This window comes from Chanodichthys erythropterus, chromosome 21 (assembly GCF_024489055.1).
Source record: "Chanodichthys erythropterus isolate Z2021 chromosome 21, ASM2448905v1, whole genome shotgun sequence".
NCBI classification, from domain to species: domain Eukaryota; kingdom Metazoa; phylum Chordata; class Actinopteri; order Cypriniformes; family Xenocyprididae; genus Chanodichthys; species Chanodichthys erythropterus.
Window position 1 is genome coordinate 4023765 of NC_090241.1, and position 288358 is coordinate 4312122.

Genomic DNA, 288358 nt, shown 5'->3' on the forward strand with positions numbered 1-288358 from the left:
AAATCTGCTACAACATTTCTGGTTGTTCTTCCAGCACTATTCAAACTGCATGTAAACTATAAGCAAGCAAAACTGTGATCTAAAACCTCAATTTCCTCAGTAAATCAAATCACTTACATTTACACTACAGGTCAAAAGTTCGGAATAATTACGATTTTTGACATGTTTTTAAAAGAAGTCGCTTATGCTCACCAAAGTTGCATTTGTTTGAATAAAAAAACATCAACAGTAAAAACAGTAATATTGTGAAATATTAACAGCTTTCTATTTTATTATAGCATATTTTATAATGTAATTTATTTCTGTGATCAAAGCTGAATTTTCAGCATCATTACTCCAGTCTTCAGTGTCACATGATCCTTCAGAACTCATTCTAATATGCTGATTTGCTGCTCAGTTATTAATAAGGTTTCTTATTGTTATCAGTGCTTAACAGTTAACAGTTATTTTTGTGGAAATCATGATACATTTTTTTTCAGGATCCTTTTATGAATAGAAAATTCAAAAGAACAGCATTTATTTGAAATATAAATCTTTTGCAACATTATAAATGTCATTACTGTAACTTTTGATCAATTTAATGTGACTTCCTTCTTTTTTTAAACTTACTTAACCCAAACTTTTGAATGGTAGTGTATTACCATTTCCACCAAAATATTAAGCAGAACTTTTTTCAACATTGTTAGTAATAATAAATGTTTCTTGAGCAGCAAACCAGCCTATTAGAATGATTTCTGAAGGATCATGTGACACTGAAGACTGGAATAACGATGCTGAAAATTCAGCTTTGACAACACAGGAATAAATTACATTTTAAAATATATTCAAAAAGAAAATAGTTATTTTAAATCGTAATAATATTTCTGTTTTTACTGTATTTTTAATCAAATAAATGCAGCATAAGAGACATTTGAAAAACATTCAAAATTATTCCAGACTCTTGTGTAGGTTAAAGGATGCAGCTATACATAAGAAAATTCAAAGGCTTCATGGTAAAATGCAATAAATCGTTGAGAAAGTAAAAAGAAGTGCAATACTAAAAATGCCTCATCTATATACATACGCCATATTGAAAACCTTCTTTCGATCCTCCATTCTACAAATAATACCATTACCCTTAAATAACAAAAAGAAAAAAGACTGATATCTCTCGAAGTTGTTCAGAACATGTTCTTAATTAAAATCTTAACAAAGCTCTGACTCTATCAGACAATACAGGAGTGTGGGAAAATGGCATCTGCTGAGGTTCCTTTGTTCCGTTTTAACCTTCTGGCTCCTCAAGGTGTCGTGGGAGACATGGTGACTGACGTCCACGGGACAGGACGGGACCCACGGAGGGGGACAGGCTCCTAACCCCGACCCCACTCAGTGGCACCAAGGAGGGGGAGATACTGCGGTATCCCACCCCGCTACGGAAGTTCAGCTCCTGGGTGGGCAGCAGAGGCTTCAAGATGCTCACCAGGCAGAAAGCAGATCCGCTTTTGGGAATGAAGTTCACCTTGTTTCTGTCTGGGCAGAGATATGGAGGAATTTCTTGGAGAGGCCTTGGCCTGGAACAGAAGAAGCAAAGCTAAGTCAGGACTTTCACACTGCTAAGAAGTTAAACCCATCAAAATGCTTTTATAGTATGGAAACTTTACTACAAAACAACCTTATTTCCATGAATGGAATACAAATCGGTGTACCGTTACTTTTTTAAAGTCAGTAGCCTGGAACTTCTTGATTTTATCCAACAATTAAAGGTGCAGTAAGCGATTTCTGAGAAAGTTGTTCAGACTGAGCACCACAACACACTTGTAGCCAATCAGCAGTAGGGGGCGTGTCCACTCATAATGGAGGAAGAGAGAGAGTGAGCAAGAAGGGGATTTGAGGAAAGACTTTAGAAAGAGAGATGGCTGAGAGACATTACAAAAGAGAAAAAGTCAGAGGAATATGACTGGGGAAAAGAAGGGTTATGATCAGGGAAGAGCTTTAGGACCAACGTTAATATAAGAAAAGCTTTTCAGGGCTGGAGACACAAAAGCTGGAAGGCCTGCTTAGTTTCTGCTTTATACGTGAGTAACACTGGTTGCGCTAGGGCCCTATGATTTTCACGATGCAGAAAACACAGACGAAATCTAGACATAAAAATGGAATTTACCGTATAACAGTTTAGAGCAGTGGTCAGCAATAGGTGGCCCGCCAGCAAAAATATCTGGCCCGCACCCGCAGCCAGATTATTTTGATAGTGGCCGGTTCTGAAATAGATCTTCGTCTCGTGGTGCCTAATATTATCTAATATTATCGTGGTATCTAATATTATCAACATGTCCACACCAGATGCGCTGCGCCGCAACAGCTAAAAGCTGTCTACACTTGGACTACATCAGAAATACAGTTGTGGCCAGAATTATTAGACCCCTTCATAAATATGATCAAAGATGACTCTAAAAATAAATCTGCATTGTTTATCCTTTTGATCTTTAATTTAAAATCAGCAAAAATCTAACCTTTCATTGAAGGAAAAGAATTGAAAGTGGGGGGGAAATAACATTATGAAATAAATGTTTTTCTCCAAAACACGTTGCCCACAATTATTAGCACCTTTTTATTCAATACTTTTTGCAACCTCCTTTTGCCAAGAAAACAGCTCTGAGTCTTCTTCTGTAACGCCTGATGAGTTTGGAGAACACCTGAGAAGAGATCAGAGATCATTCCTTCATACAGAATCTCTCCAGATCCTTCAGATTCCAGCTCCATGTTGGTGCTTCTTCTCTTCAGTTCACTTCACTCATTTTCTTTAGGGTTCAGGTCAGGGGACTGGGATGGTCATGGCAGAAGCTTCATTTTGTGCTCAGTGACCCATTTTTGTGCTGGTTTTGATGTTTGTTTTGGATCATTGTCCTGACGGATGATCCAACCACAGCCCAATATACGATTTCTAGCAGAAGTGTCAGGTTTTGATTTTTTATCTGTTGGTATTTGCTAGAATCCATGATACCATGAATCTGAACATGTCCAGGACCTCCAGCAGAAAAATAGGCCCACAACATTAAAGATCCAGCAGTATATTTAACCGTGGGCATGGGGTACTTTTTATCCATGTGTGCACCAAACCCATCTGGTGGGTTTGCTGCCAAAAAGCTCTTGTTTTAGTTTCATCTGACCACAGAAGCCGGTCCCGTTTGAAGTTCCAGTCTTGACTGACAACTGAATATGCTGGAGATTGTTTCTGGATGAGAGCAGAGGATTTTTCTTAAAACCCTCCCGAACATCTTGCAGGGATGTAGGTGCTGTTTGATAATTTTTTTTAGGCTTTCTGAGATTCAAGACTCAACTAATCTCTGCAATTCTCCAGCTGTGATCCTTAGAGAGTCTTTGTCCACTCAAACTTTCCTCCTCACCGCGCATTAGGAAGATTTAGACACACGTCCTCTTCCAGGCAGATTTGTAATATGTTTAGTTGATTGGAACTTCTTAATTATTGCCCTGATAGTGGAAATGGGGATTTTCAATGTTTTAGGTATTTTCTTACAGCCACTTTCTATTTTGTGAAGCTCAACAGTCTTTTTCTGCACATCAGAACTATATTCTTTGTTTTTTCTCATTGTGATGAATGATTAAGGGAATTTGGCCTTTGTGTTTCCTCATGTTTATACTCCTGTGTAACAGGAAGTCCTGGCTGGACAATTTCATGTTCAGGATCACTCCGGTGAGCTAAAAAAAATGTAAATATGAATGCGAATATACTTCAGAGATATTTGCTCATAAAAAATTCTAGGGGTGTTAATAATTGTAGGCAACGTGTTTTGGAGAAAAACATTTATTTCTTAATGTTATTTCCCCCCCACTTTCAATTCTTTTCCTTCAATGAAAGGTTAGATTTTTGCTAATTTTATGAATTAAAGATCAAAAGGATAAACAATGCAGATTTATTTTTAGAGTCATCTTTGATCATATTTATGAAGGGGTCTAATAATTCTGGCCACAACTGTATAACGGGGAATCCATATTAATCATTTTGGAGGCTTTGTAGTATAATATATAGAACTACTTTCATTAGGTCCGTTTTACACAAATCATAATTATGACAAAGTCTTAATTATACCATAAATCATGAAATAAAGAGTCATACCTATGAGATAAAAAGCATGTCATAATACTTTTTTGTCAATTTTGACTTTTTGTCATACCTATGATAACTTTTAATTTATGAATTAAATTTTGACTTATTTTTATGTCACAGTTATGATTTTATCTCATGATTATGACTTTTTTGTCTCATTTTTATGACAGCATCTCGAGCATCTTAAGGAACATGATTAAACATATAATTGTCTTTATGGGAAATTTTATCAATGACTGCAAACATCTGATTACAAAATAGCTAGTCTCCATTACCTAATTTTTTTTTATACCTAATTTTTGAAAAAATATATTTTATTTCTAATTGCTATTTATTTTAATTTTATTATTTTTTAATTATTATTTATTAAATTGCACCGATTTTTAAACTACTCTGACAAATTTTGGTAAGAGGGTAACATTTTATTTTAACAAACATAACAAACATTTATTGTAAAATCATTTAAATAAAGCACCACCTTCAACTGATCTAACACCAACAGACATGTCTACAGAGCAGTTACTCACTGGTTTTCTTCAAAAGCTTTAACTTTCTCGCAGCCCTCCGGAGGCTCACGTTTGAACATGTAGCTGTTGTTGGGCTTTGGAGATGAAGCATATTTGGGCAGAGGGGACCAAGGTCCCAGGTCTAAGACAGGAAAAAGGAATGTTTAGGAATCAAATAGTTTGATTTAAGGTTATTGTGTGATGATTGATGCATGTGCTTCTCACCTCTTTCTTTGCTCTCGTTGAGCGTGTCATCGAGTGGGCTGTTTCCGACCGTGTCGTTGAGGATGCTGAGGTACGAGGGGGAGACAGAGTCAGCTCGGCTGCTGCTGTTGCTACGGTTACTGCCAAGCCCGCCGTTCGAGGGTGTCTGTGTGTCAATGCTGCGTGTGCTGCTGCTGCGCTGGGGGAGGGGAGGGGGCGCGCGGTGCCCATCAGGAACATCCTGTGGCTAGGATGTGTAGGACAAAAGCAATTTCTACTAATTGGATTCCACCAAACATTACATTAGTATTGATTGTGCACTGATAAGCTTTGTTACTGCCCCTATACCACAAAATAGGGCTGAATGATATTGAGAAAAAAATTACATTGCAATATTATTTTTTTTTTCCTGCTATGCATTGCGATATATATAAAATATATATATAAAAAAAAACAGGAATCTTCAACAGATTACTTAAATAGCTACTTTATATTCCAGAAAATATTTTTTTCTTTGAATTTAATATATATATATATATATATATATATATATATATATATATATATATATATATAATAATTTTACTATTTCGTTCCCTCGGTTTATTACAGAAGAGGATTAGGGCCAAGCAATAATAAAAAATAAAACCATCTAGAGACTAAAGTTGTTAAATTTTGAGAAAAAAGTCGAAATAAAATGTTGAGAATAAACTCATTAAATTATGAGAAAAAAGTCATTAAATTCGTAATTTAACAAATTTAACGAATTTGTTCTCATAATTTAACGACTTTTTTCTCGAAATGTAATGACATTTTTCTCATAATTTAACGAATTTGTTCTCGTAATTTAACGACTTTTTTCTCGCAATTTAACAAGTTAATTCTCAACATTTTATCTCGACTTTTTTCTTGAAATTTAACGAGTTTTTTCTCGTAATTTAACGAGCTTATTCTCAACATTTTATCTCGACATTTATCTTAAACAACTTTAATCTCGAGATGTTTTTATTTTTTTATTATTGCTTGGCCCTAATCCTCTTCTGTAGTTTATAAATCACACACATGATTTATAAATCGATTGAATGAAATAATGACTCGTGTGCATGTTTTTGTAAATAGAGGGAACAAATTAATAAATCGTGCGCACAATTTAATTTTTTTTCTTGCATGTCATGTGCAGGGCTCCTTACAATAGCACTGGAATGAATGATAGTGTGATTACATAATATTACTAGGGCTGTCACTAACGATTATTTTGGTAAACGTGTAATTGGTCAATTGTTTTGATGATTAATTGAGTAATTGGATATTTTTTGTGGTAAAAAAACAATATACCTAAGCGTGTAAAATGACTTAAAATACATATATAATAACAACGAGGCAATGATAATTGGTTCAAATAATGTATCCAAAGCATGTAATCATATGGTTTTTATATAACAACACTGTTAAAATGCGTGATGTACATAAACAATCATCTTATTTATATTGTATTATAACAAATGCCTGCAGAGGGCGCCAATGGCCTAGTGATTGTTGTTGTTACACTCACAGCAGATCAAATCTTTGTTTAATATTGACCAAACGAGATTTAATTCATATGTTTACCTAATCTTTATTATTTGGCCACTTTTTTATGATAGAAATGCTATAGCCACTGTAATTTCTTGAACAAGAATATGTGGACATCAAACTCTATGGAGTCAATATAATGCTGCGTATTATAATAATGCCGCATATAATATGCAAAAAAATAAAGTTTTGCAAACGAAAATTAAAGTATTGAGGAAAATAAATGTGTTTTTTGCAAACAAAAATAAAGAATTGCAAAACAAACGAAACAGCGTGAAAAGCAATGATTTTGCAATACATATTTTCCATGGTCATATCTATCAATTTATTTGCAGCACTGGTTTTCATTTTGCGTGTCAGTCTAGTTTGAGCTTGCGATGCCGTTTTCCCTTTGTGCTTCATTTTTCTGCGCATCTTTTGACGTGCAAAATCATTGCTTTTCACGCTGTTTCATTTATATTTTGCAATTCTTTATTTTTGTTTGCAAAAAGTGCATTTATTTTCCTCAATACTTTAATTTTCATTTGCAAAACTTTATTTTCTTTTGCAAAACTGTATTTTTTTGCGTATTATATTGACTCCATAAAACTCCGTTTAGACTTTTATTTTGAAATTGCGATGAACAGTTCGCATATTTAGAAACATTGATGTATGTTGGCCTAGGTTTATAAATGATTTACCTTACAAACCTGGCAAAATCTCACGGATTGTCATCCGTGGAATGCGCCACTTCCGGTATTTTGCCGGTTACTCGACACATGTAAATTGCAGTCGAGGATTTTTTAAAATCACATACTCTAATTTAATCCAGGAATCATGACAGCCCTAAATATAATGCTAGCTAAAGGATGACAGAAACAAACGTATGCTGCGTTAATTACGTTAGATATTTTAAACGCGTTAAACTGAAAAAAAAACAAAACGCATGCATTAACGCATTGATTTTGACAGCACTCATTTTAATTTGACTTATCATGCAGACCAACCACAAAAGACACATCCAAACCACTCTTGCACAACAGTTCCTGGCAGTATTACTGAGACACACTCACTATTATGATCTCATCTCGTTCCACAGTGTCCCGTATGATGATGCGTTCAATCTCCTGGTTGAGCCCCTCTATGCTGTTCCGAAATCTTGGAGGAGTGGACTTAGAGATGGGGATGGGAATCAGGATGGTTTTAGGCATCTGAGACTGAGAGTGAAAAAGAGGAGAAGGTACAACACTTCTTTAGAAATGCGTGTATGGGTCTATGTCTCAAGCACACAAACATTCCCCCGTAGGGGAAACCAGCCTTCTGTGTAATCCTGTTAGAAAGACTCCCACATGCAGTGAGCCCACACATACACAATCTCTACAGTCTCTTCACTGCCAAAAATCAAACATTCTGCCAGACTAAGCTCCATCATTATACACAAACCACTGACTACAGAGAACATTGCCATTGAGAGCCCATTACTGCTGAGCTTGAGGGGACTTATTTTGAGTATGGTGTGATGTAAGCGCTCTTTCCCCATCTTTTCTTCATGCTCTCATGATCTTCTCTATTTATGGTTTTGGATAGCCAAACTTTTGCCTACTTTTCCTTTCCTTCACTTTTCTCAGAAACAAGTATGAGGTTTTTGAGATGTATTGATACAATCTCTCCTGTCCTCAAAACACTAAAGATGTTGAGAGGAATATTCCAGGTTCAGTACAAGTTCAATCAATGGAATTTGTAGCACAATGTTGATTACTACAAAAAAATTAATTTCCACTTCTTCCTTTTCTTTCTTTAAAAAAAGCCAAAATCTACAATGGAACTGAAGGGAAGAAAACTTTAATCGTTAAAATACTTGCTGTTTCAATAGTTTAGCCACAAGACATAAACAATATTCATGCTTAAAGGGTTAGTTCACCCAAAAATGAAAAATTACTCCTAATTAACCTTCGTTCATCTTCAGAACACAAATTAATATATTTTTGATGAAATCTGATGGCTCAGTGAGGCCTTTATTGACAGCAAGTTAATAAAAGACATATTTAAAACAGTTCATGTGATTACAGCGGTTCAACCTTAATGTTATGAAGTGATTAGAATACTTTTTATGCTGCAAAAAAACAAAATAACGACTTTATTCAACAATATCTAGTTATGTGCGATTTCAAAACACTGCTTCATGAAGCTTTACAAATCTTTTGTTTCGAATCAGTAGTTCAGAGCGTGTATCAAACTGCCAAAGTCACGTGAACCATTGAAATTTCAAAATGTTTCGAAACACTTATTACATAACAAAGCCTCGTTTACTGAAATCACATGACTAAGGCAGTTTGATACACGCTCTGAGCCACTGTTTCGAAACAAAAGATTTGTAAAGCTTCGAAGCTTCATGAAGCAGTGTTTTGAAATTGCCCATCACTAGATATTGTTGAATAAAGTTGTTATTTTGTGGAACACAAAAAGTATACTCGTCGCTTCATAACATTAAGTTTGAACCACTGTAGTCACATGAACTGTTTTAAATATGTCTTTAGTAGCTTTCTGGGCATTGAAAGTGTTAATTATCTTGCTGTCAATGGAGACCTCACTGAGCCATCGGATTTTATCAAAAATATCTTAATTTGTGTTCTGAAGATGAATGAAGGTCTTACAGGTGTGGAACGACACAAGGGTGAGAAATTAAAGACAGAATTTTCATTTTTGGGTGAACTAACCCTATAACCTGATTTTAGTGCTCTCTAACCTTTGTTATATTTGTTTTTCAACCTCATTTTCATGACAACATAACACCTGAAAACTTCCAACCCCAAAATGACAAAATCTAACAGAAGATTTAATGCAAGGTCACAGCAAAATTTCACAGGCACTGTCCACTGTCAATAGTGTAGGGTTAAAAGCCACTTTCAAACCAAGCAGCGTTCTGTTGGTCAATGCGGCAAATTTGCATAACTTCAACCTGATGCGAAATCTGCGTGGGGGAATGTTTCTCGATTGTCCAGATCCCTATTAAAAGAATAGTTCATGGTTTTTAACTCCAACCGTTTTGCGGTCTGTCAGTCGTATAATGCATGTCAATGGGAACTCCATCTACAAGAGTAAAAAAAACACGCACAGACAAATCCAAATTAAACCCTGCAGCTCGTGACGACACATTGATGTCCTAAGACACAAAACGATCATTTTGTGCGAGAAACCGAACAGTATTTATATAATTTTTTACCTCTAATACACCACTATGTCCAACTGCCTTGAGCATCCGGTGTGTGAGGTCTGAAAACACGCTCTGGTGATAAAAGCGATGTCTCGCACGTATACGTCAATTATTGCGAGAGATCATTTCCGGCATCAGAGCGCGATCAGACCTCACACACTGGATGCTCAAGGCAGTTGGACACAGTGGTGTATTAGAGGTAAAAAATTATATAAATACTGTTCGTCACGAACCGCATGGTTTAATTTGGATTTGTCTGTGCATGTTTTTTTTACTCTAATGGTGCGTTCACACCGGACGCGAATGAAGCGGTAAGCGCGAGTGATTTACATGTTAAGTCAATGCAAAGACGCGAATTGACATCCTGCGACGCGATTCGCGCGGATGAAGCGGCGCGGATGAAGCGGCGCGAATGACGCGATTCGCACGAATCGCGCAAGTTGAAAAATCTGAACTTTGGCGAATTTCCGCGCCGCGTTAACCAATCAGGAGCTTGCTCTATCAGTGACGTGACGTAGCGAGCTGAGGCAGAAATTCGAAACAACAATGGAGGACAAAATCATCGTCGCTGTACATCTTCATACATTTATAGAAACAGAAATAAAAAGGATCGTGTTTGAAAGAAAGTGAGTGAGGAGGTCGGACAATCTAATAAGTTGTAAAAAACGGTCTTTACTCAATTTGAACTATATATACATACATATATATATATATATATATATATATATATATATATATATATACATATTAAGACTACAAGCCAACTAAAGACGACCAAGTTGTGTTTATTCAGAGGAAGTGTGCAGAAAGCAGTGGGAGAGTCTGGGACACATAAAGGAGCGGGAGAGCCCCTCTCATGACGCGAATTCGCGTCTGTTGTGAAGGGATTTTAACGCGCGAATGAAGCGAGTAAACTCAAAATGTTCAAGCGTCCAACTACGCGCGAATAGCGCGATTTATTCGCGCAAGTCGCGTCTGGTGTGAACACAGCATTATAGATGGAGTTCCCATTGACATGCATCATACGACTGACAGACGCAACGGTTGGAGTTAAAAATCATCATTTGTGTTGTACTGAAGAAACAAAGTCACCTACATCTTGGAATCCCTGAGGGTAAGCAGATAAACATCAAATTTTCATTTTTGGGTGAACTAACCTTTTAAAATAACTGGATTTCACCCACAAAATTTGTCCAAGCAATGGTTAATTTGACCGCACCTTTAATGTACGTGCTTTTATAAAGTCATATTTCGGCTTTTAAATCCTCCAAAACTTGCCAACATTCAGTTACATTGTAAGTGCCTCATCATAACCATAAGAAGTTTATATTTGTTTTAGCCACAAATGCTGTTGACTGAGCTTACCTTGTACTAAACCTGGAATATTCCTTCAAGTGAACAAATAAACCCAATGCCCTCCACTAAGGGGGCTCATTTGCATGCTAGGTTGATGTATTCTGCTGAGGTGTCATGTATAATTAATTACACAACTGTTATAAAAATTTGCACACACATAGAAACTCAATGTGTCAACTTATCGGTCCAAAGGCTGTCCTAATGACGGCAGGCTGTGAGAGAAGACTTTGTAATCTACTCTAAAACAGCCACTGTCTTTTGGGAAAATGATGTCCCCCAGTCTCCAAGGGGCCAGAAAGCCTCAAAATTGGGACGGATATGCAGGAAAGTGGGGCGCGCTTATATTCTCCAGATGTTTGGCCTACTTCAATTCTGCGTGTACTAGTCCAGGTTACTGTCGTCCAAGAGCAACCCGTTATTCGCACACAAGCACAAATGGTGGCTGCTGGGATGCGACGGTGCCCACCTGTGACTGGATGATAGCATGGTTGCCATTAAAGGGTGACTTGCGGTCTTTGTCCCGGCGATGGCGGCTGCTGCGTTTGCTACGTTGGAGCTGTTGTCGCAATTTTGCGATCTAAAAGAAGTCCAAATGGGGATGATGAAAAGCATAGTACAGGAAAAACACAAATAAAAGAGGACGAAAAGGAACACACTGTCAGCATATGTTATAATGGCTCTAGATGTCTCACCTCTTTCAGCTGGTCAGTGCTGCCGCAAGAAGCCGATCGCTTATGAGAGCCTCTCCTCCGCTCATCAACCCAGGCCCTAGGGGTCTGACGAGGAAAACCGAGAGAGAGAATGAGTGAAGAACAGAGACTGGACTGAACAATTCAAGAATGGACTGATTCATTCATGAAATGGTTTACTGGAGGGAAAGATTATTCAGTCACAGAAAGCTATTGTATGACTTCAAGAACATTTGATTCATGGGCTTCCTTTTTTGTCATTTTTGGAGCTTTCTAGGTGAACTAACTCTTTAATGTATGAATACTAAGAAAAATTGTAGAGCAAGCTACGTGGGTCCTTTTTCACCCTATAACACATGAATCTATAGTACTATGCAGGGCTTGACAATAACTTTTGTCCTCATAAGCCACTGTGGCTAGTGGTTTTCCAAAGTTACTAGCCTCTTAGCATTTTCATTGGCCACAAATTTGATATCGATACCATGGGGAAAAACCACCCTATAGATATTTTTAATATTATCTCATAATTTGGCAGCAGGAATATTAGGCTGCTGTCACTTTAAGACCTGATGCACGGATCCATTACACTGTTACACATGCGTTTTCTTTCTCAACTGTTAACGTTCACTTAAAACATAACCGACTGTGTTTACGTGAATACTTGCTGGCATTTTGACATTATTTTGACTCAGTTTAGTACGGAGAGGCGGCTTTATGTGCGTACACTTTGAGTGTGAGGATAAAATGTGCGGGAATGAGTAAAATTATGTGCAATACGCACAATCCCCCGCCAAAATTCAAGCCCTGTAACACAAATAATATGTTTATCCGCAACAAATAAAACGAGTGAGTGAGGGAAGGTGGGTTTGTATGTCAACTCACTGTCGGAGAGATGAGAGAGAGAGAAAGAGCAGCTGGTATTGTGTATCTATTCTGCAGAAAATGAGTATTGGAAACATATCAGATATTTCAGTATTGATACGTATCGAAAAATATTTTTGACAACACTTGCACTCAGTTGATTATTTTAAGATGCCTTTTTAAAAGACTACAATTGAAAAATGTATACATTTCATAATAAATTCAACCCCAAAGTGGCTAGTAGGAGTGAATGCATTACATTTGGCGGGTGTTAATGGCAAGCCCTGCCAATATGTAGCCTAAGTAAATGTATATAAATAATATTATATTTAAATATTATTCCTTAACTGGTAAAAACATTTTTTCTAAATTATATTAATCTATATTATGATATTAATCTACACAATTCTATTTCTATATAATATGATTTAATTTATACTATATATAAATTATTTATTTTAATTGTTGAATTGTTGTAAATTGGTTGTCCAGATAACTTTAAAACTGGACATTTGTGTTTATTTATCAGCCTTGATACAAACAAATCATCCTCATTTTTATCACATATGTGATAAAAATGGACCAACAATACACTGTATGGGTAAAAATGATCAATTTTCCTTTTATGCCAAAAATCATTAAGATATTAATTAAAGATCATGTTCCATGAAGATATTTTGTATATTTCCTACTGTAAATATAGAAAAAATTTATTTTTGTGAGTGGATATGCATTGCTAAGGACTTAATTTGAACAACATTAAAGGCGATTTTCTCAATAAATTTATTTTTTTGCACCCTCAGATTCCAGATTTTCAAATAGTTGTATCTCGACCAAATATTGTCCTATCCTAACAAACCATACACCAATGGAAAGCTTATTCATCTACCCTTATGACTGGTTTTGTGGTCCAGGGTCACATATATTTTATATGCGAGTGTTTTTTATGTATTAAGTTATATTATATTGTGTGTACGTGTTATGTAAGGATAGCATATGAACAGCATAAACATCTCACCTGAGTGGCCTTGTCCCTCATTTCGAGGGTGTGGTGGGCGGAGCTCCCGTGCCGCTGCCAGTTCCTTGATAGGCCAGAACTTACAGGTGAGTTCAAGGGAAAAGAATCCCTCAGTTTCAGCTCGAGGATGGGCTTTCGGAATGATGAGTGACTAATGTAAAAAGAGAGGAAAAGTAAGATATTTTATATATAGACCATAGTATATTGTATTATTTTAATCTTCAACCAGCAAAACCCAGCATGTTCCCTCCTCTCTTGCTGTAAAATAATCATTATCTCTTTTGGCCTCTATCCATATAATCTCTTAATCCATGTGTGGCCTCTGTTTTGTTTAAGCCTCTGTCCCCCATTTATTTTTTACATTCTCCCCACTCTCTTTATTCTTTACTACACCATCTTCTTTCTATGTCTGTTCAGAAACAGAAACACAAGATCACTGAGGTCACTTTGTGAAATTCAATCCATCATACCCTGGTTTGCTATTCTGCACATGAAGATGGATCTAGTGTTGTTTACCCACACAGTGCCCCCCTAAAGGCTGTTTTCAGCCATGGTGTTTGCCATGGAAACTAATCTAGATAAGGTGTGATGTTAATGCACGCTGCCAGATTAAATGCAGGCTATTGATAAAATAAAATCATCAGAGAAATGATGATAAGAAGTCAAAACGTTATTCATATTAACGTAAAATCTTCCGAATGAATGAAACAGATCATTTTGTGCAGGGAGGTCAAATTCTAAATATGCATTTTATAATTGCATTTGCCCATGGCTGGAATGATTGCAACAGAAATCTGCAGCACCGCACCCCGCGCTCGGGAAGAACGAAAACAAGACGACGGAGCGCATGCATATCTCTGTCTGTGACAATGCTGTATAGATTACACTGGACACATTATTCATAATCTACACCCGTTGCAGGCATTCACTCAATCGGCATGCAAAAATGCATCCACAATAGAACAATAACATGCAATGCATTGATAAATGAGCGCGCGGTGTTTCACACGGGTACGCACCTTTGACTGAAGAAAGAATGAATGCACACAGCGCGTTCATGGTCCTTTGCGATAAAAAGGAAGCACAACGGTTTGATATGGATTCAGCGTTAGGAAAACAGGTTGGTTGTTGGTGGAAGGCGGCCGGTGTTGCTGGGTCAGAGAAACAGAAGGAGGATGCGCAGAGGAGGCGTTGCTATGGGCGTTGCTGTGCTGCTGGTGGTCGATGGGCTCACGCGGTGTAAAGGTGATGCTGGAGCTGTGAAGTGAGTGAATGTATCTGTAGGTTCTCAACTGCTGAAAAACAAAAGATTCAAAATTCGGTGTTTTTTGACATGTCTTTTGGGGAGGGGCGGCAAGGGTCCCCCTCAGAGGACAGCTGGCGTTGAGGTGCGCGCTCCCTCAGTCTCTCAGTGGTTCCGTGCCCGTGCCCGCGCACACCAGACGACGTTACTGTTGCTGAGGCGCGTGGGGCTGTTTTTCCTCCATGCTGCTGATGTGCTGGTCCACGACCAGAGATGGGCGCTGTAACGCTATAAAATATCATAAGTCACAGGTACAATACACCATGTATGTATACATGCATTTATTATTATTTATAATTAAATTTGTTTTTAATTGATACCCATCAGTGTTACACATCTACACCTTTGCTCACACGTTAGGTCAGGAAATGAGAGCCTAGGCTACAATCAATTGTCAAAATGTAAAATAATGCACAGATGAACAAAATACATATGTGAATATCTATGTATATAAATATGTAAATATTTATAAAAAAAATCTATACAATATATTGAGAACAGTAAAGATAATATATGTATGTATGTATAATTAATATATAAATAAATAATAAAAATGTAAATAATTGCCTTTAATATAGTAGATATGTATGTTACTAAATTATAAATATATCTATGTATTTAAATATGTAAATATTTATGAATAATTATATAGATTGAGAACAGTAAAGATAATATATGTATGTATGTATAATTTCTATATAAATAAATAATAAAAATATAAATAATTGCCTGTAATATAGTAGATATGTATGTTACTAAATTATAAATATATAAATATATCTATGTAAATGTGTAAATATTTTTAAAATAATTCTATACAATAGATTGAGAACAGTAAATATAATGTATGTATGTATAATTAATATATAAATAAATAATCAATATATAAAATAATTGCCTGTAATGTAGTAGATATGTATGTTACTAAATTTGAAATATATCTATGTATTTAAATATGTAAATATTTATAAATAATTATATAGATTGAGAACAGTAAAGATAATATATGTATGTATGTATGTATAATTAATATATAAATAAATAATAAAAATATAAATAATTGCCTGTAATATAGTAAATATGTATGTTACTAAATTATAAATATATCTATGTATATAAACATTTAAAAATTATAAATAATTCTATACAATAGATTGAGAACAGTAAAGATAATATATGTATATGTACAATTAATATATTAATAAATAAACATAAAATAGTTGTCTATAATATAGTAGATATGTATGTTAAAAAGTTATAAATATAAATATATCTCTATATATTAATATGTAAATATCTATGAATAATTCTACACAATAGATTGAGAACAGTAAAGATAATATATGTATGTATGTATGTATGTATAAATAATATATAAATAAATATATAAAATAATTGTCTATAATGTAGTAGATATATATGTTACTAAATTATAAATATATCTATATATATATGTAAATATTTATAAATAATTCTATACAATAGATTGAGAACAGTAAAGATAATATATGTATGTATGTATGTATGTATAAATAATATATAAATAAATATATAAAATAATTGTCTATAATGTAGTAGATATATATGTTACTAAATAGATTGAGAACAGTAAAGATAATATATGTATGTATGCATACCCTCACACACACACCCTCACACACACACCCTCACACACACACACACACACACACACACACACACACACACATATATATATATATATATATATATATATATATATATATATATATATATATATATATATATATATATATATATATATAATAAATATATAAAATAATTGCCTATAATATAGAAGATATTTTGCTAAATTATATTAAAATTATAGCCTAATTTATACGAAATATAAATTATATATTTTTATTGTTGATTGTAGATCGGTTGGCCAGGTAATTTTAAAGCTGGGATTTTTTAAATAACTTAAATTAGTAAAATTAAAGGTCTGCTATAATGGCAGTGTGTATTTATTATTATAATCAGCCTTGATATTTGTCATCAGTGTGTGTCATTCTATCAGTCTGCCGCATGAGGGCACTTCACCTCTATTCTCTTATAAATCGGCCCCACATCGAACAATCGGATCCCGGAGACAATCTGAAGACGAGGCGTTTCCAGTCGCTGTCTGGTCTGCTCTGCCTTTCGTGGCCGTCTTCTGTTGCCGTTCCCCTTGTTTGGAATAAGGACGAAAACGCTAAACGGATAGTTTCCCAGCTCAATATATCATGGAAACAGAGGAAAAATCCTGAAACGAAGATCAAAAGATAACGAACGCGAAGGATATAACGACGAATGGACATTTTAATAGTCGGGAATCACGAAACGGATGTTTCCCTGTCCAGAAACTGTGCGTTACCATCTAGGAGACTCGCGGTCCCGGGATGTCCCATATAACTGCGCTAAACTCCGATTAGGCAAATGTATGCGGCGCGTGCTTTGGAACAAAGGGAAAACAAAGTTTGATGCGATCTGTTAATTTGGTTTGTTACAACAGACACAGACTCTCAGTAGTCAGATTTCACAGTCATCAGCCGGTTACATTTGTTGCTTCTTGCTGAAGGGGAAAAACAGTCAAGACCTTTCAGTTTTATACTATTTTATGCCATTCTAAAATGATGCTTTTAATGCTGTATTGAAAAAAAAATGTGTGATGCTGGACTCTCCAAAGCACAAATATCATTGCCTGACTGCAGCCTGAAGCCTAGCTCTACAAGTAACAGAGAATAAATCCGAATATATTGTCTTTGAAGAGGAGGAGAAAAGAAAAACATGGCAGTTGAAGGCCGAATAACAATTCTTGACGTTGGACTGATTGCAATGGTGGTTCTTCTGGGTCCTGTGGCTGGTAAGTAATAGTTAACACATAGTAGCAATAGAAAATATCATAGAATTACAGTAAAATTGCAGTTCCACACCCTAGTTTCCCAAATCCCTCCATATCCTCTCAAAGTGAAGGCGTAATTAATTGTATACTGTGTGTGTGTGTGTGTGTGTGTGTGTGTGTGTCCTGCCACTTCTGTGGTGAATTCACTGCCACCCACATCCATCAGGAACTCTTCATTTCCTGAGTGTGTGTGTGTGTGTGTGTTTGTGGATAAGTAACTATGCGAGTAGGTGTTTATGAGTCAGTAGAGCCACACTTTTTGTGCCATCATGTGTATAGATGTGAAAATATAAATGTGTGTTTGTGTAGGTGTATGTTTGTGTCCATTTAAATATTATTTCTCTCTTTATGCATGTGTGTGTGTGTGTGTGTGTGTGTGTGTGTGTGTGTGCGCTCTCTGGCACCAGCCCCTGAGCTGCAGTGGAGCTACTGAGCATCACACAGATAAGATAAGATAAGATAAGAGCTGACCCTGCTCATGGTTCATGAGGGGAGGGTAATGCTAAACACTGATTAGCTATTAAGGCAAGCATGAAACTTAATTTCTCATCTTGTGGTTTGATGGTTAAAAGGAAACATTATGGCTTGCCGATTGGCCTTTTCCACAGCAAACCCTGCAGCCTGACCATCGAGGATGGAGCCAAATACTGTATGCTCGGACAGATATATGAGTACAGAACGCTAAAAGCTCGCTTATGTCCAGTTTAGATCAGAGCCAACCTCAGATTTGTTGCTACTATGGTGCTATAAAGGTGTTTAAAGGGATAGTTCATCCAAAAATGGAAATTCTGTCATCATTTACTCACCCTCATGTTGATTCGCCTTAGAAAGCGATTGTGTCTCTTAAACTGTTTGATTCACATGGATTAGTTTTACGATCTCTTTATGAACTTTTTGAAGCATTAAAGTGGTAGTTGCGTTGCTGTCAATGCAGGGACAGAAAGCTCTCAGATTTCATTAAGGATTAGTTCATTTTCAAATAAAATTGTCCTGATAATTTACTCACCCCCATGTCATCCAAGATGTCTTTCTTTCTTCAGTCGAAAAGATATGAAGGTTTTTGATGAAAACATTCCAGGATTATTCTCTTTATAGTGGACTTCAATGGACTCCAAACGGTTGAAGGTCAAAATTACAGTTTCAGTGCAGCTTCAAAGAGCTTTAAACGATACCAGACGAGGAATAAGAGTCTTATCTAGCGAAACGATCGGTCATTTTCTAAAAAAATACAACTGTATATGCTTTATAAACACAAATTATCGTCTTGCACGTGTTTCCACTTTCCGTATTCTTCAAAAAGCTTACGCTGTGGGTCCTACGCCTTCCCTATTCTACTTACGGAATGAACGCGGCGGCAGTTCCGTTTTTTTCCGTAAGTAGAATAGGCGTAAGAAATACAGCGTAAGCTTTTTGAAGAATACGGAAAGTGGAAGCATTTGTTTATAAAGCATATACATTTAAATTTTTTCTGAAAATGACCGTTTCGCTAGATAAGACCCTTATTCCTCGTCTGGTATCGTTTAAAGCTCTTTGAAGCTGCACTGAAACTGTAATTTTGACCTTCAACTGTTTGGAGTCCATTGAAGTCCACTATAAGGAGAATAATCCTGGAATGTTTTCATCAAAAACCTTCATTTCTTTTCAACTGAAGAAAGAAGGACATGAACATCTTGGATGACATGGGGGTGAGTAAATTATCAGGAAAATTTTATTTGAAAGCAGACTAATCCTTTAATTTGTGTTCCAGGGCTGAAACCATAATAGACCCATTAAGTCCCCCCCAATAATTCAAAATGGTAAAATTTCCCCCACAATATTTGATATTATTGATACTTAAAAGTAAAATTTTTAGGCTGGTCTGCTTCAGCGGTCTAACAGCGCTCATCACTGTCAGAAAGAGTGAGCTGGCCAATCAAATCGAATTAGGCGGGGCTTACAGTTCACAGAAGGCGAGTGCGAATTCCAATGCGACGCTTTTCGTTTTAGCAGTGAAAGAGTATGAGTAGCTCAACATTTAATATTTGATGACTGGTTTATGATTGAGATATGCAGCGTCTGACAATAACATACAGTGATGCAAACTACTCAACATTTTTATTAAATTTCACCGCTTTGAATTGAAAACATGCTATTATTTGATTAATATGACACAATTAATGTAATTCATAACTGAATGTGACGAGACAAGAAACGTTTTGCGTTTTTGACATATCATTTTTCCTTAAATCCCTTTTAATCTTTTAATTATTTAATTCCTTTTGATAAAATAAAAAAAAATACACATTAACTCCTTAACCTCTTTAAGTCCTTTTAAGTTGGAACATTTTTTTTTTTTTTACAACCAATATGTGACCCTAGACCCTTGTAGCAATAGCCAACAATACATTGTATGGGTCAAAATTATCGATTTTTTTTATTTTTTATGCCAAAAATCATTCGAATATTAAGTAAAGATCATGTTCCATGAAGATATTTTGTAAATTTCCAATAGTAAATATATCAAAAATTTATTTTTGTGAGTGGATATGCATTGCTAAGGACTTTATTTGGACAACTTTAAAGGCGATTTTGTCAATATTTTGTTTTTTTTGCACCCTCAGATTCCAGATTTTCAAATAGTTGTATCTTTGTCAAATATCATTCTAACAAACCATATACATCAATGTAAAGCTAATTTATTCAGCTTTATTCATCATGATGTATAAATTTCAATTTAAAAAAGATTTACCCTTATGCAGACAATTTTTACCTTTTTATTTTTGCCACGATGATAACTAAATGATTATTATTAGACCAAAATAAAACCATAAGCATTATTAAATTAGGTTTGTTATCAGAAACTAAATCTATTTATCTATCTATATCCATCCATTCATTCTCCAAACAGTACATTTCGGGGCTATTAACATTAGATGAAAAACATAAACTTAAATGTCTTGGCCACTAGCTAAAAAACAAGATGAATTTGCATTGCTGAGATTACTAAAACTAAAAAAATAAATGAAATCAAAGTAGAAATATAAATAAAAATAATAAAAATGTCAAAAGCCACATCTGGCTGCATCTATAATTCAGATTTGTAATTCCTGTATCCGCGTACATATATTTATATATAATCTATTTTTAATCTCAATAATAAAAATGTATAATTCAGATTTTGATCTCCATATCCATTTACATATATTATATATATCTTCCAAGGGGTTTTTTCCCTCCTAGGACTTTTTTCCCAGTGCTAGCAAGGAATGTGTTGAAAACTGAACATATAATAAATTCTATAATAGTATACATAATACTGAAATAATAATAATAATTTAGCTTTTAATTTTGTGTGAGTAGTTGAATAAATTCCGCAAACACATATTACAATATTAAATTTATTTTGGTCAATCACTAGGGTGTTTTCACAGCTAGTTTGTACTTCAGGCGGTCTTGAGCTTGTGTATAATGTGAATCCCGCAAATGACCTGCGGTCCTGTCCACACGAACACGGGTATTTTCAAAACCGCAGCTGTTTCTATGCGGTTTGGTCGTTCGTCCACATGCAAAGGCAGTATCCTGTCACTGAAACCGAACATTCCTACCAGGGTGAAGATTTTTGGAAACTACAGTGTTGTCGTGTAGACAGTGAAACCGGAGATTTTGGCTTGTGACGTGGGAACCTGTAATAACCTTTTTTCCAGGCTTCTGATTGGCCAACATGGCTTTACGGTTAGGGTTATATTTGCCTCCTGTTGGTTTGTCATGCTCTTGACAGCGCTTCATAGTGTGTTTTTGCGTTTTCATGTGGACGTGATATTTTTTTAAAGATTAAAGGAGGAAAAACTCAGTTTATAACTGTACGTGTGGACTAGGCCTGAGACTCATCTTTACGGTTTCCGGGGGCCTCAGCAAACAGCAAACTTTTAAGGGGGCCTGAAGTAAAATGATTTAAAATAAGACAAAACAAGCATTAAAGCCAAATATAATAATAATAATAAAAAATCAAGATATTATTTTTTTTACTTTATTTCTTATAACAAATATAGAAAATCCACTATGCAAAAAAAAGAAAAAGAAGGAATATTCTGATATTTCTTATTTTATGATCAGAACCTCAACAACTGTTATTTTTCTTTGAAGAATCCGGATTCCCATTGACTTGATACACATGGATATATAAGGAAGACTAATTTTAAAAGTGTGGTTTCTAAACCTGGAAAAATGTAATGTAATTTAATAAAATATTATGTCCATCTATATTTTTATAATGAATATACATTTTTACAGCTTTGCCAAGCTCTAAAATTGTGAGTTTAAAAAAGTAACGTAGCCTTTGAATATTGTTGTGGACCCCAAGAAACAAAGTTGGTGTGAAAACACCCTCTGATTTTTCACTTTGCATCAATGCATTCAAGTTTCCTTTTGACCTGCAACATTTTTCCACCAAATCTATGTGTGTGTCTGTCCGTGTGTGCAGTTTCCTCCCCTATAATTCTTCTTCTGCTTGTGACAGTAATTTTGTGTGCTTCCTGAAATAGTCATTTCTTTCCATAGTGTGGGGTTTCTTGGGTTTTTGTGTAGTACTGTGAGTGTTTGTGTATTTATACACCACACATTAGAACTCGTATAACCCCAGCAGGACAATAAATGTCATGTTGCAATAGAGGAGGTTGTGCATTTGATCCTGTGAGTTGTGAAGCACTGAGGCAGTGTCCTTTCAGTTGTGTTGTTCTGATTCGTTCTGTACTCTCTGTAGTATGTTGATAAGGGTGGCTTATCTCTGAAACTGCTTTGTTTACATACCAAAAGAATATTTCACTCCAAAATGAACAATTTTTCATCATTTACTCATCCCCATCTCATTCCAGTTTTATATTATTCTCTTTTTAAGATTGTTTGGCAGTTTGGCTGTTTGTTAAGTTGACATAAAAGTGAACCTAGTAGAAAAAGAACCCAGTTTTCATTCTATTCCTGGTCTTGAAAGTGGACTCAGATCTCAAAATAAATTGATGAATTTGGAGCGCCTAGCTTTTTGAATATAAACAGGCAAAAAGGGGTTCAGTTTGCTTTAAAGTTCCTTTGGAGCATTCACGTTTTCAAAATTCATGCAATTTTCACAAAACAGAAGGTTTTGCAAAAGGAAGTATATGATCAATCAAACACATTATCGGCTTGTCTGTATGGTAATCAACCCAAAAGTTAACCTAGTGGAAAAAGAAACCAGTTCCTTTTTACATTCATTCTGTTCCTTTAAAGGTGCCCTAGAATCAAAAATTGAATTTATCTTGGCATAGTTGAATAACAAGAGTTCAGTACATGGAAATGACATACAGTGAGTCTCAAACTCCATTGTTTCCTCCTCCTTATATAAATCTCATTTGTTTAAAAGACCTCTGAAGAACAGGCGAATCTCAACATAACACCGACTGTTACGCAACAATATGTATGACTCCAATATTTGCATATGCCAGCCCATGTTAAAGGCATTACACAAGAGCAGCCAGTATTAACGTCTACATCTGTGCACAGCTGAATCATCAGACTAGGTAAGCAAGCAAGAACAATAGTGAAAAATGGCAGATGGAGCAATAATAACTGACATGATCCATGATATCATGATATTTTTAGTGATATTTGTAAATTGTCTTTCTAAATGTTTCGTTAGCATGTTGCTAATGTACTGTTAAATGTGGTTAAAGTTACCATTGTTTCTTACTGTATTCACGGAGACAAGAGCAGTCGCTATTTTCATAATTAAACACTTGCAGTCTGTATAATTCATAAACACAACTTCATTCTTTATAAATCTCTCCAACAGTGTGTAATGTTAGCTTTAGCCACGAAGAACTATCAGACTCGTTCAGAATCAAATGTAAACATCCAAATAAATACTATACTCACATGATCCGAAGCATGAATGACGAACATCTTGTAAAGATCCATTTGAGGGTTATATTAGCTGTGTGAACTTTGTAAATGCACTGTATTATAGTCGAGAGCTCGGGGGGGCAGGGAGCGCATGATTTAAAGGGGCTGCAGCCTGAATCGGTGCATAGTTAATGATGCCCCAAAATAGGCAGTTAAAAAAATTAATTAAAAAAATTTATGGGGTATTTTGAGCTGAAACTTCACAGACACATTCAGGGGACACCTTAGAGTTATATTACATCTTGTAAAAACTGGTTCTAGGGCACCTTTAAAGTGGACTCAGATCTCAAAGTAAAGTTATCATAAATCATTCCATTAAATGTAGTCCATATGACTTGTGCACAATATTCCAAGATTTCTGAAGCCATACTTATGTTATGGCTGATAATCAATACATGGCAGATATTAAATTCTATACTATTTTGTCTAAATAAATGAAAAAATGAAAAACTAAAATCAACTGTTTCAAAATTTAAATGTTTTCTACATTTTTGCAAAACTACTAAAACGTAACTATACAAACAATTTACTTTAGTTTTCAGCTGAAATAAAACATAGAGGCAGTAAACAACAACTTTATTCCTTTTTCACACAAATGATTATTACAGCCACAGATTATTGATTAATAAAGACTTATTTTTGCACAGTTCTGTGTGAAGTTGACAATATTATGTCATAACCTCAGAACACTTTTACCATAGTGCATGATTTGTAAACTAACATTTTTTGATGCCTGCATTGCATAAATAACCAGCTCCATTTTTTTAAAATCAAGTAGCCTAAATAAACTTGCTCAGTAGCTCACCTGGTATAGCATTGCACTTGTGATACACAATTGCTGTAAAACATGAGTCACGATAAAAGAGCCAAAAGACTTGTAGAAGCAAGCTAAAATGGCATGATTGCTGCAGCAAATACATTTTTATCTCATATTTGATTTTGTTAACATGATCAGTCAGGTTCAGAGTTATGTACTATGTGGTACAGTTCAAGTCATGTTGAAAAAGTGATATTTACGAGCTGAACGCACTTGAACGCCACCACAAAGTCATAAATACGAGTGGGAAGCTCAGGATTTCCTGAGCCCCGATCTTTATGAGTTTCTCAGTGAGAAACATGGTGAAATACCACAATATTTATAGGTATTTAGCAGTGACATTTTCAGGCTTTTTATATTTACAACATAATAAGCTAATTCCCTGCACAAAATATAATAGCATTGTAATATAACAATATAAAATTTTATGATAAAGTTTACAGTGGAAATTAATTAAAAACATTAAAAAGCAAATCACACCTGATTATTTGTTCTTCATTTTCTAGAAGTACAGTTTAAAACCTTGCTGTATGTTAATTAAGAGAAGGTACACCGCCATCTTGTGCCGATAAGAAGTGACTTGAATGCACCTGATGCTGTAAACATGACTTCCAACTCAAAACTTCCTAGGAGGATTTGAATGTACCATTATTTTCAAACATGATAGAGCATTAACCTTTTAGCACCAATCACCAGACATTTCATTTCTGCTGTGATACATACAACAACAACCAATGTAAATGTTTACATTACTGTTTGACATAAAACGTAACATGCTTTTAGTGCCACTCACAGGACAAATTGAAAGTGCTGCGAATTGTGCAAGAAGTGAAGTAGTGTCATTTTACAGAAATGCCGTCACAGACATGTTTTCACAACAAGCTTAAATAGGGGAAATAAGTATGAACAGTTTAATAATACTGACATATATTGTGCATTTTTTTTCGGTTACACTTTATTTTAAGGTGTTCTTGTGTAATGACAGTAATACTTGGTGGGGTTAGGGTTTGGTTTAAGATTAGTTGCATTGTAATTTATGCATAATTTATTATTTACTATAGTACATACATGTAACTTGTAACAAGGACTTTGTAAAATAAAGCATCACCCTTTTGGAATTTAGCACAGGATTTGTAAGGACTTCTTTTATGGTGCCTTTTTTCATTTTTGGGTGAGTAACTGATGACAACATTTTAATTTTACGGTAAACTATTGCTTTAAATGCAAAACATTTGCTCAATTCCTGTTGCAAGAATTGTGGGATGATGGTAAATGACTCTTTTTTTAGTTATTATAGTTTTTATTATGGTAACTGACTCTTATTCACCTCTGACTCACTCTCTCTCTCTCTCTCTCACGCAAATATTTCTAATTTTGTGAATATTTATGTACTTAAATGGTAAAGTAGAGCAGCTGGGTGAAAGTATGGCTGGATGGACAGATTGGAGGAAAGGCAAGGGAGGGTTTTTTGGCTGGAAGCGTTAGATGTGAATCAGTATGTAGGTCGTGAGCACATTGCTGTGCTTTGTAGTGTTGTTTAGAAGTGGAGAGTCATGAATTATCCACTTCACTGAGTTGGATTTTGTTTGCTGTTGAAGTGCTTCATAAACTGGATTGCAGTGGTATCAGGTTGCCCAAGTTATAATTTAATATTATTTTGCAGCTTTTTGATGAGGAGGCAATAAAATGCTGGAATGGAGCTAGACTATGGGACAGCAGTGGCTCTCATATTCAGTTGATGCGACAATGTACTATTTTAAGGTGTAATATATTTATTTTTCTCTCTTTCCATCTCTTACTTTTTTCTTAATGCTGAAGCAAATCAGTGTTTCTCTACTCACCCTGTCAGAAACAGTCATCTTGGATACACACACACACACACATTGGTTTTCATGTGGACTTTCCATAGACATGATGATTTTTATACTGTACAAACTGTATATTTTACTTCCTCCCCAATGTGCTTGTCACTTGAATACAGAGAGGGATGAATAAACCACATGATTATCCCGATATGTCAGCCTGTGTCAGAGTCTCTCATTGGCTGCTTCTGTGCAGGGAATTGAATTTAGCGTTCAGCTTCATAGAGTAATGTCACTGTGGCTGAATGGCTATATACGATTATAGTATTTTCGACTTTTTTCTATTTAGATGAAAAAGGTTTTTGTTTCTGTTTTATATATATATATATATATATATATATATATATATATATATATGTGTGTGTGTGTGTGTGTGTGTATATGTGTATATATAGTATAGTGAATGTAACCATTTAGGCTATGCTATATATTATGTGCAAACAAGGTGTTACAATCACATTACATTCTAACATTGCAACAACACTACAACCTAAAAACAAAAATAATGCTTTTTAAAGCAGAAGTTAAAATCACTAAATTAAAAATTAAATCAAATCAAAAGCACAGACTAAATGTTTACTGGTATGAGCAACACCCATTCTCTCATCTGAGCTTATATTAGCTTACATTTTAATTACCCCATTAATAGTCGATTTACAGTTACTGCTATCATAAAAACACACTTGCTTGAAGGTTTAAAATTCTATATATGGCACATTTAATGTCCAACAACAAATATTTTAGCAAAATGTATATTTTAGAAGGAATTATTGTGTTCCTATTCTATTGCACTGTGCCTGTTTGGCGTTCGTTCGTCTGTAAAGTTAAGTGGAGACTCGTCCATGTTTGACAGCAAAATGGAAATATTTGCATGAATAGATTTTAAAATGTAATTTATTCCTGTGATCAAAGCTGAATTTTCAGCATCATTACTCCAGTCTTCACATGACCCTTCAGAAATCATTCTGATATGCTGATTTGCTGCTCAAGAAATATTTATTAATATTATTATTATTATTATCAATGTTTGGAAACAGTTATGCTGCTTAATATTTTTGTGGAAACCATTTGGGGTAAGACTTAAAAAAAAGTAAATAAATACTTTTATTCAGCAAGGACACATTAAATTGATTAAACATGACAGTAAAGACATTTAACCTATAAGATTTCTATCTCAAATAAATGCTTTTTCTTTTCATTATTCTAAGAATCCTGAAAAAATGTGTCTTAGACTGATCTGCCCTGTGATGGACAGGTTTTGCTCAACGGTGCTCAGATTCAAATGAAACAGAATGTAAAAATTTATATCAAATCAATCAAAGTTCAGTCAAAAAGATATTTTCCAACATTGTTGTATTCTATGTATTACCATTGATTTAGAGATCTCAATTACATAATGCAAATATATTTAAATGGTATTTTTGTCCACATGATTTTGATATGTATTTCACAGTTAATTATTTCAATGCAGTAATATTAAAAATTAAAATTAATTAAAAAACTTACATTTTATGGATAAAATGTGGCCTTTGTTTTTTTCAAAATGGTAAAATTACATATTATGTCAACTCATTATGTCAACTGCATTTACTTGTGTGTGTGTGTGTGTGTGTAGTGGACATATATTAATATGTGAAAAATATATCTTTGTACAGTATATGCCTGAGTTAGAGCTGCACGATTCTGGATAAATTGAGAATCAGGATTTTTTGTTTTAATTTCAAATATAGATCATGATTCTCCCACTATTCTGAACAGACAACTAAACAAAATAACATTTAATTCATTAGAGATTCTGACAAAATGTTAATTGCTGCAGTCTATTTGAAATGTTTAATTAATCTAAATGAATTATTTAAAAAAAAAAAAAAAAGTCAGTTTGAATGAATGATTCAGTCACTCATGCATAAATACTTCACTTGTTTCATTACAGGATAAATCAGTGTTTCTGAAATGCAGATCTCAATGTTCTGGTGTGATTTTGTCAAAAGTTTAATAGACACAGGAATCATCATTTAGGAATGAGGTTGCATGGGTGTTTGAATTCGAGATTGTGATCTTTTAACAATTAATCATGCAGCTTTAGCCTGCGTGTATGCACATACATGCATCTGTCGGCATAATGCAGATGACGTGTTTGTGTGTGTCTTTGCATGCACTCTCAGGGTTAGCGTGTGTGTTTGATAGAATGGAGCCCCCTGGGTAACTGCTCAGTTGTGTTGCTATCAGAGAACGTTCACATCCTCCTCCACAAGCAGACCACGAGCAGAAGAGAGAGTGGGAGAGACATGCCTCTGTGGACATCATAGCTAAGAATGACCTTGGACACAATCTCCTAAAGTTGAGCTCCTTTCCGAGATGAGCGTTATCTGCATTCCTCACTGATAGCTTCTTCAATCTGCAACCCTTAAGAAAAAACAGTTATTATGCATTCTGAAAAACATCACCTGCACAACCTAGTGTCTGTAAGACGCTTTGGGAAGTTTCGTTCTCACAAAGCATGTCTGGCTGAGATATTGCATTCTCAAAACAACTGATGGTTGACATAGAAGCCACATCCCTACTCTGTTTCTTCTTCTCTGCTATTGGCTAGATAGTACACAACACTTGTACAGAACACACTCATAAACTGTATGTAGAAATGGTAATGCCAAATAAAAGTAAAAATACATAATGGAAGCAGACAGGAAGCGTATTGGTTTTTAGAAGTCTTTTATATGAGCCTACTGCAGTTTGTATCATGGGTGGCACTTCAAAAAGATTGAAGAGTCATTTCAAATTATAAGATTGCCCTACAAATAAAACTTATCTGTCAATTTTCCTTCATGTTTAATTTTCAGACATCATGAGAATAACGTATCACTTGGTATTTTAATGTGACGTGTACAGGTAAATACAGTTTATTATCTGTCACAATGATGGAAATCACTTTGAAGTAGTATCATGCAATGCTGAAGTTAATGAACATTTTTGATTAAGGCAACGTATGTTACATAATACAGATATATATAACTACAGAGATATTTAATCCATCTGTTATTGCTGTGGAAAGTATCACACTTTTGGGGTTATTCATGGTCTGCTGAAAGTTCCTTGTTGATGCTTTTACACTTTTAAATGTCCTTTAAATGTTCAATGAGTGTTAAGGGTGAGTAGAATAATGTCATCTCATTGTAAACAGTTTTTAAAAAAACATATTTCGTTCATAGATCGCTGATTGTTTATAGCTTAATGGACGTTACACCCATAATATTGCTGTTTTATACAGATATTTTTACATCAAATATTCAATATTCAGAACCAGATTTTTGTTATTGTTTTATTTATGCACAATAATAACAAAATTATCATTATCCAGTAATAAAAACATAATATGTATCGTGTTTTTTATTATATATTATTATTATTATTATTAATATATTGTGCCATTTATCAGTAGAATATTAAAAACCAGATAACAGACAACAAAATATCTGTTAATATCTCTGCTTTATTATTTAATAAATTCTTCATAAGAGATAGGCCGATAGCCAATACTTTAAAAACAGCCGATAGTCAGGGCCGATATATCCTGTCAATCAAAAGATGGCAGAAAAATGCACTGAATTTGGGCTTTGTGTAAAGAAAATGCTAAGAAACCAGTTTTATGTTCAATATTAATAGTAATTATATGAATTAATAACATTCAGAAAGTTAAGAAATATTCATTTTCAATTTTCAGAATGCAGTTAATGTGTGTTATTATTAATTTGAGTAATGTGTTTATTTATAACTGATACCAGTTACTCTGAAACAAGATGATGAAATGGAGAGAATAAAGTTTTTATTTGCATTTCTTTCAAAATATAATTATTAATAATATAATGATTAATTATAATGAAATTATCATTAATTTAAAAGAAGGTATAAAAGGCAGAACCCCCAAACTATCGGTATTGGCAGATATCACTCTGAATCGGTATCGGTATATGTATATATAACACACACACACACACACACACACACACACACACACACACACACACACACACACACACACACACACACACACACACACACACACACACACACACACACACACATTCAAAATTATATATATATAATATATATATATATATAATTTGGTTATTATTTGAATATATTAACATTGAATTATATTATAATGCTCTCTCTGTCTTTGTGTTGTTCTTTCTCATTTTATCTGTCTTTTTAGCTGCACAGAGCGAGCAGAGGGAGTGTGCGTATGCAGAACATCTGCAGTCTCTGGACAAGCTGATTGGTGGACATGTTGAGGGGCGTGTCTTTCATGAGAACTCCACCATTCGCTGTAGTCACGGAAGTCACTGCTTTGGATTCTGGGTGAAAAAAAAAAATGAAATCCAACTAGTGATGCAAGGTATATAAATACATTACACACACACACACACACACACACACACACACACACAAAGAACTTTACAGTCAGTCTCACCTTTATTTCCTTTATTTACTACAGGTTGCTGGACAAATGTTGGTGACCATCAGGAGTGCTATGACCGCTGTGTGGTGACCAACCCACCGTCAGTGGCCCTGAATGGAACTTCTCGATTCTGCTGCTGCGACAAAGACATGTGCAACCTAAACTTCACAGAGGACTTCCCACCTCCTTCCCCGACCACCACACAGCCTCTCCGTGAGTGTATGTTGTTCAAAGACATATAGATAGTGTTCAGGAAATAGAAACAAATGAGAACAATTGAGAGATGTGTTTGTACTAAAACAGTAGATACAAATGAAAGACACAGGCTAAATTGGGCCGGAACATTTGATTAATTAAAAAAGTATTGCCATTTTGTTCACTTTCTGTCCATTAATGAACATTTTCTCTTTGAATCCTTCAAGATTCACGCCCACTGCACAGAGATGAAGCCATCATTTTCGCTTTAACAACTGTGTTCATGGTTGCCGTCCTCGTCATTCTGATTTTTTTTGCCTACCGCATGCTAAGAGGTGTGTTAACGTAGAGATGTTATGATGCTTTAAATGTATGACTCAATCCTGACGGTGAAATTATCTATGTGCATGTGGATTTATGTGCCTGTGTGTATTCCAGGACGTGGTAAACACTCTTTGCATACCTTGGATATTCTGGAGACATCGCTTTCCCCTCCTTCTCTGGATTTGGACAACCTCACACTACTGGAGGTAGAAGACACCATTCACAGCTTGATTCTTTTTGCTGTTTAAGCAAATAAAATGGAGTATAAACCTCTAGGGAAAATGTGATTTTTTTTTTTTTTTTTTTTAAATAAAAAATATTTATTTTTATTGAAAATTAATGAAGCAACAAAAATAAATGGTAAAATTAATTTGAGTAGAAATCATGTAATAAGTTTACCCAGGAGACCACAGTCCTGTTGTATTTTACAAATTAATAGTAACAGTAAATAACAATCTAAGTACGAACTTTGGACAAAACTATATATTGATCAAAAGTGACTGTAAAGACATTTATTTCACAAAAGATTTCGGTCCCACTTTATATTAAGTGGCTTTAACTACTATGTACTTACATCAAAAAATAAGTACAATGTACTTATTGGGTTCATATTGAATTGCAACACACTTGTGCTGCTATTGAGGTGGGATATGGGTAAGGTTAGGGGAAACTTTGGTGGTATGGGTAGGTTTAAGGGAAGGGTAAGGGTTAAAGGAGTGTAATTATCAACAGTGTAATTATAAATGTAATAACAGAAATTAATTACAGATGTAATTACATGCAGGTGTTTTTAAAATATAAGTACAATGTAAAAACATGTATGTACACAATAAGTGCTTTGTATCAAATCATTAATTTAAATGCAAGTACGTAGTAGTTAAGGCCATTTAATATAAAGTGGGGCCAAGATTTCTATTTCAAATAAATGCTGTTCTTTTCAACTTTGAACTGAAGAATCCTGAAAAATTATGTATTAGCTTTATGTATCATTTATCTATCAAATTATGTATCAGCTTCAATGCAAAATAACAAAAGCAGTCAAATGTCAATCTTTCTTTTAAAGGGTTAGTTCACCAAAAAATGAAAATTCAGTCATTAATTGCTCACCCTCATGTCTTGCACACCCGTAAGACCTTCGTTCATCTTTAGAGCACAAATTAAGATATTTTTGATAAAATCCGATGGCTCAGTGAGGCCTCCACTGCCAGCAAGATCATATCCTTTTTCAGTGCCCAGAAAGCTACTAAAGACATATTTAAAACAGTTCATGTGACTACAGTGGTTCAACCTTAATATTACAAAGTGACGAGAATACTTTTTGTGCACCAAAAAAAAATAAAAAAATGCAACTTTATTCAACAATATCTAGTGATGGGTGATTTCAAAACACTGTTTCATGAAGCTTTGAAGCTTTACAAATCATTTGTTTCGAATCAGTGGCTCGGATCGTGTATCAAACTGCCAAAGTCATGTGAACTATTGAAATTTTGAAACACTTATGACGTAACAAAGCCTCGTTTACTGAAATCATGTGATTTTGCCGCTCTGAACCACTGATTCGAAACAAAAGATTCATAAAGCTTCATGAAGCAGTGTTTTGAAATCGCTCATCACTAGATATTGTTGAATAAAGTCGTTAATTTATTTAATTTTTTTGGTGCACAAAAAGTATTCTCGTCTCTTTATAACATTAAGGTTGAACCACTGTAGTCACATGACCTGAAGTCTTTAGTACCTTTCTGGACATCGAAAAAAAGAAATTATCTTGCTGTCAATGGAGGCCGCACTGAGCCATCAGATTTTATCAAAAATATCTTAATTTGTGTTCTGAAGATTAACGAAGGTCTTACGGGTGTGGAACGACATGAGGCTGAGTAATTAATTAAATTTTTGGGTGAACTAACCCTTTAAAAAGTTAGTTACTTAACTCAAAATGCATCATTTAACTTACAATCTGCCAAGGAGTGGAAAATACTCACAAACAAATAGTCTTTTTTCACAAAATCTTTCTTTCTGTCTGTCTTTCTCAATTTTCTGTCGCTGTTTGTATGTAGTAAAACACACAAGGATGTAGCAGAAAGCATCTGGGTCACGTTTGCATTTCATCTGTTACTGGCCTTAATTATAATCTTGAAATCAGAATTAGGCATAAATATTTAAAATTAAAGTCTTCTGAGAATAATTCTAACCTGGCTCAGAAGAAGAGAGGAATATATATATATATATATATATATATATATATATATATATAATGGCACTCATACTTTTCCCAATTATTTTTTTTATCTCTTTCTGTTCTTTACAGCTGATTGGCCGGGGCCGGTACGGAACAGTGTATCGCGGTTCGCTGGAGGACCGATCTGTGGCTGTGAAAGTATTCATTTCCGCTAACCGTCAGCAGTTTACTAATGAGCGTATGATTTATCGACTCCTCCTGGATCACGAGAACGTAGCACGCTTCTTAGAGAGCGAGGAACGTGTCGGCACAGAAGGCCGGACGGAGTTTCTTCTCTTGCTGGAGTTTTACCCTCATGTGAGTATCACAACAACTCTGAGAAACCCAAACCAGCTGCCCAGAAAGCACCAGAAGCAAAACCTCCAGTCTAATTCCACATTTCTTTTTCTTCTCCTGTCAGCCATTTAGTCTGTTTTTATTTTTTCTCTCACATTCCTTCTTCTGTACATCACAGCTCCAAAAGTGCAAGCGCACGCATTTATTTAGTGGTTATATTTAGAGACCTGAGGGATCTGATGTCATGTTTGATCTTGTGGTAACAGCAGCTCGCAAGTGTGATACGATATCACTAAACCTCTCTCACTCTCTTCCTCATGTTCTCCTCTGCATCCTTTTTCCCTCTCTCTCTCTCTTTTTTTTTTTTTTTTTTGCAATTGCAGAACAAAAAAAGCTTACAATTCAGCAGAATATCCTCATTTTACCTTTTTCGTCACATACTCACACCCACAAACACTTTCTATCGATATTATGGAGGAAGATCGAGATTATTGACTGAGCTGAGAAGTTTTAAATTATTCATAACCGTGGGCTTTCAGCCTGTACTTCCTGTGGGCTAACCTCAAGCCAGGTTGCCATAGCGACAGGAGGCATCCCTAAGGTAGTCCTGAGGTACAGTGTCATGAGAAATCGGGCCTCTTTTAGGATCCAGGCGGTAATGCCTGATCAAAAGTTATCGTGACTAATTATAACCTTTTTAACTATTGTATGATGTTTATTACACAAACAACATGCTTGAAATATAAAATGAATGCCTATGTATTGCATAATAAAACAAACTGGAAACCCAACCATGCTTTAAAATATTTTAAAGCATTTATTTTATTGTTGAAATATACTGTGTTCTGTAAAAGTAATTAAATATTAATTTTACACAATAATAACAATGTGGTATAGTATAATAATACTATAATACATTTGCAATTAATTAATTGTCATGCTAAGTACACACAAACATCATTAATTTGAAACATCTAATTTGGAACTATACTGGAAACAAAAAACATACCTAATATAATATAAGCTAAGCTAGCAGGCTAACTGGGTAGATGTATGCTATGCTAGTACATAAGCTAACTAAAAAACAGTAAGAACGAGAAATGCTTGATTTCACAAACTAGAGCTTCAGTTATATACTAGTATATGAACCATGTAATTTAAAAACATTGATGGTTATTATAACGCATTTTAAATGATATAAATCATAACAGGATTTTGCAGAAATTGTAATCAGGCGCTAAACATACTACCCATTAAATGTTTGTTGAACCAATTGGATCACTCAAGGTCCTAAAGCAGACCCGATTCCTGGGGGACTTGATTTCTCACCACAACGGCAGGAGTGCATTAATTCACCCTTTGCCTGGAGATTGATTGACAGGTGATCTGACCAATCATAACGCCTAATCCGCCATTTTGTCGGACAAACAAACCAGACAGGAGAGATAGTAGATTAAAGGATTAGTTCACTTTCAAATGAAAATTACCCCAAGCTTTACTCACCCTCAAGCCATCCTAGGTGTATATGACTTTCTTCTTTCTGATGAACACAATCTGAGATATATAAATAAATATCCTGACGCATCCGAGCTTTATTATGGCAGTGAGCAGGGGTCACTGCAGAGTATGAGCTGAAGAAAGTGCTTCTATCCACATCCATCCATCCATCCATCATAAATGTACTCCACACGGCTCTGGGGGGTTAATAAAATTAAAGGTGCCCTAGAATGTTTTTTCACAAGATGTAATATAAGTCTAAGGTGTACCCTGAATGTGTCTGTGAAGTTTCAGCTCAAAATACCCCATTGATTTTTTTTTATAAATTTTTTTAACTGCCTATTTTGGGGCATCATTAAATATGCGCCGATTCAGGCTGCGGCCCCTTTAAATCACGCGCTCCCCCTAAAACAGTGCATAAACAAAGTTCACACAGCTAATATAACCCTCAAATGGATCTTTACAAAGTGTTCGTCATGCATACTGCATGCATGCGTCGGATCATGTGAGTATAGTATTTATTTGGATTCATTTGATTCTGAACGAGTCTGATAGTGCTCCGTGGCTAAAGCTAACATTACACACTGTTGGAGCGATTTATAAAGAATGAAGTTGTGTTTATGAATTATACAGACTGCAAGTGTTTAAAAAATTAAAATAACGCCAGTCTTGTCTCCGTGAATACAGTGAGAAACGATGGTAACTTTAACCACATTTAACAGTACATTAGCAACATGCTAACGAAACATTTAGAAAGACAATTTACAAATATCACTAAAAATATCATGATATCATGGATCATGTCAGTTATTATCGCTCCATCTGCCATTTTTCACTATTGTTCTTGCTTGCTTACCTAGTCTGATGATTCAGCTGTGCACAGATCCAGACGTTAATACTGCCTGCTCTTGTTTAATGCCTTGAACATGAGCTGGCATATGCAAATATTGGGGGCGTACATATTAATGATCCCGACTGTTACGTAACAGTCAGTGTTATGTTGAGATTCGCCTGTTCTTCGGAGGTCTTTTAAACAAATTAGATTTATATAAGAAGGAGGAAGCAATGGAGTTTGAGACTCACTGTATGTCATTTCCATGTACTGAACTCTTGTTATTCAACTATGCCAAGATAAATTCAATTTTTGATTTTAGGGCACCTTTAAATATTCGTTTTTTAATAAAAGCAAAGCAACGTGTTTGAGTAAAACAAAATCCATATTTAACAAATTATGAAATAAAATATCTAGCTCATACTTGCTGGTCCTGTTAACTGCCATTATAAAGCTTGCATGCATCAGGATTTTATTAATATATCTCTGATAGTGTTTATCAGAAAGAAGAAAGTCAAATACACCTAGGATGGCTTGAGAGTGAGTAAAGCTTGGGGTCATTTTCATAACTAATCCTGTAACGTCGGTGGACTTGAACTTGACAAATGGTATATTGACATCTTTCCATGGTTGAAACAACATACCTACTGATTCTGATGTTCATTCATGTTTATTTTGTGCAATAAATAGGAAGAGATGATCGGTTTATGTGTTGAATTGAGGCGCTACAGCGATCTGTCATGACACATTAAAGAGCCACAATGGTATTTATTGTTTAAATGACAAAATTTGAGAGCTAAAGCTTTGTTCCATACAAATGTCTTGTCTGTCGGCGTGTTGTCATTGTCCTCTGTATTTTTCACTGCTTGAGAACATCTTGTCGGACGTAGCGACCGTAACTAAGGGGGATGGGTCATTTGTGCTCCTCCTGTAACTTTGAGATACACTGGCTCTGTTCATCCTTGCTCTGCTCTTTAATCTCGTCCTCCCTCGCTTCTCCCTCCTCTTCCCCACCCACTCGTGTTTTTCCTGTGTGTTCCTCCCTGTACTTTGCAGATGATTTCCTCTGAATAGAGTACTCCCTTCTGTCTTTCCCAGGGCTCTCTGTGCACGTATCTGAGCGGGCGGACTGTGGACTGGCTGAGCTGCTGTCGTTTGGCTCTGTCTGTCACCAGAGGGTTGGCGTACCTGCACACAGAGATACAGAGAGGGGGTGAGACACAGAATAACAAATGAAATCAAGAAAATATGAACATTTTGTCATCATTCAGGTCGTTTTTTCAACACATATGATTTTCTTTCCTCTGTGGAACACAAAAACAGAATGCTGGTGTATGTAATGGCCACTCTTTTCCATGTCTTCATAAAATTATGATATATACAAGCATTAACATTTTTTGTTTTAAAATAAAAAAAAAAAAATACTTTACCAAAGGCACATTAAATTGATCAAACTTGACAGTAAAGACATTTATAATGTTACAAAAGATTTCTATTTCAAATAAATGCTGTGCTTTTGAACTTTCTAATTATAAAAAAATCCTGAAAATTCATCATGGTTTCCACAAAAATAGTAAGTGGCTTTTTTCAACATTGATAATAATAGGAAATGTTTCTTGAGCACCAAATCAGCATGATTTCTAATGGGGGAATAAGACACCAAAGACTGGTGTATCATATCAAAGGAATAAAATACATTTTAAAATATATTAAAATGAAAAAACAGTTATTTTAAATTGTAATGATATTTCACAATATATTCACATTTTTACTTTATTCTTGATTAAATAAATGCAGCCTTGGTGAGCATAAGAGACCTCTTTCAATAACATAAAACAAATCATATAGTTTTGAACAGTATTGTCTGTGAAGAGGGACTCGGGCTGTCAAAATGGCAAAAATGTATCAGCTACTTAAAATACACTTTAGGTTTTAATTTTGAGTGTTAAGTGGTCCCCAGAGTCACAGTACGGATGTGATAGTGGGTGTGTGCACTTTATTTATAGGCTGAGTCTAAGAAAGCAGGAAGGCAGGGATGGGGCGTAATTCTCAAAGCTTTTTTTAGTTTTCTTTGTCTTTGTTTCAGTGTGAAAGGCTCTAAAAGTAATCAGATTTTATTTAGAGTCAGAAAAAGGCATGTAAATGAAAGGCAGAACTAGAGATTAAAGAAAGAGAGAAAGTGATGCTATGTCTTCATCCCAGTCATCCTAATATATGCTGACACATCCATTTCAACTCACAAAAACTGGCCACACTTCCTCATACAAATGCAAACTCATTTGTCCTTTCATATACAGCATATATAACAGAGTGGCTCGGCTCTAAAATATGTTTAGATGGGTCACGGGCAAACCAATAAGTGTGCAGACCAATATTAATTTCACACAATAGTGTGACCAGTACCAATGACAGTGTAAAGGTTAATGAGCTATATGACTTGGCTGACTAATTGATTATGGTTATTATTTTGATCAATAAAGGTAATTATTTACTGATATAAAAAAAATAAAAAAAAACATTTAAAAATAGAATGATGAAATAAAAATGTCACTATTTCTTTAACTATTTATTTCAGTGTCTTCTTTCATATTGCTTTTATAAAAGAGAGGAAACAACACATTACATGAAGGTGTTTTTTAAGCACTAACTAGACAACTTACAGTAGTCAGTTACATACCGTTATTTTTGGAGACAAAAGTGGGTTCTAGTGCGCTCTAGTGGCAATTCTGATATTGTGATTCACTCTCATGCAATTTTCTCTCCTCTCTCATCCCACTCCATCACTCTCTCCCCTCCCTCTCTTCTTCCCATTGTTAGACTTGTATAAACCGGCCGTGTCCCACCGAGATCTGAACAGTAGGAATGTACTGGTGAAGATAGATGGCTCATGTGTGATCAGTGATTTTGGACTTTCCATGGTTCTGACTGGAAAGAGACCGCCTGGGCACGGAGAAGAGGATAACAGTGCCATCAGTGAGGTCAGCAAACAGCAATTCATAGTCTGGACCAGTGATTTGGACAATAACACCTCAGACTAATCATATGTTATACCTCTTTCTCACTGAATAGGTGGGTACAGTGCGATACATGGCCCCAGAAGTGCTAGAAGGGGCAGTGAATCTGAGAGATTGTGAGTCGGCACTGAAACAAGTGGATGTTTATGCGCTGGGTCTGCTTTACTGGGAGACCTTTATGCGTTGTGCTGACCTCTTCCCAGGTACCACACACACATGTACACGTGTGCAGATCTCTCCATATCACAGCTGATGTTTGTTCTCAATTAAACTCTTCTCTCCCACCAGGTGAGACAGTGCCAGCGTTTCAGATGGCTTTTCAGGCAGAGTTGGGCAATCACCCTACCATAGAGGACATGCAGGTACTTGTGTCGAGAGAAAAAGAAAGACCCAAATTCCCAGAGGCCTGGAAAGAGAATAGCCTGGTGAGAAATTAGGATGTTAACACACACACGCAGCTTATCAAAACTCAGCGGACTAAAATAGATTTGTTGATGCTGATGGATGTGTGTGTGTTTATGTACAGAAGGTGCACTCTCTGAAAGAAACAATGGAAGACTGCTGGGATCAGGATGCCGAAGCTCGACTGACAGCTCAGTGTGCAGAGGAGAGACTCACTGAACTTCTCCTCATCTGGGATCGAGAAAAATCAGTCAGTCCTGCTCTCAACCCCAGCACTGCACTGTATAACCACAGGTAATCAATAACCAATAATTACTGTAAAACCACAGGTAATGAGTAACCTATAATCAGTGTACAACCTCAGGTAATCAAAAAACAGTAATCACTGACCATTCATGGTACAACCACAGTTAATCAATAACCAACTTACATTGTACAACCACAAGTAATCAATAACCAATAATCACTGACCACATACTGTATAGCCTCAGGTAATCAATAACCAATAATCACTAATGATATACTGTATAGTCTCAGGTAATCAACAATCACTGACCACTTACTGTATAGCCTCAGGTAATCAATAACTAATAATCACTAAAATCTCACTGTATAGCCTCAGGTAATCAATAACCAATAATCACTGACCACACACTGTATAGCCTCAGGTAATCAATAACCAATAATCACTAATGATATACTGTATGGCCTCAGGTAATCAATAATCACTGACCACACACTGTATAGCCTCAGGTAATCAATAACCAATAATCACTGACCACACACTGTATAGCCTCAGGTAATCAATAACCAATAATCACTAATGATATACTGTATGGCCTCAGGTGATCAATAATCACTGAACACTCACTGTATAGCCTCAGGTAATCAATAACCAATAATCACTAATGATATACTGTATGGCCTCAGGTAATCAATAATCACTGAACACTCACTGTATAGCCTCAGGTAATCAATAACCAATAATCACTAATGACTCACTGTACAACCACGGGTAATCAATAATCAGTAATAAATAATCCAGTTATGTCTAACACTGCACAACAGCTGTTAATCAAATCTGTAGAACTCCAAATAATTAATAATCAATTAACACAAACTGTCACAAATCATAGTTATTTGTTTTCCGTTGTAATAAAGTCTATGTAAGTCTTTATCTCATGTGAATCAACCAACACAACTTACATTTTATAGGAATATCTCTACTGGAAGGCAGACACCTAAGGTGGGTTCTTTCCTTGAACACTCTTCCACAAACACTGAAAACCATGAGGGTGTTGATAAACCCCTCTACAATGACACCTCGGTGGACCCACCCTCAGTGGGAGGGTCTAACCCTGCAGAGAAGAACAGGAACTGCATCAACTACGAGTGGCAGCAGGCCCAATCACGGCAGTCTGGCACAGAAAGCTCCTCCCCCACTCCTGTCTCAGAGTCCTGCAATAACACTCAGCCTCCACCAGGAGGCAACAGTAGCCCCTTCTGTGCTCAGCTGACTCGGGAAGACCTGGAGACACTAAAACTGGACCCAAATGAAGTCCAAAGGAACTTGCGAGAGAGCTCAGATGAGAGCCTAATGGAATATTCACAGAAACAGTTCTGCTCTCCGGAAACAACAACCTCGTTCTACACCCTCACGAAGAAGGCGTCTGAGGTTTCGGGGTCACAGGGTTCCAGTCGGGCTGCTGACACCCCTGTAACCATCTTACCAAAGCAGCAGAATGTCCCTAAGAGGCCGAGTAGCCTAAATTTCCATGCCAAGCCTTCTGGAAAAACACCCACCTCATCATCTTCATCACTACGGATGAAGTTTGGAAAACTCGGAAAGTCAAATCTGAAAAAAGTTGAGACGGGAGTGGCTAAAGCCAGTGTGGTGAGCACAGCACATGAAGCCAGGCCAGTTACAGTTGCCAACAACGATGCTGTGGCAGTTGTGAATAAATATGCGACTGGAGCAGCACCTGAGCCAGCAGCAAGCCCAGCCAACGCCGCCGATGTTCGTTGGAAAGGCGTCGTGAGTTCAGAGGACTTGACCTTCAGCCTCTTGAACACTAGCCCTGATGAGCAGGAGCCTCTTCTGAGAAGAGAGGCGCATCCTGACAATGCAAACAACAATAACAGCAATAACAACAATGGCGAAGGAGAGGGCGATGGAGACACTGAGGGTGGAGGAGAAGGAGGAGAGAACAGCGAGAGTGTTGGTCCAACAGGGGATGCTCCATTGTCTTCTACAGTGGAGCCTGTTGCACTGCCTGACCCTTGTCCTGCCCCAACCGTGGTTCCTCCGCAGGCCCAAACCCAAGCTCAGACACAAGGAGAGGCCCTGCTCCGACAGAACCGCGTGCGCAGACCCGAGAGACCCAACTCACTGGATCTGTCCATCACCACACTGCCATTACTAGGTGAGTATTAGTGCTGCAAACTCGTCTTTTAGTGAATTTTGCCCTTTTAAGTGTTTTTTGCTGCACCAATGAGTGTTTTCAAGGGGTACAGGGAGTTTAAAATTTGAAAAATATTCATTTAGACTTGATGTTGATGGTTTAAATGGGTGAAGCTCGATATTCAGCTACCCCTCTCTGGATGTAATGGGTCGAGCTTGAAGGTCCAGCCACACCCTAACCTGATCCCTATACCTAAATTAGGTGAAGCTATACACTCTTAAAGGGATAGTTCACCCGAAAATGAAAATTCCGTCATCATTTACTCATCCTCAAGTTGTTATAAACCTGTATGAATTTCTTTGCTCTGCTGAACACAAAAGAAGATATTTGGAAGAATGTTTGTAAACCAGCAGATCCCGCCCCCCATTGATTACCATAGTAGGAAAAAAATACTATGGTAGTCAAAGGGGGGTGAGATCTGCTTGTTTACAAACATTCTTCCAAATATCTACCTATTTGGTCCACAGACGTGGAGCTGGACTAGGTCAAGTTCCACCCATTACGTCCAGAGGGGGAGCTGGACTTCATTTGGCTCTGCATTGAGCACCACTTGGAATCCATGGGGTTGTGGAATAGCGGCAGGTTTTAAAGGGAAAGTGCAGTTTGATTGGTGTGATGTGTATCTTTACATATATTTTTCGTGTTACAAATGTGCATATGTTTAGTTCATTAGCCAAAGTTAATGAATTGCTGTTTCTATTTAAAATGACACTTTATCATGCTCATCTACACCCCTGAACAATGTTGCAATTTCTTGGTTCGCCCACAGGAGGCAAGTCTGCCGGCGACGTGACAGAGGGATCAGGAGATAAAATCAAGAAGCGCGTGAAGACGCCTTACGCTCTGAAGAAGTGGCGTCCTGCCAGCTGGGTTATCACCACGGATACACTGGATGCTGAAGTCAACAACAACAAACATCATGGAGGGAACCAGAATCAGGCTGGTACCAGCAGACCTAAATCAGCCTCGGCCGTGTATTTGGGTAGTCGAGGAGGATCTCGCTTCTCAGATCCTAATGACTGTGACTTTTGAACCTCACTTTGATCTTTGAAAAACAGGCTAAAAATATATAAACATTCAACTCTACAGCTCTAAATGTTTGAAGGCTGTGGAGACTGATGTGAACTGTGGACTGGACCATATACATGTCTTAAATTTAACCCCAATTGTAAGCACAGTAAGAGTCTTTACATTGAAAAGAGCTATGCAGCCATCTTTTAATTTAATGTTTGTATGTTTTTGTGTTAATTAAGTCACTTTTTTTTGCTAGAAGCTATAAATCATAATTATTTTGACCATTCAAAATGGTCCCTAATATTAAACCAGTGTACAACTTCATCATCACACTCCCAAGGTCATGGAAATTTTAAAATTCTGATTACTAGACCTGGAAAAAAAAGGAAACAAAATCTTAAAGTAGTAGACATTTCTAAAGTCAATGTTAAAGCGTTAGTTCACCCAAAAATGAAATTTCTGTCATTAAGTACTGGCCGATACTGAGCCCGCATTCAGACATTACCACAGAAGCTCTGCAATGAAAATAGTGTAGCAGAGGACAGACGAATTTGTTGAAGTCATTATTTTTGTTTTGTTTTTGCGCACAAAAAGTATTCTCGTCGCTTCATAAAATTAAGGTTGAACCACTGCAGTCACGTCGAAGGTTTTAATTTAGTACCTTTCTGGACCTCAAAATGTACAATGACGTTGATGCCCATGTGTGCTTCAGAAACCCTCGGATTTCATCGAAAATATCTTAATTTGTGTTACAAAGACAAATGAAGGTCTTAAGGGTTTGGGGAGACATGAGGGTGAGTAATTAATGACAGAAATTTCATTTTTGAGTGAACTAACCCTCTCTCTCTTTGTGAGTGAAACCTCTATAAAACTATTGAAAATATAAAAAGAGTAACGAACCTTAACACTACCATTCATTTTGCATGAAAGGTGATAAAGCTTTCATTTTTACCCATGCAGACCTGAAAAATATGTTTACATCCTCTAATAGTTTCCCATGCACAGATTTATGAGACAATATTACTGAAGTTCCCGCATGACTGTGGTCATGGCATCTGACACTTGTAAGCGCTGTTGTTTGTGCAAAACCTGTTCCATGAATGACAGCAGGCTTCCCCTTCTGAGGTCAACACACTATAAAAAGCAATTCAACACATTTCACTGTGGTGGCACCATCTATCTCTCAGCATCAGACACTCAAGTCCGCAACAAGACAGTGTTTAGAAATACAGAGACCATGGCAACATCTGATATGATCACACATCTCACTTTCTGGACAAGCTTTACTCAGAGACAAAGACAAAGCTGCACTGGGTCTGGTCAACTGACTCTTCTGGATCCTGTTAAAATGTTTAACGATGCTTTGGACCTACTTATTTACTTATTTTTCTATGTGTGAGTGAGTGTGCATGAGCGCACAAGATCAGTTTGTTCCTGTGTCTTTGTGTCCTCGTCTCTAATCGTGTGAAAGGTTCTTGTGTTGCATGTTTGTATCTATTCTTGTGGGGATGTGCATCTTCGTACGCACTTACGTTTGATGAACTAGGAGACAACAAAGGGCAAAAGTCGAATAAGTTACGTAAACATAGTCTTTTTTCAAAGCACAGCACACAAGAGCAGCATTTTACGCTATGCACAAAGACATGAAGCAAGCAGCTCTGGTCTGAAATCAAACCTTCTTGTGTTCCCAAAATGCTCTGGCATGTCAGTGATAATTGATTGGACACTGTCATTATAATCATATAATCAGAGTCCCATATTATCCTCACCTTAACTGACTGTTGCATGTCTTAAATGCATCTTAAAGAGCACAAGATACTTTCAGCTGCGACCCTGGTGTGTTTATGCACAAGTGCATGTATGTATGCGTGGATGAGTGTTTGTATGATGTTATTCTCTTGTTAACACAATCGTTGTAATCGTAGTGTCGTGATCAATCATTTTATTACCCCTTGCTGAAACATTTTGAAAATTGTGATTTGTATAAGAAGGTGCAGACTGTAAAAGTGTATTGTTATCTGCAGATTTAAATTAAATTATGCTTTGCATTTGCATAGTCTCAGTTTATTTACAGTGTCATGAACATGCATGATGTAACTGTCATTTATGGCAAGCTGTTTTGACTTTTATTCATTCTCAGCATTTGAATTCTTGATATCAACAATTTAAATTTTGATATCAGGAATTACAATGTTAATTCTTGAAATCAACAATTAAATTTTCACTAGTTAAAATGCTAATTTTTGATATCAAGAATTACATTTCCACTAGTAAAACTATAATTCTTGATATCTGTAATTGTATTTTCACTAGTGAAAAGTTACCATAGGCTGCCATTCATATTCAATTGCTGATATCAACAATTGATTTCTTAGTTGAAATTCTAATTTCGCATATCAGAAATACAATTCTTACTAGTAAAAATAATAATTTCTTAGATCAATAATTACATTGTTACTAATAAAAATGTGAATTTTTGATATCAAAAATTCAATTGTCATTAGTTGCAATGTCAGTTATTCATATCAACAATTGAATTGCTACTAGTAAAAATGTTCATTTTTTTATATCTGAAAATGTTTTGCTGATATCAATATAATTTCAGATATCTAAAATGGCTTTCTTACTAGTAACAATCACATTCATGATATCAGAAGCTGAAATTGTCACTAGTGACAATCAAATTATTGATATCAAAAATTAACATTTGACTTGAGCAATTAAATTGTTGATATCAGATATTTGCACTAGTAACAAAGTAATTAATGATATCAAAAATTATGATTTTTACTAGTAAGAATTGTATTTCTGATATGTGAAATTGGAAATTCAACTAGTAAGAAATCAATTCTTGATATCAGCAGTTGAATTTGAATGGATTTCACTAGTGAAAATACAATTACAGATGATATCAAGAGTTATAGTTTTTACTAGTTGAAATGTAATTTTGATGTCAAAAATTAGCATTTTAACTAGTGAAAATTGAATTGTTGATATCAAGAATTAACATTGTTATTAGTGGAACTGTAATTCCTGATATCAAGAATTCATATCATGAGAATGAATAAAAGACAAAACTGCTTGCCATAGTCTTGCAATATGACAATATCACCACTAGTCGACGCACTAAAACATGTTACTTTAACATTGATCCTTAATAAATAATGCACTTTTATTAAAGCATTTAGTTACCGTCACACTGAAGTAAAATATTAATTGAAGCATAACATTATATGGATTTATATATTTGCGATACCTTTTAGGAAGCATATGTAGGCTGTTAATAAATTTCTTTTGCTTTATATCTCTTCATAAATAACTGTAACTTCCCTTATGGACATATATCTTTACTATAATGACTGTAATGCATCTTTGATAATGTGTTTTTCTAACTTGTAAACAGTTATCATATGGTTTATTAAAATGCATTAATGCATATTTCTTGTACATGCCTCCATAGAACGTGTTGCCCAGTATTGTTCTGCTGTTTAACAAAACTTGAGCCCATTTCGTGATGTTTTATATCGTAATATGATTTATGGCGATTCAATAGAATCAAGCGCACATCAGTTCAACATGACATGCGCTGTTAAATTGCACGCAAATTACCTCCTTGGTTCTGAGTTTCTGCTGTGGAGAGGCGTTGCTGCTCGCGCGGGAGCTTCATCACGCACTGACACGCACGGGCGGTGCGAAACTGGCACGGAGCAACGCGGGACTCCGGGGAGCCGTCGCTCATTAAAGAGTAACAGCGCAACGGGAACGCGCTACCTCTCAGCTTCCATCCGACGCTGCGAAAACAAACACACAATTATGGAGTTTGGAAGAGGATAGATGACCAATCTCATGGTGTTAAGGACTGGGAATGCCTCGCTGCCTCTTCTTGTGAAGGACAGGTCTCAACCGAGGACTTCCTCGCAGAGTGACCGCGTGAATTGTTGTCTATAGACATGTATTCATAGACTTTAACTCTGAAACACACGCAAGGTGCGATGGCCTCTTCGGCTCAGCCCGAGACACGAAAGTTCACGCGCGGTCTGAGTAAGCCCGGCACCGCCGCGGAGTTACGGCAGAGCGTCTCTGAGGTGGTGCGCACTTCTGTACTGGTGGTGAGTGTGTGCATCCTTAAAGTTTGCGTTTGATCAAAGTCCCACTTTTATGCTCTTAGTGCCTTTCTATTTCAGCCTTTGTAATTCGTTCACATAATGACCTAAATATGAAATATAGGACAGGGCTATGAACATGCTAAGTTGGGAGTTAAAACAGGGCATCAGATAAATGTCAATGCATGTAAAACTGCTCAAAAGAGTTTTAGATTGGGTACCTGCCACCTGTCAAGTCTCCATCTTTTTCAGCCCTCTTTGAAATGAATAGTTTGGCACCAGTGTCTTGTCACTTAATTGTGATTGTATTGAACTGGGAAAAATGAATCTTCTGGAAGCGTCCAGTTGGGCTCGGAGCTAAAGTCTTGCTTAACATTTGAAATATCACCTGCATTACTTCATCTTTCAGAACAGAAGGAGTCTCAGGAGTTCTGTCTCTTCATCCATTACCTGTTCTGCAAAAAAGGAAAGTTCCATCTGGAGCTAATAAGTGCAGCTAAGATCTTTAAAAGCTGTCTGATTCCACCATAATTCAGATGTTGCCTTACCAAAGTAACACTTGAATACACATGAAAGTGGCGAACCGAAGTTAGCCATTCTCATTTTGTGCAAAACAGTCTTTTGTGCCAAGAACATCATTTAAAGATCAAGGAATTTCATGCTTTCAAAGCAATAGTTCACCCAAAAACTTTGAAAATTGTTTAATCATTTGTTTATCCTCATATTGGTCCAAACATTTTTCTTTCTGTGTTCCATGGAGCACAAACGGATAAGTTTAGCTGAATGTTGATGTTTCTTTTTTTCCATACAATGAAAGTTTCAAAAAGCTTCAAAAATATTAAAGGAACACTCCACTTTTTTTTTTTTTTTTTTTTTTTAAAATAGGCTAATTTTCCAACTCCCTAGAGTTAAACAGTTGAGTTGTACCATTTTCGAAGCCATTCAGCCTATCTCTGGGTCTGGAACGAAGATGAACGAAGGTCTTACGGGACATGAGGGTGAGTAATTAATGACAGAATTTTCATTTTTGGGTGAACTAACCCTTCAAATCTCATTTGATGTTGCATATATTCAAATTTAAAAAGCAGCTGAAGTTGTGGTCTGTTCCTCACACAAAGCTGTTGTTTTACTTTAGAAGACTTCAAATATAGTTAGATGGACTACATTTATGATACCTTTATGGTAGTTTTTGTCCATTTTAGACTTGACAGCCTGGTAGAAATAAGTCATACAGGTTTGGAACGAGAGGATGACATGAAATAATGACATAATTTTCATTTTTTTGATGATGAACTATTGGTTTGAAGTGATGCTGAACTGTTTGTAGTTTTAATGGTTGTTCTCAGCCTCTATTCACTTTCACACACTCAAATGTTGCGTTATGCCCAAATTGATAAGAAATTCAGGTATTCAATACAAAGATTGCAAGTTCAATCCCAAATATAAGAGTAAACATAAAAGTTGCTGAGGTTACAGGCTCAATCTGTCACCATTATGGCCATTAGCAGGGCATTATACTCAACAGCTACACCAGATGAACTCTTCCTTCATTTGGTGAACTCCAATTCACAAGGCTAAACAGGAAGTCACTACATTAAAATGCTGTTATGTCCACTTCCGCGGTAAATAAACTCTCTGTGTAGCCATGTCCTGCTACTGGAAGGCACAGTGGCAGTTCCTTAGATTTGTGGGTCGACCCACAAGGTTTTGAATCAGACCAGGGTGTTTTTCTGTCCAGCTTGTGTTACCATGGTTACTCACGGTTCAAGGATTAGACTTTGGATTTGCCCTTTTGACATCAATTAAGTTTGGCTTTGTGACTTAGTGTTGTACATTTTAATGACATCTTTGATTATCATCCATGAAAAAAAACAGATGGTTTATAAACTGTATGACACACACACACACACACACACACACACACACACACACACACACACACACACACACACACACACACACACACACACACACACACACACACACACACACACACACACACACACACACACACACACACACACACACACACACACACACACACACACAGTTAAGTGTGTTTGTAGTAATGGCTGGTAAACAGGAATGCTGGGGTCCACTAATGGATCTTTGGGTCAATGGCTTCTATTTTTGTTTTCACATACTTCAGCTCTCAATCAAAAGAACATACTTTATGGCATATTTTTCTCTTTTTCTCTTTCTGTTGTCTCTCCACAGCTAATGTTTTGGCATGATAGCATAATGAAGAAAAATGCATCATTAAAATAATTGAATTCTTGAAAAGAAACCTTGTTAAGTATTTCAGAAGTTGGGGGTTGGTAAATATCACTTTTACTATTTTAATATATTTTTAAATGTAATTTATTCCTATGATGGCAATGCTGAATTTTCAGTCTTCACTGTCAAATAATCCTTCAGAAATCCTTCTAATATGCTGATTTGCTGCTCAAGAAACATTTATTATTATTATATCAATGTTAAAAAAAATATATTTTTGTGAAACTCTGATACAGGATTCTTTTTAGGGTTCTTTTTGATTAAAATACCCAAAAACCACTTGAAAAGTGTTATATATTTTGTTGACTTGTGTACTTACATTATCCCAGATGTTTCCAAGAATGTTTAAATCCAGAGAATTAAAAAATTTTAACCAGGACACGGACCATGTCCGTACGTCACCTATCAATGACATCATACCCTCGATGTCTGATTTTATTTTGTAGAAACCATGGAAACACCAAAGACGCTTTAAAATATAATGTGTTTTATTAGAGAAGGGAACAACTGTTTGGTTACATTTATAGACAGAAAACCAATCGTTATATAGCTTAACACGTTTAGTCGTATTGTTTAAATCTCATTATATTAATATATTCTAATATCGATCTATCTTACTGCAGCGTGCAACAAATGTCTCATAGCGTCCGCCGAGCGAACGCACAGAGTAACGTTATAACATCATTTTCAACACACTCAAATGTATCTAATATGATAAACAGTGCTGCGTTACCTCACATACGCTTGACCGGAAGAAGCGGAAGCGGCGACTGTGGCATAATAAAAGCTTCGCTGCTCTTGAGGTGTGTGTCGCGCTCATTTCTCATTAGCAATCTCTCCTGCTCTGCTTCATACTACAGTAACGTTAATAATCTCATCCATGAACATGATTTCTGCCCGAGTCCCGTCTTGATTCTCTTCCACCGGCTGTGAGGTGAAGACGACATCTCCCATCAAGCTATGCGTTTGTTTTGAATAGGCGACCTCTAGTGGCGAAAAACTACATATTGTGCCTTTACTAGAAAGCTCAAAATAACAGCATTTATTTGAAATAGACATTTTTTTGCAACAATGTAAATGTCTTTACCATCACTGTTGTTTAGTTTAATGCATCCTTGCTGAATAAAAGTATTAAATGCTTAAAAAAATATCACTGACCCCAAACTTTTGAATGGTAGTGTAGTTTGGATTAATCATTTATTATTATTTGAATAATATATAATAAATAAATAATAATAAAATATAATATAATAATAAAAATAGTTTAATAAAACTACTTCACTGCTTATTAATATTTAAAATAAATATTTTTTTCTTTTCTTACATCGCTTACGTGACCCTAAACACGTGCTCACACTATAAACAGATTAATTCAAAGCATCAGAGACTGATGAGCTCTCACAAGCTTTTGTATGCATTTACTTAAGCTATATGTTGCAAAAAGCCTGACGCTTCTGATCACATGATAGATTATTCGACAAATCACTCCTTATTTTCTGTTTAAACATGGTTGACACTGACTGACGATAGATTATGTTCTGTAAATGTTCAAAGCAAACCATATAACACCGTGGCTGTTGTGAGATCAGCTAATTGAGAATAGGTGACCAGGGGCATGAATGTGCATTTGGATCAATATGAGTGTTACATTTCAATTAATGACCTACATCCTCCCCCAACACATGCTTCAGTAAGCTAGTGCAGTTCATTCACAGTGGCAATCACACAGCTGTCTGTGTCTGTTTCTTTCATGATGTTTGTGCATGTGTGCATCTGGGTTCTGTAACACATATCAAAGGCCCTGCCCGTGGTGTCCGTTACCCTCCCAGATGGACTGCTACTGGCCCTGCGTGTGGGCAGCATACGTTAGATTGAACTCTCGCTATTACAGATCAAGTTACTATTAGTCTGAATAATCACAATTAGGACATGACGAGTAAATGGTAATGTAACTGTCACCAAAAGCACTGTATCATATTTTGTGTTTTGTTTAGAATCTGTACTGTTCTGTAATACAATGTTGCCGATTACGGTAAGAAGTTTGAACTACTTTTCGTTTGCGTAAATCTAAATGTGTGTAAAATGTAGTTCACTGGCCTCATTAGTACACTGGAGACTGTGTGATTGCTGTGTGTGTAGGGAGCAGGTGAGGCCTGCTGACTAGATATCCACTACCATTTATTATGGATGAGAGCAGCTTGGGTGTCTGTTCTATTTTTAAACGCTCTTTGTCCTGTGGGCTCGTTAAAGGACACTGAGAATCCAACGATCATGTGATCCACACATTGCCGGGACGGTAAGAATGCTGAGTGATGGGAGGTTTGATGACATCTTTAGTCACTGGTTGTCCTGGAATGCATTATGCAATAAGTTTGTGAAGAAATTCTTTGTGTTACTCTTTGTAACATTTGAATCATATAGAACTGTTTTGGTTTAAAATTAAAATTCTGTCAGTTAAAGATTTTTACTTACAATCATGGCATTCCAAATTCATATACTCTATTTCTTATAGAACACAAAAGGAGACGTTTGGCTGTTTATGGAGGACTTTGCCACACAGTGAGAAGAACACACCAACATTCAAGTCATTGAATTAACCTGTTAACTGTCACCCCTCTTTTTGAGCATAGATCTGAACTTAAATGGTTGTAATTCATTAATGCTTTAATAGGTTTGTCTTTTTTTAATGAAGACACTCAACAGATTATTGTAGAAGTAAGCTTCAAAAAATTTAAATGTAAAAAAGTTATCGAAGTTTAATGTATGAAACTAAACTTTTTTAATTTTATACAATATATATATATATATATATATTACAAAATAATTTGTACTCTAAAATTGCTAGAAAATGTAAGCCATGCCCATGTGTCTAACCAAGTTGTGTTCCAAAAATAAGCCCGATAAGAGGTTTACTGGGATGCTGACTGTTACAGTTCACTTCAGAATTCAAATTTCCTGATAATTTACTCACCCCCATTTCATCCAAGATGTTTATTTCTTTCTTTCTTCAGTTGAAAAGAAATGAAGGAAGTTTTGAGGAAAACATTTCAGGATTTTTCTCCATATAGTGGACTTCACTGGGGTTCAACAGGTTGAAGGTCCAAATGTCAGTTTCAGTGCAGCTTCAAAGAGCTCTACATGATCCCAGATGAGGAATAAGAGTCTTATCTAGAGAAATGATTGGTCATTTTCAAAATTTCAAAAACACATTACGTAATCATGCTGGAAAGGTCACGCGTGACGTAGGCGGAAGTACCGTGGTAGGGCGAAAAAATCCATCTCATTTTCTCCTCCAACTTCAAAATCATCTGACATCGTTTATTTTAACTTTTTTTGCAAAGGCCGTTTGACTTAATCTTTGCACATTCGCTTTGTAAACACTGGGTCGGTATTTCCGCCTACGTCATGCAACCTTTCCAACGTGATGATCGCAAAAAAAATATTGTGGCCATGGATTAATAATTTGTTCCCACGACTTATTAATTTGTGGCCACATTGTACTAATTTGTTTGCTCATTTTAGTTAAATCTTGGCCACAATTTAACTAAAGTAAAACATTTGTCACGGTTTTCAGATGCATTGTTTCCTTCTTGTCACGTGTTCTTTGTTTTGACAGTTGTGCGCGTGTTGAGTGTGTGCGAGTGTGTTTGTGGGTGTGTCCAGGCCACGACAATCATCATTGGATCCAGCTGCCACTCATCACCTTCCCCACCTGATGCTCATTCAGTCACCCTTCAAATACTCACCTCATTCCCCCATCCATTGTCAGATCGTTGTTTGGTGTCCTGTCTTGTGGTGTCCGTTCATGACCGATATTCCTGTGTTCGTCGTTCCAGTTCCTGTTCTCTTCTTCGTGTCTTCGTTCACCGTCTGGATTGGATTATCACCGTCACCACGCTTCATCACACCAGCACCATCCACGCAGCGATCACCTCAGTTCCTGTTGTCTGCCACGCCTGCCTGTCTCAGTCCATTATTGTCTATCTCCTTCAATATTATAATAAACGGAGTTAACTTGCACTTGCTTCCTGTGATTCATCATGACAGAACGATCTGACCAAGGAACGGAAGCAGCAAGCTCGTCACAGTCTACGCTGGAGGATTTTGTCAACGGTAGCATCCGCCGCATGGAGTCGCAGGAGAGAGACCTGAACAAGACAGGTAGAGCAGTGCAGGCGTTGGCAGCGCAGGTGTCCGAGCTCACCCAGCAATTCCAGCTGTTTCGTGGTCCCGCTGCGCCACCCACACCGCCTGTTCGCTCACCATCACCAGAGGGCGCCCCCAGTTTGGAACCACGTCTTCCGATCCCGGAGTCTTATGGAGGTGAACCCAAATATTGCAGAGCGTTTCTCACACGCTGTTCTATGTACTTTGCTTTGCAGCCACGGACTTTCAGTACGGAGCAGAGTAAAGTGGCGTTTGTTCTCACCCTTCTGACGGGGAGGGCAGCCCTCTGGGGAACGGCAGTGTGGGAGAACCAGGACATCTGCTGCACCTCGTTCCAGGCACTTTCGGCTGAGATGAGAGGAGTGTTCGATCGATCGGTCGCGGGGAAAGAAGCCGCTAGACAACTAGCTGAACTGCACCAAGGAGAGAAGTCGGTGTCTGATTATTCCATCGAATTTCGCACACTTGCAGCTGAGTGCCATTGGAACGAGGAAGCGCAGTGGGACATGTTCCTGCATGGGCTGGCTGATCGCGTCCAGCGGGAGATCTACGCGCTGGACCTCCCCCGACTTTCAATGGACTCGTGGATTTGGCACTTCGGGTGGACGCTCGGCTGACCAGGGCCGAGCAGCGTGACCCGATTCTAAGGAACACGGAGTATTTGAGGTCCAGCAGCGGGGACGCGGTCAGCCCAGCTCAAGATCCCGAGCCCATGCAGGTGGGTCGAGCTCGGCTTTCCCGGGAGGAGCGGGAAAGGCGGAGGTCCCAAGGACTGTGCCTATATTGTGGTAGACCTGGACATGTTGCGTATAGTTGTCCGTTAAAAAGGGCTAACCCGGCAGTAAATTTGAGGCTACTGTCGGGTGGGATCTCCGCCGGGAAGTCCTCAACCACCTCCACCCTCCTCCCGGTGAGACTGGGGTGGTCCACTCACGTTCACCAGTGTCGTGCACTTCTGGACTCGGGGGCAGAGGGTAATTTTCTGGACAGAGCTCTTGCTAACAAGCTTCACATCCCACTCAAACCCCTCTCCGACAGGATTACAGTTCACGCACTCAATGGACAACGCCTACCCACCATTTCGCACATCACAGATGACATCACCATGACCATCGCCGGCAACCATTCAGAACTCACCTCATTTTTTGTTTTTGATTCCCCCAACTCTCCGGTTGTACTTGGTCACCCCTGGCTCACGAAACACAATCCCCGGGTAGACTGGATCCAGAACTCCATCGTGGCCTGGAGCGAAAGCTGTCATAAGTCTTGTCTCGTTTCTGCCTGTTCGTCTGTCTCTGGTTCTGTGTTGCAGGAGGAAGCGGTGGATCTGTCTAACGTGCCTGTCGAGTACCACGACCTGAAGGAGGTGTTCAGTAAGTCCAGGGCTGCTTCTCTCCCTCCGCATCGTCCCTATGACTGTGCTATAGATTTATTACCAGGTAAATCTCCGCCTAAGGGCAAGTTATATTCACTTTCAGTTCCTGAAAGAGAGGCTATGGAGAAATATATTTCTGATTCACTAGCAACCGGGTTTATTCGCCATTCCTCTTCTCCAGCGGGGGCGGGATTCTTTTTTGTGGGGAAAAAGGATGGATCTCTGCGACCTTGTATTGATTACCGGGGGTTGAATAACATTACGGTAAAGAATACTTATCCTTTGCCGTTAATGTCTTCGGCCTTCGAGAGATTGCAGGGAGCCTCCGTTTTCACAAAATTGGATTTAAGAAATGCTTATCATTTGGTCCGCATCAGGGAGGGCGATGAATGGAAGACTGCTTTTAATACCCCTAGGGGGCACTTTGAATACTTGGTTATGCCGTTCGGGCTTTCCAACTCCCCAGCAGTCTTCCAGGCACTCGTCAATGACGTGCTGAGAGACATGGTCGATCAGTTCATATATGTCTACCTGGACGACATATTGATTTTTTCCTCGTCTCTCCAGGAGCATGTTCAGCACGTTCGACGAGTACTTCAGAGGTTGCTAGTGAATGGGCTTTTTGTCAAGGCGGAGAAATGCGTTTTTCATGCACAGTCTGTTCCTTTTCTAGGGTACATCGTGTCGACTGAGGGAGTGCGCATGGATCCTGAGAAAGTAAAGGCTGTGGTAGATTGGCCAAGTCCAGATTCCCGTAAGGCCCTACAGCGGTTTCTGGGGTTCGCCAATTTTTACCGTCGGTTTATCCGCAACTTCAGCCAACTAGCCTCACCTCTGACTGCCTTGACCTCCCCCAGGACTACGTTCAGGTGGTCAGACGCAGCAGAGGCTGCGTTTGCCAAACTGAAGGCTCGCTTTGTTTCGGCCCCCATTCTTGTTGCCCCTGATCCATCACGGCAGTTTGTGGTGGAGGTCGACGCGTCAGAGGTGGGGGTAGGTGCAGTGTTGTCCCAGCGCTCTTCTTCAGACGATAAGATGCATCCCTGCGCGTTTTTGTCTCATCGTTTGTCTCCTGCCGAACGTAATTACGACATTGGTAACAGGGAGTTGCTGGCAGTCAAGTTGGCCTTGGAAGAGTGGCGTCACTGGTTAGAGGGTTCTGGGGTACCCTTTATAGTCTGGACCGATCACAAGAACCTGGAATATATTAGAACAGCCAAAAGATTGAACTCCAGGCAGGCTCGGTGGGCACTTTTTTTCGGACGTTTTGATTTTACCATCTCGTACCGCCCGGGTTCCAAAAACATCAAACCCGATTCTTTGTCACGTATTTTTGATCGTTCCGAACGCCCGTCTACTCCCGAGTGTATTTTACCTGAGACATTAGTGGTCTCCACTCTGACATGGGAGGTCGAAGAGAGAGTCAAAGCGGCTCTAGAAGGGGTAACGCCTCCGCCCGAGTGTCCACCTAACCGCTTATTTGTGCCGGAGGAACTACGGTCCAGAGTTATCCAGTGGGGTCATTGTTCCAATGTAGCGTGTCATCCAGGAGTCTGTCGAACTAAATTTTTAGTCAAGCAACGATTCTGGTGGCCCCGCATGGCTCGTGACGTTCGTGATTTTGTGTTGGCTTGTTCAGTCTGCGCTGTTGGTAAGACTTCCAATCGTGCTCCAGATGGGTTGCTCCAACCGCTGTCAGTCCCTTCGAGACCCTGGTCCCACATTTCGCTCGATTTTATCACCGCCCTCCCACCCTCCCAAGGGTATACGGTTGTTTTGACCGTAGTGGACCGGTTCTCGAAGGCAGCTCATTTTATCCCCTTGCCCAAATTACCATCAGCCAAGGAGACAGCGGTTACCGTCATTGACCACGTCTTTCGGCTTCATGGCCTCCCGGTAGACGTGGTCTCTGACAGGGGTCCCCAATTTGTATCCAAATTTTGGCAGGAGTTTTGTAGATTGCTGGGGGCGACTGTTAGTTTGTCCTCTGGGTTCCATCCCCAGAGCAATGGTCAGACTGAGAGAGCCAATCAAGATTTGGAGCGAACGTTACGATGTTTGGTCTCTAAGAATCCTTCCTCGTGGAGTCAGCAGCTCTCAATGGTGGAGTACGCCCACAATACGTTACCAGTGTCGTCCACGGGCCTTTCTCCGTTTGAGTGTAGCGTAGGTTACCAGCCACCAATCTTTCCCGGTCTGGAATCCGAAGTCGCGGTCCCCTCCGCACACGCCTTTGTCCAGAGGTGTCACCGTACCTGGACGAGAGCCCGTGAGACTCTCCTCCGGGTAAGGGAGCGCACCAAGGCCAAGGCCGATCGCCACCGGTCAAGGCCTCCCGTGTACGTCGTTGGTCAAAGAGTGTGGCTTTCTACTAAGGATATTCCTCTCCGCTCCGTCTCTAACAAGCTTGCTCCTAAATTTATTGGTCCGTTCACTGTTACCAAGATTGTTAGCCCGGTAGCAGTCCGCCTCAAACTTCCTCCTGCGTACAGGAGGGTTCATTCCGTCTTCCATGTGTCCAAGATTAAGCCCGTTTTTCACTCGGCCATTAATCCGCCTGTTCCGGTTCCCCCACCGCCGCGACTCGTAGATGGGGAACCGTCTTATTCGGTTAATCGGATTCTGGACTCTAGGCGGAGGGGACGCGGATTTCAGTACTTGGTGGACTGGGAAGGTTACGGTCCGGAGGAGAGGAGTTGGGTACCTGCCAGGGACATTCTGGATCACACCCTTATCGATGATTACAATCGACAGGTAAGGGAGTCGGGGAACGCCGGGAGGCGTTCCTAGGAGGAGGGGTACTGTCACGGTTTTCAGATGCATTGTTTCCTTCTTGTCACGTGTTCTTTGTTTTGACAGTTGTGCGCGTGTTGAGTGTGTGCGAGTGTGTTTGTGGGTGTGTCCAGGCCACGACAATCATCATTGGATCCAGCTGCCACTCATCACCTTCCCCACCTGATGCTCATTCAGTCACCCTTCAAATACTCACCTCATTCCCCCATCCATTGTCAGATCGTTGTTTGGTGTCCTGTCTTGTGGTGTCCGTTCATGACCGATATTCCTGTGTTCGTCGTTCCAGTTCCTGTTCTCTTCTTCGTGTCTTCGTTCACCGTCTGGATTGGATTATCACCGTCACCACGCTTCATCACACCAGCACCATCCACGCAGCGATCACCTCAGTTCCTGTTGTCTGCCACGCCTGCCTGTCTCAGTCCATTATTGTCTATCTCCTTCAATATTATAATAAACGGAGTTAACTTGCACTTGCTTCCTGTGATTCATCATGACAACATTGTAATGAAATAGTCGTGGACACGATTTACCTAAATTAAAATGAAAGTATCACATTGTGGCCTCGATTTTACTAAAACAAGGGAACAAAAATAAAACATGTCCTAAATTAAAATTGGCCATGCCATGTGCGGGGTTCAGTAGGTTCTGTTCCTCTCATAAAACTATTCAATGGGTTTCAGGTTCATCTAGACTGTTTTTAAGGCACTTTGGTCATTTTGAAATGATTTGCTATCATTTTATGGAAAAAGCAGCTTTAAAGTTTCTTTTTGTGTTGTTTTGGTGAATAAATGTTTACAGAATTTTCATTTCATCATAAGTGAACTATTCTTTTAATTTCACACCGTTTATGCAAAAACAGGTTTGCTTGTTAAATCCATTACGAAGCAGAGCAACTTCTATAACGGAAAAAAGGGCAATATCCATTATTTTTTAGTGCATGGAAAGATGGAAAAGACATTTAGCTTCAGTATTATGATCACTTCACCTTGCTTTTGCTTTTTGCGGTTTAATCATGGAATTTTTAGTTTTTTCAGATTTTTTTTTTTTTTTTTTTAATTTGTAAAATCTTTGCTGCTTGACATCTTAAATGCTCAATGCAAACCACAAGCAGGGTTTTCAATGCCCCTCTCGGTTCTGCTGAGGTGCACTCCTAACTTAATCTACAGCGGAACCAGGCTACAGCAAACGTCATTGAGCAGCTCATCAGAGAACATCATTACATCCTGCCACTGCTGTAAACAGCACATCTAGCTCAATTGGGCCGCAGTGATATTGATGATTTTTAGCTTGACTGCATCAATAGACCTGTGTTAAATTAGATACTGTAATCTTCAAAGGCAAAAGTTTTTGTATGGACTAATAAGGCTTAGTTTTCTGAACTTGCAAAGTAGCCTTAAATCATAAATGCTGCTGTTTTAAAGGCTGACAAACTCATATCGCTTCGGCTGTAAAGCCCCATAGTTTTTATCATAGTGCTCGAGGCTTGTTTCCATGGAAATGTACCCATAATTTTACAACTGCCACCAATTACATCATTAACAACTGAAGAAGAAAGCTCTAGAAAATGTTTCTTCCAGACACTTCATCTAATGATTTTCCCATCTTCACATGAAGTCGTGATGTCTCAGTGTCCTATATTGTTGTGCTTTGGTAAAATGATGAAGACCTTTCCCTTTTAGTGAGACTCACAGATCCTCACTCACCACACCACTGGAAAATCTATCAGGCCTGTTTTTTTATTGTGGAAATTTGTCTGACGTCCACATTGAAAGTGAGGGAATGGAACTACTACTGAAAGATTGAATTCTCCATTTTTAAGAACTTCTCTCTCTCTCTCTCTCTCACACACACACACACACACACGTTTGTTTTTGTGAATTGTGGGTACATTCCATAGGCGTAATGGTACTACTGGTACAAACCGTATTTTCTATCCCCCTACACCAACCCTACACCTAAACCTACCCATCACAGGAAACTGCACATTTTTACTTTCTCCAAAAAACGAATTCTGTGTGATTTATAAGCCTTTTGAAAAATGGGGATGTCCTAATGTCCTCATAAGTCACCCTCTCCTTGTAATACCTTATGTCATACCCATGTCATTATACAAATTTGTGTCCTGATATGTCACAAAAACACGTGTGCGTGCACACACACACACACACACACACACACATGCATTCTCATTTAAAGGGATAGATCACCTAAAAATGAAAATTCAGGCATTATATAATCATCTCATGTCATTCCAACACCCTATGCTTTTCTTTCTTTTGTGGAATAGAAAAGTTTTTTTTTTCTTTTTCTAAAATGACAGTTAATATTGACCATGATCCATAAATAAACAGAACAAAAAAGATCTTTTTTGAAAGCAAACAAACAAATAAATAAATAAATAACACTATATAGGGTTGGAGCAACATCCATCCATCTTCCTAGCGTTATTCACGCTCATTGCAGGGTCCGCTTCACACACGCTTGATTTGGCACAGGTTTTACGCTGGATGTCCATCCTGAACACAACCCAGCACTGAGAGTGCTGAGACACATTCACACTCACACACTCCTACGGACATTTTTTGGCATATCCAATCCACCTAACCTGCATGTCTTTGGACTGTGGGGGAAACCGGAGCACCCGGAGTAAAGCTACGCTGACGCGGGGAGAACATGCAAACTCCACACAGAAAGGACTCCTGGCTCAGCCGGGGCTCGAGCAACAGGACTTTGAGAAAAATTTTAGGTGACCGATCCCTTTAAAACTGCGACGTAAGGGAAGTAGTGTCAGATCTTTTCTTCTGTATTGTGACGTATATCCAGTGGCGTCAATTCACCAAAAGTATGGTGAACTCTGATGACTTCATCAAATGTCATTCACTTGACGTGACGACAAGTGTGTGTGCGGTGTGTCCGAAGATGAATCACATATAGCTTTGATCATAACCTAGCAAATGATACAGCTATTATACAGACTTTCAATTACTTCACACAATTTTTCCAGCACTTCAAAACTCAAAAGTCTGAATATTATCTAATTTAAATGTTATTTTTAATGTGATGACCAAAATCATTTTTTTGGTCATCCTTCAAAGATTGTACACATTTGGCAAATTAAAATATTCACGATGTAGGAAAACTAACACTTGGTGAAATACAAACACTTTTATTTACACACATTTTCAAAACTTTTTCTTTTTTTCAAAATTTTACTCACAAAATGCCTCATGCCTCTTGCAAAATGAGAGGCCTCTTGCCTCTTCTTTCATGAGCTCCTATGTACATTTCTGTATAAGATTGAAAGTAATTGGCAGAGAGATGTTGAACATTTCACAGTAAACATGAAAGCAAGATTGAAAGCAACCTATTTACTTTTTTACTGTAAGCATTTGTGGTTGTGAATACAGTATTACACAGTACGAAAGAAAAGAAATACATCAACCATGTGTAGTTCGACAGAAACAATGGTTGTGTTTGAAAAAGGAAATCAAGATACTTCCTTTTAGATTTTTGTGCGTTATATAGAGAATTGTGTGTTGTATTTTGCAAAAAGTGTTTTATGAAATAGTAAACTGAGTTGAAGCCCAAGAATTAGCATATGTTTTTGCAGATTTGGTGTGTGGTTCTGGTGTTTGAGTGTCAGGTTTCAGATATTGTGTGACAAGTAAGGATTTTGTGTGTAAGCAGTCAAAAAAAATGTAAAAAAAAAAAAATCACAAACAATAACATGCAATTACCACTATAACCAGTAGATGGCAGCAGAAGAGCACTTATTGGCCCATTAGCCATTTCCACTCCCTAACATAGTTAAGGTTAGGTTTGTACCAAAGTTTTAAATATATATTTGTAGGAAAGGTCACAAATTCTTATGAAAAACAAACTTTTTTCAAAGTGCGAATTACGAATTACACAGACAGCGAGTAAAGAGTGCTTCCTTTATAATCACTGAAGCTGTCAGTTCAGTGCAGACTCATTGAGTGGAAAAACTCCTGTTTAATCAATGAATCTGACTAAATTTAAAATATTTAAAATTTAATTTATGTATCCGCTTAGTTTGTTATAATGAGAGAATTTGTGTGCTTAGTAAACTTTTCTTTTTAATTTTTAAACATACAAATTGATAATGAAAGTATAAAGATGCACCTATTGTACAAAAATCTCTTGTCCTTCATGTCCCAAAGAATTAAAAAATCTGGCTCTCACTTCCACCTGCAGGGTGACATCCTGTCCCAGCCTTAATTAGATCTGATTCATTTGCATAATATCTTGGATGATATGAGTGGGTGGAATCCACATATGATTGTTTCTGCCAACATTCTGGGTGCGTTTCACTATGGTTGAAGCTAGGCTTTGAGTTATGATTGGGTTTTTGATCAACGTGATGGTTAATTTTGATTTACCCAGGGGGTGTTTTCAACAATGCTTTTCTACTCTATGAAGTTTGTCTTCAGTGTTTACATGGTAGATGAAATCCAGCATGAGCTTATCTTCACACACAATCTGTTCAATCTTTCAAACAAAACATTCAGAGAAAACTATTATTATGAATTATAAATTATAAAACTATTACTATTATTATACAACATGTTTTTTCTTTCTTCTGTGGAATCTGTTCAATCTTCAAACAAAACATTCAGAGAAAACTATTATTATGACTCACAACTTATGTCACCTTTTTTGGTGATAAAGGCAGCCCAGTAAGCTGTGGATTTTACTGCAAGGTTTTTCATACTGTAGTGAGTTCAAACCCTGTTGACTCAGGCCTAAGTGAGAAACCAGGCTGCTGAGAAGGGGATTTCATCTGATACCCTGTGCGCTCTGAAGCAGTCTGTCTGATGAGAACAGATCTGTCTCTGGTTTGCATGGACAAGCGGTCAGTTGAACTGTCATTTGTGGTGAGAGTTGTTTTCCTTTTTATTCCTGGCTTTGGACTTCCTGAGGATGATATTTAACAAACATGTTGTATCATTGGTCGCCTCAACTTTTAAACTGTTAAACTCAACTGTTAAAGAGATACTCCACTCAAAAATGAAAATTCTCTTAAATCATTTCCTCATGCAGTCCCAGATGTATATGATTTTCTTCTGTGGAACAGAAGAACATTTTCTTCTGTGGTCTCTGTGAGTCCATATAATGCAATTTGATAGGTCTCTTTAAGTTGATGCTTCAAAAACCACGCAAGTTGAACATGATGTTAATCCATACAACCCCAGTTACTGAATCAATGACTTCTGAAGTGAAATGAGCTGTGTGTGAGAAAAATACTAATATTTTATACTTTTTAAACTAGAAACAATCGCTTCTGGCTAACTGTGAAAAGTATATTATATTATTATGTATTATTATGTATGTATATATATATATATATATATATATATATATATATATATATATATATATATATATATATATATATATATATATATATATATATAAACAACTATTAATATATCTCTCAGCGATATAAATGCTTTTATGTATTTGGCACACACTTTTATCCAACATTGCATTCAAGGTATACATTGTTTCAGTTCATGTATTCCCTGGGAATCAAACCCATGACCTTGTCATCTCAAGCACCATGCTTTACTGTTTGAGCTGCAGGTATCATTGGTGCATCCGGACTGACAGTAACTGCGCAATTCGATCTCCTGTATTCTGCATGGCACTGGTATCAAGTGTCTGTTAAAATCTGCATTTTTTGCCTTTAATTTGTGTTTATATGGTTGTGCAAATCTGTATTTCTTTATGGCTTTTTGTTTGCAAAGAAGCTTCCTGACTGGTCTGTTGGACAGGCTCATAGCTAAACCTTGACTGTATGTAAGTTTAAACATAATACTGTCAGAAGTGTATGCAAGTGAGCAGGGCTGGATTTTTTGGGCCCCCCTCCCCCCAAACCCCGCCCCAGAAACCTTTATTGATCAAAACTTCTACTTTTCTACTTTTTCAACAATATTTTTTAAACAATTGAACACTGTGTTGTCAAAGCTGATATTGTGGCTTTATATATGATAATATACTTGAATGTGTCATTATAATATTAAAGGGTTTGTTCACGCAGAAACGAAATTTCTGTCATTAATTACTCACCCTCATGTCGTTCCGCACCTGTAAGACCTTTGTTCATCTTCAGAACACAAATTAAGATATTTTTGATGAAATCCAAGAGGTTTTTTATCCCCAATAGAAAGCAACATAATTACTGTCATTCAAGGTCCAGAAAAGTAGTAAAAACTGTTTAAAATAGTCCATGTGACTGCAGAGATTCAACCTTAATGTTATGAAGCAACAAGAATACATTTGTGTGACAAAACAATTCAACAATTTCTTCTCTACCCTGTCAGACTCCTAAGCAGTTGACACGGTGAACGCAGTTCAGCGCTTTTGTGTTTACATCTGAACGCCGGCTCAGTATTGGCTGACTCCTGTGTCAGCATCACACGCATGCATTGTGGTGCTCATGTGAATAGCGTCGAATAGCGTGAAGAGCTTCCAAAACCTCTTGGATTTCATCAAAAATATCTTAATTTGTGTTCCGAAGGTGAACGAAGGTCTTACGGGTTTGGAACATCATGTGGGTGAGTAATTACAACACAAATTTCATTTTTGGGTGAACTTACCCTTTAACATCTTACCAAAATCAAGTTTTTGACCATGAAGGTTGTGTTTGGAACGGCTGCATCTGAGGCAGTGTATGCGTCACATTACATTTTTATCAACGTACATTTTATGAAGTTTATTTTAGGTGGCTATGACTCAATGACAAATGCTAAAGAACAATCAATTCCTTATTTACCTTTAACTTTTTTATTTACCAAACAAGCAGAGACAGTCCGACGTGTGTGCAGAACTTCATTCACGATAGAGGAGGGTGAGTTATGACATTTTACCCACAGGAGACAATGGAGTTAAAAGGTTTAGTCACAAGCTCTTTTTAATGCTGAAATATTTGCAAAACCCACAAAAGATAAAATATGGCGATACAAGATTTCTGCCAGACATTGACGATATTTTAAATTGTATCCATTTATAAAGTAATTTTTAGCATTACAGTAAAATAATAATAATAATAATAAAATATTATTTCTCCTAATTGTAATTGAGGACATGCGAGCATAGGCACGTGCCTAGAATACCTACGATTAAATCGGGCTCTGCAAGTGATCTCAAAGGTCAGAACTGCAGTTCTGTCAGTGATTGACTAGCTTCACTCTGTTATACACACAATTATTTTCCTGTTTAGAAGTGCAGCGTCAGCTGGCATCATCGGAAACTGCTTATTCTTTGCCAGTATAGTCATTAAACCAGCCCTAGTTTTAATACTCTTTAAGTACTAACAGCCATTTCCCATGATGCACTTTGTACCATGCAAGGCTATAGTAAAAGATCTAACATTGGCCCATTAATACGTATTTATGGTATTAAAGAGAACATGAACTCAAAATTGACCTGGTTTACTTTCTTTGTGCATATTCCTCATTTCACTGTGCATGATTCATTGGTGCTCAGTATTCCAAATAATTTTTTGGCTCATGTCATAAATCCCTCTTATTTTTTCAACCCTCCTCTCCACCCTGACTCCATTTGTAACGTCTGCTTTCACAATAAAGGAAATCAAGTTCTATATACATTTTATATTGAATATACAGTTAATATAATTATAGGTTGAGAACAGTGTTTCAAATTGTATTTAATATTTAAAAAACAATATTGCGCTTCTTCTTAAATGTGTTTACTGCATCTGCAAGTACTGCATCTTGACAGTGACTTCAGTGTCATTCAGTGTGTATTGTACATGAGGATAATTTTGACTGATAAAAGTTGCGTGTTTGCAGAGGAGCGAAGGCCTGAGAGCCCTCCTCCTCTAATGGATCATCCCTGTGTCAGTGCTTGCCTGTTGTGAAAAGGATTTCCCATGATTAAAGGAGTAGATTATCTCTTGAACTGACGGCCTATATTTGTACAGTGTACGCATTGGAAGATTAAGTAAACCAGCTACAGGGTCAGACTGGGCTCTGACTGACTGATTCTGGCTCTCTCACACAGTCATCTCTCTCTACAGGATTATTTTTATTGTATTATATTATTATTGTATATATTGTATACTCTCTACGGACGCACTGAAGCTTGACTCGCCATTGGCTAGTACATTTTTTATTTTACTCTCCAGACTTTGTACATGGAATTCAAGAACAATGCAATTGAAAAAATTCTACATAAATATAAAAAATAAATTTCAGTAAACAGTCTGTGATAAAATAAGGTCAAATAATCAAACTACAAGTAATGGCACAAATAAACATTGTCTACCATTGCTGAGTATTTTCTTCTTAAAGCTGCAGTGAAAAAAAATCGCTTTGAAATCACTGGTGTCTGTGACGACACAAACTACCTTAGTAGTTACACACAGTATATTGACATAACTGTTTATGTTAACTAGGATACTCACCAAGACAGGCATTTTTACATAATTTTGTGTAAAATTGCCTGTTCAAATGCAAGACGTGAAAGAGAGCTCAATTCAGTACTCACATGCTGTCAGATGTGGCTTCGAATGTGGGCACACACAAAACTTCTCACACAGCGTGCCCAAGACTTTTGCTTCTTCCTGTGATTGAATGTTTAAATTGGTCTAACAGACGTAAGCTGGTAAGAGCTGTGCGTGTAAACCTCACTCCCCTGAACTCAAGAGGTGCTCTAGCGACTGACGCTAGAGACTGCGGTCTTTAGCCTTCTTGTTTGCGCGCCCACTTCCAATGCGCCTCTCGTGAAATTTGGTCACATATAGGGAATATGGTACACATATAGGGCCCTATTATACACCACACACAATGCAGTGCCAGGTGCGACGCAAGTGTTTTTTGCTAGTTTCAGCCCAACGCAGTTATCATTTTCGAGTCCTGTGCGCTGTTGTGTAAATAGCCAATGCATTTGCGCACATCTGTTTGCTCATGGGCGTACTGGTCTGAAAACGAGGTGTGTTCAGGTGCATTGTTGGCGTGTTGCTATTTTGAGGCCTATGTCACAAACAATGTGTCGTTGACCAACAAAAACCAACAAAACCTGGTCTAAAGTCAATGGCGCAGTATTTTTTTATTTAAAGAGCGTGTTAGTTAGTGGTTAAACGGATCAGTGTTGATCCGTGATCCATACGGACCAAACCCCACGGTTCAGCATGCATGTGTTTTGTCTTGATAGTTTAGACATTAAACCATTCCAGCACTAGAAGAGGCAAAAGAGGATTTAATTCGGGATGCCACGCTGTTATCGTTTGCACAGATGCACATACAATAGTCGCGCACACACAGAGAGGTGCATTTATGATAGCTCGCAAACTCCAAATTGATTTCTCTTTTGCGTCCTCAATGCACTTGGATAGACACATACATGCATTATATCAGTCAAAATACCTCTCTCGGCAAGTATTCTCGTAAGCAATTTCAGTTATGTCTTAATTGAACAAGGTGAGGATTCGGATGTGTATCTATCAGATGTGTGCGTGCATGGAGTCTTACTCTTAAAGTGACAGCAACCTATAAATACCTGCTGTTGTCTGTCATGTAAATCATACAACATAACACAGCTTTAACAAAGATTAATCTATATTAAATTTATACAGTGAACAGTGTCATTTTATATTTAATTATTACATTTCTGTACATGAAAATTAATACCACAGTTATACCTTATACTTTATTTGTAACTTTATGTTGTATTTATCTATGCTTGTAATTGGTGTACAGTATTTGTTCTTTTTACAGTCTAGTTTCTGTGGTTTCGGAGTAGTTAAAGTAATACATGCAAAAGTTACCCCCCCCCCTTTTTTTTGTGCTGATCCGAAAAATGATCTGATCTGTGACTTAATAACTGTGATATGATCCAAACCGTGAGTTTTGTGATCCGTTGAACCACTAGTGTTAGTAATATGTGCCTATAGGCCAGTGCACAACACCTGTACACTTGTTACACACATAGGGCAGGCACACAAACATACCAAATATAAAAAATAAAAGGATTAGCAGATTCGTTTCCTCGCTAGAGAAGTGTTCAGTTTTTCCACTTGCAAATTCCGCCATATAAATAGCGAATCTGCCATGGTGTGAGTGCAACTGATTTATAAAGGGAATGGGAGATGAGACTCTGATTGGTTTATTGCACGTTATGCCCAAAATACGAATACGAAGAAAGAAATAGAACCCTGGTCAAAGAGCAATGCCAACCTGGTGGATGTAACATTTAGTGAAATGTGTTTATACTAATATACTACACATCTGTATCTTCACCAGTGTAAAAGTTCTTACTGAATTTAGTACATACCATGACAAACGTGCTACTCTTGGTGAGGTATAAGAAGTATTTCTAACTTGAAGTCTCACCCTAGCATGTATTAATTTCCACTTTTTTATATTAAAGGTCTCCTTGTACAAGAGAAAAAAATTATTATATCCCTATCACATAATTATATCAGTTCTGAGAAATGATTGTCTATGACTGATGGCTTTTTGGAGCTTTTAGAACCATTGACAGAATTAATCACAATTGAAATTTCTCATCGAACACATTACTGATATATCATTGCATCTGCTGTTACATTATAAGAATAATCTCAAATGGAAGATTAACATGCAGTTCACACAGGGTCATCTGATTCAGTGACTAAACCAGACCATAGTTTATTAGTTTTTGAATGGGAAAAAGATCAGATTTTGTAAATAACTATATCAGTGCCTGGGAACTGTCTGTTTGTTTTAATGCATCCGTTAAACTACCGTATCAGTCATTTTACAAACAGAACAAGCAGAGATTTCCATTTTCCTTTGTTACTCTAATTGCATGCATTTGTATTTGCATATGTGAGAGAATAGTCAGAATCTGAGTGAAGTTTTTCCATCAATAATTCATAGCTCCATGAAGTAATGCCTTGAGCTTTTGTATTTATGGCTTCAATTTGAATGGAAAATCAAACTCCTGCCACATCAATACCTCTCACACAGATATTATTGTGTTGATGAAGATTTCATGTTGTCATTTTAGGTTTTGTGGGAATACACAGATCTTTGCATGTGTGAAAAACATATTTTGCTGATGTTTGAGGGTTATTACGTAATAAGTTATTAGTTTATGAGCAGTGGAATGTTTAGAAATGGAGTGTCCTAACCAAAGGGACAAAAGAGCCACAAGAATTTGGATTTTTTTGTGTGTGTGTGTGCCAAATATACTTCCTATTTATGCATTATAATGAAGTAAGAATATCCAATCTAAAATGTGTTTATTTGTGAATCACCCATAGAATAATTTGGTTTTCACCACACACAGTGACTAATAAATCATAACTGAAAAAAAAATGTTCTTCTAATTAACATTTGTGTGCTATTTCTGGCCGTTAGAAGTCAGATTCTTCATTCTTTCTCCTGTCCAGTCTTCATTCTACACAGTATAGTTTCAGAGAGGGCCTGGTCCTCGCATGCTCCATTTCCACATGAGGAACAATGCTAACACTGTCCTGTGTTCTGATTTGCACCATGCTGGATCAGTAGCGATGTGTGAGCATAGCCAGAGCCTGTGGCCACCGAACATAAGCCAAACTCCAGCCGTGTGAGAAACTCTCTTTGTCCTGATGTAACCTCGCTTTATGTGAGCTATGATGTTGAATAAAGTCCAGCTGTCTGTGTATGCCACTAGCGTCACAGAAAATTTGTCAATAGTATGTTAAACCTCTTGTGCTCTTCACGTGTAGGTCAAAAATGACCTTTTTTTTATTTCAATGAAATGAATGTACTATATTTTAGTTCGATAATGTTTTTTATTTAATATTTTGTATTTTTAGAGGATTTTATGGTACCAAATTATATTTATGCAGTAGTTATAATCCATTTATTCACTTTTTGAGCATGGATCTGAAAATGAAAGTATTCTGAATACTTTAGGTCTCTTTTTAAAGAGGACAATTGGCAAATTAGTGAAGTTCCTAAACGTAATTTAGGGAGGAGCGAGCCCATCTAATCTTCCAATCAACAGCCAGAGCATATAAGCAGCTGCTTACCTCTCTTCAGTCTCAGCTGTTTCAGCATCCCTCCACCTCCCCAAACTCCACCTTCATTTCAGGTACCTTGCCCTATGTAATCACATCCTATATTTATTCACTGGGGGGTGTATCAGAGCTCGAGTTGAAGATGCTTCATCGAGCCCCTCCTCAGTGGACAGCAAGCCAAATTAGCTAACCTAATATCCTAAAGATTATATGGGCAAACGAACTCGTTAATTGCTGGGAAAAAGTTAACTTAAAAGTTACAGAATTTTACATTTATTGTTATGATTTTTTTTATTTTTTTATTTTATGTGAAATATATATTTTCAAGAACACGTTTTACTCTAAAACTGCAATAAAATCAAAGCCATACTTCTAAACAAGTTGTGTTCTAAATTTGAGCTTGATATCTCAAAAAAATTAGTTTTCAGTATGATTTTGTTTGGCCGCAGTACCAAAAGTTTTCACTAGATGAAATTCGTCTTCCATTCATAGCCAATGCGCTCACTTTTGACCGTGAGAATAAAAAACAAAACAAAAAAAGCGTAACATTTCTCAAACGTGACCGAAGGGCACCAGAGATTTAAATAAAGCAAAAGCATCATATATAATATTAAGGGTTACACTTTAGTTTAGGGTCTAATTTTCGCTATTATCTATTTGCTTAATAGCATGCATATTACAAGAATACTGGCTTTTTATTAGTATTTATAGAGCACATATTAATGCCTTATTCTGCATGACCATATTCTACATCCCTTAAAGGGGTGGTATAATGCCATTTTTACAAGATGTAAAATAAGTCTCTGGTGTCCCCAGACTGCGTATGTGAAGTTATAGCTCAAAATACCCCACAAATCATTTTTATAGCATGTTAAATTTGTCACTTTTTGAGGGTGAGCAAAAACACTCCATTTTGTTGTGTGTCCCTTTAAATGCAAATGAGCTGCTGCTCCTAAGCAGAGGGCGGAGTTTCAAGAGCTTGTGTTATCACATAGTGTTAGCAGCGCCAATTACTTCATTTTGTCAGAAACTGTTCAGCCTTTTATGTTCAAACCAATCTTGGCAATGATGGACAGACTCAAGAAGAAGTGACAACATGTAGAAAGCAACAGGACGTTTCTGAATGCTAGTTGCTTAATTTATGTAGCTGATGTGGGATATCTTAAGAGTCACTGATTAGCATTTTCTGTCATGATAATCTGTAAATCGCTCGTGTGGGAACTGTTGTAAGATGCCTACAGAGCCAGAGAATATATGCTGCATGAAGATAGAACAGGTATAGTTTAGTTTAATTTTGGCCTTACCCCTTTGTTCTCGGGTTTTAGGGTTAGTGATGTCACCAACCCAAGAAGAAGCTCATTGTAGGCCCTACCAGCCTTTTGTTGTAGTCCTTAAACAGAGAATTCTTTAAAAGAAAATATCTCCCTTTGCTTTGAACTTTGAGTGTCGCAGATGTTGTTTATGCTCAAACAGCAACATTACTCAGTAATTAGGAGTTTAATAAGGCAAAAGTTGTAGTTAATAGTTGGTTAATAGTAAAAATTTGACTTAATCTAAAGTGTGTCCTAACTTGATTGCTAAAATTATGCTAAAAATAATATTTTTTTTAGGTTTATCTAGTTAATGTCCATGCACACTGTCCATGCAGGCCTCGTAACTGGTGCAACTTCAGCTGCCATATATAGTGCTGCAAAGATGATGTATTTTTGTAGGCCAAAACCCTGAAAAAATTAGCATTTTAGCACTTCTGCTTCCATCGTCAATAGGTATGTCCCAAAAAATCATACTGAACATAAAATTATACTGATGATTATTAATCTGAGATTAACTGACTGAGAGATATAGAAGCATTATCTTTGCTGATGGGCCATATCAGTACAAAAGCAACATATTTTTATGAAAGCATTTTTTGTGCCTGTAGATGGCAGAAGAGCCTAAACATGGCACATAGGAAATTTTCTGACTATTGACTGTCTGAAAAGTATTGATCTGAGCTAATAGTGTGCTGACGTTCCTCAGCTTTCTAACCATTAATGTACTGTTTCCTCTCTTTCTCTCTCCATACCCTTTCCTGTGTCTTTCATTTTCTCTCCTATGAAACACCTGCTGTTTAATTATTCAAGTTGTAAGCGAATTTTCTCATTTTTACGGCACCAATTATTTCCATATGCGCACTCACTATTGTATGGATTTGTTTTTAGCGATGTTGTGAGCTTTGTCATATGTGTGTGTGTTAAGCCTCATATAATATTGTCCAGTGCTAAGCATTACATTACATTACACATTACATCATAGTTTTGCAATGAATCACCTGGACCATCAGGCCTCTGACGTCAGTAACCCCACGACCACGTCCAGCTCAGAAATGAAATCCAGACGCAGACCAAAACAATATGCACAAAACGTGCCCTCAAGGACCAAAAATGAAGCAAATAAACTTCAGGCTCCAAGTAACAAATGTTAGAAATAGACTTTCGTATGAGCAGACTGGACTCACATGAAAGCAGAACAGCTCACACTGTAATTAATGGAGTTTGAAAACATCACGTAAAAATGTGTTTAAAATTAAGCTAGCAAACTTGCTTTTATTTTATTTCTGTTATATCTCATGAGCTTTATTTTTGCCAGTTTTTAAATTATAGTTTGTGTGTTTGGTAATTATATCTCACTTATGAATGTTAAACAAGATTTTTCCATGCACAACTTGCTCAAACTTGTGTCACACTTTGCAGCACGCTTACGTTGTGGTTAACTCAACGCTCACATGAACGTGAGTACAACATTTGGCTGGTTTTTAATTAAACAAGTTTAAAATAGTAGTATTTTATTTTTACACACATCTATTGTTTTGCTTCAGAAGACTGATTCATCCACTGGGGTTGTATGGATTACTGTCATGAAGTCTGCATGTGCTTTTTGGGGCGTACCCTTCACTTGCATTGTATGGACTCATATGGACTGTTTTTTGTAAAAAATCTTTGTTTGTGTCCATCTGAACAACAAAAAAAAGTAATGTAATATACATCTGGCATGGCATGAGGGTGTGTAAATGATGAGAGAATTTTCATTTTTGAGTGGACTGTCCATTTTAGGTCAGAAATACACTTACAGTAACACAAGTATGCAAAAACTTGGCCAGTGATACTTGCATTTGAGTATGAATTGCATGCTGACACATTTTGCAATGCAGTGATGGGAGAAGACGATCTTGTATCGCTAGAAGCTAATAACTGAATGCAAGTGCACCCAATGACCATGCCTTCACGTTTGCGTTTACATGCATGCATAAAGTAGGTTTCTGGCCTATAGTAATATGAGAAATAGTAAAATGATGTGTGACTTAGCAAGGACAATACTCTGAAATTTATTTTCATGCATTTGTTGGGAAATAAAAACAAATAGGGTAGTTGCATTTACTTTTTTTTTAATCAACTTAATTTTTTTTTCCCTGTTTCCCTAAATATGCACTCTAAAAAAAATGGCTTAAAAAAACCCAATTTGGGTTGTTTTCTACCAAAGGGCTAAGTAAATATAGGACAGAACACATGTTGGGTTAATTTTACCCATCAAATTGGGTTATTTTACCCAGCACAATGGGTTGATTAATTTTTACTATATTACTAGCTTATTTAATTTTTTATTTCATACATTAATTATAATTTACAGATGAACCTAAATCGTCTAAACTTTTTTTTAATACTCCACACAACCATTGGTTTGCATGATAATTCCTTTATTTTCGATCATATTTGATAGCATAGCATATTTTATATTGATTTTTTATACATATTGCCTACATTTAAGCTCATTTAACAAATATTAGAAGTAAAAATGAAACATTTTGAAGTAAGTGAAGTGTAATCGACCAGTCTATGTTGTCCTGTTTCCACCGTAACGGCACTGGATCTCGTGCCGGAGATGACTCGCGTTCGGCGGGGGAACTGATAACTTCAGACCGCCAACTGCGTTTCACTCGTAGCCGAAAAATGCTGTGACTGACTCCATAACTTGTCCATAAATAATCAGTGTGCAATTCTGAGAACATATTTTAACATCCTAAGTATTTATATTTTGTATCTTTTTTGAATAAAATCATAAAATTCACCATCAGGCGTTTCCATCATGCGAAAAGACAGACGGGACACTCGTTTAGGTGACTCACATCACGCCCTTGTATGTTGCTTTGCATAAAATTAAATGATATACAGAACAATAATGAATTTTTAGATAAAACGTACACAAACATGTATTTTACGGAAGACATGCACCAATGTGACGGAGCTGCACTGCTCTATCCTGAGGAAGTCGCAAGAAAACATGTGATAAATAACTAACTCAACCCCTGGGTTGTTATGTTTGACCCAGGATCTGGATAACACAAAAACTACACAAACACTGGAAAAATAACCCAAAAAATGACCCAAAAGGCTCAGGACTTTGGTAGAAAAAATAACCCAAGATTTTTTAGAGAATGCCCTAAAGAAAAGGATGTGTATTTTATTTGAATGAAACACACTCTTAATGAATATTTTAATGTATCTCCTCTTGAGGAGTTTTTATGTGTGAGAGAATGAAAGTTATCAAAGTATGCATGCTTTTGATCTTCTCTTTGTCTGATATGCTGTCATGAATGTGTGTGTGAGAGAGCAGGATAGAGCGTTTGAAGCTGTGCAGTGATGTGTCTGTACTGAAAATGTCCCTTTCTTTGTGTTCATTAGGCTCAGCTTTCTCTTTGGTCAAAGGAGGCCCTTGTAAAGAATGTTAATCTCATATTGCAAGAAGTCAGAGATATATCTTTATGTTCATCTCAAAAGCAGTTGATTGTGTTTGATGTTTCATACAGAAGGACTTGGAGGGTCTATAGACTTATAATGAGTGTGGCAAAGTAACAGTGGCCCCAAAACGTTTATTTTATTTTATTTTATTTTATTTTATTTTATTTTATTTTATTTTATTTTATTATTTTATTTTATTTTATTTTTTATTTTTTTATTTTATTTTATTTTATATATATTTTTTATTTTATTTTATTTTATATTTTATATTTTATATTTTATTTTATTTTATTTTATTTTTTATATTTTATTTTATTTAATATTTTATTTAATATTTTATATTTTATTTTATTTAATATTTTATTTAATATTTTATATTTTATTTTTTATTTTTTATTTTATTTTATTTTATTTTATTTTATATTTTATATTTTATATTTTATATTTTATTTTATTTTATTTTATATACATTTTTTATTTTATTTTATTTTATTTTATTTTATATTTTATATTTTATATTTTATATTTTATATTTTATTTTATATTTTATATTTTATATTCTATTCTATTTTATATTTTATTTTATTTTATTTAATATTTTATTTAATATTTTATATTTTATTTTATTTAATATTTTATTTAATATTTTATATTTTATTTTATTTTATTTTTTATTTTTTTTTATTTTATTTTATTTTTTATTTTTTTATTTTATTTTATTTTATATACATTTTTTATTTTATTTTATTTTATTTTATTTTATATTTTATATTTTATTTTATATTTTATATTTTATATTTTATATTTTATATTCTATTCTATTTTATATTTTATTTTATTTTATTTTATATTTAATTTTATTTTATTTTATTTTTTATTTTATTTTATTTTATTTTATTTTATTTTTTATTTTTTATTTTATATTTTATATTTTATTTAATTTTATTTTTTATTTTATTTTATTTTATTTTATTTTATTTTATTTTATTTTATTTTGTTTTGTTTTGTTTTGTTTTGTTCGGTTTAATGTTTTGTTCCCCCGAATGCTTAAGTGTTCAAATACATAACTCAAACCAACTCACAACAGGGAGGAGTACATCAACGGGCGTTTCTATGATTAATGTTTGAATTGCTGAAGTTGTTTTGGAGTACATGCCAAACTGTTTCACAAAAGCGTAAAAAAAATAAATAAAAAATAGCCGTCTGATTAGTGGAGGCCCTTGACCAGCACCAATCAGTGATCATGTCACTGTTCCAGCTGAAGCGTGAGCTGCAGGCTTTGATAAATCTGCTCTAAATGCAATGCCAAAATAATGTCTGCTGATCCGGAGCAGGGTTAAGTCAGTCTTAACACTGACGAGCACTTAACATTTACACAACATATAGATGTACAGTTTATTAATATTTAAAGCCATGTTGCTATCAAATAGAAATGCATTTTGGTTACAGTTACGGTTACATACACTTGACACACATTTTGTCCTGACTGTGATGTCAGATATGCTCATACAGTATGCGGTCACACACGTCACCCCCATTCTTCAGGTCTTTGAGCATGCCATCCCTGATATGTCTGAGTCATTTACTCTAAAGTAGGTGACCGTGCCAGTGCCCAATGAAATATTAACACGCATCATAGAGGGGCTTTTCTGCACTTTCAGCTATTGAAATCTTTAGTTTCGGCCTTTATGTGTGTGTGTTACTGATATTCGTACAGTATAAAATATAAACATAAAACTTGCTCATGTTAATAAAGAAAAACTTGCATAGACTAAACACTACTGCCTGACATTAAATTTATACTCCATTACAAGTAAAGCTCTCATAAAAATACAATTATTTTAAGTTTATTTGAAGCATTTCATTTTTAGGAAAACTTAGGTCTTACATTTTTCCAACAGAAATTTTCATGGTCCCACTTTATATTGGGTGGCCTTAACTACTATGTACTGTACTTATATTTAAATTAATAATTTTATACAATGCACTTATTGCGTACATACATGTTTTTACATTGTACTTATATTTAAAAAAAATAAAAAATACCTGCATGTAATTACAGCTGTAATTAATTTCTGTAATTACATTTATAATTACACTTTTGACCCATCCCTTACACCTTAACCCACCCTTAAACCTAACCATACCACCAAACCTGTCCCGTACCTTACCCGTATCCACCTCAATAGCAGCAGAAGTGTTTTTTAATACAACATAAACACAATAAGGCCATTGTGCTTATTTTTAGGTGCAAGTACATAGTAGTTAAATGGTTAGTTCACTCAAAAATGAAAATTCTGTCATTAATTACGCACCCTCATGTCGTTCCATACCCGACCTTTGTTCATTTTTTTAGAATACAAATTAAGATATTTTTGATAAAATCCGATGGCTCAGTGAGGCCTGCATTGACAGCAAGACAATTAACACTTTCGAGGTCCAGAAAGCTACTAAAGACATATTTAAAACCGTTCATGTGACTAAAGTGGTTCAACCTTAATGTTATGAAGTGACGAGAATACTTTTTGTCTGCCAAAAAAACAAAATAAAGACTTTATTTAACAATATCTAGTGATGGGCGTTTTCAAAACACTGCTTCATGAAGCTTTACGAATCTTTTGTTTTGAATCAGTGGTGCAAAACGTGTATCAAACTGCCAAAGTAACGTGATTTCAGTAAACGAGGCTTTGTTATGTCATAAATGTTTTGAAAGTTCAATGGTTCACCACCGGGGGCGTGACTTTGGCAGTTTGATACGCGATCTGAGCCACTGATTCGAAACAAAAGATTTGCGAAGCTTCGAGGCTTGATGAAGCAGTGTTTTGAAATCCGCCATCACTATTGTTGAATAAAGTCGTTGTTTTGTTTTTTTGGCGCACAAACAGTATTTTCGTCGCTTCATAACATAAAGGTTGAACCACTGTAGTCATATTGACTATTTTAAGGATGTCTTTAGTACCTTTCTGGACCTCAAAATGTGCAATGACGTTGCAGCCTATGTGTGTGTAAGAAACCCTCGGATTTCATCAAAAATATCTTTTTTTTGTGTTCTGAAGATGAACGAAGGACTTAAGGGTTTGGGACGACATGAGGGTAAGTATTTTTGGGTAAACTAACCCTTTAAAATATTTGTCAATTTCTAGTACTATGTAGTATACTAAATATCATCAAACATCAAATAGGATGCTCGTATGTTCAAACACATCACTGTAACGTGCGCTCATGTTTGCGTGTGTGTGTTAGCGCATGAATGAAGCTGTGCTGCGAGATATGGGTCAGAAATAGAGAGCAATGTTAAAAGGAGAATGGGGGGGGGGGGAGCACAGAGAGCGAGATACAGAGAGAAAGAGAAAGAGAGAGAGAAAGAGATCAGCATCTCCAGGCAGGGACGAGAAGTCGACGCCCAGCACTGATTCCAGAAGCAGCTCATCACTCACATTCTCTTCCGTCAGCCCTCAGCATTCCTCTCCCTCATGTCCTAGATTCAATGGAGCACTTTCCTCCTGAGGAACGTGTCATCGTAACATCCCCAGGGCGTTTTTAGCTAAAACACACTTTTAGTAAGCTGGCAACTTAGATGAATGGATGAAGTCAGTCTGCTGTCATCCTTGAGGAGGAAGCTTCCTCCCATCCCTTCTGATCCTGGTTCAGGGCGGATGATGGAGTGATGTGTCTCAGGAAGGAGAGGTTTGTGTTGGGGCTGGATATCTGAGAGCTGGGTTAGTTCTGGCTGGGCTTTTAGCAGACTTTAGCAGACGGACCTGTGTCTTTTAGCAGAATCACTCACATCTGATCTGCTCACAGAAGTGTGTATGTTTTTGGGACCGGGTGCAATGGGTTGCACTGCGAGTGTGATCCTGTTTGAGGGACTGCGGCGTGTGTTGCACAGGAACTGTGGATATGTGTGTAAACCGGAGCTGGAGGCAGCAGAGCCAGCGGAGGAAGAAGATACACTCAGCCGCAGAGAATCACTGGCTATCACACCATCAGCAGCTGCATCATCGGTAATGTGTGTGTGTGTGCTTTTTGTAATTTAAATGGTCTTAATTTGTGCTGTAGACTTCATATAACTGGTAATAATGTTTACCTCATGAATTGTGTAGGCGAGAGTTATGGGCTTTCCTCTAACAGTATTATTCAGCACTCTCTGAAGTAGCAGTTCGCTGAGTGGCAGGATTCTTTAAGTGTGTGTGTGGGTGTGTGTGTGTGTGTGGAAGTGTGCCTGTGGGTTATGTATTATGTATCTCTGAAAATCGTGTAGTGGTTATAAAGTATGCCTGGGCTTTCCTTCTGTTACTAGAGTAGTAAGTAATCTTGTTGAGTAATCCAAACTACTCTAAACTATCAGGAGAAAGAGGGGGAATGGATGGGATTGAAGTGAATGTAGACCGGAATTAGAAACTACATCTGCTATTACGTCTCTCGTTAACAACTCAACGTCAAGTTTTATTATAATTTTTATTATTATTATTTATATTGTTTCAAAGATACTTTAGACAAAAAAAAAAGATCCTTATTACCACCAATGAGGTCTATAGTACTTGAAGATAGTGCCATTCATCTCAGTGTGAGTGGTCATATTTTTAATCTTTTCCCCAGAAGAGACAGAATGTAAATTTTAAGTGTCTTTTTCTGCCAAAAGCAAATTTATAAGCAAATTAATATTAGATGGCCTTATACAAACATGAACTAAAAATCTCATTTTGATTTTATCGTGTATTTATCGTACCCCTTGCAGCCTAATGCTAAACAGCTTACTTTTTTCACATCAATCTACACTTCATACACCATAATGACAAAGCAAAATTTGTGATAATTTTGCAAATTTATTAAAAATAACAAACTGAAATAATTACATTGCATAAGTATTCGTACCCTTTTCTGGAACACTTTCCAATTTTGCTGGATCATCTTTGAGATGTTACTACACTTCAACTGGAGTTAATCTGTGGCAAATTCAATTGAACTGATATGATTTGAAAAGGCACAGACCTCTCAATAAAAGGTCTAACAGCAGAAAATGCATATTAGAGCAAAAACTGAGCCATGAGATCAAAATAACCGACTGTAGAGCTCAGACTCAGAGACAGGATTGCGTCGAGACACAGATATGGAGAAGCCTACAAAAAATCTGCTGCATTGAAGGTTCACAGAAGCATGCAAAGTCCTTAATGGACAATACCATCCCAAGGGTAAAGCATGGTGGTGGCAGCATCATGCAGTCATTGCGGTGGGGGTGATTTTCAGAGGCAGAGACTGGGGAACTTGTCAGGGTTGAAGGAAAGCTCAACACAGCAAAATATAGAGACATCCTTAATGAAAATCTGGTCCAGAACATTCAGAACCTCTGACTGGTCAGAAGGTTCACCTTCCAACAACTCGGACTTAAATCCAATCAAACATCTTTGGAGAAATCTGAAAATGGCTATCCACTGACAGTCCCCATCCAACCTGACAGAGCTTGAGAGGATCTGAGGAGAAGAATGCCAGAAAATCACCAAATGCAGATGTGCAAATCTTGTTGCATCATACCTCAAAAAAACCTGAGGCTGTAAAGGTGCTTCAACTAAGTATTGAGGGTACAAATAATTATGCAATGTTTTATACTTTTTATCACTTTAATTTAAAGCAGTTTAACATAAGGCTGCAACATAAAAGGTGAAAAAAATCAAGTGGTTCAAAAACTTCAAAGTCTCCTGTGTCTCCAGTGGTACCACCCAACCTCCCTCTCCCGCCTCCTCTACCCAAGTCAGCCAGTCCTTTGACCTGCCTCTGCTGGTTCGCTTCAGTCCCTTGGCTTTCTTTTTGTTGACTCCACTCTGCTGTGTGGATCTGCTTTGAGTCTTCCGGTCTTCAGCTCTGTCTTAGCAAAAGGATCCCCTGGCTCTCCCTCCAGTCACCGGCCCATCGACCAGTCGGTTCCACCTTTGCTCCTCCCTCTCCTCGGCTCCACCTGGGACCATCAGCTCCACCGGGCTTTTTCGTCCCTCCAGGTCCGCCTTGGTCCGTTGTCACTTCCTGGGCCACGGACTTCCAGGCCTTTTAGCTATGCCTCATCCCTCCACCGCTTTGGCTCCATTGGGCTCCGCCTTGGTCCTCAGTCCCACCAGCTGTGGCTCTGCCTCGGCCTCCAGATCCATCAGTGCTGCTTGGTTTCACCGGCTCTGCCTGGATCTCCACCTCCATTTGCTTCGTCTCAGTCTGTCATCCCCTGGGTCCGCATGCCAATGGCTTCTCCCTCCCTCGACTCCGCTGTGGGCCTTCATCCTGGCTGTGCTCTGGGTCTCCACCTGGCTCTTCCTGCTCTCGTCTCCTCCCTGGCTCCTCCCACCATCACCGGCGCCCTGGTTTCTCCCGCCGTCATATCATCCTTCATCATACCTGGTGCCAGCCCCTCGTACTCCTCCAAAGCCCCCTCCCACCCTTCCTCCTCAGTTGGACTCTTATTGGAATGGAGGACGTGCCTTCCGGAATGTGGGGCTACTGTAACGATCTCAGTCTGTTTAGTTTCATTGTGTTTAGGTTTGTGCTCAATTCAGTCAGATAAAGTTTTTATCCCATAAGAAAACATGGAAAAAACTGATGGAAACACATTTACCAAATAAATTCCTCAATGCGCAATAAAAAAGACGTGACTTTGCGTGATTGGACGGCTTAACTTGACTAACCAGCGGACCAATCTCATTACACAGCATCTGAAATGCCTAGTCTGTCGTGAAAGTGGTTCAGTGTAATTACCTCCCAGAACTGTCTTACACGACTTTGTTCCCAATAGAAGGCATCCGCCTCTGAAAACAAGGCAACACATTTATTGCTCTTCGGGTGCGCACTGTGAGGCTCAAGTAGCTAATTTATTATAAATGCAGTGGCTTCTCCTACTGCAGCAACTTTCATTTTTCTTAATGATTTTTAGCGCCAGTTTATCAGAAAGTGACTATTTTGTTCTCTTCTTTTCACTAGATGGAAACGCTGCTTTATTCGCAAATTTATGCAATATTCCAATTTTGTACACAAGTTAAATTTGCAGCTTTGGTTGGAAACATAGCTAGTGTTAAACTGCTTTGAATTACTTTTTTTCCACATTAATCTGAACAGGTATATAGACACAATACCGTTAAAAAGTTTCGAGTTTCTTTTTTTACAGTTTGGAAAACTGCAATATTGTGAAATATTATTACAATTTAAATAGCTGTTTTCTTTTTTTAAGAATATATTTTAAAATGTAATTTATTCTTTTGATGCCAAAGCTGATTTTTTGTAGCCATTACTCTAGTCTTCAGAGTCACATGATCCTTCAGAAATCATTACAATATGCTAATTTGCTGCTCAAGAAACATTTATTATTATTATCAATGTTGAAATTTTTGTGGAAACTGTGATAAAAAAAATGTTTTCAGGATTATTTGATGAATAGAAAGTACAACATTTATTTGAAATAGAAATATTTTGTTATAATGTAAAAGTCTCTACTCTGCCACTTTTGTGTATTGTATATGTCAGCATTGGAGTCCATCCTAAAGGGATGCAGCAGTTGCCAGTGATGTATTTCTTGCTATCTGGCACATATATACTTTAACTGGCAGTAAGTGTGGCTCTGCAACACAGATGAGAAGGAGATGTGGGATATGAAGCTGAAACAACTTATCTGAAGCATGTGCTCCACAGCAAAACCATGACACCAAGTGCCACATAATCTTGAAAAACAATGACAACATGGTAGTGTTTTCCAGACAGACAGACAAACAGAGAATGTGAACGGAACAACACCACATTTGCACACATTGATTAATCTGAGTGACCTATCAGCTCACTACTGCATGTAGCAAGGCTTGATCACAGGTTAATCTTTCCTCATACTGTTGGAAACATAATTGACTTTTCCATGATCTATGATATTTCTGTGAGCCTCTCTTTGCTGGAATCATATATCACACATGCTTTCAATCGGACGTGCTCAGATAATGTTCTGCTCTCCACAGCTTATGCTTTCACCGAAAGGTGCGTATAACCCCATAAAACGCTCTCATCACTGTCAGCTGTTACACAGCACCAGCTGGCTGAAGTTGAGGCCCAGCTGTGAATCTCCCACTGTGGATGGGTGTATGCAGTGAGGTCGGGGGTTTCTGGATATTTTTTTTTCAGTCAGTGGTCCCCGCCCTGGCTCCCTGCCCTGACCCCCTTTGGGAATCTTCCCAATTATTGCGTCAAAGTGGGATTATGCAACTCTCCAAAGCTAATGCCGTAGCTCAAGGGTGTGGGGGACAAAGTGCTTCTTTATGCTTGTAGGTTATTGATTTGTTTCATGTGTTTGATCGCAGTTGTTTATAGACGACGTTATCGATTGAATGTGAAGAAACACAATGACATGATGTCAAATTATTCTGGGGATCTGCTAGAATACATTGTTATTCTCATACTGTACATTGCTGCGACACCCTCTTTTCACTCTCTGCCTGAAAAGCTCTCTTTTAGTTCCTCTTTTTAAAGCCCACCTTTCCGAAAACCCCACTCTGCTCTGATTGGTCAGTTGGCCCAGTCTGTTGTGATTGCTTAGAGCATGTGTTGGAAATGTAACAGCCACATGTTTTTAGCTCCAGACAACGATGTTGTCTGTATGGGAAGTCCATACAATGCTTTTTTGTTTTGTTTTGTTTTTGACTTTGCAGAAATAATAATAATAAAAAAAAACAACAACATCTCCTCAACATCGCAAAATCACTTTCCAACTGTTCTTTGAGGGTGGGTCAAAGCAGCCAGTAGGCAGGCATTATGCACATGTGTAACACAGTGATGTAGCTGATGGTGCGTTCCATTTCCCTTTGGGAAGTGGGAAAGTCCTAGTCCCCAGTAGGAACTTTTAACTAGAATGCCTCATGAAGTCAGAGTTGTTACTGGGAAACTCGGGGGAAGTGCAAAAACCCTGACTTTAGCATCTATTAAGGCTGCTCAGCACATCAGCCTTAGTGTCACATGCACACTCTGGATTCTGCCTCGCTCTCACTCTAATTATACACACCTGTAGCTAATCACTGTCTCCTTTGGACGATTAAAGTCGTCATGAATTCAAAGTTGAAGTTTTTTTGGCTTTTAGCATGAATATGTTAGTTTTACTCTTATCTATAAGCTAGTGTGCTCCAAAACAAATTCATATTTAGAAGATATAAGCTTTCAAAACTTAGCCTCTCACTTTTGCCAATAGAGGGTATGCACTTGACGTCACCATCGACCATTACGACTGCGGTCATGCCCACTGAGTGGCAAAAGACTGAAGGGGCTCACACACCGGACGCGAAGCTCAGCGCCTCGCCACGTCTTAAAAATTCGAACGCATTGTTTTCTATGAGTGTTCGCACACCGGTGGTGCCCAGCTATGACTCAGAAAAAAATATAAAACAATGCGTTCGAATTTGAGCGGCAGCATTGGTTTCCAGCGTGAATGTCATGAAAAACACACAAAATACTTCCAAAACGGGAAAGAGCTTTGCGATTGACTGTACAAATAGCTTTGACACAAAACCTGAGGTATATATTTAAAAACTGCAGAAAGCAACGACTCCAGGCAGAGAAACGTGGATTTACATTTTGTGTCAAATTGTTGGATTTTTCAATAAACAACAACACTGACAAAAACTATACTTTAAAACTATATATGTTTTAGGGCTGGACAATATGACGATATAACATTAATATAAGTGATTACGCAGATTTACCTATATTGTAGTTATATAAAATATTCACAGGCAGATCTGCTTTATGTATTTCCCCGCCGTCGAAATCAGGCACATATAAATGTCAGGAAACACGATTCCTTGCTGCATGTCAATATCCATGGATTAGGTTTATTTGACAAGTTGTAAGGAACACATTCAATTCCAACCTTTAGTGTAATTCGTTAGTTTTACTCGCGTTTTCGCAGTTTCCCCTGTTAAATCCAGTCACGCAGCAGGTTCTTTTGCCACTCAGGAAAATGACGTTAATGCATACCCTCTACTCGGTTGTTAAGTCTGACGTCACACGGCAGCGCTTCCGGATCCTAACGCTCTATCTCATACCACAAGAAAACAACAAATGCTGCTAATATAGCCTACACACACAATGTGGTGTAATACTACAAAAAATATATAATCATAACCTTTATCTCCATACCAAAATTCCAGATGGCCAGACAATGATTCATCTTTTATTAATCGTTAAAATATTAATGTCTGTGACGCTGTGAGCACAGAGACTGTTGTGTAGACTGTAAGTATTTAAAATGTATAACTTTTTTAAATGATTGATGTTTATATGAATAAATAGGACCCGGAACTGGACCCGGAAGCGGCGTTCCTTACGTCACGACTTAACAAGCGGATATGAATCAATGATTTTAATGACATCACTCTGTACTTCAGCTTCTCATCAGATCTTCTGTCCAATCAAATGCTCTCTAGGATCTAAGGGTGCGTTCACACTTTTCATGTTTGGTTCGATTAAAACGAACCCTGGTGCGGTTGCTCGGTTAGTGCGGTTCATTTGGACATATGTGAACGCTGCCATCCGAACCCTGGTGCGCACCAAACAAGCGGACCGAGACCGCTGAAAAGATGGGTCTCGGTCCCCTTCCAAACGAACTCTGGTGTGGTTCGAATGATATATGAACGCAACATGGACCAAAGACATGTAACTGAACCAAAAACAGGAAGACGAGACCCTAAAAAGGACAGAATCCTTACGCATGTCGGTTTTTCTTGTCATAGACGCGAGTTTGCCCATTACAGGCATCAGACGCGTGTCTCCACGCAGCAGATAATTTGTGTGTATGACGGAGGGATTCCCGCCAGTGTTTTGACTACTTTACATATTTTATAAGCTCTTCATGAGTTCCCAGCTTGCCAAAATACTATCATATGTAGACTACGCACCGCTACACACACACAACGAGCGCATTTACCTCAGAAAACAGCATTGTTTTGGATGTTCGGTAAGTTCCGTCTCAAAATAGGCAATACGTCATAAAATCCGACCAATCACGTTGTGAATGTATCCCTATGCCTTAAGGTATCTTTTGGTTCGGTGATAAAATTGCCAATCTGAACGCTAATCGGACCAGGACTAAATGTTTTTTTTCTTCTTTGGTCCGGACCAAATGAAACAAATGAACTGATCTACAAGTGTGAGCGCACCCTAAGGCCGGGTTTACACTGCACGCGTGTGCGGCACGTTACGGCTGCGACGCGGTTACCGGAGCTGATACACGGCCACTCTAGTCAATGCTTGTTTACACCAGCTGCGGCGCGGTGCGTTAGAGAAGCGTCCCAGAAGCGGCTCGCTGCGCCGCTTCGTTAAAGATAGGCACCTCGACGCATCCAAGACGCGCAGCTCAAATACAAAATAAAGTCAAAATAATCACTCTGAGTAATCTCCCGCTCATATTTCACTTCACTACGATGCCAGAAGCTGACGACAAGAGATTCGAAGTTGAAAAACTTGAAATTTCTTTGTTTTTGTTGTCCATAACTGGAATATTAAGTGTAAAATTATTATTAACTTCATCTGTATAGCTACAGCAAAATAAATTATGGCATAGCAATAAACACAATTAAACCGGACAATATATAACAATTTAGCCATTAAAAACATGAAAAAATCAACGAAAACAACGTCAGACAGGCAAATCTCGTGGTCTCGCGAATCCAGCCGCTTCGCTTCTGAAATGCTTCTGGTGTAAGTTGACACCGTTCAGAAGACGTAACAAAACCATGCCGGAGCCGTAACGCAACGCATACGCGTGCAGTGTAAACGAGGGTTAAAGCGTCCCACCCCCGACATTATAAATAGCTGCGGCTGAAATCGGTCATTTGTTCACACATTTACTATTTTCTACATGGTGAATGGCACATAGTGCACTATATAGAGGATAGGGATTGATTCAAACAGTGTAAATATGCTTTCCATTGAGACTAATGAAGTCTGGTTTCGCGTTAGTGTCACGCAAACCACTGCAGCACGCATCTGCTCCGGTCCAGAGACACGTGCGAAAACCATATGCACTAGTCGGCACAGACCACAAAACATATCAGTCCCATTTGAATTCTGCACAGAATGCTGTATTTTAAAGCGAAATGGAGGATATTAGGAGGAGAAATGCAAGAGCACAGGTGTAGACAAACAGAGAAGGAAAATGAGGCTTTACCAAGAAGGAAAATGAGGAAGAAGGAAAATTAGGCTTTACCAAGAAGGAAAATGAGGAAGAAGGAAAATGAGGCTTTACCAAGAAGGAAAATGAGGAAGAAGGAAAACGAGGCTTTACCAAGCTCAATGGCCCTGGCCGAGCTGTGATATAAATGAAATACTATTGGCTATTTTAAAAAGGGGAAGAGCTGTTCGATATGTTCCCGGCCTTTAAAACTGTTCACTTGCACTCAGTCATTGTCTGGCCTTGTTTTATGTTACAGGGACTCACCTTTTGCGTTCTTGTTCACTGGAAAGGATTTACCTGAATGTTTTTGTTACAGTCTTCCCTGAGTTTAAGAGATAAGTGATTCGTTGTATGTTTTGTCAGATACTGACAGTTGTGTGCCGTTGTTTATGGATTTTTAAAGACCTTTCCTTGTTTGCAGTTTTGTTTACCTGAGTTCACGAAAAGACTGAAATCCTAAATTTCATTTTTTTGCGAAGAATATACCTGTGATGTGTTCCTCCTCATCGCGATCGGTGTATCATTCTGTTTATTTTTCCTACACTACCAAAAGACCCCTTGAACCCCTGAGAGGTGACTACAGGAAGTGTATGTGTATTGCTGAATTCAGAGCCACATACTATACTACTCGTACTACTTTTATCATATCTTTCTGTGTCATAAATAGCAAGAGTATTATGCTAGTATGTGTTTGTGTACACCTGTGCTCTTGCTGAGTTTCTGAATATGAATGAATGTTAATCGTATGCCGCGTCGGACTTTCGTCTGACCTTTTCTGAGGACGCCAGAGTGCTGGACTGGTGCAGATAAGCGGATCTGTAATTGTGTGTCTTATCCTGCTGTGTGAATGTACTTTGGAGGAAATGAGTTGTTTATAATATGAGACAGTTTTTTCTTGTGAAGTTCTATATATGGAATTAAAGAGAGATGGTGCAGGGTGATATTTTTGTGTTTTTACAGAGATCGAGATAAAATCTTGTGTTGTTTTGTGGCTTTTAGTCCATTTCTGTTCAACACCCATATACAGCTAGTGTACTCTGTAGAGTACTGCATGCTACTTTCAGTAAATATACACATTTAAAGATTACAATCTTTCTCTTCAAGGAAAACTGAGCAAAAAAAATGCGTAAAACACTTAAAATTCTATGGTAAAAACCTGTTAAATGGTAGTAAGTTTCCTTACTCTGTAAGAAACTGCTAGAAACAGACAGATAAGGTGAGATACAGAAAAAGAAAAGTTTTCTGCAGATGGTTTTAGGACACCATGAAATCATCTATATAACTATATTGAATTCATCTTCCTTTATACCTAATGTAACTAATCTCTGCAGTATAACTTTCATTAACTTTTTCTACTTGCTGTGTCATTTTTAGGGGGCTAAAATCTATAAAGAGAACGACTTTTCGTCTCTTTATTTGTTACTCTACAGTATGTTCACTCATGGACGTTTGGGTGTTGCTCTCTGGCAGGTGAAACAGACAATTAAGATCTCTGTTTCAGCGCAGAGGGAGGACAGATGAGCATGACAACACAATAGTGGACATGGACACACACTCACACACACACACACACTCCTCCATACCAGAACAGCTGTGTGAAGGAGTGGTCTTTGCTTCTCACAAGGAAAAGAGAGAGTGTGAGAGAGAGAGTGAGAGAGAGGGAGGGACTGAACTGATAGAGGAAAACACTCTTGAAAACTCCACATGGTAAAGTTCAGAAAGAGAGAAGAGTGGAAGAACAGAAAGAGAGACTCATAGGGGGAGAGCAGCAGAGAAGAAAGAAAACCCTTGGGCTGTTGCAGAGCTGTTAGTTTGCCTCTCAGTCCTTTTTATTTTTTATCATTTTTATTATTCTGCAACTGACGTTGATTTGAGCTCAGTTCTTCTGGAGGGAGCGTGTTGTGGATCATGCAGGGCAGGGCTGGACGAGCCGCCCGTAAAGATGCAGTGTGTGAAACACCTCAGCAGGGCAGGATTCTGGGGGAGATGGAGGTAGAGGGGGAAACTGCAGCGCCTGTAGGGGTAAGTCTCTTATGTGACCATTTAAAGCTCAAAAAACATCTAGAAAAAGTCTAGTACTTATGCGACAGGTTGTATAAACTGCATAGACTAGTCTTGGTTAAGTTAATAATCTCATATTTTCCTTTCCCTGGTCATAACGTTTTTATTTTAGTTACAGAAAAAAAGTAGATTGGTCAAATTTGAATCCAAAAAGTAAAACTCCTTGACGTTGATTATTCCTCGTCTAACTACTAGCTGGTCAGACTTGTTCTTAGGACACAGTGGCTATCCAGCTGTCTTACAGCTACACTGATATACTATACTATGTTAGTACACTGATATATTGTAACAGATTGAATCTCACATTTCGCCACCAAATCAAAAGATCTTTTTTTTTTTTTTTTTTTAAGCACATTTTTCTGAATTCTGGACAGTTTACTTTATTAGTTAGTAATTCCCATTATTCTAAAAGGGAAAAAAAAAACATGAAATACTGTAATACAATGTCTTTTATTTAAATTTGCATTAGGAAAAATAAATGCTACCGCCATGTTTAAATGCTTTATAATTTAAGTAATAATAAAAATAACAAATAATATTTTTTGCAGTATGATGGTGGGAATTTGGGTGGGAAATGTGCTTAATTATCATAAAATCTAAAGTTGATTTAAATAAAGTTATAAAACAATGGTTTAGCAATATTTTCTTAATGCACACTGTTGTTTTCTTATTGTTTGATTTTATTTTTATATAAAAAATATAATCCAAAGTTTTATAAATCACCCAATAAGTGAAAGCAAATGTACTGTGAGCGTATGCGTACAGTGTGTGTGAGTGTGGTGATGAACTGCGTGTGTTTTCAGAGTTGTTGCACCTGTGTTGGCGTACGCCCTCTTTACTGGCCTGTAGTTTAGCTCAGATCAGCTCGCAAAGATTCACTTCAAAAACTTTGCTGATTTATTGAATCGCAGAATAAAGTTGTGTGTGTTTGTCTGTGTCTATACAATAGTGTGTTCATGTGTCTGTGGCAAATCAGAGCACAAGGAGTACAAGGATTTACAGCCCAGTTAAACAGCGAGGGCCGTCTGCTTCTACCTTAAGATCCTCCTTCGGCCTGAAGGGAGGGAGACAGTTTAATGAGATTCCCTTTCCCCTCCTCTTCCTTTGCAGTTCCAGCTTGACATTTGACACAACACATTTGTGCAGTCCTGCACGCATAAACATGTGTGTGTGTGTGTGTGCGCAAATGAGTGTGCCAGAAGTTTGTCAGGATGTTCTTCAAAAAGAAGCATCAGCTTCTTCCAAATGCTGCACATACTGTAAGTGTGTGTGTGTGTGTGTGTGTGTGTGTGTGTCTAAATGACTGTGCCTAGCCTTGGCAAGTTCCTAATTAGTATCATATTGTATTCATTAGTAGGTGTTTGTGTTGGCTGTGCTTAGTGACCTGTGGGAAATGAGGCTCAGACTGGCGGGTGGCATTCAGACTGGCACATTGACTGCTTGTGTTGCCAGAATATTGATTGTTTTTAAGCCATAGAAAGTGTCAGACTAAAACACTTCATTCTGAATGAAAAAATATGACAATGCACAGAGCACATGCAGATTGTTAGTCTTGGGTACAGTAAAATACACATCAAACAAATGTGTGTGAGGAATGTCTATTAATGTTCCCCTGACTAGAGATTATGAGTAGACTGAATGGTAGAACTGACCTGATAAATTGGTATGTGATGTGATGTTTAACAGGCTTCTGTAATGTGCTATATATTCATTAATAAAGCATTTAGTTCCAGTCCTTGATTCTGATTGGCTGTGAGCGCTTCACCCAACAGTTCTGTGTATCACTACACAACATTATGTTTTTTCTCATTGATATTGTTCATTGAAGCTTACTGTATAACAGAGTATTGTGAGAGAGATCGAGTGAGCGAGTATACCTGAATTTAGATATAGCGGTTTTCCTTCAGGTCAGTCCTATGTTTGTAATAAAAAATCAGTTTGAATGTCCACTGCAATATCTTGTCTTTTAACAGTTAATGGGTTTCCCCGTGCCCTGACACAACAGTGCTAGACAAAGCATTTTTCAGTTGCATCTTGTTCTGTGTTCACAACTTTCGGTCCTTTTGTAAAAGTCTTCGCTACTGACTGACACACTCATGAAGATAGTCTTTGCCGCCATCTAATGGCATAATAGTGTAACTTCTGTTGCTGTTAATGGACAGGGACTAGTTTTTCCAGTGGAAGGAAGCCTTTAAGTACAGAGCCCCAGACATGACATGCAAGGAAAAATAAATAAATTGTGCGCACAATTTACTATTTTGTTCCCTCAATTTACTAAATCATGCACACAATTTACTAAAATGTGCGCACGATTTACTAATTTGTTCACTTGATTTATAAATCATGTGCATGATTTATAAATAGAGGGAATGAAATAGTAAATCGTGCACACGTTTTAGTAAATCGAAGGCATGAATTAGTAAATCGTGCGCGCGATTTAGCCTATTAATTTTTTTCTGCATGTCATGTGCGGGGCTCTGTATTTTAATGATTTTACTTCATGGAAGTTGCATTGATACCTATTTTCTGGCTTTAATATTTGTATTGTGTGGTAACCATTTTATAAAAGCAATAAGCCCCGTGAAGCCGTGGTTTACAGTGAATTTATAACAGCTAAGGGGGTTTTAGGCTCTCTGCTCTGCTCCACAACGTCCCTTAGCTGTTATAAATTCACTGTAGATCATGGCTTCTTGGGGCTTATTGCTTTATTATGCAAGCAACATAACACTAAATGTAACAGTGTAGTTCCAGAGCGCATTCCTAAGGAGGGAGTCCCCGTCAGCACATGCAATAAGTGGATTACGACCAAGAAATTCTACACACACACGCACGTTTTCATGTTTTATGGGGACTTTGCATAGACATAATGATTTTTATATTTTTACATTCTATGCCTTAACCCTACCCTACATTCTGCATATATATATATATATATATATATATATATATATATATATATATATATATATATATATATATATATATATATATATATATATGAAGAATTCAGATGCAAAAGCCTCTAAGTGCCATCTGAAATTTTCTTCTAGAATGATCATTTTTATCAAGCTTGTATGTTTATGTTCAGTTATTTCACTTTAATGGCAATGAAAATGACCTATTAATTGTCATTAAAGTGAAATTACTGAACATAAACATACAAGCTTGATAAAAATGCTCATTTTAGAAGAAAATTCTACTGCACTTATATATATATATATATATATATATATTTTTTTTTTTTAACTCTGGGGTATTTTTCTAAGGAGGAAAAATCTGAGACTTCACTTACATAATCTCATTGCTCTCTAGGAGAAACAATTGAGATATTACAAGAACAGGAACATTTCCATGTCATTTTGCAATGCCGGTTTGGCAGAAAAGAATGTTTTGACCGCTGTTTTTAATAAATGTCAATTGATTGTCTACTGGTGCAATTTTTTTCAGCGCATTGTTGATCTGCACATGAATATGTTAAGACAGAGACAGACGTCGCAATATTAAAAGTGATTATTGTAAACCAAAGGCATATTGTGTTTAATATGTGCTCACTTATTGTTTGAACACATTTCAGAGATGGTTGTGGCAGAGAGCTTTATGAAAGTGTGTGTGTTTGTGTGCGTGCGTGTGTGTGTGTGTGTGTGTGTGTGTGTCTGTGTTGGACAGGAAATACTTCTCCCCAGAGGTTACCATCTTTACATCTTATCCAGTTAGTGCCTGAGGCGGAGTCCTGCCGTTCTGTGCTGTGTGTCCCATAAAGCAATGATGTCACAATGGACATTGTAACAGAGACCTGTTCACCCATCTTTATTGGGTGATGTAGGCTGTTGGCGCTGACCATAGCCAATCATAGCGTGGATTATGGGAAGCAGTGTGTGAACTGCCTGGTACAGTTCAACACAATACTCATTCACAACTCTCTCTTACTCACTAACAAACAGAACAGAGTATCTGTGGACAAAGACATTTGTGTTTGTCATTGGCTCCTCTTGATGTTGTCACATCATAGAATACTGTATATGGCATTTTGAAATTCTGTATATATACTTTTTTTAACGATCGCATAGTAAGTCTCCTCTCTGGGTTTGAAGCGTGATATACTGCATTCATTTATTTACATTAATGAATTACAGACTTTATGTGACAGTGTCATTTTACAAAAATTAGTGATTCACACACTATTTGCTGGGACAAAAACAACCCAAGTTGGGTTGAAAATGGACAAACCCAGCGATTGGGTTAAATGTTGGCCCAACCTGCTGGTTAGTTTTATTTAATTCATCTATTGTTTAAAAATGACTGTATTGCTTGCTTAAAATGAACCCAAAGTATGTTGGTAATTAACATTTATTAATATGTTTAATGAATAATAATAAAACAATAAACATTTATTAAACTTCTTATTAATAAATGTTCACCTTTTGATTATTATTGTTGCCTCTAGTAATTATGTGTCTGATTTTTAATTTCCAACATATTTTGGGTTCATTTTAAGCCAGCCATATAGTCAATTTTAAACAATAGTTGAGTTCAATAAAACTACCCAGCAATTTGGGCAGTTTGTCCATTTTTAACCCAACTTGGGTTGTTTTTAACCCAGCATTGTTTCAGAGTGCATTTTCATGTTTTATATATGATACCTCAGGACAAAATGCTAAAAAATTGTATATGACTCTCTTAATGTCCTGACTGAATTCAGCAGAATGTTTTTAGACACACATCAGACTGGTGTGAGGATCTGCAGTCACTTAGTGAACGCAAATGTCATGACCCTTCCATAAACCTTTGTCATAGATATAATCATTGATAAGTCCTGATTTGAAGTCCTGAACATTTTCTTTGTTCCATCTAGTCTGATCCTGTTAAACTTGTGTGTTTGTGTGTGTTTGTCTCCAGGTAAAACCAAAAGTGATCGAGCCTTTGGACTATGAGAGTGTACTTGTCCAGAGGAAAACTCAGATACTCAGTGATGTCCTCAGAGACATGCTGCAGTTTCCTATTGATGACTTTCAGGTAAGAACGTATGTTTCCAACTCTCAGAGCATCTGCTCTCCCGTCAGTATCCATTCCTAAATTGTTCTTCCGTCCATTTTCCCCTGCTAGAGGCTCGTGTTTCGTTTCTGTCAGTATTTTTTGTTCTCTTCCTATCTGAAATCATGCTGCGATTTCCTCTAAAGTGTTATTTTTCAGCATGATTCTGAGTGATGAGTAACCTGCGCAGATGTTAGATTTCGCACCCTCTCAGCGGTGTGTCTTGAGTTTGTTTTCTCCTTCGGCTCATTAGTCATACATCTCTGTTCTTTCTGTGTTCGTGAGGGCCTGCTTTTCCATCACATCCATAATACAACCCTCAAATAATATTACAGTAACATTGTCTCAGGGGACTTCTCAAGCTGCTTCTCTGAATGGAACCATCTACTTGTTTTCCTTTAGAAATGGGTGTGTATGCGAGAGATCATTGTTATGGGCCTTGGTTTATGGGGAACAGAAAAAACTGGCCAAGCAGCTATAGATGAAATCAAACATTTATAATTCAATTTAAAGATTAGTGTTAGGAAATTAGACGTAAATCTAATTATAAATTGTAAAAATGTAAATGATAAATCTGATTCTTAATCTCAAATCCAAAATCTTGTTAGTCTAATCGTTTTGTGAAGCCAGAGCAGAAGTAGCATATGTTATGACTGGCATTCAGTTTATGTGTATATACATATGACATATATGTGGTCACATTCTACCTAAAGCATAAACTTAACATGCGCACAATCCTCTCTGCATTTTTAGCTTTTTATTAAGACATTATTGAACCATTTTCCTTTTGAGTTCAGTTTAAGTGAGCAATATAATAATTTCTAAACAATAGTAAACTGCCCATCAGGTTGGTCAAACATTTATCCCAACTGCTAGGTCAAATTAACCCAAATGCTGGGTTTGTCCATATTTAACCCAACTTGGGTTCTTTTTAACCCAGCATTTTTTAGAGTGACTTTTTAAAATCAGTCCATGTCCACACAAAAAATATATTTTTTTACTAACTTAATAAAAAATTACAGCCAAATGTATTAGTTTTTCTCAAATTATATTTATGGTTTGGTTCAAATCTTAATCAAAATCTTTCTTTTCCCAAAGACAAAAGCATTCATATAAAGTAAAAAAGATTATTTATTATAAAGACCATATTTAATCAATATATTCTTTAGACATAAGCCAAAATATTACTTAATATAAGTCAGTATAATAATTTAACTTTTAACAACTTAATTTCACTATTAAAAATAAGCAAAATTAGCTATAATATAAAAGTGTTATATGTTCACTGGTTTTGTGTTTCTTGTGTTTGCTATTTTAACTTTTATTTTGAAGTATATTTTCTCTTCCCATTGTTCCCTGTGTTTAGTTCCTGCTTTTCTTTATCCTTGTTTGTTGCCATAGTGATTGATTACACTCACCTTATTTCTGAAACACCCCACATTACAGAAAGTAGAGTTTTCACATTTTGTTAGTAAATTATTTCGTTTACTTACTATAAATAAAGGCACCTTTGAAAGACTATGATGTTTATTGTGATGGCTTTTTAAAATATGCATAAAATGTTCTGTTATATACTTAAAAAAGACCCACAAAAAATGAATAAAAACTATAATAATTTCTGCACTCAGTAAAGCTATTCAGGATAGTCAGGATGTGCTACTGGTGTCTAGCAAAAATGCTATTTAAACAAAATAGTTTCTTTTGATTCATTTTTTTTTTCTGTGGGGAGTGTTATTTGCTTTTAGATAAACTGAACAAAACGGGTATAAACAGAAACAATGATTTTTGCATTTTTTGCATTTTTAATAAATTACTTTTTAAAATAATAACTTTTTTTAGTGTACCCAAATCCTCCTTTTAATCCATTAAGATGAAAACCTCTCTTTAGTTTGTAGTCCAACATAATTAGTTTTATTGCTGGCAAATGTTCATGTGCTGGTCTTTGTTTAATATCTGAAATGTTTCCTCATGATTCTGTGTAGATCTCAATTTTGAAGCGTCAGGGCAGAGCTCTATACTCTTCAGTACCAGGCGGGGCAGAAAAGAGAGCCAGTAGCCTGCTCGTCCAGGAGGTAAGAGCTCAACATAAACTCATGAATCACAGCAAAAAAAGATGAAGAATGAATGAACTGCTGATGCCGTTGTTTATTGGCACATTGTATGTATTGTTTTAGCACACAATTCAAGGAATTACACATATCATATTGCACACCCTCGCAAAACTTTAGTGCCTAGTTAAATGCTATTTGCATGCTGCTGACGAAAGTGCACTATTTAAAGGTGAGCTCTGAGAGGATGCATTAGAATACCACAATTTGACACACATTACTGAGACTTCATCACCCGATCACTGCCGTCCAAGCACCTGAATCATCTCTTAAAAATGCACTTGACCACGTGTCTGGATATATGCCCGCTTACGCTTCTCTTCTCCAGCAGCTGATCATCATTTGATGAAATACTGATGTCAAGATCAGAAATGCACACAAACATCTTGCTTTCTACAGGTGGCAATAGTTCAAAGTCAGTTACTTTAGGCAAAAAGTGCAGAACTTTGCAAAAAGGCGCAATCTAAGCCTAATACTAAGCAAAATTTACATTAAAAGGAGACTATTAATTGAACTATTTCTGTTCATTTAGTGTCTGGTTAAACTGAATAGCAGTTTAAGGCATGAGACTACAGGCAAAAACTGAGTCTCATTTACTAATAATTGTGTACACTATTCATATTTATACGCACATTTGAACTTCTCACGGAAAGTTTTTGTCTAATTCCCAACATGTGTACGCACATGAATTTGTTGTTAACCTCGGTCTAATGTTGAACTCTAAATGAGCGGATATCACACCTTTTTCTTTCGTCACTCTCAGCAAACATGACGCTCTCTAAAAACACATCCTCGCTTGAAAGCACGATGGTCAAGCAATGCCAAGAGTGCCATCCGCAAAACAAGTTTAAACGCAATTAACACCTTTTACACAGACATTACAGACATCTGATTAGCCAGCTGTACATGCGCGTATCTGCGTCTTTATGCAGATATCTCCCAGCATAATGTATAACACACCTTTTCTTACTCTTTTACTGATATATATATATATATGTTTGTGTTTGTTTAAAATTTCAACATGTGTATAAGGCCACCAAGCGTGTGATTTTTGCATACGAGTGGTTTGAGTTGTTCCTACTAAAATTTAGAAAATTCTAGAATCAAAGATATTGATGAACAAATTCAACAGTGAGCTCATTGGCTACTGATGATACAGCAGGAACCAATCAGCTGTGCCCTATAAGGGGCTTTCGCACCGAATAGTTCTAGGAACTAATTTATAGGAACTAGCCACTAGTGTAGTTCCCCGAGAACTAATTTCTCCGCCCGGCCATGTTCCTGGTTGCATTTGCACTGGGTATAGAAACTCTGAACCAGCCAAAAGCAGCATTTACAAATGCAAAAAAAAGTGGATGGAGGATGCCATGATCGGAGCTGTGTTTGTTGTGTGTCGTGGGTTTCGTGATAAAGGAGATGGAATGTAAACATAATTTACATGACTGAAAGTGCAAAAAGTGGGGCTAATGCTGCCTTCCCATGCTCTCTGAATTAGCGTAAATACGAGTTTCCTAGGTAAAAATTGCACATGAATGCCCTCTCATGCGATGAGCTTGTAATCACGACTTGGGAATTATCAAATTTCTGATAGCATGTGAAGGCAGCATTAGAGAGACGAAATCTCTTATGACAACTTACAGCATACAGCAGGTAAATGCCGTTATCACTGTTTTCCATGATCGTGAAGTAAATATGTTTACACGGTTTTTTTAAAAATGCCAGGTGCCGGTGTTTGACATGCATTTGAGCAATCAACATAACATTATGTCACTGATAGTTCCTATAGTGCTGGTTTAGACCCTTCTCCACAACAAGGAGTTCCTAGAACTAAAATCATTCCTAGTTCCTGCGGTGCGAACACTGCAAAATCCTGTACTTCAGCCAATAGTTCTAGGAACTATGAAAAGGATCCACCGTTGCGAAAAGCCCCTATAGAGAATGATGTGATTGCAAGCAGATTGAGTTAAGGACCTATCAGCCTGTGCCATCTAGAGTTTCATGACAGAAGTTTGTATATATATATACAAAATACCCTCTATAAAACCTTTGACTCTTATACATCAACAAAATGAAACAAATGAAATTTGAACCTGGCTTTATCTAATGTTCAGATTTCTGATCTCGAAATGTATGCAAATGAGTGCATATTGTATGTATTTAGATAATGTCTCATTTGCATATTTAAACATACCAGTTTAGAACACTTTTCATACAAGAATTTTTTTTGCAATTCTTAATCAACTGGGGAAGTATGATGATATCTGTTAATCTGATATCTGTAATTTTTTTTATTCTATTCACCTCTGGTCCTAGGGAGCAGTAAACACTATATAGGGACCCTATCAATCGTTCTTCTTACGAGGTTATGATTTGATCTGGCCCAGGACCTGAGTTGGGAACCACTACCATAAGCCCTCATATACAATGCACAAAAGTTTTACCTCAGACCATCATTGATCATATTGGAAGGACTAAGGCTTTAGATACAACTAAAACCAGAAAGCTTTATCCACCTTATTTTTAACACAAGAGCTGATGTGGCCATTTTGAATTCACAAGGCTTCCGGTGACATTTGCTTTCAAGCTGTACAAAACAGTTATGCTGCTTGATATTGCAAACCATTTTTTCTTATCATATTATTTGAATGTATCATCATAATTATAAACGCACTGGTTTGTAGCACAAATATTTGACTTCATTATTCTTTTAGTTATTTACTTATTTAAATATTTATCTTGCACATTCACAGAAAATAGCTTACTTCCACATTACAAAATAAGGTGAACTGAACAGGAATTGTCATTGAATAAAATGACGAGAGGTTTCTCAAGCCAATTTATGCTGCATATTCAATAGTTCTAATAATATGTAATTGTGTTAGAAAAACTGTTTGTGTGTGTGAGGTCTAGGTCAGGGTGGGTTTGTGTGGATATCTCAGGCACTGGGCGTCATCAGCGGAGAGTGTAAAACGATACTTCCTCCCACTAAAGAGCTCAGTAACATCATCAAGGGCAGCTGGGCCAGAGCCAGGCAGTTTTCCAGCTTTTCACAAATCAAAACATCTGCCTTGACCATTAGTCAAGTGCACATGTCCTCTGTACACTCCAGAACAACATTCGTTCTGAAGGATTGCTCTGGTAAACTTGCAAACACGTTCTTGGAAACAACATCTTCTGTCATAAAATATGTTCAATTGAGTCAACATTTGTCATTTTGTTTTAGAAGAGTTGTAATTAAATCTGATCCACAGAGGAAGGCAAACAAGATGGGTTGCCCAAAAACTTAATTTATTTTAATCAGTTTTGTTTTGTAATGTCATGAGTCATCAGTGCTGGTGGTTTAGTTGTCTAAATGCTTTTTGTTTTATATTAAACATAACTTGACTCATACCCTTTGAGCTATGAACATAAATGATCACTTATGATAAAATGGGCAAAACATCATCATAGTAATGCCCAGAACACCCTCCTCAGAAACCCTGCATGGGTTTCACTCATGTTTTGTCCAGATGATATAAAAAATCTAGTTCTTATTTACAGTTTGCCTATTTTTATTATCATATTTTACTGTATTTTTATTTTATTGTATTTTATATTTTACTCTAAAGTAGTGTTGTCACAATACCAAAATTTTGACTTCGATACGATACCCAACTTAAATATCACGATACCGATACTTAAACGATACTATGGCAAAAACCTAAAACGTCAGAAAAGGTAAATAAATAACATATGACAGAATTTCTTTCTTCACCAGTGTGCAGCTGATAATTCTGGATTTGAGCTTCATTGCCATGAATTTAGAGTTAGATTTCATATCATTTTTAATGTTTACTATTTTCATGCTCAATAAAATTGTGAATTATTTGCTGTTATGCTTTTTTTATACATTTAGGTGTTTTTGACAGTAAGATTATTGTAAAAATCATATTACTGTAAATAATTAGAGCAATGTTATTAAAGCATAAATTGGTTTAAAATAACTGTATATACCCTTCACATATTTATATATTTTTAAATGAATTTTATTTTTGCAACCAGATATCATTTATTAAACTCAAGACTCAATAATAAATCTTTGCGGAGATCTGCTTGCACGAGTAACACTCATTTAATGTTTGAGAGCAAAAACATAATGCTGGTATCACTTTCACTAACCTGTCGCTCTTTAAATTCTTTGTACAAATCGAGATGATTGACGGCAAGATGCTTTTGACTCCCTTCGCTTGCGTTATTTTGTAACATCTTTTGCAGACGACTTTGTGGTGTAGTTTTTTAAAAGCAGGGTATCGCGATACCTTTCTAGTACCGGTATATCGTGCAACACTACTCTAAAGTTACAGATGGAGTACAGAGACAATTAGTTGAATGCTTAGTTCAGAATGGTAAATTTACTTTGTCAACTCATTCACTCTCTCACTTCCTTCCTCTTTCTCTGCATTAATTGGATTTAAAATAAGAGTGAGAAAGCCGTTTTGGGTTTTAGAGGCTTTTAGTTTCATCTTATCCCTTTAAGAACTGCTGAGGACTAAATGCTTGCCTTGCCAACAAAGCAAATAGAATTGAATGTGCTTTTATGTAATGCCCAGAGGATATATTAGTGTCTGTTTGTGGTGTGGTGTGGTGACAGCTTTAACAGTGATTAGCACAGAGATACAGTCAATGTCGCCCAGTGAGGAAATTATTTTCTAAAAAGCTGTCGCCACAGATTGCTATGGAAAACATGATTCTTATTAGATTACTGGGAATGTATAAGCCTTTTTGGGGGTCTTTGTGTGTGTGTGCTGGTATATGTGTTTATGTGCTTTCTGTATTACAGAGGAGACAGACATGTTTGATTTTTTTTCTTTTATAGTGCATCAAGACCTACAACTCTGATTGGCATGTGGTGAACTACAAATACGAGGATTATTCTGGAGACTTCCGCCAACTTCCAAAGTAAGACTGATTGAAAGAAAAGAGATGGAAAGTAACAGAGATAGCTATTTGAAGTACAGCTGGACTTCATTGATGCATCATATCAATACAATGGCACTGTTCCAAAAAACTAGTGAGCTGTCTATGTAGGCAGGATTTTGAGGTATTATAGTCATTCTCCGATGTAGGCTGTTCTAAAAAAGTAGGCGCCATGTCATAATATTTTTTTATTCAGTGCCACAAGAGATGTTAGTTAGTCACATTATTAACAACATTAACTGACGGACACAAAAAAGTGACATAAATTTCAGTGCTTTTTTGTTTTGAGTTTGTTCCAAAGGGTTATCTAATTTGGTTTGTGCAGTTCTTCATTCTGATAATAATGAAGGAAATGTGCAGAAGAATGTCAGTAAAGTGTTATATATTTGCACAAATAATTTTACACCAGATTGCTTTACAAACGAAGGTCAGTTCAATGCTGGATTTGCACAAGAAATTAGCATGACGGCACATGCTAGTGGATAAGTTGAATCAAATCCACAGCAACTACATAAATTTATCCACTAATTTATCCACCGTCCAGTTTCATTCTAAAAGTTGTAACTTCTTCCTGACAATCCTCATTTTGGCGGCTTGAGATTCTCTAGCGTTGTTGTTGTTGAGCTGTTAAAGCTCTGCCCTCTTCTGGAAAGGGGGCGGGGAGCAGCAGCTCATTTGCATTTAAAGGGACACACACAAAAACTGTGTTTTTGCTCACACCCAAATGGGGCAAATTTGACAAGCTATAATAAATGATCTGTGGGGTATTTTGAGCTGAATCTTCACAGACACATTGAGGACACCAGAGACTTATATTACATCTTGTGAAAAGGGGCATTATACGTCCCCTTTAATATAGATTTTTTTAGTTATTTAAAGTAAATACAGTGATAAAAGAAATGCAAAATTGTTTTTTTTTCCAGTCCAAAAAATTCAGCTTTCACAGGTGCGAATCTTTCTAAAATATGCAAAATGCATTGCGACAAGCTCAGTAATTATTATTATTAAATAAAATTATTTATTTAATATAATTGTTGATCATGAATCCCATTATAATTCATTAAAGGGTTAGTTCACCCAAAAATGAAAATAATGTAATTTATTACTCACCCTCATGTCATTCCACACCCGTATGACACAAATTAAGATATTTTTTATAAAATCCGATGGCTCAGTGAGGCCTGCATAGCCAGCAATGTCACCGAACCTCTCAAGATCCAGAAAGCTACTAAAGACATATTTAAAACAGTTCATGTGATTACAGTGGTTCAACCTTAATGTTATGAAGTGACGAGAATACTTTTTGTGCACCAAAAAAACTAAATAACGACTTTTCAACAATATCTAGTGATGGGCGATTTCAAACCACTGCTTCATGAAGCTTCGAAGCTTTACAAATCTTTTGTTCCATAATTTTCATTTTTGGGTGCATTGTAACATGACCATAGCAATATGCTAACAGCAAGCTTTTGATGTTAATTATGAGTTGAGTCTCCCCTATGCTTTGTGTGAGCAGCACTATTGCTGTGTATTTATATTGTTTTTGTATGGTCCCCTATGACAAACACTATAAAATACACTTTTCATATGCTTTCGGCATTCAGCAAATATGCATTTATATTATTTAAACAAGTCTTTGAATATCTAATAAACATTTAATGCCACGAACCTTGCAAACTTTATTTGCAGATTATTGTTTTTATCAAGATCAAATTATTTTTTCAATTTGATTTCTATAATTCTGTAATATTACATTTTGCTTTGTTGTTATTTACTATGTTTAAAATAAATAGTGTTATATATCAGCCATAACCACCCTCCAGTTCAGGATATCGCCGTTGTCCTAATGTAAACCTACAGGTCAACCACTATTTAGAAGATAACTGCCAACGCAGGCAGTCGACAGCAAGACAGCTCACTAGTTTTTGGAACACAGCCCAGGAGTCATTGTTTGTGTTTGCACAGTGTGTTTGTGTGTGTGAAAGAGGGAGAGATGCTATTTTACACACTAATTTTTATCAGTGTCCTCATCCTGTCGTGCCACAGTGTTGACAGCAAGGTCTCGTCCTGAGCTAAATCTGGAAAGTGCCTTTCTTCACACAACAACAACCCATCAGCAACTCTTTTCCTATTTTCTCCTCACTTCTCCTTTCTCTTCCTCTCTCTTTTCTCATTCAGCACATAATTACTCCACCTGTTTCAGGACAGGGCAGCAACCAAACGCCAAAAAAAGTGTCTTTCATCCACTGATGTCACTTCCTGTGTCAACTAACTGGTAGATTATGTCATAGCGGTCAATAACTGGCAAATCACATTGTGGAGATCAGGAGCCAGCCATTGTCTGGCATTTGGTAAAGGTCGCAGAGGAAGCAGGAGGGATGATGGTGATGGAAGAGACAGAGATAATGTCTGCTGTGTTTGTGAAGCTTCAACATCATCATCATGACCAGCATTATCATCCGCCCCCACTTCTTCTTGATAATTCTGCTAATGCAGTTTCCTTAAGCACACATGCACATGTGCACATTTTGCATCAGCAGTGTGAGGGGTAAGAGATGGAGTTATAAGCGCTGAACCTTTTTGTTAGATGTACAGTAAGTGCTACAATGTGTGCACGATCCGTTGTGACACGCTAAAAAACACGGTCACACTTTATAGGTGTTTTTAACTACAAAAAAAAATAAGTACAATTTATAATTATTGTGTTCATATTGTGTTGTAAATCACTTTTGCTGCTATTGAGGTGGATACGGGTAAGGTTAGGAAAGGTTTGGGGGTATGGTTAGGTTTAAGGGTGGGTTAAGGTGTAAGGGATGGGGCAACAGTGTAATGATACATGTAATTATAGAAATTAAAGGGATAGTTCACCCAGAAATGAACATTCTGTCATCATTTACTCACCCTTATGTTGTTCCAAACCAATATGAAGATATTTTGAAAAATGTCGGTAATTAGACAGTTACGGTAGCCATTGACTTCTTCTTTAGGAAGATATTCTGAAGAAAGAAACTCATATAGGTTTGGAATGATGACAGAATTTTCATTTTTGGGTGAACTAACACTTTAATTACAGCTGTAATTACATACAGGTATTTTTAAAAATAGAAGTAAAATGTATGTACACAATAAGTGCTTTGTATCAAATGATTAATTTCAATGTTTCTGCATATATAGTTAAAGACACCAAAAACATTTAGCTAATGCTAGCAACACCCTCAATACTCGATTACTTATTGTGGCAGAGACTTTTGCACAGACAGAAAATGTAAAAGTCTATTGGTCTCATGTTTTTTTTTATTGTTTTTTTCTTTTACAGTAAAGTTCCTCGTCCAGAGAAGTTAGCGAGTCACGTGTTTGAGGTGGACGAGGATGCCGATAAGGAGGAGGCAAGTGACAATTACCCATGATTCCTCACTGTGATTTTTTTTTACTGTGTCTGTATCATAGACTGTAAAAAAATATGGACGTAGCATCCGTGACGTCACCCATAGAGTTCTGAACAGCAGTTTTGACCATAGACAGTAAAAGAAATGGACACAGCGACCCCATTGGAACTCAATTGAGACAAGTGAAGCCCATTTTTATCGATTTTTAGCACTTCCGTTTCTGACGCGCAGACTCACACTAAGCTTGATGACGTCCGCAACCTGTCTGACAGATGTAAATCTTCTAGTAGCTGTGTGTGCAAACTGCCATCGTTAATCTTGGCGTTAAGTTCTTTGGCGTGAGTGAGCAGGAGTAAGTATTCTGATTAATTAGTTTGTATAGTATTTTAAAATGTAACGCCAGTACGCCATATTAAGTTAATGCATACTATTGCCTGCGAGTTTCTCCTCCTGTCTGTACGGTAATTTCTCTACTGTGCGACAGAGAGTCGAGTGGTTATGACGCAATCGTTAGCCTATTTTTACAAAAACTGTTTCTACGGGGCCATAATGTAACATAGAAGGTAATGGAGCCCTTTATACATTGTTGTGTATGTTTAGAAATAAATTATGGACAAATGGAGTCTTTAAACGCCTCAGATGTAAAGTTATTCGCTGTCAAAGTGACGCCAAAATGAATGGGAGTCAATGGGATGCTAACGCAAGTGAAGTTCTGCTACAAGATGGCGGCACGCGGCCGACTTCAACTTCCGGTCGACTTCCTTGGGCACTGGTTTTGACGCCTAAATGAGGCCGCGGCCATCTTAGCTGCGCGTCACTGCACGTCACTCCCGGACAAATGAAAATGGGCAAAGAGGCGAGGAGGTGGTTTGAGCTGATATGACTGGTTGTTGAAACCACGCCCGTCTAGCTTGACGTGACCATGTTAGCAGGCAAAGGAGCTATCTATCTATCTTAGATACGATCTAAAATAATAATAAGTTTTATCATCAGAACGTTCTAAAGGTTTACTGTCAATCTACGGTGTTTTTAAGATATAGATCCTCCAACACCAGTAGTGTTGGGTGTGCAAATAACAACATGGAAAATCAAATGGATCTTCATACCTTTATAATAAAATAGAGATCGCGAGATTAATCCAATATGTGGCACTTGGGTAAAATATGAGTGTCCATTGCAAAACAAAAAAACATGTCACATTTCTTCTGAATGATCTGCTCTCTGTCATCGTTCTTCAAGAAAGGATGCAATCTGAGCAGCCTTTATCTTGTAAAACTGTATACGATCGTATCTAACAAACTAATGAGCCAGTGTCCAAAGTATATTTTTTTCAAAATAGTGCAGCAGTTTTAGTTATAATATCCAAGCAGTGCTGTCAGAGTTGTATATCCTCCCGCCATTGTCATTGCAGTAAATCTCACAACCAAAACTTTCAGCCAATGCCACGATCCAACAACGTGTGTTCTGTTTCTTCCGCATGCACGCACATCTATACAGACACATATCAGTCTCGAATATTATGCAGCAAGCCATATTTTATAATTGTATAAAATAATCGAGAAAAAAAAAGGCTGAGATGCCAAATTCAGCGGCAGCTGAGGTAAAGTGACAGCTCACAGACAGCAGTGCAATCTGCCTGTCACTCAAGTGACCACGCCCTTAATTATGCAGAACTTTAAGGCTTAATATAATTTAAACGGATAAGTTATAAAAAAATTCACCCACCTCTGAGTTGTCATGAAGGGGGGAGGTTGCCGCTTGGTCTGTATGTGTGTGTTTCTTCAACTCTTGGCGCTTTTTTTATGTACTAGTCCAGTAGGTCAAAAGAGCCCTTAAAGGGATAGTTCGCTCAAAACTGAAAATTATCCCATGATTTACTCACCCTCAAGCCATCCTAGGTGTATATGACTATCTTCTTTCTGATGAACACAATCAGAGATATATTAATAAATATCCTGGCTCCTCTAAGCTTTATAATGGTAGTGAATGGGACCCAATATTTTGAAGCCCAAAAAAGTTATAAAAGTAATCCACACGGCTCTGGGGGGTGAATAAAGACATTCTGAAGTGAAGCAATGGGTTTTTGTAAGAAAAATGAACATATTTAGAACTTTATGAACTAAAATAACGACTTCTGGTAATAGCCGTACACGTGTTCTCGAGAGAGTGCCGTTCCGGGATATGAAGCAGGATGTCGGTATAGCCTGAGTTCCGGTGAGAATAGACGACTCTCACGAGAACCATGCATTGTATACAGATATAGAAAACCTTGAAAAGAAATGAGTTGTTTTAGCTATACTGTAGATTTGTAATTGTCTTAAAATAATGCATTTATACATCTATCTGGGATGCTTCAACTTACGTTAAGTTGGGCTTCAAAATATTGGGTCCCATTCACTATCATTATAAAGCTTGGAAGAGCCAGAATATTGTTTTTTATTATATCTCCCATTGTGTTTGACTGAAAAAAGAAAGTCATATACACCTAGGATGGCTTGAGAATAAGTAAATCATGAGGTAATTTTCATTTTTTGGTGAACTGTCCCTTTAAGAAACCCCCAAATATGTAATTACAGACATGTGGTGACATTTAAATGATTCAGAATGCAGTGATTAAAGTAATTAATGTGCAGCTCAGAAATGTGGTCATATTTAGCTGTTTAAACTTACTCTGTCTAGACATTTGTGTGATAAACTTATGAAAGAGAGCAAGAAACTCATGTGCTATTGTTTCTGACAGTTAAAGGAAATGGTATTCACCATACTGTACTTCCATGCACCATACTTCATCAGCCTATCGCAACACAATATTTCCCTCGCTCTCCTCCTCTCTGTTCTCAATGGCTAATAAGCAGAATAAATAAATAATAAGGAACTTACAGCTTATTAGTAATGTGTTTGTGCAGAGCCTCTGGGACTACATTAGCCTTAGAGAAAGAACAGACACAGGACTCAGCTGTCTCCGGGCCATTTGATCCCCTGATTGGGTTTCACCTACATTTCCCAGAATTCTAACTCCATGTCTGCCATTCTGTCTGAGCGGCCACTCACCCAGGGATGGAGTTTGTTTGTTCAGTTTGAAGGCTGCTCCCTGTTGGGATGAGGGAGAACATGAATAATTGAGGGGGTCAGGTGAAAATGGACTTCATGTTGAAACATGGAGAGGGCATCCGGAGACTCTAATGTGGGAAACTATGTTAGATATCGACATGTTTTGTTCAGGCTTGAAGAAACAGATGAAGTCAGACTGTGTGGGTGTATGATTGTGCTTCTGTTGTGTTCTTATGTGTGCTCAATATATTCCTCTCTGGTTCCTGAAGGATGCCGCGTCACTGAGTTCTCAAAGAGGGGGCGTATCCAAGCACGGCTGGCTGTATAAAGCAAACATGAACAGTGCCATCAGTGTTACCATGAGGGTGAGTTAGACATATACACAAGCACTTTTCTGATTTGATGATGAAAAATGTCTGAAACATAGAGATCTTAAACACAATGGTCACTATTTTTGGAATGAAATACTAGCATACTGAAAACAGCGAGTAGAACCGGAGGAGTTACGCACAGTTTATACTGTATATATTTAAAAAAAGGTAAAACACATTATGCAAATTTTATATTGTTGTCACCACACTTTAAAATAATTTGTTATTTGCTGTTTCTTTGTAATTAATTGTGAAATTTACAAGCAATTTTTGAATGAAAATTGTTTTGAGACCAGGTCAAAGAGAAAGGTCAAGTGGAGTGCATTGCATTGTGGGGTGTATTATTCCAAGTAGTGTGCTTTGGTTGCATACTTCACATTTTCAAAAATGTTCATGCATACAAATTTTCATTTTGTGCATGATATGCATACTGCACACTGCAAAAATAGCAGTATGGAAGTGAGACATTCCAAACATAGCCATCAAATCAAGTGCTGATGTCATTAACATGACATTTTTTGCAGTTTCTGCATAGATTTGTGTTCAGCTGGTTGTTCTCAAACTCTGACCTTTAGTCCTCCTCTTAGCAGATCTGTGCTCACCATGCCATAGACAGGAAGTGGGGCTTTACCAACTTCCAGTTCTCACTAATCCATTTTCCCATGCTCCCTTTCCCTTAGATGTTATTTTTAGAACAGTCACTAGTTTTACATCTAAACATAGAGTGTTTAAATCTGCTGTTTACATTCAATGCGTTTTGTGTTCTTTCTTTTCCTCACAAATGTCTTTCTATTTAGTCTTTTAAGAGAAGGTATTTCCACTTGACCCAGCTGGGAGATGGATCATACAACTTGAACTTCTACAAAGATGAGAAAATATCTAAAGAACCCAAGGGAACCATCTTCCTGGACTCATGCATGGGTGTCATACAGGTAACTATCAGTATAAGAATTAATCACATGATGCTTAGATTTTTGTCCTGATGTATTAATGTATTCAAAACATAAAAAATTCAATTCATATATATATATATATATATATATATATATATATATATATATATATATATATATATATATATATACTTGAAAAGACCTATTGTATGTTTAACATGTTTTAAATTTCTGAATTAAAATTAATTTAGATATTTGGGACATAAAGTCAAAAATGTTAGGATAATACAACTGTCTTAAAGTATTATTTTACCTTTTTAAGACAAGGTTAATTAAAAATGAATTAATTTAAAGGTAATTAAGTTCAAGGTTATTTGTAGAATGCTGTAAAATGTCATGTGTTGTGACTCCCACACCACATGACAAATAATAACATAATATTAATATAATATTTGTAAAACCGTTGTGAAGTGTACACATTTATTCCGTGTGTAAAGAAAATGTTATTTATGTTTATGTCTCTTTTTAATTCTATTGTAACGCATTCTTCTGTTATTTTTGCTTTTTTTAATTAAAAAAAATGAGGGACCGAATCAAGTTTGTAATATACTCTGTTGTAATCAACATTGTTCCACAAATGTTATCGATAGAGCTTAACTTGCATTGAACCTGGAACATTCCTTCAAAGTTCATAAGGGCGCCTGAAGAATAAATGCTTTGTTTTGTGTATTTAATACAGCACAAAGCAGTTTATAGAAGGAGTTCAGATCTCTAATAACATCCTCATGAGTCTCTTCCTTTGTCTCGACCAAGAGGGGATATCAGTGTTTGGATGGTCAGTTCCTCAGATGGGGCTACTCGGGGTCGCAGAGAAAAAGGAAAATATAATAGAGAGAGAGAGAGAGAGAGAGAGAGAGAAGGAAAGATGAAGTCCAGCCTAATTCACACATGATTTCTCCCAGGGTCAAATATTTCCACTCAGTGTGTGTGTGTGTGTGTGTGTGTGAGAGTGAGAGTGAAAATGTGATTGCATTCCTCGATTCACCAGCCATCCTGAAAGAATAAAGTATTCCTTTGGTATGCACAACCTGTTTCGTCTGTTTTTGACATTTTTTTTTTTTTTTTTTTTTGACATTTTGTCTGTTTTCCACATTTGAGACAAAAGAGAAAATAGAAAAAGTTATTTCTAGCTCTAAAACCTAAACATTTCAACAGGTGTGCATGCAAAGCGGCCAGATATTCCTCAGCAGTTGTCTAGGAATAAATGGCTTTCAGCTCCTGCAGTATGGATATATTTTCCATCGTCATTTCTGGTGTAAATTCATCATAAATTCATTAAGTGTAAAATCATTCCAAAGTCTCCGGTGCTTTCACATTCTCATACACAGCAAAATCAACTCTGCTCAGAGTACATATCGTCCCTCTCTAAATAGCGTTAAAGTAACACTGAAGCAGAGTTAAAGATAATTAAGCAATTAATTAGGTGATGAATGATCATTAGTGATGAACACCTGCTGTTAACAAGCAGAATCACAGAAAAAAACATAATCCTCCTCTGCTAAGATCTTGAGAGATGTCCTTTATCTAATACTGTGGCTGAAGTCAGTTGCAGTTCTTGTGTTTCTCTTTTCTTCATTGATTCTGCTTGTTAACAGCAGGTGTTCATCACTAACCATCAATCATCACTTAATTAATCGCTTAATTATCTCATTAACTTTAACTCTGCTTCAGTGTTACTTTAACACTATTTAAAAAGGGACCATATGTACACCGAGCAGAGTTGATTTAATTCTGGTAATTTTGCTGTGTAGGAAAGAAAAGTCACAATTGGGATCTCTTATGTCTCAATTTTTTCTAGACAGCAATGAGGTTCAGGCGAGATCTTAAACAATGTGCTCAGATTTGCTAATAATAATAATAATTCGAAATATCTCTCTTTCTCTGTCACCATTTGTCTGTGTGCAGAACAGTAAAGTGCGGCGTTTTGCATTTGAGCTGAAGATGCAGGATAAAAGCACGTATCTTCTGGCTGCAGACAGTGAAGGAGAGATGGATGACTGGATCGGCACCCTCAACAAGATACTCCACAGCAGTTTTGAGCTTGCCATGCAGGAGAGGAGGAATGGAGAACTGCACGACGGTATGTGTTTGGGCCAGTAAGAGTGTGTGCAGTTCACAGATGTGTGTGTCATGGATGACAGGTGGAGTGTGTTGATACATTACTATAAGCAAGATTGTTGACACAGTTTGAGCGCACAGACATGTACGTATTTGCAGAGTCAGCTGAGTGGTCGTGTTTCCTATATGTGTATGTTTTCTTTGAAGAGACCACCCACTCTTTAAACGTCTTTTAATGGATAGATGCATACATCCAACACTCCTGAACTGACGCACACATAGCCGTACACCAACAGTAACACTTAACACCTCTTAAACCCTTCAGATTTCACACTGGAGAGGACGTTGGGAGTCTTTATTTACATTTGATGAGTTTCAAAGGAGACAGCACATTCCTTTCTTCTCGCCTAGCATAAAACAGCAAACACCTGCTGACCAATCAGTGTGCAGAACCCAATGTAACTAGTGGAGCTTGCTAAGGCAAGCATGACTCTTGCTATTAGTCATAATTAGGGTTTGGGATTTGAAAAAGAAAAAAAGAAAAAACTTCAAAGTTAATTTTGGTGGCTAACTTGTCCTAAAGTGTTTGTGCTATGGACTTGAATGATATCTCAAATCATGCAGATCAAGAGAAAATGGGAAAAAAATTCCCCTAGACTTACACTGAAGGAGGAACCTGAGTCATATTTAGGGCGCAGAATATCTCGGGACAGAAAGGAACCACCCAGAACTCCCTAAATCACTTAGAATCCCTTAGAAATCACATACCACTGCCCTACAAACAACCACAACACCCTGGAAACCACCTTCAACACACTCACAACATAAGTAGGCACAATACCGTACAAAGCATTCAAAACCACTCATAATATCCTAGAAACCATATATCAACACCCCAACATCCACCCACGATACACTAGCAACACCCTAGAAACCAAACAAAATACTATATATATAAATATATATATATATATATATATATATATATATATATATATATATATATATATTACATACCAGGGGCCATATTCACAAAACATCTTAAGGCTAAAAGTAGCTCCTAACTTGCCGATTTAGGAGAAACTCTTAAAAATAATGGGCGTGTCAGTCCAAATTTCAGGAGTCCTACATTTTTTAGTTCACAAAGCATTTTAGCGCTAAAACTAGCTCCTAAGTCTGTGAAACATTAAGAGTAGTCAAGAGGACTCCTAAATCACTAAGACCAAATCACAAACAGTCCTAATCCACCCAAAGACACTGTACACCATTGAGGCAATAGCGATAGAGCCTTAGGTGCTCAACTTTTTCTTCATAAATGCAATACATTTTGATTTATAGATTTGAATATAGATTTTGAGATGCCAAAAATAAATCTTTAATAAATAAATACATATTTTCTGATTACCTGTGGCAGTGGTTTTCATGAGTTCACATTTACAAATGATTGAATAGAGACTGTTCGAATGTGTTTCTCCCAAACTTTGTTTATAAAACATAATTTGTCGCTTGCATTTTGCATTCTCTTGAGATGCAGACATCCAAGAGGCGGACAATTAATTGTATATACTTTAATTAGTTTTAGCCTACATTTTAAAACCTTTTTGAATATGGCAACATTTTTATTAAAAATATTTATCTGAATAGGGAAACATTTGTATTTTAAAACCATTATTTTAATATGGAAACATGACGCATCATTCTACAATATTTCTATGATTAAATCGCTTAAAACTTGACTCTTCTGTAGTTAAATCGTGTACTAAGACCGACGGAAAATAAAAAGTTGCGATTTTCTAGGCTGATATGACTAGGAACTATACTCTCATTCAGGCGTAATAATCAAGGAACTTTGCTGCCGTTCCATGGCTGCAGCAGTGCAATGATATTACGCAGCGCCCGTGAGCCCCTGCTTGCACAGGGAACGTGCCTTGCAACCATGGAGACGTTTGTGAGAGACGCTGCGTAATATCATTGCGCCTGCTGCAGCCATGATATGGCAGAAAAGTTCCTTGATTATTACGCTGGAATGAGAGTATAGTTCCTAGCCATATCAGCCTAGAAAATCGCAACTTTTCATTTTCTGTCGGTCTTAGTACACGATGTAACTACAGAAGAGTCAAGTTTTAAATAGGAAAAATATCAAAACTCTTTGGTCATTTTTAAGCGCGATGCTAACGGTCTAATCAGATTCAATGAACTATGCTAAGCTATGCTAAAAGTGGTACCGCCAGAACCGGAGATCGGCTGAATGGATTCGAAAACGGTAAAACTCAACTGTTTACCTTTAGGGGAGTTGGAAAATGAGCCTATTTTCAAAAAAAGTGGAGTGTTCCTTTAAAGATTTTACCAACTTTCATTCTCTATTAGACTACATTTTTGAATAAGTAAATGTATTTTTGCTCCAATAAATTTGTGATGAGTAATGCAATTACACGTTGCATTTTGCATGACACCAAATTTTTTCTGCAACAGTTTATTTCTACCACAAAAGAAATGATATTGCCACCTACAGGGTATTGAAGGTACAATATCTTGTGTGTTTTGCATTTAATCACCAAAATTTGTCAACAAGGCTAATTTACCCAAAGGCGAGTGTCTAAGCAGGTGCAGTAGTTGTGAATGGCAGGTGTTTTATATATGAGATGAGACCCAAAACAGCATGTCCAGTGCAAATGGGCTTTGACTAGTTCACATTTACTTAATTAACATTATTTTATTTATCCATTAACCTTTTTTAAAAGATATTGGTTTACATATGCCCTTATTTAGCACATGAGCTTAATTGAGACTTGAGTGTTTGTAGACTTTTCATGTGTATCGACCTTGATTTATTGCAGTGTCGAGGTGTTGAGTTTTATTTTGATTTATATTAACACATGATCGCCCTTCTCTCTAATCAACTGTTTCTTGTTTTTCACTGCATGTCTCTTAGGTGTTAAGGACTAGTGCATCATTGAGCCTACATTCAGTACGAGTAAAATCAAGTAGAGTTAAAATCAGATAATCTAATGCCTGCTACAGACTGTTAGATTTCGGCAGTCCTATAAGATCATTACAGATCACACGGCATGGATCTAATAAGCTTGGGTACGACGTGTGTACAATGTATGATGATGACACCTATTGAATCGTAGGCTATGATGCAAGTTAGTATAGAAGAATAAAAAGTCATCAGCATGCGCTAGTGGTAAACAAATAGATTATGATTTGAAACTGTTATCTGGCAGTTTCCTACTTACAGCTGTGTGCCGTTCCACTGAGTTTGCTGGTTTTGAGAGAATTTTAGTTCAGCATGTGTGTTTTCTTTCACACAGACGATGAGCTGGGCAAGACAGACATATCTCCGGGGAATTTTCAGGACAGTTTCCAGGTATTGTGAACACGTAGACACGCATACAGTATAGAAACACATGATGTCCTGATTAGCTGATTATACAAACACTCATCTACAGTTTCACAGGGTATATGTGTGTGTGTGTGTGTGTGTGTGTTGTGTGTGTGTGTGTGTGTGTGTGTGTGTGTGTGTAGGTAAATACTGCTTTTCGGCTCCTGTGTCTTGACTCTAGTATGATCTCAACGCTGGCGTCCTCACTGTCTGCCCTTTCTCTACACATCTACAGTTTTTCCACCCACCCTTAGTGTTCTCAGCTAATGTTTTCCAACCATTCCACAATGAACCACCCACACTTTGGAGCACACACACACACACACACACACACACACACACACACACACACACACACACACACACACACACACACACACACACACACACACACACACACACACACACACACACACACACACACACACACACACACACACACAGTCTTTCTCATCTCTCTCATCACATATTTCTCTCTCTTGCTCTTTATTCTCCTGTCCTCCTTCTCTCTCCTCCCTGGAAATAATCGTCTAGGCGCCACTTCTCTCAGAATATTTTCTCACATCCTATGATCACTTCCATTATGTTCAATAGATTTTGTAGTATTTTTTTTTTTTGCCTTTTTCTCCAGTAAAAATATCTAAAACAAAATAAATTTTCTTGAAGCAAAACTGTGTAAAAGACATACAAAAAATTAGAGAATATTATCTAAAAAAATTGCAAATGCACAAACAGTAGTGCTTGTGTTCATTTTATTTAATAATGGCAAAAAAAAAAAAAAAAAAATCATTTAAAAAGGCTATTTTTCTTGTTCTAATCTTAAATCTAACTACATTTAGTATGGTTTAGCACAACAAAACAGATTGCCTATATAGTAAGAAATATATTTATAATATTTATTTATAATTTTAAATTGATATTGTTTGAAAACAAGTCAGATTGGCATATGTAATTTTGCATTAATCTTGTTTTAAAGTCACCATTAAATAAAAATGGACAATTTCTATTTGTAGAATATTGCAGTATTTATTATAAATGATTTATCATTTATTTATCATTCAATTCATGTGCCCTCGTAATATTGAATCAAAATAAATTCCCCTCATGCCAGTATCTCTTCTCTGGTGGCTTGTTTACTGGTGGGTGAGTGCGGGTCAACCTGTCACTCACATGACATCACAGCAACAGCAAACTACAACCATCCAATCAATACTTGATGCACACAATCACCCCACATTTTTTTCTTGTTCGAGAAGCTGTTTCACTTGGATATACGTCACATTAGGAAAGAAAAGACTAACGAAACATCCGTTTCATGCTGATTTTAAGGATGTTTAGACATTTTACTGAAAACTAAGACAAAATACTAATTAACCCTTTTTTAAACACAATCAGATGCAGTAATTAGCCATTGCCATCCTGTTTTTGCTTTTTAGAGTGCGAGAGACATTGAGTCCAAGATGAGGAGTGAGACTCGTCTGAAACTCTTCACTCTGGACCCTGACACACAGGTGAGCCACGGCTCCAATAATAAACAATCCATTCAATCACAGGGTGAGCTACTGGTTTTGAGCTCTGTGTGTATTTTTTGGCCTGTAGAGACTCGATTTGTCTGGCATCGAACCTGACGTGAAGCAGTTTGAGGAGAAGTTTGGGAAGAGAGTTTTGGTCAGCTGCAATGATCTGTCTTTCAACCTTCAGAGCTGTGTAGCAGAGAATGAGGAGGGACCTACTACTAATGTAAGATTCACACGCACAATCACAGTGGTTCTGTGGTTATAAAGCTCTTTTCTTTGGCTAAGACTCACTGTCTCTGATGAGGGATGATTTGCAGCCAAACTCCATGGGATAGGGAGAATTGTGTGTATATTGATGTATATCAGCCCTGTATGTGATTATATAAAGCTAAATGTGTAATTATTTAAATGTTAACCCCCTTTCTCCTATTTCAGTTTAATTTGCACACACACACATGTATAAGACTTGAGTTCTCAACTGGCTATGAGTGTAAATACTGTGCCTCTGTGGCGCTTTCATTTTTGTTGGAGCGGTCAAACATGTCATTGCATTATTTACTGTATATTGAAAATATACAGAAGAATATATTATGTTAATATATTGAATAATACATAAGGAATTTCTGCTTTTCATATATTGAAAAATGTGACAATATATTTACTTATATATTGTAATATATGTAATTTTATATTCAGTGATACACTTCATAATATATAGATGTACATGTGATAAAATATGGTATATATGGTGGTACTATACACATATATTCACATTTTTATGGGAACAATGTGCAATGCAGTATGTACACTATTATGAGGAAAATATCTATTGTGATATATATCCATATATTTGTAATTATATTTATATTTGTATAGTCTCATTTGCACACACCATGACTTGCCAATTGTTCAAAAATACAAAACGTTTTTCTTATATACCATCACACATTTTTTATACAAAGTTCACGAATAAGTGTTCAGCTTAATGTTATAAAGTTTTGTTTTAACTCATGAAAGAGAAATTAGTTAATTGAGTGTATCAATTAAGCTATTGCATGTAAAAATGTAGTGCAGATTTGTCTTAATTTATGCATCAATATATACATGGTCCATACATATAAAGCAGTATATTGAAAAAAATATAAGCATGAAAATATGTAATAGATCACATTATGTTTTCCAGTATATTCCCATATATTTTTGTTTCATAAGGGTAGATGCAGCTTTCACTGTTTTCTTCAGGTGGAGCCCTTCTTCGTTGTGCTCTCCTTGTTTGACGTGCAGAACAGTAGAAAAATATCTGCAGATTTTCACGTGGATCTAAACCACCCACTGGTCCGATCCATGATCCCACCACCGAGCATGCAGATAAACGGAGCGGTGGACACACCTCATGGAGAAATGCTGCCCAGTGAACTGCTGGAGGGGATGCTGCAGTATCCCAAAAAAGTAAGAGGGCTGAACAATCTGTGAAAAAGTTGGATGGATGGATGGATGGATGGATGGATGGATGGATGGATGGATGGATGGATGGATAGATGGATAGATTTGTCCTGTGAATTTTCGGTACTTGTCTCATGGTTCAGTACACGTGTATACGATGAATACAGCATTGTAGTCCACCATTAACCACCAATAATTGCAATAAGCTCCACATTTTGTTCCTTTCAATAAGAAGCTCAGTCTTTCAAATTCTGTCCATTTTATCATGAAATTCAAACAAAAAATGGCGTTTTGATGCTCTTTATTGTGGCGTGACAGATCACTGTACATGCTCCTCAGTTCAACCGGCAGCGCGAGTGAATGCGATCATCTCTTCCTCTTTAATGCTAGTTACAGAATAAACATGAATGAACATCTGAAGGTATGTCGAAAGATACAGTACAACTTACGGAAATGTATAATTTCTCATGTAATCACTCAATCAGTGTTTCAACGGTGGAAAGACATCAATACTCAACTAGCACTGTAGCATTACATTTACCTTAGGCAAGTCATTCAGTGTCCACAACTTGTTAGTTCACTGGAGAAATTAACTCTTTCGCTAAATATATACACTATATTAGCCTATATATTCATTATATTTTACTTAACCTGTTAGTGATGTCTTGATTATTTAATGTATGTTTAAATAAATCTGTCATGAAAATCTGTCTATGTAAATTATTATATTTCAACAACGAAGTGGAGTTAAAATGTTATAATTAGATTTAGAAGTTAATGCAAAAACTGCCTTATGTGCACTTCACATGTTTGCATACAATTTGCTATTTGAGTGTTGATTATTATATCTAAAAATAAATAGCAACTGAATTTAGGCTAATAGTTGTTAACCTTGTTAACCTTTAATATCAAAGTAAGGGCTCCCTATATAGTTTACAGAATTAACAGAGGTAATTGTTTTTATCTTTGAGAAACGTTTAGTTTTAATTGATTTAATTTAAAGACAGAGACTTTGTTCAGTAAACCACTGTTTAATATATAAAAAAAGCAATTTTTTATTTAGTTTTCTCCCCCCTGCTGTACCGAACCCGTGCTGAACCATGTCTTCAAAACCGTTGAAAACAGTTTTGTGATTACACCCCTGATTAGATAGATAGATAGATAGATAGATAGATAGATAGATAGATAGATAGATAGATAGATAGATAGATAGATAGATAGATAGATAGATAGATAGATAGATAGATAGATAGATAGATAGATAGATAGATAGATAGATAGATAGATAGATAGATAGATAGATAGATAGATAGATAGATGGAGTACTAAATATACTATGTCAATCAAAACGATAGATAGATAGTTTTCTCTGATGGGTAGCTTTAGGGGTAGGGTTAGGGGATAGAATATACAGTTTGTACAGTATAAAAATCCAACATTTGTGTGTGTGTGTGTGTGTGTGTGTGTGTGTGTGTGTGCTTTTGTTTATATTACATTGTGGGGACCAAATGTCCCCATGATGTAATATAAACCTGAGTTCACCTACATCGTGGGGACCAGCCAGCGGTCCCCACAATGTAAATGGGTTTATAAATCATATAGAATGAGTTTTTGTGAAAAAGTAAAAGTTTGCACAGTTTCCTGTGAGGGTTAGGTTTAGGGGTAGGGGCAGGGTAGGGGGATAGAATGTACAGTTTGTTCAGTGTAAAATGCATTGAAGTCTATGGAAAGTCCCCACAATTCACAAAAACAAACATGTGTGTGTGTGTGTGTGTGTGTTCGTGTGTGTTTAGTTTACTTAGCTATACTTTAGGGACAGTTTGTCCTCAGAAGTTAGCTATATCTAACCTCCCTTTAGGGACATCTGGGGACATCCATATTTGGAAAAACAATACATAAATATAATACAGTAAGAAAAGTCTGTTTGCTCATTTTTGTTTTAGGGTGTCTTCTCTGTGATGTGTCCTCACCCTGACATCTTTCTGGTGGCACGAATTGAGAAGGTTCTGCAGGGAGGCATTACCCACTGCGCCGAGCCCTACATGAAGAGCTCCGACTCCAGCAAGGCAATGGGCCTAACATAACCACATACACATCCTGTACATAAACAAAACAGCTGATCCAAGCATATACACAAACAAAACAGAAGTACCAAATACACTATGTCAATCAGAACAATAAGTGGTTATTATAGGGATAAGGAGACGGATAATCAGGACTTAGGATTCATAAACATACTAACAAATCTACCACATCCCACAATGACCCTTGCAATATCCTGCCAAAATCTACTCTGTGTTACCGACTAAAAGCCCACAAGGCTCCCAGGAAAGTGCTGTCTGCCCAGTTTACTGTTAATAAAATATCTCTCGAGAGGTTGTGGGGAACACTTTGTGTGTTTTGCTTCACAGGTTGCCCAGAAGGTTCTGAAGAATGCCAAGATGGCCTGCAGCAGACTGGGCCAGTACAGGATGCCTTTCGCATGGGCAGCCCGGTGAGCCAAAACTCTCTGGAAATGTTCAGTTATTCTCTCTGTGTATTGTCAATCACAATATTTAATCTTTCTGTTCTTTTCCACAGGCCTGTGTTTAGAGATGCCTCAGGGACTCTGGATAAAAGCGCTCGGTTCTCCGCGCTGTACCGGCAAGACAGTAATAAACTCTCAGAAGAGGATCTTTTCAAACTGCTGGCGGATTTTAGGAAGTCAGTATTCACCTCAAGTCATCAGTCTTGTCTTCACTGTGATGTTTCTTGTCCATTTTACAGCAGTTTCAATCTATTAAAGGGGTGGTTGATTATGATTATTATGATTTCACTTTTTTCACTTTAGTTAGTGTGTAATGTTGCTGTTTGAGCATAAACAACATCTGTGATGCCATGTTGGGCTGCTTTAGAGAAGAGGAAGAGTTGTTGTAGTAGAGTGTTGTTGTCATGCTGTCATTTTACGCCGGACTGCTTCACAAACGAGGGTCAATTCAACACTGGATTTGCACAAAAGATGAACATGACGGCACATGCTAGTGGATGAGTTGAATCAACTCCACAGCAACTACATAAATTTATCCACTAACCATTCAGAAACATCCAGGTTCATTCTGAAAATTGTTACTTCTTCCTGAGTCTCTCCATCAGTGTCGGTTTGAACAATGTAAGGCTGAACACCGTTACTGACAATCCTCATTTTGGCTGCGTGAGATTCTCCAGCTTTGTTGTTGTTGAGCAACTGAAGCGCCATATGTTAAAGCTCCGACCTCTTCTGGAAAGGGGGCTGGGAGCAGCAGCTCATTTGCATTTAAAGGGACACACACAAAAACATGTTTTTGCTCACACCCAAATGGGGCAAATTTGACAAGCTATAATAAATGATCTGTGGGGTACTTTGAGCTGAAACTTCACAGACACATTCTGGGGACACCAGAGACTTATATTACATCTTGCAAAAGGGGCATTATAGGTCCCCTTTAAAACAATGGATTTTAAGTGGAAGTATTTTCATAACCTCTGCAATGTATTTCCAGCTGTGGATTGTCTCACCGTTAGGAATGTGTTTTGTAGTACTTCTCAGAGGGACACTTTTTCAGTCCACCTACAGAGACATGAACTTCTAAAATAAATGTACAGTATATGTTAAAATTGTGTCCACAGACCTGAGAAGATGGCTAAATTACCTGTCATCTTGGGTAACCTGGATGTGACCATTGATAATGTTCCTCCTGATATGGCTAGTAAGTCTTCAAAATATTTGTTAATGTAACCCTAAACTAATGCACATCTTTTCTGATGATATTTTCTACCCTGATTTCCTGATTGTGTATGCCCTCCTTGTGTGCCACTTGAACTTGAATTTTCTCCTCTCTGTTGGCTAGACTGTGTCACTCCATCCTACATCCCAGTGAGGCCTTTTGAAAGTAATGGGCCGAGCAATGGTGTTCTGTTGGAGGTGGAGGAGTTTGTTCCCTGTATTGCCAAGTGCTCTCAGCCTTTCACAACCTACAACAATCATCTATATGTCTATCCGAAGCACCTCAAATATGACAACCAGAAGTCTTTCGCCAAGGTCAGCTGTTTCTTGCAAAATGATGGACTGACATATGAAATGGCTAGAGTAATGAAGGCTCTGTTTACACCTGCCGCACTTCTGTTTCATGTTTTTTCTTTCTCTTATGTGACTCAGGCGAGGAACATTGCAGTATGTGTGGAATTCAGAGAGTCGGATGAAGAGGATGCTCAACCTTTGAAGGTATACATCTGCCCCAAGATTTATAAACAGTGTAGATTATTTTTAATTTGCCCGGAAGATAATATTGCTCCATGTTTATGCATGTCATTGTTATGTGTAGTGTATCTATGGTCGCCCAGGAGGTCCCCTCTTCACCAAACATGCCTATGCAGCTGTACTGCACCACCAGCAAAACCCAGAGTTCTATGATGAGGTGATGAATGATGCACTGAAATACATATTACAGGGGGCAATGCAGGAAATAATTATAGTGGAGAAAGTATCTATACATTGGAGTCCAAAAGTGTGAGACTGTATATTGACAATCTGAGGTTTAAAATTAAAATCTAATTTAAACCAGAAAATAAAAACAACATTTTAGCAAAAGGGGAAAATACCAAGAATTTTTTTACTCTAACATTTCACTCAGTTGTATGTTCATAATAATACATTATTATTTCTAATGGGAAATGTTGTATTAAAATGAAAGAATTCTCACTAGTGGTCTTTTGAATTTCAAAAATGCTTTTTATTGGTAGTTAATTTCTTTAGTATAATGATAATAGTGGGCCAGCTATCCAAATATGAGAGATTTTATCACTGTATAGAATCGCCTACGTCACTGTGACGTCACCGCTCTAGCTGGAGGCAAAACATAAATAAGAACTAATAGCGGGTGCACTAAAAGTTTGAGGTTTTGACTTTAAAATGTCATCTTGTTGTGTTTTTGGCTGCCAGAATAGAAGGAACAGGACTTTTGGTTCAAAACTAAAGTTTTACCAGATCCCAGCAGACATTCCTTCACAGAAATCAAAAAGATAATTGTGGTTGAAAGCAAAACGGCGTACAGACACTTGTTGGTTTTATATTCGCACATTCGGTCTCTTAAAATAATCCACCAGTGTTAGGTTACATTAGACAATAATAAGCCTTGACAAAATTGCCCAAAACACCCAAAAGTAATTCATGTTGTCTAGGAAATATCCAAAACGTAAGTTAATTTACAAAAATAGCTGTCACGGTCCCGCAGAGTCAGTGACAGTACATATTCGGACAGTTCTGAACCTTCTTCTGTATCTATGTTTAATAAATCCCTCCTAAAACATGCTAGCTTACGCTTGTCAACATTGAGTCCAGTGCCTCTTTTTGCCTCCAGCTAAGCCCCGCCCACCAGGAAACGTTGCAATGTTTACAAACTTTTAACACTAGCACTACCGGAATTCTATAACTACTAGAACTGCCAATAGCGGTCATTTTGACTGTTCATACCAGACAGCAGTGAATGTCATTTTTGTCATGTTATATTTACTTCAAAGCTTCTATGGTCATGTTTTATGAAAAATGTGGGGTAATTTAAGCATACATAATATAATATGTTCGTGATATTATTGTGTAAGAGCTACTAGACCTCCCACAAAAGTGTATGCCGCAATTTGCTTTCCGCAATTTGCATCCGGCAAGCTGGAGATCAAAGTTTTTCACCGCAGTTAAAATGTTGTTTTTGAAAGTCAAAATGTCAACAAATATAAAATGAAGCAGAATATTTTGTTAGATAAAAACATATTGTGAATTTTGGAAATGATTACATCTGTCTTTTTTCAATACATTTTGACTTTTGGAGTTTACAATGCTTTAGCATTATCGGAAATGTTTGGACCACACGAATCAGAAACAATTTTATGCAGCCTCTAATGAAATCTAGAAAATCTTTTTTTACGAACCGGAATTATCTCTGAATCACTCTCAGAATCAGTGTCAGACGAACTGTCAAGAGACCAAGAGACATCGCTCTCTGCTCCTCCATCAGACTCTGCATCATCAATGTTCTCAAGCAAGGATAAAACCTCAGTGACAGTCATTTTCTTTCTTGTTGCCATTTTGACGGTAAAGCTAAGTTTTAGCTTAGCAAAAGCATACAAAACTGCCAGAGAAAGGTTGCTAGGCAACAGCTACGCACATCTTTAATGGCGGGAAATAGCGCTGAGGAGATACAACGCCTGTAATATGTGCGGTCAAATTGACCGCTATGGCCATTCAAGGTAGAAATACTCAGAATTCTGTGTTTTGTAATTTTAATAAAATAACAATGTTAAAATAAAATTTACATTAATTTAAGAAAAGTCATGGAACTGTAGTTATATGGGTTTTATTTCAACAAAGTTATTACATTGCAAATCTTTAAAACGGTCAAAATGACTGCCTTGGTAGTTCTAGTGTTAAGGGGTCTATACTCTGTTGAAAAAAAAAACAGCATATGCTGGTTAGGTATGTTTTGAAGCATGGCAGCTGGTTATGAGATGGTTTATGATGGTCCTGAGCTGGAGCTAGTTGCTCAGGACCAACTTAGGACCAGCACTTCGCCAGCTTAAACCAGCTCAAACCAGCTGCCATACTTCAAAACATACCTAACCAGCATATGCTGTTTTTTTCAACAGGGTATTCAGATTTAGGTTTACAGTGTTTACATTTTTATATTTCACATTTTTTAGTTTTCTTTTAATCATATTGTTTTATGTGTATATGTACTGCAGATAAAAATCGAGTTGCCCACACAGCTTCATGAAAAGCATCACCTGCTCTTCACTTTTTACCACATCAGCTGTGACAGCAGCACAAAGAAACGGGATATAGTGGAGACCCCAGGTACAGCATGCTGAATAAAGCTGACAGTGACAAGGCTAATGTGTTGAGGCATGGGGTAGATGCATCTTTGGGACATTTTATACATAATATTTCTGCTGCATTATCAAAGAGAGGCATACAGAACCAATGAAGTGTAATCTTTAGATGTGCTGAATGTTTTCTTTCACACACTCTCATTTTTGTCCTTTTCTCTGTCAGTGGGCTCAGCCTGGCTTCCTCTGCTTAAAGATGGTCGTGTTGTTATGAGTGAGCAACACATCTCTGTGGCATCCAACCTACCAAATGGTTACCTCAGCTGCCAGGAGGGTGTAAGCAAGGTAGACCCACTATGCACAGTCATAACAAAAACATTCCCATCTTGGCAAAAACTGCAGCCATTTGCGGACCAAATGTGATCCTGTATCTGTTGAGTCTCTCTCTGTGTGTGTGCGTGTGTGTGTGTGCTTGTTTTCATGATTTATGAGGACACAAATTTGTATAATGACATGGGTATTACAACGGTATTACGATGTAAAAAATTTAGTCTAATTTGTTATTTGGATTTACTTTGTGATTATCAAGATCTAATTATTATTGACCTTTCGTCTCAGTGGATTTTGTTGCATAGTATTAGTTTTACGCAGGTAATTTTTATATCTCAGTGGTTGCTTTTTCATAGCTCAGGAGACTCTTTGGGGTTCTCAGTTATTTTTCATTGATAAATCAATTGTAGATATTTAATATTTCTCCTAAAATTACGTAAGAGACTTCATCTTTGAGAATTGAATGAGGAATCTTTGAGTTTGTATTGAAATCTCTGACTTTGTTGAAATCACATTAGCACATACATAATGACATAAAAAAAAAAAAAATTAACAAATCTGAGAAGGCATGCTACTGCAGCTTTTGCCCTTTGTTTAATCTCATTGCTATCTATGAGAAATAATAATAAAAGAATAGATCTTTCAGTGGATGATCTGTCTGTATTATTAAAATAAACCATTTAAACTTGATGTTGTTTGCAGCACTCTAGTCCTGAGATAAAGTGGGTGGATGGAGGACGTCCTCTCTTCAGAGTGTCCACACATCTGGTCTCTACCATCTACACTCAGGTATGACTATAAAGGATATATATCCTAATTATGATGTTATTAACATTATGATGTTATCATCATTGCAACGTTAGCTCCACCCACTGACATGGAGAGAAGAGCAAAACAGGACTAAAAATAACATTACCTTTCAAAGGATCCTAATGCTGGGAATATGGTAATTTATTTTCAACAATGTGTATGTCTCAGTTGAGCTTTACTTATTTGTATTAGGGGTTGCACCAACTAATCGACTAGTTGACTTTAATGCTCTGTCATGTTGCTTTAAGCATGATGTCGACTAGTCGCTGGTCAAGATACGAAATCTTTGAAGTCTCTAAAGTCCACTAGTCGACGTCAACTCGACTTTAATCACATAAATGTCAACTTTAAAAATTTTGAACGGCTAATTTGTATTCGGTACATTTCACTGTGGATTCTTTGGTAAATCAATCGCATTTCAGCACAGGCTTTGCAAACTTTTACGATATGGACTCGACAGTAATGCAACAACATGTAACTGTGTTAATTCTAATGCCTGATCTGATATTAATGATTCGTGTACAGTCAGATGATCTTTATCTGGGTCAGTAAATCAAACCAGCGACTAAACGGTCAACTTCACATTGTTTCTCTTAATAGTTTCTCTGTTATTTAAATGGTAATTAAATTATATATTAAAAAAAAGCGATCAAAGAATGCTTCCTTTACAATTGCTGGAGCTGTCAATCAAACAGTGCAAGTTTATCAGTGACTCTCATTACATTCAACAAATCTTACATTGTGTTTGCACTGTTAGATATGATGAAAGCATTCGTTAGTGTGCAGAAATCAAGTGGCAATGACGAGATCACTGCTTTCATGCGCTCAACAACATGTCTGTGATCGGCTACAATCTTCATCTCTGCAACCTTTCATGCCACAATCTAAATATAATGCCATAGGATCTAAGTGTAATGCTATTATCAACACTTTTCACGATTAGTTAACTTTGAGAACTGTAATAGTAAAAATGTGCTAAAAGTTTTTGAGAGAGTAATACTATTTCATATGCAAAGATGTCAGCCAATCACAGCAGTGGGCGTTTACACAGAAGTCTCCCAGCAGACACGCCCCTTAAAACACAGCGTTCAAATTAGAGGGCTAAAATCAGGGTCGAAAAAATGCCTTTTATTTCTAAATTAGGACAATTTTTTTTTATGTAAAAATTATACTGACGTTATAAATGCACCCTGGGAAACATTATAAAACAATGCAGTTCATGACCCTTTAATGTATTTGGTCTTGGTGGACTAGATCTGCTACGCATGCTGCTGCTGCTACTGCTATGATTTGTCATAGTTTCTTTATTAATCTAGTCCCACTCTGTAATTTAAACATCTCCCTTTATCTCCTCAGGATCAGCACCTGCACAATTTTTTCCATCATTTCCAGAGTATGCAGTCTGGTGCCACCCGTCCAACTGAGGGTGAGCTTGTCAAATACCTCAAGGTGAGCATAGAGATGTCTGATGTAATTATTATTATTATTATTATTATTATTATTATTATTATGTTGGGTTAAATAACAAAACATTACCCATAAATCCCCAGAGTCTTCATGCCATGGAAGGTCATGTTATGATCAACTTCCTGCCGACCATTTTAAACCAACTGGTTCATGTTCTGACCAGCGCCAGTAATGAGGATGTGGCTGTAAACACCACCAGGTGAGAGAACAGGAGTTGCCAAAATCAGAACATGGGATCTTCTTTCTGTTTTTCACATATTCTCTTGTTGTTCATCTGTCTCCCCTGCAGGGTCATGGTCCACATTGTTGCTCAGTGCCACGAGGAGGGTCTAGAACACTACTTGAGGTCATATGTCAAGGTAAATCAAGCTCTTAAACATGATTATGGGTGTGTACACTGTCATGCTTTTTGAACAGTTTCGAAAGTATGATTTTCTTCATGTTGTTCCAGTACGTGTTTAAAACAGAGTCCTATTCAACCAGTAACAGTAAGACAGTGCACGAAGAACTGGCCAAAGCCATGACATCCATTTTAAAGCCTTCGACTGACTTCCTTACCAGCAACAAGCTTCTCAAGGTACTGAAAACACCGCTCTGATTTAACACTCTTTGATCTCAGAAGGTTTGTTCTGAGTTGTATTTGTCATTGGTTAAAATGTATACTTTGGTGTTTCAGTATTCGTGGTATTTTTTTGAAGCCCTGGTGAAGTCAATGGCACAGTACCTGATGGAAAGTGGCAAGGTCAAGGTGAACATAATCATATGCTACTCTCATAAGTACTCCTTTCAACATTTTCCATGGTAACCATAGTTTTCGCCAAAAATATCTTAGTTAAAACAGTGAAAACTTGGTATTTGCCTCCACTGATATTGACAATGGAAATTAACCAAAATTAAAAATACTCTGAAAGCTTTTTAGACTTTTGAAAGTGATCACATATTAAGGTTTTACTGTAATAACAGTAACCATATTATCTATAGATTTTGGAAACCTTTTACCATGTTTTTTGTAAGGGATGCTATATTAGTTGGTTTACCATGTTGCTTTTATTATTTGTCTGAGCCATGTTGTTGTCCGTGTAGCTGTCCAGGAACCAGCGATTCACTGCTTCGTTTCACCATGCTGTGGAGACACTGGTGAACATGCTGATGCCCCACATTACCCAGAAGTATAAGGATAACTTGGATGCTGCCCGCAATGCCAATCACAGCCTGGCTGTCTTCATAAAGGTACAGCCAGAAGAAGAGCTGCTCTCTCTCTACTATAAGCAATTGATTTTATACTCTGAAACACTGACCATTATTTCATCAATGAAGTGTCCTGAGTTATCATTTCATGACAATGTGAAGTAATCGGTGCCTTCTCACTAACTGTCCTACAGCGCTGTTTTACCTTCATGGATCGAGGATTTGTCTTCAAGCAGATAAACAATTACATCACCTGTTTCATACCTGGAGATCCCAAGGTACATATAACAACAAGGGCTGTCAAACAATTAATCGCGATTAATCGCATCCAAAATAAAAAGTTTGTGTTTACATAATATATGTGTGTGTACTGTGTATGTATATATAAATACACACACATGCATGTATATATTTACGAAATATTTGTTATATTTATATATTTATATTTATACACAATATAAATTATATATATATATATATATATATATATATATATATATATATATATATATATATATATATATATATATATATATATACAGTATATTCATGCAAATATTTCTTAAATATATACGCGTATGTGTGTGTATTTAACATAATAATTATATACACCGTACACACTCATATATTATGTAAACTTTTATTTTGGATGCGATTAATCGCGATTAATCGTTTGACAGCCCTAATAACAACATAGTTGTATGAACTTATATAGTTATATAAAGTGGTAATTTTGAAATCCTAATCTATAATTTAAAATCTAAAAATTTATCATTTTAACATTTAAAAAGAACTGTCATTATCAGCAGTCTCATGTCATGTTATAATATAATATAATATAATATAATATAATATAATATAATATAATATAATATAATATAATAAATATAATATAATATAATATAATATAATATAATATAATATAATATAATATAATATAATATAATATATTTATGTTACCAAGGCTGTATTTATTTCATCAATATAATATAATATAATATAATATAATATAATATAATATAATATAATATAATATAATATAATATAATATAATATAATATAATATAATATAATATAATATAATATAATATAATATAATATAATCGTGTCCCTTTGTGTCTTGCAGACGCTGTATGAGTTTAAGTTTGAGTTTCTGCGGGTGGTGTGTAATCATGAACACTACGTACCTCTAAATCTGCCCATGCCTTTTGGGAAGGGTCGCATTCAGAGGTTTCAAGGTAAAAATACAGGAATATTCTACCACATGCTGTTGTTGAAATAGTCTAAGAAATTGCCTGACATCTGTCATGAAAGGTTAAGTTATTCATCAGGAAAATTAGATTCAAAAGAACTCTCCTTTCCTCTCTCTGATGCTTCTTCTTTCTGTACCTATTGCTCATTTTCTGCCATGCCTTTCCACTGTTTCCTCTTTCTTTGTGTGTGCTAGCTTTTCTGTGTCACATTAAGGAGACTCATGCCAGAAGTGTAGGTGAGCAGTCCTGCTTGCCTGTGACTGAACAATGTTTGTGTGTCTAGTCTTAATGACACAGTCCATGTCTCTCTTCAGTGTCCTAGTCGACTGTGTCTTACATATGTTGATGTGCAACATAAGCTAATTCATTCATCGGTCTAGATTCTTTTGATTGATTGATTAATTGATTGATTGATTGGGTGTTTAAAACTCTTGTATATTCGGAATAACTGTTTGTAAACTGACTGTTGAGTCTGCCTGTGAAATATCTTCTTATGTATGTGTGTTCTTTGTGATTTGTTGTACCATACCTTCAGTTTAGTTATTTAGGTGCATAGTTTCCAATGCCATACTTTTGCTTTTATCATAAAAAGCTGTAGAACATTTTTTGGTTATGGCATTAAAAGGATTTTTCTCAACCAGTGGCTCTTTGGTCTTCTTAGCAAAATATTCGAGCTGAAACTTTCAAACATTTTTTAAAGTTAGCTGGAGGTTACATTTAGTATCTGTGGTGTAATATCTGTCTTTCTCTTTATTTTCTCTCTCTTCATAGATCTGCAGTTGGACTACTCGCTGACTGATGATTTCTGCAGGAATCACTTCCTAGTGGGTTTGTTATTGAGGGAGGTGTGTGGGGCCCTTCAGGAGTTTGGAGAAGTCCGTCAGATTGCCATTCAAGTTCTCAAGAGTCTGATGATCAAACACACATTTGACGATCGCTATGTCTCAAAGGTCAGTGCCCAATACCTTTATTTATAATGAAGAGAATTATTTTCTTAGATTCTTTTTAGCAACTTTGCTTGACAAATAAATATGACTATACACTGTGTGCAGAATTATTAGGCAAGTTGATTTTCTGATCATATTTTTTTCCAAGCACATTTTACCAATTCCAATCCACATCAATCTTAATAACTACTATTAATATTGTTTTTAATCATTTATAAGTGATATATAATTGTTCATGAAGGCTGGAAATGAAGAATGCCCTATATTCAGGTGTGCAGAATTATTAGGCAGGTTTTCTTTTACAGATAAAATGAGCCAAAAAAGAGATTTAACTCAGACTGAAAAGTCAAAAATTATTAAATACTCATGAGAAGGACGCAATACTAATGTAATACTAGAAATTGCAAAGTTAAAGCATGACCATTGGACAGTGAAATGCTCATTGGGTGAGCGAGGTCATACAAAAACAGCTGGAGAAGAAAAGACACGTTAACTGCAAAATAATTAAGAATTAAGGTGAAGAATTAAGTGTGAAACCATCAGGAACCCTTTAGTCTCCAGCGCCACCATTTCCCAGTACTGAAACCTACCTGGAGTCTTCAGAAGTGTGAGGTGTCAGGATCTCAGAGACTTAGGTTAGGTGAAGAATCCTAAAAAGCGACCTGCTCTTAATAAGAATCACAAGCTGAAGTGTTATAAAGTACATGAAGACTGGGTTTTTATAGGCCTTATAGACAGACAGCTTGAGAGTGACTCCTGAAGGACCAGCACCACATCCTCTTGTACCACTGTTTGAAGAATTTATCTTCCAGAATCTGGCAGTAAGTTTTGGAAGATCATTTAGTCCATCTCTGCAAGATGGACATTTCAGGATAAGAGATGGACTAAAAGTGAACTCCCACACCTTACTGCCAGATTCTGGAAGATAAATTCTTCAAACAGTGGTACAAGAGGATGTGGTGCTGGTCCTTCAGCATCACGTAAACGATTGGTTTTAAATGACAAAAAACTTTGACAAAAATGTATTGACACGTAAAGACATTCTGACTCAAAGTTTGAATCTGTCGACGTGCATTTTTGGTGTCTGTTTATGGACTCGTCATGCCACATCACAACGTCCATACATTCAGGCAATCAGATTGCCGTATGTAGACATGTGCTTCAGACACCGGCTAACGCAGAAGCATTCCCATTGCGTCAACGCCATGACGCAGCATTGTTTTCCCCTGTCAGGGAACTGGGTTACATGCATAACCTGAGACGTTTTGTTTAGTGTTTTACTCTGGAATGTCAATGCATATTAGCTGGAAAGTCTGAGAAATAAAGTTTTATATGTATTTAACATGATTTATCATGATTATCTTACTTTTTTTATTTCTAATTTGAAACGTACGCTACCATTCAAAAGTTTGGGGTCTTAAAAATGTTTTAAGTCAGTAACTTATTGACCCCAAACTTTAGAATAGAAGTGTATAATTGAAACATAATCTTGTTTTGTATATTTTGTTCAAATATATAGGAGCTGTACTGTATTTCTACCATGTATGTTTGTTTATGTTTGTGTAGAGTCAGCAGGCCAGGTTGGCGACACTCTATCTACCCTTGTTTGGGTTGCTACAGGAGAACGTTCACAGAGTAAATGTGAGAGACACGTCAAATTTTAACACCAACCAGGTGAATCATCTTTATCGTTCTTAGTTTTCTCTTTTCCTCTCTCGCATCAGTCTAGTAATTGCCGCTTGAGCATTGTAGATTTAACATGCCATCTGAAAAGTTAAGTTGAACTCTGTTATTTCTCCTCAGAATGGGCGAGATGAACATCTTGCCAGCATCTCTACGGCAACACCCCAAAAGCCTGTTGGTAACCTTGACAACAGCCTTCATAAGGATGTATTTGGGGTTATCTCAGGAACTGGTGAGTGATGACCAAATCAAAAAAATTCCTTACCAGGTCTTTCGCCTACTAGTATAATTGAGATTATATGAATTAAGTTTATTCTTTGCATAGCTTCTCCTCACACCTCCACGCCCAACATCGGTTCTGTGCGCCACGCTGACTCCCGAGGTTCTCTGGTCAGCACAGACTCGGGAAACAGCCTCCATGAGAAGACCATTGAGAAGACCAGCTCCCTCGATAAGGTAAAGCAGAATGACCGGGAGGGCCCAAAATAATCTCTTATCTGCCTTGTTTAAATGTCATCTCCTACTTTCAAAATATGTATTGTAATAAGCCCCTTTCAAATAAAATTTGACTTTGTTTTGTCTTTTAAAACAATATTAAATGGAAGCATAAAATGTTCAGGGGGGTTCCTTCCTCCCCCGCCACATGTTCTCAGAGGCCCTTTAACTGGAGCTGTGATGTATTCATCTTTTCCACATGTGTCTAATACATTACTTGACCATGTGAGGTCATGAAACATCTGTTATGTTGCATTGCTCACTCCCTGGGTCATTTATAGGTAACGGTGCCTAAAAAAAATTCTTTCTTTTTTGAACATATCAATTGAAAAGAAATCACTTGTTATTCTCCCTTAGGGCCAAATGTTAATAATCTCAGAAGTACTGTACAAGTAGTTTGTTTTCTTCAGTAACCTCAACCAAAAACACTTTTTTCAACCCTGTCAATGTTATGTAAAGCATAGGATTCAATTCAAAATATGTCACTTGAGTAGATAACCTAGTATTCTTGTAGTATCATTCAGTTTTGCTGTATATTTTTATATATTACAGTATAATGTGACACATATACTGATTTTTTATGGGTTTTTTTCATGTTTTATGCTAACCCTGTTAGATTGTCAACATGTTTCTATGGAAGCTTGTTTCTGCCACTGAATAAAAAATAAAAAAGGTATAATTGCGACTTTTTATCTCGCAATTCTCACTTTTTTCTCAGAAATACGTGACATAAACTCGTAATTTTACATTATAAAGTCTTTATAACTCGCCATTGCAAGTTTATATCTATTCTGACTTTATTTCTCACAATTGTGAGTTTATATTTCACATTATTGTGAGGAAAAAAAAGTTAGAATTGTGAGATAAAAATTATCAATTACCTTTTTTATTTTTTATTTAGTGGCAGAAACAAGCTTCCATATGTTTCAGGGTTGGAGGATATAAGCTTGAAGCTTATAATAATTGTCTTAATTATCAAAAATCTTTGCACCACAATATCAGTTGTCAGTTCATTCATACCGATAACAGATTATTCCCCTCATAAAATTGTGAAAATATTGAGTTTGATGTTGAGAAAGTTGCTTTTTGTTTAAAATACAAAAAAGTGTTTTAGATTAAAACTTAAACATTGAAATCATGGTATTTTAATTTCAATAAAAGCAAAATGTACTGAATGATTTTTAAGTGTGACCCCTTAAAATGTCTTGATAAAGAATGGGTACAGACAAACTGGTAAATATAATCTTTAAAATGTCTCAGGGTTGATTTTTTTTTATTAATTATTTTTTGTTTCTATTGCTCACTAAACAAAGTTAAATATATAAAAATAATAGTACAAAAATGGCTTCATTGTGCCTTCATTCAGCTAGATTGAGAGTGAGGCATGATGCTGTTGCTCATAAATTCAATCCTTACTCTTATCCTCCCCTCTTGCCCCTAACCTCTGACCTCTTAGCCGAAAGAGAGGTTTACACGTAGACACACCCTCACTGTGTTGCCCCTCCCCCTTGAACCGGAGGACTCCGCCCCTCTCAGCCGAGCAGCCAAACGCGTCACAATGGATTTCTCACTGCTCTCAAGCCCCGCCCTCTACGACAATGACGCTAACAGCATTACTGACACCATACAAGTAGAGCAACCCTAGAGTGTCCCCGTCTGGGGAGTGTGCGTGCTTTCATCTCTTTAATCTTTTATATATCTTGAGGTTGTTGCATGTCTTTCTCATATTGTATTTTTCCAGCTCTGTGCATGTGGTGGCAGGGTGTGTTTTTTGTTCAATGAAACTCATTTAGGGGTGAACAGTGAATGATTCCTCTCCTCGGAGCTTCTGATGGACCACAGTGTTCTGTGATGTGGTATTTTGTTGTGTCTTTATATACTTTATGCGTGTGTGTATGACAGACTCAGTCAGCCTCTGCTCTGGGTAGCTCTATGCTACGCTGTGATAAATTGGACAGAGAAGAAATCAAAAACCTGCTCATGTGTTTCCTCCATGTCTTAAAGAGCATGTCTGAAGGTAAGAACATGCACACATGACTCTAATTTTCAAAGTCCACATACTTTTACTCATGAATTGTTCACTTTTTCACTATTTTTCCAGATGCCTTATTTACATATTGGAACAAAGCCACAACTTCTGAGCTGATGGACTTTTTCACTTTAGTAGAGTAAGTCATCTTGAATGGTACTAATCACATTAGAACATTGAGGTCCTGTAACTTAATACTGAGTACTGAGTTCACTTCTCTCTCTTACACACAGAGTGTGTCTACATCAGTTCAGGTATATGGGGAAGAGATTCATTGCCAGGTAAAAAAAATGTTTTGCTTCTAATAGTCTAAATTTTGAATTTTTGCTGCTGATTCTTATATGTTTTTGTGTGAAATCAGGGAAAATTAAAGGGTTAGTTCACCCAAAAATGAAATTTCTGTCATTAATTACTCACCCTCATGTCTGACCTTTGTTAATCTTTGGAACACAAATTAAGATATTTTTGATGAAATCCGAGAGCTCTCTGACTCATCCTTTCAAGGTCCAGAAAGGTACTAAAGACATCATAAAAACCGTCAACATGACTGCAGTGGTTCAACATTAATGAAAGTACTTTTTGTATGCAAAAACAAAACAAAAATGATGACTTTATTTAACAATATCTTCTCTTCTGTGCCATTCTCATATCCTGTTTACGTCCAGCGCTTCGAGGTTCTACATCAGAACGCGACTCATTATTTGCCGGCTCCTGCGTCAGCAGCCCATAATATTATATCATCAAAGTATCTTAATTTGTGTTCCAAAGACAGGTGTGGAACAACATGAGTAATTAATGACAGAAATGTCATTTTTGGGTGAACTAACCCTTTAAGGCCGTTAAGTAATCATATTTTTGTTAAACAGGATATTTATGCCAAAACAATGAAAAAAGTATCCTGATTAGGGCTGTCTATTTAATGCATCAATTTAAAACCATTATTTATTAAAAAATAGTATTACATAATTTGTTTGATTCATTAAAATAATTGTAAAAATAAAATAAGAGTATTGTTATTCATACTGCGTTGAATAAATGTCTATATAATAAATATATTTTTTTATATATATTTTATATAAGCTTATATTGTATTTATATATTATTAATTATATATATTTATTCACAAATTGGCACTAAAAATATTTTTAATACTATTATATAATACTAAGGTTATTATAGTATTTTAATACTAATTTTATCATTATTTGTTATTGTTATAATGTTTATTTCTTTTTCTTGTCATTACTTGTTTTGTGTATATTGCTGGCAAGAATGCCTGTGAACACAATCATGCCAATAAAATACTTAAAATTGAAAAATGAGTAATGCATTAAGAATGAATTCAGTCAGTGCTAAGCTTATAATCAGTGACATGGAAATAAACAAATGTTCACTTCTAAAGCCACTTTTTCTGATGTCTATTCATCATAGTGGCAGACAATTGATTTTACCACATTTCTTCTGTAGAACCAGATAAATAAATGCAAGCTTAATACAACCACTGCTATCTCATATCTTCCTGTCTCTCTCTCTCTTGCCTTTAACTCACATGTACTCACACATATGCACATACACAGCATCAAATCCTATACTATATCTATAATCATCATACCTTGAATGACACTACTCCTTTATGTGTGTATATGTTTTATTGGCTGAAATGCTGGCGAGGGTTCAGTTAGTCAGTGATACTGTAGCATCCTGGCACCCCTGAACAGGGTAAGAGCTGTGTGCTTTTGAGTGGCCTTCACTAACAGCATGCTGACTCATTCAACTCTCTGCTCTGTGTGTATGTGTGCTTAGACATTTCCACATTCATGCTTTCTCAGTAGTTATTTACTGTATCACCTGCATGTGTCCATTAAACACAAGAAGTACAATGATATGCTCACACTTATGTACTTAAATCACATGTCCTGCTCTTTGTCCAGTGGGCAATCAGTCACATGACTAATGGATGCCAACAGCTAATACACTGTATTAACATCTTTTATTAACCATCTGTAATCATATTGGTTTAGGAGTAATAATACAGGTCTAATTGTGTGGCATATATAAAATAGTTTTATATGTACAACCCGAATTCCAGAAAAGTCGGGATGTTTTTTAAAATTTGAATAAAATGAAAACTAAAAGACTTTCAAATCACATGAGCCATTTTTTTTTTTTTTTTATCTACAATAGAACATAGATAACATAACAAATGTTTAAACTGAGATATTTAACACTTTTATCCACTAAATGAGCTCATTTCAAATTTGATGCCTGCTACAGGTCTCAAAAAAGTTGGCACGGGGGCAACAAATGGCTGAAAAAACAGAACATTTTGAAAAGATTCAGCTGGGAGAACATCTAGCAACTAATTAAGTTAATTGACATCAGGTCTGTAACATGATTAGCTATAAAAGGGATGTCTTAGAGAGGCAGAGTCTCTCAGAGGTAAAGATGGTCATAAGCTCTCTAATCTGTGAAAGAGTGCATAAAAAGATTGTGGAAAACAATGTTTCTCAACGTCAAATTGCAAAGACTTGACAAATCTACAGTGCATAACATCATCAAAAGATTCAGAGACTGGATAAATCTCTCTGCGTAAGGGACAAGGCCGAAGACCTTTACTGGATGCCCGTGGTCTTTGGGCTCTCAGGCGACACTGCATCACTCATCATGATTGTGTCAATGACATTACTAAATGGGCCCAGGAATACTTCCAGAAACCACTGTCGGGAAATACAATCCGCCGTGCCATCTGCAGATGCCAACTAAAGGTCTATCATGCAAAAAGGAAGCCATATGTCAACAAGGTCCAGAAGCGCCGTCGTGTCCTGTGGGCTCTTTTTGTTTCAAAGTGGAAAAGTGTTCTATGGTCAGATAAGTCCAAATTTGACTTTTTTGTTGGAAATCATGGACGGCGTGTCCTCCGGGCTAAAGAAGAGGGAGACCTTCCAGCATGTTATCAGCGTTGAGTTCAAAAGCCAGCATCTCTGATGGTATGGGGGTGCATAAGTGCATACGGTATGGGCAGCTTGCATGTTTTGAAAGGCACTATGAATGCTGAAAGGTATATAAAGGTTTCCATATGGCATCTATTTCAGGGAAGGCCTTGTGTATTTCAGCAGGACATTGCAAAACCACATACTGCAGCTGTTACAACAGCATGGCTTTGTCGTAGAAGAGTCCAGGTGCTAAAATGGCCTGCCTGCAGTCCAGATCTTTCACCTATAGAGAAAACACTGTTTTGAAAAGAAGAGCTACACCATGGTAAACATGCCCCCATCCCAACTATTTTGAGACCTGCAGCAGGCATCAAATTTGAAATGAGCTAATTTTTTTGCATAAAATTGTAAAATTTCACAGTTTAAACATTTGTTATGTTATCTATGTTCTATTGTGAATAACATATTGGCTCATGTGATTTGTAAGTCTTTTAGTTTTCATTTTATTCAAATTTAAAAAACGTCCCAAATTTCAGGTTGTGTGTATATGTATGTATGTGTATGTATGTATTATATATATATATATATATATATATATATATATATATATATATATATATATATATATATATATATATATATATATATATATATATATATATATATATTAGTGTCAGAAATAGAATAGAAGTTAACCATAGTGAATGCAGATGTTTTGTCCTGTCGTGAGAAATCTGGTTTTCCATGATATTTTGAAATAACTTCAAAATGTCCTCCCTAGTCAACAAAACCATCTATTGAAATCTGCATCTATCTGCAAAAACAGCTCATTCCATATTTCAATCTGACCTTTATAGTTTCTGTGGTGCATTTTAGCATGGATTATTTTGTGTCATAAAGTAATGCAAGCTTTGCAAAGAGGCTTTTATTGAAGAATGGAAACTGTATTGACTTGTCAACAAAACTGCTGATCATATTCATAAGCATTTTCATAAGTGTTTAAGGTACACTACCGTTCAAAAGTTTAAGGTCAGTTAGATTTTTTGTTGTTGCTGAGAGAAATAAATACTTTTATTTTGCAGGGGAGCATTGAAGGTGAAAGTAAATACATATATAATGTAACAAAACGTTCTGTTTCAAGTAAATGTTCTTTTGAACATTTTATTCATCAAAGAATCCTGTAAAAAAATCATTGTTCCTACAAAAATAAGAAGCGTCAAAGCGGTCTTTTGATCACAACATTGATAATAACAAGAAATGTTTCTTGTTCACTAAATCAGCATGTTAGTATGATTTCTGAAGGATCATGTGACACTGAAGACTGGAGTAATGATGCTGAAAATTCAGCTCTGCCATCACAGGAATAAATTACATTTTAAATAAATACTTACTCAAAATACTTACTTGAAATTGTAATCATATTTCATTTCACTTTGATTAAAAATAGCCATTGTGAGCATAAGAGACTTACCGACCCCAAACATTTGAATGGTACTGTACAGCAGCAATAAACAGCCCATTTAATGCTAAGAAAGAAGGTGGAACATGGTCTAAAAACCATTCACCAACATTATACTGTATGTGGACCTCAGGGTCAAAAAATGAAATTTGTGATATGACCCCTACATACTTGTATTTTTATACTGTATATATTTATTATTTATGACTTCTCATAAAGGTTTTGTTTTTCCTCAGAAGCCAGGAGGGGGTGGGGTTTATAGCTTCGGACAGGAAGTCGTTGACTCTTCCTGTGTCTCGTAACAGAGGGGGCGTCATGCACACTCGCTTACACCAGCTGGGCAGCCTGGAGAACGCACACACTTTCAACCACAGTAAGACACATTAACACATATTCATTTCTTGATCACTCCTCAACCTTCACAGCCTCTCTAAGATGCCCTGATTTGATGTGCTTTGACAATCATGAAAATTACACTGTGTATGTGTATGTTTCAGTCTGAGAATTTGTTCTCGGGATCTTTGTAGACTAACCGGTAAGAGCTTCTTGGGTTTCAAGGGAACCAAAAAAGCACTATGCATATTTTACACACATCACCCTTTGCGCAAATTTGGCACACCTTCAATGCAGAATGTATTAAATATTGCGGTCCAGTGGTTCTCTATCCTGGTTCTGAAGTTCCAGGACCATCCAGCTAACAGGGAATGTTCTCAGATGTTCTTACAAGATTCACTCTTTCAGTAATCTTAATAGAATGTTCGTTCAAAGTTATCTGGTCTTTACACTCTAAAAAATGCTGGGTTAAAAACAACCCAAGCTGGGTTGAAAATGGACAAACCCAGCGATTGGGTTGTTTTAACCCAACTGTTGGGTTAAATGTTTGCCCAACCTGCTGGGTAGTTTTATTTAACCCAACTATTGTTTGAAAATGACTATATGGCTGACTTAAAATGAATCTAAAATGAAATTAAAATGTTCATTTATTAAACATATTAATAAATGTTAATTTTCAAGATATTTTGGGTTCATTTTAAGTAAGCAATACTGTCATTTTTAAACAATATTTGAGTTAAGTAAAACTACCCAGCAGGTTGGGCAAACATTTAACCTTACTGCTGGGTTAAAACAACCCAATCGCTGGGTTTGTCCATTTTCAACCAAACTCGGGTTGTTTTTAACCCAGCATTTTTTAGAGTGTAATAATGTTCTCAAAACGTTGACACAAAAACAATGTTTATACATCATTCATGGAAAAAAAAAATTCTAAAACGTTTTAGTTGGGCGTTCGTCTAACATTTTTTAAATGTTACTACTTTTTCAAAGCTTTTAAAAAATAATGCTCCTGTAATGTTAGCAAAATTATAAAATGTAATGTTCCATTTGCAGAAAAAATAGTCCTAAAACATTTGAAAATATCCAGAAGTAACGTTTTTATAACTTAATGGGAATGTTAGCAAAACTTTCTTAGAAAATATTTTTTGTTAGCTGAACTGAGAACCACTGATGTACACTCTAAAAAAAAAATGTTGGGTTAAAAACAACCCAAGATGGGTTAAAAATGGACAAACCCAGAGATTGGATTGTTTTAACCCAGCTGTTGGGTTAAATGTTTGCCTAATGTGCTGGGTATTTTTATTTAACTCAACTATTGTTTAAAAATGACTATATGGCTGGCTTAAAATGAACCCAAAATAGGTTGGAAATTAAAAATCAGATGCATAATTACTAGAGGAATAATAATCAAAAGGTGAACATTTATTAATAAGCAACTTAATAAATGTTTATTGTTTAATTATTATTCATTAAACTTATTAATAAATGTTAATTTATTAAACATGTTACTTTCCAACATTCTTTGGGTTCATTTTAAGCCAGACATATAGTTCGCTGGGTTTGTCCATTTTCAACCCATCTTTGGTTGTTTTTAACCCAGCATTTTTTAAAGCAGTCCAACCAGAGAGAGTAAGAAAATACTGAGAGGTCAAAGCAGCTTTTCTCAGTTCTGTTCAGTTATTAAATGATATGATCTTTCTTTTCCTTTTCCTCCTCCAGCATCTTGCCATGGTGATGCTGACGCGTGTCTCCTGGAGGCTAACGTCTCAACGGAGGTGTGCTTGACTGTGTTGGATACACTCAGTGTCTTCATCATGGGCTTTAAGGTACCGACAACAAGTGGAAATGTATATTAGTACAATTGAGCAAAGTCCAGTTCTTCCCTGAAGCACTTTCATATTGAACCATGTATCCACAGACGCAGCTGTGTGCTGATTTGGGTCATAACCCGCTGATGAAGAAGGTTTTCCAGGTTCACCTCTGTTTCCTTCAGATCCCTCAGTCAGAGACGGCACTGAAGCAGGTCTTCACCTCCCTACGAACCTTCATTTACAAGGTAACCTCAAAAGCTACCCTTAGTGTTGATTCATGGGATATGACAGGAGAAAACCCCCTTGGGGAAAATCCTGAGACAACTGGAATCGGACAGTTTGCAGTTAGGAATTCATTCCGGTTTATTCAGGGATCAAACGAGCAAAATAATAATAGTAATAGCTAACAGAACTTCCCTAACATTCTGTCAAGATTGTGTTATGAACAAGTTATGAACAAATGTTCCTCCAGTTTGTTTAAATTTATCTGGTTTTTAATAATCCTTTTTAAAGGTGCCCTAGCACTAGAAGTCCCAGAGAGCAGCCATTTGGCTTTTCTACCTATAAAACCCGCAGGACAGCCGATGGGCTGGAAGGCTTTAGGCTAATATCCTTAATCAGCTGTGAACAAGTTGCTTTTGTTATGTAAACAATGTGGGGCCATGCTGAGCCACTTCAAGGAAACTTGTGTTTCACTTTGCCATCTTAGGGAGAAATCAACACACATGTTTTTTTTTCCTTTGTTGCTGAGATCTATTGATAAAAATAGTACAAAATAAAATAAAGAAACCAACCATTTGTACACATATTTACAAATAATATTAAAAAGTGAGTGAGTACATTCCAGCAATCACTCACAATCCTTGTACTGCCTGGCAATATATTATAAATACAGTTAGTTTGTCTTATATTTGAAATACATCATAAGTCCATTTTTAAAAGTGTTTGAAAGATGGGTTCAAGTGTACTACAAGTGGTAACTAAATACATTTTTCTATACAAAGATAGTATGTTAAAAGCACATTTTAGTTCAAATTCATGGTGTCTCAAAATAGCACAGTTGAGTACACTTAGATGTTCTTAAGATTATCTTAAGAAGTACTAAAGAAGAGCTTTTAGCATATTAAGTACAAAATAAGTGCATGGAAATAGAGCACTGTACATTATGGAAGTGTAAAAGTGTACTAAAATAAAGTGTATTTTACTGCACTTTTTTTTTCACCTGGGTAGACACTCCAACACTTTCCGTTTGCATTAAGATTATTTTTATTACCACACTGGCAGATATTGATCATTTTACTTAAGTAAAATGCACTTAATTTAGATCCCCCCAGGAAACAAGACTAAATATCATATATAATTTTCTCATATAGAAAATCCATCTTGATTTAAGATTTTTTTTTTTTTTTAAATTTACTTGAAATCGGATAAAAAAATACTTAGTATGAAAAGCATTTTTGCAGTGTGAATGAGTGAGTTAACTTTTTAAACATCACTTGCACTCCCTCATTTCAGGGTTAACATACTCAGAGTTTTCACTTAACCTCCTTTCTGAAACCGGCCCATGGTCAATCAAGTTCTCTGCTTTTAGCAGCCCTCCCTCCCCCACACATACAAACAAGCCACCAGCAACCATTCACACACACACCCCCAAACCCCCTGCAGATTGCTCAGGTAATGACCATATTTACACATGAATTGATGCTAATGATAGCCAAAAGACTAGCCAGTTAGCATCCACTTGGCTAAAGGAGGGTTACAAATCTCTGGGACTTCTAGTGCTAGAACCAGTTTTTACTTGATGTAATATAAGTCTAAGGTGTCCCCTGAATGTTTCTGTGAAGTTTCAGCTCAAAATACCCCATAGATTTTTTTAAATTCATTTTTTTAACTGCATTAACTATGCACCGATTCAGGCTGTGGCCCCTTTAAATCACGCGCTACCTTCCCCCCCACCCCCCGAGCTCTCGACTATAATACAGTGCATTTACAAAGTTCACACAGCTAATATAACCCTCAAATGGATCTTTACAAGATGTTCGTCATTCATGCTGCATGTATGCTTCGGATCTTGTGAGTATAGTATTTATTTGGATGTTTACATTTGATTCTGAACGAGTTTGATGGTGCTCCGTGGCTAAAGATAACATTACACACTGTTGGAGAGATTTATAAAGAATGAAGATGTGTTTATGCATTATACAGACTGCAAGTGCAATGGTAACTTTAACCACATTTAACAGTACATTAGCAACATGCTAACGACAATTCACAAATATCACTAAAAATATCATGATATCATGGATCATGTCAGTTATTATCGCTCCATCTGCCATTTTTCGCTATTGTCCTTGCTTGCTTACCTAGTCTGATGATTCAGCTGTGCACAGATCCAGACGTTAATACTGCCTGCCCTTGTCTAATGCCTTGAACATGAGCTGGCATATGCAAATATTGGGGTCGTACATATTAATGATCCCGACTGTTACGTAACAGTCGGTGTTATGTTGAGATTCGCCTGTTCTTCTGAGGTCTTTTAAACAAATGAGATTTATATAAGAAGGAGGAAACAATGGAGTTTGAGACTCACTGTATGTCATTTCCATGTACTGAACTCTTGTTATTCAACTATGCCACAGTAAATTCAGTTTTTGATTCTAGGGCACCTTTAACACTTTAGCACATTCATCGTTCATGGATCATTTTTTCTTAAATTTTTAGTTGGAAATTCATCTAGCATTTTTAAATGTTACTTCTCATTTCAAAATGTTCAGAGAACATTTTAAAAGTAACACTCCAATGTTTGCAAAATGGAATGTTCCCTTAACGTTCACTTAACCAAGAAAAAACATCTTTAAAACATTTAAAAAAACAGGACATTTTCAGAAAATATTCAACAGAGAATATTCAGAAATAATGTTTTCATAACTTAATGGCAATATTAGCGAAACATTCTGAGAGTGATTTTAGTATTGCGTCCACAACTAATCACATAATTGGGGAATTAAATGTCCAAAATGAGTGTACATATGATAAACACGTAATCGTGTTGTTCATTATTTTGTTAATAAGCCTCATCCTGTACTCCATGTGTCTTTTTCTCTCTTTCTCAGTTTCCTTGTACGTTTTTTGATGGCCGGGCGGATATGTGTGCCTGTTTGTGCTATGAGATTCTGAAGTGCTGTAATTCCAAACTGAGCTCCATACGCAGTGATGCCGCCCACCTGCTCTATTTCCTCATGAAGAGCAACTTCGAGTACAATGGCAGGAAGTCCTTTGTCCGCACACACCTGCAGGCAAGAGAGGGAAAGGAGGATAATGGAGGGGTCAATCTAGAGCAGCAGTTACCAACCTTTTTGATTCCGAGGCTAAGGGTGGCAATATATTAAAATAATTGAGTAATTAAAATAATCACATTAAATAATTACAGAATTTGTAGTAACTAAATGATTTTCAGGGTTATATACTAAATTTAAAGTCATTATAAATTTTTTTCATCAAAATGTTCTTGATTTTATTAATTTCAGTGACTTTTTCCAGGTCAAGAATTCAAACTTTTAAAATTCCCTCAAATATCCAGGTTTTCCAAGACTATGAGAATCCTGGTTCTTAAATAAAACAGGCAGCTGTTGAGGGAGCAAAATAAAAATGTCATCTTACATCTTACATCAAATAATTCAGTAATCTTTAAACAATAATAAACAATAAGTCATCTTTCAGCTCACTTGGAGGTTTGATGAGGCCCCCTAGTGGGTCCCAAGTTCCCTGATTGAGAATCACTGATCCAGCGTGCTCCTTTGCAACCTAGAGTTCATAATGACTTTTTATTTTTATTTTATTTGTTTTATACTATATTCTGAAGACATAATCTGGCTAAAATACCTGCCAATGTATTTGGAACATTTTTTCCTCAGGTGGTGATTGCAGTCAGTCAGCTGATTGCTGATGTCATTGGGATTGGTGGGACACGGTTCCAGCAGTCACTGTCAATTATTAATAATTGTGCCAACAGTGATAAAACTGTAAAGGTAAAATCACTAAGATGTTTTTGTTTCATTTGCAAAGCAATAATTTATTTAGAAATTGAAAGATCAGATTTTAGTTTAGGCCTAGACATACTGTACATCATACATGTTGTTATAGATTGCTATTTGAGTAAGCAGCATCTGGTAATAACATCAATGTTAATATAAATATGGATGTAAGAATAACCCTGAACACCATAAACTAGCAGATAACCAGCTTTTCATATTCAAATCACATGTATATGTCACATCAGATGTGACTGTTTGCTCATCCTGCGCTCTCTCTTCCTGTTACCTCAGCACACTGCTTTTCCCTCGGATGTGAAGGACCTGACCAAGCGGATCCGGACAGTACTCATGGCCACTGAACAGATGAAGGAACATGAAAAAGACCCAGAGATGCTGGTGGACCTGCAATACAGCCTGGCCAAATCCTACACCAGCACCCCGGAGCTGCGCAAAACCTGGCTTGATAGTATGGCCAAAATCCATGTCAAAAACGGAGATCTGTCAGAGGCAAGCCAGCCAAATAATTCTAATTAATAAATTAAAGGCTCCATAAAGTTAAACATATCCTGTTACTTATATTTTAAGATCCTTTATTATGCTTTTTTTGCTGTATTTTAGTTTAACAATCATTTCATTTGGTTGTGTAGTAAAACGATGGTTGGTGGATAATGTGTTACATCAATAACATCATCAAGGGCTTATTTTTCTTTAGGCAGCGATGTGTTACGTGCATGTGGCAGCACTGGTGGCCGAGTACCTGAAGAGGAAAGGTGAGGGTTTCACACTATGTACTGTACCAGAGTCAGAAATTAACAGCTTTTAATCATGATGCAATATTTGGAATGGAAATTTAGATGCCTTTATGAGTGCATTTAATCAGACTGTTATTTTTTCATGTCAAGTACTTTACTTAAATTGTTAATTAAACCAAATTTTGAACAATTATGGCTTGTAAAATCAAACATTAAAGGCACAAAATGTAAGATTTTTTGATTAAAATATCCACACAAAACAAAACAAAAAAACACTTGAACAATGTTATATATTTTACATTATCCCAAACGTTTCCAACAATCTTTAAATCCTGAGAAATCTGCAATTTTAACCAGGACACAGACCATGTCATTGCGTCACATGTCAATGTCATATTCGCGTTACCCTCGATTTCCAATTTTATTTTGTAGAAACCATTGGAAACCAAGGACGCTTTAATATATTATGTTATGATATTGTTGGGGATAAACAGTTTAGGACCCTTGAGACCAGATATGTTGAATAAAGACCCGGAGTCAAAGTTTTAAAAAAATAATAAATTAAAGAAAAATTTAATGAAGAATACTTTGCAGTTTCATCAGCAGAAGCCAGCTTCAAGTCTCACAAGGAGTTCGTAGGCCGCTCTGCGTACATTCACATTTCACAACAATTATACTCTAACAGAGTCCACTAACTACGTCATTACTTCAGGTTGGATGATTCTGATTGGCTAAGGAAAATAGACAAGATTAGAAATTTTCCAAATGTGGACAGATAGTAAGAAGCATATCTCCCTTCGTCACTGTGATGACAAGGGGGACCCTAGATTTAGGTACCGGATGTCCTTTTGGGGTAATGATTTGGCGTCTGCTGGTCTCAAGCAGAATGCCAGTTGTCCAGTACAAAGGGACCTGCACAAAACACTTAGCACACATACACAGATACACATGATTCACAGCTTCTTCAAGGCTGAAATTGATCTGAGCTCTGCTCTGAGCAGGAAACTTTCCCCAAAACATACTGATAACATGTTATTTTCTCTCAGTGAGAGGTACAGAGGAAAATAGATCCTTTAACATACATTGAAGAAGTTATTCAAATAATTTAACAGACATATAAATTTTGATTAATAACTTAAAAGATATATATTGAAGCGGCAGTGGATTCCAGAATCCACCCCTTCAATATATTAAATAGTTCTGTTAATATATTATAGTATAATATATAATAATTCTGTTTTGCCTGCCTTGCCCTATGTAAATGACGCTGATACCATAGTACAGGCACTAAGGACACATTGGGGTATAAATACACAGGGTAACAAGAGGCAAACAAGGAGCAGGTGTGGGTAATCACTATGATAACAAATGGGAACTATGGGAACAAAGTAAAACCGGAACTAAACACACGAAGTGAACAATAGGGAAGGGAGAATACACTTCAAAATAGAAGTCCAAATCACAAAAAAAGTTTCCACAGCAGGAACTTTCCCCAGGAACTAGGAACTTGGTGTGTTTCGACCGCAAGGATCAGTGTCTAAATGTAGTTCTGGGTAAACATTTCCCCCTCAGAAAGTCCCTGCTCACGAGGTAGTACTTTTTTAAAAGTTCAGGAACTTTCAGGGGTTGGACTTGGGTGTTGAACATGCTGATTGGTTTAATTCACGCAGCATTTTGATTGGTTGTGTTCATGCAGCATTTTATTTCAAAAAACATTTTTAAAAGTCTTCGCAGTGCATGCAGTAAGAGTTATTTGCTGTTCGAATCAACAATGGAGATTAAAAAATACGACCGATGGACCGTCGACGAGGTTAAGGCTTTATTAAGCTTATATGGAGGATGAAATCCCCAGCGGGAACTGGAAAGTCGCGTGCAGTCCTACGTCATCTTCACTTTACTTAATATCATGATGGAAACGCAGACAGCAACAAGTCTGGGGGAAAAAGTTCCTGGGACAAATTGTTCTGGGTAATTTTGGTGGAATCACAGCTTATGACATATTAAAGGTGCTAAAGTTACTGGAGCGTGCAGCCGCACTCGTCACGGCAGTGATTGACAAGCCAGAGGGCCAATCGTTTACGCGATGATCGCGTAAACGATTGGCTGTTTTTAAGGCCCTACCTCATGAACAGATGATGTATATTAATATTATTCCTTTCAGTCTTTTATCAGTTAGTAAAGACGGTTTCAAGTAATATTGCAAAAATGTATAAAACAAAACATCATCTTTAGCACCTTTGTTACGTGCTTAAAGTTGTTCAGTGGAATGACCGCGACATTTAAATGAGATACAGCTGTTGAGGCGTGGGGAGGAACAAACCAAACAACAAGGGAAACAATTAATATCCGATATTTATTAACACGGTAGAGATAAGTCAACAAGTAAGACATAAACAAAGTAAAAGTAAGGAAAGAACGAGGATGTCGCCAAAGAAAAGAAATAATCAGAACAAAACCCACTAACTAGCGCCCACGCCCTTAAACTAACTACCAAAAATAAAATGTAAAAACAAAACCGAAAACTTCGGCGCGGCGCCTTAACTAAACTCCACTAAATAAATAAACAAAAATACAGGGAAGGCGAGCACCCGCATTATAACTAGCATTATTTGCTAGCTGACACGCACTATGCGGAATTCACCGTGGTCAGTGAGGTTGATGTTATCTCTGAGCTGTCCGCAGCAAAAGGTTTCATTATCGCTCAACCCCTCGGTTGACAGATAATGACTTCACGCCAGAATTCGAATGCGTTCAAACATTTCACACGAGAGACTTGTCTGCAGGAGAAGGGTTTCATTATTTGTCAACCACTCGATTGACAGATAATGACTTCACGCCAGATTTCGAGTGGACTCAAACATTTAACAGGAGACTTGTATCACTCTCAAACGCCGTCAGCTTAACTATTACACAGAAACAAACAACCAGATACTGTCTCAATGAACCACAGACTAAATAAACAGTTCGCAAACACAAAGAATGACTGGCTCTGGCTCGACAAGCGTGAGTGAGGTCCAAGCCCAAACGCTCACTGCAGGTGGAATGCCGCCGAAGCCTTTTAAATGATCAGCCACCCGCAGATTGGCAGAACGCTGGTTGGGACGTCAGAGCGTCATGACGTCACCAAGATGAGCCCCGCTTTACCGTCAACCTAAAACTCGACAGACAGATAAGAAAGAGAGAGAGAGAGAGAAAAAAAAACAAAAACAAAATACAAAAACATACGTGGAACGTAACAACCTTTAATAGGTTTGGTCAAAAGAATGACTCATAAAAAGCTTTGAAACCATTTTATTAGCACTAATTAATTTGTAGGATAATTATTTTTGTTGAGGAAAAAACATACAATAAAACAAAAACTGTTTTTACTCTGTATACATGTTAGAAAATATAGTTCTTTTGCATTATAGAACTTGAGCTTGATGTTTTGGATGGCTTATCAATATGTTTTGAAGGCTGTGATAATTTTTCTAGTATTCAGGTAAAAGGTGATTTAAAATCTTCACTTCATGCTTGAATGCACGCGCACACACACACACACATTTATAAAGGCATCTTGTTCAAAGTTCAACTATAATTTTGCAATCTGGAGTTCTTTGTGAATTTCTTTTACAGGAGGTCATCTCTGTGTGATAACAGCACTAATAATGCAGGGTCAAGAAAATGTTTTGTGAAAGTTTTGCAGTTTATTGAACCTGCTTGAAACTATTCTACTTGCTATTTCTTCTCCTTGGCAGGAATGTTTCGTCAGGGCTGCTCGGCATTTCGTGTGATCACACCCAACATCGATGAGGAGGCAGCTATGATGGAGGATGTGGGCATGCAGGACGTTCATTTCAATGAGGTTCAAACCAGCTTGCTCTCGATCACATTTCTATAAAATTCATGAATCACTGCCCCTTAATCCCTTTTATAGTGACTTTCCATCAGCACTGGAATGAATTCAAAACTCTCCTTTATAACAACGTCAGTCAAATGTTCTCTTTTCTTATCTAATCAGTATCAGTTGTCCCTTTCCAGAGGGTGTGTTAGTAAAGGAAATCCAGATAATGAGCCTTGATTAGCCCTGAGAGTCCCTCATCACTGTGAATAATCAGTTTGTGCATTTAATGAACTCTTTGAGTAATATTTACACGTTGTTCAGGGCATACACTTGTGATAAAAGAGTTTGTCCAATGCTTTTGGAGTTGTTGGAGTGGAGTAAATGTCCTTCAGTTGCTTTAATGTGTAACCAGCAAAAGCTCAGTAAACACCAAATCACCACAGAAAGGCCCTCACCTGTTGTTAACACCAAATCAGGCTTGTTACACAAGAACTAGAAATCAGTTCAGTTCCCATATGGAATAGTTTGACATAGTGGTTAAAGGCTGGGTTGACCCCATAAAAGGCACATGAACTTGATCATGATCCACATTGATGCCCTTTAGCAAGACACTTAGTTACAAAGACAGTATTAGTTACAAAAATTAAAAATAGTTTTGTCTGTAGCACAATTTGCTGTGAGAAAACGTTTGGGTAACACTTTATTTTAGGGTCATTTAACTAGTTGCTTATTAGCATGAATATTACTAGAATATTGTCTATGTATTAGTATTATTATTATTAGTCAATGCATGACTGTTTCGCCAATCATTCTTACATATTCGGGTCTTTATCGACCCGGATCTATATCTAACACGGAAGGATCTCTTCCTGTTGTGATAATATAAAACTCCTCTGATATTAAAGTAGCAATTACAGAAGAATAAAATAAAGCATATTTTGTTACCTTTTGGAGCTTGAAAGGGTTCAGTTTGAGCAGATGTTTTATGCCATCACCACTGTCCTCGTCAGAGCTCATTTCCCAGTAAATTCAGCAAAAAATGGGCTAGTTTTATGTTTGAGATCACGAATAGGCTCATATTTGCAACCTCAAACATATTCTCGGAACTTTATAATTTTTAACATCTTCAAAATCAATATTTCGATCGCTAACAGCTTCACCAGATCCATCCAGTAACAGTTACAGTCATATTTGATTGCTTTTAGTACTTGCTCTGCAGTAAATCGCTGAGCCATTTCATGTTTTTCTTATTTCGTTTTCTGTCTGAATGAGTCGTCACTTCAGCATTGTGTATCAGACATTGCCACCTTGTGGAATAAAGGTGAATTGCACTTATTCCGTCATCTAAGATTCAATTATTGTTGTGCAGAAAAAATATATGTACACTGATACACACCTCGGGTCGTTAGCGACCCTATACAATTTTTACAAAAAATGAATTCAAAAATAGGCATTCTTTTATAATTTTATTATTTTTTTCATGTTATATTCTTTATAATGAATCGATTGAGGAATACCAAGAAGGTTGAAGTCTAACTTTAAAAAATGAATGAGGAGGATGGTAGTGAATGACGTCCCGGGTCACTAAAGACCCAAGGTATGCATTTAAGGGTTAATAAATTAAGTACTATATTAATGCCTTATTCTGCATGACCTTATTCTACATTCTTAATCCTACCAAATACCTAAACTTAACAACTAACTTACTAACTATCAATAAGCTGTAAATTGAGGGAAAAGTCGTAGTTAATAGTTTATATGTGTTCCCTAAACTAAAGTGTTACCAAAGTTTGTTCACTCTCAGGAAAAAAAGGTACAAAAGCTGTCAGTGGAGCAGTACCCTTTCAAAAGGTACGCATGTGTACCTTATTTACCCCTAGAATGTGCATTTGTTAGTATCATATAGGTACATATTAGTACCCTTTGAAACTTTTGAGACATTTTTCTGAGAGTGTTGTGTTTGGAGGCATCATGGAAGTGCATTAATGTTGAGATACAATGAGCGCGTTTACATGCACGCTCTTAACCCGATTATGCTTAGCCGACAAATGCACGCAATCATGTAAAAGTCTCAAACAGTTTTCCTTTACCGGAGTAAGGTCATAAACAGCTTAAGCATAAACCGATCATCACAGCTAGATTTCATGCAATTTCGCCCAGCATTTAAACACTTAACCTGCTTTCTGTGCTTATTGAAGTGCGTGTGTGTGATATGTGACAGGAAAGCATCCTTATATGACAGATTTAAGCACATCCAGCCACAGCGTGTGTTTCATAGTAAGGGAGGAGAAATATATCGCAAACTCAGACTCTTTCTTGACCCAAAAAATTATAAATGTGCTCTCATCTCGTGCAGCAGAAGAAGTATAGTACAGTCAAAGTGCAGCATCTCTGCATGAGAGGATAATACATGAGCTGTAAGTTTCCCGCTGACATGATGCAATACGTTAATCTTTTAATGCTTTATTTTACATCACAACAGACAAAACAAAATAAATACTCTGAGTCAGATACGCACATTAAAATACAATTTTTGATGTCACTACTGAGAAATAACCTGATTTATAATAATAACCAGTTTTTTTTGCGTTGTCGAGTTATTGGTTTTGCATGTTGTTATTTTTTAAAAGATGATTTTTGTGAGTTATCTGTGTACTGGTGTGCATGTAAACGTGCTCAGTATTGCACACGAGAATGTGAAAGTAAGTAATTATAAATGCATGTCTGTTTGCAGGAGGTGCTGATGGAGTTGCTGGAAGCTTGTGCTGATGGTTTATGGAAAGCTGAGCGTTACGAACTTATTTCAGATATCTACAAACTCATCATCCCAATTTACGAACAACGCAGAGACTTCGAGGTGCACACACACTGCTTTTGTATTATTGGAAATTCAAATTTAACATTTGCAAGAGATGTAGTATATGAATGTAGTTTTGTGCTGTTCTGTAGAAATTGGCCCACCTGTATGACACATTACATCGGGCTTACACTAAAGTCATGGAAGTGATGCATTCTGGGAAGAGGCTACTTGGCACCTTTTTCAGAGTGGCATTTTTCGGCCAGGTAAGACAATACAAAGTTTTTACCAGTCCAGCTAACACAGGGTGGATTGAGTTGCACGATTTAAAAAAAAGGGAAAATATAGCTGAATTTTATTTTAAAGGGATCATATCATGCGGTACAAAATTATCCTTGATTTTTTGAGATTAAATAAAATATATTGTGTACTATGAAAACATACAATGACTCAACTTCCTCCCCAGTCCAAAAATAAGGACAATCTTTTGCCAGTGAGCTTCATCTTGTTTTGAAATGTTTGGATTTCTGACCAAATGTAATCATTATATTGTTTATATGTGAACAGTATTTATTCAGTTATCAGATACTACCAGAAAAGTAAAAAAAAAAAAAGTAGGGTGGAAAATGGTCACAGAAACTAAATTATGACAGTTTTAGGCAGGAAACCGTTATACAAATTATAATTGAACTTCAGGGAGAAAATTCAATAATAAAAATGGATGATGTGAACTCTTTAAAAATAAGGGAAATAGGCATTCCTGTATGCATGATAATACACCCTGCATGATAGCCTGTCTTGTTTAAAGCATGTTAAAGTCATTGTGGGTCTCAGTTAATCGATCTTTTCTGCTCTTTTTTTCTTTCCTAAGGCTGCGGTAAGTGTTGTTGTGAACTGTGCGTGTGTGTGTGTGTGTGTGTGTGCTGTCTTACTCATTGTCAGGCAAGGTTTTGCCTTGACCATAACAGTCTCACTAAACTACCGCTTGTTTGTCTGCGTGCATAATGCTTTTGGTTTAGAAGAGGAGGAGGCCTTTTTCTGTGTGCTGCTTCATCAATCTTTAAACACATAACACATTCTCTCATCTGCACATCCTGTCATTTCTTCATCCCGGGTTGAGCCAGGCAGCACTCTGACTCACTGTTTACTATGGAAGCCATTTTTAAATGGGTTCGGACCATAAAAATGAGCTAGGCAACACTTAGTGAGCTCTTTCGCTATATGCTGTGCCCATTAACCTCACAGAAGCCATGCAATTTTATGGCTTGCGCTGTTTCAACAAAAACACAGTGAAAGCTTTGTGTGCTGCATACAGTAAGTGCTGAAGTCTCAAAAGTGTCTATGTCGGACTACAGAGAATAAAAGACAGCACTGATTATTTAAAGATAACATGAATTCTATGAAGTGCAAGAGGCAAGATATTCATAGTCGGAGCTCTTCCATGGAGTGTTATCAGGATTGCTTTGAAATCCTGAATACGTTGGAGGTTTTTGAAGACAATTAAATGTTAAATTATCCCATGATTTAGTCACCCTCAAGCCATCCTAGGTGTATATGACTATCTCCTTTCAGACGAACACAATCGGAAATATATATTAAAAGATATCCTGGCTCTTCCAAGATTTATAATGGTAGTGAATGGGGGGTGAGATTTTGAAGCAAAAAAAACATGCATCCATTCATCATAAAAATAATCCATATGGCTCCACGGGGATAATAAAGGCCTTCTGAAGTGAAGCATAGGGTTTTTGTAAGAAAAATATCCATATTTAACTACAATAACTAGCTTTCTATACAGACAGCCATATGGAAGAGTAACCCAACGCATGACGCAACAACGAACACGGAAGCGCAGAGGATAGAGCAAAACAAAACACCGGTCACGAATTAGAAGTCTAAAACGAGAACTTTTAAAGAGAAATGTCAGAGGATTTCAATATAACAGGAGCTTGAGTTTGTTGCACAGCCATATTTGTTTTCGTCTAAGCTTATGATACTCCTACATCCTGCGTCATACAGTACATCGCGTTAGGGGTTACTCTTGTGCCGCAAGTCGACTTACGCAGTATGCGTACGGTCATCTGCCGGAAGTTAGTTATTTTAGTTGATAAATGTTTTAAATATGGATATTTTTCTTACAAAAACCCATCGCTTCACTTCAGAAGGACTTTATTAACTCCCTGAAGCCGTATGGATTATTTTTATGGTGGAAGGATGCATTTTTTTGGGCTTCAAAATCTCAGCCCCCCATTCACTACCATTATAAAGCTTGGAAGAGCCAGGATATTTTTAAATATATCTCTGATTGTGCTCATCTGAGAGAAGATAGTCAAATAGGATGGCTTGAGGGTGAGTGAATTATGGGATCATTTTCATTTTTGGGTGAACTGTCCCTTTAAATGTGTATCCATCAGTCATAACTTTTCATTTCCACTTGTGTTGTAGAGGTTTGTTGATTACAGGATTAAAACCAGCTTTTGTTGGCTGTACATTGATAACACCAACAGTGTATGCATATGTCACACACATGATGAGATGTTGTGTGTGTTTCAGGGTTTCTTTGAAGACGAGGATGGAAAGGAATATATCTATAAAGAACCAAAATTCACTCCTCTCTCAGAGATTTCCCAGCGTCTCCTCAAACTTTACTCAGACAAATTTGGCCAAGAAAATGTCAAAATGATCCAGGACTCCGGCAGGGTGAGCACCTGCACACTCATATGTTATCAGCATTCTGTGAATAGGTGAAAGCTCAGGCAACCGTGTTTAATCTGAACATATGTACACAGTAGTACACTAGTACACACATTCACTGAAAAAACTGTTGTTGCAAAACTGTATGACATTCTTCTGTGGAACATGAATGAAGATAATTTGGGAAATGACAAATTTTGAGAAAAGTCAATGAGCTCCAATGTTGTTTTGTTCCCAACATTCTTCAAAATATATTTGTTTGTGTTCTGCAGAAGAAAGAAATGCATACAGGTCTGGAACCACATAAGGGAATGAACGCATTTTCAATTGTATGCAACAATTTGCTTGACTTAAAATGTAATGTTTTCATGGTTTACCTAAAGTAGGGTTTTCAAACTTCTTTAGAAAAAAGTTATTTAAAAATGTATAAATACAAATATAAATAAATAAATATCTTATTTGAGATATTTGAAAGCCCTTTGAAACTAATATACATTCCTATGATAAATGCTTATGTCATGGAGAGCAAAGTGCTTGTTGACAATACCACCACGTGATGTGATGAGCATTCATCACATGATTACTTATCACATGAACAAACAGACCTCAACACTTGGTAACAATCAAATTCTTTCAATGTTTTAGAAACAAGAAAGGAACAAACTCGTCTTGACATAACAAGACAATAGTTTATTACTTTAATCTCAATGTAAATGAAACAGTCAAACAATGTTAGCATACTAAGTATGTGTGGCCCATTGCATGCTGGGAAATAGGCATCATCCACAAAACCATTTTTTATTGTAGGCCTATTTGCATTCAAAATTAATCCAGCTCACCTGGTATGCTTGTTGGTCTGACTTCCGTGTATCTAGTATGTGGTAAAATAGGAAATCTGTATTAAGATTATTTACTTAATCCAATAATAATTTTTACAGTGTATACACAAACACACACACACACACAAACACACACACATGTGCATTACACCATAAGTTTAGACAACAGACCTACTGATATGCAGTTTCCAGCCACACCTTAACCCCAATGCACTTACAGACAACTTTTCTGTTTATTCATGTTTTATCAGCATTTAACTGTTGATCTGTCTCAGGTGAACCCTAAAGATCTGGAGGCAAAGTTTGCCTATATCCAAGTGACGCATGTGACGCCGTATCTAGAGGAAAAGGAGCTAGAAGATAGGAAGACTGACTTTGAGAGGAGCCACAACATTCGCCGTTTTGTGTTTGAGACGCCATTCACAGAGTCGGGCAAGAGGCACGGCGGGGTCGAGGAACAGTGTAAACGCAGGACGGTGCTCACCAGTGAGTGATCACTACCACTGACTGAAAAAGTGCACATGTAACATACAGGAAAAGTGAAGAGATCAGGTTTTATGCCTCATATTGTTACCTTCCATTAACAATAAAACCCTTATGTCTCCACTTTTCCGCTATTGGGCCAAACAGTTGTGGAAAGAGCATGGTGTAAACTGGTTCCAGTTGCATTTCCACTTTGCTAACCATGCTAGTGAAACCACTACAGTGATTTAATGATATTTTTGTAGTATATTACAGTATTTTCCTATATAGGGTATGCATTGATGTCACTTTCCCTCTGTAAAACGCCCACTCAGCCGGACTGAGTGGCAAAAGAACCTGCTGCTTAACCGGATTTAATAGTGGAATCTTTTACTCCTATAATATTGTATTAAATAATATTGGAAACTTTAACATTTCTGTATGATTCGATCCAGTGTTTACGTACAGTATTACGCCGTCACCTACATTTGTGACACTGAGGTAACGGACATTCTAATCCTGATTTCGTTGCACTAAAATGGAAAAAGACCAAGATCAGCATTATAAGGCATGGTATCACAAAAAGAATTGTTTTATTAAGCAGTCAAGCTCAGAAAAATGTAAGAGTTTCGTTTTAGGTTTCTTTTTTTGGTAACACTTTAGAATAAGGTTCATTAGTTAAACATTAGGTGATGTATTAACCAGCATGGACTATCCATGAGCAATACATTTGTTACTGTATTTACTAATCTTTGTTAACATTAGTTAATGAAAATACAGTTTTTCATTGTTTGTTCATATTAGTTCACAGTGCATTAACTAATGTTAACAAAATGTTAATAATGTATTTGTAAATGTTGAAATTAACATTAACAAAGATTAATAAATGCTGTATAAGTGCTTTTCTTTATTAGTTCATGTTAACTAATGTAGTTAACTAATGTTAACTAATGAACATAACATTACCTTAATTATAGTTTTTTTTCACACTTGATTTGACAGCACTTCGAGCCATGATTCATTTATTCATTATTTAAAAAAATATTAATTATTAATACTGTATGTGTTGCAACCACGTGTCAGAGGACCGCCCACAAGGCTTCAACAAAATTATTATAATACTCTCATTATCTATACTTTTTTAAAGTTTTTAAAAGAAGATTCTTATGTTCACCCAGGCTGCATTTATTTATTCAAAAATACAGTAAAAACAGTGAAATTCTGAAATATTATTACAATTTATAATAACTGTTTTCTATTTTAATATATCAATAAATATAATTTATTCTTGTGATGGCAAAGTTGAATTTTTTAGCATCATTACCCCAGTCTTCAGTCATGTGATCTTTCAGAAATCATTCTAATATGCTGATGTCCAAGAATCATTTCTAATTTATTATCACAGTTGAAAATTCTTGTGCTGCATTATTTAGTGTGGAAACTGCAATTGTGTGTGTATGTGCGTGTGTTTTAGGATTAATTGATGAAAGGATAGAAAGAACACAATTTATTTGAAATAGAAACCTTTTGTAACAAATCACTTTAGTGTCATTTTTGATCAATTCAGTGCTTCCTTGACGAAAAAAGATATCCATTTCTTAAAAATAAAAAAATAAAAAAAAGAGATAAGAGATACATGTTGTTCCTTAATCCATAACATCCATAAATCATTGATTTTATTGTGCTGACAAGTGCACCTGTAGACAGGGAAACATGACTTAATGAATGTACAGTATGTCTTTGACCTCCATATGGTTTAATACATTTATTTATCCAGCTAGTCCAAAAGCAATAATCTTTAATTATTACATTTTAATCTGTACTTTCTGCACTAACACTGTACACCCTGATCTCGAGCGGTTCTGCTCAAAAACGATTAATCAAAGTCTCAATCTCAAGTTTAGTGTTGTTCGGTGCTATAAAAGCTACCGGGAGATTTCAAAGTTTAACCTTGATCCTCATCCTCTCATAAATGTTCAGATCAGGTATGGCCATTGAGCCAGAATGACCTTCTTCGAGAGTGTGTCCAAAATAAAACACTTTTCACAGCTTCTGCCATCCACAGGAGCGTAAACCCTGATTACTGCACAAACATGAGTAGATTTCAGTGGGGACCTTAATGTGTTTGTTCTTCTAGCCTCTCTGAACGTACCATTGCATCCATTTTGTGTTTATTTGCTCTTTCTTCTCCAATCTCTCTGTTTCAGCTACACACTGTTTCCCGTACGTGAAAAAGCGCATAGCAGTGATGTATCAGCACCACACAGACCTGAGCCCCATCGAGGTGGCCATAGATGAGATGAGCGGGAAGGTGGCTGAACTCAGAGCCCTCTGTGCAACCAGTGAGGTCGACATGATCCGCCTGCAACTTAAGCTTCAGGGAAGCATTAGTGTACAGGTGTGTGAGACACAAATGAACCCTCATACTGTAGGTCTATTTCAAAAATTCACTATTCACTATCAGTGACGGGCGTTACTTTTTTCAGTAACGAGTAATCAAACAAATTACTTTTTCCCCTATTACAACGCTGTTACCGTTACTGACAAAAAAAATGCTGCGTTATTATAATTGAGCTCACTGAAGCGGTTTTCATCCGAGTAGGCTCTCTCTCAGCCACATGACCTGCAAAGTGTTTTCTCTGGTGTGTGTTAGGGTTAGTCATACACAAATATAATTTTAAACTGATAATAATGTTCAGTGCTTTGTGTGTGTGTCTGTGAGCATGCGAGCGGAGCACAAGCTCAAACCAGAACACTCTTTGTGTCATGCTGGATCGAAAATAGCCTATGTGAAATTAGTTTTTTTCTAGTCGACTAGTAGTTTTTCATTTAAGACATTATTTGACTAATCACATTTATATTAATTTAATTTCTTAAATACTGGAGAGAATAAACCATAATAATGAGCATTTAATATAGGCTATATAGCACTCAAGCACACGCATGAAGCTTGCCATAAAGAACTGGCAAAAGTAATGATTATGAATGTGACAAAAACAGCAAGGAGACATTTTAATTGTTTATTAATAAGCGTTTTCTGAATCAGTGTCGGCTGAAAAGATGAAGTTGACATTGCTGACTCTCATCATCTCCGCATACTGGACGTGCCTAGAGAGAAAATGCATAATCAGAGTAGCCTAGCCTATTTCTTTTCATTTTTAATTATTTTGTTTTCGTTAAAGTAGATATTTCAAGCTTTCTATAGATATTTTTCTCATGTTTGTGAGGCAAGCAGCCTGTACACTGAGTTTCGGTTCATTTAGCCTGTAAGACGCGCTCCAGTTCACGTGCCAGTGATCGCGCCGGCGCCTCTGTCATGATTATATTTTCTGCTATATTTGCTTCTTATTTATTAAATCCAGGCAATTGGTTGAAGAAACATTGATTAAAATTTAGATACAATTTTTACAAAACAAAATTCACTTTAAAGAAAGGCTTTCTACAAAACAAAACTTAATGAAGTGGTCAAAATCATGTCTGACCCACTCCATGTCTCCCCATATATTGCGCGTTTTATGATGCATCTTACTCATGCTGTTCACTTTTCATAATCAAATAAATGAATTTAAAACATAGTTTGTTTAGAATTTAGTAAAGACATTATTTACTTCCTTTCTTCCTTGAACTGACCTATTTTTCCCCTAAATACTTCTTTCTCTTCAGGTCAATGCTGGGCCACTTGCATATGCCAGAGCTTTCCTTGATGATGCCTGCGCCAAAAAATACCCAGATAACAAAGTCAAACAGCTCAAAGAGGTCTTCAGGTAAATATCCACCATTTGAAAAGCCTTTCAAGATCTCCACACAAATGCCTGCTTTCTTATTATATGTGTATATATGATGTTTGTGTATGCAGGCAGTTTGTTGAGGCATGTGGACAGGCTTTAGCTGTAAATGAAAGGCTGATCAAGGAGGACCAACAGGAATATCATGATGAGATGAAAGCCAGTTACAAAGACCTGGCCAGAGAGCTTTCACACATCATGCATGAACAGGTAACACACACAAATATTGGTTCCCTAATGGCCTCAATATACTCACGGGAGAGTCTTTTTCATCTTTCGCTTAGAGTTAAAAAGAAGTTTGACATACCTTAGCAGCGATATACGGTTAGCAAACATCCCAACGCCACCCATGCTACTGGGAGCAGCGTTTAAATGAATATGTAAATATTAGTGCTGTCAAAATTAGCGATTAATTTTTTTCACTTTAACCGTTAAAAATATTTAACACAGCATCCGTTTTTTCTATCATAATTTGACTTACATTATATGATCATGCTATTCTTCACGCAAATGCATTTAAACTAAAACACGCCGTCTGTGATATGGAAGGCCAAAAGATTAAAAAACATGTGAATTTTAACAGGTCAACAACACATAAAATACATGTATTTCATGTGTATTTTACGCGTTAAACATGTTTTATTTGCGTGTTTGACGTACTGATTTTTCCCGCGCAAACAACACATATTTAAAGTGTGAAATCCATGTTAAATATGCATGAAATACACGTATTTTATGTGTTGTTGACATGTTAAAATTCACATTTTTGAACCTTTTGACCTTCCATACTGTGAATGTTGTGTCATGTGACACACACACAACTCGTGTGCACAGAAAGATGTGCTCCAGTATCGAGTTCTCTTTCGCACTTCAACAAACAATAACAAACAGAATTATGCCAAAATGCCAATTTTGTTGTGTATCCTTATAAGAGCAGTCTTAAATGAGTTGAGTAATGTCTTAGATGAACTTAAAGCATTGTGAGAAAATGAGATGCGTGTCAGATCAGCGTCATGTTCTGCAGCAGCAGCTCTTAAAGTGACGGTAGCCTAATAAACCAGTTGCTGTGATGATGTCTGACATTAATGTTCGTCAAAGAACAAAGGTGACAGAGAAAATTGTAGCTTTAATAAGGAATAATCTATATTTAATTTATAATTTATGCAGTGAAGACTGTAAAGTGTTTGATAAATATTCAATTTCTGTATATTTCCAACCTGTTAGACAGGAAGGCCACAGGTAAATATGACATTTATCATAATAGGTTTATGTGAAGATTGTTTTAAGGTAACTTAAATTTAAATGTTGAAACTGATAGTTTTCAGTTACACTGTAATGCTGAATGTCTATAATTAATGTTTTTTTGTTTTTAAATCAGTTTCATAGAGACATCAGTAGCAGTATTAGTATCGGTGATACTGGCCTTCATTCATAAAAAGATGCCATTAAACAAATATTTCAAATATACTGTATTTAAGATGTTTCTACATTAATTTGGAAATTATTGTAATTATTACAATATAAAAATATTAAAGACTCCAATGTTTTTTAATCACGATTAATTACAGAAAAAAATGTGATTAATTAGTTAATTTTTTTAATCGATTGACAGCACTATGCTGTGCTTTCCTCTCAATATTAAATAAACACAACAAAAATGACAGTGATGAGAAAACAGTTAAGAAAGCATCTGATCACAGCAATGTGGACATGTTTGCACAAGCTCTGCAATTCATCACTCCAGTCATGTCACATTCTGTTCATTTGAAGGACTTTATACAGTAGGTTGCTTTAAAGCAAACAGCTTTACAGTATTAATCATGAAAAAACAGTGTCAGTGTCACTTTCAATTCGAATTATAATTTCATTTTCTGCTATAAAGCAGTGTGTTCATGTTTTTTACTCACATCTGACCTCAATGGACTGAACAGAAGAAATGAATCAGAGAAGATTTCCACATCAAAGACAGGCTTCAGAGCCTGTCTGTTACGTAATCGGCATGAACCAGTGGTGACAAACCAGAGACAAACTCCAAATGAACTTCGTTTTGGCCTCATTTTGTTTGAAATGACATTACACCAGTTTGTTCTTTGATTTCACTTGAAGTATATCGGGGTTTAGCTTTACGCCAATGGAAACGCATTGAAATAAGAAATATATACACTAGTAGTTTACCCTGAATGTTTGGTTTATGTATAATGTTCACCCGTTCTCTCTCTCTCCTGTGCTGCCCTTTGTAGATCGGATGGTAATAATGAATCATAGTTTTAAAAAATCATATTTTTGAACCAAAATTCAGTACACTTCAAGCGTCAGTGTTCTTTCTCATCCTGCACTCTTCCTCTTTGTCAGATCTCCACTGTGGAGGGCGGAACCAAGAGCGCTCTTTCAGATTCGCTGCATATTTTCAATGCCATCAGTGGCACGCCCAGCGGCTCCACCCTGCATGGCATGCCTAGCTCCGCCTCCTCCGTGTGACTTCTCACCCCTGGCCTTAAACCTCTGACCCTACCCACAGCCAGAGAGACGGACAGACTGAAATGCATCAAAAGCTAAAGAACAGGGAAAGAATAGTATTTCATTGTCAGCCTGGTTTCGACTCAGTCCGGAATGGATCGCCCATCAATCAGAATCCAGGACATGAGGATAAAGCAGGTGTGTCCGGTCTTTGGAATGGCAGTCATTATTCCCATATGACTCACTTTTGTTCTTCTCTTATCCACTCCAGTCCTCCGGTGTTTCCTGTAGAGACTATCACTTTTATTTCCTCAACCAGAACAACTTGAAAAATATGCCTTTTTACTTTCACATTCTTCATGTTTCCATGTACTCCCCCATTCCGGAAGTTCATTGCTGCTCTGTGCTGAGAGAGAGGCTGTGACATCACTTCCTGTGTCCGAGGCAGTAGCGGTCCATCGAGTGGTAGCAAAGAGAATACAACTGTGCTTTAGTGTAGCAGGAAGTTTGAGCTTTACTGTACAAAATTACCCATGATCACCTGAGCCACTCAAGCTTTTTAGCCCACACTTCCATTTCCATATTTTTTCCCCTTGTTTTTGTTAAAAGCCAAGGAACAAATGCTGTTTCTTTGTAGCTGAGGTGCAATAATTCTCTTTCTTTGTCTTGTTTTGGTTCCTGAAGATCTCTTGCCAAAGGCTAGATGTGAAATATATATATGGACAAAAGAATAAACAAGGATTTTTATAACCATTTATGTTTGTTTAAATGTAAATTGTTTTATATCGGGGGTTAGATATGGGGGGTATTTTTATTTAAAAGAATCTGTTCTGGAAAGATATTAATGTCCCTAAAATCTCTGAATAAAATGTATTATCTTACATAAGTTCTTGTGTTTTTCATTCAAAGTTGTTCCCCTTATGTTTATCTTTATTACTGTGAACTTTATTATTTACCAACTGAGATCCTTATAAAGCTCATTAGAACCTGATTCTTTTTCCTCATTTATCGTGTTGTTCTTACCCCAGGTTATGAGGCCTTTATCTTGATTGCAAAAACGTAGGTCCATGTTCTCATGCACCTTATACATTATAGTGTTTGGATATTTTGACGTAGTATAAGATTGAGTTTTGTTTTTAAAGTGCGTTCTGAATAAAACCTGCTGACTTGCTCTCGATCTACACACACACACTCGCTCGTGCCGTACTGCCCCTGGCCCCTCTCCACCATTGTCGCCATTGTATCGCAGCAACATCTCTGTGTGGAGGAGGGCAGTTTGTTTACCTCACTCTTCCAATGAATTACACATCTCCAAACACCTTTCATCTAATGTGAGTCTTCATGTCCAGGTTGTCTTCTGCTTTTCAGTGCACTTAGCTTATGTAAGCCATTTCAACATTGTTTAAGAGCTGACAATGTGCTTTGTGAAAGTTCCGTTCACATCACTCCAACTTAATAGTCAGTAAATCCTATAATGTAAATGAGATGTGTATGCAGCTGCTGGGTTTGTCTCTGTTATGGGGTTTTATCTGGACAAAGCAATAAATGGCATTATTGAGGGTATTTAAAACAGTCATGTGATGTTGACAATGTTTTGAAGTGCCAGCGTTATCTGGCATATCTAATCAACATGCTTTCAGTTTGCTGTTTCAGCTAGAAGAGTTAATTATTATATTAAATCAGCCTCCGTTTAACATTAAACTTAATTGGGAGTCATATTTTAAGGTTTTGTAAGGTAAACAACACATTTTATCTACCCAGTAATAATTCTAACAACAGAAAAGTTTAGGTAAATGAAATGGTAAATTGAAATGGTTTTACAATAGTTAAAATAATATATATATATATATTAGGGGTGTAACGTATGACCAATTTGGAGCAGACATCCCAGTTATATCACTTGCTGCTGCATTAGCATAGTGGTGACAGAAAAATAGCAGTAACAAGTGGAAGAAAATGGGCAAAATCCACAGAATAAAAAAATTATAGTCTTCATTTATATAAAATACCATCGTTGAAGACGCCCTTTGAAGCTAAACGGAGACGTTTATGTTGCAAATCACAGACTGGACTGCAATGATTACTATTAAAGCATGAATTTGATGTAAATTGTAAGTCTACATAATATTCACATAAGCAGTTCATAGGTGACATACATAGCAGTTACAGCATGAAATAATATGTAAACCTATAACATTTTACATAACTTTTAAACATGCAACATTTTTATTTCACAATTCTGACTTTTTTATTTTTTTATTTTATATCTCCCAATTCTGACTTTATAACTTGCAATTGTGAGTTTACATCACAATTCTGAGGGGGGAACAGTCAGAGTTGCAGGATATAAACTCAGTATATCTCAGTATTCTGTTTTTCCTTCTAAGAATTGTGAGATATAAACTTGGATTTGCTAGAAAAAAAAGTCAGAATTGTGAGAAATTTTGTATTTTGTAATTCCATGGCTTCCACAAACTGCTACTGCAGAACTTTCATTTTCTGCCACCAGGTAGGCTCTACCCACAAAAAACATCATAGCTGTTTGCAAACATAAAAATACACTGTAAAAAAAATCCCAGTAAAATTTACGGTAAAAAACCGGCAGCTGTGGTTGCCAGAACTTTACAGTAAAAAATACAGTAGCAACGTAAAAATTTTTTTTTAAATTTACGGTAAAATAACGTATTTCATTAACTGATATAATGTTCATTTACCAACCTAATGAAGTACTAATATCTGTTTTGAACCTTTATTATACACTGACAGTCACCAAACACAGTGGTGGTAAGAGTCACATGATGAATCAAAGTTCATCACAAGCAGATTTTCCACAAGCTGATAAGAACAACACTAACATAAAGAAGGTGCACACAGTGTCATTCACACACACACTAAACACCATCATGGTAACATGCATGAAATTTTAAAAATGCAATAAACATTAATTTAACAACATTAGATGTAACATAAAACCCTAATGTACATAACTGATTAGAAAAAAATGAGAAAAACTAAGAAGAAACAGAGTTATTTCAACAAAAATATATCAAATGTGAAGTGTCACGCAGGGAATTGTGGGAATGTCAATTTACAGTTTTTCACTGTAAATTTTAGAATGAATTATTTTTCACTTCCAAAAACTGTGAATTTAATGGTATTTTAACGTAAAATTACATTAAATGTACCGTTAGATCTATTACAGTTATTCACCGTATATAGTATGGAAACTTTCTGTAAATCAATTGACAGTTTTTCACCGCAGCATTACAATCTTTTACTGTTAAAATCACGGTCATTTTTTTACAGTGTAGGTCTATTTGTCCCCTACGTTACAGAAGTCACGGTTCGGTTCATGCAGTTAGGCGGCGAATACAGTCAGTCACAGGTAATTCACACTTCAATCCAGAAGGGGGCGCGCGGTAATACAATGCTGTTTGCTAACTGCAACAACAGGAAAAAGCACAGAAGAAGAAAATGGCTGCATCCGAAAAAACCTAAAAATGCTGCCTTCGGAGGACATATTCCAAGGTAGGAAGGCATCACGGCACGTCCGAGTCCAATGTTAGCTTTACTTCCTGTCTCCGGAGATGTCTTCATCTGATCAATTTTTGAAGGCAGCATAGATGTATCCTTCGCTGCCTTTGATATCCCACAATCCTGTGCGTTCCATTCTGTGACAGTTGAGCTAAAAAAATAAAGATGGCGTCTGAAAGTTGTGTTTTCTGGTCAGTTTGTGTGTAAATGTATGGTTTTGACCAATGTTTTCCACTTCTGATGTCATTTCTAGCGAGAAATTACTACTAAATATATCAGTTTTGCTGTGGATCATTAAACAAGTCATTGCCTATAAGGCAGCAAGGCAACAAGTCATTTGCTTAACTTTTCGGATGCAGCCGATGTGATTAATCTCTCAACCAGTGTTTCAACAGTGGAAAGACATCAATAAAACAGCTTGAGAATAATATCTCACATAGCATTACATTTACCTCAGGCAAATCATTTACTGTCCACAGCATGTTAGTTCACTAGAGAAATGAACTCAACAGGGGAGCATTTGACTAAATATATACATTATATTAGCTTATGTTTTTATTATATTTGCTTTACCTGTTAGTAATGTCTTAATATGTTTCAATAAATTTGTCATGAAAACAAGTTATGTGTAACTTGTAAATGAAACAACTGTGTAAATGATTATTTAAAAAAATAATCGAAAAATAATTTTATAATTAGATTATAAGTTAATGCAAAACCTGCCTTATGTGCAATTTACTTTTACTTTTTTTTTAGTGTTAGTATAGCTAAAAAAAAAATAAAAAAATAAACAGCAACAGTAATAGTTTGGGCTCTGTTGTTAATAACCTTTAATATTATAGTAATGTGCAAGAAAAGTCTCCTTGTATATAGTTTACAGCATTAGCTGAGATAGATTTTTTTTTTAATCCTTAAGAAAATGTTAATTATAATTAAATTTATTTAAAGAGAGAAACAAAATTTAGTTCAATAAACCACTGTTTAATAGAAAAAGAAGCAATTTTATGTTTAGTTTTCTCCCCCTGCTGTACCGAATCATCATGTTTGTGTGTATATATAAATATATATATGGATAGGAAAACAATGTTTAGTACTTTTCAGTGTATAGTTTCTTTGACTTTTGGAATGATGAAAAACATTAGTATATTAATTACTCATTAACTTGCCTGTCTTTATCACAAAGGCCAAAAGTTTCTATCATTTGATATGTTGTATAAATTGATAAGAGTGCCATAAATAACTAAACTGTTCCTCAATTGCCTTCTCCCACTCATACGCACACACACAGTCACAGGTCACAAAAGCTGTCATAAACATTTACGTCAACCTCTTTTCAACCCAGCAGTGGCCAAGGAAACATAAGGAAGCATTTTATTGTCCAGAGTCTATAAAACCTTGTTACCCGTCTCCCTCAGAGTACAGCTCTGACTGTCCAAGGTGTGTGAGTGAGTGTGTGTGACAGAGAGAGAGTGAGTGAGTGTGAGGGTGCATCTCTATACTAAAGGATATTCTTTACAAGAGGACTAGAATCCAGTCTCAGTCAAAGCAGTCATCATGGCAGGTGAGTAAACCTGGAGGTTTATGGGCACACAATAATAACAATTCCTGTTAACCGTGGATTTGTACATCTGCATTTATAGTAAAGAGAGAGTGAATGTGTGTATTCTTTGCTTAAACAAGATGATGCACAAAATGTTACAATGTGAAGACAACATTTTAATTCAACTAAATTCAAATCGAATCCATATTAGGACTATTTTAATGACTTTTCATTTTACATCATTTCTGCAGACAAAGAGGGAAAAAATGCGAGGAAGCAAAGGGTGAGACCTCTAATCCCACATAATAATGCTTTATATATATATATATATATATATATATATATATATATATATATATATATATATATATAGATATAGATAAGCTTTGTTTTTTATAGCATAATTTTATAAAACATTATAATACTAATTTGCCAGATAATTAAGCTGTGGTTTTTCATTGTAGCCAAGTTGCTTGGGATATCCTGTCAGTATATTTTTCATTGTGGTGAATGAGTTCTGTGAGCGATTCTCCTACTATGGCATGAAAGGTAAGACCAAACACATACACACATGAAATAATGTCAGCTGTTTTACTTGTTCCTGCATAATAGAAGGTGTCACACAGCTGACTTTTTTCTTCTTGTCTCACATTGTTCCCTCTGTCTATCTCTATTCCTTTCCTCCTTACCTGTCTCTGTTTTACAGCGGTGCTGGTGTTGTACTTCAAGTACTTTATTGGTTGGGACAATGATTTTTCCACCACCATCTACCACACGTTCGTGGCTCTGTGCTACCTTACACCCATCATGGGGGCCATAATTGCAGATTCGTGGCTGGGCAAGTTCAAGTGAGTTTTACAATAATGTTCGGAATGGGGTACTACTACTATCCCTATTAGGAATGCACTATGCAGTATAACAAGTCAGGGATTTACAAACTTTTGTGTCTTTGAAGTTTCAGCTTAAAATACCTCAGATTATTTATAAATCCATGTTGTAAATACTCATTTCTGACTACAGTCAAGAACAGGCTGTTTTCGCGCATATGCCTTTAAATGCAAATAAGCTGCAGTGACCCGCCCCCTCTCTACGATCACAGTTCCTGCCACAATCGGATTCCATCTGCTTGGTTTTGATCATCTATAACGTGATCACTCTCACAGATAGCATAGTTCTTCTTTCATCATTAAAGTTTATTATTTCCACGCGTTTAAAAAAGCTACGGTAATACAGGTACCATGGTTATAGAGTGCCCCAAGGATGACGCGTTTTTGTAGGCAAAACCCGGAAGCAGGTTAGCATTTCAGGACTTCCGGTTCCAACGCCGTAAAGTCTATGGGTTTTTTGAATGGGTTTTTGCTAAATCGCCTGAAATAAGGTCTGTGGTTAACAAAGCCTCTAAATACTTTCATGTTTTGATCTATGACATAAAACACACCAGTTATAACCCACTTGTGATTTTTTAAACTTTTACTGTGTCTTAAAATCGGCGGTTGCTAACAAATTGCTAAAAGGGACTACTTCCTTTGGCGGGGATTTTAGACGTCATCATGACAAACAGGACATTTGGACAGCATTTCTCATGAAAAAGTGGATAAGTATTCATACACAGCGCAGATCATAATCAGTGAGCATGTTTTTAAATAGAGTTGTTTTCTAAATAAAGTTTGAGGACGCTTGGTGGTGACGACGTTGATCAGCGACCATGGTGTGCTGTAGTCCGTTTATAGCCTACTGTTAGCCTTTTATATCTGACCACTTTATTTAGGCTTCAAAATCTATAAATGTTGTGTTAACTTGTAAAGATTATCTTGGTAGACAAAACGAGTAAGTGTCATAACCCCTTTGTTAAACACAGAGCTTATTTTCTGCGATTTTCCAAAAGTCTATGGGAAAAATGAATAGGCTTTCAGTCGAGGGAACCCGTGCGCCGCTAACTTCCGGGTTGGCCTACAAAAACGCGTCATCCCTGGGGCAATCTATGGTAATACAGGACTGTCAGTCAGTGGGTGTGGGCGGGGCCTGTGGGTAATGTGACATCACATTAGCACCATGGCTGAAAACAGGTCATTGGGAGACACTGCTTATGATTTATGGGGATTAAAAAAAAGGAGTGGGTGTATTTTTATCACTATAGGGTGGTTGTGTACACACAGCCAACACACATTTATGTCCAGATACCATGAAAAGTGAATTTTGCATCCACTTTAAACCATTTTTAAGAAAAGGGATGTCAAAATGAAAAATGATTATAGGCATTTTATCTGCTATGTAAATAATTCTAGAAACCTTATCCAGATTGTATACATTTGTAAAATTCAGTCCGATTTTTGGCCTGACAAAAAACAGCATACACAGACTGAATGAAAATCCACTCTCTGACAGTAGATGGCGCTTATGGAACAGCAGAATACAGCTGCTTCCCTGGTAACCTCCATAAACAAAGTACTAAACAAAACACTACTTTATTAGGAATTACATGAAGAGAAGATGAAAAGAAAATGCCATCGAAACTTTTCTGAGGACAGTCAGACCCTCCAGAGATACATTCATATAATTAAATCATATAATTAATACACCTCACAGCCCCATGCCATGTTTTGCCACACAAAATGAAACCTACACATGCTGCACCTGTGTGCGACTGTTGCTTAACTTTGCTTAATGCTGGACTGGACGGTATTTACAATATTTACTGTGAGTTGTTCAAATCGTGGTAATCAAATTCGATTTTAATGATGATTCAAATATGAAATGATAATACTTACCGTTGGGAATTTTATCATGTGAATTACATGTACAGTATCCACCAGTGTGGTGACCAACAGCCACACATTCTCCTCAAAAAATTAGATTCATCCGCGCCGAGGAGCCATGCCAATGCACAAACCACGTAAAGATGATAATTCCTCAAATAACTGCAATTGCAAGTTTTGAACAGAGATGGCGACAAATAGGCAAAACGTATTATATATTTCACAATATTGCTGTTTTTACTATATTTTTGATCAAATAAACGAGCATAAGAAACTTCGGTAGCACTTTATTTTACAGTCCTGTTCCACATGTATGTACTTATTATAGTGATTATAATAACTGGGTAATAACTAGGTACTAACCCTGAACCTAACCTGAACCCAATGTAATTGCCATTTATTTTAAAACAATCATGAAAATATTATTACATTTAAAATAATTATCAATAACTCGATATTATTTGCATAATTACATTTTTTCTCTGAAATTTAATTTGGACCCCCCACCTGATACAAACCTCTCGTTTGTAAACACCTGCAGGGTAGATTGTTTTATTGGAACAGAGGGACAGTTGAAACACCTTAAATATCTTGAGTGTGCATCACTCCTTAGCCGTGATTTTTGCTCCACACATCCATCCATTGAACGTAGAAAATTACTGCGCCTATGTGAAGCAAACATCTTGAGTAAGGAGTGATGTGTGCACACAAGTTAAGGTGTTTCAAATGTCCCTCTGTTCCAACGGGACATTATCTACCCTATATAGTCAAAAGACTCAACATTAGATTATGAATTTGATTTCTACTGGAATTCATGTGTACCCTCATCTCGACTTTTCGCAGGACTATCGTGTACCTGTCCGTAGTGTACACTGTTGGCCAGGTGATCATGGCTGTCAGTTCCATCCATGACATCACAGACAGCAATAGAGATGGTGTTCCTGACAACATGACCCTCCATATGTGAGTTTCCGCTTGGGCCATGCTTTATCATTAACAAATCAGAAAAAGATGTTATTATTGTGCGCCAAAGAACATTAATAAGCATGCTCTTTATTAGGTGCCACATAAAACAAACATGATCAGAGTGTCCTGAGCATGAATTTTGAATTTCCTCTCTTTTATTTTAGTGCCTTGTCAATGCTGGGACTCATCCTCATCGCCTTGGGAACCGGAGGTATTAAACCCTGTGTGGCAGCGTTTGGAGGAGATCAGTTTGAAGATCACCAGGCATGTGGATTCTTATACACACGTGTGCACACACACACACCCAACCAACCCTAATCATATATTAAAGAAGATGAAGTGAATTTGAGTACAGTCTGTTATCAGCTCAAGGTTAAGTCTCTGATACTGAGTGCCAGAGATGAACAAATAGAGATACTGAAGTGATTCAGAGACTCCTTCACCCCCTCCGCCCCGCCACAGAGACGTGAGGTCTAAAGGCCAGTGGTCAAAGTGTGAATCACTGAAGCCGAATGTTACAGTATGAGGAAAGCTGATGTAACTATATATCAACATTCCTCATACTGTAACATTTTTCCACACACACTTTTGAGGCACTTTTCAAATGCTGAACAAGAGCTGTTGATGTTTGAAAGAAATTAATCATTTTATTCTGCAAGGATGCATTAAATTGGTCAAGAGTGACAGTAAAGACTTTTACATTGTTAAACATTGTTCTATTTATCAAAGAATCCTTATCTCAGTTTCCACAAAATATTAAGCAGCACATCGACATTGATAATAATAATAAATGTTTCTTGAGCACCAAATCAGCATATTGGAATGATTTCTGAAGGATCATGTGGAATTGGAATGAAGATTGGAGTAATGATGCTGAAAATTCAGCTTTGATCACAGGAATAAATTACATTTTTATATATATATTAAAATAGTAAACAGTTGCTTTAACTTATAATATTAATGTTTTACTGTATTTTTGATCACATAAATGCAGCCTTGATGAGCACAAAGACTCTCAAAACATTTAAAAAAAAATGACTGAATGATATGTATATATGATATTTATTTTATTTCAGGAAAAACAAAGAAGTACTTTCTTCTCCATATTTTATCTGTCCATTAACGCTGGCAGTCTTCTCTCCACTCTCATCACACCAATTCTGAGATGTGTGTATATTACTTCTTTTTTTTTTTTTTTTTATTTATTACATTTTTCATGGTGAATTGGTAATACACATATAAACAATCTATCTTGTCATTATGTATATTTGTTTTGTTTTTCAGCTCAGGAGTGTGGTATCTACTCAAAGCGGAGCTGTTTCCCTCTGGCTTTTGGGGTCCCTGCAGCTCTCATGGTGGTTGCTCTTAGTAAGGATTTAACTTACTCTTATTTATGTTGACATGTGCAATACCATTTATGACCACTCGATGGCAGACTTGATCGACTGAGGTTATTCTCTTTCTCTGTGCAGTTGTGTTCATCGCAGGCCATAGCATGTACATTATGGAATCCCCCAAGGGCAACATCCTACTGAAAGTCATGAAATGCATTGGAGTAAGAGCACTGACAACATTATATTATTTACTTAAAAAAAAAAACTGTGTTAAAGTTTTTGACGAAACGAATGATCAAATGAGATTTCTCAATTAGACCTACAGTTCACTTTCCATTCATAGACCATGAAACTTATCTGCTTGATAAACACCAATCAATCAGACTTTAATATGCAGATATTATAATGATGTCACCACCGACATTCAATCAGTGAACTTTTAAAACTTAGTTAAAATATGTGTAAAGCTTATAAAAAACAAAAATGAATACACTTTAACCTTAAAGGGTCTAAAACCAAGTCTGAGCTGTAGTTAAAGTGTTAGTTCGTCCAAAAATTAAATTTCTGTCATTAATTACTCCCCCTTGTGTTGTTCCAAACCCGTAAGACCATCTTTCATCTTCGGAACACAAATTAAGAAGTTTTTGAACATCAGTAGAAAGCAATGTAATAACCGTCATTAAAGGTCCAGAAGAGAGCTGGTGTTCGGACACCAGGGGACATTATTTTTGTGCTCAAAAAGTATTCTTATTGCTTCATAACATTAAGGTTGAACCACTGTAGTCACGATGACTATTTTAACGATGTCTTTAATACCTTTCTGGACCTTGAATGACGGTAAATACGTTGATTTCCATGGGGGATAAAAAAAACTTTCATCAAAAATATCTTAATTTGTGTTCTGAAGATGAATAAAGGTTTTATGGGTTTGGAACGACATGAGGATAAGTACTTAATGACAGAAATTTCATTTTTTGGTGAACTAACCCTTCAAGCACTCTAAGACAGAAAGTATACTTCCTTTTTTTACGTACGCGGCAACGCGCACAGTCGAGCGCACAGCCTTGCAAAGTATTGTAGGCGTATATAGGCGTTCGACGCATGCGCAAATTTTAACGCCTCTAATGTGTTACAACCCATATAAGCATCTTTGTATTCTTTCATGCTGTAGTTGTACAAATGAGGGCACTTTCTAACCTCTTCGCACAATCTGTAGCCTCTCTAGGCCTCCATTGTTGCTCTAGCTTGCATGCGTTCGGGTCTGTTCTGTTTTTTTGCAGTTTTTCTTCGACTACCTTGTGAATCTACGCCACCATGACACGGTTTCCACCTTGTGGATAAAATAATTACTGCAAAATAAATTAAATGCGCATGTGCGACCCAAAAAATTCGGCGGTGCGCGTTCAGTACGCGCGTACTATTCTGATGACGAATTTTGCGTCACGCGCACTGTACGCTGACCCCCGCGTACGCGTAAAAAGTGAAGTATACTTTGACCTTAACTCTCTGACATCATGTACAATAACTACAGTTTTTAACACTTCATATGTAGGCCTAATAGACCCTTAGTTTTCACAGACGTAAATCCTGCAAAGTGTTTTATATTTTAATTTTTTTTTTTAAATGTGTATGTATATTTATAACACTATACTATTACTAACTATATAACACTAACTCTTTTAAGTTAGAAAGATGGAGTTTTTCTTTTGCTATATTTGAGCAAATGGAAACACAAAAGAGAAACCCGAAAATGTGAAAAGGGTCTATTGTTGTGGGACACAACATCAAGTCACATGGTAAAGCACTATCCAGTCTAACTATATGATTTTTGTCATTTCTCTTCTACAGTTTGCACTTAATAACCGTTTTAATCACCGCGGTAAGCAATACCCCAAGAGAGAGCACTGGATGGACTGGGCGGAAGAGAAATATGATGTATGTTACATAACATCACACACATACACATGCAGTATGCACTGATTATGTAAAAACTTTAGCTTTTGAATACAGTTAGATGTTCACACAGACCTGGACTGATATAATGAGACACTGTCTCTGTGTCTGTACAGAAACTCCTGATTGCTCAGGTGAAGATGGTATTGAAGGTGCTGTTCCTCTATATCCCTCTGCCAATGTTCTGGGCCTTATTTGACCAGCAGGTCAGTGTACAAACACACAGTGATGTTACAAATGCCATTCTCGTCTGTTTTCCGGCTTGATGTTAAATATGAGTTGTGTTGTCTTTCCAGGGCTCCCGTTGGACTCTTCAGGCTACCACTATGGATGGTAACTTTGTAAGTTCAAAAAAGCTTTGCATTTCAATTGTCATTATAAAATGTATATAAATCAGTCTAGTTATAGTTTATTATATTCTCTCTCTCTTTGTCCTTATAGGGAGCGTTTATAATTCAGCCAGATCAGATGCAGGTGAGGCCGATTTCTGATACAATGTTTGTTTTGTGTCTATACTTGTATTTTACTATCATTGTTTCCTGATTAACAAAATAATATGTGATATTACATTATACTTATTGTATTTATTTGATCAAAAATACAGTAAAATCAGTAATATTGTGAAATAATATTGTTTTTCTATTTTAATATATTTTAAAATGAAATTTATTTTTGTGATGTCAAAGCTGAATTTGCAGCAGCCATTATTTCACTCTTCAATGTCTCATGATCCTCTAAAATATATTATTCTATATATTAATTCTAATATACACTGCATTTACACTCACACATGTGAATTGAAGTCATCATTTGTGTTCTGGCGCAGATCGTGAACCCCGTACTGATTGTGATTATGGTGCCGATCATGGACTCTGCAGTGTACCCACTTATCAAACTGTGCCGTATTAACTTCACGTAAGTGCTGGGTAACTGGTATTGAAGTTGCACTTGTGATTTAGACAAGACATGTTATTTGACTGTGTTATTTGACATGTTATTTCCAGGCCCCTGCGGAGGATGACTGTCGGTATGCTGCTCGCGGCTTTAGCGTTTGTGGCTGCTGCTCTTTTGCAGATTCAAATTGACGTAAGTAACAAACAGATATGTTGCAATAACATCTCACAAACTACACCTGATGCTTCATTGAGCTTGAAGATTGTTATTTGTACTGCATGCTTAATGGCTTGATTTCGTTCTGGCACAATAATCATCACAATGCATTCTCAGTGAAGAAATATATTGTACATTTCTGACATGCCTGTCTTGTAATCCAACAGAAAACAATGCCCAAGTTCCCATCAAGCTCTCAAACCCAGGTGAAGTTCCTGAACTTGGAGAACACATCGCTGCCTGTTTTAGTGGAGGGGCAAGAATTTGTTGTTCCTGGTTTTAATGTAAGTCCACACAATGACACATCAAATGTGTCTGAAAGAGTTGGAAAACCAGAATTAAAAAAGAAAGTAACAAATGGGTGCCTCAAACTATGGGAATTTTTGACGCTATAGAGAAAACTCAGAAACACTCTCACTAGTATGTTTTAATTAATCTACATGCTTAATAGTAAACAGTGCAAGTACTTTTACAGTGCAAAAAGACATTTTATAATCTTTTTCTCCATACAAAGTAAAATTTCAGACCATAATGTCATTTCCACCACATCTTTAAGTATATATTTAGTAGCATTCTGTGGTGGAAATGACATTTTAAACAATTTTGGAAGTAAAATGAATACTTTGTCTATTGGTTAATTTAATATCTAGCATTTGTGTATCACAAATACATACAATGAAATTGTAATTGAAATTTCCACATTTGACACACAAAATACTCTGCTCACAAATGATATTATTAACCCTTCATATTTTTCTTCACTGATACGGATGCCTACTTGGTAACCAAGTACACTAAATTTAGAAAAAAAAAAAAAAAACCTTTATTAGGGGCAGAATTGTTTATTATGGTTGACACTAAAACTGAGAGACAGACATAATTTTGGAAAAAACTGTTATTTTAAAAAAAAAAAATTATGAAATGCTACATATTTATTTAATTTGAATTGGAAGCATGATAAAATAAATCTTAATTTTTTAACTTCATACACTACTATTCAAATGTTTGAGGTCAGTAATATTTATTCTAAAAAATGAATAGTTTAATTCAACAAGGATGCATTTGACAAGATTTTTGTATTTATTTTACATTCTATTTTATTTATAAAAAAGTTTTTATTCATCATAAAAAATAAATATCATGGTTTCCACAATAGTATTAAGCTGCACAACTGTTTTCAACATTGATGTAATAATAATAAATGTTTCTTGAGCAGCAGATCAGCATATTAGAATGATTTCTGAAGGATCATGTGATACTGAATGCTAGAGTAATGATGCTGAAAATTCACAGGAATAAATCACATTTTTAAAAATGTGATACTATTTTACTATATTACTGTTTTATTGTATTTTTGATCAAATCAATGGCGAGCATAAAATACTTCTTTCAAAAACATAAATAAATCTGACTGATCCCAGACTTTTTAATGGTAGTGTATGTCAAAAAGAAAACTTGCAATCTGTTAGTTTTCATAAAAATCAACTTGCACAAAAACAATATGCACATGTAGTGAGAACTGTATGTAAACTGTACATAAACTCTGTTATGTTGTTGTGCTCCTCCAGGCCTCAGATGACTACATGACACTTGACACTACGGACGTTACAGTCTCTGTGGGGGGAAGAAACGGGACGGGTAATTTCCTGAAGGAAATGAGGCACACGGTTTTAATAAATGCTGGTGGAATGATACAGACTGTAAGTGCTAATATTGTCTTAAATATCTGTTGACAATTTTTTGTAGTTTTAATGTGATGAGGAGAACTGTGGCGTTGTGTTTGCGTTCTGATCAACCCTTTATTTTCATTCACAGCTCAATGACACAACTGAGAAACCGAGTCAAGGCCTGAACGCCATAAGGTTTAGTGCATTTCTGAATTATGTTTTAATATCGATAATGGGTGCCTAATTCAAATTCATTACGTATGTTTTAGGTTTGTGAATGGTTTTAGGACTCAGCTGAACATCACAATAAAGTCTGATGAGCTGGGTTTCCTCTCTCCCTTAGAAGGATCGAGTTACTTAATGGTTCCTCATGGCAAGTACGTGCTGCTGTGTTATAAATATATAACACATACACAATAGCTATCGTATAGTTGTTTGTACAGATAAAAATGCTTTTCTTCATTGTTTTGATGTCCCTTTCCTAGAGCCAACTTTACTATTGGGAATGAAGATGGACAGAACTGCTCATACATCATGCAGCTGGGCTTTGGAAGCTCCTACACAGTCCTGATCCCCAGCACCTTTAGGTTTGGACAAAATGTAAGACAATTTTACAGCCACAGATTATAGTGTGAACACTATTAGGAATAGTTTGAACTAGAAATAGTTCATCCATAAAAGACAATTCTGCCTTATGCCTTTAGTTATTTACATTTAATCATTACTTACTTGACTTACAAGTTACAACAAGGAGAACAATACAAGCACTATTTGACTGTTTGGACACCATTAACATTCATTGTATATAGATAAAACCTGTTTTTCCCCCAAAATATCTTTTGTTTCAAAGACAAAAGTAAGGCAAGTTTTGAATGACACAAAGGTATATATTGTGTATTCAGACACTACTTTAAAAAACAGTAATAAAATATGACAAGATCTCAGAGTTAAACTGTGTCAGAAAAAAATTAATCTTAATTATGTCAGAAAACAATTAAGCAAAACATGGTCAGGTAAAAGTGTCTGATTTTTATCAATTTTACTGGTAGTCTACTGTATGAAGAATATTTGGGTATAATATGTCACAGTTTACTTTATTTTGCCATCTTCACTTAAATAAATGAACCATAGTGTCCTGCACCCACTAGTAAATATATATCAAAAATAATTTTTGGTTCGACTATATATATATATATATATATATATATTATACACTACAGTTAAAAGTTTGGAAACATTACTATTTTTAATGTTTTTGAACGAAGTCTCTTATGATCAATAACGCTGCATTTATTTCATAATAAATACAGAAAAAAACAATAATATTGTGAAATATTATTACAATTTAAAATTATGGTTTTCTATTTTAATATACTTTAAAATATAATTTATTTCTGTGATCAAAGCTGAATTTTCAGCATCATTACTCCAGTCTTCAGTGTCACATGATCCTTCAGAAATCATTCTAATATGCTGATTTATTATCAATGTTGGAAACAGGTGTGCTGCTTAATATTATTTTAGAACCTGTGATACTTTAAAAAAAACTATTAACTACTTAAAAAAAAAAATGTATCAGCATTTATTTAAAATAAATCTTTTGTAACAACATACACTACCATTCAAAAGTTTGGGGTCAGTAATTTTTTTCATTCTTTTTTAAAAATAAATTAATACTTTTATTCAGCACGGATGTGTTAAATTGGTAAAAAGTAATAGTAAAGATTAATATTGTTAGAAAAGATGTACATTTTGAATAAATGCTGTTCTTTTTAAACCTTTTATTCATCAATGAATCCTGAAAAAAGTATCACAGGTTCCAAAAAAATATTAAGCAACTGTTTTCAACATTGAATATCAAATCAGCATATTAGAATTTCTGAAGGATCATGTGACACTGAAGACTGGAGTAATGATGCTGAAAATTCAGCTTTGCATTACAGAAATAAATTATATTTTAAAGTATATTAAATCAGAAAACCATAAATTTAAATTGTAATAATATTTCACAATATTGTTTTTTTTTCTGTATTTATTATGAAATAAATGCAACCTTAATGATCAAAACCATAAAAAAAAAAAAAAAACATTACTATTTTTAATGTTTCCAAACTTTTGACTGGCAGTGTATAATATATATTATACATATATATATATATATATATATATACACACATTATATATTTACAAACCTTTGTTAGATTTGACAGCACTATATTATATATGTGTGTGTGTGTGTGTGTGTGTGTGTGTGTGTGTGTGTGTGTGTGTGTGTGTGTGTGTGTGTGTGTGTGTGTGTGTATATATAGTGCTGTTAAATCGATTAAGCATCTAACAAAATTTGTATGTGTAATAAAATGTGTTATATGTGCTAACTTTTAAGGGGCTGCAGGGTGACAAATATTTAAAAATAAATAAAATATATAAATAAAAATGTATATTAATATAATAAACTTAATTGAAATGCTAAAAACATTCAAGATGTAAACTAAAATCATATTTTTTTCAAATTTGTTTAATTTGTTTTGTACAGTTGACATTTCTGGAATCACAAAATTAATTGTGGATAATCACACACACACAGAAAATTAAAAAACAAAACAAACAAACACTTGCAAACAAGCAGCTTTGTCATAATTACAGCAGAAATACCAGAGGAAATATCTTACCTGATATTAGAGGCCTTTGAATATTTAGTCAGATTATGAGGGGCAAAAACTGAGAAGCACTGCGTTTGACTTACTGTACCTAGTGGCTAAGTAGCAGATCTAGCCATGTTTTTGGATTGTTGATCATGAAAGTGGAAATAACACAGCAGCCTCTCTGAATGTGCACAGTGTGCCGACACAATTAAAGCCGTACAGGATATTGAACCGAACGGCGTCCACATGGCCTGGCAGATCATTCAGTACTTCTTGATGACCTGCGGAGAGGTGGTCTTCTCCGTCACCGGTCTGGACTTCTCCTATGCACAGGTACAGAGTGCTCTCTGTAACTCTCAACATTGAGAAAGATTCAAATCAACATTGTTTTTTAACATTGTGTCTCATAACTTGGCTGTGTTCTCTTAAAGGCACCAAGCAATATGAAGTCAGTCCTCCAGGCTGGTTGGCTGTTGACTGTCGCTGTGGGGAACATCATCGTGCTCATCGTGGCTGAGGCAGGCTCACTTCCAGATCAGGTATAACACTACACTCCTTTTTTTCTTTTCTTTTTTTTTTTGATAAAATCCTAGCCAAAATCACTTATTGTTGGTATGTGTGCTGTTACGAGCTCATCGGTATGTATTGCATCATTCTAGTGGGCAGAATACTTGCTGTTCTCGTCTCTCCTGGTGGCTGTGAGTATCGTCTTTGCCATCATGGCTTACTTCTACACCTACACTGACCCGGCAGAAATCGAGTCTAAATTTATGGAGCTCGAGCCAGAAGATAAGAAAAAGAAAGGGCTCGAAATGATGACGAAAGACAATGTGGCGTACGTACAGAGCGAGAACACAGACGTCAAACAAACGAAGATCTAGACACATCGCTCGGTTTTTTCTCCTGATCTGTGGATTAAAAGTGTTGGTGTTCCCTTTACTGCTGATCGAAGAACTGATTCACCATGGAAAAGACAATCAGCCCAAGAAAAAGCAAATTCTATCTAAAATTGAATGGTGTTTGGGACACCGACCAAGGGCAGAAGGTTTGGTATTTTCAGAGAGGATCAGACTGTTAAGATCAATGTTGAAGTGGCTGTGTGTCACTCTCACGTGTTGGTGCCTTTGCTGGCGGGTTTTATTTATAAGTGTATTATGTATATATCACAGATAGTATAATATATAATATCAGTAAAGAGAGTAGAAACAATTGATGCTCTTTTTAGGCAAAACAAATGATGCAATTTACCCTTATTATGGAAAACCAGTTTAAATGGAAACTGAAGAGTGGAAGTACATCACACTGCTATTAATTCTATTGTGAATGCTGATTCCATCTTGTACTTCAAGCAACACTTGTCCTGTTTTGTAATTGTGGATTGAATCTTCTACAGTGCCTCTAAATAATTTGTATTAATAGCCATTCATCTATACCAGGTAACGGGTAAGAGCAATTCATCTTCACCTTAGTCAATGCTGTTATTTTGTGACTAGATTTGCATCATTTGAAGGGATTACAATAAAACATGCCTAATAACTTGCATACCACTATGAGCATTATAGTTAAGTGTTTCCTGGATGTATTTTTAAATTATTATTTTTTCTACATAACACTGTAAAAGGATTTTAAACTATTATATTGGGTTCAATAAGCTATGAAATCAACTTTTGATGAAGTACTTCAATAAAAATATATCTACCATACTTCTGCCTTTCAGTGAAGTGTTTTGCCATTAAAAATAAGTAGATACAATTAAAGCACAATTATTTTTGTGAAAATTACTACTGCATAATGACGTTGAACAGATTCGCTCAAAAATACACACAAAAAAAATGTTGGTAGGATCTCAAACCTTGAGTAAAACCCTTTAATTTCTTATTAAAATTAACAGAGCACCCCCAAAAATGTACATTTGATAAAAAGGCAAGGCATTTCAGTAATGGCCATTTCAGAGGCTTGATTTTTAAATATTTACCTTCTTTTGTTTCTAACAATATCTACAGAAGCTCTTGGCCATCTGTACACAGTGATTCATTTGCAAAAATCCATCATCTCTTTTAAAGGTCTGTAAAATTGAGACTATTTACACAGATCTGTACACAAATCCAAACATAGCGCCCTCTGTCTTCCTGGATGACTGGTCTGCTTGTCGCAGACTACCTGAGATTTCAGCGTGAGAACTGCAATCTCCTTCACATCAGGGCTTGGATGCGCACGCACACCAACAGACATCCGTCTTCACACATGCATTTTGTTCGGAGTCATGCACACTATTTTGTTTCAGGTGAATGAGGCGGTGACCGGTCTCCTCGCCCTGCGATGGCATACACTTAATGCGTTCTTCCAAAAGCTCGGGTGCAATAATGCAAAACGACCTGCCTCAGTCTCACTCTGTGCTTAGCCAAAGGAGTTACATCTACATTTTGTCCATTGCTTAAGCGGTCTCCATTACAACCATACTATGACACACACACACACACACACACACACACACACGCTCCAAAGAGTGTTCCAGGAGATTATAAAAGAAAAGTGAAACTAGGGGAAGCTTGAGGAGTTTGATAAGTTCTCTTGATAAGCTAGTGAAGGACAGTTGGTCCTCCAGGGTAGACGTCACAGAGTCTGCTGGTGTCAGGATTCGCTGAGCTGATGCCGGGGGCGGGACTGAAGAGAGACGGACAGGCTAATGGAATAATCACTGGTGCGATGAGGATGATGTTCTTCCCCTAGAGAACCTGCATGTAAGAAATCAGTGCATGAAGGAAGCTTACTATTTGATCAATAGATGCATGATTATTCATTAAAGGTGCCATTGAATGTTTTTTTTTTTTACAAGATTTAAAATAAGTCTAAGGTGTCCCCTGAATGTGTCTGTGAAGTTGCTGCTCAAAATACCCCATAGGTTTTTTTTAATTCAATTTTTAACTGCCTATTTTGGGACATAATTAGAAATGCACCGATTCAGGCTGCAGCACCTTTAATTGCTTACGCTCTCCGCCCCCTCCCGAGCTCTCGACTCTATCATTGCATAAACAAAGTTCACACAGCTAAATAACCCTCAAAATGGATCTTTACAAAGTGTTCATGCAGCATGTCTAATCGCGTAAGTACGGTATTTATTTGGATGTTTACATTTGATTCTGAATGAGTTTGATAGTGCTCCGTGGCTAACGGCTAATGCTACACTGTTGGAGAGATTTATAAAGAATGAAGTTGTGTTTATGAATTATACAGACTGCAAGTGTTTAATAATGAATATACGGACGGCTCTTGTCTCCGTGAATACAGTAATAAACGATGGTAACTTTAACCACATTTAACAGTACATTAGCAACATGCTAACGAAACATTTAAAAAGACAATTCACAAATATCACTAAAAATATCATGATATCATGGATCATGTCAGTTATTATTGCTCCATCTGTCATTTTTCGCTGTTGTTCTTGCTTGCTTACCTAGTCTGATGATTCAGCTGTGCACAGATCCAGACGTTAATACTGGCTGCCCTTGTGTAATGCCTTGAACATGGGCTGGTATATGCAAATATTGGCGTGCATATTAATGATCCCGACTGTTACGTAACAGTCGGTGTTATGTTGAGATTTGCCTGTTCTTCAGAGGTCTTTTAAACAAATGAGATTTATATAAGAAGGAGGAAACAATGGAGTTTGAGACTCACTGTATGTCATTTCCATGTACTGAACTCTTGTTATTCAACTATGCAGAGGTAAATTTAATTTTCAATTCGATGGCACCTTTAAAACATCACAATCTTGATTCAAACACAATGATCCCACTGTCTATTAAAGGGATAGTTCACCCAAAAATGAAAGTTATCCCATGATTTACGCACCCTGACAAGACATCCTAGGTGTATACGACCTTATATCTTTCTGACGAACACAATTGGAGATATATTTCAAAATATCCTTGCTCTTCAAAGCTTTATTATGGTAGTGAATGGGTGGTGCGATTCCGATGCAAAAAAAGTGCATCCATGCATCAAATATAATCCATATGGCTCCAGGGGGTTAATAAAGGCCTTCTGAAGTGAAGTGATGGGTTTTTGTAAGAAAAAAAAAAATCAATCCATATTGATTCCGGCAGACGGCCATATACATCGATCTGCGGCAGAAGAGTAACATCGGACCCAACTCATGACACAACGACGAACGCGGAAGCACAGAGGATAGAGCAAAACAAAACGCAACACTGGTCATGAACTGGAAGTCTAAAATGAGAATTTTAACGAGAAATGTCAGACATTTCAATATAAGAGAGGAAGAGCTTTGTTGCACAGCTCTATTTGTTTAAACCGTGACCGTCATACGTCGCGTCAATGGTTACTCTTGAGGCGCAAGTCGACTTGCACAGTATGTGTACGGTCATCTGCCGGAAGCTTTTAAAGTTTTAAATATGGATATTTTTCTTACAAAAACCCATCGCTTCACTTCAGAAGGACTTTATTAACCCCCAAGAGCCATGTGGAGTACTTTTACGATGGATGGATGCATTTTTTTTGGCTTCAAAATCTCAGCCCCCCATTCACTACCATTACAAAGCTTGGAAGAGCCAGGATATTTTTAAAAATATCTGATTGTGTTTTTCTGAAAGAAAATAGTCATTTACACCTAGGATGGCTTGAGGGCAAGTAAATCATGGGATAATTTTCGTTTTTGGGTGAACTATCCCTTTAAACCTTTATAATTACGATCACACCGGAAATACGCTGACCCAGAGAGAAATGTAAGCACAGAAAGTATTGGGATAAAAGTTTATAGTTCGGATATAAACACTGATGCTGCGGTAGTGATGTAAATGACCTTTGAAACTGTTACGCTTCAAATAAAGAGTGTATCTGTTACATTGCTATGCCAGTAGAAAGCAAACAGTGACTGTTCATTTGATGTATCATGTTTTCAAGAGATTCGTTCAAAAACTCTGGACGAAACAAGAATCATAAATTAAGGTTAAAAGAATATATAATATATCTGGCATCTAATTTATACTGTTAGCAGTATTTCTAATATTAAGTATTTATTACATTACGGATTTGGGACAATTATAATGTAGGAATCTGAAATGTATGGTATGGTATGCCCTTCTAGTGCGCAATCCTTACCGTTGTAGCCGTTGAATAAGTTGGGTGACCATGACATCTGAGATCCCTGGATATGCCTCCTCAGCGAGAAAAATGGCCTCCCCGAGCTGTTCCAGAACTTCAGGCTTTACTGTCGTTGCTGCAGCCTCTCCTGCCCCTTCCTTCAGCTGAGGACACACATCATTTCACATGCAGCTGATGCCTTATCCAAAACACATTTATTAGAGAACTTAACCCATAACTTTACTTTTACAAGCTCAGATCACTGGCAACAAAACTAGGTATAAGTAATCTTAATTTATATAACAGTATATATCCTAATACTGCTGTTTTTGCAGGATTTTTTTTTTTTTTTTTACATATTACATAACCACACAGTAATACATAATTCTTTGGAAAAAAAAAAAAAAAAAAAGTTTTTTTTTTTTTTTTTTTTTTAACTTTTTTAACTTTTTAACACTTTTCCCCAGTCATCTCAATGGCAAAAAGTGTCCCAATCAACTTCACAATCTTTTTAATAAAAATGTTATTCCTTTAATTAAAATGAAATTATATAGGGCTGTCACACGATTAAACGCGATTAATCGCATACAAAATAAAATTTTGAGTTTGCCTAATATATGTGAGAGTACTGTGTGTAATTATTATGTATATATAAATACAAACACATTCATGTATATATTTGAGAAATATTTACAAGTATATGTATTTATATTTTTATATAATTTATATTATATATAAATACAAATATTTTGTTCATAAATAAGATATTTCCCTTAACTATATACATTAATTTGTTTGTATTTATATATACATAATTACACACAGTACTCACACATATATTAGGCAAAGTCAAACTTTTATTTTGTATGCGATTAATCGTGATTAATCGTTTGACAGCCCTAAAATTATAACATACTATTATAATATTATTAATTAAATAATATTACATATTATAAAATGGTACTGAATAATATAATATTAATTATAAATATTAAGAATATGGCAACACTTTACAGCGAGGTTCCATTTGTTAACATTAACTAAATCTAAAAATTAGCATGAACTACCAATGAAAAGTCCTTCTAAAGCATTTATTAATCCCAGCTAATGTTAATATCAATATTTACTAATACATTATAAAAAGTTGTATCTGTTAATATTATTTAATGGGCCTGAGCTAACATGAACTAGTTAACTAGTTAAGATTAATAAATACTGTAACAAATGTATTGCTTAATGATAGTAAATGCATTAACAAAAGAGACCTTATTGTAAAGTGTTTCCTACAATACTATATATTAGTTAATATAAGAGTTTAGTTATGATTATTTATAGCTATATAATAATGTTATGTAAAACCAAACATCCCTTTTTTCAGCAAAGCAGCAGTTCGGAGTTATTTGTTTATTGTTTTAATTTGTGCTGCACATATTCCATATATATATATATCTGACATTCTCCTTCGAGTCAAGAGTCCAGTCAAGACTACAGTGTGCACTCTTATGAAGAGAATGACAGGAAATGGAAGGATTTGTCCTTCAACGAAGGAGAGGGTGGAACAAATTAGTGTGCAGTCACTTGTCCCTGAGCTTTTTTTCCCAGCATCCCACAATTTTCCGCTCTCCGCCTCAAATACCTCATTGCTCCATACTGATTAGTAAGAGGCCTGAGGGAGTGACGGCCACCTTCAAAAGATGCTTTTAAGATATAATAAAGGCATTCAAGGGACACTTTTAATCTTTATTCTGATATCTTTTATATATTAGTGGCGAAGCCATAAATATCAAAGTGAATGGACCTTGGATAAATGGTGAAATGGGAGCCAACATAAGGAATAAAATGAAAAAAAAAAAAAAAAATTGTTTTATTATTATTTATAAATTGTTTTCAAACCCTATTAGGGTTGGACCAGTACAAATTTACTTGGGTCTTTAAACATAAATGGCTGATTTTAGTATTGACAGTTCAACTGTGGCAGTTATTGATGACACTTCCTACCTCGGTTAAGACTGGAGTGATGACGGTGGACAGACTCTGGGACAGGGGCCTCTTGTTGGGCTCCTGTGAAAGCATAGGACGTCCAGTCACACAGTGAGATAAAGAACCGTTTACTCAACACAACAGTCAGGTGCGGTCACCTACCTCTTCTCCTGTTGGACTGGCTCCATTCTGCAGCTTTTTGGGGTCTTTCTCTCGAATGGTGAAGATCCAGTCATCACTGCCAAAGTCATTCCCACCAGACGCCTGGCCATCCGGTTCTCTGAGTGGAACAAAGACACAAGAGAAAATGGGAGGGGTTCATTTCAAAGGAATAAAAGAAAGGGAAATGAAATGGAATGCATAAGAAAGGCTTTTAGGAGAGGGCCAAAAACAAGCAGTGGAACAAAACTTTAACATCTTCTAGATTACACAATCGTTACAGTTAGCTATTTAATTTTTGACTAGTTAACAGAGTAGCTTGTAAGTAAAATGTGACTGTATTGTGGAAGTTGTTCTTCCGCATTTCATAGTGGTTCATATGTAGGACATGTTCACATGGTTCATAGTTCTAATTACTAACCCTGGATAGTCAAGTGTCAAAATCTCACACCAAGTTGGGTTATCTTTTTCCTTTTTTTTTTTCTTGCATATTTATAATATGTTAAAATCATTACAACAAGCATGCTACCAGTTTTCTGTTTTCGTTAACACTACTTAAAGCCTTTATATATAATGCACTATAAAAGTATTTTTAATGCATTAATTATGCCCTGTAATGCAGCTTATAATGCATTGTATGGTCTCACAAATAATTGTAACCACAGATATAATCCACATCTATTCATTGAACACACCTTTAGAAAGTATAATGCATTGTAACATACATTATGAACACCTATATAATGCATTATACATAAAGGCTTTAAGTAAATTGTTACCCTGTTTCCCATCAGTGGAAATGTAAATTTGCTCTGGTCATTCATTGTTATTGTTATAGTCTTGAATAAGCTTTAATACATTAAAAGTAAAATAAAAGACCATGTTTGCGGTCACTTATACATATTAACCATTTCTGAAGATGCTGACATAAAACAACATGAGAATATGTCTCCTAGTTGAATTATCTCTGGGTTAAAGGGACAGTCCACGCAAAAATGGAAATTCTGACATTTTTTTTACTCGCACTCATCTCCTTCCAAAACTTGATGACTTTCTTTATTTTGTGAAACATAAAAGAGGACATTTTGAGAAAAGTCTAAAGTGTTTTTGACTCATATTTGACCAAAAATGTATGCACCTCTTGATGGAAATAAATGTTGTGATGTTATTATTTCCATCAAGTGGTGCATCAATTTTGGGTCAAGATCTTGTATTGACAATACAAGAGGTGGGCACTGTGTAAGTCTCCTCCAGCACATCCCAAAGACTTTCAGTGAATTTAAGGTCTGGACTCAAATTCATGTGTGAAAATGATTCTTCATGCTCCCTTCCCAACCAGAACCTGATGAATCTTTACAGTAGCCAGGTTTCCATCCAAGATTTTTTTTGTGAAAAAAGGTTTAGCGCTTTAAAATGTAGCTGATAAAAATGCCATTTGTTGATAAAATTTCTCAAATGTCAACACAATCTTTTTCCTTTTATTTTTTGTGCATAAAATCTCGATAGTTTTCAATATTTGTTTATAATACACTTTTTGTTTAGAAATAGTGCTTAAGTCAAGAAATACAGGCGGTTAAGTCCTGTCAGACGAGCGGTTCAACTTTGCACTCATCTTCTTGTATTTCCTATTTAAATACACAGTAGCCTACTGGCAAATTTCAATTGTCTCATTACTCTGTACATTTTAAAAATGGGATGCAAAAGGTACAAATTTGTGATATACACAAAATTACGTATGGAAACGGCTCAAGGGAACTTTTCTTTTTTTAGCGATATAACAAAACTTATGTGACAATGCATTTTTTTTTTTTTAGGGATGATGTCATTACGCACACTATTTTATTGGTAAAATGCCAACTGGATGGAAACAGCTTGGAGATGCAAATTTTCAATTATTTTTGTTGCACGTATTTGCTTTGTCGATAATAAAAAAGCAAAAAAAAAGGGATGAAAACTTGGCTATTGTCATCCTGGAATATGGTCATGATTCCTACATGGTTGCTCAAGAAATGAAAAACTACACACTCCATCAATTAGGGTTAAAAGATAACATGCTAGAAACATAATAATCACAGCAATAAAAATACACTCTTAAGTATTTGCCTATGTAAATCCAAACAGCGTTTTTTTTTTTTTTTTTTCCATCTTCCATGTTTCACAAAAGCAAGAAATGTGTACCCATACGAAAAGACATGAGGTTGAGTAAATGATGACAGAATTATCATCTGTAAGCATTTTAGTTGTGAGTGTCGTACGTGTCAGAATCATCAGAGCTGGACTCTGCTCGGGACTGTTCGGTCTTCCAGCGCTTGTATTTGTCGATGAGCTCCGTCAGATAGGATGTTTTCTTCGCATAGCGCACGATTAGCTTGTGTTTCAGCAACTCTTTGGCTGTCGGTCTCTGAGATGAAGACAAAAACAAACCAAAAAAAAAAAAAAGTGAGACAAGTCCTTTGAAATGAAACTTCAATGTTGATGCAGGTACAATTATAGCACATGCCTTCATAACCATGAAAAGATCATGACCTGACTAGCAGAAATAGAATAAACTGTTTTGCCAGAAGGATCAGACAGGAGGAAATGACCTCTGGGAATCCCCTACAATCATACTCACAAAACTGGGCTCTTTGTTTAGACAGGCCTCGACAAACTCTTTCAGAGGTTTGCAGTAGTTGCCCTCCAGTGTAGGAGGGTTGTTCTTTGGAATGAGGAACAGCACCTTCATGGGGTGCAGGTCAGAGTGGGGCGGCTCTCCTTTAGCCAGCTCAATCGCCGTGATGCCCAGTGACCAAATATCAGCCTGGAAAAAACGCAAAAGGTTTTCATGACCGTTCTACTTCCACATGATCTCTAATGAGAATGAATCATACGGAAAAAACTAACAAGACTTTAAATCAACACCAAATCCAGAACCAGACGTCTGAGGCAATGACTGATTTCCAGCTACTAAGTCATCCTTGACGTGTCTACAGCGACCCTCACCTTTGAGTCATAGGCGGACTGTTTGATGACCTCTGGTGCCATCCAGAAGGGCGTTCCCACAAATGTGTTCCGCTTGATCTGTGTGTCTGTGAGCTGACCGGCCACACCGAAATCTGCCAGCTTCACCTCCCCTTGCTCCGACAATAATACATTTGCAGCTGAAAAAAATAAGCAAGTAAGGGAAGAAGGGAAAGTGTGCGTTAGCTAGAATGTACCAACAAACACTGAGATACGTTATTTATGTCAGCGGTTCAAACGTGCGTCTGGGAATCATCAGAGAGCCTCAAAGGGGCGCTAGGGGGTCCATGGAAATACAGAGAAATTAATTACAAAATGCACATTTTTTCTGTAATTAATCGCAATGAAAAACATTGGTGTTTCTAATATTTTTATATTGTAATAATTTCACAGTTACTTTCCAAATTAATGTAGAGACAACTTAAAGACAGTATATTTTAAATATTTGTTTAATGGCATCTTTTTATGAATGAAGGCCAGTATCACTGATACTAATACTGCTACTAATGTCTCTATGAAACTGATTTTTTTTTTTAAACATAAATTATAGACATTCAACATTACAGTACACCTGAAAGCTGTCAATTTCAACATTTATTAGGCTTAAAATAACTTGAGTGAACTTAAAACAATTTTCACATAAACCCATTATAATAAAGGCCATATTTACTTTTGACCTTCCTATCTCCTAATGCATTTGTTCAGACCGACATTAACATTCGCATGCTGTCATTGTGACTTTTTTTTTTTTTTTTTTGTAAACGGAGAGATGTTCTAATCCTTTCCATTTGCAACGCAAAGAAAACTTCCCAACCAATGGGATTCGCAATTTTGGTCACATGCCCAGAGCCGCTGCAGTTACATAAAACCACAAATTGGTGTATTTTGCCAAGCGACAGTGAATAGCAGAGGAAGAATACAGAAATGGCTCCCTTGTCTTTGTACTCTTTTATTTTGTATATCTGATAAACACCATTGTGAATTCAAATTCTGAACGGATGTTTGAAAACAAGTAAAAACTGACAAGCGGGTGTCAGGAACAGGAAGTTTTGTAGCGCCTTGACTAACAGGGATATCCACTGTATTTTTGCTTTCCCGCAAGCGCCACCTACTGTTAAAGAATGAATCTGCATTTTTATTCAGACCATCTGCTGCTTTTTATGCATTGGTCTAAGCCAGTGGTCTCAAACTGCCGGCCCGCCCTCCCCCTCTACCCGGCCCACAACTGATCTCAAAAATAAAACATAATCCGGTTCAACTAAATTATTATTATGATTATTCTCTATTTACTACCTGTCTGATATGCAAAGAAAAAGTCGCCTTTCTATGAGGGCATTCACATATCGCGTCACATAAGCGGCTGCGCCGCATTCTCCATCTTTCCAAAGCGCTTTCGCTCCAGTGGTGTCTGTCTTTGCTATGCAACCATGAGCCGCGCTCTCAACCGCGTCGCTTCTATTACGAGCGCGCTTGCCTAAATTACAGTAAAAGCACTCGACTTTAAGTCACGAGCGTCGATTTAAAACCACCGAAACGCGTCTGATGCAGCCATTAAACGTTACCGATGCTCAAACGGCATCTTGGACAATTATTTCTCAGCTGTGTAAATGTTAAAAACTAATAATGTATGTAACAATAAGATTTTTATTTTTTGGCAAAATAAAGTTAATATATATATAGCTCCAGCTTTTTGTTTATTTCTAACCCCTCCACACCACAAGTGTTGCTGGTTTTGTTCCTTAATTACTAATTTTTTTATTCCATGCACCTTATTGGAGTTGCACCAGACTATTGCAATTAATAGTATTATATTAGTAGTATTATATTAGTAATAGTATTATATAATTATATTACACTCTGTAAAAATGAGAGAGACACTGCTGTTTACATGTAGTATGGTAAATAAAATATTTATAGTATAGGTATAATTTTTTTTTAGTAGGCCTAATGAAATCTGAAGGAAATGAGAAATAATGCAAAGGAAAGTAAATTTTCTGAAATTTTGCACTTTCTTGCGCTCGAATGTTAATATGGCCCTCCTATGAGGTGTCAATCACAGAAACGGCCCCCCGCCAATTTGAGTTTGAGACCCCTGAGTCTAAGCAGACAAATCACAAATACAATGTGTTTTTGACTGCAACAACATACAAAAAACTATAATTTACATGAACATGAACCTGTAAAACTGAAACTTGCTAATAACTATGTTATGTACCTTGTAAACCTAGACAAATCACCCACAGAAGTGAAGAAACCTGGTATTTTGTAAATGAACCTTGAAAGTGTATCCTGACTCCAGAAAGTTGCAAAGGAGATCTGAACTTGGAATTTTGCCCCACTCTTTCATTTTTGTGTGCAATATGCATAAGATGGTCATTCCGTCTAAGGTCAAGATGACCTTGATTCTTACATCCATACCTTTGATGTCTCTGTGAATCTTTTTCTCAGAGTGTAGATACTCCAGGCCTTTCAAGATCTCTCTCAGGATGGTGGCGATCTGCGTTTCGTCCAGGGCACCAGGCTCCAGCTGAAAGAGAAGAATGATCAAACACAAGCCTAGTCGATCATGACAACCAAAAACATGGATGTATGTTTTAGACTTTACGTGGACACATATTTAATAGGAAAATAAGGGATAAGACATTACAAAACAATTTAAAAGCTACATAAAGCAACGTAAAGCTGCATTAGGCTCTATTGGGTTATATCATACCAAATCCAGGGCAGATCCACCACCTAAATACTCCATGATAATCCATAATTTTGTGTCCTACAGCAAGAGAAAGAGATGGAGAGAGGAATTAATGAAATTGGGCATCGAAAGGCGAGAAAAATCCATCAACTCACAAACAAACAACAACAACAACTTTTCCAGAGGAGTCTGGGTATTTGCTAGTGAGAGGATAGATGTGTAATCCTAATCTCTCCTTTAATTTGGGATTAGCTAGACTGAGAGAGAGGGAAGAGTGAAAATTGGGTTACATACCTCCCACCTCACATGATGAGCTTAAGAGTGAAAGAGCGTGAGCCTCAGTGTGTGTGTGTGTGTGTGTGTGTGTGTGTGTGTGTGTGTGTGTGTGTGTGTGTGTGTGTGTGTGTGTGTGTGTGTGTGTGTGTGTGTATATAGACACTGAAAATGAAGAAGCACGCAAAGCACCTCTTAAAAGTGAACAATTAATTTATTGCACAGCTACAAAGTTCTGTGAATTCTTTCATCTTTCTGTGGCGAGTGCTTTGTATATATCTCTCAGGTATTTTTGCATCTGAAATAATTAATTTAGAGTCTTCTGTGCACTGCAGCACTGACATGTCGAGCCAAAAATGTGCACACTCATTTCTTATTGAGATCCTTTTGGTACATGCTCGTTCAGACTCCTAGACATTAAGTATTAAAATTTGGTGTATATTTTAAGTTACAGACATGAATGATACCTTAAATTGTGTGGCTTGTTGAGGAGAGGTGTGCTGTCACTTATGTAAGTGATCTGTCTTATGATTTTCACTAGGTAGATAAAAAACAAAACAAGCATACAAATCTCATAATCTTGCAGTGAAGGAGGGAGCCAAGCAAAATATATCATCTTTGTAGGTAGTTTTTAAATCTATTATCCCTCACTCGCTCTGAACAATCAGGCTTTTAAGCGTTTTGTTCATACTTTGTTCTGTGACAGGTTGTTATAGTATGTGGATGTGCAAAAACAGCAAAAATAATGAATAAAATCATATTTGAACAGGCAGTCTTAAAGTGCTGCAAATTTTATGGTCAAAACCCAGTAGCTTGAAATTGAAATCAATGCAATCTGGAATTTCATGTGAAGACGAAAGATTTCTCCAAGCTGATTTCACAACGGGTTGGTCATGCAGATGTGACATGTTGACCAACAAAAATCTGATGGTTTAAAAGCAGTTTCTGTGTGAGCTGTGCGTCATACATCACTACACTACTGATAATTTGACAATAGATAAATCAATTTTGCTTAAGAAAATCAGCCAAATTTTCACTTATGTGACCACACTTTTAGGGGAAAAATTTGATCTTAAGAATGGGCTCTCTTCACATGGGACAGTAAAAATACACCTAGCAACCACACAGAACTTCCAAGCAATCACTCAGGATATCTTGGCAACATCCTAAACCACTCGGAAGAACTTAGCGATTGATTACCAAACACTGTGAGTTAATTAACAGCGAGTTTTGCACAGGCAAGAAAATGTAGTTTAAAATATAGTTATTTAAAAACCCGAACCAGTTATTTCACTTCCTGTTCATCGTTACAGATCTTCAAAGTAATAACTGATGCTATGGGCTGTTTCTCTCTTCCAAAAATACATGTATATTCCCTCAGGCCGAAATTACAGCTGCTGTCTGTGTTTCTCTGTTTCAGGCTAGCGGCTTTAAACACACAACAGAAAGAAGAGTGACTTTAAAGCACTTCACTGTGGTTCCTTTTAAATTGATCATTACGTGAACGCCTACATTTTCTTCTTCCATTTGTGGCACTGGGGATAATGCTGCCTTCATGTGCTATCGGAATTATCATAAATATGAGTTTCCTAGTTAAAACTGGGACATGAACGGCAACACACTGGGCCAGCTAACCAATCTGAGGGAGGGGCTTTATAGAAATAGGAGCTCAACAGAGCGTTTTTAGGAGAAGGGAAACAGCGGTGTAGAATAAAGAGAAAGTATGTAAAAAATAATGTTTTTTTTTTAAACAAAAGCATGAACACATGTTACACATGTTTATACATCCCATAAACACGATCCAAGCCTTCAAAAATAGCTGATCAACCACCCCTTTAAATGAACACAAATAGTTGTGAGAAAATAGGATGCAGACCTGTGTCATGTGCAGCAGGTCTTAATGTGACAGCAGCCTAACAACAGTCTGTCATTATTGTTAATCAAAGAAGAAAAAGAAAATTACTCACTACTTCTAATTGAATAATTTTTGTAGCTTTAATAAAAATTAATCTATATTTTAAACTAAATTATGTAGCGAAGACTGTGACGTGTTTGATAACTGCTTTGATTATGGATATTTCCTACCTGTTAGATCAAATATTTAAAATATAGATTAAATGTGAAATTACTACAATATAAAAATATGTTAAAAACTTTCATGTTAGGTGCGAATAATCATGATTAATTACAGTAAAATGTGTGATTAGTTAGTTAACTTTCTTAATCAATTGACAGCAAAAATAGCCTGTATTTGAAAGGGATCCTAATTATCATCTTGGCTTTAATAAGATTTTCCCCATTAATAAGCAAAAATAAACCCAGTGTCCTCCACGATTCCTGTTCTTTCTGACAACAAAGCACTTGAATGTAACAAGCTCGTAATCACGACTTCAGAAGTTGGAAGTAGGAAATTTCCGATAGCACACGAATGCAGCATAATTCTGCTTAAAGGTGCCCTAGAACATTCTTTCACAAGATGTAATATAAGTCTATGGTGTCCCCTGAATGTGTCTGAAGTTTCAGCTCAAAATACCCCATAGATTTTTGTAAAATTAATTTTTTTAACTGCCTATTTTGAGGCATCATTAACTATGCACCGATTCAGGCTGCGGCCCCTTTAAATCTTGCGCTCCCTGCTCCCTGGCTGGCATATGCAAATATTGGGGTCATACATATTAATGATCCTGACTGTTACATAACAGTCGGTATTATGTTGAGATTCTTTGGAGGTCTCTTAAATTAGATTTCTATAAGGAGGAGGAAGCAATGGTGTTTGAGACTATGCCACGGTATATTCAATTTTTGATTTAGGGCACCTTTAAAGGATTAGTTGACTTTCAAATGAAAACTGCCCCAAGCTTTACTCACCATCAAGCCATCCTAGGTGTATATGACTTTCTTCTTTCTGATGAACATAAATCAGAGAAATATTAATAAATATCCTGAAGCATCCGAGCTTTATAATGGCAGTGAATGGGACCAATGAGTATAAGCTGAAGAAAGTGCTTCCATCCACATCCATCCATCTAAAACGTGTGCTTAATAAAGGCCTTCTGTAGCGATCCGTTTGTGTAAAAAAGAGAAATCCATATTTAAACAAGTTATGAAGTAAAATATCTAGCTTCTGCTAGACCACCTTCTGTATTCAACGTACGAAGAAAGTGTAAAACTCCTGCAGTTCACAAAGCTTACGCTACATCTTCCCTATTCAACTCACAGAAAAAGTGTAACTGACGCAATGCCAGTTTACACTTTCTTCGTAACTTGAATACGGAAGTCGGTCTGGCGGAAGCTACATATTTACTTCATAACTTGTTAAATATGGATTTCTCTTTTTTACACAAACGCATCGCTTCGCTTCAGAAGGCCTTTATTAACCCCCCAGAGCCGTGTGGATGGAGACACTTTCTTCAGCTCATACTCATTGGTCCCTTTCACTGCCATTATGAAGCTCGGATGCGTCAGGATATTTATTAATATTTCTCCGATTGTGTTCATCAGAAAGAAGAAATATACACCTAGGATGGCTTGAGGGTGAGTAAAGCTTGGGGCAATTTTCATCTGAAAGTGAACTAATCCTTTAAGTTTAATGTTGACAATCACAACTCTAAATGGGGCATCAAAGATTATGCGGTGGTCGAGGAAAGAGCATGAGTCAGAAAGCCTGAAATGGTTGCAAGGCTTATTTAAAGAACACCCACACAAGCTTAGTTTTACACTACACAGTGGGAAATGGACTGCCGTCTGACAGCGTGCCAAATAGTAATAACTAAGGTCATCGTGTGAGCTGTGTCATATTGATCTGTCTGAATTTTACATCAACTGAAAAAATGTGCACAGAAACGTGGTATGATGGTTATTACTTTGTAACAGCTTTACATACAACATTTGCCGCAATCTATTTTCCAGATTTAGCCAACTACCTAGGTACACTGTGGAACAAAATGTCATCAACTTCTCATAAATTTGAACATGAACCAAAAAAAGCGAACCTAAAACTTTACAAACATTGCGCATCAATCTCCAAGATAAACACAAACACACCAGAGCTCGACAGAATCAAGTTGATTGTGAAACCAGACAAACTCTGCAGGAGGCAAAGGGAACAATCACACTCGGACTTGGACCGCATCAAACGTGCACAGTATGAAAGTCCTTGCGCTGCCTGCACAAATACCTGGATGTGCAAGTAAACAACACATAGTAGCGTTACGTCACCATTCTGTGGAAATACGCGGCTGGTTCGGCTCCAGTTTGCCTGGCCGAGAACAGGCTCTGGCTCCAGAACGCAAACAATTCTGGTGGAAAAGGGCTATCAGTGAAAGATTCATCAGGCTGAATCAAAACAATACCTTTGGCGAGTTGAGCAATTAATTAAAAAACAGCTCAGAAGGATTGGATTGCATTATTCTGAAGTTCAATGTTCTTTACATAATCGTATTAAATTTAGACTGCAGAGTGAGTGAAATACTTATTTTGTAGTAGCACCATTGATTCGGGTTTATGGGTAATTTAATTAAATAAATTTAATGGAGTTCATTTGTAAATAAGAATATATGCTCAGCTTACATAAAATATATATAATTCAAAATACTGAAATTACTAAGAAATACGAATGTTCCTGAAAGAAACTGATACTTTTATTCACCATATTTGAGTGAACAATGACAGCTGTGCGGACCTTGGCCATGAGTTTTTTAATAAACTGACCTTTTTTTATACTGTCAAATTGTTCCCATTACCTCAAACCTAGATTCAGCCATCCGTAACACTCTTGTCTAATCATTGTTCAAAGTTGCTCATTCTACCACTTTTTCTAATTCGCTCATTTCAGATGAAGCTTTTTCTTTGACGTTCTGCCCACAACCCAGTCTGCTTTTCACAGTTTCAGATGAAACTGGTGTTTGGCATATACTATTGAACAAAGCTGCCAAATGAGGACCAGTTTCTCAGACTAGACACTCTGTTGTCCTTATGCATCTGGGCCGTCCACTTCTCCCTGCCCTGTTTAAATCCAGTATGCGGTCTTGATTCAAGACGGTATTGTACACTCACAGATGGAATAGCTTCATCTCTCAAAAGAACAATAGACTGATGAGTTGCTAGAGGAAGCCGTTTCTTTGAAGCCAAAATTGGACTATAAAAATGTCAGTGTATTGGCATCACTTCAGCAACAGAAAAAAGACATTGTGTTGCGAATTGCATACTTCATTAAGTAGCACAGCTGTTTTCAACGGTGGCAGGATAACAAAAAATGCTTTCTTCAGTACCAAATTAGAATATTAAAATGACTACTTGAGGATGAGGCAGTCGTGTATTCTTATAAACTGGAGTAATGGGGCTTTGATTTCACAGGTAAAAGCTGAAAAGTTGACCAAAAAATTACAAATATGTCATCAATTACTCTCTCATGTCGTTCCAAACCCATATCAAAATTCACATCATATATGGTAAACATCAGCTCAACTCAACCATACTTGACTGACATGTCTCGTGCATCAAGTAAGCATGTTTAAAGGGTTAGTTCACCCAAAAATGAAATTTCTGTCAAGTGATCTTCATTTATATAGCGCTTGTCACAATACACATCGTCTCAAAGCAGCTTTTCAGTGACAATAGGAAAATTATTATTGAGCTAACGTTGGTTTTTGATTGAATCACTTCTGTTGTAAAAAAAAAATTGTTAAAGGGGTGGTTCAATGCGATTTCAATTTTTTAACTTTAGTTAGTGTGTAATGTTGCTGCTTGAGCATAAACAGTATCTGCAAAGTTACAGCGCTGAAAGTTCAATGCAAACAGAGATATTGTCTTTTAAAGTTATGGCAGTTTAATGCCTACAAAAACGACCGGTTTGGACTACAACAAGCTTCTTCCCGGGTTGGTGACATCATAAACCCTGCAAAACACGCAACATTTTTTTGGTTGCATCAAGGACGTAAACAAAGACCAACGCGTTTTTGCTTCGTCAGCCAGTTAGCTGTATTATAGTGCATACTTCAACAAAACGCCAACAAACATCCATGTTCATAGACAAACAGCTGTTCATACTGTAAATTAAACGCTACCTTTACAAAAATGCGACTACTCAGTCATGTTTTCGGCTGCAGTAAAGCTTTAATCAGGATAAAACTGTATATTGAAAGCTACGTAAACAGTATATCTAAACACTTTGACACAAATATTAAATGAAATACCATTCATAAACGTCCTTTAAAAGCCACGATTGCTATTCATCTGGGTCTGATTCAGGCTCAATTTGAAACAGCAATATAATCAAATTGAGCATACAATATAACCGAAGCGCACATAACCGGTAACAAATGGTAAGGGGCATGGCGTTTCCGGACGCTTCAGTGAATCACACTGACTCTGGATACACTGGGCCAGATAACCAATCTGAGCACATTGCGTATTTCAGAGGGAGCGGCTTCATAGAAGCAGGAAGTCAAACGAGCTGTTCGAATGACAATGGAAACAGAATAAAGGTAAGAATAAAGGTAAAATATATGAAAAATATAAAAAGCAGGAAATCAAAAAAAAAAAACCAAAGCATTAAGACATGTTAAACTGTGCCCCAAAAACACTATCAAGCCTTGAAAACAACCACTGAACCACCCCTTTAATTATTACTTTAGGGGCCACTTCAATGACACCTTTCCTACTGAAAAACCAAATACCTTTAATGCATTCTTGTCGTTCATTTACATGTTTAGTCAATAGGTTTGCGTGTTTGACCTGCGAACTGGAATAACTTCATAACATTTTATCTATACATAGGGAAAGGATTCATTAATTACTATTTGCTAAATGCTGTTTACGTAGTAAACAGTGCAGCGCTTCCATGTTAACGTCAGAACCCGCCGGCCAATAATGACAGAATGAGCTGTCATTATTGGCCGGCGCCGTTCACGTAAGCAGCACGACACATGCGTGTGATGCTGACGTACGTCTAAGTGCCGGATGATATTGAGTCGGCGTTCTGACATTAACATGGAAACGCTGTACTGTTTACTACTTTAACAGCATTTTTGTTTTGTTTTTTTGCACAAAAAGCTTCCTGTCGCTTCATAACATTAGGGTTGAACCACTGAAGTCACGTTGACTATTTTAACGATGGACCTTTAATGATGGTAATTGCATTGCTTTCTAAGGGGGATTAAAAAAAACCTCATATTTCATCAAAAATATCTTAATTTGTGTTCCAAAGATGAGCGAAGGTCTTACAGGTTTGGAATGACATGAGTGTGTATAATTAATGATAGAAATTTCATTTTTGGGTGAACTAACCCTTTAAGCTTCCGTTGACTATAATTGGTGTGCTCTATTTATTTAAGCTGATCAATGTTTATATGTAAATAAAAGCCTAAATTTAATCTGTTCTTCATGAAGTGATCGTGTCTCCTTAGAAGATTTGGATTAAACTTTTGAAATATTATGAAATATTTATGAACTTTTTGAAGCACCAACATTTTGGTGGAATGGACTTTCAGTGGAGGGCCAGAGATCACTCCAGTTTCATTACAAATATCTTAATTTGTGTTTTAAAGATGAACAAAAGACTAACGGGTTTGGAACGACATGAGGGCGAGTATGAACAGATGACAGAATTTCCATTTTTTGGATAAACTAACCCTATAATCCTACTTGGTGAACAGAATTAGTAATTATTTTCAAAGAGACCTGAATGAAGCCCTGTGGTCCAGACCAAGTAGAATTCAGTTAACACAGAAGATGCCTGGCTTTGAGCCCCGTTTCATCCTGGCTCAAATCCCTGAGGTCATATGGCGTGACCTTACAGCGCTTTGTGGCATATGCAGGGCTACTCACCTTCAAGTAGGAACCGTAGTATTTGGTGACAAAGGGGCTGTCGCACTGGCTTAACACTGTGATTTCCTGCTGAATGTCTTCAATCTCATCTTCAGCCTCTTCCAGATCGATGATCTTGATGGCCACCACTTTCTGCGTGCGATTGTCGATGCCCTTGAACACCTCTCCGAACGAACCCTTACCGATTCTCTCCAGCTTGGTGAACAACTCCTCAGGATCTGCTTTTAAATTCTGTAATGAAAAGGAACAAAGAAGATTCAGTATAGGTCTTCACTTGGTTTTACTTTGTGCAGTTTAAGCATTTGATTAGCTAATTGATGTAGTACCATTAAATCACTTGATGTGATGTTTTAATGTAAGAATTCTACACGAAAAGTCTTGGACCTAGAAACAGCCAACATTGCATAAGCGTTTTCTATTCTACAGCAATCCAAGTAACTTAAATCATTACCTAAAATTATCTCAATGCATCACTGAAATGGTTATGGTTAAACTTACTGCAATGCGACTTCTGAGCAGCCTTAAGATAATATACAGTTTGGTTTGACTAAGTTCTTGGAAATGCTATGAAGCAGAACCAGAGTATGTTTGAGAACTAAAGCACATCTGGTTGGGACCAGACCAAAGTTCCCTGAGGTCTCAGTCATGACCCTGAACATCGCAGACCCCTGAGGCCTTCTTAAAAGGAAACACAGAGAGAGCTACAAACAGCGGTGACATTATTAGCATTAGGCAGCTCGCTTCAGAGTCCACTGTGGTTAAAACTCAGCAGCACTTGAATAAATAACAGCAGAACTAGCCGAGGAACCCAGTTAACCTCAGACCGTTCAACTCTTGCACGCCAACTTAAAGGGATAGTTCACCCAAAAATTGAAAGTTTGCTGTTAATTTACTTACCCTCAGGCCATTTAAGATGTAGGTGACTTTTTTCTTCAGTAGAACAGTAAAGATTTTTAGCTGAAAGCGTGTCGATATATATTGAGGTCCTTAAAAGAGAAACAATCCCTCTTTGCAAGAAACTGAACATTATTTACACCATGCTTCCGGTCGTATAATGACGAATGAGCTCAAATGTCAATCTTCACGACTGAGATTGTTTTGTCTGCATATGTTTTTTTGAATCTCAAAGTGATGGCACCCATTGACTTCCATTGTATGAATCACGAGGACCACGTTTTCCACTAAAAATCTTCTTTACTGTTCAACTGATGGAAAAAACAAAACAAAACAAAAAAACATCACCTACATCTTGGATGGCCTGAGGGCAAGTAAACTAACAGTAAATTTTAATTTTTGGGTGAACTATCCATTTAAGCCTCCAAAACCTGTTCCAAACATCACCACCGCTCCATCAAAATCACTCAAATACAAAGCAAAAACGACCATGCTAGACTATCCCGTCAATGTGACCTGAATTTAAGACAATCCCGAACTGCTGCCGTGCACATCCTCTGAGCTCGCAAAAAATCACGACCTTAAAATCCTCCAAATCTCTTTGCTAGCATAAACTGTAAACCTACCGAACGCAGAGTCATACTGCCACCGAACACAACAGCAGAACAGCTTGTCCAGCGCAGTATCAGAGGCGCTGCGGGAGGTACACGCAGGCAGGATTTCATGGGGACCTCATAAAAGTGTGAAATCCAGTTAAATGGATGACGACAGAGCCGATCGGCCACAGCATTAGTGCACCGAACATACAAGATGAAAGAGAGCAGATTTTGCGCACAGCCTAAAGGACGTTATTCCAATGCTTCGTACCTCAGGGTACCGTGAATTATCAAGGAAATCTGTTTAGGGAAATCTTTACCATGATGTGATAGAGGGCTGAAAGCCCTGATTACCTCTAGCAAGGTTTAAAGTGATTGAAGATGATTTTTCCATTTCATTTCATACAAATAGCAATGGTTTCATTTATTAAAGTGTTTCTCAACTGGTTTCACTACAGGACCAAATTCTACAGCTTTACCCAATAATACAGTACCAAATTCTGTAAAAATGTCCTTAAAATCAAACACTAAATTTAACCCTGGAGCACAAAAGCAGTCATAAAGGGTCAATTTTTTGAAATTGAGAATTATACATAATCTGAAAGCTGAATAAATAAGCTTTCCATTAATGTACTATTTGAAAATCTGGGGAAAAAATAAAAAATAAAAATAAAAATATGATTTTGTGACAGGGTCACAAATACTTTTCAAATTAGGATAATTCTCACAGGCCCAATAATATGCAATTATCAACACAACATAAGTGTGACAGGAAAATTGACAAATTGGTTTCTAAATATCTCTTGAATTCATATGGTTATTTTTAAACCCATATTTATCATTCAAAAGTTTTATTTTGTGTGTGTGTGTGTGTGTGTGTGTGTGTGTGTGTGTGTGTGTGTGTGTGTGTGTGTGTGTGTGTGTGTGTGTGTGTGTGTGTGTGTGTGTGTGTGTGTGTGTGTGTGGAAAGACTTTTGTTCAGCAAGGGCATATTAAATTTATCAAAAGTTAAAGTAAAGACATTTATATTGTTACAAAAGATTTGATTTAAAAATAAATGCTGTTCTTCTGAACTTCCTATTCATCAGAGAACCCAGAAAAAATATTATATAATGGTTCCCACAAAAACATTAAGCAGCACAATTATTTTCAACATTGATTGATAATTAAAAAAATGTTTCTTGAGCAGCAAATCATCATACTGGAATAATTTCTGAAGCATCATGTGACACTGAAGATGCTGAAAATTCAGCTTTGCCAACACTGTTATCAATTTTAATACATTTAAAAATTTAATTTATTCCTGTTATTTTAATTACAATAATATTTCACAATATAACCATTTTTACTGTATTTTTTTTTTTTTCAAATAAATGCAGTCTTTATGAACATAATTTAAAAATCTTACTGAGCCCATAAATTTGAACAATACCTTACATATTTTTATTCAATATTTTTGTGGGTAAGACAACCTGCCCATGTTTGCATCAACCTAATTTGGCTAGATTGGCAAGGGAATTTAAAACAAAATGGCAGAGAGTTTGATCGGGCACTGTGTTTTTTCAAACACATTTCTCAACGTTTGAACCTCTCAGAACAAACCTGCTGCGACCCACCAGCCGAGGAGGACCGCCGCTTTATACAACACAGCTCGACGTGCCACATATCTCAAAAGATGACAAAAGCTTTTAAGAAAGAGAGAAAAAGAGGCCAGTAGTCACTGTGATAAATGACGCATGTTGACAAGCATCTTGGGCACTGATTGCCAATCTGCGCTCTGTCAACTAGTGATGCCATCCTATGAACAAAAACCATAGACACACACACAAATTGATTTTCTCAGACACAGATCATTTTCGCACATCTTTCCTCAAAGCGCACACACCCACAGTGGAGCCCTTTAATGCATCACTCAGAGATTCATTAGCTGTCATCTACACATCCCATCATGGAGATGATGAAGGCTTTGCTCCCTGATTCAGCCCTAATGCTGATTGCTCGCCTACACTCCCAGCTGATCTCCGTAATCCTGATCCCGATGCACGCTGACAGGTGTAACAGCCAACAAATTCTTTTAGAAGGCCACGTCATCCCTTGGCTCCCATCTTGTGTTTGTGTTTTAGGGAGCTGGAAACTCCATATGAGGTGTGTTACAGCCAGGTGGGAGCAGAAATGTTCCTAATGGATGACCACCACAATTCCTCTGTGACCCATAAGGAAATACTACGCTTAATCCATCACTAAGCTTTCAGATTTGTTGACTTCTAAGTCTGTGACCTCCTATATAATTCCAGTATCGCACACTGACACTTTTTAGTTTTGAGGGTCTCCATAAAACATGGAGGTTCTCAGCCAACAACAGCTTCTTGCATCTTCAACCTAAATGAACGATGAGCCATTCCAACTAATTGGGGTGGCAGATTGTGCTCCCGTCCTGAGGGCAGACCAGTCATATGGCCCAGCATGAATAGAGACCCAACCAAGTGACCCAGTTATGATGGATACTCTCTGGAGACATCTCTCCATCCCTCATCGCCCTCTTTCCCTTTGTCTCTACCCTTCCACATAACGTTTTCCTTTCTTTCTTGGATCTTTGTGAACAAATCTGAAAGGGTTCTTCACTGTCCCACTTCATATATGATCATGGTTCAATTCAGTTTCATAAAGGATGTCCCAGAAAGGTTACGGTGGTGCTAATGCTCTCTAGAGGACTACAGCATCAACATTTTAATATTTAATGGAGATGCTTTCTAAATTGTTGTCCTCCAAGCTTAGTTGGTGATGAAGGACTCAAAGCCTCTACTGTTAAAGGAACACTCCACTTTTTTTGAAAATAGGCTCATTTTCCATCTCCCCTAGAGTTAAACAGTTGAGTTTCATCGTTTTCGAATCCATTCAGCCGATCTCCGGGTCTGGCGGTACCACTTTTAGCATAGCTTAGCATAGTTCATTGAATCTGATTAGACCGTTAGCATCGCGCTTAAAAATGACCAGTTTAGATATTTTTCCTATTTAAAACTTGACTCTTCTGTAGTTAAATCATGTACTAAGACCGATGGAAAATGAAAAGTTGCGACTTTCTAGGCCGATATGGCTAGGAACTATACTCTCATTCCGACGTAATAATCAAGGAACTTTGCTGCCGTAGCATGGGTGCGGCAGGCGCAATGATATTAACTACAGAAGATTCAAGTTTTAAATAGAAAAATTATCAAAACTTTTTGGTCATTTTTGAGCGAGACGCTAACGGTCTAATCAGATTCAATGAACTATGCTAAGCTATGCTAAAAGTGGTACTGCCACCTGGAGATTGGCTAAATGGATTAGAAAATGGTAAAACTCAACTGTTTAACTCTAGGGGAGCTGGAAAATGAGCCTATTTTCAAAAAAAAGTGGAGTGTTCCTTTAACAGTAGAGGCTTTGAGTCCTTCATCACCAACTAAGCTTGGAGGACAACAATTTAGAAAGCACCTCCATTAAATATTAACCTAATCAGGCCACCTCCAGTCAACTACTACAGGGTTTTTTTTTAGTACTAGAGGGTCATTGAAACAGTTTAGAAAAAAAAAAATAAAAAATAAAATATATATATATATATATATATATATATATAAATTAAGTATTGGTTCTTCATTGATGATCACATTTGTGGGTCAGTAGCATTGATTGAAAAGACTGAAAACATCTCAACTAGTGGCCAGCCTCACCTGCAGAAAGCAATGAGACGACATAATTCGTAGAAAACACACATTGCATAAGGCACGTTTAGGCTCAACACTATTTAACACAAAGAGGCAGTCAAATTTTTAGTCTTCTGCAACTTATCTGCGAGTAGAAACTCTTACTCAGATGAAAGTGAGGGACAAATACACCTATGTGGTTTCAAACCATAGTTCTAGAAAAGACTATAAACGATGCTTTGTGTATCTTACCTGCATCCCAGGGAGACTGCCCTGCACTGGAGAATGAGCCATGTCGTCACTTTAACCACTGAAACTGGCCAACAAGTCAGCAAAATAACACTGTTTCCGGACAAAATACAGCGAATGCACCCCTGGATCCCGTCCTCCCGAGTTTTAATGCGGTCTTAGATATTTTACAGCTGGGTAATGGAGTAAAGAGCATCCACGGGTGGACAGAAAGTGCATTTGAAAGATGACTGGCGTGAAAACCTCTCCTCCACTTCCGCAGCTTTAATGAGAACTGCTGCACTTCATCGCGGAAATCACCGCAAACACCAAAGAAAACAGCGGAGATCGGACTGATTGGGGAGTTTCAGTCGATGTGGCGTGCGATCTGACGTTGAAACGCTCTTTTGGTGACTCCTGGAGTGGGTTTTGGAGGTTCATGCAGGCCAGAACGCTCGTCAAGAGTTGATGGTCCTCTTTGCGCAAACGGATTTCCAAAACATAGCGCAAAAACATGCGCGCGTTTCTGTAAAAATGCCCCGGTTTCGGCTCCTAAAACAGATGCACGGAACATGAACTATATCGCTGACTGATCGAGGGGGTGGGTTGTGAAAATCCTGACTTGTTTGAACTGAAGAAATGATGTTGACATCCTCACTTCACTTCCCAGCTGGCCGCCATCTTGTCCGTGCTGTCATCGGGACATCAGGGCGGATCCGGACGCGTGAGACCCCGCCCCTGCAAGAAAGGGGAGGAGTTAGTAAGTGCATGCAGTCAGCACTGTATTGAAATTCATCGTCATACATTCCTTTTTTTTCCCCCTCTAGATTTTTATGTCAGGAAGGTTAACTTCTCTCTCCCCCATTCATCTTGTTTTCTACTTTTAATGTTATAATTTTTAAAGGGATAGCTCACCCAAAAATGAAAATAATGTCATTTATTACTCACCCTCATGCTTTTCCACACCCGTAAGACCTTCATTCATCTTCAGAAAGCAAATTACGATATTTTTGTTGAAATCCGATGCCTCAGTGAGGCCTGCATAGACAGCAATGACATTTCCTCTCTCAAGATCCATTAATGTACTAAAAACATATTTAAATCAGTTCATGTGAGTACAGTGGTTCAATATTAATCTTATAAAATGACGCTTTAGAAAGCAAAAAAATCAAAATAACGACTTATATAGTGATGGCCGATTTCAAAACACTGCTTCATGAAGCTTCAGAGCGTTATGAATCTTTTGTGTCGAATAATGATTCAGATCATGCGTCAAACTGCTGAAATCATGTGACTTTGGCGCTCCGAACCGCTGATTCGACACAAAAGATTCATAATCATGAAGCAGTGTTTTGAAATCGGCCATCACTATATAAGTCGTTATTTTGGTGCACAAAAAATATTGTCGCTTTATAATATTAATGGATCTTTATAACATCAATGGATCTTGAGAGAGGAAATGCCATTGCTGGCTATGGCCTCACTGAGCCATCGGATTTAATCAAAATTATCTTAATTTGTGTTCTGAAGATTCATTTTCATTTCTGTGTGAACTAATCCTTTAACTGCTGCCTTAGTTTTGTTTTTTACTGTTGTTGTGATTATGCAGATCTATTTGATTGTGACATTTTATTTAGGCCATTTTCCTTTTCCTTTAAATCTAATTTGGTTTTGTTATTTGAAAATTCATATTATAGGCATATTATTTAACATTGCTCAAAAAATATGTTTAACATTGGCACTCCACTGATTCTGAAGAATAAGAATATATTTTTCTTTTTCGCAAGCATCAAATTGCCATCTAGCGACACCTTTTGGCCACAGCAGAATATTAAAGGTGCAACAATCTTGATTACCACTAGATGTCGACCGTGGTTTAATTTTAAATGGGTGCCGCCGGTATCTTCACATTATTTTGAGTTCATCACTGAGTAGGCTACAGGCATGAACTATAAAACCTTTTGAGTCATAATGACAATTTATGTTTTATTTTATTTATTTATTTTGCATATGTGAGCATTCATCATTGTGAACAGACCCTTAGCTCTTTTACGTTTTGATTATTTGATTGATTCTGGATTAACACATGAGAGGATGAAAACTTTCCTTTCCTCCTTACATTTCAGAATATTAGTTGCTTTGCATAAAAGCTTAACTGTATGCCAACTCACTTTGTCCAAGTCCATAAGCTTGTCAGTTCAACTCTTTATCTCCAGAATCTCTATTTACTGGAATGCTCGGCTGAGCTTCACCACCTGAGGCATCAGATACTTCTTCAACCGGGCCTTATGCTGAGAATAAAAACCTCCTAATCCTCAAACACTCTCAAATTCCTCCAGAGGGGCTCTTCATCGCAAATCTGCTCAATTTTCTTCAAAGCTCCCTTAGACCTGTGAAAATTGGGTGGATATTTAGTGAGGACCGATCAAAACAGGCTTCAAGTGCACCACCCTCGACCCATATACCTCCTGCACACGCCGCTAAAGCAGTATGTGGATCTGTAAAATGCAGTTTTACAGACTGATAATAAAATGTAAAGTTTCCCACAGGCTGGGGTGTCGTGTCAATCACGGCAATGTTTACAGACCAATTCCCTGAGTGCTGCTTATCTACTCTTGGGCCTGAGCATAACGATATTCCCCTCTCTCTCTCTCTCTCTCTCTCTCTCTCTCGTCCTCAGTTTCAACCATATACTCAAATACATGAAAAAAGATTCACCCGTCTCTGTGTGACAGTGATTGTGTCCATTTAAAGAAAATGGCTGCATTTAGCCTGATCGTGTCTCTATTAGATTAGGGACATCTATACGGTTCAATTTTAGACTCATTCACAGGCATCGCAGACAACAGAATGGGTATCAGAGGTTAATTATGCTGTAGAATGGCAGCATGAGGTATTTCCCTTTAACAATGACTATGAAGACAGATGTTGCTCTCAGAAATTCAAAATAAGTTTGGGGTTGTGATCTTTTTATGTTTTTGAAAGAAGTTATGCTCACTAAGCCTGTAATATCGTGAAATATTATAACAATTTTAAATGACTTTTTTCTATTTTTATATATTTTAAAATGTAATTTGTTCTTCTGATGGTAAAGCTGAATTTTCAGCATCATTACTCCAGTCTTCAGAGTCACATGATCCTTCAGAAATCATTCTAATATGATGATTTGGTGCTCAATAAACAATATTATCAAATTTGAAAACAGTTGTGCTGCTTAATATTTTTGTGGAAATCGTGATACATTTTTTGTTCAAGATTTTTTTTTTTTTTTTTTGATTAATAAAATAAAAAAAAAACAGCATTTGTTTTAAATAGTAACCTTTTTAACCATGATAAATGTCTTTACTGTCACTTTTGATCAATTTCATGCATCCTTGTGAATAAAAATATGAATTTCTTATATATCAATTGAACTTGGTGCTGGTAATCCAAAGCACACTGATAAAAATATTAATGATTCTGAAGCTGAAAATACAGAATTATTTTAGATGAATGTTCTTACACTTTCTCAATGACTAGATATATTTAAAATAATGTAGGTCACAATACATTTGGCATTATCGGGACCCACAAATATTCCCACATTGCATTAATATACATTGTATTCAACATTACATATAGTAGTTTAATGTCAACTGACACTAAAACTCTGTAAACTTGAATTTTTTTCCTCACACCGTAATTTTAATTTTGAATGAACTATAAACAATACATATTGTCACTATCCACGATACATATCATTGCATTTTTGAATTGTGATATATTGTTACACCCGTAATATACAGTGCTCAGCATAAATGAGTACACCCCCTTTGAAAAGTAACATTTTAAACAATATCTCAATGAACATAAAAACAATTTCCAAAATATTGACAAGAATAAGTTTAATATAACATCTGTTTAACATGAAAGTAAGGTTAATAATATAACTTGGATTACACACTTTTCAGTTTTACTCAAATTAGGGTGATGCAAAAATGAGTACACCTCACAACAAAAACTACTACATCTAGTACTTTGTTTGGCCTCCATGATTTATAACGACAGCACCAAGTCTTCTAGGCATGAAATGAACAAGTTGGCGACGTTTTGCAACATCTATCTTTTTCCATTCTTCAAGAATGAGCTCTTTTAGAGACTGGATGCTGGATGGAGAGTGATGCTCAACTTGTCTCCAGAATTCCCCTAGCTGTTCAGATCAGGAGCCACTGAATCACTTTCACCCTGTTTTTCTTCAGAAATCCAACAGTGGCCTTAGATGTGTGTTTAGGATCATTGTCGTGTTGGAAAAGTGCATGACGACCAAGGGCATGGATTGATGGTAGCATCTTCTCTTTCAGTAAAGAGCAGTACATCTGTGAATTCATGATGCCATCAATGAAACGACACCAGCAGCACTCCTGCAGCCCCACATAAGGACACTGACACCACCATGTTTCACTGTAGGCACCATGCAGTTTTCTTTGCATTCCTCACCTTTGCGATGCCATACAGTTTTGAAGGCATCAGTTCCAAAAACATTTATCTTGGTCTCATCACTTTAGAGTATAGAGTCCCAGTAGTCTTCATCTTTGTCAGCATGGGCCCTGGCAAACTATAGGCGGGCTTTTTTGTGCCTGAGAGGCTTCTTTTGTGGACGGCACTCATACATGCCATTCTTCTGCAGTGTACGCCGTATTGTGTCACGGGACATAGTCACCCCAGTTTGGCTTTCTACTTCTTTAGATAACTGAAGTGAACTTGCATGCCGATTTTCTTCAACCCTTCTCATCAGAAGACGCTCCTGTCGAGGTGTTAACTTCAGTGGACGACCTGGACGTCTCTGTGAGATGGTTACAGTTCCTTCTTTTTAAATTTTTGTACCACTTTTGCTACAGTATTCTGACTGATAAGTAAAGCTTTGCTGATCTTCTTGTAGCCTTCACCTTTCTGCTGTAAAGAAATTATTTTTCACCAAAAATTTCTTGTGACATTTCTCTTCCATGTGGTGCCATTGCTGACAGCATGAAATGGGAAGGGGTTTTAACACCCTTTTATAGTCAACTGTTTGCTGGACACCTGTGTAATGAATAATTAGACTCACATGTGGTTGAATTCTTGTTAAATTAGACATTTGTAGTCTAAAATTTTGCTTTGCTCCAGAGACTTTCAGTGGGGTGTACTCATTTTTGCATCTGAGTAAAACAGAAAATGTTGTTCTTTAAGTTATATTATTAACCTTACTTTCATGTTATATAAAACTTAGTCTTGTCAACATTTTGGAAATTGTTTTTGTGTTCATTGAGATATTGTTTAAAATGTTACTTTGGACCTCAGAGAGTTGGTCTGATGAGTCCTTTGCTTTGAGCCCTTACTTTGAAGTGTATCTCCCATCAGTTCTGTGACCCAGAAGTGAAACGCAGAGTGACCTCAGCCACAGAAAGATCACACCCAATATTCTGTCACATTTCCAACGTATAACAGCCATCCAGCAGTATAATATATTTCTGTCATGACCACTATTGTCAAAGATGATTGACAGTTTGGATTGGCGGCATGCTTCTGTTCTGGGCATGGCTCTATGGTTCTGGAGAGCAGCGATATAACCCCCATTATGGTAAACAGAACAGAACCAACATAAAGGTATGCAGATATCATTAATATTCAATAACTTAATGTACAACATAAATACAGAAAATGAGTCTGATTCGAAGAGGAATATCAGAAGGCCAAGTCCTGACTGGACAAGAGGAGGAGCTGGGGATGGAGAAGGGTAATTAACACGATAAAGCTGCTGATAATACTGATGGACCTCATATGGGATGCTATGATGGGCGTCGTATTCCTGTATGTCGACGTGGATCAGCTGATAGTCAGCTGAAGCGAGCCTGACTAACGTGACCTGCCAGAACTAATGCTACGTTTGATAACCGTATAATAATACCTTAAGCCATATTTTTGGTGAAGTGCAAAACAATATATTGCGCCTGCGATTTCTTGTGCTCCACAAAATTCAATTTAAAATGCTCAAAATGTTCTCCTTATCAAGGTCCTTATTGTTTGTACAATCTCAAAATATGATGTTTGCTTTAGAAGAGGCAGAAAAGCCGACTCTTTTTATTCAGAGATTAGCCTTCCCGTTCTCTGCGTGGCATATGCTTAATTGATCTATGGCGTTTCATTGTGGGCCATCAGTCTTCAGCAGAGACTAATTTATTATGTTTGTGTGTGAACGTGTGAGTGCATCCATGCATATGTACAGAAGTGTGTGTGAGTGTGCAAGATAAGTCTCTTACTCAGACACACTGCACCATGAATCACTGTGCTGCTATGCCGAGGATCTGAGATGTCATTGTAATTAATGGTAATACAAGGCAGTGGAAACAGTAGCAGACCTCCGAGCTCTTTAATTAGCTGCAGTGATGAAGGAAGACACAGAGCAGAACAAGAGGCTTGCGATGGTGATGAATAGGCCGATGCTAGGAAACACCGACAGAGCCGAGGAACCAGCAGGATCCCGCCGACTAGCTGTGTTGCATTGTCATGCTCTAAACTGGAGAAAATGGACATGAGACCTGGAAAACACTGGAATCTCTGACTCAAAACCATGTGGTATTATTCATCAAATCATTGTGCACTAAGATAGAGGGAATTGGGAGAAGAAAAAAATATGGATGCTGTGGTGGTATTTTGCTCAACAGAAGATGCACAGCTAAAGGGCAGCAGCGCCGGTGTCTTAGCATGCTCATGTTAAGAGGCATTTGTCATTGCCAGGGTCCTACAACTTAATTAAGCTCTCAGAGCGACCCTCATATGGGAGATACAGTTAAATCTGAATCACCAAACACACTGCGCTGGGCCTTCCACCATCCTGCACTTCAGTACATATGGTGAGAAAATGCCTTCTGGGAAATGTAGTTCTGCATTAAGACACTGGCAAACAAATTGCTCTATAATTGCATGTAAACATTTTGATCACAGATGTTCATGTTATACAACAGTTTTAAGTGAAAAAAGTGAAATGTGAAGGCCAAGTTTGGTACTCGGAATTTGTCCTCTGCATTTAACCCATCCAAGTTAGTGCACACACATTAGGAATATTGAATAGTAAATATAATATTAGGCCATGACTGACCTTTAGATTAGTTAGATTCAGTCCTTGGAATTTGGAAAGGGAATTTTAAAGGAACACTCCACTTTTTTTGAAAATAGGCTCATTTTCCAACTCCCCTAGAGTTAAACAGTTGAGTTTTACCGTTTTCGAATCCATTCAGCCGATCTCCGGTTCTGGCGGTACCACTTTTAGCATAGCTTAGCATAGTTCATTGAATCTGATTAGACCGTTAGCATCGTGCTTAAAAATGACCAAAGAGTTTTGATATTTTTCCTATTTAAAACTTGACTCTTCTGTAGTTACATCGTGTACTAAGACCGACAGAAAATGAAAAATGCAGCAGGCGCAATGATATTACGCAGCGTCTCTCACAAACGTCTCCATGGTTGCAAGGCACGTTCCCTTTGCAAGCAGGGGCTCACGGGCGCTGCGTAATATCATTGCACTGCTGCAGAAAAGTTCCTTGATTATTACGCCTGAATGAGAGTATAGTTCCTAGACATATCAGCCTAGAAAATCGCAACTTTTTATTTTCCGTCGGTCTTAGTACACGATTTAACTACAGAAGAGTCAAGTTTTAAATAGGAAAAATATCAAAACTCTTTGGTCATTTTTAAGCGCGATGCTAACGGTCTAATCAGATTCAATGAACTATGCTAAGCTATGCTAAAAGTGGTACCGCCAGAACCGGAGATCGGCTGAATGGATTCGAAAACGGTAAAACTCAACTGTTTAACTCTAGGGGAGTTGGAAAATGAGCTTATTTTCAAAAAAAAGTGGAGTGTTCCTTTAAAGGATTAGTTCACTTTCAAATTTAAATTTCCTGATAATTTACTCACCCTCATGTCATCCAAGATGTTCATGTCTTTCTTTTTTCAGTGGAGCCCAAACGGTTGAAGGTCAAAATTACTCAATTACAAAGTTTCATTGCAGCTTCAAAACATTCTACATGATCCCATACGAGTAGTAAGGGTCTTATCTAGAGAAACCATCACTCATTTTCTAAAAAAAAAAAAAAAAAAAATATATATATATATATATATATATATATATATATATATATATATATATATATATATATATATATATATATATATATATATATATATATATTTTTTTTTTTTTTTTTTTTAAGTTTTAACTATAAATGCTCATCTTGAACTAGCTCTCTTCTTCTTCTTCTCTATTTGAATTCCAGCAGTGTAGACGCTGCTAAGTGTATGCCCTCCATAGGTTAAAGTTTAAACTAATTGTTATATACTTTCAAGTTCACTAGCATAGTGTATATGACAATTTAGTTCAAACTTTGACCTGTGGAGGGCAGTAAAACACTTAGTAGTGTCTACACTGCTGGAATTCTAATAGAGAAGAAGAAGAAGAAGAGAGCTAGTTCAAGATGAGCATTTATGGTTAAAATGTATAAATTTTTTACATTTGTTTTAGAAAATGAGTGATGGTTTCTCTAGATAAGACCCCTATTTCTTGTCCGGGGTCACTGTAAACTGTAATTTTGACCTTCAACCGTTTGGGCTCCAGTAAAGTACACTATAAGGAGAATAATCCTGGAATGTTTTCTTAAAAAATCTTAATTTCTTTTCAACTGAAGAAAGAAAGACATGAACATCTTGGATGAAATGGGGGTGAGTAGTAAATTATCAGGAAATTTAAATTTGAAAGTGAACTAATCCTTTAAACACATTCTCAAGACAATTCGTTTCCTGTTTGACCCTGCCTGTACGACCACGCTCACCTTTAATAAAAGCTTGCAATTGGATCCCTGCCTGAGTTCAGCCTCGTTACACTAGTAATATGTACTAACAAAGTAAATAGGGTCAATTTTGATTTCATGATGACTTTAATCTATAGTCTTTGACAGGTACAGTGCTGCTCGAAGAGCTCTTTGACTTTGTTTGGAAATATTTTAGTTTGCTGAACAAAAAACATAAACACAAATTAACTATTGTGACTAAAATGTAAGTTACTGAATATAAACTTGTTTATTGAACTGTGGAATAAAAGCAGTATCACACTCACACAGTCATGCTCACAGCATTCTAATTTTCGGAACAACACATACTCGTGTGATACATATTGCTTAATTAAATTTTTTTTTGTGATAGAGGAAATTGACATTCTCATTCTAGAGGGTGTTTTATTAGATAAATATTTATTTACTCCCTTGCAAATAGGAGTCATCAATATTTTGGTCCATTATAGGCCTAGAAAAGAAAGATTTTAAGTGCATATGGACATAAAAGCCACAAATGTATGATTTTGATAATGAAAGATTAATTTGAGTTTTTGCCATGTTGTAAATGTCTAACCAAATTGAAAAATATAGTATTATGTTTGTCCTGTGACATCACACTACAAATGGGTTCCTGTCTACAAACAGTGTTGAACAGTGACTGATGGTTTATGTCATGTGGAAGCTGCATGCTATCTTCATTAAATGATATATGGTCATTTCTGAGCACAAATTAATAGGCTTTATGAGCACTGAGCTGCAAAATGATGACAATGATGCCAGTTTACCATTTAGATTGATCTGGTGTGTCTTCATATGTGTCATTAATGAATCCAATCGATCATGTTCAATGAATCCTTTACAAATCAGAAGAATTGATGACCTTTCGGTAAGAGCTCAATCACCATTTGCAGAGTGCTTTGTCGTTTTTGCACAGAAGACAGGACTGAGTGCATTTTGGATTGCTGGATGTCTCCATTCAAAGCTACGAAGTTCATGCCTTTAGTTCTGTTCCTTCCCTACCAGAGATGCTTATAAGATGTCCATAATGCATCATTGCAAGAAGTTAATGCCCTATAACAGTGTCGCTATGTTTTGTGTGTTTCTCTAGGCTGAATGGGGTCATATTGTTCCTAATCTGAGCATCGCTTTCTGAATACTGATGGAGGAAGAATAATGACCTAACACAGCACAGGTAAACAGAGGGCCTGATTCCCAGTGGAACATGTCTTATTGGAGAGACAGTGTGAACTGTGTTTGCTCTAGTTCTGTGAGACTTTCCATTACAATGAAGCAGGATGAGGCACAGTTCAGCATAAATACAAGTATGACAGGTGTGTGTATGAATTGAATCTATTTTAGATAGCTAATAGAACACATCTACCAGGATTGTTCATTTTTGCATCCCCATTTTTGAGCTTTTATGATTTTCTTAAGTCTGGATATTTACCCTTTCAATCTGGTCAAAAGTGTGGAATAATTTTTTTTTTTTTTTTTTTGGTCATTTGATCATTTATTTGATCAAAATATATCATTGATACCATTTGTAATAAATTGTATTTTAATATATTGTAAAATGTAATTTATTCCTGTGATCAAAGCTGAATTTTCAGCTTAAGTGTTCAGTGTCACATGATCCTTCAGAAATCATTCTAATATGCTGATTTGTTTTTTCAACAAAAATATTAAACAGCAAAAACATGTTTTCAACATTTATAATAATAATAAATATTTCATAAGCACCAACTCAGCATGTTAGAATGACTTCTGAAGGATCATGTGACATTGAAGACTGAAATTGCTGCTAAAAAAATCAGCTTTGCCATCAAAGTAATAAATTACATTTAAAAATATATAAAACTAGAAATGAGTTATTTTAAACTGTAATACTATTTCACAATAAAACAGTTTTTACTGCATTTTTTTTTGAGCAAATAAATGCAGCCTTGGTGAGTTTCTTTCAAAAACATCAAAATATCTCAATTATTTCTATAACTTTTGACGAGTAGTGTAAATTGTTCATATTCCAACATTAGTCTGACATTTTTTAATGAAACAAACTGAAAAAGCGAATCAATGTTATCTCGATGATGCACAAACTAAAAGGTGTTTCTCAGATTGCTTCATGTTTGTAACTTCCTGCTATAGATATAGTCTTGATAGATGGAATTATGCAAAGAGATTATTTAACCAGAAAAACTGACTAATAATTGCCTTAAATCAAATAATCAATAAATCATCCATGGCAGGGAGAGATAAAGCAGCTGTAAAAGGAAAGGAAATGTCAAATATTGGGTCAAAGAAGATGTGAAAGGGCAGATGTAGGTTATATGTCCACCCACCTCACCTTTTACCTAGTGTTTCTTAACTTCAGCTAAGCTTTCTCTAGTCGTTAGAAAGGTTATTAAAGGGTTAGTTCACCAAAAAAATTGAATTTCTGTCATTAATTAGTCAGCCTCGTGTCGTTCCACACCCGTTAGACTTTTGTTCTTCTTTGGAACGCAAATGAAGATCTTTATGATGAAGTCTGAGAGATTTCTGTCCTTCCGTTGACAGCTATGTAACTATCACTTTGATGCTTCCAAAAGTTCATAAAGAGATCATAAAATGAATCCATAACTCTTTACTTTAATAATTAATAAACATGTATCAGTCTGGAGTAGAGTTGCCTATTTGCTTGTTGTCAAGTAAAAAAAATTGCCGCAATGAGTTTAAAATACATGACTTTCTACCTGAAATAATAATAATATGTGCATATCTGTTTAACAATGTTAGTTTAGCTAATGATAGTTTGTTTCTCAGTGTAGTATTTACTGTGTACTTTACTCAGCCTAATAGCCTATAGCATTTGGATTGCTCTAGAAGAGATACCTCCATTGACTCACATCATTAAAGATGCAATTTAGATAATTATCAGAACCCTCTGGTGGAAGCTAATTGAATGGGTTAATGGCCGGGCAGGTGTGGATGTATAGTGTCTGTGGGTGTTCTCATGGCCAGGAACAGAATCCCACTGTGCTCTTACAAGGTCCATCTGTGCTGGACAATGATACCAATATTAAGGTGTATTGATACTGAAAACATTCACAGTATAGCAATCTACGAACAAATTATAATTGACGGAGACAGCATCTGGAATCTTATCTTTAACCATTAATAACAAAGACTTTTTTAGATGCAAGTATTTGATACAAGGTTTGTACATCTACAAACTCTGCCCTCAGGGCTGAATTAGAGGGAATGGCAAAAGTTTTTACTAACAAACACTTTGATTTCACACAGTGAATTTTGTTATCTCATTGTTCACCTCCAGGTGGGATTCAAATGTCCCATGAGATTGAATACACTGGATCCTAGTCCTAGCTTTAGGCTAGCTGACTGATGACAGCACAAAACACCAGGATGTCCCTTGTGAAAATGAAGAGCGCTTAATTGTGTTAAATGTGCAATTATGCTTCAAATCTTAGAGTTATGTTTTTAAAATGCTATATTTGCAGATAATATAATTGGCCTATTAAGGAAACAAAAGGCCACTTAAAGTCAGTATGTGAAACAGACATTGCAATGGTCTTTTTTTCCCTATTGTGACGTATATTTAAGAGAAACGGCTTTTCAAACAAGAAAAAATGTAGGGCAGGACTCAATTATGTCCATCTGGAATTGATTGGATGTCTATTTCTGTGATGTCATGTGAGTGGCAGGTTGCCCCGCCCTCACACAAGAAAAGATGTCGCTGCAAGAGGACGGGAAGTTATTTCGATTGAAGATTATGAGGGCACATTAATTAAAAAAAAGAAGAAGTAAGCGTTTATAATAGATTTATTAGAATAGAATAAAATGTAAATTTTGATTTCATGGTGACATTAAAAGTACACTAATTCACTTTTGGCGCTCCAGTGGTTAATAAACAAAACTGCATTTGTCCTGCAGAAGAAGAAGTCTCTCTGTTTATGTATATTACGGGTCACACAGGTACTGGGATACTATACGTAGTGGTTGTCATCCCGCCCGGTGTAAAATAGTCTGAATATAAACACTTATTATAGGTGTAGTGATTCAGGATAAGACAAAAACACGGTTTCATGGATTCGTGAAGTACTCGCTCATTATACGTTTTGAACAAAAGACTTAAAGAGAGTACACTTTCATGACAATGTTTCTTAACACACTTAGTAATAATTTCACATTTAAAGTTTTACTTATGTTTTAATAATTGTGAACACTTATTTTGCACATGTAAATCACTTGATTATCATTTTAACTGTAGTGTGTTATTTGATATTATTATTTTAAATGTTCTAAATTGCAACTTCATCATTACAATTGTGTAATTACAAATATATTTAAATGCACAACATACAAGTTCAAAAGAAATGACAAATTGGCAGTACACTTTAACCAAATTTCAAAGACAATATGTGACCCTGGAACACAAAACCAGTCATAAGGGTCAACTGAAAGCTGAATAAACAAGCTTTCTATTGATTTATGGTTAGTTAGAATAGGACAATATTTGACTGAGATACAACTATTTGAAAATCTGGAATCTGAGGGTGCAAAAAAAAATCAAAATATTGAGAAAATCAACTTTAAAGTTGTCCAAATGAAGTCCTTAGCAATGCATATCCACTCGCAAAAATACATTTTTGATATATGTACGTTAGAAAATTTACAAAATATCTTCATGGAACATGATCTTTACATAATATCCTATATGATCTTTGGCATAAAAGAAAAATCGATCATTTTGACCCATACAATGTATTGTTGGCTATTGCTAAAAATATAACCGTGTGACTTATGACTGATTTTGTGGTCACATATAAGTACTTATGTAATTACATATATAGATGAAATTAGGTCCTATGCATATTAGTGGGTCAAAAACCATAAGTAATGCATAGTAATAATAAACTATAATACATTTTCATTGATTACAAATAACACGCAATTAAGTGTCTGAAAACATTGCATTCAGTTTGCACTTATATTCATTTAAAGTAAATTATTTCCATAATAATACTCTTTTTAAAAGTATGCTTCTTTTTCACAAGTGGTCTCATTTTCTGCACTGATCACGTCATCTTTAATCAAAATCCGTTTTTTAAGTTTTGCTTGTGCCACATCAAAGAAATGAGCTTTTTGAGATGTTGATTTATAATTGTATTGACTTTGCATTGCCTCACAGAAAGCATTACAGAACACTTGTGTCTCTGTACAACATTTTGCTGGTTTAGATTCCTTATTTCGATGTCCACTTCATATTTCATGTGCTTAGTTGTCAATATAAGCCCTGCAAGGATGTGCACAAAACCACCCCCATCCTGCTCCTATCAGTCACAGATAGACTCTTAGTATGGGCTCTTATAGCAATCCTCTGCGTGAGTTCTGATAAGGGTCTTACTGCTTTGTAGCTGAATCAATACTGACATCAAAAGCCCCAAAGTTCACAGAATTAATTCCTGTGGTTAAGTGTCTGACGGGCACCTCAGAACTGGCTCTACAAAATTAGTATGTCTCTTGTTAGACGACATGTGATGTTAAGTAATTTAAAAACTACATATTTAAATGCGGTAATGTCCTCTGCTGTGTTTAGTACAAGTGTCCTATTCATGTGGCAGCATCTATTAAAAGGTTGTCAGTGGCATCATGGGAATGTAGTCTAATCAACTTTGTTTAGATGACTGTGTTCATGTTAGCGTCTCTCCCTCTCAAGGGTCAACTGTTTATTCTATGCAGTGAGACTGATATATTACGGAAGATGACCTTATTACAAAACGTGACTACTTAAATTCCACTCACATTTCAAAGCTTGATTCCCCTCCATTTAATTTCTTTTAGAGTAATTAACAGCATCCACTCTGTCATATTTCATTTGTATGTATCCATGGTGATCGCACACTCACCAACCCCCATGACATAAACCACAGGATGGATATGATGGAGGAGGTGGAGTTTAGGTGGAGGGAAGATGGTGGGGAGGTGGGTGGGGCTAAAGTTTAATGTACAGTGCCATTCAAATTAATGTGTGAAGACATGGATGTGGCCGTCCTACCAAGAAGAGGATGAGATAAATTTGCATAGAGGCAAGGAGACAATACATAGAGATTAAAAACATTTGCACTCACTTAATGTTAAATGGATAGTTCCGCCAAAAATGAAAATTCTATCATCATTGTCATTCTAAACATGACTGGGTTCTATATAGAACCTTAAAGAAATAGCTCATCCTCAAGTTCTAAACCTGAATGTTGGCAACCAAAGAGTTGCTGGTCCCCATTGACTTCCATTGTAAAAAAATGTTCATACATGGAAGTCAGTGGGGACCAGCAACTCTTTGGTTGCCAACATTCTTCCAAAATATTTTCTTTTGTGTTCAACAGAAGAAAGAAACTCATACAGTTTTGGAACAACTTGAGGGTGAGTAAATGATGACAGAATTTTCCTTTTTGGGTGAACTATCCTACTTTAGAGGACCTTTTAGAGGATCATTATTTTATGGATTTCATTTTAATTTACTTTTAATATCAATTCAATTTTTAATTAAACAGTTCATTGTTAGTTTATGTTAACTCCATTAACTCCATGGCCCATTAAATAATGTAAACAGACTTTTGATTTTAATAATTTATTTGTAAATGTTGACATTAACATTAAAGCTGCAGTCTGTACATTTTGCCTCTTTGTTGCCATCTCTGTTTGAAACCTGCAATTGCAGTTATTTGCGAAATATCATCTTTATGTGGGTTGTGCATCTCCTCAGAGCGGATGAATCTAATGTTTTGAGGAGAATATGTGGCTGTCAGTCACCGTTGATACTGTACTTCAGAATCACAGATTGTAGTCAAGTATGACCAAAATAAGAATTTTCACTTGAAAATGTCATCTGAACAAGTAAATAACATGTCTGCCACTTTTGTTCGGACCAACTGAGAAAAAAAAAAAGCTTTACAATAAATCGCGCTGCCAATGGTGATTAAAGGTGCCATCGAAAGTTTTTTTTACAAGATGTAATATAAGTCTAAGGTGTCCCCTGAATGTGTCTGTGAGGTTTCAGCTCAAAATACCCCATAGATTTTTTTTAATAATTTTTTTTTAACTGCCTATTTTGGGGCATCATTAAATATGAGCCGATTTATGCTGTGCGCCCCCTTTAAATCTCGTGCTCTCCACCCACGGAGCTCGTGCTTGCCTTAAACAGTGCCTAAACAAAGTTTACACAGCTAATATAACCCTCAAATGGATCTTTACAAAGTGTTCGCCATGCATGCGGCATGCATGCGGCATGCATGCGTCGGATTATGTGAGTATTATATGAAGAGTTTGGTTCCAAAACGCAATAAGTCCATTTTGATTAATTTGAGTAAAAAGGTGTTTTCTTTACCAAGAAAGTGGCAAGATGAAAACCACTATTTTCTGTTTCAAACTTTCACATAGCATCTTTTGGTTATAAAAACATTAAAAATTCAAATCTACATTTTTATTTTAAAAAGTTTATTATAAAAACGTATTATTTTTTTCCCAAAATGCAATAAATCCATGACATTTTTTTTTCCAAAATGCAATTAATCCATCAATATAAAAGTTATTTTTCAAATTGAAAATACACAACAAAGCAAGTTAATTCACATATATGACAGAGTCTAAACTTTGCCAATATTTATTTTATATACAGGCATTTTACTAAAAATACATTCAGCCGTTGCTCCCAAAATGAATTCAACGGATCATCTTGTTAATGTTATAAATTATTTGTCATCACCGATTAACGAGTATCTGGCGCCACCGCACGGTTAAATAAACACATTTGCAGAGTACATTGGTATTAAAACGGCTTTTTAAAAAAGCCTTCAATGTTTACAGTGGGTGGAATGGTGCGCTGTGATTGGTTGAGCGGATATATCACGTTCTGCAGAAAAAGGAGACTGGCGTTTGTCGCGTTTTGGAAAGAAAGGGAGAAAACATGACAGAATAACATGACGGATATCACATTTTGCGCAAAAATGATAAATGACTTTTCAATACAGACCAGATACTATACTGATTTTGGCGGAAACTCAGTTTTTTTGAAAATGGCGTTTATCGCGTTTTGGAACCAAACTCTTCATATACTGTTATATTGTTTATATTTGATTCTGAATGAGTTTGATAGTGCTCTGTGGCTAACGGCTAATGCTACACTGTTGGAGAGATTTATAAAGAATGAAGTTGTGTTTATGAATTATACAGACTGCAAGTGTTTAAAAATGAAAATAACGACGGCTCTTGTCTCCGTGAATACAGTAAGAAACGATGGTAACTTTAACCACATTTAACAGTACATTAGCAACATGCTACACATTTAGAAAGACAATTTACAAATACCACTAAAAATATCATGTAATCATGGATCATGTCAGTTATTATCGCTCCATCTGCCATTTTTCGCTATTGTTCTTACTTGCTTACCTAGTCTGATGATTCAGCTGTGCACAGATCCAGACGTTAATACTGGCTGCCCTTGTCTAATGCCTCGATCATGGGCTGGCATATGCAAATATTGGGGGCGTACATATTAATGATCCCGACTGTTGCGTAAGAGTCAGTGTTATGTTGTGATTCGCCTGTTCTTCGGAGGTCTTTTAAACAAATGAGAAGGAGGAAACAATGGAGTTTGAGACTCACTGTATGTCATTTCCATACTGAACTTTTGTTATTTAACTATGCCAAGACAAATTCAATTTTTCATTCGAGGGCACCTTTAAATCTAATGATCGCTTAGCTCATATCTACAGAGCCCCGGACATGACATGTAGGAAAAAAATAGTAGGCTAAATCGTGCATACATTTTAGTAGATTGTGCACACGATTTAGTAAATCGAGGGAACAAATTAGTAAGCCGTGCGCACAGTTTAAGATTTTTTTCTTGCATGTCATGTGCGGGGCAATTTGTGATGAACGAAGGTCTTACGAGTGTGGAACAACATGAGGGTGAGTAATAAATGACAGAATTTTAATTTTTGTGTGAAATAACCCTTTAATCCTCTTCTTCTCAGTAAGCTGCTTTCAGCATTAAATTCAACTTTTATTTCTGCTTAATTACAGGTCATTCAAATCAACAGTCAGGGGTTAGTTCAACCGCTTGCTCATGGAATATTATTGAAAAGCAAAATGTTGTAGTGTACATGTTATAAATTTATTTTAATATGCTCTACTATCTTGTCCATAATAAGTATAACTTGTGAATAAATGAATTCCAAATTGCCTAAAATATCTCCAATTGTGATGTCAACGAAGATTTGCTTTAATCAATGAAACAGTCAATTTTTTTCTATCAGAATTCTGAACGGGAGGAGGGAATGAGGATGTTGGCCTGGAGTCTCGTTCCTCAAATAATAGCAGCCCTCTGCCGTTCAATCTTTCCAGACATTTAAATTAAAGGTCACATGCAAATGACTATCTGTAAAGGCATGGCACTCACAGTATTGTGGAAAACAAGAAAATTCAGCTATGAGAATGAAACAATGTTAAGGTTGCAAATGTGTCGTTTTCTCTTAATTGCTCAGCACATTTTGTATAACTGATTTAAGAGTTTTCCAGCATTTTTTATGGGTGGGTTAATGAAACTTATTTCCATTACAATCCAACCCTTCACAGATATCAGAAATTTCAGGTTTTTCTCTGATGTAGACTAATGCTAATAGATGTGCATTTTGGGATGGTTATTAAATGTAATTCACAGCTTTGATAGAGATTTTGGACCCACTTTATATTAAGTGTCTTTAACTACTATGTACTAACATATAAATAAATAATTTCATACAATGCACTTGTTGTGTATAAATGTTTTACATGTATATCTGAAATAGCTGTAATTCATTTCTGTAATTACATTTATAATTACACTGTTGACCCATCCACGAAACCATAACCTGTTCATAACCTGTTCATTGATAACAGCAGAAGTGCTTTGCAATACAACATGAACAAAATTACATTGTACAACAATATTTGTTAGTAGTTAAAGACACCATAATATAAATTGTAAGATTTTTATAATTTTATTTCAGCTCTAGGGGTGTCACAGTTAATCAAAACCTGTTCACATCTTTGCAAATTTCCACATTTCCTTTTTTGTGTTTTAAATATTTTTACTAGTAGTTCTTTGAATATTTAAACATTTCAGTTGTCTACACAGAGAGGTGTCTCAATCAAATGTGGTCTTTTATTGTGGTTTTAGTGGTCTGTTGTAGCTTTGAATCTCTATTAATGCTATTAATCGTGGATGAATTATTAATAGAGGCTGCATGAAACACATAACTGAACATAGTGTCAGTGTGCTGGTTTGGGCTCAGAGCAAATGGCACGTCCCTTGGTCCTGCTTTGATTCCAGACCGGCCATCTGCATGTTTAGACCACAGAGGATCCTCGGAGAGATCCAGTCACTGTGGCCTTGCATTAGATTGTGCACATTTTGCACTGTTTCAGACGTTGTGTCCTTAAAGTCACCATGAAATCAAAACGGACAACTCCCATTTTGGTTGCACTTTATTTTAAGGTGTCCTTGTTACAGTGTAATTATACACTTAAAGGGTTAGTTCACCCAAAAATGAAAATTCTGTCATTTATTATGCACCCTCATGCCGTTCCACACCCGTAAGACCTTCGTTAATCTTCGGAACGCAAATTAAGATATTTTAGTTGAAATCCTATGAAGCATATCCTTCATGAAGCAGTGTTTTGAAATCGGCCATCACTATATAAGTCATTATTTTGTTTTTTTGGTGCACCAAAAATATTCTTGTTGCTTTATAATATTAATATTAAACCACTGTACTCACATGAACTGATTTTAATATATTTTAGAACCTTTATGGATCTTGAGAGAGGAAATGTCATTGCTTGGGTTTCAACTAAAATATCTTAATTTGTGTTCTGAAGGTCTTACGGGTGTGAAACGGCATGAGGGTATAAGTAATAAATGACAGACTTTTCATTTTTAAGTGAACTAACCCTTTAAGTACTGAGTAATATTAATTAAAAACATGTAGGATTAGGGTTTGGTTTTGGTTAGTTGCATGTAATTATGCATAATTTATTGTTAATACTATACATGTACATGTAACGTGTAACAAAAACACTGTAAAGTAAGTATTGCACCTTTTTTATGGAATATTACAGTGTTTATTATAAGTTATTTATCTGTGGACATCATTATTTTTTTATAACTTCATGCGTCCTCATAATCTTTAATCAAAATAACTTCCCCTGCCTCTTGCAGCAACATCTCTTTGATGATGTGTTTACTGGCCTGAGGGCGGGGCAACCTGTCACTCACATGACATCACAGCAATAGCAAACCACATTTAATCAGGTCCTGATGAACAAAATCAAGTTCCGCCATACATTTTAGGGAAGAAATGACTATCGCAACTTTAGTTTCATGCCGACTTTGGAGCTATATGTTCTTCTGGAAAATATCAAGGAGGTGATGAGAACAAATCTCAGTGTTTCCAGCACAAACTTACACAATAGTTTGGCTTGATAAGGACACAAATGGAAGTTTTTTAAACGCTGTTGTGTTTTGTGGTATATATTACTTTCTTATTTTTTCAGAAAGATTGCTGCAAGTTTTATGGCCAGTTAAGAAAGAGTGTGCACACACACACACACACACATGTACAGTATCAACATGACAAACCCATTGTCTGTGGTGCATGGCTTCACTCAAGTCCTCTTACACACACACACAGCGTAAACCCCTCCTTTCACACCAGCTCCCATAGGAACATTTTTGCCAGTCCTTCACCCTCATAATTATAATAAATTTGACATTTCTCAGATAATATTGATTTCTTTATTTTAACATTTCACAGTCAGTGATGGTCCAAAGCATTGAGAAACAGGATGTCTATTGATCCGGGGCTCATGAATCCCTTTCGTGTATGTGATCATTTTTATAAGGCCTTTCTACCAAACATAAATCAATATTTTATATTCCCATCCTCAGCGGTGGGGGCGATATCACTGGACGGAGACCTGAAACACCTAAGCTGCAGGAATGTTTAATGATTGAGACCTGGAAAAATGTTAATGTGTTCATTACCAAACGTTTGAACCAACAGTGGTTTATTCTTGCAATCTTTTTTGGGGCTATTACATTTAGAGATGGAGAATTCCTTTTGAAATGATGATCGCAAATATGTTTTCACTCGAAAATCTGATTAAACTGTTTTTCATCTATATCTTCAAATACATCTAAATTAAGCAGTAGACAAAACTATTGATTTGTTTCTATCCCATAATTAAATAATACTTTGTTCGGAGGGAAGAAATCTAATACTGTTAAAGGAATGACCATCATTCATTTAACAAACTGAAATCTGGGACATTTGTATCGGCTCACAATTAAATGAAAAGACACATTTAATGGTTAAACTGAATGCCAAGACCAAACACAACTAGCAAACGATCTGTAATTAATTAAGTGATTTCAAATACCCAAATAATGAGAGAGAGGGAGAGGAAAGATGGGGGCAGACTTCTTCACTTTTACCAAAAGAGACAAAAGGTGACTCTGACAGTGAGTTGCTCCACTTATATCTCTTTTATCTCTGCTGTACTTCTGCTTACAGTTTTTTTTTTCTTTTTACAATTGCTATAACAAGCGTTTACCAATACATACAGTACTTTTTTCTAAACTCTTAACACAGCAAAACACCTACACCACACAATTAGCCAATTTTCTACCCAAAACCATTTTTTGTTAAATAAATAAACTCAAAATTCTAAATTTAAAATGCTAAAAACCTTTTCTACATATACTAACTCTATCAAAACACAGCATACCTGATTCAAAATTGAGGTGTTCTGTCAAAACACTAACACTAGTTCATAGCGCAACGAATGTCAAAATACTAACAGCTGATGGCATTACAAAAACTGCATTACTTGTCACGTTCCTGCAGAAAATATGAAATCCATTGTTTTTATAATTCAGTTTCCTTTTACAAGAGTTGAACGTGTGCATTCTTCGCAACATAGCATCTATCTAAAAGTGAATGAGTCCTTACATTTTAGAATGTACAGTAGAAAAAAACCAAGAAGAAATTGCAGGCACTGGTCAAATGGGTCCCATATGCAGAACTTCAGTTGGTCCCTTGGTTGAAATCTCTTTGTGGGGGTGGGGTGAGGTGTTGATGGTGCTCCCATAGAGGGTGGGATAGTGTCCCCTTGGTAGTTAGTACCCTACACAGACCACATATTCTGCATATGGAACAGTGGTAGTGAAATTGTTGTAGTTAAAGCTTTGCATGAAGCTTTTACTGAAATGAAAACATGAAATTGCTGCTGCCAACAACAACAACAAATCCAGCATATATGGTTATTATGGAAGCTTTTTTTCTGCCACAGAATAAAAAAGTATAAAAGGCAATTGTGACTTTTTATCTCACAATTCAAATTTTTTTCTTGCAATTGTGAGTTTACATCTCACAATTCTGACTTTTTTTCTCAGAATTGTGAGATATAAACTAGGAAAAAAAAATATTTTCTATGCATGGCAGAAATAAACATTCACAGGTTCTACAAGGGGGAAAACCATAGAGATGCACACAATCTTCCTCCTCTACCATACCTCTTCTTCTCTCTTGTCCTGATCCAACTACTCCTCTCTTGATCTTTCTTCATTATTTTCTCTCTCTGCTCCTCTGTGTTGTTCTGCATCCACACTGAACAAAACCAATTCGAAGAGTCATATTTTACTGTATGTCCATGAAAAAACTTGAATAAGCCTCCAGCTGAGAGTGGAATCTGCTATTGTTCAACATTTCTGTGATCTGCTAATTAAAAACGCCTATCAATTGTTTCAGTATTTGATATATTTTTTCAATGCTTCTGAGCCGCTGATGTTGCAAAAGTAAAGGTTTTATAAGATGACATGCTGTGTTTAAGCATTTGTAAATAAGATCAGAAAGATCCATGATTTTGGATAAGCTTGAAAAGAAAATTGAAGCCTTTTCATTGACTGCATTTTGTGTGAAAACCACATGAATTGTGTTAATAACAGACGGATGTTGTGCTGATTTTTTTTTTGTTGTTGTTTGAAAATGTGACTACAGATTGCACAAAAGTATGTTAGCAATTGAAAAAAAAAACTGTAAAATCCAAAATCCAAAATTATTGATTCTTCATATTTGGATTTTTGTATCTTCACATTTTTACGCATTAAACTTGTTACAACAAATCTTAACGATGTCAAGGCGCTGACTTCCACTCTCATTTGAAATGATTCACAGGCTGTTGCATCCTGATTGTGTTTTATTATTTTATCTGTTCAATATAGACGTGACCTTTTAAAAAGTTCAGGCGAAACTGCCGTTATCCGCATCCATATAGCACCGAAGATTGCTTGCTCTACAAAATCTTTGTGGTAATTTGGGTTATATCAGTAGGATATGTGTGAAACTTGCAAATGAGAATTAGTTAAGGAAATATTTCTAATGAGATTTGGCTGCTGACTTCGAAATAATTTAAAGATATCGGTCATAAATATACTTATATAGCATTTTAAAAGCTTTGTCATTCGTAAAGAATTAATGTAGCTAACGAATGTTTTTTCCCTTTTCTTTGAAACATTAGAAGGTCATTTCATTTGAAAAATTCAAAAATTTGTCCTACGATAAATCGCAAATCTTCCAAAGAAATGCTGCAAATATAAATATCGCCTCTGAATTATTAGAATTTTTCGTTTTAGGATTTAATGAAATGGTGTAAGCCTGAAATAATTCACTAGAATGAAAACCTTCATAAGCAAATTCGAAATTTTAATAGAACATATAGGCCTACATCGAAAGTAAATCTTAATGAGATAACGAGAGAAAATATATAATAGTTAGGTTTATTCAGCAATACACTATGAGAGAAGCTTAACATATAATGCAGTGCAAAATCCATAACATCATAGAAAACAACGATCTGAAATATATAAGCATAATGTTAAGAATTTGAAACCGGTTGCACGTAAACCTCATGGACATTATTTCAATATGAAATTAATACAAAGTGCTGGAGAAAGTTAATAGCTCATAACGAATTCCATGCATACTTTCTGAACTGTAAAAAAGCGATTCATGTCTTAATAACAATAGTATAATTCACTACTCGAAATCATAAACACAAAAACGTGCTCTATATCCATTCTGAAGTCTGAAATGTTGCAGGTAATCCTCTTGTAACAATCTCTATACACTATAATGCAGAACGACTTCATTAGCTAGTGGTTAAAGTACCTTGTCGAAATGATTTGGATCTCTTCAATCATTAGGCTACATCTCGCATGTGTGAAGTTGTATAGAAATGCTTTGCAGGTAACATAAACAATATGACGCGTAACAATACAAATACACTTCCACCACGCCGCATTTTTTTTCTGAATACACTTTAAACAATCAGAAGAATAGTCCAATATTTTATCCTCAATATTTGAATAATCTATCGATATTATTTCCTCCGCGGTTCTCTTGAACAGGACTGTCCCATGCAGCCGTGCTCCGAACATAAAAAAAAAATCCCATCCTCCAGTTTCATTCCTTCAAGTCCGACACAGTTCAGCTGCAGTGTTCAGAACGGCAGAGTGTCATGAAAGAGTTTGTCAATGATCGCAGGCGTGGGGACCAAATCCTCCAGTTTCAAGTAAAAGATGCGCTGCAGTCCCTGCGTGCACAGCGCGCGCACCTCCGGCAGCTTCTCCAACAGCTTAGACAATTCACCACTGCAGGACACCTGCTCCTTCAGACAGTTTATTAGCTTGTTTTGAAGTTCTTCTGTTTTCTTCGGCTCTTTTAATCCGTGTCTCTCTATATAAGGGGATAAAAAACAACCCGTCAGAGGTCTGAAGCATCCTGTGCATCACTTGGAAAAGGTCAGACATGTCTTACCTGTTACTATGGTGAGAGCGGCTATGCAGGAGAAGGCAGAGACATCTATGCTCATGCTCTGAAGGTTGGAAGAAAACTCAACGATAGAGTCGATCCACTCCCCGAAGCCTCGCACACACTGCAACTTGTGTAAAACCACTCCATTGCAAAAAATAAGTTTGTCCTCTGCCAGGTTAGATCTAAAAAAAAAAAAAAGAGAGAGAGATAGAGATTATTTGTCTTCTTTCGAAAAGTATCCAAACAGCGAGTTCTGTTCAAATCATGTCTGCTTACCTGTAAGCCAGTCGCAGCACAAAGAGTTCAAGGAAGGCTGACTCGAAAAGCAGTTCCTGGTCGCATTTGGGAAGGTCAGCAAACCCGGGGATTTTTTCGGCCCATCCGCGAATGATGCTCATCGAAGCAGTGAGAAGATCGTAGAACTGCTGAATGTGCAGAGATTCATCTCCTCCACTGTGATACTCCGGGCTCGTCTGAAACTAGGATTTAATACAATAAATGCAACATAATAATAATAAATATACGTCCATAAAACAACATAAGGCAACTCATAATTGTGTGAAATTGTTAATTGAATTTTGAATAATTGCATGCGTATGATGCTCACTTTCGAGTAGTCCAGCCGGGCCATAGAGGGGTTGGAGTCTATATGCGCTCTCACCAGGGCGTTCAGCAGATTGACGGGTGTCATAGAGACAGGGACGTCCTGCGGACTTTTAGGTTTGGAGGGGAGGCGACCTCTTCGACCTTTTAAACTGGCTGTTCTCACAACTGTAAAAAGGAGAGGGGGAAAAAAACATATTGCTTAATGCACCACAATATGAAACAACACAATAACAGGCTTGATAAAACAGAAAAAGTGCTTGACATTACCTTCCTTTACCATTCCTACGACCAGGCACTTTTGAAAACGGCAATACTGGCATCGATTTCGCCGCCTTTTATCCACAGGACAGTTTTTGTTCGCCAGACAAACATATTTGGCGTTTTTCTGCACCGTGCGCTAGAGGGGAACAGCACAGCGTATTAATTGCATACTCAATTCGCATGGCAACAACTTGAAGTTACAATAGAATAGGACACTCCAACCCAAAGCTGTGTAATACATTCAAGGGCCGGACAAAGCAGACATTCGGTAAATACAGATCCGTGGGCAGCCATAATTTGGGGTCCCCCGACGCTCTCTCCGCGACCCCTCTTGTCGGATTAGCGAGATTATTCTATCACGACGGTGACATAAAGAGCTGTCTTAATGTCACCGCTGGGAGTTCCGTTGCGCTCGGTTAGGCGCGATTCGACTCTCAGCACAAACCAATTTCATTCTAATGGTGGCGGAGATGAACGGAGGTGTCCCTAGGTGCGTATTGGGTCAAATCAATACAACTGAGATAATTAGGGGTAGCTCATACTGTAGACCAGTTCTAAATCATGCCTCTTCTTGTTCAAATGTAGTTGAGCCGGTAACCAAAAGGTTATAGGTTCAGACCGGAACAAATGTTATCCATGAACTAAAGGTTCCAAAAGAGGGTTTTTGGAGTGGTGCCATAGAAGAACCTTCTTTAAAGAACCATTTTTATAATCTAAATAACTTTTTTTTCCACTATAAAGAACCTTTTGTCGAATGGAAAGGTTCCAGGGATTCTTCATTAAACCATCGATGCCAATAAGAGTAATTGCGCAAAATAAACCCAATGGATTGGTTAAAAGATCTCTAGTAAGAAGTGATAAACGTTGTACCTTGAAGAAGCCTTTGCACCCCTCGCATGTGCGCACGCCGTAGTGCTGGCAGGCTGCGTTGTCCCCGCACACAGCGCACAAACCCTCGCTGGACGGCGATCCTCTTGCCGGGGGTGAGGCCACCGGGCTTTCCAGTAAGGGATGTCCGACGTTAAGCGAATGGGATAACCCCACAGCGTGCTGTTTCCTCGGAGGTCCCGGTAAAGCAAAACTGTCCAGCGCACGATGCGCACCCGGGGTGTCCGGGCCCATGGACACGTGCAGAGATCCATCGAAGCGCATCTGACAGCTTGACATCGGCGTGTCAACAGGAGACTGCTTGAACGAGAACAACCGAGACATCGCGCTTTTCCGCTGCTGGTCTATCATGTGTGAAGTCGCAAGATAGTTCTGGTGAAAGCTGTGAAGGGACCCGCTGTCCTCCCACGTGTGGTGCGGAGGCGCTGGGAAACTGGGCGACTGGGAGATGTTTGGGGACGATGGTTTATAGTATATAGGTCCGGTATGGGGTATGCTCTCCTCAGCCTGGTGCGGCTGATGATGATGCTGCTGCTGCTGCTGATGAGGATGATGATGATGGTAGCTGTGTGCGGGTATCTCCTCCACCTTGATGGACAGCTGATCCCCAGAGTGGGACATTTGGTAGAGGCAGGGAGGCTTCACGTCGTAGCTGGAACTGTAGGTGTCCACAAAGGTGCTGAAACTGGGGAGCGAGGAAGTGACAGCTATCTCTGCGTTAGTCAGGTCCATGCTAAACTTGACAAACTCCGGGGTTAGGAAGTCGCAGTTGTACTCTCCCGTGGTGCTGTAGCTGTAACTCTGAGATGCAGGGCTGGCTCCTGGAGGTGATGTCCCATACTGAGCCTGGACGCAGGGCATGGCTGCAGTGTTAGAGAACTCAATTGTAATGGCTTTCTCTGACAGGGTGCATGATATTAATGTTTTCAAACTTTTGAAAATATGTATACGCAAATTCATTACTTTTTTTTTCTATGTGTAAGATGTAGACATTGAAAGAGGACTTTCCATCGGAAAGTATGTGTACATGCAAACTTAGTTTACCTCCGCACACCTGCTACTTCTATCTCTCGTGGAACAATCTCTGAAGTCAGGGCTCTTGTGCAGGTCGGTGTCTCTCCGTTCGTTTGCGTTTCTGTGAAATAAATATTTTATCATCAATTTTCTTCCTACATATATCTAACACTTTAAGCGTTTCACTGCGCGTAATTTTATATTTGACTGAGATCAAGGCGCACAGATGCCATCAACTCAACATTGAAAATCTACTTTAGATTAAAGATTAAAATGGTAAAAACTAAAAGTTAAGAAACGCTCATCATGTATTTATAGTATTGCTTTACAATCTTGCCACAAGTTCTGAAAAGCATTTTTATGAATCTTTTCTCTGTTACATACCTCAAGTCACTCTATTAGAAGAGATGCCAATTATGTATCCATGAATCTGTTCCTGTTGATAGAAGTTCCGTTTGCATGTAGAGCCGCTGTCTCTGCGCACCTTACTCCTTCGACTGCACGCGAAGACTGGAGCCCGAGCGCAATGTGCCTTTGTTTATGAGAACTCTGAATGCCACAGCCCACGTGCTAAGAGGGCGTGACGTCAGGCGCGTCAACTCTTGACGCGAGCTGATCACTGGACAGAGGCACTGTTCTTCAGCGCGCTCAATGCGCACTGTGCGCAATTCAATCCTCTGCGCGTTTGCATATGCGGGACTGTCCACTAGGTCAAATGAGTTGAATTTCCAACACATTATCTGTTGCGCAAAATCATTTCCAAATATAGAAACCACCTACACGACACGAGATCAGATCTCACTCATTTAAAGCAACGAAATGGATTTGTGTTGTTGTTGTTGTTGTAGAATAAGCTATTTGGGGAATCGCCAGTCAGCATGGACATAACAAATCAAAGATTTTATCTTCTGTTTTATCATATTCATAAAGGCATGCATGCAGCGATGACTGCTGGCAAATGAAATGTTCTTTTTTAAGCACACCTAAAAAATTAAGAATTACATTAAAATTACAATAATAAAAGTGTGCAGAGCACAAGGCATTGCTCTGCTATTGCAATATTCTTAAAGAATTGAATGGAAATTGTATGCGGGGGAAATCCATAGGTTAAATTAGTCTTCTTTGCCCCTAAACAAAAAGATTAAAGTAAAGAGAAACTATATAAGCATAAATATTTCGCATTGTAAAAGTACAAAATCGTTTTATCTCTTTGCATCTACGGATGCAGGACTAGAAACAGTTCAAAACAGTGACGCCACTTCTGTTTCTACCTGCATCACGCTCAGGGAAAGTTTCAATAGATTAGGATGTGTTTCATCTGATTCCATTGCTCTCTCTGAGCGGTGAAGGGTTTCCATTGTGAGAAGGGAATCCCGCTGTAACAGAGGCAACTTTGTTTGGACTGAAGCGAGCTGCGTCATCGCTACGTCAGCAGCTTCCAACTCCATGACGCGTGTTGCGGTCGCGCTGAACTTTTTTAGGCTGAAGTCTCACCTGTGCAACTGATACGATAAAAAGCCTTGCTAAGAAAAAAAAAATAATTTGAAAACATTCCAAAATGCACACACAGTGCCTCACTTAACCTGTTGTTATCTATTGCATAATAGAGGAAGTACAGAATTAAGAAATAAATTGTTCTTGTTTGTACATCAGTTTTTTGTTAAATTATACTTTGAGTTAAACAGTGTCTTGGGGTGTGTTTGTGGACCTTCTCTCTTTCATAAAAGATGGTCTTACAAAACGCCTTTCTATTCCAAGTGCGACTACAATTAGACGCCTGTAAACGCCTACCAAAATATGATTGGACGAAAGCTGTGAATCCTCTAAGCTGATTCGTCCATCCACCTGTCTGTCAAATACTTCCTGTCATTGTACTTCCTGGATTCCTGACTAAGTAACATTGTAACATCACAGTTGATACCTTCACTGTCCATGCTTTTCCTTTATAGAAATCATCATCATCACCGTCGCCAAAATCAGTAAGTAAAAACCAGGAGTCTCGCCGTATTATTTGCTGTTTTAATTGACGTCGATCGTCGAGCCTGTCTGGTCTATTCTTGGATGCGAGCCACCCGCGGTTGCTCCAGCCCATATTGTGTTAATATTTGCATTACAAAATGCTTTATCGTCAGAAAAAATAATAGCTGTAGGCTTTGCTTTATGTTATCGCACGATGTAGGCTGTTTGCATCGTATTCGGTCTGATGTTTTGACTCGCTGTCTGTAGCCTAATGCGAGTTCATGTGATGGACTGGATGGATTACATCAGTATTCATCACTGTTCTGTTGTTTTATTACACTTATTAAGTGAAAATTATTTGATGAAGGATTGAAAATAATATTGAATTTGGCCAGAATCAGGCTAAATATTCACACTCCAGCTTAATCTTATATTCATTTGATTCTCTTACACGAGCTGGTCAAATAATAACCTGTAAGATCCACCTCTCTCTCTCTCTCACTCTCTCTCTCTCTCTCTCTCTCTCTCTCTTGCACATGGTTGGCCATAAACGGACCATGCGGGACAGGCGTGAATTCAAACAGTGTAGTAAAATGACTCATTCACTTCCTCTAGTATCATGTAGTGATATGACTTGCATCCCTACCTGGAGCATTAGGTCGATTATAGCTTTACTTTGACCTTCACCAGAACCTGTCATACAGTCATTTACACAAACAGGACTTGGACAGTTGACAGTTGTGAGTTTGACACGATTCTGATCAGCTGTTACAGGTTTGATTTATTATATCATGCCAAGGTCAGTGAATGAGACAGGGAATTCAGTGCTTTGTTTTATTTTCTTTTTAGTTTCTCAATATGACTAATACTTACATAATGTACGCTACATGCCCCCTCATTACCAGAACTGCAGTTTTGTTAAGTTTATATGTGCTCTCTGTCTAGCTTTTATGACTTATATTTTCTGCTATACACTCTCAGAAAAAAATGGTACAAAAGCAGTAACTGGGACGGTAGCCTTTAAAAATGTTTTAGGTACTAATATGTACACTTTTGTTACCAGTATGTACCTTTGAGGTGCTAATATGCGACCCTGGGCCACAAAACCAACTTTTTGAAATTGAGAATTAAGCTGAATAAATAAGCTTTCCATTGATGTATGGTTTAGGGCAATATTTGGCCGAGATACAACTTTTTGAAAATCTGTAATCTGAGGGTTCAAAAAAAAAAAAAAAAATCTAAATATTGAGAAAATCGCCTTTAAAGTTTCCAAATTAAGTCCTTAGCAGTGCATATCCACTCACAAAAATATTTTTTTATATATATTTACAGTAGGAAATTTACAAAATATCTTCATGGAACATGATCTATACTTAATTATTTTTGGCATAAAAGAAAAATTGATAATTCTGACCCATATAATGTATTGTTGGCTATTGCTACAAATATACCCATGTGACTTATGACTGGTTTTGTGGTCCAGGGTCACATACGCACTCTTTAGGTCCAAAGATGTGCCTTTTAAAAGGGTACTGCCCCAGTGACAGCTTTTGTACCTTTTTTTTTTTTTTGAAAATTTATTTATAACTTAAATATTTGAGAACTGCTCATTTTAGTTAATTAAGTTGAATTTCAAGACACCAGAAAGGAGGCAGTTTTGAAACAAAAAAAATATTTAAATAAAAATTATTTAGTCTTTTCATTGCATATAAGCACTGGACACAATGTCATCAGTTTGGCCAGATCCTTATATTTTTTGTTTAAACTGTATACATGGAAATTACACGCTCAAAAATGCTGGGTTTAAAAACAACACAAGTTGGGTTAAAAACGGCAAACCCTGCGCTTGGGTTGTTTAAACCCAGCAGTTGAGTTAACTCTTTGCCCAACTTGCTGGGTAGTTTTATTTAACTCAACTATTGTATAAAAATTATTGTATGGCTGGCTTAAAATGAATCTAAAATATGTTGGAAATTAAAAATCAGACACATAATTACTAGGCAACAATAATAATCAAAAGGTGAACATTTATTAATAAACAACTTAATAAATGTTTATTGTTTAATTATTATTCATTAATAAATGTTCATTGATAAATGTTAATTTCGGGTTCACTTTAAGCAAGCAATACAGTAATTTTTAAACAATAGTTGAGTTAAATAAAAACTGCCCAGCAAGTTGGGTCAAACATTTAACCCAACTGCAGGGTTAAAACAACCCAATCACTGTGTTTTTTCATTTTCATTTTCAACCCAACTTGGGTTGTTTTTAACCCAGCATTTTTTAGAGTGTACATTTGTCATAATAATGTGTAATCTACATTATAAATATACACTACACTATGCAAAAAAGATGCGTCTGTAGTATAACAGAAAAAAACAGGACATGGAAAAAAATATTATAATTTTCTGAATGTTTCGAAAAGCACTTCTTAACTCTTTGCAAATCTGTTTCAGGGATCAATGGCTTTCAGAAAGGCAGTGAAAGGAACCCTAATAGGGGGCGGAGCTCTAGCAACAGCCTTCAGCCTATCACAGTTCTTTGAATACAGGAAGAATCAGGTATATATTTACAGTAAACAGCATCAGTGTTGTTGCCCTGAATGTAAAGTTAAATTGGCCGATTCTTTTGACAAACAGGCTACCAAGCATTTTGTTTTCACATTTCACATCCATACAGTGACTCCTACAGGTTATAGCGCAGAATACACAGAGCGCAGCTGTTCACACCCATCTGTACCACAGCATGTCTTGTCCTGACTCAGGAATGTGTGTTTACACAACCTTAAAGATATATCAGCTCACACAGGACAGAACAGTGTTTTGTATCAGTTTATATCTATTTATAACTATTCCCTATTTGTTTGTTGTCAACATTTCATAAATGAGTGCGACAAATCTTATTAAGATTAGACCTAGCGAATCCAGATGCATTTACAAATCTCATTTGTACCTTTAGGTATTGCTTCAAGTCTCCAAACTTGTTCCTGTTCTCTCTCTGGGGTGGGCTACCGTATTAAAATCAGGTTTTGTTTGCTAAAGGGAGATTACACTTGAACAGTGATACACACATTGTTTAAAGGATCTCTCTTGAATATGTAATCATGAACAATCTGATCCCCATTCACGCCATCAGGGAGTGTGTCACACACCATGTTCTGTCTGTATTTAAACTAGTAAGAACCCCAGGGGTCTCGTCTGTTTAGACGCTATACCAAATAACGGAAGGTCAAGTAGATTAAGATAATCAACAAGGCTTTCTGAAACAAATGAAGGAAAAAAAAGACAGACCCTTGAAGAGCAATGGGAGTCCTGATTTTCTCTCTCATCATTTATTTAAATCTTCCCAAGCCCATTTTGTCCATTATCTTGCATCTCAACTGTTCCAATCCCAATGAAACTCCAGGGAGCGAGAGAATTATGCACTTTGAAGGACGTGGTTGCCATGGAGATTGTCGCTACACGATTAATTCGGACAAAAAAAACAGTTATGGAAGATCTATCTAACCGAGACTTGTTTATTCAATTTACTGATATGATTTGAAGAGATCACCTTCACGTCACATCTGCATGCCATGTTAAGCGTTTCACTGACGCAAACTTTTGTTCTGATGTCTCTCCATTTATTTATGTTTATTTGTCCCTTGTGTCATCTCAATGCAGCCTAAATGGGTAAGCAAAAGTCAAAAGAGAAAGAACGAATCTTCTTTCAAAAATTGCTTGCAATCATGCATGTGGCAGATGCTAATCTCTGGGATTGTGATGTTAATTTGTTGAGCGTGTGTGTGTGTGTGTTAGCGAGCGCCTGTTTGTCTCCTCTATGGCAAGGGCACTGTTATAGTCTGGCTGAAGTATCACTCTGCGGTGGCCGATTGCGTATTTGCATGAAATTCTCTGTTTCCGTCATGCACTTGTCCTGATTGCAGGACAGCCTCTCTTAATAGTGTGCGGATGTTTTAAATATGTCTGTCCTTGGAAATAGACACTAATTACTGAATCTTGTTTTTACATGCTATTACTGTCTAAATTGCAAATGTCTGGGCTCATTTGGTCATTTGCAAGTCAAATGGACCCTACGGGCTTTTGGGGGCAGATTGATGTAATCATTTAGGCCAAATGCTAACGAAATAATGAAAAAAACCTTTCATCATGGCTAAAACCCTCGACACTTAGCTCCGCCCGGGCTTGTTTTCTCTTCATTTGAATTTTACTTCTGAGACTTTTTTTATTGGCCTTCTTGTGACTGATAGATTGGCAGCTGTTCATTCACAATTTCATACTGTTTGACTTTAGTTTGGGGACCAATTCTCACTGTTAATTGGTTGCTTATTAGCTTGCGTATTATTGGCTGTTTTATTAGTACTTTTAAAGCACATATTAATGCCTTATTCTGCACGACCATATTCTACATCCCTTAAAGTGATAGTTCATCCAAAAATGAATATTCATTTGTTCCAAACCTGTATACATTTCTTTTTTCTGCTGAACAGAAACGAAGATATTTTGAAGAAAATGGGTAACCAAACAGGTGATGGACAAAAAATACTATGGGGACCATCAACTGTTTGGTTACAGACATTCTTCAAAATATCTTCTTTTGTGTTCAGCAGAAGAAAGAAACTCACATAGGTTTGGAACAACTTGAGGTGAGTAAATGATGACAGGATTTTCATTTTTTGGGAACCTATCCCTTTAATCCTACCCCATACCTAAATGTTATCATTACAACAACTACCTTAATAACTATTAATAAGCAGTAAATTAGTTTATTGAGGCAAAAGTTGTGGTTAATAGTGAATATGTGTTCCTCAAACTAAAGTGTGAGATTCATCGAAAAGAGCAGTTGTATTTTGGGATTTTATATACCTAAACTGGTATTTAGCATAAGGATAAAATATTAAATATTGTTGTCTGTTATGTGTGGAAGCTTGTTTCCACCATGAAATAAAAAATAAAAAAGGTAATTCGGATTTTTTTATCTCACAATTCTGACTTTTTTCTCAGAATTTCGACAAACTCACAATTGTGAGTTATAAAGTCAGAATTGCTTGATATAAAGTCTGAATTGCTTGATATAAAGTCTGAATTGCTTGATATAAAGTCTGAATTGCTTGATATAAAGTCTGAATTGCTTGATATAAAGTCTGAATTGCTTGATATAAAGTCTGAATTGCTTGATATAAAGTCAGAATTGCTTGATATAAAGTCTGAATTGCTTGATATAAAGTCTGAATTGCTTGATATAAAGCCAGAATTGCGTGATATAAACTTGCAATTGCGAGTTGACTTTTTTTTCTCAGAATTGCGAGTTTATAACTCACTATTCTGAGAAAAAGTCAGAATTTTAAGTTATAAAGTCAGAATTGTGTAATAAAAACTCAATTGCGAGAAAAACTAATTCACTCACATTTCAGAGAAAAAATGTCAGAATTGCAAGTTTATAACACGCAATTCTGACTTTATAACTCGTAATTGAAAAATAAGATTCAAACTCGCAATGGCGAGGAAAAAAGTCAGAATTGTGAGTTTATATGACTTTTTTTCTCGCAATTCTGAATTTTTTCTCAGAATTGTGATATAAATATATATATAATGTCTAATTGTGAGGAGAAAAAAGACTGCATGTTTATATCTTGTAGTTCTGACTTTATAACTCACAATTGTGAATTTATATATCTCAATTCTGTTATAAAAACAGAATTGCATAATAAAACTCACAATTGTGAGAAAAAAAAAAAAGTCAGAATTGCTAGTTTATATCTTGCAATTTTGACTTTATAATTCGCTATTGAAAAAAAGTCCAAATTGTTAGATGCAATCTGGCAATTGTGAGAAAAAAGTCAGAATTATGAGATAAAAAGTCACAATTACCTTTTTTTATTATTTTTTTATTTAGTGGTGGAAACAAACTTCCATAGTTATAATAATATTAAAAGTGCAAATTGCCATAAAGAGTGACCATGTCATGAATGCTAATTTGAATGTTTTTAACTCTCTTAAAATTAAAACTAGACCTGAAACCTAGATGTCAACTGAAATAACTGAACTAGAACTCTGATAACCCAACACTAATTTGAGATTTCCAATAATGCATCCCACTTAATTCCTATGTCTTGGCATGGTGACTAACATAATTGTTTCATGAAATATATTGTATGTTGTCTTGATGTGGGGCGATTAATATGAAAAGTGCATGATCAGTGCTTCACTAGTACTTTTATAGACATCTGTTTAATTGTCTTGTTTAATGAATCTTATTTAAACTTAATTTACGTCTAAATATTATTATTATTATTATTTTTAAGATCAATCCAGAAAAATATTAATAATTGAAAGGTTTGAATCTAGAATTGTAAAAGACTGTAATTTTACATGCAGTTACACAGTAAAGCTTATAGAATATCAATTCTGGATTGCATCTTTTGAGAGCCTAACATCTACTGTAATGCATTTGACCGCATTGTCACAATGTTCTTTTTTTGTTTTGCACCTGCTGGATGTATTCAGGCCCGGCTGGCATACGTTGAGGCGCAGGGCGAGCTAAAGGTGCCGTTTAAAGATGCTCTCCCAACAAGAGCTGAGCAGCTTTCAGCACTGCAAAACACAGAGGAGTTTGACGTCTTGGTGGTGGGCGGCGGAGCCACAGGCTCAGGATGTGCCTTAGATGCTGTCACACGAAGTATGTACTGTTTTTGACAAAGTTTTTCAATATTAACCGTGCATGAGTGTGTTTATTGTGCAGGTCAGTTTCAATCCAATAATGGATCCATATGCATTTTTAGTGTTCATTTAGTTTATTGGGTATATATATATATATATAAAATATAAGGTGATGATTTATATTGGATTTTGCAAAGTCTGGAGGCAGACAGAATGCGCCTGGGTGCAATAAGCATGTTGTGATTTTACAGAGATGGAGAAAGCCATATGTAAATGACAGCAGCTGCAGTCTAAATATTTGGCACCATAAGGTCTTAAAATGCCAGTTCATTGTCTAATCCGTTCCTTACCTGTCTTTCTGCCCCCTCGTCCAGATCTGAAGACCGCCCTGGTAGAACGGAGCGATTTTTCATCGGGCACCAGCAGCAGAAGCACCAAGCTCATTCACGGAGGAGTCCGCTATCTGCAGAAAGCCATCATGAAACTAGATTATGAGCAGGTGAAGGCCCCATTTTTCCCTATTTGCCCCTAATATTTTAGAAGAAGGATTGCGAGGCCGCTTACGCCACCACTGTGACATTTTGAGCAACTATCAGACAGACAGAGAGAAGCACAAACATTTAGTAGATCTGAGGCATCAGTGTGGAGGATGAATAACTAAAACTTAGCTGGACCATCAACTGTTTCAGTAAGTCTGATTATAAGTACAATGAAAAATGATGCTGTAAATTATAATTGGAGATGAAAGATTTTAAACTGCAGTCAAAATCGGTTGTTGGCCAAATTTAAAAACTATATATTTAAAACAGGGTTATTTAATTAAGTAAAACTAAATCATAAAAAACATTTTTGTAACTTGAAATAAAATGAACGTTAACTGAAATAAAATATACAAAAACTTATTGTATTTCAGCTAGTTGCCAAGGCAATATTTCTTATTTTCATATAGTTCAAATTAATGTACTGAAATAACTAAAACTAATAGTGTAATAAAAAATTATATATATATATATATATAATATATATGATACGAAGTAAAATGACTACGAAAATATATGAATATAAATAATTGTATATATCAACATATGCAGTCAAAAGCCTCCAAATGAAGATAATACAACAACTTGAGTTTTTAGATTAGATTTTCTTCAATTTATGACTAAATTAACATGGTTAAGATTAATTGAAGAAATCTTTATATTTTGTTCTACAACATAAATTACATGCATTTACATCTCAAATATATCCTGAAAATATATGTACATGAATCCTCTGGACCCATAAATGTTGTTTAACAGCTTTATTTCTGCCTTCTCAGTACATGATGGTGAAAGAGGCCCTTCACGAACGTGCCAATCTGCTGGACATTGCCCCTCACCTGTCTGCACCTTTACCTATAATGCTTCCTGTTTACAAGTAAGAAAACCAGTTTATCTAATTGCTACTTTTTGTTCACTAATTTACAAATCAGACAATAAAAACACTTCATTAAAGAGAAAAGAGGAAGGAACATATGGGGCTTTGATGGCAGAAAGTTAAAGAGAAAAACTGGAGACGTCCTAGATACATAAAATACAGTTTTTGTATATAAAAATGAAATGGCATCGGACCTTTCATATGGTCACCCGCAGCAGTTGGTGTTCGGAAATTCTCTGGATCAATGCTGAACCTCTCGCCTGCCCAGTCTCTGCCCCTTGTCATTCTGGGTTTTTAAAGGATCTTCCTGTCCTTACCATCATCATTACTAATTACTCGTGGCATTTATGTCTTGCTCTGATATTTAAAGCAGCCAGAGAAGTGTGAAAGGGTCACAGAAATGAGAAACCTCAAGATTACATCATTTGCCTGTCAGGTTTTTTTTTTTTTAACATAAAACAAATGTCACAAGGTGCTATATGACTTAGCGGTACTTGGACAAATCCAGTTCTGCCCATGTTCAACCATATCTATTTTAATTATTAATAAACCTGGCTAAAAAAGTGCTTAAACCAGCCTGAGACCAGCTTAGCTTGGTTTACGTTTTTTTTTTACCTCACTAAATCCTTGTTTGTATATTTGAATGCAGTCAGTACATTTGCTGAATTCATTTTTCTCAGCCATGTTTGTCAGCAGAAACAGAGAGTAATAGTGTGTTATTTTTACTGGACATGTTCTAACCAGGTGGTGGCAGCTGCCGTATTACTGGGCCGGCATTAAAATGTACGACCTGGTTGCTGGATCACACTGTCTGAAGAGCAGCTATGTCCTGAGCAAGAGAAAAGCGCTGGAGCTCTTCCCTATGCTGAAGAAAGACAAGCTCGTGGGAGCCATTGTCTATTATGATGGTGAGCAGGAACGAATCTAAGATTTCAGTCTTGAGTATGATCTGAAATATGATGTTCAGAGCTAGTGTAACTATGCACATTTTCTTTTTCTTTCTCATCTCTGTTGGCCAATAATCATTTTAAAATGCTAAAAATGAATGAATTTACTGGAGTAATTTTATATTATAAAAGTTCAAAAGTTTGGGTAGGTAAGTTAAGGCCGCAATTATTTAAATATGGAAAATACTGAAAAACTGTAATATTGTGAAATATTATTACAATTTAAAATGAGTGTTTCTGTTTTTAATGTATTATAAGATGTAATGTATTTATTTGTTTAAATTTTCAGCATTCCTTCAGTCTTCAGTGCCACATGATCCTTTCAATAATCATTTCAAATCACTAATATGCTGATTTGGTGCTTAAAAAACAATTATTATTATTATTATTATTATCTTCAGTGTTGAAAACTGTGAAAGCTTGTTTCCGCCACTGAATAAAAAGTATCAAAGACAATTCTAACTTTTTTCTCACAATGGCATGATATAAACTCGCAATTGATTTTTTCTGACTGTTATAAAGTCATTAATTAAGAGATATAAACTTGCAATTCGGAGAAATTGGTCTTTATAACTCTCAATTGTGACTTTATATCTTCCAATTTCAATAAAAAAGTCAGAATTGCAAGTAAAAAGTCAGAATTGCGAGTTTATATCCTACAATCGTACGTTTATATATCGCAATTCTGACTTTATTTCTCGCAATTGTGAGTTTATATCTCACAATTCTGAGATAAGAAGTCAGAATTGCGAGATGTAAACTTGCAATTGTGCAAAAAAAAAGTCAGTATTGTGAGATAAAAAGTCGCAATTACCTTTTTCATTTTTATTTAGTGGTGGAAAAAAGCTTCCATAGAAAACAGTTGTTCTGTGGAAACTAATATTTTTTTCAACATTCTTTTATGAATAGAAAGTTCAAAGGAACAATTTATTTGAAATAGAAATATTTTCTAACCGTATAAGTGTCTTTCCTTTCACTTTTGATCGATTTTAATGCATCACTGCTGAATCAAGGAAATAATTTCTTTAAAAAAATCTTTCTGGCCCCAAACTTTTGAATGGTAGCATACATACTACAATAACACATAATGCCACATTTAAAGACATTAAAAGACTAGAGGCAAACATTGTTATACCATTGCTAAGCTTCCCAACATGACCTCAACTGGAAAAAACAAACAAAAATCTTTCACCTGCTTGGAAACCTTGCTGTTAGATAAACAGTGCCGTTTTACTGGTATCATTGCTGCCATAAAACAATTCAATCTTCTAGATGATATTGCTTTTCTCTTTTCATTATTTACATATGTGACCTTTAGAGAACAATCAAATCGAATTGAGCTGTGTTTCGAATTGAATTGCTGTCAACCCATAGATTCGCACCCTGAATTCAGAGGTATATTTCTTGTTACAGGTTTGAATCTGACTTTTTAAAATAATTTATTATTTGCATTTGTTTGCCAGTAGTTGCATATCAGTAACACTGGCTTATTGATTGCAGTTAATTTTGTGATTTCACTGGAGTAGAATGCTGACGCCCCTGCTAAATAGGGTCTAGCCTAGCCTATAACAGTGAGAAATAGTAGAGGAATATTGTTTTGCTCTTTAAAACAATACAAATTTTTCTGAGTATTGCTTTTGCTAAGCATGTGATAGAGAGAATAAGGAGAGAGATATTTTCTTTTAGTGAGCCAATTCAGTTCAATTCACATTTATTTGTATAGTGCTTTTCACAACTTAGATTTAGAGTAATCTTTTATCAGAAGTGACTGTATCAAAGTAATGTCTATATGGCAGAAATGTACAGTTTTAAGATAATAAAAATCATTCGGTTAGCTAACATGAAATAATTTAGGCAGAAACAATGAGCTCATTAAAGGGATAGTTCACCCAAAAATAAAAATTATCCCACGATTTACTCACCCTCAAGCCATCCTAGGTGTATATGACTATATTCTTTCTGACGAACACAATAGGAGATGTATTTAAAAAATATCCTGGCTCTTCCAAGCTTTATAATGGCAGTGAAGAGAGGGGTGAGATTTTCAAGCCCAAAAAAGTGCATTCATCCATTATAAAAATAATCAATATAGCTCCAGGGGGTTAAAGGATTAGTTCACTTTCAAATGAAAATTACCCCAAGCTTTACTCACCGTCAAGCCATCCTAGGTGTATATGACTTTCTTCTTTCTGATGAACACAATCTGAGGAATATTAATAAATATCCTGACACATCTGAGCTTTATAATGCCAATGAACAGGGGTCACGAGTATGAGCTGAAGAAAGTGCTTCCATCCACATCCATCCATCATAAACATGTGCTCCACATGGCTCCGGGGGGTTAATAAAGTCCTTCTGAAGTGAAGCAATGCATTTGTGTAAAAAAAAAAAAAAATCAATTTTTAACAAGTTATAAAGTAAAATATCTAGCTTCTGCCAGACCGCCTTCCATACTGGTGTTGCGTCAGTTACACTTTTTCCGTAAGTTGAATAAGGAAGGCCTAGGACGTAGCGTGAGCTTTTTGAACTGTTTTACACTTTCTTTGTACATTGAATACGGAAGGTGATCTGGCGGACACTCAATATTTTACTTCATAACAAGTAAAGCTTGGGCTAATTTTCATTTGAAAGTGAACTAATCCTTTAATAAAGGCCTTCTGAAGCGAAGCAATGTTATTTTGTAAGGAAAATATTTAAAACTTTATAAACTGCATCTGGCAGACGACCGTATGCAAGTTGACTTGGGGCACAAAAGTAACCCGTGACGCAGGTTGGAGTTTCGTAAGCTTAGACGGCTCTTGCAGTTGAAACAAATAGGGCTCTGCAACAAACTCAAGTTCTTCTTCTCTTTTATCGAAATCCTCTGACATTTCTCTTTAAAAATGATCCTTTTAGACTTGTAATTCGTGACCGGTGTTTTGTTTTGCTCTATCCTCTGCACTTCCACATTCGTCATTACGTAATGCGTCGGGTCAGAGTTCACTCTTCCTCCGCAAATAGATGCGTACGGCCATCTGCCGGAAGCTAGTTATTATAGTTAATTAAGTTTTAAATATAGATATTTTTCTTACAAAAACCCTTCGCTTTGCTTCAGAAGGCCTTTATTAACCCCCTGGAGCTGTATGGATTATTTTTATGATGGATGAATGCACTTTTTTGGGCTTCAAAATCACGCCTCTCGTTTACTACCATTATAAAGCTTGGAAGAGCCAGGATATTTTTAAATATATCTGATTGTATTTGTCTGAAAGAAGATAGTCTTGGGTGAGCAAATCATGGGATAATTTTCATTTTTAGCTGAACTATCCCTTTATTAAAAGTTGTGATCATAATGATCAATTCATGATTTGTTCTCATTAAAGCATCATAACTGTTGTCATTTGTTGTTTTATGCAGCAATAAGTGCAAGCTCATTTGTCTCTGTGACATTCCTGCATAATCTCTGGAAAACCGCCACCGGCTGTTGCGGCCAAACTCGTTGTGCCCGTGTCTCTGTTGGCCCGTCTGCTCCCTGTGCCGCCCGAGGCTGCCACCAGGCAAAACTTCCATATGTTCCTGGTTAGTCTGGGTGTGCAGAATGTGTCCCCTTTATTCAAGGTCCCGTCCGGGGCAGCACAAGCCCCGCCCTCCAACCCTGCCTTCCGGTGCTTCCTGTCAAACTACATTTGGCCCACACCGATACACACGGTCCCTCGCAGGGTGCGCGGGCAGCTTATATTCAGGGGGAGTGCGGCGGCTATCTGAGCAGCGATCTGTCACATCGCGTCCATCTGTGGGAGAAACAGAGGCGAAGAGACGTCTGGATGCTCTGTTCCCTGCCGCGGCGCGTTTACGTGCCGCCCAGTGACTGCGTTAAAAAGCGTCTTAATTTGCGTATGTATGTGTGTGGAGAATCGAAACCAGCGATTGTAATGACAGTTTAGAGGTTTTATTCGTTCTTCTCCCCACGTCCGTCCCCCCCCACACCCACCCACCCACCATCCCTCCTTCCCCTGGGTTGTCAGCCGGCTTTTCTCTCCAATTATTCAATCTGGAACAATCACGGCCGTGACATTTCCGAATCTGACCTTCTCCGCTGGAGATCGCAGCCTGCCTGTCGCTATTTGCCTCCCTCTATTTCTCTCTCTCTCTCTCTCTCTTTTTCCCCTACTCGCATCGCTTCTTCTGCTCCTGTCCCTCATCCTCCTTGTGTCCTCTCTCCCTTTTCTTTCTTTCAGTAGCCTATCTCATCCACCCGTCACATCCTTCCTCCGCTATGATATGTCATTCATTCTTTCTGTAGGTCTTTTTTATTAATCTAATCTGACGCTAAAACTCCCTTATCTGCGTTTTCAGTCATTTGTAATGTCACGGTTTCTTTATTTCATTATAATTTTGCTTGCAGCACAAAAGCCCTGCTCTTTTCGCCATACCTGCGAGCTGTACTCGAATAAACATTCAAGCTCAGCCAAGCGTTTGCTATCTGTGCTGCGGGACATAGCTTTCCGTGTGAGCTGTGATTCGTCCTCTTATTTGATATTAACAATATTCCAGCATGCATATGCGCACATTATCCTTCTCAACATGGATGTTTTCCCTGCATCATGATTCGAGCGCAGAGCCGTGAGCTCAAACCCAGCCAGCACAGGTTCATGGGATCTCTAACAAAGCATGCTGGTGCCTTCACTGCACATTATTCTTTGAGAAGTGTGCCCTTTAAACAGGCTTCCTGCCTGTGTTATTATTTTATTGTCTGATGGAGTTGCCCCGAGCATGTGTTAGCATTAGACATGCTTACGTAGGTTACCTATCCCTCTGGTTCTTTAGCATTGAAAACACTGAGGCGTTTTCTAAATCTAGAAGCTCTTTAGTTGCCGTAATAGAGTGATATCGCGTCGGCTTCAAGGTTTCCTGTAATTCATGTTTCAAATGTGTCTGAAATTGTTTAAATGCCTCGAATGACCCTATAACAGTATTGAACACCGTCACTCCACTTAAAACGTTGCGGTCATGAAGCAAGTCTTAAAGGGATTGTTCACCCAAAAATGAAAATTCTGTCATCATTTACTCAACTCAAGTTGTTCCAAACCTGCATGAATTTCTTACTTTTGCTGAACAAAAAAGAATATATTTTGAAGTAAATGGATAACCAAACAGGTGATGGACCCCTTTGACTTCCATAGTATGAAAAAAATAAATAAAAATACTATGGAAGTCAGTGGGGCACATGAAATAAATTCATACAGGTTTGGAACAACTCGAGTGTGAGTAAATGATGACAGAATTTTCATTTTTGGGTGAACCCTTTAACAAAGTGGCCTCTGGCATGTACACTAAATCATTGTGTACCTACTTAACCACATTTTGGGGACAAATTTGCACCCAAGAAGTGAGCTAAATCTGACAAAATCTTCCAAAACCTCCTTTTGAAGGCATCCTACTTTGTAAAAGCGGTAAATAAAGAAAATAAACAAAAAAAATCGTGCAGAAAGTTTTCTTTTAGGGTTAAAGTTAGATTATAGTATTTATAGTGTGTGTGTGTGTGTGTGTGTGTGCGTGCACAGTTTATATGATTTACGAGGACACAGATTTGTATAATGACTGTTATTACAACATAAACGTGGTTTATGAGGACATTTCCTCGAGTCCTCGTACTTAAAGGATTAGTTCACTTCATAATTCAAATTTTCTAATAATTTACTCACCCCCATGTCATCCAAGATGTTTATGTCTTTCTTTCTTCAGTCGAACAGAAATGAAGGTTTTTGAGGAAAACATTCCAGGATTTTTCTCCATATAGTGGACTTCACTGGGGTTCAACGGGTTGAAGGTCCAAATGTCAGTTTCAGTGCAGCTTCAAAGAGCTCTACATGATCCCAGACGAGGAATAAGAGTCTTATCTAGAGAAACAATCTAAAAAAAAATTAAATTTATATACTTTTTAACCACAAATGTCTCATCTTGCACTACTCTGTGATGCGCCACGCATTACATAATCACTTTGGAAAGGTCTCTATCTCAATGTCTCCTCCAACGACATCATTGTTTTACTTTTTTTTTCTTTTTTTCTTTTTTGTAAAGGCCATTTGACTTATTCTTTGCACGTTCCTTTTGCAGACACTGGATTGGTACTTCTGCTTACGTCATGCGTGACCTTTCTAACATGATTATGTAATGCGTGGCGCATCACAGAGTAGTGCAAGATGAGACATTTGTGGTTAAAAAGTATTTAATTTTTTTTTTTTTTTTTTAGATTGTTTTGCTAGATAAGACTCTTATTCCTCATCTGTAGAGCTCTTTGAAGCTGCACTGAAACTGACATTTGAATCTTCAACCCGTTGAACCCCAGTGAAGTCCACTATATGGAGAAAAATCCTGAAATGTTTTCCTCAAAAACCTTCATTTCTGTTCGATTGAAGAAAGAAAGACATAAACATCTTAGATGACATGGGGGTGAGTAAATAATCAGGAAATTTGAATTCTGAAGTGAACTAATCCTTTAAAATGGCTTTAAAAACATACTAAACAGTATTTTATTTTAAAAATGCAGAAAGTTTTCTGTGATGGGTTGGGTTAGATTTAGTGTAAGAGGATAGAAAATACAGTTTGTACATTATAAAAACCATTACGTCGGTGGTAAGTTAAGAGGTGAGCTAAATCTGACAAACACATTTTTAGAGATTCTAGTTTTATGGGGAAAGTGTTTCAATGTACTGCAAAAAAGTTTTTTTTTTTTTTTTTAGTTTTAGCTTTAGGGATGGTACTAATTAGCTTTATTTAAATGAAGTATAAGTTCTATACTTAGCTTACTACGTTTATTCCTTTTCAGGACAGCACAATGACGCCCGTATGAACCTGGCCATCGCTCTTACAGCGGCCCGTCATGGTGCTGCTATCGCTAACTACACAGAGGTGGTTCATCTGCTAAAGAAACCAGATCCAAAAACGGGACAAGAGAAAGTTTGTGGAGCCCGCTGCCGAGACATGACCACAGGTGAGATATGCCCATCCCGAAAACTAAATGATCTATTTTAGTGCAAGAAAACTGACATTTTTAAGTTTCAAAAGGTGCGGTCGCATTAGCGAAATTTGCAGAATTTTAACTGACATAAAAGGTACGTTGTCTGTTGTCAATGGTGTCACGATTTATGAAGCACAGCTCAAACAGAAGTCACTTTCAAACCAAGCAGGTTTCTGACGGTCAGCACAGTGAATGCACCTGACCGACTTGAACAAGTTGCGAAATCTGCGTGGGGAAGTCTTTCGGCCTCATACACAATTTCAGATCGAGTGGATTCCTATTGAAATGACTGGATTTTGCCAAACAATGGTAAACGTGACTGCATTTAAATAATCAAAATATTGACAGAGATCTTAATGCAAGGTCTGCATATAGATTTCCACACAAACCAGTGTTTTCTCATCACCTTTCAGTTACGCTTTTAAATTATTTGCTCATAATCCTTTTATGAAGAGATTTGTCTTCCATTCTTAGCAAATGACCCCTGAGGTCAGGTCAGCGGTGTTCAGTTCAGAGTAACACCTCGCTGTTGTTTGCAGGGCAGGAGTTTGACGTTCGTGCCAAATGTGTCATCAACGCTACCGGTCCCTTCACTGACTCACTGCGCAAAATGGACAACCAGAAAACTGCCAACATCTGCCAGCCTAGTGCAGGAGTGCACATTGTCATCCCTGGATACTACAGGTACCTCCCTGAATTCTTCAAACTTGTTCTACTTCGTTTTTCCTCAAGTGTATTTTTATGGTGTTAACCGCGTAGAGAGAGATGACGTACGTCTGTATCCTCCTCGCTGTTATAGCCCAGACAACATGGGGCTGCTAGACCCTGCCACCAGTGACGGCCGTGTCATATTCTTCCTGCCCTGGGAGAAGATGACTATCGCCGGCACGACAGACACGCCCACTGAAGTCACAGCCCATCCCATCCCTATGGAGGATGACATCAACTTTATCCTGAACGAAGTCCGCAATTACCTCAGCCCTGACGTAGAAGGTAATATTACCCTGCCTATACCTTCTTTTGAGTGGTTTTAAAATGTGACATGCTGACAGTGCTACACCTAGAGCAAAAAGAAAACTTAAAGTCTTTTTAATGCACGACACTACAGGGGGAAAAAAAACCTTTGTTTTTCAGACTAGTCAAAGAAAACATCCAAAATGCACTTTTAAGTGTTTATTTTATTGCACTTTATCTATTTCCGTCTGTAGATTTAAATTTCAACCCTGGTAAAAAAAACAAAACAAAAAAAAAAACACCAAAATCTATTTAAAATACATTTAAGTATACTTCAAATCCATTAACATTTATTGACATATCACTTATTGATATAAAATTATAATTAAACTTTATTTGGAGTATTTCTTTATTGCACAATGCACATTTTGGTAACACTTTATTTTAGGGTCTTTTAACTAGTTGCTAATTAGCATGCATATTACTAGAATATTGGCTATTTATTAGTATTTATTAAGCACATATTAATGCCTTATTCTGCATGACCTTATTCTAGATTCTTAATCCTACCCCATACCTAAACTTAACAAATACCTCACTAACTATTAATAAGCTGTAAATTAGGAGTTTTTTGAGGGAAAATTCATAGTTAATAGTTTATATTGCCTATACTAAAGTGTTACCCATGTTTCTTAATATTATGCTTAAAAAGTGTTTTAATATCAGGATTGTATGATCTCTATATAATATCAGTCTGCAAGATATTTCAAGTGTACCTAAAGTATACCTGCAATAGTTTCACTTTAGCACAATCAAATAAACTTAAAGGGATAGTTCACACAAAAATGAAAATTTGATGTTTATCTGCTTACCCCCAGCGCATCCAAGAGGTGACTTGGTTTCTTCAGTAGAACACAAATGATGATTTTTAATGACGACACATTGATATCTTAAGACACGAAACGATCGGTTTGTGCGAGAAACCGAACAGTATTTATATAATTTTTTACCTCTAATACACCACTATGTCCAACTTGTTCGGTTTCTCGCACAAACCGATTGTTTCGTGTCTTAGGACATCAATGTGTCATCACGAGCTGCAGGGTTTAATTTGGACTTGTCTAAGCAAGTTTTATTTACTGTTATTGTAGAAGTTCCCATCCACTAGCATTATTTGACTGACAGACAGCAACGGTTGGAGTTAAAAATCATCATTTGTGTTCTACTGAAGAAACAAAGTCACCTACATCTTGGATGCTCTGGGGGTAAGCAGATAAACATCAAATTTTCATTTTTGGGTGAACTATCCCTTTAAGTATATCTTTAGTTGGATCTCAGCACTACTTCTGCACAATTAAAGTGCATTAAGAACAAAATTAGTTGTTCCAGTTTAGTAGACTTTAGGTATACAAGTCAGGCAGTCTAGTAACCAGGGCTGTAATCACCATAGATACTGAGGGGGAAATGACCATGTTGCATATTAACGTTTTAAAAGTTGCATTTTTAGGCTGGTCTGCCTCAGCGGTTTAACAGCGCTCATCACTGTCAGGATAAGTGCTGGCCAATCAAATCCAAGAAGGCGGGGCTTACAGTTCACAGAAGACGAGTGCAAATTCCAATGCGAATCTTTTTCATTTTAGCAGTGAAAGAGTATGTGGTGAATAAGTAGCTAAACATTTAATATCTGTTTTATGATTTAAATATTCAGCGACCGACAGTAATATCCAGTGATGCACTACTCAACAATTTTAAGAAATTTTGCCGTTTTGAATTGAAAACATGCTATTATTTGATGAATATGATATGATTAATGTAATTCATAACTGAATGTGACGAGAAAAGAAACATTTTGGGGTTTTGACTTATTAGACAGATATATACAAATAAGAGTGAATATATCTTTAAAAAAAAATATTATTTGCAAATAGTTAAAATTGATTATTTAATAACTACAATAGACCTGGAACTTTTGCCCCTTTTTTTTATTTCTTTTTCGTTATTCCCTTAAATCCCCTTTAATCTTTTAATCTTTTAATTACCCAATAACACCCTCCCTGGGAAAAAATGGTCCCCACTAATGTTCAAGACATGGTTACGGTCTTGCTAGTATCTAGTTGGGACTGATAACTACTCCAGGCGTCTCCCTCTGAAAGCAGAGGTATTGATTTTTGAGCGCAGCCCTCTAATTGTTCAAAGCGCGGTGGATGCGGCCTTGATTGCTTGATTGATTAGCTTCATAACTAATTTTCCCTTCGCAAAAAATGCTTCCTCCTTTCTCTGATTGTTGAGTAAGTCGTTAAGAGTTTGCTGAGCCTCGTTATCTCGTTCAGCGCTGCATGTGTCTTTCAGCTACTGTAGAAAGTCATCCAGCTGTCTGTTTTTAACAGAACGTGTTCTCAAAAACCACAATGTGACGGCTGCCATGTGGCAGGGTGTCTTCTGTTTTGTTCCGGGCGAGAATTAGTGACCGGGCGACTGTGTTGACCCGGGAGGGTTGTTTGAAAGTGTGAATAAAGCAGATCGTGGAGAATGAGGATGGATTGAGCGATGCAAGAATGACACAGAGACCTTGCCTCTGGATGGAGGGCTGAGGCTGGACTGGACTCTGCTCTACTGAAGGCAGCTAAAGGGATTTGACTGTGGGAGATTTGTCACACTGACAGTGTAACGGCAAGATCTTGTTGTTTGTGCCTCAAGTAGAGATATTGTTTGAGAGTCGAGAGAGAGAGGGAGAAGGATGATTGCAGAGATGAACAGAGACATTTTAACAATTTCTTTTTTGGACTCTCTAATATATATTCTCATTTAAAATGTCTTTGCATTGATCCTATGGTAATCAATCACCTGTTTGAAGGAACCAATATAGAACTTCTAGCTGATTGCCAATAATTGTTTTATGTTTTAGATAACTGATATGATGGCAGATATAAATCTATAAAGTTTTTCCTTTTTTTTTCTTTTTTCTAAAGAGGCGTTCACACACAAGCTCTAATCTAATCTGAATCAAAACTTACCAAATATGCATCAAACACTCCAAATATGATTATCCAAATTTATTTGCATAGAAGTTTTAAACAATAATTGTCATTCAAAGCAGCTTTACAGAAAATACAACCAGTAAACGGTGATGAGGAAAAAACTCCTTAGATAATACAGTATACATCAATAGATTATTCTTAAACGTATGTACAAACACACTCAAAAAAAAAGATTTTTTGATGCTGTTCAGTTTATTTAAACAATTTATTTTGATACCATTGTATCAGGTTTCTGGTTTAAATGTGATTAATTCATGTTAAATTGAATTGAAACGATTACTCTTTGACTTAACTTGATGTTTTCATATTGGAATAACATGTTTAAATCAAGTAAACCCAACCAGGACTCAATCAAACAGGATTTTCACTTCCCATCATGCTTCGCAAAGGGGCTGAATTAGGAGTGTAAATGTTGAAATAAAGTGTTATTTTAGTTTTTAGGAAGATGAGAAAATGGAAAGACTTTTTAATGTTTACTGTTCTATTATGTTGGTATTTAAAAGTTTCTGTTAATTAATAGTTTTAGGGTTACCATTGTGGTACCTGATTGAGGACCTGCTAACAAACTTTCAAATTACTTTAATAACAAAGTAATCACTGTGATAGTGCTCTGGGTTGCATCTTCCAAAAGCATTGTAAGCCTATGTTGATTGTAAAACCATTGCCACCAATGGACTTATGATCAATATAGGCTTTACAATGTTTTTGGTTAAGGCAATTTAGGATGAATCCAGTATCACATCTAGATTTCTAATACAGAACATCACAAAAGTTATATAAATCACAAAATTAAACAAGAAGAATTAATTGTAAAAATCAATGTATATGAAAACAATTATTTATTTAATTATTGCTTTTTATTTATTTTCCAAAACATTGCAAATTAGTTGGGCTGACACTATTAAATTAAGCTGTGCCCAACCATAGTAAATAAGTTGAATCAACCTTAATAAATTAAGTTGACCCAACGTAAGTACATTAAATTGGAATAGCAGAATTGCATAATGCTGAAATAAAGCAACTTAGTCATGTGGAAATCCTTTTTTTTTATGTTCGTTCAAAGAGTGCAGAGAAAACTCTTCTGAAAGTTCCTCAAGATTTAATTTTGTGCTTAAAGGGGTTCGTTCACCCCAAAATTAGAATTTTGTCATTAATTACTCACGTTCATATTCTTCCAAACCTATAAGACTTTTATTCATCTTCTGAGCACAAATGAGGATCTTTTAATGAAATCTGGAGGGACAGAAATGTCGCATATTTCAGTAAAAACCATGGGATTGTGGCAGAAATGTGGGATATTCATATTTAATTTTATTATATTATTAACAGACATTAAATGTATTAAAGGCACAATATGTAAGATTTTTAGATTAAAACATCCAAAAAACACTACAACAGTGTTATATATTTAGTTGACTTGTGTACTTACATTATCCTAAATGTTTCCAACAATGTTTACATCCAGAGAAATAACCATTTTAAACCAGGACATCATCGATCTAGATTACTGCAAAGTGCACAAGTCTCTCATAGCAGCCACCAAGCAAACGCACAGAGTAACGTTATAACATACCTTTCAACACACTCAAATGTGTTTAGTATGATTGTTTTAACCATGTAAAACAGCGCTGCATTACCACACATATGCAACGAAAAGAGCAGAAGCAGCAGACTGCAGCATAATCATAATAAAAGCTCAGCTGAACTCAAGAACGGTGTCTATCATTAGCATTCGCTCCAGCGGCCTTGTCCCACGGCTCTTGACCCGCCCTGCTTTATACCACCGTAATGTTATTAAAACTGTAACACATTAGCTCATCCATGAACATGATTTCTGCCCAAGTCTGTCAGATTCCTTTCCATCAGCTTTGGATGTGATGTGAAGACGACAACTCCCATGATTCCACACTCATTCACAGCATCATCAAGCTATGCCTTTGTTTTGAATAAGCGACCTCTAGCCGCAAAAATTACATATTGTGCCATTAAAGTAGTTATTGAATATAATTACAGTATTACAGTACTGTTTTGGATAACATATACCATAGAAACAATATAATTACTTTCGTAGTGAGGTGCAATGCATGGTTTTATCTGTGGTTAACATGATCCAAATACTATCGAAGACAAATTGTTACCTTATAAAAATGAGGTTATTGCAATTTTTACACATGCTACTGTTTTTGTTAATGAACATACATTTACATAATGCATACCAACTCTAGCTACTGTCAAGTGTGCATGTCAAAACGTGTCAAATTAATTTGTGACATGAAATGTTCACCTCTTTGGCAAACGTTTGTCATGTTCTGATGATAAAACCACAATTAACTTTCTGATTTCTACAATTTTCAATTAGGAGCAAAGATCTGCTTTTAAACTTGAAAGAAATAAAAACTTGAGATTTATTGTGAAAATTATCGATATCGACTGATATGGACATTTTTATTATGATACATTTTTTGGCCGTATCGCCCATCCCTAATTATTAGCTTCCCTTTACAGCCAGTAATTTTAAAATGCTAATATTGGCCTATACCAATATGATTGCCGATATATTACGTATAATAGGTACGGCGATCGTGACTCTTCGAGAACTCTCAGAGCGCGTTCCACAGCTTGGAAATGGACTGAATTCTCCCCTTGAGAATTAGATTACTTGAATGCATTCGACAGGCCAGCGCTCTATTGCTGAGGTTCATTTAGACTCGATGTGTGTGTGTGTGTGTGTTATTGGTCTCCCAAGTCTGCTGTCTGCTGAGCTCCCTAGCCTTGTCATAAATGTTTCAGAGATGCCCTTTGATAATGAGAGTGCTGTCTGTGTTTTTCCCCCCATTCAGAAATATCAACCTGCATATTACAGTGGCAGGTGTACCGTGGATCGATACACAACTCCCTCTTAATAATTAATGCTTGAGATGTCACCACAATAGGGAAATTGACTCCGGACTCATACATGATGTTCCAGTAATGGTTTGTTGGTTTAACAAAGTAGCAAAGCAATTCAAGTTTTTACGGACAATCTCGCTTTCCATGTTCCCCTGTGGTCATTTATCAGATAAAATAGCTTTTATTGCAGACATCACTGTCATTTTCATGTATGACATACAATAGCGTAGCCTATTGTAGTCCTGTCAGTCAGATACACGGCACGCACACTTCAGCTGTCAGAGATTGTCAGCGTTTCTGGTTTCTTTGGTTCTCAGTGCGGCGAGGGGATGTCCTGGCGGCCTGGAGTGGCATTCGTCCGCTGGTCACCGACCCCAACTCCAAAGACACGCAGTCCATCTGTCGTAACCACATCGTCAACATCAGCGACAGCGGACTCATCACCATTGCTGGTCAGTGCCACTAATTTATGCCTTGGTCTCCATTTTGTTAGAAATATTTTCTTCTTTAAATTGGTTTAATTGGATTTGTGCAGTGTGAAAAAGATTGAAATTATTGATGCATGAATTCTTCCTTCAGTCGAAAAGAAATGAAGGTTGTTGATGAAAACTTTCCAGGATTTTTCTCCATATAGTGGACTTCACTGGGGTTCAACGGGTTGAAGGTCCAAATGTCAGTTTCAATGCAGCTTCAAAGGGCTCTACATGATCCCAGACGAGGAATAAGAGTCTTATCTAGAGAAACCATCGGTCATTTTCTAAAAAATTTAAAATGTATATACTTTTTAACCACAAATGCTTGTCTTGCACTGCTCTGCAATGCACCACACATTACATAATCACACTGGAAAGTACCGTGGTAGGGTGAAAAACATCTCATTTTCTCCTCCAACTTCAAAATTGTCTGGCATCGTTGTTTTATCTTCTTTTGTAAAGGTCGTTTGACTGTGGAGAAAAATCCTAGAATGTTTTCCTCAAAATCTTAATTTCTTTTCAACTGAAGAAAGAAAGACATAAACATCTTTGGGGGTGACACTTACAAAACTCTGTTTTGTAATGAGGAATTGGCCAATTGTGTTACTGTCAAGTGTTCCTCTGTGATCATATAAAGATTTCATAACACTCTGTGTACTGTAGGTGGGAAGTGGACAACCTATCGTTCCATGGCTGAGGAGACACTTGATGCTGCCATAAAGGCCCATAACCTCTCAGCCGGGCCCAGCAGGACGGTCGGTCTGATGCTGGAGGGTGGGAAGGACTGGACCCCCACTCTGTACATTCGCTTGGTTCAAGACTACGGCTTGGAAAACGAGGTGGGTTTTGAAGCCTAACTGCTTAGCATTCTGCCAGTCAGAGGTCTTTGGAGCAGGTTCAACTGCTCCGTAACGCTTCAGTCCATCATGATTCTGTGGGGAAGAGAAAGTCTGGCAAACCCTTGTTTGGAAGCGCGAGAGCTTGATGGAGCCGTAGCGCTACCATGGATGTTGTTTTGCCAGCATATTTAAAAAGGTCAGCATGCAGATATTTTTGACAGCACTTGACCTTTGGTGAGAGATATAAAAGAAGAGTTTGAATCGATGTAAACGGGGTCGTGTTTATTTGTCAGAATGCTTAACGAAGCATAGGTGTTCATAAGCTAGTTAAAGAACTATGAAGAAAACATCTTTAAAATATTAAACTATTACAGTGATTACAGTGGGTTTCCTGTTAGGTGACTCATGAAATTTCCCACCATGAATTTTTTTTTTTTTTTTTTAGATCTTTGAGTCACTACTAATGAGTGGATAACCTTAATCAGGTGTGTTTGATTGAGGAAACATGCAAAATATGCAGTGTTGGTCGGCCTCCAGGAATGTGGTTGGGAACCACTGACCAAAGGAATAACATTTTATTTTCTAAACTCACAGGTTGCCCAGCACTTGGCAGCCACCTACGGAGGAAGAGCGTTTGATGTAGCTAAGATGGCCCACGTGACAGGCAAGAGATGGCCCGTACTGGGGAAACGCCTGGTGTCTGAATTTCCCTACATAGAGAGTGAGGTAAGCACTCTGAAATTCTAATTAACTTCTGAATTAACCTGTAGTTAACCATTTGCTAAGCCCTGCATTTGAAACATTGCTGACCAGTTCTACCTTAGCAACTGGTGACATTGGCCATTTTCTCAGCCAAGCTTTTTTATGTAAAGAGGATCTGAGTGTTCGGATTTAAATGCAATTTTATGTTAATCCATAAAAAAACTAAATTGTTAAAATGTTGCTGCTGGGTCACTCTCATTAGCATGGAATCTTGTTTCCGCCACTGAATACAAAAAAAGAAAAAAGAAAAAGGAAATTGTGACCTTTTTATCTCACAATTTTGACCTTTTTTCTCGCAATTATGACTTGTTTTTGCGAGTTATAAAGTCAGAATTGTGTGATATAAACTCAATTCTGAGAAAAAAAGGTAATTGCTAGTATATTACATGCAATTGCAAGTTATAGTCAGAATTGTGTGATATATAAAGTCACAGTTGCAACTGTGCTGAGTTATAAAGTCACAATTGTGAGATATAAACTCACAATTGAGAGTTATAAAGTTAGAATTGCGATATGTAAAGTCAATTGCGAGATATAAAGTCAGAATTGCGAGATATAAAGTCAGAATTGCGAGATATAAAGTCAGAATTGCGAGATATAAAGTCAGAATTGCGTGATATAAAGTCAGAATTGCGAGATATAAAGTCAGAATTGCGAGATATAAAGTCAGAATTGCGTGATATAAAGTCAGAATTGTGAGATATAAAGGCAATTGTGAGATATAAAGACAGAATTGCGTGATATAATGTCAGAATTGCGTGATATAAAGTCACTTGTGAGATATAAAGTCAGAATTGCGTGCTATAACGTCAGAATTGCGTGATATAAAGTCAATTGCGAGTTATAAAGCCAGAATTGCGTGATATAAAGTCAGAATTGCGTGATATAAAGTCAGAATTGCTTGATATAAAGTCAATTGCGAGTTATAAAGTCAGAATTGCGTGATATAAAGTCAGAATTGCTTGATATAAAGTCAATTGCGAGTTATAAAGTCAGAATTGTGAGATATAAAGTCAATTGCGAGATATAAAGTCAGAATTGCGTGATATAAAGTCAATTGTGAGATATAAAGTCAGAATTGCGAGATATAAAGTCAGAATTGCGTGATATAAAGTCAATTGTGAGATATAAAGTCAGAATTGCGTGATATAAAGTCAGAATTGCGTGATATAAAGTCAATTGTGAGATATAAAGTCAGAATTGCTTGATATAAAGTCAATTGCGAGATATAAAGTCAGAATTGCGCGATATAAAGTCAATTGCGAGATATAAAGTCAGAATTGCGTGATATAAAGTCAATTGTGAGATATAAAGTCAGAATTGCGAGATATAAAGTCAGAATTGCGTGATATAAAGTCAATTGTGAGATATAAAGTCAGAATTGCGTGATATAAAGTCAGAATTGCGTGATATAAAGTCAATTGTGAGATATAAAGTCAGAATTGCGTGATATAAAGTCAGAATTGCGTGATATAAAGTCAATTGCGAGTTATAAAGTCAGAATTGCGTGATATAAAGTCCGAATTGCGAGATATAAAGTCAGAATTGCGTGATATAAAGTCAGAATTGCGAGATATAAAGTCAGAATTGCGTGATATAAAGTCAGAATTGTGAGATATAAAGTCAATTGCGAGATATAAAGTCAATTGCGAGTTATAAAGTCAGAATTGTGAGATATAAAGTCAGAATGGACTATATGCACGGAGCGTTCTTTAGAACTTCCGCATTAATATAAGCCAGCTCGATAACTTCCGGTGAGATGCCATTTGCTGGTGTGTTGAGCATCAGTAGTGTAATACTTAGTTTATAATCAGAATATAGTCACTTAAAGGAACACTCCACTTTTTTTGAAAATAGGCTAATTTTCCAACTCCCCTATAGTTAAACAGTTGAGTTTTACCGTTTTCGAATCCATTCAGCCGATCTCCGGTTCTGGCGGTACCACTTTTAGCATAGCTTAGCATAGTTCATTGAATCTGATTAGACCGTTAGCATTGCGCTTAAAAATGACCATAGAGTTTTGATATTTTTCCTATTTAAAACTTGACTCTTCTGTAGTTACATCGTGTACTAAGACCGACAGAAAATGAAAAGTTGCGATTTTCTAGGCTGATATGGCTAGGAACTATACTCTCATTCCAGCGTAATAATCAAGGAACTTTGCTGCCGTTCCATGGCTGCAGCAGTGCAATGATATTACGCAGAGTCTCTCACAAACGTTTCCATGGTTGCAAGGCACGTTCCCTGTGCAAGCAGGGGCTCACGGGCGCTGCGTAATATCATTGCACTGCTGCAGCCATGGAACGGCAGCAAAGTTCCTTGATTATTACGCCTGAATGAGAGTATAGTTCCTAGCCATATCAGCCTAGAAAATCGCAACTTTTCATTTTCTGTCGGTCTTAGTACACGATTTAACTACAGAAGAGTCAAGTTTTAAATAGGAAAAATATCAAAACTCTTTGGTCATTTTTAAGCGCGATGCTAACGGTCTAATCAGATTCAATGAACTATGCTAAGCTATGCTAAAAGTGGTACCGCCAGAACCGGAGATCGGCTGAATGGATTCGAAAACGGTAAAACTCAACTGTTTAACTATAGGGGAGATGGAAAATGAGCCTATTTTCAAAAAAAGTGGAGTGTTCCTTTAAATAGTCAGGCATAGCATTAATTTAGTTATTCAAACGTAAGACAGCTTAGAAAATTATAAATAAAGACGTACCTCAATATTTATTGTGCACTTTAGTTAGATTAATTGAATAAAATGTGTGTTTTCACAAGTGTGCTGAAATCATTGATCTTGCACTGCACTGACTGACAGCTGCTGTGATTACAAAAGGAGAGCACGGTGCTCGCTTTCTGTGTAATTAATTCACAATAAAAGTTATTGTTTTCCCATAAGATTTTGTGAGTATTTCATACTTCACATTGACAAAATGTTTTTTCAAACCTAGTTATTTTATAATGTTTAATATTTAGTCAAAAACGAAGTGAAAAACGTTTAGAGGAAATGGCTGATATGTGCGCAAATGCAAATATTTTTTATCAAATATTACATTTCCTACATTTTTAAGTTCGGTTTTACAATGGGGACAATCTCAGAAGGATGAACAAATTATGTTTGTGGTCATCGCATTAAAAATAACATTTGAAGTGCTGAGGAAAAAATGTGTGTGCGTGTCTAATTACAGACAGGGCATTTTTAAACAGTCCCAATAGCTTCGTCTTTATTGCAATCTATAAAACTGGTTTATTGGCAAATTAGGTAAATGTAATAACTGCATTAAAATATAAATACAACATTAAAAAGTCAACCATAGATGGTTTTGTGTCGATGTACAACGACTACAGAATGAACTGCTAACAGTTCACCGGAAGTGCCCGAGCTGGCTTAACTACAACCAGGAAGTAACACGTGCATATAGTCCAATGCATGATATGAAAGTCAGTTGCGAGATATAAAGTCAGAATTGTGAGATATAAAGATATATATTCCTCAGAATGGGACTGTATAACTCGCAAATTGGGAGTTTATAACTCTCAATTCTGACTTTATTTCTCGCAATTCTGAGAAAAAAAGTCAGAATTATGAGATAAAATGTTGCAATTATCTTTCTTTATTTTTTATTTAGTGGCGGAAAGCTTCCATACATTAGAGACACAGTATTCATTGTGGTATATATATATATATTTTTTTTTTTTTCTTTTCCAAAGCTTTTCACTTTAAAATGATTTAATTTTTACATTTTTGAAAAGTTCATGCTTTGTTATTTAATTAATGTATTGATTCAGGTAATTGTAGGGCTGATAGTAAGAGTTCACCCTACCACAGTGAACGTGTTAGGAATAGTTCTGTTCATTTACACTAATGCTATCTCTTCTAATCTCTTCAATTTCTTTAAAAACGAAAAACTGCGGTTTGGCATACTTCATACTTCATTCCAGTCCATATGAGAATCATTTACTTATCATAAGGCTATATATAAAATCCAAATTTACCACTGTATTAGCATAATTTGCTGAAAATCATACTGTTTACAAAAGTTTCTGATTTTTTTTACTTCTGATTGACCAAATTTAAGGTCATAAAACGTCTTAAATATCTTGAATGTAACAAGAAAAGTCTTAATTACCATTTTAAGAGGTCCTAAATTTGGAGAAAAAATAGGAGTCGCTATACGGCCTAATAATGTGATCATTAAAGGCAATGTATTAATTAAATATGCTCATGATTTCAGAGCAGTTTGCAAACAGTTACCGCACATTTAGTCCAAGTGATTGCTTAATATCTGCTGTTGATGAATTATGACAATGTTTACTATAAGGTGTTTATATAATAATATGTTGTAGACGGTTGCAAGAGTGCATATTTAATCTCCCTCATCTTTATGAATGAGCAGCTGGGAGTAGTAACATATATGTATTTTAAAATAAGAGTCCCAATGTATTTTGGGCTTGTTTATAATTAAAAGCACCGCATTTAAACACGTTATTATTGCATGAGCAAAATCCAATATGGATCGATCTCTAATTCATATGTATTCATATGTTAGTACATAAATAATTGTCAAAACATATGTATATATTGAATTAAACATCTTACGTATTTTAAACTTGCATTGCCCTGTTTTGCAGTTGAATGTGGGTCTGTTTAATTAAGTAATAGAATCTGAGATACAAGATTTATTTTGAGATTCTATGTGTTTGTTGTGAATGGAACTATGGTATTAATTTTGTTTGTGCAGGTCTTAAAAAGGTCTTAAATTTTAAAAACTGCAGGTAAATAAGAGTGAAAGTGATGCCTTCTGTCTGGATTTAGGTGCAGTATGCTATAAAGGAGTATGCATGTACAGCCATCGATGTGATCGCTCGCCGAACACGACTGGGCTTTCTGAACGTACAGGCTGCAGACGAGGCTCTGCCACGTATCGTTGAGATCATGGGCAAAGAACTGCAGTGGACCGAGCAAAAAAAGAAAGTATGTAATTTATATCATGGTATATATTCTTTAGAAACTCATTTTATGTGGATTTTTTAAAAAGCTGAATCCACTTTAAGAGTGTAAATGAATTCTTATCTCAATTCAAATTCATCTGAACATTTTTGTTGCAATATATAAAGTGATTTATGGAATTTATCTCCTAAATTGATTGTACAAACCTGCTACCCTCGCCCTGAACACAACTTTTTTTGTCCTGACCAAAAGCTAAAGGTCTCAGCCAGGTTAAATTAGGCAACCGCTAATAATAGACCTCAGCTATTGTTAGTGTGACTCCTAAATTGTCTTTCTAACAAGGAGTCTCCACATCAGGATAAGAACACAATTCAATCATATAATGAACGCCCAGCACAACACCTCTAGATGACTATGGCTATTACGTCTGTGCTCACGGGAGTGTGTGTGTAGTGCGTTTGTAAGGAGGTGATAGAGTTACTCCAGCTTTTGCACGTTGGTCGTGGGTTTCCTGTCTGATAAACAGAAGCGCTAATAATAGCGCCGATCGCTGTGCTGCTTTGATACTGTTCGGTTCCCATGAGTTCAGCGCTCAGATCTGCTCACAATGCAGGTGCACCACACCCATCGCACACATGAACGGACACAGACACAATGCTCTGCTGGGAGCCTTGATTCAGCGCAGGTATATCGCAGCTCTGCAAAGGCAAGGCAGTATTTTCAGCCTGTGCATTGCAGGAACGTTCATGTTGCAGTGTTTCAATTGTTTAAAACACTTTGAAACAATTTGAATCATTTTTACCTCCTGAAACATTCTCAATCTTATTTTTCTAGCAATAGAAAAAAAGAGAAAATATAAAACTGTAATTTACTTTTATATGAATAATTTCATATTCCACCCTCTCTCTGACCCCTTATTTATTTATTTATTGAGATTAATTGATTGATGCACCTTGAAGACGTGAAATGCCTTCTTAAATGTGTGAGGTAAATGTGAGTTTTGAACTTTTTTCTTGCAATTTCAAGTTTATATCTCACAGTTCAGAGAAGAAAAATCTAAATTGCGAGATATAAACTCGCTTATCCTGACTTTTTCTCAGAAATGCGAGTTTATATCCCCAACTTTTTCAGAATTGGGTTATAAACTTGCAGTTGCGAGTTATATAGTCAGAACTCGCATTTGAGAGGAAAAAATTGTAAGATCAAAATGTTTAGCTTTAAGGGCTCTATCATACACTTAGCGCAATGCAAGGCCAGGCACGACGCAAGCGTTTTTTGCTAGTTTCAGCCCGACGCAGTTATCATTTTCACATCCTGCGCCACATTGTTAAAACAGCAAATGCATTTGCACCCATTTGTGCACCAATGGGCATGCTGGTCTGAAAACGAGGTGTGTTCAGGTGCATTGTTGGCGTGTTGCTATTTTGAGGCAACTTAAAATGACTGCCCCATTGACCGACAAAAACCTGCTCTAAAGTCAATATTTTTTTGTTATTTAAAGAGAACATTAGTAAGATGCGCCTATATGCAGGTACACAACGCGCGTACACTCTGCTTATTACACACACACACAGGGATGCGCAGCAGCACACAAACATGCCAGATATTAAAAATAAAAGGATTACAATGTAAAAGATTATTATTGTGTGCATAAAGATAAAAATGTTTTGGAGGAATCTAGCTTGTCCCATAGATGGTCTGCTTATGTGCTTTAACCTCGCACAAGAGCAGATCCGTTTCCTCAAAAGAGAAGCGTTCAGTTTTTCCGCTTGCAAATTCCACCATGTAAATAGCGAATCCACCATGGTGCGAGCGCAACTGGCTTTTAAAGGGATGGGAGATGAGACTCTGATTGGTTAATTGCACGTTACGCCAAAAACACACCTCAATTACTACCGCTCGAGAACCCCACCCGGAGCGTGATCGCGGGGCCTGGAGATTTGCTTATTTCCCAATAACTTAAACCCGCCTCTGAAAATGTAATAGGGTATTATTTCATGCTGTAACATTAGGCCTAATACATTATATAATAAATTGTGCCCTCTATGAACTGCATACAGTATGTGAATACTATGTAGATCTATAGTTTACATCAAATGCATGCTTTAATATTAGACTAATCATTGCAGGTGTCATTAGTCTAGGATGTCTGTTTAATGGCTTGCAACTATAAAATCTGCTTTTAGTTTCAAAGAGCATCTTTGACAACACAGGGGCCGGTTGCATAAACCACTTAGACTAGTCTTAAAAGTTAAGACACTAGTGTTTTTCTTGAAGAGTGGCCCTAATTTTTTAAAGTCTGTTACATAAAAAGGTAGATTGGTGTAATTTGAATTGGATAAATAAAATTGATTACCCTTTGGTTAACTGCAAGTTGGTCAAACAAGTTCTTAAGACACAGTCTTAATGTAGTGACTAAGTTTATGCAACTGGCCCCAGCAGTATTATATAAAAAATGAAGACCATCTTTTGTTGTATTCAGATTCAGACATCTAAAGGCACAACAAGACAATTTTATTTATTACAGATTTTATTTTTTATGCTTTATTCTGTGAATCTCACCCATTTTCTTCCACTTGTTGCCACTATTTTTCTGCCACTGTAGTGCATTGTAAGTGCACACACAAATGCAGTGACATAACTCAAACTGTTACGATCAGACTGAAATGATCAGAGGAAATAGATAATTTATTAAAAATAAATTGTATCCATTTGTATTTCCATTTGATCCTTTGGAAAGTTATGCACAGTGTGTTTTTGTGTGTCTGCAGGAAGAACTGGAGGCAGCACAGAAGTTCCTGCACCTGGAGATGGGTTATAAAGCTCGCTCTGAGCAGCTCAGCAAGACTACAGAGATCTCACTTACTGCCCAAGAGGTGACAAGGTATAGGATCTGTGTGTGTGTGTGTGTGTGTGTGTGTGTGTGTGTGTGTGTGTGTGTGTGTGTGTAAGTGTATACTTACATCTCCCACTCTCCTAATATTGTCATTATTATGAATAACAGGTTTAAGAAGCGCTTTTACAAATTTGATAAGGAGAGTAAAGGCTTTATCACAACACTGGATGTCCAGCAAGTGCTAGAGGTGAGTTATAATCTAAATGTAATTTTTTTTTTTTTAAATACAGTTACTGTTAGTTTTAGGCAGACTTTTTACTTATTAACAACCATATTCTACCTCTGGATTTTTTTTTTACATGCAATATTGTTTCCCTTAAGTCCATAATGTTAGTTAAGGTTTTGCACCAAAAAAAGTTATAATTTCTTGACCATTTTCCACTTTGATAATTTTTTATACTGTTCCTTTAAGACTTATTATATGTAAATGAGCTCTTGCACGATTGGCTAATAACATTCATGTAGTTAATCAGAGTAGGCCAAGTGCTAGGCTTAAGTGAGAATAAACAATTGGGAGAATTGTATTTGGATCCGTGCATTAAACTTCTGCTGTCTGAGTCCTTAAAGGGTTAGTTCACCCAAAAATGAAATTTCTGTCATTAATTACTCACTCTCATGTCATTCCACACCCTTCTTTCATATTCGGAACACAAATTAAGATATTTTTGATGAAATCCAAAATGCTTTTTTTATCCCCCATAGAAAGCAACGAAATTATCATCATTAAAGGCCTAGAAAAGTAGTAAAGTGATCATTAAAATAGTGCATGTGACTACAGTGGTTCAACCTTAAAGGGATAGTTCACCCAAAAATGAAAATTTGATGTTTATTTGATGTTTACCGTTGCTGTCTGTCAGGCAAATAATGCTAGTGAATGGAAACTTCTGCTATAAGAATAAATAAAACTTGCATAGACAAATCCAAATTAAACCCTGCGGCTTGTGACGACACATTGATGCCCTAAGACACGAAACGATCGGTTTGTGCGAGAAAACGAACAGTATTTATATCATTTTTTACCTCTAATACACCTGGTCTGATCGCGCTCTTACAACGACAGTGATGTCTTGCTCTCATTGGAGTATATGCGCGAGACATCACTGTCGTTGTCAGAGCGCGATCAGACCTTACTAACCGACTGCTGAATGCAGTTGGACATAGTGGTGTATTAGAGGTAAAAAATGATATAAATACTGTTTGTTTTCTCGCACAAACCAATCGTTTCGTGTCTTAGGACATCAATGTGTCGTCACGAGCTGCAGGGTTTAATTTGGATTTGTCTAAGCAAGTTTTATTTACTCTTATAGCAGAAGTTTCCATTCACTAGCATTATTTGACTGACAGACGGCAGCGGTTGGAGTTAAAAATCATCATTTGTGTTCTACTGAAGAAACAAAGTCACCTACATCTTGGATGCCCTGGGGGTAAGCAGATAAACATCAAATTTTCATTTTTGGGTGAACTATCCCTTTAATGTTATGAAGCGACGAGAATACTTTTTGTGCGCAAAATAAAATTAAAATAACGAGTTTATTCAACAATTTCATCACTTCCCTGTCATTCTCCTATGCTGTTGACGTAGTAAACACAGTGCAGCGCTTCCAGGTTAACGTCTGAACGCCGGCTACATATTAATGATTCCAAAGTATAGTCTAACACTATACTTAAACATCTTCCGCTTGAACAAAATTCATTTTTAGTGTGAATCGTTGGTGGAACGGAGAGCAACGGTTTCATAAATGAAACATGTGTTTGTATTTTTCACCAAAGAATACGATTTTAAATAATTGCTTATTAGCTTTCATTCTCTCAGCTCTCATTGTCTCTGGTTCTCATGCAGTCCTTAACATTTTCATTAAGCCTGACTCTGATACTGATTCTATCACTGATTTGTGTTCTTTTAGAAACTCAGCATTCATATTGATGAGAACGCCCTCCACGAGATCCTTAACGAGGTGGACCTCAACAAAAACGGACAAGTGGAACTGGATGAGTTCTTACAGGTACGAACCATTAGAACCCGTAATAACGGCTATTTATAGGCTATAGGTTATCTTAGTGTCGCTTTAGTTTTCAGGCAGGATTTGTAGTTGTAGGTGTGAAATCCTCAAAAATAAAAGTGCTTGTTATCTACATGTCAGTACATCCATGTTTTGTCATAAGCCGACTGGTTCACCATGAATAATAGCTCTGAAATCTCATACCTATGTCAGAATGAGTATGAAGTTGATCTGGTGTCTCTAGAGTTTGTTAATTAATAATGATCAGCACCATTCTGTACCTTTTTTTTCACCATAATGAAACATCAGCTAGTTTAATATATGTGGTTCAAAAGAAAAGTGTTAAAAGTAATAATCACCCTTTCTGGGGTTTGAACCAGTAACCTTTAAAACCCCAAAATGGAAATTCTATCATCACTTATTGTATAGAGAATGAATTCCTCTTGGAACTTAAATTGAATACTCCTGCACTATATAGTAAAGATATACATATTTTAAATGAATATCGTACTCTTAGTATAATCATTTACTGATAGAGACTCAATTTTGAGGGGGGATTTATGCCACTTATCACAATGACTGCTTGTATGATAGTAGACGGGAAGCATTGATTAATAGTTAAAAAAGTTACAAATATTTATAAAAAGTATTTTTCTAATGCAGCACAACTGTTTTCAGCATTGAAATTTTCTTGAAATGTTTTTTTGAAGACCAAATCAACATATTAGAATGATTTCTTAAAGGGTTAGTTCACCCAAAAATGAAAATTCTGTCATTTATTACTCACCGTCATGCCGTTCCACACCCGTAAAACCTTCGTTAATCTTTGGAACACAAATTAAGATATTTTAGTCGAAATCTGATGGCTCCGTGAGGCCTTCATTAAGGAAGCAATGACACTTCCTCTCTCAAGATCCATAAAGGTACTAAAAAAAATAATTAAATCAGTTCATGTGAGTACAGTGGTTCAATATTAATATTATAAAGCGACGAGAATATTTTTGGTGCGCCAAAAAAACAAAATAACGACTTATGTAGTGATGGCCGATTTCAAAACACTGCTTCAGGAAGCTTCGGAGCACAATGAATCAGTGTATTGAATCTTCTGTTCGGAGCGCCAAAGTCACGTGATTTCAGCCGTTGGCAGTTTGACACGCGATCTGAATCATGATTCGATACACTGATTCATTTTTGCTCCGAATCTTCCTGAAGCAGCACGCCAAAAATATTCTCGTCGCTTTATAATATTAATATTGAACCACTGTACTCACATGAACTGATTTTCATTTTTGGGTGAACTAACCCTTTAAGGATCACGTGACACTGAAGACTAGAGTAATGATGCTCGAAATACAGTTTTGATCACAGGAAAATTTTACATTTTAAAAAATATTGAAATAGAACATTTTGAATTGTAGTGTATATAAATGCATAATATTTTGTAGTATAAGACGGAATGAAACGGAAGTTGTGATTGTCTTTTCTTCCCTATTGTGACGTATATGGGCCAGTCATTTTTTTTTTGTCCAAAGGCCTTAATAATAATAAAAAACAAAGATATGACATCCACAGTATGTAAGGTAGTACAACTAGATCTCTTTTATTGAATCCAAAAGGTTTTAATTATATTTTGCTACATATAAAGGTATTTTAAAGATTTTGAAGTGACAAAAGGTCATTCTGTGTAACTGTCCAAAGGCCAATACAGCCATTTAATTTGTGATTAAAATATCTTAAAATGTAATAAATGTATATATTTATTCTTATATATATAATTTAACATCATATATCAACATAGTGCAAAATGGTATTAAAATTATGTGTAGAAGTCATTCTGTTATGAGAAAGAATGAATATCATTGAAGTCAATTGGAGTAACCAATATAAAGGGATCATTTTGGATCAAGTCATGCGGTCAATATCATGTGACAGGATGTGACATCATTGCAAAGGACCACATGGTCATGAAGCAAAGTAACTAACTCTCTCTTAACTATTTGAAAAATTTATGTTTTCACTCGCTCATACGCATGTCCCGAAACATCAGATCAAAAAAAGAGAAAAAAAGAATTGTCCATTTTGATTTCATAGTGACTCAAAAGTATTTTTGAACAAATAAATTCATCCTTTAGTTCTTTCAAAAACATAAAAAAACAGATCCCAAACTTTTCAATGGAGGTGTATTTAAAATCAATAATGGTATCATAAATTGTGCCTCTTCAGCTTAAATATATAAAAAAAGTCTGTCTGTAAGCATTAAGCTACCATCACCTGTTTGATTATACCTCTCTGATTGGTTCAGCTCATGAGTGCGGTCCAGAGAGGCCAAATCTCCGACAGTCGTCTGGCTATCCTGATGAAGACGGCCGAGGAGGGGCTGGATCTGAGAGGACCTGTCTCAGTCGACCGCAGTGGAGGCGGCGTTTGAATCCCAACTACACACCAAAAGATCCACCAGACAGCATAGTTGGATAAACACCAAAAAGCTCTGACCGCTGTGCCCACGCCGGTCAGATCACAAGCACATCCTCTCAAGTCATTAACTCACCCAACCATCTGGCTGCCTTTGACAACACTCGTTTTTTAAAATCTTGTAAATCTTTTGTTTTAGCATGCTTGTTTAAATTTATTTGAATGAAAAAGATATTATCAGAGCAGAATATATTCTTTAAAAATATTTCAAAGTATGTTTGAGAGTATATATTTTTATCTAATGCATGCAGTGCCATGTTATGTGAACTGGATTGTCTCTTTAATGTTTCTCGGAGCAGCTTTATCCTGTTGTGCCATTTTATTGATTTGCTACTGAACACAGTGAGGTGAGATTCAAGGGCTCCTGGTGTCATCTGAGCTAAATGATGCACTGGATGTGAGTTTTGCTGTTTTACACTGTGCTTAATTTTCACTGTTCTGAACTAGTTTTTTATTATTATTATTATTTCACTCGTATAAGGAAAAAATATTTATTCATAATCTATTATACTTTTGATTATTCTTGTCTCAAACGTTTTTAATCAATGACATTATGTTGAATGTATACAATTGTATTCCTGTATACAGATCAGTTATTTTAATTAGTCTTAACCAGGTTGTGTTCAGTGTTTTGAGAATTTGCATTGGCTCTGGTTCAACAAGAGGGTTTTTACAGATTATGATGAAATGCACTTCATTTAAATGTTGAACTTATTCAAATTCGTGAACAGTTGAATCTCCACTTCAGAATGCTTCTTGTAAAACCCTGCCTGTAAAAGTAATTGGTTATCCATTTATCATGAAATAATATGAAAATATTTTAACTGTACACTTGATGTAGAGGATAACAGGGAATGTACTTAATGTGCCTTTCTTCTTAAAGGGATAGTTCACCCAAAATAACAATTCTGTCATTTACTCACCCTCATGTTGTTCCAAACCTGTAAGAAATTCTTTCTTCTGCAGATATTTTAAAGAATGTTGCTGACTACTTTCAGGAAAAGAAACACTGAAACTTTTCTCAAAATTTTTATTTTTAATTTGACATTTTTATGTTCCACAGAAGAAAGAAAGGCATACAGGCTTGAAATAATATAAATGATGACTGATGACTATCCCTTAAAAACACTTAATGAATTTTGCATGTCAAAACGCACAATCCGACACACACTAATAGAGTGCAATCTTTTATTTGACTGTATTTTTTGTGGTTTAACATGGTTATGTATTTTTCTATATTTAGACGTCTATGTATATTTTCAGACTTTGAGCTGGGGGAAACTGCTTTGAAATGAACTTGGATGTTTTAAGCTTGATGATTTAAAAGAAATGTTTGTAACGCTTTACAATAAGGTTCATTTGTTAGCATTAATGTATTAACTAACATGAACTAACAATTAGCAATACATTTGTTACTGTGTTTATTAATCTTTTTTAATGTTGGTTAATAAACATGCAGCTGTTCATTGTTTGTTCATGTTAGTTCACAGTGCATTATGTTAACAAATACAACTTTTGATTTTAATAATGTATTAGTAAATGCTGAAGTTAACATTAACTAAGACGCATTCTTAGTTCATGTTAACTAAAGCAATGAAATCTTACTGTAAAGTGTTTTGTGCATTGAAGCTGCTCCTATTTTATAATCTTCTTTGGTTAGTTAAACTGTTCAGTCCATCATGATATGTTTGGGGTTTTTTAAGCTACAGAAGATCTTCTAGGATCAGTGTTGTTTGTCAGGCTTGTCAGCTTTTGCGCATGAAAGCTGGAGCAGTTAAACTAATTTATTGTTTGTCCCAACAGGATGTAATTTCAGCCTGATCCCGACTGAAAGAAATTCATATTGTAAGAAAAAATGTACAGTCAATCATTATGCAAAGCCTGAAAAACACAATTCTGTAATTAAATGTATCTGGTTGCCTTCTGCATTGTTTGGACATGTCTTTATTATGTGAGTGACTGTCATTATGCTCAGTGACTTCATATTTCTCACATAAATGTTCAATGGCAGTTGAAACACGTGATGTCTCGTTCTCACGTAAGCATGCACAAACACTGTTTTCTTCCCCCAGCAATTCATTTTGATGGAAGATGTCTACTAATTGACTCTAAAGCCACCACTATATGTCTTATGAACGTATTACGCTGTAAAATAGCTGATTAATAGGTGTCTGAGCCAGGAAGGTCTTTCAGGAGCAGGGCATCTCCTCATACGCCTGCCTAATAATCCCTGTATAGACACTTTGACAGTGTGAGATGAGTGCGGCCCATTCCAGTGTGATCAGCACCTAGCAAAATGCAATTAAACTAGCATCCCAATGTCTAATCCTCATTTCAGATGGTGTCGGAATAGCCCTTTGAATCCGATATAATTACACTGCATGCATATTAAATCAAGCAGAGGGCCTGGTAAAGTACCTTAAAGGGATAGTCCACCTATAAAATCATTTTTTAAATCAAAAATGATACTGACGTTATCAAAGACTTTTCAGCTAGAAAAACATTTCTAAAGTTGTGTCATTTGTATTTACTCATGCATGAGCACAAATTGAAATAGCTGTGTATTGACTAATGGCCTAGTGATATTTTTATTCTGTAATGCTGTAGCCCATATGGGACCTCTAGTTATGATAATATGGACAAAAAATGTAATGGAAGTCAATGGGACGGCACGATGTTCTTCAAAATGTCTTCTTTTGTGTTCTGCATAAATGCATACAGGTTTGAAGCAACATAAAAGTGAGTAAATGACGACAGAATTTTCACTTTTGGGTGAACTAAAGTCTTCATATAATGCAATAACAGGTCCAACTTAAATTAAGTGTCTTTATACTAACATGTAAATTAATCATTTGATACAATGCGCTTATTGTGTACATACATGGTTTACATACTTTTTTGAAAAAAATATTTGAATGTAATTACAGCTGTAAAATTAATTTCTGTAATTAATGTATAATTACACTGTTGACCCTTCTGTTACACCTTAACCCAACCATATGACCTGTACCTTACCCATATCCCACAGCAACAGTGTTTATTTTACAGCGATCTTGTTACATATGTTACAAGTAGTTACTATAGAAATTTCTGTAAATTATGCATAATTGCAACATACAACTAACCCTAAACCAAAACTAATCCTAACCCTATAGTAAGTACATGTAGTTAATTAATATTACTTGGTACTTAAATGTATAATTACACCGTAACACACATTAAAATATAGTGCAACTGTGTTTTGCAATACAACAAGAACACAGTAATCACATTGTACCTAACATTATTTATGTAAATACATAGTAGTTAAAGACACCTAAAATAAAGTGTGACCCAATAACATTAATTTTAATGCACTGAATTTGTGGATCTCAGACAACACTTAAAGTTTTTCAGCACTATGAAAAAAGTTTACATGATAGAATCATGGACATTTAGAAAAGCCCAGAAGCTACTGGTTTTATTGCTGCTGTAATGTGACTGCGGAGGTGCTCTGTTACTGGCAGTGACTGGAGGATTCCCTTTGTCGGCATGCCAACGAGGTGATGCACAGCACAACAATGAAACAAAGCATTGTGGGATGTGGAGGAATTTGCAACTCCTTCCAAGATCTTGCTAGAGACATCTTTGTGTTGCTCTGCTATCAATGCACGATCTCTGTTTTGTTGTTGTTGCGGTGTGAATGGATATTGGTTTGAGGCTGATGAGTCAGACGGTCATCAGACCCACAGTCACTGAGACACTGGATGAGAGAGACAAAACATTATTCCAGCACAATGCAGCTACAGTTTTTTGTTTAGATGTGAAACAATGAGTATTTCCACAAAAAAATAGTATGTTGACAATTAAGTGTGCCATTTCTAATGAGTCGATTAAAAATGTTTAAAATATCCAATATAATATACACTGTAAAAAATGACCGTGATTTTAACAGTAAAAGACTGTAAAAAATGCTGCGGTGAAAAACTGTCAATTGGTTTACAGAAAGTTTCCGTACTATATACGGTGAATAACTGTAATAGATCTAACGGTATATTCAATGTAATTTTACGGTAAAATACCGTTAAATTCACAGTTTTTGGAAGTGAAAAATAACAATTCATTGTAAAATTTACAGTGAAAAAACGTAAATTGACATTCCCACAATTCCCTGCGTGACACTTCACATTTGATATATTTTCGTTGAAATAACTCTGTTTCTTCTTAGTTTTTCTCATTTTTTTCTAATCAGTTATGTACATTAGGGTTTTATGTTACATCAGATGTTGTTAAATTAATGTTTATTGCATTTTTAAAATTTCATGCATGTTACCATGATGGTGTTTAGTGTGTGTGTGAATGACACTGTGTGCACCTTCTTTATGTTAGTGTTGTTCTTCTCAGCTTGTGGAAAATCTGCTTGTGATGAACTTTGATTCATCATGTGACTCTTACCACCACTGTGTTTGGTGACTGTCAGTGTATTATAAAGGTACAAAACAGATATTAGTATTTCATTAGGTTGGTAAATTAACATTATATCAGTTAATGAAATATGTTATTTTACCATAAATTTAACATTTTTTTTTTCTACGTTGCTACTGTATTTTTTACGGTAAAGTTCTGGCAACCACAGCTGCCGTTTTTTTACCGTAAATTTTACTGGGATATTTTTACAGTGTAATATTCATGTTGTAAATATTTGAAATATCATTGATTGACCCTATTAGAAATTTTACATTTATTTTGTCTTTGTAAGTAGTATTTTAATTACATTCTATTCAAAGGTTTGGGGTCAATTATTGTTTTTTGTTTGTTTGAAGGAAAGAAAGAAATTAATAGTTTAATTTAGCAAGGACAGATTAAATTGATCAAAAGACATTTCTAATGTTAGATTTCTATTCCAAATAAATGCTGTTCTGCTGAACTTTCTATCCATCAAAAAATCCTGAAAAAAATGCAACACGGTTCCCACAAAAACATTAAGTAGAACAACTGTTTTCAAAATTGATAATAATAAGAAATATTTCATATATTGCAATGATTTCTGAAGGATCATGTGACACTGAAGACTGGAGTAATGATGCTGAAAATCAGATTTGCAATTACATCATAAAATATATTTAAAAAATAAAAGTCATAATATTTCACAATATTACAGTTTTTACTGTATTTTTTTGTTTTTTTTTTGTTTTAATCAAATATATTCAGCTACGGTGAGCATAAAAGATTTCTTTTAAAAAATCTTACCAACCCCAAACCTTTGAACAGTAGTGAGCTTCTGAAAATTCAGAGTTTTCATTTTAGAACGTACAATCTTTTTCGTATGAATTTTATTATTATTATTATTATTTATTTGTTTTATTTTTTGTAACTTAAATCTTTAGTTAACCCATTTAAACATTTGAGATTTGTAAAATATATTCTTTGGTTACCCAGTCACAAACAGACACACACACGCACGTTGGGTTTTCATGTTTTACAGGGACTTTCCATAGACATATACTGTATAAACTGTATATTATTCTATCCCCTTAACCTAAATCTACCCATCAAAGAAAACTTTCAGCATTTTAGCATTTTCAATTCTTTTTACATCACATGATTTAAAAGCAGCTTTCCTCATGGGGTCCAAAAAATGTCCCCACAGGGACAAGGATTTTGGATATTGTTATCCAATTATCTTTGTGGGGACATTTTGTCCACATAACATAGGTAGGGAATACCTGAACCACACACACACACACACACACACACACACACTCACACACACTTACTCACACGCTCACAGAGGCTTTGGCATCCAGAGCAGAGACAGTGTGCTGTCATGCCGTTTCTCTGTATGCAGCTGAAAGCACACTGACTGCACTAAAGGTCAATTGTCAACAATCCCAATAGCCAGGCACACCCCCCTGTCTGCAACACCCCCACACACATACAGCGCTGACACAGATATGACACACACACACATATACCTTACTCCACTGCACTGATATGCACATACACCTTTTACACTAGATATTGGTCTTACACTAATACACTAACGATCAAAAGTTTGGAATATTTATGATTTGAAAAGATGAAAGATGTCTCTTATGCTCACCAAAGGAGTATTGATTTGGTCAAAAATACAGTAAAATAGTAATATTGTGAAATATTATTACAGTTTACATTGTATTTTAATACATTTTTAAATGCAGTTTATTCCTGTGATCAAAGATGAATTGTCAGCATCATTACTCAGTCTTCAGTGTCACATGATCCTTCAGGAATCCTCCTAATATGCTGAGTTATATATAATTATTATATTTATTGGTGCTCAATCATTAATAATGTTTCTTATAATCAATGTTTAATTTTAATTTTGCTGATTCTTCCCCAAGATTTGTTGATAATGAATGTTGTTCATTATTATTTGATAATAAAGAACAGCATTTATTTGAAATAGAAATCTTTTATAACATTATAAATGTCTTTACAGTCACTTTTGAGCAAAAATCCTTGTTGATATTATTATTATATGTACATATATTTTTAAATCTTACTTATAAACCAAATGTTTGAATGATAGTGTATCACAGTTTTCAACATTGATATTTATAAAAAAAAAAAAATAATTCTTAAGCATCAAATAAGCATATTAGAATGATTTCTGAAGGATCATGTGACACTGAAGACTGATAATGTAATGATGCTGAAAATGCAGCTTTGCCATCAGAGGAATAAATTACATCTTAAAATATGTTTAAATAGTAAACAGTTATTTTAATATTTATATTAAAATAGGTTTTACTGTATTTTTTATCAAATAAATGCAGCCTTGGTGAGCAATCATTAAAACATTAAAAATGATTAACTTTTGATTGGTAGTGTACAGGTTAAACACAAATTTATATAAACATCAATAAACATTTTCTTTTCATTTTTTTCAAATAAGGATTTTTTTGTCACCTTTTAAAAACTTAATTGACCTTAATGAACCTGATTATCTTTGTCTAGGTCCTTTGAACCCATCATGTTAATATAAAAATCATACTTTGTTCCCTTAGTAATTCCAGGACGGGACAGCTGTATAGTGGTCTGAATCAGCACTCGGTGACAATGAGAAAAGTCCTGCATGTTGTCTCCCTACAATGATGCTGATTGACCCAGCTGACAGCACTTTCCAACCTTAAAAAATGGGATGAAAAACCAATTAGACCTTTTCCTCCAGTTCCTGCAAAGAGAGGAGAAGAAACGAAGCCTCACTAAAGGTCATCTGGAGATATGAGTGGCAGCGTTAAAATCCTCTGCTCCTAATTTTCAGTGTTTGCCATAGCTTTGTGGGGTTGTCTGCCTTTCGCCGACCCCTCCGGCCCGAACAGCCATTAATTGTGGAGAATAATCTGGTACAAATCTGGCTGACATGCGACCTGGTGCCCTGTGTTGTGGCACGTGTGTGAGAGGATTAGGACGGGTGTAATGAAACCTGCAGGATGGCAAACCAGAGCAGATAAGTTCACTAAAGAATATGAGAACATGCTGATAATATTGATAGCATTGAGGCTACATAAAATAAAGGCCTTTAGGAAATGTATAGCTGTGTAACGTGCTCCTTTTTTCACAAGCAAGAACAGACTGGAGATATTTGGAGGCTTGAGAGAGCAGATTGCAGACTACAACTCATAAAAGCAAAGGTCTTTTATATTGCCAGCTCTGCTGATATTAAAGCAATTCACAGGGGGTCTGAGAACAATTCCAGTGCAAAGCCATTGACAAACCATCTGTGTACAAAATAAAAAGGAAAGGATGAAAAAACTAGCATTTAATAAAAATAATCTTTTTAGAAAGTTCATAACAACAAAATATTAGCATGCCTCGTTTTTCATTTATGTTGTGCAATTTGAAAACTTTGAATTATATACAGGGTTAATTTCATATCTTTAGTTCATTTTAATTTCAGGAACACATCTATGCATCCAAATGCAGATTTTATATAAAAATGTAAAAAATATCAGGTGAGTTTGAATGACTCCTTGAAGTAAAAAAATAACTTTTATTCTGTTTTGTCAGTGTATAGAGTTACAGTCCTGCCATGCAACATTTTTATTGCAAGAGATTTTTTACAAGATTTTTTAAGTTAAATTCATAGTGGGGCATGTTGTCAAATTAAGTTAAGCACATTAAGACTAAGTTTATGCTCAGCTCAAAATACCCCACAGATCATTTATTATAGCTTGACAAATGAGCCCTTATTTGGGTGTGAGCAAAAACATGTTGTTTTTTTTGTGTGTCTCTTTAAATGCAAATGAGCTGCTGCTCCGGCCCACTTTCCAGAAGAGGGTGGAGCTTTAACAGCTCAACAACAACAAAGCCGGAGAATCTCATGCAACCGAAATGAGTATTGTCAGTAACGGTGTTCAGCCTTACATTGTTCAAACCGGAGTCAACACTGATGGAGAGACTCAGGAAGAAGTTACAACTTTTAGAATGAAACTGGACGTTTCTGAATGGTTAGTGGATAAATTTATGTAGTTGTTGTGGAGTTGATTCAACTCATCCACTAGCATGTGGCGTCATGTTAATCTTTTGTGCAAATCCAGCGTTGAATTGACCCTTGTTTGTGAAGCAGTCCGGTGTAAAATGATGGCATGACAACAACACTATACTACAACAGCTCTTCAGGCCCTATCATTCACCCGGCGCAATGTGACGCCAGGTGCAACTCAAGTGTTTTTTGCTAGTTTCAGCCTGACGCAGTTATCATTTTCACATCCTGTGCCACATTGTGTAAATATCAAATGAATTTGTGCTCCCATGGGCGTGCTGGTCTGAAAACAAGGTGTGTTCAGGTGCATTGTTGGCGTGTTGCTATTTTGAGGCAACTGAAATAGATTGTGCCATTGACCAAATGAAACCTGCTCTAAAGTCAATGGCGCACTATTTTTTTTTGTTATTTAAAGAGCGCGTTAGTAATATGTGCACAACACACATTCACTCTGCTTGTTACACACACAGGGACAAGCAGCAGCACATGAACATGCCAAATATTAAAAATAAAAGGATTACAATGTAAAATATTATTATTGTGTGCATAATAGATAAACTGCTTTGGTAGAATCCAGCTTGTCCTGTAGATGGTCTGCTCGCGCGCTTTAACCTCACACATGAGCAGATAAAGGGGGTGAGGCCATGTTGGGCTGCTTGCACACTTTAACCTCGTGCATGAGCAGATCCGTTTTGCTTTCTAGAGAAAGCCTTCAGTTTTTCCGCTTGCAAATTCCACCATGTAAATAGTGAATCCACCATGGCGCGAGCGCAACTGGCTTTTAAAGGGATGGGAGATGAGACTCTGATTGGTTTATTGCACGTTACACCCAAAACACACCCATTACTCATTAAGAGAATAGGGACAACCCTTTTAGACCAAGCCGACCATTTTTTCTGTCGTTAAACTAGCAAAAGTTGATTCGGACACGCCCTAAGTGCACCTGCGCCGTGTGCTTTATGCCACGTTCCAGGCAACCCGTAACGCGTGTTTTTCCAACCTTCTACCCGTGAAAGTGCACTGGAACAGCAGTCAAAGCCGTGACTTCCCACCCGTGAACTCGTACTAGATCGATGTACTCCCAGTTACGAGTTCTGACGTCACATAGCCCACGAAACAACAATGGCAGCCCCATATGGATGCAGTGTTTATGCAAGTGCACGGTAAAATAACGTAAAATAAAAGATATAACAGCTTCTCTTGCCTTACGCGCCATTTTCCTCCTCTGTTTCCCTCATATAAGCAAGGAGTAAGCATTTTGGCATAGAAATAATTGTTAATGAGCATAAGCCTACAGTCCGCCATGTTGGTTTGTTTACACTTTTACGCAGTTTGGCGCGACTTTCCTGGAACGCTACATAGTCGTGAGTCGTGATTTAAAGTTGTGACTTACGGGCTCAAAAACCTGCCTGGAACGCAGCATTTGATCGATAAAATAGGGCCCTTCCTCTTCTCTACAGCAGCCCAACATGGCCTCACCCCCTTTGTTGTGTGTTCTCAGGGGCAGCAGGGTTTATGTAAATTTTATGATTAGTGATGGGAAGAAGCTTGTTGTAGTCCCTACAAGTCATTTGTTGTAGTTCTAAAACAGCAAATTCTTTAAAAAAAAAAAACTCTCCCTTTGCATTGAATGAGCGTCGTAACTTTGCAGATGTTGTTTATGCTCAAACAGCAACATTACTAACTAACTAAAGTTAAAATAGTGAAATCATAATCAAACTTTAAGAATTTGTAGCCTGTTATGCTCTATTTATGGCTTTTCAGTGATAATTTAAAGAGTAAATCATGAAACAACAATTCAACAAATTGCAAAAAGCCTATAGAAAATATTATACAAACAAAATTACCCCAGTGTGGTTTTATAATGTTCACTAGTTAGGTGTTTAAAACCTTACAAATCAACTGCTGCAGTAAAATAGACGTTTGACTCAAAACCTAGTTAGGCTGGGAAATACTGTCAACAAGCCCGATTTATAGGCCTATAAAACACCATTAAGAAACTAGCTGTCTAACTCGGCGCCAGTAATGGCATTGACAACCGTAAGTGTGTCACAATATGCATTATCATCTTTAGTACTATTATTAGCGACGTTTATCCATAATGACTGGAATAATAAGAGGCGGAGGGGACGCGCTGCTCGGGTGACGTCATGGGAGCCGGATAGAGGCTTTCTGTGGCATTAGCGATATCGAGCCTCAGAAAACCACACGGGCTGCACAATTACATGACGTAAAACCAACACCGTTCAAAAATACTTGCGACAATATCACATTTTTTTCCATTGTAATGTGGCTTTATTTATTTTCTTAATGCACAAAGAGTTGTTCTTATCTAGCCTATACATAGGCCATGCCAAGATTATGCAATAGAGACCAGCGTGTGTGAGAGTGTGAGAAAGAGAGACATCAAAATTCAAATGTCTGTTTTTCAGCTGGATCATTAGGATTTAAGGTGTGTGACTGGGGAAACAGAATAAAGATCTCAGGCATCATCCAGTCACCCATACACACACACACACAGAATTGTGGTGTGTCAGGCAGCCCTAATTGCTAAGGAGGCAGGTCTTAAATTAACAAGTGGTACTGAGGTCATTATCATGCAAGCCATAGCCACCCTGAATGTTTGCATACCTGTCTCAGGCTTTCTCATAAATGAGACTTTCATTAGTCTTAATTAGAATTAACCAGAGTCAGCAGGGAATGCAGGGTCTGGTGAAATGATGCATGCACAATAATAAGCATCCGGCTCACTCTCCTGTTTGTGTTTGTTTCTTTTAACGCACGGAATAGCTTTGAGAAAAATCACCCCCTACTTAACCCCTTACTTAATTGATTTGGTCAGAATTAATATTCTTGAGACATTAATTAAACAGGGAAGCTCTCATTAGGGGTGTGCAGTAAAGAAGAGACCCCTCCTCTCTCTCTCTCTCTCTCTCTCTCTCTCTCTCTCTCTCTCTCTCTCTCTCTCTCTCTCTCTCTCTCTCTCTCTCTGTTGTATCAGACTCCAAAAACAAGACTTCAAGCTGAGAGCATCACATTCGATCAGCTCACATCTGCAGGAACTGGACCTTTGTATCTTCCAGAGTCTGCTCTGAGAAATAGATCTAATATGTCACAGAAAAATAGTCTTTTTTTTTTTAAATAAATCTGTCACTTTTCCTGTCCTTTTTAAGTTGTAAGTGACATCTTTAGATCAGAAGCTCTTAGAAGAGACGTAGAGCTGCTCTCTGCTCAGGCTGTCACTTTCTGTGAGTGTATCTGTCGTGTGTGTGTGTGTGTGTGTGTGTGTGTGTGTGTGATAAGGAGGGTAACAGCAGTTGTACTTGTCATCTGTGCATGCTTCAATCACTCGAAGGACAGATAGATATGAGAAGAATATATATATATATATATGTAAAATAATTCTGCCCAGATAAGCATATGTCGGAATATCTCTGTTACAATAAGAATAATAACATAGTAGCAGAAATGCTCTGATGCCACAATCATTTGAGGCCTGAACCCATGATTTCTAATCAAGACTGTTTTGTCTCTTTACTTCTTGAGCACTTCAAATGCTGCAGATTTGTAACATTTTAGACACATTGAACCATGGATCTAACCCCCTATTTGGGGAATGAGAAGGAGGAAGGTGTAATAATTTAACTATCAACCTTTGAAAAACCCATATTGGCTGATGTAAATATTTTGGGGTTGTGACCACCACAATGGCGACAGTGGTTGCGTAAATGTGCAAATCAGCCATTTAAAATCTTTGATCTCTCTCTCTCTCTCTCTCTCTCTCTCTCTCTATTTCTCTCTATTTCTCTGCCGTTCTCTCCAATTCAGGATTTTGGCTTCATTTCAAATGTATAGGAGAGAGGGAAACTTTATTACCAAGGGTCTGATTAACCCCATAATTGGCTGGTTTCAAATCTGCCAAGCCAGTCATATCCAGGGAATATGGGCATTAGCATGATTTAATTAGGTTTTATAAAGGGGATTTGGGGGTGGGCTGCTCAGGATTATATCCTGGTAGGAAGAGGTGAGCTGCTGGCTGATTAGGAGGAAGGAGTGCTAACTCACTATCAGTTACAGAGCACATTTCCTTACATGCTGTACTGCGAAAGGCCAAAAATCCAACAATAAGACTGCAGTGCTTCGAGCACAAAGAGACGTTTTACATGGCCGTGCTTTCGCATGAATATTCATTGTACAAATTCTGATTGGAATGACAACTGATAACTGATTATAAAATGACTGCCTGAAAGAACACAAGGAGAAGTCCAGCAAAATCAGTTTTTTGTTAATGCCTCTTGTTTTGCTATTTTAATTTGCTATTTTTATTTATTTTTTTAAATCTCTCTCTCTTACCCTGATCCATTTCCATCTAGCCCTGCTGCAGTCTTCACGTTCAAATGAAAAACTGCATCTACACAAACAAGAACTTGCTAATAGATCTCTCATCCTCGTGATAACAGCTCTTGAGCACACTTGTTAATAGCCTGTATGCTTTCAATGCCAAACCTTTTTTTTTTACTTTATATGTTTAAAGACGTGCATGTCTTTCTAATTTTACAGCTTTTTTCAAAACAGTTTGTGTTTATTCACATCGAAATATGTGAATAAACACATATTAAAGCACTAATAGGTCATTCCAAACTGATGAAAATGAGTGACACATTTTTATTATGTGGGAATGTAAGTACAGTTTAAATTTCTTCGAACTGACTCGTCCACAATCCAACAATGCCTTAATTTTTGTGTCCAGAACAACAGCACATTGTTTCCTGTGGGAAATGTCCATTACGTCTATATTAACATCCTCATTAACCTGATCTCTGTGCAAGATCACCTCCCCCATAAGGCCAATTAAAGCGTGCATGCGTGCACACACACACACACACACACACACACAAATGCAGAATAAAATAATATTTATTAATACTGATTTTTTTTTACTAGACACTTGCACAGAATTAATGCACTAGCTGTGCATTTCTATAACAGCATCAGTAACTTAAAACTGTGATTCTGCATTTATGCAATTCAAAATTAGTGCAAAACAGATTTTTATATTTTATATGTTTTATATTTGATAAATAATAATAATAATTAATAATAAATGTGGCCTGCATTATATACAAGATAGTACAATAATACATAAAATTTTTGTAATTATAGGACGTATGTATGCACGATTTTAACTAAACCATTCACACGTCATTCATTCATTTATTCATTCATTCGTTCATTCAATTAGCCCTCAGTGCACAATTGTCAGGCTGCGCCTTTATAGAAAATTACGAGCACAAAAGAAAGACTGTTAGCTGGAGCTGCCATAGCAACGTCTCGGTTACAAAGGTAACCCTCGTTCCCTGAAGGAGGGAACGGAGACGTACGTCGGACAGACCGACGAATAGGAATCTCGCTAGAGAGGCCAATCTACTTCGAGTGTAACTAAACGAGCCAATGCACATTGGCATGCAATCATATGCATCAGCTGCTCGCCTCGCAGCGCGGGTATATAATGAGCAGCAGGTGCGTTGCATCTTCAGGTTTTCGCTGAGGAGCCGAACCGGATAGGCGGCAGCATCAGCGGGGTACAGCGACTGTGGCGACGGGACGTACGTCTCCGTTCCCTCCTTCAGGGAACGAGGGTTACCTTTGTAACCGAGACGTTCCCATTCAGTCGGTCACGTTCGACGTACGTCGGACAGACCGACGAATAGGAATCCCTACCAAAGCGCCACAGGAGCTGCCCCCTTCCAGCGCTCTGTTGCAAGCCACCTGAACCCCCTTGCCTGAGGATGGTGGGACAGGGCTAACACAGAGAGTCGATCACTGCTGTTCCCCAAAACCCATTCAGTGAGACTATTGGATAACGCTGGGAAAGCGTACCCTTCGCTGGGAAAGGAACGCTGCGGAAGCCACATCCTTCCCGAAGGAGTTATGTGGAGAAGTACATATGGACTAACCCTGTAGGGCTGTGCTACATATGGAAGAGCTGGGGTGACTCCAACCCGATGAAGGGTAGGTTCTCCCAGAGGGAAAGACACGGGCTTCGTTTAGGAGCAACCGTGGAACCAACCATATGGGATCCCCGTGAGGGTCACACATATGGAACCCAGCCTAAACCCGGTTCTCAAGGATACAACGGAGTATAGGCCTGGCGCCAGACGCTCCGCCACGTCGGCTGCCGAAGGGATATCGGAGGACTCGACAGGGTCTGCCTTGTAGGGACTCTCTGGAGAAAAGAAGCGCATGTAGCGCAGCAAGCCGACACTAAGCCGGGGCCTCTCCGTGCCTCTGACCTGTGGCGAGAACATGGGAGGAGACCGGCTCGACACGAAGGCTATAGTATCTAGCGAACGTGTTAGGTGTCGCCCAGCCCGCAGCTCTACAAATGTCTGTCAGCGAGGCGCCACGAGCCAGCGCCCAGGAGGATGCGACACCTCTCGTGGAGTGAGCATGCAACCTGAGCGGGCAGGGCACACCCTGAGCTTGGTAAGCCAGGGCGATGGCATCCACTATCCAGTGGGCCATCCTCTGCTTGGAGACAGCCTTTCCCTTCTGCTGGCCTCCATAACAGACAAGAGCTGGTCTGAGGTCCTGAGGCTTTAGGTTCTGTCTATGTACAGTCGCAAAGCGCGGACTGGACAGAGTAAAGCCAGGGCTGGGTCTGCCTCCTCCGAGGGCAGCGCTTGCAGGCTCACCACCTGGTCCCTGAAGGGACTGGTAGGAACCTTGGGCACATAGCCAGGCCGGGGTCTTAGTACCACGTGGCTATCACCCGGCCCGAACTCCAGGCACGATTCGTCGACCGAAAATGACTGCAGGTCCCCTACCCTCTTGATGGAGGCCAATGCCACCAGCAGCAAAGTCTTCATAGACAGAATCTTTAAGTCTACT

The 288358-nt window shown here is 36.7% G+C and overlaps 7 protein-coding genes across 13 annotated transcripts; 4 read left to right on the forward strand and 3 right to left on the reverse strand.

Moving 5' to 3' along the window:
* Positions 1 to 1261: 1261 nt before the first annotated feature.
* fam117ba (family with sequence similarity 117 member Ba) lies at positions 1262 to 13525 on the reverse strand. Its single transcript, XM_067374255.1, has 7 exons — positions 13505 to 13525; positions 11629 to 11712; positions 11403 to 11513; positions 7440 to 7583; positions 4837 to 5062; positions 4633 to 4753; positions 1262 to 1550 (listed from the first exon to the last, which is right to left on the reverse strand). The coding sequence occupies exons 1-7, from the start codon at positions 13523 to 13525 to the stop codon at positions 1262 to 1264; spliced, it is 996 nt and encodes a 331-aa protein (XP_067230356.1).
* Positions 13526 to 16929: 3404 nt separating this feature from the next.
* Positions 16930 to 45259, forward strand: bmpr2a (bone morphogenetic protein receptor, type II a (serine/threonine kinase)). Of its 3 annotated transcripts, none has more exons than XM_067373844.1 (13): positions 16930 to 17670; positions 30512 to 30694; positions 30794 to 30976; positions 31180 to 31287; positions 31391 to 31482; positions 33582 to 33809; positions 37216 to 37330; positions 38935 to 39095; positions 39187 to 39334; positions 39420 to 39556; positions 39658 to 39827; positions 40749 to 41956; positions 42765 to 45259. In XM_067373844.1, the coding sequence occupies exons 1-13, from the start codon at positions 17595 to 17597 to the stop codon at positions 43025 to 43027; spliced, it is 3072 nt and encodes a 1023-aa protein (XP_067229945.1). In that variant the 5' UTR covers positions 16930 to 17594; the 3' UTR covers positions 43028 to 45259. The 3 variants fall into 3 exon arrangements, with proteins under 3 accessions (XP_067229945.1, XP_067229946.1, XP_067229948.1); XM_067373845.1 differs by having other exon boundaries at positions 30794 to 30970; positions 42765 to 45258; XM_067373847.1 differs by lacking the exon at positions 42765 to 45259 and adding an exon at positions 42463 to 42736.
* A 1398-nt stretch (positions 45260 to 46657) lies between these two features.
* Positions 46658 to 163101, forward strand: dock9b (dedicator of cytokinesis 9b). Of its 3 annotated transcripts, none has more exons than XM_067374850.1 (53): positions 46658 to 47118; positions 93669 to 93785; positions 95786 to 95875; positions 100767 to 100849; positions 104184 to 104253; positions 107574 to 107669; positions 108473 to 108607; positions 110534 to 110708; positions 114001 to 114056; positions 115508 to 115582; positions 115671 to 115811; positions 116831 to 117037; positions 118975 to 119097; positions 119443 to 119525; positions 119612 to 119734; positions 120677 to 120756; positions 120898 to 121088; positions 121206 to 121271; positions 121372 to 121464; positions 123782 to 123893; positions 124092 to 124210; positions 124898 to 124984; positions 126362 to 126454; positions 126556 to 126671; positions 126762 to 126831; positions 126924 to 127049; positions 127149 to 127220; positions 127556 to 127702; positions 127855 to 127938; positions 128787 to 128898; positions 129685 to 129863; positions 131427 to 131534; positions 131664 to 131775; positions 131869 to 131999; positions 133941 to 134055; positions 134140 to 134206; positions 134301 to 134348; positions 138696 to 138832; positions 140512 to 140618; positions 140711 to 140848; positions 143717 to 143899; positions 144518 to 144631; positions 144929 to 145144; positions 145350 to 145407; positions 149127 to 149233; positions 151947 to 152069; positions 152162 to 152275; positions 154563 to 154709; positions 155818 to 156028; positions 158212 to 158402; positions 159668 to 159768; positions 159861 to 159999; positions 162142 to 163101. In XM_067374850.1, exons 1-53 carry the CDS (start codon positions 47002 to 47004, stop codon positions 162265 to 162267), a joined length of 6231 nt encoding a protein of 2076 aa, XP_067230951.1. In that variant the 5' UTR covers positions 46658 to 47001; the 3' UTR covers positions 162268 to 163101. The 3 variants fall into 3 exon arrangements, with proteins under 3 accessions (XP_067230951.1, XP_067230952.1, XP_067230953.1); XM_067374851.1 differs by having other exon boundaries at positions 138699 to 138832; XM_067374852.1 differs by lacking the exons at positions 154563 to 154709; positions 155818 to 156028; positions 158212 to 158402; ... (1 more) ...; positions 159861 to 159999; positions 162142 to 163101 and adding an exon at positions 152881 to 153534.
* Positions 163102 to 167193: 4092 nt separating this feature from the next.
* slc15a1b (solute carrier family 15 member 1b) lies at positions 167194 to 181447 on the forward strand. Its single transcript, XM_067374853.1, has 23 exons — positions 167194 to 167341; positions 167572 to 167603; positions 167785 to 167869; positions 168027 to 168168; positions 170920 to 171039; positions 171207 to 171306; positions 172119 to 172209; positions 172327 to 172410; positions 172515 to 172597; positions 174225 to 174311; positions 174446 to 174535; positions 174626 to 174670; positions 174771 to 174803; positions 175156 to 175244; positions 175334 to 175415; positions 175607 to 175723; positions 177008 to 177139; positions 177255 to 177301; positions 177376 to 177483; positions 177592 to 177706; positions 179944 to 180081; positions 180180 to 180287; positions 180408 to 181447. Exons 1-23 carry the CDS (start codon positions 167335 to 167337, stop codon positions 180627 to 180629), a joined length of 2157 nt encoding a protein of 718 aa, XP_067230954.1. The 5' UTR covers positions 167194 to 167334; the 3' UTR covers positions 180630 to 181447.
* A 143-nt stretch (positions 181448 to 181590) lies between these two features.
* Positions 181591 to 206870, reverse strand: stk24b (serine/threonine kinase 24b (STE20 homolog, yeast)). The gene is made up of 11 exons (XM_067374854.1): positions 206208 to 206870; positions 200786 to 201016; positions 192707 to 192763; positions 192412 to 192520; positions 189976 to 190133; positions 189608 to 189793; positions 189249 to 189394; positions 186997 to 187114; positions 186853 to 186915; positions 184873 to 185018; positions 181591 to 182483 (listed from the first exon to the last, which is right to left on the reverse strand). The coding sequence occupies exons 1-11, from the start codon at positions 206247 to 206249 to the stop codon at positions 182444 to 182446; spliced, it is 1296 nt and encodes a 431-aa protein (XP_067230955.1). The 5' UTR covers positions 206250 to 206870; the 3' UTR covers positions 181591 to 182443.
* A 22978-nt stretch (positions 206871 to 229848) lies between these two features.
* Positions 229849 to 234205, reverse strand: nr4a2b (nuclear receptor subfamily 4, group A, member 2b). 2 transcript variants are annotated; one of them, XM_067374884.1, is made up of 8 exons: positions 234091 to 234205; positions 233737 to 233827; positions 232675 to 233538; positions 231811 to 231940; positions 231545 to 231708; positions 231214 to 231416; positions 230941 to 231119; positions 229849 to 230859 (listed from the first exon to the last, which is right to left on the reverse strand). In XM_067374884.1, the coding sequence occupies exons 3-8, from the start codon at positions 233422 to 233424 to the stop codon at positions 230624 to 230626; spliced, it is 1662 nt and encodes a 553-aa protein (XP_067230985.1). In that variant the 5' UTR covers positions 233425 to 233538; positions 233737 to 233827; positions 234091 to 234205; the 3' UTR covers positions 229849 to 230623. The 2 variants fall into 2 exon arrangements, with proteins under 2 accessions (XP_067230985.1, XP_067230984.1); XM_067374883.1 differs by having other exon boundaries at positions 232675 to 233555.
* A 1333-nt stretch (positions 234206 to 235538) lies between these two features.
* gpd2 (glycerol-3-phosphate dehydrogenase 2 (mitochondrial)) lies at positions 235539 to 275235 on the forward strand. Of its 2 annotated transcripts, XM_067374881.1 has the most exons (17): positions 235539 to 235685; positions 238122 to 238226; positions 242172 to 242343; positions 242699 to 242823; positions 243643 to 243740; positions 244485 to 244648; positions 251496 to 251660; positions 252227 to 252371; positions 252487 to 252680; positions 258886 to 259020; positions 259705 to 259880; positions 260475 to 260606; positions 265459 to 265617; positions 268365 to 268477; positions 268598 to 268676; positions 270394 to 270492; positions 272792 to 275234. In XM_067374881.1, exons 2-17 carry the CDS (start codon positions 238128 to 238130, stop codon positions 272915 to 272917), a joined length of 2181 nt encoding a protein of 726 aa, XP_067230982.1. In that variant the 5' UTR covers positions 235539 to 235685; positions 238122 to 238127; the 3' UTR covers positions 272918 to 275234. The 2 variants fall into 2 exon arrangements, with proteins under 2 accessions (XP_067230982.1, XP_067230983.1); XM_067374882.1 differs by lacking the exons at positions 235539 to 235685; positions 238122 to 238226 and adding an exon at positions 238234 to 239336 and having other exon boundaries at positions 272792 to 275235.
* Positions 275236 to 288358: the final 13123 nt, after the last annotated feature.

Bases quoted from the DNA above. Each gene is read 5' to 3' on its own strand.
- fam117ba (XM_067374255.1), bottom strand. From the start codon at position 13,525: ATGAGGGACAAGGCCACTCAG. The intron at 5,063-7,439 runs GTGAGTGTGTCT...TACACATCCTAG, and splicing joins AACGAGATGAGATCATAATA to CCACAGGATGTTCCTGATGG. The intron at 4,754-4,836 runs GTGAGAAGCACA...TTCCTGTCTTAG, and splicing joins CAACGAGAGCAAAGAAAGAG to ACCTGGGACCTTGGTCCCCT.
- bmpr2a (XM_067373844.1), top strand. From the start codon at position 17,595: ATGGCAGTTGAAGGCCGAATAACAATTCTTGACGTTGGACTGATTGCA. The intron at 30,977-31,179 runs GTATGTTGTTCA...GAATCCTTCAAG, and splicing joins CACACAGCCTCTCCGTGAGT to ATTCACGCCCACTGCACAGA. The intron at 41,957-42,764 runs GTGAGTATTAGT...GTTCGCCCACAG, and splicing joins CACCACACTGCCATTACTAG to GAGGCAAGTCTGCCGGCGAC.
- dock9b (XM_067374850.1), top strand. From the start codon at position 47,002: ATGGCCTCTTCGGCTCAGCCCGAGACACGAAAGTTCACGCGCGGTCTG. The intron at 127,703-127,854 runs GTACAGCCAGAA...ACTGTCCTACAG, and splicing joins GCCTGGCTGTCTTCATAAAG to CGCTGTTTTACCTTCATGGA. The intron at 140,619-140,710 runs GTACCGACAACA...ATGTATCCACAG, and splicing joins TCTTCATCATGGGCTTTAAG to ACGCAGCTGTGTGCTGATTT.
- slc15a1b (XM_067374853.1), top strand. The intron at 174,536-174,625 runs GTCAGTGTACAA...TTGTCTTTCCAG, and splicing joins GGGCCTTATTTGACCAGCAG to GGCTCCCGTTGGACTCTTCA. The intron at 180,082-180,179 runs GTACAGAGTGCT...GTTCTCTTAAAG, and splicing joins TGGACTTCTCCTATGCACAG to GCACCAAGCAATATGAAGTC.
- stk24b (XM_067374854.1), bottom strand. From the start codon at position 206,249: ATGGCTCATTCTCCAGTGCAGGGCAGTCTCCCTGGGATGCAG. The intron at 192,521-192,706 runs GTATGATATAAC...CTTCTCTTTCAG, and splicing joins GTGGATCTGCCCTGGATTTG to CTGGAGCCTGGTGCCCTGGA. The intron at 186,916-186,996 runs GTAGGTGACCGC...ATGCTTTCACAG, and splicing joins CCAGTCCAACAGGAGAAGAG to GAGCCCAACAAGAGGCCCCT.
- nr4a2b (XM_067374883.1), bottom strand. From the start codon at position 233,553: ATGCCCTGCGTCCAGGCTCAGTATGGGACATCACCTCCAGGAGCCAGC. The intron at 231,941-232,674 runs GTACAACGTTTA...GTTCCCCTCTAG, and splicing joins GGTGCAAAGGCTTCTTCAAG to CGCACGGTGCAGAAAAACGC. The intron at 231,709-231,810 runs GTAATGTCAAGC...TCCTTTTTACAG, and splicing joins CGTAGGAATGGTAAAGGAAG to TTGTGAGAACAGCCAGTTTA.
- gpd2 (XM_067374881.1), top strand. From the start codon at position 238,128: ATGGCTTTCAGAAAGGCAGTGAAAGGAACCCTAATAGGGGGCGGAGCT. The intron at 238,227-242,171 runs GTATATATTTAC...GGATGTATTCAG, and splicing joins TTGAATACAGGAAGAATCAG to GCCCGGCTGGCATACGTTGA. The intron at 268,677-270,393 runs GTGAGTTATAAT...GTGTTCTTTTAG, and splicing joins ATGTCCAGCAAGTGCTAGAG to AAACTCAGCATTCATATTGA.